Source organism: Erythrolamprus reginae, chromosome 3 (assembly GCF_031021105.1).
Source record: "Erythrolamprus reginae isolate rEryReg1 chromosome 3, rEryReg1.hap1, whole genome shotgun sequence".
NCBI lineage: Eukaryota > Metazoa > Chordata > Lepidosauria > Squamata > Dipsadidae > Erythrolamprus > Erythrolamprus reginae.
In genome coordinates this window covers 130,688,979-130,943,048 of record NC_091952.1, presented here as the reverse complement: position 1 = coordinate 130,943,048, position 254,070 = coordinate 130,688,979, and the positions used below count along the sequence as shown (strand labels likewise).

The 254,070-nt window shown below is 40.8% G+C and overlaps 5 protein-coding genes and 1 pseudogene across 11 annotated transcripts in view; 5 read left to right on the top strand and 1 right to left on the bottom strand.

Annotated features, from left to right (window-relative positions):
- Window positions 1-62,665: 62,665 nt before the first annotated feature.
- FAM20B (FAM20B glycosaminoglycan xylosylkinase) lies at window positions 62,666-80,147 on the top strand. 4 transcript variants are annotated; one of them, XM_070746675.1, is made up of 9 exons: window positions 62,718-62,871; window positions 68,336-68,404; window positions 68,995-69,520; window positions 70,112-70,198; window positions 71,295-71,404; window positions 73,499-73,670; window positions 74,519-74,710; window positions 75,892-75,951; window positions 77,687-80,147. In XM_070746675.1, exons 3-9 carry the CDS (start codon window positions 69,144-69,146, stop codon window positions 77,916-77,918), a joined length of 1,230 nt encoding a protein of 409 aa, XP_070602776.1. In that variant the 5' UTR covers window positions 62,718-62,871; window positions 68,336-68,404; window positions 68,995-69,143; the 3' UTR covers window positions 77,919-80,147. The 4 variants fall into 4 exon arrangements, with proteins under 4 accessions (XP_070602775.1, XP_070602776.1, XP_070602774.1 ...); XM_070746674.1 differs by lacking the exon at window positions 68,336-68,404 and having other exon boundaries at window positions 62,666-63,008; XM_070746673.1 differs by lacking the exon at window positions 68,336-68,404 and having other exon boundaries at window positions 62,727-62,871.
- On the top strand, window positions 70,301-70,401 carry LOC139166080 (U6 spliceosomal RNA; annotated as a pseudogene).
- A 12,843-nt stretch (window positions 80,148-92,990) lies between the features above and the next one.
- On the top strand, window positions 92,991-161,763 carry ABL2 (ABL proto-oncogene 2, non-receptor tyrosine kinase). The gene is made up of 11 exons (XM_070746666.1): window positions 92,991-93,538; window positions 131,792-131,962; window positions 139,266-139,561; window positions 140,709-140,981; window positions 145,521-145,605; window positions 147,228-147,405; window positions 150,015-150,199; window positions 150,376-150,528; window positions 153,519-153,608; window positions 155,238-155,411; window positions 158,956-161,763. The coding sequence occupies exons 1-11, from the start codon at window positions 93,307-93,309 to the stop codon at window positions 160,662-160,664; spliced, it is 3,546 nt and encodes a 1,181-aa protein (XP_070602767.1). The 5' UTR covers window positions 92,991-93,306; the 3' UTR covers window positions 160,665-161,763.
- Window positions 161,764-167,544: 5,781 nt separating this feature from the next.
- Window positions 167,545-182,362, bottom strand: TOR3A (torsin family 3 member A). Its single transcript, XM_070746672.1, has 6 exons — window positions 181,829-182,362; window positions 179,851-179,952; window positions 176,595-176,860; window positions 174,183-174,358; window positions 172,139-172,263; window positions 167,545-169,893 (listed from the first exon to the last, which is right to left on the bottom strand). Exons 1-6 carry the CDS (start codon window positions 182,124-182,126, stop codon window positions 169,655-169,657), a joined length of 1,206 nt encoding a protein of 401 aa, XP_070602773.1. The 5' UTR covers window positions 182,127-182,362; the 3' UTR covers window positions 167,545-169,654.
- Window positions 182,363-191,736: 9,374 nt separating this feature from the next.
- Window positions 191,737-237,667, top strand: SOAT1 (sterol O-acyltransferase 1). Of its 4 annotated transcripts, none has more exons than XM_070746668.1 (16): window positions 191,737-192,133; window positions 206,164-206,304; window positions 215,657-215,715; window positions 216,971-217,101; window positions 220,430-220,489; window positions 222,131-222,238; window positions 222,825-223,107; window positions 225,827-225,905; window positions 227,148-227,229; window positions 228,862-228,907; window positions 230,295-230,424; window positions 231,206-231,303; window positions 232,370-232,468; window positions 233,188-233,323; window positions 233,858-234,003; window positions 234,652-237,667. In XM_070746668.1, the coding sequence occupies exons 2-16, from the start codon at window positions 206,184-206,186 to the stop codon at window positions 234,706-234,708; spliced, it is 1,635 nt and encodes a 544-aa protein (XP_070602769.1). In that variant the 5' UTR covers window positions 191,737-192,133; window positions 206,164-206,183; the 3' UTR covers window positions 234,709-237,667. The 4 variants fall into 4 exon arrangements, with proteins under 4 accessions (XP_070602769.1, XP_070602770.1, XP_070602768.1 ...); XM_070746669.1 differs by lacking the exon at window positions 191,737-192,133 and adding an exon at window positions 199,008-199,161 and having other exon boundaries at window positions 206,172-206,304; XM_070746667.1 differs by lacking the exon at window positions 191,737-192,133 and adding an exon at window positions 199,008-199,161.
- Window positions 237,668-245,085: 7,418 nt separating this feature from the next.
- The window catches only part of AXDND1 (axonemal dynein light chain domain containing 1), a 42,171-nt gene continuing 33,186 nt past the window's right edge, over window positions 245,086-254,070 (top strand). Inside the window, 6 exon segments of the mRNA XM_070746628.1 lie at window positions 245,086-245,250; window positions 246,946-247,109; window positions 248,234-248,412; window positions 249,934-250,034; window positions 251,010-251,106; window positions 253,814-253,899. Of these exon segments, the coding sequence (XP_070602729.1) occupies window positions 247,007-247,109; window positions 248,234-248,412; window positions 249,934-250,034; window positions 251,010-251,106; window positions 253,814-253,899 (566 nt within the window). The 5' untranslated portion in view covers window positions 245,086-245,250; window positions 246,946-247,006.

Genomic DNA, 254,070 nt, shown 5'->3' with positions numbered 1-254,070 from the left:
CACTAAAATTTTAAGTAAAGAATCATTTTTACTTTCTCTGAGAAGTCTATCTGTCTAGGTTTGGGGAGTTTTGAGTCACTCTCTTTTCCCATTTAAAAATGGCCTGCATCCAACCTTAAAATTTACATTTAAAAATAAGACAGAAATAAAATATTCATTCAGAAGAGTGTAACATTTCCTGCTCATCATGAGATGAGCATTTTATATCTGTACAAGATTTTTGCCAGTGCCTTAATTACCAGTTTGAAAGACCAAGGTGGCAATCCACCAAGTATTATTTCTATGCATTCCACTACTCATGTAAATTAGGCTTTGCAGAAACTCCAATTAAATAACTGGATTTGTTCAGCCAGCAGGAAAGCTTAATTTTTCTTAGCTTATTTCTGTTTTGAAAGTCAGGCTTTATGTTTAGTAGACCCAGTAAAAAAAAAAAACTCTTAATTTGAATAAGTTTCAGTTCATTGGCTTTATACAAGGATTTTTTGTGCATTTGTGAGCCAGTTCACATTTTTGCATAAACCCTCCTATATATTTATGTCCTGGACAACAGGACTAGGTAAAGGATGCCTCAAGTATTCCTTCAGACCCTCCTCTCTCACCATCATCGGCAATGCAAAAGCTTGCCTTTGAAGTGCAAGTTTCACTGAATTATTTAATTAATTTTGTAAAAATCCATTTTGAACCTGCAAGATAGAAACCAGTTTTTAAAGAATCAGTTATACATGAGTTAATATATTTCTTTCTAAACTGTATAATATCTGAATTTTGAGAAGTAAAATTTCATTAATAATAAGAAAACTTCAATTCTGAAAGCCATGACTATTAGGTCAATTTTTCCACATATATGATAGAGGAGAACTGAACAATAGGATTTATAATTGAATGCAACTTAAATGACAAGAGTTGAGTCTTTTGCAAAGATACTGGACCATATACAGACTATAGTGAAGAGTGTAAAAGTATATTACAGTCTAAGGTTTTTCACAACTTTCTGAAACAAAGCTGCAGACATATCAACATGTTTCTTGAGTTCAGGTGTCATTGAAAATCTAAAATGAAATGTGCCCAAAGACTTTTCTTTGCAGTGGACAAATCGGCACCTTCTTTCTCTGAAAAAATATTTATTTTTATTACTAATTAATGGGGTTACTTTACCATAAACGTATTAGAAGATAAGTGGAAAAGGGTTTTTTAGTGAAATCTTGTCTTTTTGTATCCCTTAATAATAACATAATTTATAGTTATTCACAACCTTATGAACTTCACATATGTAAAAACATGCAAAGTCTACATTATGCTACACACAAGCCATTTTAGTATATTTTCCTCCATTTGACCTCAAGCACTATTTTGATGGGGGTAAATGCACTATGACCTCTATGAGTGATGTGCAGTTTAGCTGTTCCTTGTTCTTTTTTCTTAGTTTTTAAAAAATATTTTACCGTGTGTAAGTTTGAACTGTGTGTTTTCATAAGCTGTTTCAAGATAGCTTAATGTATGAACTTAAAATGGATTTTTTCCTACTGAAATAAATTACTTAAAATTTGGTTTCTGTGCATTGTCTTTTGCATAATCATGCTGTGTTGTAGCAGATCTTAAAGATGAAGCCATATTTCCTCAAATGGCATGACAAAACTGATCAATTGGAATTTAGCATGTAGTTTCCAGCACAGTGAAAGTAATATGAAAATATAATATTGCCAATTATTGAAAAAAGAAAGTATTCTTATTTATAACAATGCACTTTAAAACTTGGCATGTATAGTAGTGTGGTTGAAAAAGTCTATAAAATCCTACTGAAAGTATTACAAGCATAAAATCTGAAAACTCTGAAAGCAAGATTTTTAAGAGTGCGGTTTTGGGATATTTGAACAATGGCAGAATAGTGTTTCCAAAAGGATAGAGTTCACAGAAGCTACAAGAATCTTTCAACAAAGCATTCTTCCAAGAAGGGGTTTCAGTGATCATAGCAACCCACTGTATTAATCCCAGACTGTATTTATTCAAAATGTTTATACCCTGTGTACCCAGTTTGAAAGGATTCTGCGACAAAAAGGAATCCACCAACAAAACAGATTGTATTTAAAAACTACTCTAAATAGAATCTTAAAATAATATGGTTATCTCTTAAGAACTGGTGTTAAGAACAAAATACATATTCTTTTAGTTCCAAATAGTAATCAAGAAAAGCCTCAAGAAAGTACCATTATAATATTCTTAATCGGGGGGGGGGGGGGTGTTGTTATGTGTTTGTGCCCAATTCTGTTTATAACATTGGCAAGTAACATTTTATTTCATATACAGTGATCCCTCGATTTGCGCGTTCTCGATTAGCGCGAAACGCTGCAATGCGGTTTTTCAAAAAATATTAATTAAAAAAATAAAATATTAAAAAATAAAAAATAAGTCCACACTAGTTCTCTCTCTCTTTCTCTCCCTGTTGCCGGCGTGGTATATGAGAGAGAAAGAGAGAGGCAGAGGTCGGGCGCATTACCGGGAGGTGGAGGCGGCGTGGGGACGCTGGGTGCCGGGGACTCCGAGGAGGGGGTGGACGTCTGTTCCCTGAATGGAGACCGCCGGCCGCTCAATCGGGCCGGCAGGGAACAGAATGGAGCCTTCTGCGGCGGGGCTGGTAAGGGGGGGAGCCGAGGGGGGAGCCGAGCTCAGCCCTGTGGCATTCGCTTTTCTCCCGCCCGCAGCCGACTGATCGTGGGCTCCTTCGCAACCTCGGAGAGCTTCCTGGTTTTCGTGAGCTTTCATGCCCTGGAAGCTCTCCGAGGTTGCGAAGGAGCCCACGATCAGTCTCGGCTGCGGGTGGGAGGAAGGCGAATCCCCCGTGGGCTCCGTTACATCTTCCGCTGCCAGCCAGGCCATGCTGGCGGCAGCGGAACAATCGCTGGCTGTCAACTTTTCTTTTTAAAACTGGGCAGGAGCTGACTTGCCTCCCCAGTGCTAAAAAGAAAAGTTGACAGCCAGCGCTGCGACTGACGGAATGCTGAGCCTCCCGTTCTCCCCCACCTCGCCCCTTCCGGTTTCGGCGTTCGGAGTCCGGCGCTGGGGCCATGCGGGGCCGCTCATCCAGGGGGGCGTGGACTGGCAAGCGGCAAGTGATCTGGCGGGAAGACCAAGGGAAGGTTCCTTCAGCCACCCAACACCTGATCCGCTCCGCAGCGCGGCAGCAGCGAGGAGCCGAAGATGGGGTTTCCCCTTTGCCTTTACCCCATCTTCGGCTCCTCGCTGCTTCCGCGCTGCAGAGCAGATCAGCTGTTGGGCGGCTGAAGGAATCTTCCCTTGGTCTTCCCCGCCGCCCACACGCAAACTCCACCATCTGCGCATGTGCGGCCATGAAAAAAATGGCGCACATGCGCAGATGGTGATTTTACTTCCGCATCCAGTATAACACGGAAATCGGTTAGCGCGGGAGGTCTTGGAACGTAACCCCCGCGCTAACCGAGGGATCACTGTATACCATGTCTCCGGGGTGGGTTCCACTTACCTTCGCCACCAGTTTGCATCACAACATTTTGTGCATGCTCGCTCTGCTCATACTTGCATGTCCCCTCACACAAATCTCCTTCCGCGCATGTTTACTAGATGGAATCAGCTGAAACATAGGTGAATCAGCTGTGCTTTGGGCAAAGAAATAAAGGTCAGACCCGGGAGAGGATGGGAGGGCCCTTTTACAAGCAACAGACTTCAAAACAGAAAAAAATCCTTTTAATTTTTTTTTAAAAAAAGATGACGCCCCGGGCTAGCAGTTGAGTGACATCACCAGTGGGTTGCTACTGGTTCAGGTGATCCAGTCCAAGCTGGGAGGAACCCACCCCTACCACATCTTGACAAAACATTCATGTTTCTATGAATTAAAACAGAACAACAACTTCTCAAGTTTCAATAGTCTTTCAAAGAATTTGATGGGCACATAGAAACCAATCTAGGTAATGACCAGCATCTTGAATTCCATCTGGAAGCCCGTTGAGCTCCCTGAGTAAGGTTAGCATGGAAGTACCAAGATGCACTGTAACTACCTGCACTGCCACATTCTACCCCAGCTACAGCTTCCATATGGTCTTCAAAGGCAGACCCATGCCTTGCAGAAATCCACTCCCGAGTTGACTGACACAATTCTTTATTACTAAAGGGTTGATAGAATTCTATTAGAGTTTCATGTTTTTAATTGTCAAGGTAGATGATTTATTAAATAAAATCTCTGGTTTCTGAGCCACTGGTGAGAAAAACATCTCTAAGGTGATTGGAATAGCTTCAAACACAGGTCAGCCTTGACTTTCAACCCCAATTAAGACCCAAATTTCTGTTGCTGAGCAAAATAGTTGTTAAGTGAATTTTGCCCCATTTCATGACCTATCTTGGCAATAAATTAAATGAATCACTACAGTTGCTAAGTTAGTAATGTTTGTTAAGTGAATCTGACTTCCACATTGACTTTGCTTGTCAGAAGGTTGCAAAAGGTGATCACATGACCCTGGGACACTGCAACCATCATAAATATATAAACCAGTTGTCAAAGCATCCAAATTTTGACTATGGGAATGTTACAACCCAAGTGTGAAAAAGGGTCATAAGTCATTTTTTTTCAGTTCCATTATAACCTTGTACGATCACTGAACAAATGGTTATAGATCAAGGGCCAAAATAATATAAGATAATAGAAATGGTAGATACTCATGTAACTCAGGAATATTCACAATACACAAAAGACATGCTGTTTCATTTATGAATAAATCAAACAAAATATTTGGCCAGATTTTGCAAATGCACATTGTTAAAGTATTCTACATAGTAGAGATTGTGGTATTTTTTATATTCCTGTCCTCTATTCATACAGTAAATAAATAACCATTCATTTCAATCATTACAGCGACAACCTGTTTCATTCTCTAAGAGCACAAGCTTCTAGAATACTTTTCAATTTTCATATGATTATTTTTCCAGTCTGCTTTTTGCTCAACTAAACAATTGTTGGATGGAACATTTTTGTCCTCTTTTGCAAATCTTCTGGCTTTTAGTTATAAGTTTTAAAACCCTATTTTTAGCCAGCAAACTTCTCCCCTCAAAGAGCAAACCTCTCCTTTTCTGCCTTGTGTAAGATCATGCACCAGTGTCTTGTAAACACTTGGCAGCATATATTGAACAGATTGATCATAATATCTTGCCACATTTATGAAGCATTCACGAAGAAGATTTTTAAACTGGTTGATTGCGAAATTATGTACTGTAGATTTTTTTATTTTCTTCCAAATCTCTTAGCATGCCCCAAACTTGTCGCCTTTCTTTTACTCATTCAAAAAATCCCCAGAACACTGCCATTCTACTAAGGAAAATAATGTACACTTCCATAAGACATTTAACATACTTGCTCACATAATTAGTGGGTGGGGAGATAGCTCTTTGGCTTCCTGATACTTGAAACTTCATTTTTTCATCTTCACTGCTGCCGCTTCTCCTATTTGTGGAGAACTGGTCTGTACAATCAGCTCAGGAGTTGATTGTGGAAGGAAAAAATAATGACATATTTTCTTTAAAGTCTCTTCTAGGCTATTTCACTCTAGATGGCTGGAACAAAGATTTTCTCCCACCATGAGATTGCTGAGAACATAACTTGTGCCAAGTGTCACAATAGATTTGAGAATTACCTCCCAATACTTCTGAGTTCCATATTTTCTGGCCAACCTTCGCTTTTCTTCCAGGAACAGCCTTTGGCCTCAGGTTCACAATCTCATCACAGTTCAGATCATTGCAACAAACTGGCCTTCCACTCTTTTTCCTCTATTTAACTGACATTGTATATCAGAGTAACCTACCAATTTGAGAGATGTCATTTTCATTTCTCACCTTTCAGGACAACCTTCTTAAGCAACTTATATATAAATTCAAGCCTAGCATGATATGGTCCCTTATACTAATATCATTATCATCTCAATCAAACATGAGGCCTGCATAATCAGAGTGCTGTCAGAGTTTTGCTATTGTTATTTAGCCTGCCTTCCTGCCTTTCGTTCTTTCATTCGTTTGTCACCCATCTCACTGTGAGGGGAGTTTCAGCTACAGAAGGTACAAGCCAGTATATATAAAGGCAAGGAGTTGCTATCTATTCAACTTCTGCATCTGTATGCTTAGGTAGAAGACAAAGCACATAGATTTTCTTCTAAAGATCTATGTTCCTATAATTTTGTAGATAGCCATGAAGATAATCTTGAAGAGGATTTTTAAAAATGCATTCCTTAAGCCCTGAGAAGTAGATAGTATTCAGAAGCTCCTTCCTGACTCGCTGAGTTATCAGAAGAAGAGAAGAAAAACACAACCAGACTTACTAAATGTCTGTCAAAATACCTCATCTCTGCAAAGCTTTGTTCTAGTTTTCAATGGAATCTATCATGACCTGGACAGTCACTAAGAGCTAACAAGTAAATGGGATGTGCTCTTCTACCATTCTCTTCCCAAAAAAGATCAATAACAGTAGAGTAACTATTTTGCCAGTTGGTGCAAGCTATTACAGCTTCTCCAATCCTAAAACTCATGCTACCAGTCTTATTGAAGATAATAATGGACTAAGACAGCAACTATGCCATCAACCTGGGTGGAAGTTTATACAGTGAGAGAAGAGCAATGCTGATTTTTTTACTATATAACTATTTTTATATATTTTTTATTGGACTTTTTAAAAAAACCAGCAAGACATCAAAACAAAATATGACAAAAACATTGCATGTAAAATACATATTTACAGTTACAATTCCTAATCTTCATTTCTATAGTTTCCTTTAAATTTACAGATGTTGTCTTTTCTCTCTTCTCCCCCCCCCCTCAATCCAATTATAAAATTTACCCCACACAGTATAGTCTCCGAGTCTGCGGAGAGGGGCGGCATACAAATCTAATTAATAATAATAATAATAATAATAATAATAATAATAATAATCTTGGTCCTGTTTATTCTGTAACTCTAAAGTAAGTTTGCTCCACTTTGCGCATTCCAATATTTTCTTGATTAATATGTCCTCTGATGGAGCCAGGGGAGGATAAAAACACCACCCCATCCCCCTGGAGGCTCTCTGGATGCCAAAAACACCCTCCCAGAGCCTCTGTGCTAGCCAAAAATCAGCTGGCTGGCACACATGTATGTTGGAGCCAGCAAGCCTATGGCAGACCCGTGCCATAGGTTCACCATCACTGGTATATGTCTTATTTGTATCTAATATTTATCATAATTTCATACCAGATTTCAATAAATATTTTTAAACTATTTCTGTCTTAACATTTATGTCAATGTCCCAAAGGTACTTTTTCAAGAGACAATTGGATGTTATACTTCTTGGATGAGAAGCAAAACATCTTCAAAGAAAAACTAGAAAGTCCAGTTGTACAACCATGACCTGGATAACTTGAGAATCTCCATAGACATTTCTGTCAATGCATTCATGAATGGTCCCAAGCCAATCTATTGGGAAAATGAAGAATAACCCTCTATCCTCTTTCTCAATATAAATACATTTTGTGACTTCTTTGAAAATATTACTTACCTATAGAATTTTTATCCTGAAATAGAGTAATCTTTTGGGACAGGGGTGTTTAAGCTATGCGATGGTTCTTGATGAAAATCCGTGCAAACGTCCCATTAGGATAGTACTGATTAAAAACATCTCACAGATCACAATCATTCCATTTCACAGAATCCCTTCAGCAGACCATTTTCATAGAAAATAAAAGTGACAAGACTGGCTAGTATTGTTTGTTTATTGCATTACCCACATATTACATGTGACAGCGCAAAGGCAAAAGGAACAGTAGTTTGGCCAAGAGCACACACAAGCTACTGATTAAAACAAAACACTGTGCCATTTCCAAAGACTTAGTCATCTAATTACATTGCCAATCAGTGACATGCCATTAAAAGTCAGGGCTTAAATTAAAGCAGTGATGCTTGGCTCAGTCAATGTACCTTTTGGATGCCATGCAGAATGAGAAAGATTTATATTCATAACTGAAGTTTTAGCTCCTGGGTTGGGGCTCAACATAACACTTTGTGAAGAAGAAATGCATTAATTACTGGATGAGCCATGGAAGTCTGCTACCTATTAAAGCAAGTTTGCTGCCATGGTAGCCAGTAAACATTTCCTAAACAATGCTTTGCTTAAATCAAGCTGCTTGTGCTGCTGCCATTCTTTCATCTGCCAAAGATGCATAAGGACTGTCAGAACCTGACAATTTGCTGGCTTCCAGTTTAGCATCAGTATCAGTTCAGAGCCAGTTGAATCTAGAGGTTAAAGCTCCAGGCTAGAAACTGGGATAGCGTGAGTTCTAGGCCAGCCTTAGGCACAAAAGCCAACAGGGTGACTTTGGGTCAGTCATTGTCTCTTAGCCAACTCACCTCCCTGTGTAATTATTTTTGTGGGGGCAACAAGAAAAGGAGGAGGAAGCAGTAGGCAAATTTGATACATTGAGTTATTTATAAAAATAATAAATGCAGAATATAAATAACATTTTAAAAATATGTTCATAAATCTGAGGGGGTTCCCTGCCATTCTTCAGTGTCTGTGAATGTCCATTAGTTTGTGGTACCTGCATTCAACTAATTGTCAAAGAATAAGTATTAGAAAAGTTGAAGAGGGTATTAAAATTGGCTTTGTTTCCTTTATTATACCCATAAACTGTTTTATCTTTCCAGTCCAACATTTCACAACAGCTTTTAACCAAGAATGAAATACAAAGGGGTATATATTACTGGCAGCAATTTCTCCACGCTTTGTCATACACACACAGGCTTTGTTTAGGTGTTGGCTGTTGATTTAGAAAGTGATGAACAAAGCTCTGAAATGTTTTCTGTCGGGAATATCCAACAGGGAATAAAGATCCCTCTGTGGGTCTCAGCTGAGTATTACCTTTGGAGGGTTATCTTTAGCAACCTAGCTCTTTCTAAAGGAAGTTTATTGACTTCTTGCAGACATGAGGTGGGAGAGGGGAGCTTGCCAGGATGGTAAGGAATAGATAAGAACGTCAGAGAAGAAGTGGTGAAGAGAGGGAAATATTAGAGGAATGAAGCGATATGGCAACACTGGGGAGTAAGAAATGGTGACTGATGTTGGGGTTGGAGTTAGTACAGAGCGCCTAGGCAACTCAAGTGAGGTGGCAGCCAGGACAAGGAATACATCAATTTTCTTCTTCTACATATTTCCATATATAGGTAACCCTCATCTTAACAACCATCCATTTAGTGACCATTTGAAATTCAATGGCACTAAGAAAGTGACTTATGACTGTTTTATTGACCTTTGCAGCATCTCCAATGGTCACATCATCAAAATTGGATGCTTGGCAATTGGCATGTTTTTGTGATGACTGCAGGGTTACGGGGTCACATAACCACCTTTTGCGACCTGACAAGTAAAATCAATAGAGAAGCCAGATTCTGTTAACAACTATGTTACTAACTTAACTGCAGTGATTTTGTGACTGGCAAACAGGAAAGGTCAGACAATGGGGCAAAATTGACTAAACAACTGTCTTGCCTCTCAACAGAAATGTTGGTCTCAATTGTGGTAATAGGTGGAGAACTATCTGTAACCCACTGATCAGCTATTCAAAACTGCATTCACTTGGAGCACAAAGTGGACGGAACAAAGGAGACTGTGTTACGTGACCTCCTCTATGCTGAAGACCTGAATGCTGGATCAGAGCAGGAAATGCAAGCCAGTGTGGACATATTTGCAGCAACATGCAACAACTTTGGTCTCCTTATCAACATAAAGAAGACTGAAGTGGTGCATCAGCCAGCTCCAAAAGCCAAATACCAGAGCCCACCATCACAGTGAAGGGACAAAAGCTGCAAGCAGTGGACCAATTTACATGCCTCAGCAGCACCCACTCCTATGCAGTGACAATTGACATTGAGGTCAACTGCAGAATCACCAAGACAAGCTCTGCATTTGGAAGGTTATTCACCCACATGTGGGATTGTTGTGGAATGAACCTTGCTACAAAGCTCAAAGTATACTGAGCAGTAGTGTTAACTACCTTGCTGTATGCTAGTGAGACATTCTAGACAACTGAACCACTTCCACCTGACCTTCCTCCATAGAAATCTGTATGGAAATCTGAGGATCTGATGGCAGGATAAGGTGCCAGACACAGAAGTCCTCTCCAGAGCAGGCCTGCCATCAATTGACACCCTGCTGATGAAAGCCTAGACACACTAGACAGGCCATGCTGCTAGGATGCCAGACCATTGCATCCCTAAACAGCTTCTCTATGGTGAGCTGTCTAAAGAAAAGCAATTGCATAGAGCAGTGTTTCCCAACCTTGGCAACTTGAAGATAATTGGACTTCAACTCCCAGAATTCCCCAGCCAGCGAATGCTGGCTGGGGAATTCTGGGTGTTGAAGTCCAGATATCTTCAAGTTGCCAAGGTTGGGAAACACTGGCATAGAGGACAAAGGAAGTGATACAAAAACACGTTGAAAGCTTCCTTCAAGTTCCTCGATATCAACACCACCTCCTGGGAATCTCTGACACAAGATCGATGAACGTGGCGCATGCTGATCCACCAAGGCTGCCAGACATCTGAGAACAGAAGAACAATCATAGCAGAAGAAAAACGAGCACTCCACAAAGCCAGAGCTGCAAATGCTGCGACAATGGTGCCCACACGTCTGCCCAACATGTGTCAGAACATTTTGTGCCCACGGAGGCCTTACCAGCCACTTATGGACATATCGTGGACAGCCCACAACTTGTTAGATGTCAAGGTCGTCTTCAAACACGATGGACAAACATCGTTCAAGACTGCATTCACTTGGAGCGCAAAGTGGAGGGAACAGATTTCATTCCCTTCTCTGCACCAGAAAGTGTTACTGCATTCTTCATTGCTAGCCATACTGACCTCTTTTGCTGGGGATAAAATAGGAGCCTGATAGTTTTCCCCCCTCGAGAAACTGTATAGAATATACAGAATACAGTATAGAGAGAGTAGACATTGGGACAAATAAGAAGTTCACAGAAGACCTCTTATCTCAATCCTTGCATACTCATATTCATACATTCAGCAGGGCATTCATTGTATGTTGAATCTATAGCATGATGGCAGTGCAATCAAGTTTTTGATTCTTTAATCTTCAGATATTGAGATTGATATCTAAGCAAACATTATTTTTAATTTTTTATACACCATATGTTTCATTGACCATATTTCTAGTGCAAGTTATGTGAAGATTGCCCCACAAAACATAACTCATTGGTGCTTAGTTGTCAGATTTTTTTCTTTTTGCTATTTATTTAGCATTTAGTATTATCGTCCATGGACTAGCAATATATAAAAACATTTTATCTAGATTAATAAACACACAGTAAAATATAAATGTTAAAAAGATCTGTAGAACAAGTACCATTGTTCTATCCACCAAAGCACAGCATCATTTATATAAAGAAGAAAAAAATCATATATTGGTCTGGTATATGCCCTTAGCTTACAGATGATCACGATGTGATCTACAGTTTGATGTGGGACCCCACATTTACACTGAGGAATGGATACTATGCCCCATTTATACAGAGAGTCCTGGCAAATGCCATATGAAATGCAAATCCTATTCAGGATTGTCCATTGGCAGCGTGACAGTTCAAATCCTGGCACCTTTTTTGTGGGGTCATTTATTCATCTTCCTACATATGTCTGGGCATTCAGAAATCCATTTAGTTTTCCATAGGAAATCAAGGTTAAAGTTCTTGGGCAGATGTTGTGCAAACGCCAATGGGGGCTTCCTGGATTTGAGTCTTTCAGCTGATAAATGCGGAAGGTCAGCTTCCTCATTTCACTAAAGGAAAATAAAGGATTTGTTATTTTACAAAATCACCTTCAATAAACTCTACCATTTTCCAATAGCTAGTCATTGGAGTCCTGGAGATCAGAAGTTTAAAATCAGATATACGTGAAGGCGGGAACCACTTCTGGAGACTCTTTGGGTTGAATTTAGTGTGAGTCTTATTCAGAAGCATGGTGATCTTTTGAACTAATCCCAAAATTCTCTTCTGGCTTAGAAGAAATCAATAGTGCCAGCTGATTTTTTTTTTTAAATGTCTGAAGCTCTTCAGCTGTCATGCCTTGTTTTTTTTATGAAAATAACTTTGCTTTAACAATATTAATATGACTTGTGAATTTTAATCCTGCAGATTTAACTTAAAAGGACACTTGATAGATGAATACTGTACATCAGAGAACTCCATTTGTGAGAAGAGAAAGCAGTGCAATTTTTCAGATGTTACTCTTTAAGTGCCTTAAGCTAGATGGGATCAGGTCCAGTCAGACAATAATAGATCAAAATGATCTGGAATCCCCCCAGTTATAGTTTTATATCAAGGAGTTCAAGTCTTATATGGTTAATAAAATTTATCTATAGTTGTCCATTAATTGATCTAGAGCAGGGGTGTCAAACTTGCAGCCCGCAGCCTGGATGTGTCAAACACTGGCCAATGAAGGGGGGAGTTGTGATGCATCACATGACAACGTGTCATTGTGAGTTTGACATAATGGTGCTTTTTAATGCAACAAGAGTGACAGGTTCTTGGATGAGAAGCGAAATGTCTTCAAAGAAAAACAAGGAAGTCCAGTTGCCTCTTGAAAAAGCACTTTTGGGACAATTCTGACCTGGATGATTGAGAATCTTCAAGAATGGTAAAACGTTCAATCCCCAAATCCTATGTGGCCTCTTGACATTTTAAAGATGGTAATATATAAAAATTATAGGATAAGCCTAAAATAACCTTAACAGATATTTTTTCCAGATAAAGTTTCCCATATAACAGGTTTCTCCTAAGCATTCTTGAAGTCATTAATGTGACCTTTAGCTACCAAAAGAATGCCCACCTCCAACATCATTTTTTTCTTCCTGCCAACATACCCACTCTTGTGTGATTGATGGAAACAATCTTTTAAGTCTGCAAGCTATGGAGTGTTAATGTTAGCGTGCCCTCCTGTTCCAATTTGAAGGTGTTAGTTAACAGTTCTACTAGCAGCCACATTTGCTTTCATTTTCCTCCCAGCCATAGAGGAAAAGTCCTCTCTTTTCATATAGTACAGATACACAACACAGATACACAAGTGCTACTCTCCATGTAGCAAGTACCACAACCCTTGTGGTTTTTTGTATATGGTTCCCATAAGACCGAAGTATCTGAAGCCTCACGAAAGCTAGAACCGTTCTCAAGCCCCCGTTCCCTTGTTGGGCCTAACGTTATATCCACTGAGGCTACAGTCCAGCATGAAATCACCCTCGATCCTCTTATTCCAAGCCAAGAAAAAAAAATACTATATGGTTTGTTTTGTTTTGTGGTTGAATTTCTGCTTGGAATAGTCCACAAAATGGTTGAACAACGTGCTCAACTGATTCCAGTATTTTTCTCAATGCTCTTTCAAGGCAGGGGAGCAATGCCCACACTGGGGAGTCCCAGATCCAGGGCTCATTTCCAAGAACATTAAATTCCATCTGCCTTTTCCCTTTCAAAGCCTGCTTAGTTTCTTTCCCCCACCACCCCCATGCCAAATCCTGGCCTTTTCTTCCCTGGGTCTTTAAAATTAGGAGATTCTCCAGCCAAAAGATTTGTCATGTTTCCAGACTTTCCCTGCTGCTTGATTTATATTCCACAAGCGCATTCCAGTGTCCTGTGCTGAATCTTAACTGGTTTACCTAAAGACAAGCAGCCACTTCTGCTTAAGGTGGTAGACCCAAATGGACCGTGTTGTTCAAACAGCACCATCGATATACTGGTCCATCCAAAAATCTCAAGCTCGCGCCTTGACAATGTTGTGCACCTCACATCTGCTCAATTGGGATAAAATCTTAGGAGGAGTATCCCCTATTCTTAGTTCAGACGGTAGAAAAAAAGCTTTTGTTGTTAGAAGCCTTTGTTGTGTTTGCTCTTTGTAAATATGCATCTAAAAATATCAGCAGGGGAAAAGGACATTTCGTGGAAGCAAACAGCTCTCCAGATGTAATTTGACCGCTCCTCCAGTTGCACCCCTAATTCGAGTGACATTTCCATACAGCTTGTGTGTGCCTCTTGACCACTTTGCTTCTACCTAGGGGTCAACTGGATATTTGCAGCCCTGATGTGATAAACCTCAGCTTGCCTTCTCTCCCTCAGGGTACACCCAGAAAACTACTTTAATATGCTTTTCTTCCTACCACTTCGCAAATGTGAGCACGGGTGCGCTCGTCCGCGCATGCACAAAGCCTTCTGCGCATGTTTAGAGTGTCAAAAATATTGATGTGCTTATGTCCAGCCAAGTAGGCAGGGCCACCCGCAGCCAACGCTACTGGTTCGCCCAATCCGGATAGAATCGGTTGAATGCCCCACTGTTTTCTTCCATTCCATGAGACAGTACAAAAATACAAGTGAGTGTACTTTGTTTCTATTTGAGAAAGAATCCACAGCAGTACAAGCAGTACTGCTTGGTAAAGAGGCCAAGAATCCATACTATTTTCTCCTTCCATTTTGCCTCCCCTGTGTGCTTAGGAGTGTCGTGCAGGGCTCTTCCTGCCACTAGGCAGAATGAAACGGCTACTGCAGGAAGTGGAATTTGAGTAAATTAGAAGGGAGAGATGTTTGTGGCCCAGAGAGGAGGAGGAGAGCTCTCGAGATTTGTTTGTCTATGGCCACGTTTCTCAATCTCAGCAACTTTAATATGCGTGGAAGTCAAACGTGGAAGTTACAGTGTGAGCTGGCGGGGTTTCCAACTTAATACTGACCCCCTTGATCTGCTCACTCTGTTCTTAAGAATGGACGGTCTGCCTCCATATCCCTGGGAGGATGTCAAAGCTGCAGGCCAGGTGGCATCCATACGCTTCCACTAAATGCCAACCAACTGCACCCTCTTAGTTTGCTCACTGACAGATCAGTGGTGAATCAGGCTGACAGATAAACAGAGTTGACAGTTCAGTGGTAAACCTATTTGCCTGTGCATAATGAGCATTCAAAGCTAATTCCTAGAGGGAGATCATAATTAGAGTGAAACAACGCAAGAACTGTCTTGCTGACCTTTTCTGTTTCCTTGTCTCTTTCCATCTTTGCTCCCTGAGTGCAGTAGTCTGGCCTCCTTTATATTCCAACAATGATTTATGTAAATAGGAAATAAGTAACAGGCTGTGGCTGGCTTCATTTTATTGCTGTGATTATGTGATTTAGCAGAAGCATTTTTGCTGTTACCAAGTACTGACCTTTCCCTCCTGGTCAGCTTTTGCCAAGAGCTGCCAAGTTCATGTGCCTGCTGCTGGCTGAGGAACTCTGGGAGTTGAAGTCCACAAGTCTTAAAGTTGCCAAAGTTGGAGACCCCTGCTCTAAACCAGTGATTTTCAACCTTTTTTGAGCCATGGCACATTTTTTACATTTACAAAATCCTGGGGCACATTGAGTTGGGGGGGGGCAGCTAAAAAAAGATTGGACAAAATTTTTCTCTCTCTCTTCCTCCCTTCCGCTCTATTTCTCTCTCCCTCCCTCTTTCTCTCCCTTCTTTTCTCTCTCTCTCCATCCCTCTTTCTCCCTCCCTCCCTCCCTCTATGTCTTTCTCTCTCCCACCTTCCCTCCCTCTCTTTCTCTCTCTCTTGCTTTCTTTCTCTCTCTTGTTCTCTTTCTTTCTTTCTCTCTCTTTCTTCCTTTCTTTCTCTCTGTCTTGTTTTCTTTCTCTCTTGCTTTCTTTCTCCCTCTCTCTTTCTTTCTTTCTTCCTTCCTTCCTTCCTTTCTTTCTTTCTTTCTCTCTCTCTTGTTTTCTTTCTCTCTCTGAGCTTCGCGGCACACCTGACCATGTCTCACGGCACACTAGTGTGCCACGGCACACTGGTTGAAAAACAGTGCTCTAAACAATCAGAAAGTGCTATTTGTGGTTCATTAAGCATTATAAATAACCACATCAACTTTGCTTGTAGTTCCCAACTATCTCAAATCTTGACTTCAGATGATTGATTGATTGATTGATTTTGTCAAACACCTATTAGATAGTACATATGGGTATAAACATGAATTGAATACATGAAATGTATACAAATAAAAATAAAAGGGTACATTAGGTCAGGGACAGTAGGCAGGCTGGTGTGCTTATGATGCCCCTACAGATTTCTTAGGAATGGGCTGAAGTCAACAGTAGACAGTCTACAGTTAAAATTTTGATGGTTTGGTGATGAAACCACAGAGTTGGGTAGTGTATTCCAGACACTCTGCTGCTGAAGTCGTATTTTCAGCAATGAAGTTTGGAGCGATTCACTTTTAGTTTGTATCTATTGTGTGCTCGTGTATTGTTGTGTTGAAGTAGTCATTGACAGGTAGGATATTGTACCAGATAATTGTATGTACTATGCTTAGGTCATACCTAAATGGCACAGTTCTAAGTTATCTAAGCCCAGAATTTCAAGTTTGGTGGTATAAGATATTCTGTTGCAAGCAGAGGAGTGGAGGACTCTTCTTGTGAAATATCTCTGGACACATTCAATTGTATTAATGTCTGATGTGTTGTGTGGGTTCCAGACAGATGAGCTGTATTTGAGAATTGGTCCACCAGTCACTCAGAACTGCGAGTGCATCCGCACCGGTACTGCTTACCAGCCAACGGTTACCAGCCAACGGTTGCTTACCAGCCAATGGTTGTCAAACTACATCTGAAACAAAACCTGAAGATTTCTCCTAGCTGCTGTGTGTTTTTTACATATATGTGTAAGTGTGTCTACATATTGTGTATAAATGTGTGTACACCAGAGGTAGGTTTCAGCAGGTTCTGACCAGCTCTGGAGAACCGGTAGCAGAAATTTTGAGTAGTTCGGAAAACCGGTAAATTCCACCTCTGACAGGTCCCACCTCCCATGTATTCTCTGCCTTCCAAGTCCCAGCTGATCGGGAAGAAATGGGGATTTTGCAGTATCCTTCCCCTAGAGTGGGGTAGGAATGGATATTTTACAGTACCATGCCCACAAAACTAGTAGTAAAAAAAAATTTGAATCTCACCACTGGTGAGTACACAGAGAGGGGGGGGGGATCAGGACAATAAAATCAATCAATTAAACTACAAACATGAAGATGAGACAATGAAGCTGGGGGAGGGATGATATCATGAGAACTGAAGGGGGAAAACAGGATAGACATAAGATAAAGCAAGAGATAATTGCACAGAGAAAATAAAGAATAGAGAGATACTTCAGGAATTATAAAAAGCCTTTCATGCACCAGGCAAATACTATATGAAAAAATCATAAATGTATAACTGTTTTCTATCTCATACTTGTATGTAAGTATGTTTTTTTTGTTTTCTTCCAAATGCATTGATTCTGTGATTCTTGGTGGTTGATCGTAAGATGTAAATCTTCTGGAAGTAGTTTGAGATGTCTCAGAAATGTTATTTCTGGAAAATAAGGATCTGTGCACTCCGAATTGAAAGTAGAACTCTGCGTTTGGCACATCCCTGCTACCCATTCATTAAAATCTATTTTTAGTCAGTAGGTTAGTAAGATAGCTGCTTGTCCTTGAAAGAAGAGTAACAGAGGCAAGTGTATGGTTGTCTATTACTGTATGTATAAATGGGACCTATTCTTTTCAGTCCATTACAGCTTGTCTGTCATGATCAGAGTATTTTCAAAGCTTCATAAGGCTTCATAACATATTGGAGATTACTTATAACTGAACTCCAAATCTTGTCAAAATTGAGGATAGATCACACTGCCACCCAATTCTAACAACCTAACATGCCTACAATTTATGAATACCTACATACTAGTTGCTGTAACTCATGTCTGTGCTCTAAGAGAGAGGAAAGATCATTTGTTGGGCTGGAGGAAGGGTTGGCCATATTTGTTCCTCTTCTCAGCCCAAACAATCAAAAACACTCCAGGATATTCTGAAATCTCTTAAAAAAATCCACGCAGAAGCATGTTTCAGTAGAGAAGAATCTGCACCAAATCAGTTGTTTGCTGTGGAAGCCACTGGACAATCTTTGCAGGAACATAGCTGAGAAATATGGCTCGAGTCTAGTACTACAGAGAGGGAACATCAACAGGGATAACCGGTTCTGTTAGCTGGTAATCATATTTAATCCTCTCTGCCTCTCTAAAGGTGGCCAGGAAGTTACTATTTCTGCTATTACTTTGTTTTGTTTGTTTTTTATTTCTTCCAGGACAGATACTGCAACCACTATTAGAGATATCTCCACCTAAATCTCCACCTAAAGTCTTTTTTAAGGGAATCTCCAAGGTTTGTTTCCACTGTGGATCTTGTTATGGTTACATGCAGTGATGGGCTACCAAAATTTTTGCTACCACACTGTGGGTGTGGCTTATGCATTTTGTTTCAACATCTTTCAGTGCAAATTGGGTGCTCTGGGGTGGAGCTCCAAATTTTGCTACCGAAACTGCGTTCCTGACCATTCCCGTAGGAGCCCATCACTAGTTACAGGTATCAAAACAAACTTTTAATGTTGAGGTAAGTTAATTTACACCACACTGGGGTGAGTAGGGAGATTTCCATCATCGCTAAAAAGTCTGAGTTTGGGAACAGATCTCTCCAGATCTTTTGGCTGGATTGATTGGCCCTATCTGGAAGTTCACATGATAGGTTTCAATCTCGTAATGAAGCATGTTGGGCAACAGGGGCAGTGGATGAAGGATGGAGTCAAAAGTCAAGAGTCAGGGTGGCGCAGCAGTTAGAATGCAGTACTGCAGGCTAACTTTGCCCACCGCCAGAAGTTCGATTCTGATCGGTTCAAGGTCAGTAAAATGAGGATCCAGATTGTTGGGGGCAATATGCTGACATTGCAAAGTGCTCAGAAGGTGTTATAAAGCACTATGGAGTGGTATATAAGTCTAAGTGCTATTGCTATTGCTATCATGTAGCCATTCCATCTTTAATACATTTTCTGTGGTAAGAAAAACATGAGGTGAGGATGTAAGAAGAATTTAATGTGAATGTGGTATTTCCCCTCAATCAAATTCAGTGAATGAGACAGCAAAGTGCTAATCCTAATTAGAAGCACTCCAAATACTGTTTTTCCCCACTCATTCTGAAGAGTTGGATTCCCCCTCTGCAATTGAATGTTTATGAATATGTAATTGTCAACATGCATTTTTCTAATTTGATGTTTATGACTTAAGCTGCAAACTGAAGAATGGTTTTTTTAAATTCTTTTTTTCTCAATTATTTATACACTTGGCTTGTTCCGTTATTTTAGACAGACATACTTGGATTAGTTCTTTGTTTAAAATCTAAGGTTTTAAACAAAGGATTTGGTGCACATGCCTGCATCTGATTTTAAGGCATTTCCCAGTTCCTTGAATCTTTTCTGATGAATGGTCAGACCACCATATGAAGATGTCTCCTGGTTCCTTTCTTTTTGGTTGTACTGAAAACATATTTCAGAAATTGGGGGTTGTAGAGTTTTCCATATACTTACAGGATTTGTATTCCAGGTTTTCCATATCTTATTCTTATTCATGGCATACTTACTCCTGCATCTGATACATTATTAATTAGTATATTAAATATTTTAGGGTAAAATAGGAAATATGATGAGCTGATTCATCATTCCTCAAGCTAAAGCTTCCAACCAAACCTCTAAAGTTGAACAAAAGAGTTGAAATAAAGTAAAGAGAAAGAAGTGGACATGATATCCATAAGATAGGGGTAATATTATGTCAAAGGCTTTTTTACCCCTATCTTATGTGTTTGTATATGTGTGTATGTATGTGTATAAAGGAAGGACACTGCAGTAGGAAATGTCCAATGGGAAGACAGGATAGCTTGCAGTCTGAACCAAACGCCTTGCACATTGTGGCTGAAGTATTTCAATCCAGATTTTCTTAAACCAAGGTAACTGTTATGAGCATTGCAGAGAAGCAGCTTAAATGGTCTATTTATTAGAGGCCTATTTATCAATTTACTTATCCAAAAATGCTAATTTTTCTACTTGAGAAAAAGATGCATAAAGAATCAGTCATGGAACTCTCATACAAGATATTGTAACAATAATAGCAACACATTATCGGAGAGGGGCGGCATACAAATCAAATAAATAAATAAATAAATACATACATACATACATACATACATACATACATACATACATACATACACACACACACACACAAATGTTCTGCTTAAAATATACCATTTAATTATGGGGAGATTCTTCTTAATGGTCACCACTTAACATTGTTGTATTGTCAGTGAGAGACTATCTGAGTCAAACAGGGAATTAGTCTAGAATCTCTGCATAAGAGGGCAAAACCCAACCACAAGGCCCTTGAATGCCATTGAGCTGCAACTTGGAGACACTTTGCCAACATTATGCAACGTTATCCCTGGGAAGAGCCATACTGAAGTGTAGAAAGTTGCATTAGTAGCAAGAGAAATGAGGGGAAATATTCAACTGCTATTCATTCTCTGCAAATCATTAAGAGTAAAAAACATTTATAAGATGGAATTATGTGATATTTAAAAACATGGTTGCCATTAAAACCGGTAAGTGTGCATTTAATTTCCTCTACTCTTTCCATAACACGCAAAGCAAAGCAATTTACTCAAGCCTGGCCATTATAATGGCATGTATTTTGCCAAATCTCTGTTCCACATCACTGACTAGCAAGAGGCAGCAGATAAATACATAACAGTGAGGCAAAGGACATGAGCCGAGCAGTCTTCCTTAACCTGATACGTCCAGATGTGTTGACTTATAGCTCATAAATTTCCTCAGACACATCTGGATAGCACCTGGAGGCTGCTCTGAAGAGAAGGGGGAAATTCCACAATGCAAGTGTATTCCACCAGGAGCTTTGAGGCCTTTCTCCTTTGCAGAGGTTTTACAAACCGGAGGGAATTTGAAATGTGTACTGGAATCACAAAACTTGATCTGAAAAGTTAAACTATCACTTCCAAAGAACAGCTTATTTGTTCATTAAATTTCAATGCTGCCCATTTCACTTATAGAGTGTGTTGGCAAGCCTTTTTAATTAGGCCAGCCCCCCTGAAAGTAACGGGAGCTACATAATGGAATGGAAGCACCTGCAGAAACATGAAGCCCAATGGGGCAGAAAATTGTATGCACTGAATTTCGTGCTGTTACAAGGGGAGGACTCTTCGTGGCCTCATGCAGAAATTCAGCTCTGAAGAAACAGGTAACATTTCGGTTCTCCCACACTATGCTTTAACAATAATTCCACATTCTTCATATGTTAGATCAGGTAATATGCCACTTATGTTGCTAACCCTGGTTATTGAAAAAAACAAAAAAACTTTAATTGCGCATAATTTCCTATAATGGCTGCAGGACCACATGGATAAAATGAACTTTGCTTTTCTTGCCTTCAGGCTGAATCACCATTGCATTGTAGTACAACAAGGTTTCCCAACTTTGGCAACTTTAAGACTGTGGATTTCAACTTCCAAAATTCTCCAGGAAGCCATGCTGGCTGGGGAATTCTGGGAGTTGAAGTTCACAAATCTTAAAGTTGGCAATTGGCAAACTCTCTAGCAGAGGATTAAGTGTTATTATTATTATTGTTGTTGTTGTTGTTGTTGTTGTTAAAATAGAAAAAGCAATATGTTCAAAATTCATATAGACAATGTGTCATCTGGTTACAATTCTTTTGAATAATTATAGTAATTAGTAATTCCTATAGTAATTATAGTAATAATAGTATTCTCTAATACTATTCTCATGGCAGCTTTTCCCTTAACACTAAGCAAGAATAATCAAAATTAATATTACAATGATCATCCCTAATAATAAAATTAATCTTCCTCTTGTAATTTTAGAAGTTCTAACTCCTGTTTCTCTTATTTAGTCATCAATAAAACAGATTCCATACTTCAAAATATTCAGTGCCTTCTTTTTCTTTAATTTCAAATGTTACGTCATTCATTTCTGCACATTCTAAAATTTTTGTTATTATCTTTTGTTTTATGGGGATCTCCTCGCCCTTCCAATGTTGTGCAAACACAATTCTGGGCACTGTTAACACACGTATTATTAAATATACATATATTTGTCTGGTATGATGCCCAACAGAAATATTTCTGATTTTAAATCTGTATGTTCCTTTAGCATTTTTTCTAGTCAGGTCAGGTGCAGTGCAGTGACTATTTGAGCAGATTTTACCTACATATCTTGCATACCCAAAGACAACGAAGAAGAAAAAGAGCACAACAATCCAATATGGATGCAATTCAGCTGGGGCCCTCTGCTCCCCTCCTGGCAAAGCCTCTATCTTGCAAATGGTTTCACTAAGAAGAAAAGGAAGAAGTTAACTCACATTTTGCATTTTGTGTCTCAATCCTTTAAGACTGAGAAGTGCTGTAACAGTGATCTGAAGGTCTGCGGTTCAAATCTCATCACTGGCTCAAGGTTGACTCAGCCTTCCATCCTTCCGAGGTGGGTAAAATGAGGACCCGGATTGTGGGGGCAATAGCCTAGCTCTGTTAAAAAGTGCTATTGCTAACATGTTGTAAGCCGCCCTGAGTCTAAGGAGAAGGGCAGCATAAAAATTGAATGAATAAATGAATAAATAAACAAACAAACAAACAAATAAAGGAAGCCCTATGCAAGCAAGCAAAATGGCTGCTTCCTTAGCAAGTTTCCCATGTGCACAACTGAATCACAACAATTCTTAGAACTCAAGTCCAGCTGGCTTCAGCCCTGGAAATGGACACCTGATCCGAGATTCCCCCAGCAAAATAGGGACCAGAGCTTCAAAATTCACCCAACATAAGCCAGCCTTGCTGCTGCTGGATTGTGAAGCCAAAGAAGCATCCAAGAGAAGGATTTGGCTTGCCTACTTTGAAGAAAAGCACAGGATGGAAAAGACAGCTGGATTTCCTCCAGGTAGAAGTGAAAGGGGCGGGAGGAGTGTGGGAGAAGGTGGTTTTTGCTCTTGAAATCACTGTTACAGCACTTCTCAGTCTTAAAGGATTGAGACACAAAATGCAAAATGTGAGTTAACTTCTTTTTCTTTCTTTTACCTTTGTACCCCCACCTCTCTCCTATACGTATATACCGTATATACGGTGTGTGTGTGTGAGTGAGTGTGTGCGTATGTGTGATTTTTGTTGAGTCGCCCTAGTATATTGAAGGAGCATCACAGCTTTCTTTTTGCCTTTTGGCCCCACCAGGGACCACATTCCAAGGCAGATAAACTTTTTATATCCACCAACTATAATCTACATGTGTAACATATTTTTCTGATTACCATCATACCACCTTAAGCTTGACATAGACAAGCCTGAGGTTGCTGCTTTTTACCCTGGTTAAAAACAATTGTTACTGCACAATCACACCATTCTCATGTATTACAGTCAGAAAAAAAGGTGGGGTGGAAGAGATAGTTAGTCCCTCCATGCCTGGCAACATAGGTGGGTCTTCAACATCTTGCGGAAGATGGGAAGAGTGGGGGCAATTCGAATCTCTGGGGGGAGTTGATTCCAGATGGCCATGGCTGCCACAGAGAAGGCTCTTCCCCTGGGTCCTGCCAAACGGCATTATTTAGTCGACGGGACCCGGAGAAGGCCAACTCTGTGGGACCTGATTGGCCGCTGGGATTTGTGCAGCAGAAGGTAGTCCCACAGATATTCTGGTCCGATGCCATGTAGGGCTTTATAGGTCATAACCAACACTTTGAATTGTGACCAGAAACTGATTGGCAACCACCAGTGGCCCAGATCCGCAGGTTCTTGAGCCCTGAAGAATCAAAGAAGGACTTCATGCCCTGATACTACTACAAGTTTGTAAACTTGCCTTTTTTCTCATTTGTCTTGATGTACTGTCTTCTGTTAGCCATGTTACTGATTTAGGGTCCTTTATCTTGACAGCCTATTCTTCCAGTCAAATACTCCAGTGTATCTTCTTGCTACATTAACTTCTCATAGCCTGGATGACAATATGGTCATTGTTGCTTCTGTTCACTGCAAGAGCATGTCTTCAGGTTTGCCTGCATCCGGCATTGGTTTTATAAAAGTGGCTGCTTTGCACCCTTTCATTAGTATCAGCAAGAATAGTAGTAGTAGTTGTAGTAGTAGAACTAACAGTTTATACAAGCCATAAACGTTAATTAGAAATTGAATTAATAACATTCAATTTTAAAAAGAGGCATATTGTATTTTTTGGTGCTCTACTCTAGAGCAGTGTTTCCCAACCTTGGCAACTTGAAGATATTTGGACTTCAACTCCCAGACTTCTGGGAGTTGAAGTGCAGATATCTTCAAGTTGCCAAGGTTGGGAAACACTGCTCTAGAGGACACCCAATAGTTCTTTTGCTGTAATTTATCAATATAATTAGGTCGTGTTATATTCCTTGATGAAACTAATAGAAATTGGACAATTTGAATTGGGTTTTTAATACACAGAAGTACCCTTGCTGCTTGCCTTTACAAAAGTGAATGTATGGTATCTAGTTGAATTTATTGTTCCAATTAGACCTTAGCTCATGCACATATGTTTGATGAGCTATTATTCTGAGATACAATTTTATTTTCATTGTATAATGTAGTTTGTATATGATACATAATAACTTGCATACTTTGTGATGTATTTAATTATAGACAAGAAATAAAATTATTATTTTCTGCTGGCTTGGGATTCATGAATGTAAATGGAATTCCCATTTGAAGTCTATGGTCCTGCAGTTTTGAGGTTTAATAAGGCATTTTATTTTCCTCCCCATGAGGTTTTGGTTTTAATAGGCCGGTGGGATTGTCTGATTGGAAGCAGATGTTCTTCACTTCAGAAATGCTGTGATCCCAGGTAGAGTATTTAGACCCCTGTGGCCATGACAGGAGGGGGAGAAGGAGGGGGAGGAAGAAGAGGAGGAATACTTTACTTCCAGACTATAATTACTTAATTCTTATAGATTGTTTTTCCAGGAATTCATATATTTTGAAGATGGCTGATCTTACAAAATTGATTGCCTTTAATTGCTTACAAAGCATAATAGTCAGTTGAGGCTGTCCTAAAGAAATTCATAACAGATAACGCCCCCAATTCGTTGGGAAAGTGTTTTTACAGTTTACTAAAATATACTTTATAGCCAACTCCCCTCTTCCATGAATCAATGAAGAAACAGAGAATTCAAAGAGAGTTCTAGCAAAGGACAAACTTATTCTCTCCTCTATTATATTGTACAGCAATACCATTAATTATAGCCTGGCACAGTTAATTATGTGTTGATTCCTAGAAATCCTGGCTTCGTTACAAAAAAGTTGTTGGGTCACATGCAAAAGCAACATTCATGTGCCATTTTAATGACCATAATTCAGTACACACTTTGCCAGAATTGCATTGTGGATCCTTTGTGTGAATTAAATTCAAGAACCAGAAGGATGATCAGAATCAGCAACTGTACAAGAAGAGTACTAGACATCTAGAGGTCAAGTGTTGTCATGGAACAATACAGAGAATCAGTTAGGGAGAAAAGGTGCTTGCAGCTAATTCTGGGGAAGTAACCCCTCCGCAAGCATAAGGACTTCCAAAAAACAGTATGAAACATGACAAACTTGTCCATAGACCCAAGCCCCCAAGATGAGAAAATAAAACAAAATAACAGAGTTGGAGAGGACCTTAGAGGTCTTCTAATCCAACTCCCTTCTCTGGCAGGAAACCTATAACATTTCATACCAATGGTTATCCAATCTCTTCTTAAAAACTTCCATTGTTGGAGTGTGGGAACGCGGGAACTAGTGTCTTGGAATGTGCGTGCGAAAAGCATAGACCTTGAGCATGACACATATGATGACCCAGTTTCTCTAGCAACATTCTCCTTCCCTGAACTCTTATCTTGCTTTCCTTGCTGCTAGCCTAAGAAAAGTGCAACATTATATATCATGAGGTGGGCTGATGGGGCCCTTCTCTCGCTCTTGCTTTATTTTTCTCATGAATCAGCACTTTGAAATGTAGCACAAGTTGTGTGATTTTTATTGGTTATATTTTGTACGCTTAATATGTTATAAGTTTGAATTGGTGTAACAGACCCATGTGAAATGTAGCATCACAGAAGCCTGCCTTTCTTTGTTTGCTTTCAATAAAAGGGTCATCCTGGATTTAATCTAGGTTGCCTCACCAAAGAGAAAAAGTTGTTTTTAAGTTTCTTGTCCGAGGTTTTTTCTCTTACATTGGATTCGTGAGTAACCCGCAGTCAGTTGCCAGCTGTGAGCTTCCATATTGGAGCATCTACAACTTCTGGAGGCAAAATTTTCAATTTTTTAGTTGTTGAGTTAGGAAATTTCTCTTTAGTCCTAGGTTGTTTCTCTCCTTGATTAATTTCCATCCATTGCTTCATGTCCTGCCTTCAGGAGCTTTGGATAATAGGTTGACCTCCTCTTCTTTGTGGCAAACCCTTAGATATTGGAACACTGCCAGTGAAGGGCTACTAAATTTTTTACTACCACACTGTGGGCATGGCTTATGCAGGACACCCTGCATTTTCTTTCAACATCTTTCAGTGCAAATTGGGTGCTCTGGAGTGGAGCTCCATTTTTGCTACCCCACTGCATCGTCGTCGTTCCCCCGGTCCAGGCAGTAGCCCACCCCTGAACACTGCTATCTTGTCACCCCTAGTTCTTTTCATTAAACTAGACATACTCAATTCTTTATGCTTTACTCTCCAGTCCCCTGATTATCTTTGTTTCTCTACTCTGCACTCTTTCTAGAGTCTCAACATCTTTTTACATTGTGGTGACAAAGCTGGATGCAGTATTCCACATACATAGAGATCTGAAAGGGGCTTGGGTAAGCGTACTATTGTGCCTATGGTCCCTGTCCTATTGTCTTATTATCTTTTTAATCACTACTTTGTATTTATGTTATGTTAATACAAATTATACAAGCATATACATACAGAGTTCTCTTAGAGATGGGTTCATTTTTCATATCTTCAGACAATTTGCTCTCATTACAATAAGCCTCAATCTTCTTCATGATTAAAAGCAGGTGGCCAAGAAATATGAACAATGACTTTTTCTCTCCCCCCTTTTTATTTTAAAATTGCTTTCTTGCAATTCTTTGATCTTTAATGTAGTCTTCAAATCTCTGCCTTTACCCTTCAATTAGGAAATCTCTTCCTCTCTCTCTCTTTCTCGCTCTGTCTCTCCACACATGTGCATGAAATTGGAGGGAAGACATACTTGCTTTTCAAATTAAATTTTTTATAATAGTTCACTCCTTTCTTGCCAGACTTTGGATTTTTGCTGAGGTTAAGAGGGTGCAAGGCAGAGGGAGGGGACAGGTGGAGTCTTTCCTAAGTCTTTCAGATTGGTCTGTTTTTATTTATTTTATTTATTGGAATTTGTCAAACAAAAATGAGAACAAGAATAAGAGAATAAAAATGCGATGACAGGGACATTGGGCACTGAAATTGTAAAAATTTGTAGCTGAGACAATTGAATCAGGCAGGGCATTCCAGACTTTGAGAACTCTATTAGAAAAGTCATGTTTTTTACAGTCAAATTTAGAATGATTTACATTGAGTTTAAAGTGGTTGTTCATATGCATATTATTGTGATTAAAACAGAAAAAGTCATTTACAGATAAAACATTACTATGTACAGTATAATTTTGTATGCAATATCTAGCTCTGACTGCTAGCGACGCAGTTGTAAGTTATCCAAGCCAAGAATTTCAAGCTTAGTAGTGTAAGGAATTTTATTATATACAGAAGAATGCAAGACTCTTTCAATTGTACTGAGGTTAGATATATGGTAGGGATTCTAAACAGTTGAACAGTACTCTAAAATTGGTCTAGCATAGGTTTTATAAGCTCTAATTAGCAATATAATATATTGTATTGCTAATTATTATTATAATCATTGTAAATTACAACTATAATTTACATTTATAATCTAATTAGAATTTATTATCAATAATTATTATTAATAATAAATTGTGGTTTGCACAATTTATTATTATTTTTATTAGTATGATTTGCAAAATTAAGATTACATCTCTTAATGCTTTTTAGCAATGATATTACAGTGAGCTTTGGAGCGTAAATCATACATAAGTACACCTAGGTTCTTAATAAAATGATCTCTGTTTTTATAAAAAATAATTTAAGGCCCATCCTAAGGGGCTCATTTCTTTCATAGCAGAAGTGACTCTAGTTGAATTGCCCTTGAAAACATTATCCCTCCCACCCACCCCCACATACCCAAAAGCTATTCTTAAGAGGCCAAAGCTCAAACATTCAGCTTCCAGTGTTCAAGTGTGCAACAAATGCAGACAATGCACTGCCTTCTCCAATTTGGTACCCTCCAGAGCAGGGGCCTCCAACCTTGGCAACTTTAAGACTTGTGGACTTCAACTCCCAAAATTCCTCAGCCAGTTCTGGGAGTTGAAGTCCACAATTCTTAAAGTTGACAAGGTTGGAGAAGACCGTTGATCCAGAGGGATAGACTACATCTTAGTTTCATAATCATATGTGGTAGAGGATAATATATAGACTATATTAGTCTATAATAGCTATAATAATATAATATTAGTCTATAATACCATGCTGGGGTGGAAAGTTTTCTCCAAAATTTAAAGCCCTGCTGTTGTGTCTGCTCATGTGCAGTGCAATTTGTCATGGACCCAGAGGACACAGAGACAGGTACCAACGAGGTACAGGCAACCTGACACCTGAGACTGACAGAAAGGGGACATGGTGTCAGAGGCTGAAGAGCAACCAGGGCCTTTTGCACTTCCTGAGATGAGTGACTCAGGAGAAGAGGAGGAACATTTTTTGGATGCTAGAGTGCGCAGAGCCTCTAGGAGGCATAAGTGGTTTGCTAGGAGGTGGTTTACTTGTGAGTAACACTGCTGGCTATTGGGCCACACCCTCAGACTATTTAAGAGTGAGTCAAGCCATGCCTCGTTGCAGAGAAAAATGAAGTAAGTTTGTTTGTTTGTTTGTTTATTCATTGATTGATTGATTGATTGATTGATTGATTGGATTTGTATGCTGCCCCTCTCTGGGGACTCATTCATTTCAAACAGTCTAGTATTGTCTCTTGTATTTGGCTTGTGTTTAAAATAACACATTCTTGGCTTTCTTAATGAGTTCCAGCCTTCTAGCCAGCTTCTGACATCTAAGCTATTGAAATCTTGCTCCAACCTGGTAATAATTGCTGTGTTTATCTTCTTTCTGGGACTGGCCAGTTGATAAGACTTTGTTAGATTTGATTCTCCTATTTAAAAGATTTATAAAAGACTAAATTTTTTGTAAATATTAAATCCTTTTATTAGTATTCCATTGGTATGCATCAGATTTCTTGGGGGCTCGGCGCTGGGACTGAACATGTGCCTTGGGGAGTCTTTCCTCATTTGATGGATTTTAACTCCCAGAATTTTCCAGCACATTCCAACATAGGGATATTGTGTTGACATGCACATGTATTAAAGCTCCCAAGTTTGAAAAAAAAATAGGGCTGGGGATATGATGCTTTTAAAAAGTATTTCAAAGTCCCTTTTTAGCTTTTAATTCTATTTGCTCCCTATAATATAATCCAGCACCCGACTTTGAGTCCTTGGGTGCTGTATGAAAATGAGTGGAAAATAAATTAATGTTTTTATCACTTGTCTTATGTACAAAAAAAACAACCCCACCCACAAAACCTCTCCAGGCTTTTTTAGATGGCTAAAACTAATTAGGATTATGATCATATTCCAGAACCCTTAAATAAAACAATCATGTTCTAAAAGAAGTATATAGATATAGAATATAAAACACACAACAATATAAAAATGGGCAAAAGCGGTAATTTAAATATCATCATATTGTCTTGTGGTATTTTGAAGAATTTTTTAATCACAATTTTATCAGAAGTTTTAAAGCAGAAAAATAAAACAAAATAACAGAAACTAATTATAAAATTAGAAGAAAATTGGATTCCGAGCCTTATGCCAATTGAGCACAGGACAACTGTTTGAAATGGAGATAGAGTTTAACAGCAAGACATAAGCCCAGCAATCACAGGTGGATGCAAGTTAAAAGAATGGACACAGTGATATTTATAAAGAAATCTGATTTTTGTTAACTTTAACAAAATATTCTCTTCCAAGCTTATTTTCCTAGTCACTTAGATCTCCACCAGATCTGTTATAATAAATTTCAAAGTTCTCAAAATTGGGCTTTAGTTTCAGTTCTTCTAGCTTAGTTTTCTATGATCTTCTTGCTAGATAGCCACTTTCTCAGTTTTAAGTCCTTTTGTTCCTCTTTAAATATTAAAAAAGTTCTTTAAAGCTTTCTATTGGCAAAATCACTCACCAGCTTCTTCTCTCTCTCCAACACATAATTTTAAATCTTCCTTCCCAGTTGACTCCAATTTTCACGTTCAAACAGACCATTTGTGGCTGCTGTGTCTTGAACAACTGAATTGTTTTCCTTTATCACTGGTCAAGAGGCTTGTGTTGGCTCCTTGGGGGGTTTGTCACCACCACCACCACTTACCAAAAAGTGCCTCTTTTGTTCACCTCTCCTCTAGGATGGTTCTGACCTGTTCTCACTGAACCAGGTCTCCAAGTGCCTGGGATATTGGCATTCCCTTGCGGAGCGTGGGAAACTCCATGTCACTGTGGCATTTGGTCATGCCCCCTTCCAAGATTTCCATATCTTGATGTGATTTTCTTTGGGTATGATTCAGTTGCTAGTATTTGCTACTTTCCTATTGAGAGATGTGTTTAGTGTGTTTCAGCCTATGCCTCAATATAGTTGAAAAGACTTAAGTGATTTTATTACTTGTGGGTTTATTGATAGATCAGGAGAGATTTAGGGTTTGTGAATGAAGTGACTAGCAAGAGTGGTCGATTGTCTCTTTTGCATAATATGTAAGTATTGTTTGTGCCTACTGTGTGCCTACTGCTAGCTAATTTACTATCATCATCATCATCATCATCATCATCATTATTAATTAGATTTGTATGCCGCCCTCTCTGAAGACTTGAGGTGGCTCACAGGATACATTACAAAACAGTGAATACAAAACAAATTTAATTAATTAAAAAACTATGTAAGCTAAAAACCCAGTACAAATTAATCAAATAATTCAATCGCAGCCATACATCACATTTATTGGCCAGGGAGTCTGGATCTAATTGCCCCAAGCCTTGTGACATAAGTGAGACTTGAGACTCTTGCAAAAGGCGAGGAGGGTGGGTGTTGTATCCTGTAATGGCTACCTTGTAACTCCTGTAAATAGTTTGTTCCTCTTTCCAGCGCTGTCTGAGCCGAAGCAGGAAGTCGCTCCTGATTGGCTCAGACGCGGCCGGCTCTAGCTTTGGCGGGAACCGCAAATGTATAAAAGGAGCGGTTTCTCCAAGCAGAGTCAGTCGGTACTCGCTGAATTGTCACTTTGCCTTGCTGAGCTGTCACTTGTTCTCTGAGCTAAATAAAAGTACCGATTGCTTGAACCCTGCCTCTGGGTCTACTTCACTGGCGACGAATGGACGGAAGAAACATCGCGTGCAAACATGAACAAAGTCCAGATCGGCCAGGCTCCGGAACTCTTCGATCCCGAGAAAACAACCTGGGACGAATACATGGCCACCTTCGAGATCTTCCTCGAGGCGGCGGGAATAGAGGACGCCGAAGCCGATCGCAGACGGGCTATTTTCCTTAATTACTGCGGCCCAGAAATCCGTGGACTTGCCCAGACTCTCACCGAACCGCAGCAAGCAAGAACCGTAGCGTGGGACGTCCTACAGGAAAAGCTAGCGAGCCATTTCAAACCGACCAAACCGGCCATGGTTTTTCGGCATCAATTTTCCATGATGGCTCAGAAGGAAACCGAGTCAATCAACCAGTTTACAACGCGGCTTCGAACGGTACTTGCTCAATGCAAGTTTAAAGACCCGGAAGCTCGCCTCACCGACGCCCTGGTTTTCGGCATGAGAAGCGCCACAGTGAGAAATAAACTCCTCACCGAAGAAGAGCCGACTCTACAAACCGTGATTAAACTAGCGCAAACCGCAGAAGCAGCCGACGCAGCGGCTAGAGAATTGAAAGAGCACGGAAGGCGAGAACTCATTGCCAAAATCGACTCCGCGTCTCCCAGCGCCGTGGAAACTGACGACCTCAGCCAACCAACTCACAGCGGGGACAACTGCCTCCTGGTGCAAGACCAGCCGAGACACCTTAGAGCTACTCACCCAGCCCCCTGCGCGGGCTGCCGGGGAAATCACCAGCGCCATCGATGCCCTTTCCGAGACGCTACATGCCGCCGCTGTAACCGGAGAGGCCACATCGCCATCGCATGCAGAGCAACAGCACCAGAAGAAACATTCGCCACACCGCAATACCAGCAACCACAAAACCAGACCCCCCAATCGCGAGAAAGGAGACCGTTCCGCAACTCGGGTCAAAGGAACTACTCAACCGCTAACCGCGACTACTATAGAGGTAACTCTCAATTTTCCGTGAATAACACGGCAACCAAGAAGGGGGCTAAAATTGTTATCTCACTGTTACTAAATAACCAGCCTTGCTCAATGGAGCTGGATACGGGCTCTAGATATACCATCATGCCCTGGGAGAAGTTTAAACTGTATATGCCTAATGTGTCTAAGGCTGACCTAAATCAAACCTCTTTAGTGATCAGAGACTTTCAGGGGGGAGTAATCTCGGTCCTGGGAACAGCAAATGTACCTATTGCATTCAAGAATGTTAAATGTACCCTTCCCATGCTTATTGTAACGGGGGCCAAGCACTCTCTTCTGGGTTTAGCGTGGATGGAACCGTTGGGGATCAAAATTTCGGGTGTGTGTAATGTAAACTGTGATAATATGCCTAACTTTGTGAAAGAGTTCCCTGAAGTGTTCAGCCCCACCTTGGGATTGTATAAGGGGCCCCCTATATCATTCTCTATTGACCCCAAGGTCCCACCGATCAGACTAAAACCTCGCAGGGTCCCCCTTCCGCTTCTCCCCAAACTAGACATACAGCTGGATAAACTCATTAGCCAAGGTATTTTGGTCCCTGTGGAACAGGGGCCATGGGAAACTCCCATAGTTACACCTCTGAAGCCAGATGGTTCTTTAAGAGTTTGCGCTGATTACAAATCGACCCTGAATAAGGCACTCCAACACCACCCCTACCCCATCCTGGTTGTGCAACAACTTCTACACTCCCTGGGGGAGGGGAAAAGGTTCGCAAAGATCGACCTGGCGCAAGCTTACCAGCAACTTCCGGTCGATGAACAAACAGCAAACGCTCAAACAATTGTAACGCACAGGGGGGCTTTCAAATGCACGAGGTTACAGTTTGGGGTAAGCATAGCCCCAGGAATATTCCAGAGCATTATGGAACGCCTATTGTCAGGGGTAAATGGGGCCATTCCATACTTTGATGACATCTTAATTGCAGGGGAAAACCAGGAACAAGTAAACAAAAGAATAAGGGAAGTACTTAAGAGGTTACAGGACAAAGGGTTAAGAATCAAGCCTGATAAATGTGTCTGGGGAACCAACAGTATAGAATTCCTAGGATATAAAATAGATAAAGAAGGCATCCACCCAACAACAGAAAAGCTGAGAGCAATTAGAGAAGCCCCAGAACCACGAGATAAGAATGAGCTACAGGCATTTTTAGGCCTCCTTAATTTTTATTCCGTTTTTTTAAAGCAGAAGGCAACAGTAGCAGAGCCTCTCCATCGTTTACTCCAGAAGGAAGCCCGCTGGACATGGGGGAAAACTGAACGTGAAGCTTTTTCTCAAATAAAGAATTTATTAACTTCTAAAAGTGTAGTAGTCCAATATAGTGCTTCACTACCCATTAGGCTCACGTGCGACGCTTCGCCGTACGGCATAGGAGGAGTCCTAGCTCACGTTCTACCTAATAAGACAGAGGCCCCAATAGCATTTTTCTCGAGAACCATGACCAGCACAGAGAGGAATTATAGCCAGTTAGACAAGGAGGCTCTAGCATTAGTGGCAGGGGTAAAGAAGTTTCACAATTATATTTTTGGAAGAAGTTTTGAACTAGTCACTGACCACAAGCCCCTACTAGGTCTGCTAGCCCCCAACAAGCCCACTCCACCTTTTATGTCTCCAAGAGTAATCAGATGGGCTCTTTTCCTCTCAGGGTACCAGTATGAGCTCACCCACAAGGGGGGGAAGGAAATCAATCACGCAGACGGCCTCAGCAGGTGCCCCATAACAGACTTAGTGGAAGACCCTGTTCCTTCCACAGATGTGTTAATGATAGAACTCGAGGATAACCCACTAACCACGGCCAAAGAGGTAGCTGCACACACGCAGCAAGATCAAATCCTTAAACAAGTGGTGAACTGTGTTCTAAAGGGATGGCAAAATGATGTTGTGAAACCTGAATTGTGTGATTTTAAGAACAAAAGACTTGAGTTATCTTATGTAAAGGGTTGTTTGCTGTGGGGGGATAGAGTGATCATCCCCAAAAGCCTAAGGGAAAAGGTACTCAAAATGTTACATGTGGGTCATCCTGGGATTGTCAGGATGAAGAGCCTGGCAAGGGGACATTTATGGTGGCCAGGGCTGGATGCTGATATTGAAAGTTGGGTTTCAAAGTGTGAACCGTGCCAAGAGTCACGGCCCAGTCCCCCCAAAACAACTCCGGCTGAGTGGGAACAGCCTGCTGGTCCTTGGTCTAGAATCCACATTGATTTTGCTGGCCCAGTGGGGTCCCAGTATTTTTTAATAGTGGTTGATGCCTTCTCCAAATGGGTGGAAATAATAGCAATGAACAACATAACCACAAGTGCCACCATCAAGGTATTGAGTAGACTGTTTGCATCCCATGGTTGCCCAGATATCTTAGTGTCTGACAATGGGCCACAGCTAACAGCCAGGCAATTCGAATTGTTCCTAGATGGCCTAGGGGTCAGGCATGCCCTCATCTCGCCTTATTCGCCCTGGGCTAATGGATTGGCAGAACGTTACGTGCGGGTGGCAAAGGAGGCATTGCGCAGGTCAGGCCCTGGGGATGTGCAACAAAAACTTGGACCAATTCTTACTCACCCAACACATCACCCCTAACTCGCACACACATGTAAGCCCTGCAGAGTTATTGATGGGAAGAAAATTGAGGTCACCACTAGACAGGTTAAACCCAAGGTTCTGTGTTAATAATAACCAAATGTGTGTAAAACCTGAAAGAGAAATGTATTTGGGACAAAATGTATATGTAAAAAGTTTTGATGGAAATGTAAACTGGATGAAAGGAGTTGTTGTTAAGCAAAATGCACCAAAGACTTATATTGTAAAACTAGAGGATGGTCGTTTGTGGAAACGACACATAGACCACATTCGGAAGCGAGCAGAAAATCAATTGCCACAAACCGCTGACATGGACTCTCCCCCTTCAACAGACTTTAGTACATTGCCCGAGTTAAGAAACACGCAAAGAGACTTATCGGGCCAGGGGGAACCATCCAGCGACGCCGAGCCATCCTCGTCATCCGAAGCCTTCGTTGGGCCCGCCAGGCCAAGTCCGCCGCGCCGGGAGAACAGCGGCGAGCCATCCTCCACAGTCAGTGTCGAAGGAGAAATTGAACTGCGCAGGTCAGCGCGAGCTCCTCGGAGGCCCCACCGATTGGACGACTTTGTCACATGGCTTTCATGATGGATGTGTCCAACTATGAGGGGAGGGGTGTTGTATCCTGTAATGGCTACCTTGTAACTCCTGTAAATAGTTTGTTCCTCTTTCCAGCGCTGTCTGAGCCGAAGCAGGAAGTCGCTCCTGATTGGCTCAGACGCGGCCGGCTCTAGCTTTGGCGGGAACCGCAAATGTATAAAAGGAGCGGTTTCTCCAAGCAGAGTCAGTCGGTACTCGCTGAATTGTCACTTTGCCTTGCTGAGCTGTCACTTGTTCTCTGAGCTGAATAAAAGTACCGATTGCTTGAACCCTGCCTCTGGGTCTACTTCAGTGGGGGCAGTGCAAATCTCTGGGGGGAGCTGATTCCCGAGGGCCAGGTCCCCACAGAGAAGGCTCTTCCCCTAGGTCCCATCAAACAACATTGTCTAGTTGACGGGACCTGGAGAAAGCCAAATCTGTGGGACCTAACTGGCTGCTGGGATTCATGCGTCAGAAGGCGGTCCTGTAAGTAATCTGGCCTGATGCCATGTAGGGCTTTGAATTGTGTCTGGAAACCAATTGGCAACCAATGCAGTCCGCGGAGTGTTGGAGAGACATGGGTATATCTGGGGAGGCCCATGACTGTTCATGTGGCTGCATTTTGCACAATTTGAAGTTTCTGAACACTCTTCAAAGGTAGCCCCATGTAGAGAGCATTTCAGTAATCAAACCTCGAGATGATAAGGGTATGAGTGACTGTGAATAGAGACTCCCTGTCCAGGTAGGGCCGCAACTGGTGCACCAGGCGAACCTGGGCAAACGTCCCCTTCGCCACAGGACGCCCAAGTTGCAGACATCCCCCCCCCCACACACACACACAGAGTGATGGATGGACAGATGGAAATGTCCTTGGGAGATAGAACCCACAGCCACTCCATCTTGTCTGTTATTGCCAGGCTTCTAGAAATTCTGTTTCTAGATATCATTTTTGGACTTGGTTTGGTCTAGAGCAGGAGTAGGCAAAGTTGGCTTTTCTATGACATGTGGACTTCAACTCCCAGAATTCCTGAACTGGCATGATTGGGTCAGGAATTCTGAAAGTTGAAGTCCACAAGTCATAGAAGAGCCAACTTTGCCTACCCCTGGCTAGTCATGTTTCCTGTCTAGTCTTCCCTACCTGGGAAGGCTGATACATGCTGTCTGGGGAATTCTGGGACTTGAAATCCACACCTCTTGAAGTTGCCAAATTTTGGAAAACACCTACCTACATAATAGCATGTGGCTGTATGGTTGTACAGAAAACATATGGATTTTGCGTTAACATTCACAATTAGGACTACAGCACATGAGAAAAATGTACAAGTCTGTGGTATTCTGTAGGCTTAATGCAAACTGCATTTTTCCCAAAGCTATTTTTTGGAGAAGACCATCTGTTATTGGTTCAGTTTTCAATGAGACCAAATGATAAATGGATCTCAGTAGAAATCCTTCCTGTGTGTTCTGCTCCTCTTCTGATTTTAATTGTGGTCCCTGTGTGACAACAACAAGGCGATATGGGATATGGAATCGCAAAATAAAAGGCGTTCTCCAAACAGCATGCCTGCGAGGCTCAGTACTGCTGCTCTTCTTTCCTGAAGCTGCAAAATTAAATCTGTTGAACTTCTGATGGCTGTGCTTCAAATTCCGCAGGAAAGAGCCTGTTTCAGCCTCAAACGGTCTGCTGTTTTTCCTTATTTAGTCAGAATGTATATTGTACTACTGATATGTTTTTAAACGTCTCATGCAAATGTGCATTCTCAAGGTCATTAAATTGAATCACTCTGTCATAAATCACAAGCACATGCTTTTACTTAGGAGAACTGGAAGAGTTTTCTGTATCAGATCATTGGGTCTAAACTGTATTTTTGTATTAAAAAAAAAATTAACTTAGACAAAGCAAGAATAGCCTGGAACAGGGGTCCCCAAACTTTTTACACAAGGGGCCAGTTCACTGTCCCTCAGACTGTTGGAGGGCCGGACTATAAAAAAAAAAACTCTGAACAAATCCCTATGCACACTGCACATATCTTATTTAAAGTAAAAAACAAAATGGGAACAAATACAATATTTAAAATAAAGAAGAAGTAATTAAGCAATTAAGTAATAAAGTAATTTATACTTCTTTATTAACAAGTAAATTTAAACTTACATCAACAAACTCCCTCCATTTCTCCTTCCTTCCCTCCCTCCCTCTTTCCTCTCCACTTCTCTCTTCCCTCTCTCTTTTCTTCCTTCTCTCTCATTTGTTTCATTTTCCTCTCCCTCATTTTCTCTCCATCATTTTCTCATTTTTCTCTTTCTCTTTTTCTCTCTCTCTCTCACTCTGTCCATCTACCCCCCCTTTCTCTCTTCCTCTCTATCTCTCCCTCCGCTGTTATCATTGTCACAGTGCAAAGCCACACAGTCCCGGATCGCTCGCTTCTCTGGCCAACAAAGCCAGCGGCCCAGGAAAGAACATTTGAAAAGTGCGCATTTAAAAAGCACAGACTAGAAAGCATAGGACATAGAATAATAGAGTTGAAAGGGACCTTGAAGGTTTTCTAGTCCACCTCAAGCAGGAGACCCTATACCATTTTAGATAAATGATTGTTCAGTCTCATTTTTAAAGCCTCTAGTGATGGAGCACCCATGACCTTTGAAGCAGGAGACTGAGTTCTAGTCCTGCCTTAGCTATGTGAGTTCTAGTCCTACCTTAGCTATGAAAACAATTAGGTGACTTTGGTTGAATACTTTCTCTCTCAGTCAAAAGCCATCTCACAGTTGTTGTGAAGAAAATAGAAGGAGAAAGGCAGTGGTGAAATCCAATTTGTTTTACTACCGGTCCTGTGGGTGTGGTTTGGTGTGGCTTGGTGTGGCTTGGTGGGTGTGACTTGGCAGGCATGGCAGGGGAAGGATATTGCAAAATCTCCATTCCCACCCCACTCTGGGGCCAGCCAGAGGTGGTATTTGCCAGTTCTCTGAACTACTCAAAATTTCTGCTGGATTTCATCCCTGGAGGAAAGTGTGTTTGGATACGCTCACTGCCTTGAGTTATTTGTAAAAATAATAAAAGCAGGATACAAATAAATAAAATAAATGTAAGCATCATCTAAACAAAAGGTGGTTTTCTGTCCTTTTTACCCTGGAAAAACATTTTCTATAGATTGGAATTCTTGCAAGTAGGAAGACTTTGGAATGATAGCATTGCTCTAATTAAAAACAGAAACAAAGACGGCCAGGGATTTTTTTCATGCTTTCCAGACACCAGACCATGGCAGAGACTCCTGTAAATTAAATGAGAACTGGGAAAGCTTAATCAAAACAAACTGAAAGTGGCCAACAGTCCCTTGCATCCAGATTGGTTGATTGATTAACTCTTTTATAATTTCACACTTAAGTGACAGTGCTATTCAATTAAGGAGAAACCATATTGCAACCAACTATTTTTAAACACATTTCACAGATAAATGTGACTGTGATAACACAGATAAGCTAAATGTGCATGCACGTACCCATATATTTCAAGTCTTTGGAGATTTCAGCACAATGACCTTGAGAGAGCAGTTTGTCCTCCATGCGGGAGCTGCTATCTGCAACTACAAAGCTGCTATATGCAACTACAAAGTGATTGATGGTTTCCTAATTGGAAAAATGGGGAAAGAAAATTCAATTCAATTCAATTTATTAGATTTGTATGCCGCCCCTCTCCGAAGACTCTTTACATGTAGGAACCGCAGAGACAGACGGCTTTTGTTGATAGTCAGGTTGGGTCTTGCTAAGCTGTGATGATAGGCTGAATAAGTCACAGTTAATAGATTCACACTGTATGCCAACCGTAAACCATGAATGAGAAACTCCACAAGCCAAAATGAAATAAGCCACCGGTGTTTAAACACAGAGGAGAGTTTTATTTGGTTTCTTGGCCCCATGGTGGAGTTCTCAAATATGCAGTCTTCGCTGGCTGTTTAACATAAGGAAAATCTGTTCCATATTTAAGCTGAACGTATAAACTGAACAAAATGTAACTGTCTATCCACCTTGTATAGTGGATTCCCTTGTATGAGGATTCTGAAGCTTGTCTCTTGAGAGGCTCAGATTTTGTTACGAGGCGAGGCATTAAATTCCCCATTCATACATTGAACTTAGATTTTTCAAATCATCCTTCCTGCTTCCCCACCACCAACTCTTTCTTAACTTGTATCAGCAGTGGATTTTCAAATGACCAGAATTCCATATTATTTCATTCCATTTTCAGTTTTATAGAATAAAAAAGCAACTTGAGAACTTTGTTGCTTTCCTCCTCTCTCTCTCATCCCCTCCCCCATTTCCATCTGTAATTTGTTCCTTCTGAAAGCCACATCTGGTATTGGAGTACAGGAGAGGGATGATGGTGAAAATGAAATCAGTCACTAGCTAAAGGGCTTCAGATGGAAATCAAAACCAATTCCTCAGGACACCTAAGCTCCAAGTTCCTGCCAGGTAAATGTGGAAAAATTCACTCAAATACAAAACCTTCAAATACATGGCAGGCATCAAGTGCAAAGAATCACCACCATACATTAAGCTGCAGCTCAGAAGATTTATTGCTCATACTTATACACAAGAATCTAGTCAGCTAAAATTCAGTGCTAAATTAGTGACAGAAAAGGGTCAACACAACTCACGAGGGTTAGTTCATTTGTGGGAATGTAACAACTCTAGGTTGATGACATACTTAACTCCACCATCAGCTCTGCCTGCTTTTCTCCTATAGCAGGAGATATATCATTGATGCCTTCATACAGGAAAGAGGGAACCTTTTACTGAGTCAAGGGTTAGTTGGGAGTGGCAATGCTTTTCCAGTGTTCCTTCTTGCACAGTTAGATTTCTCAATCACCAGCAGAGACCAAGAATGATCTCTGGAAGACAGAACTGGGTACCTTTCCTTGTATTCATTTTCTGTCAACTGTGAACATGCCCTCCAGACACATTTCTCTGCTCCACTTTCAAAGGAGCATTTTCTTACTTCTGTCACTCAAGTGCTGCTCGCTGGTTTCCCTTTTACTTCCTTCTGTGCCAGCCTCTTCACTTTGATCTTTTCACCCTGCCTTTCCTGAATAATATTTTGTTAAGATAGTCTTGCCTACCAGCCCCATGTTTTAAATAATTGCCTTTTATGTAACATTTTAAAAGTTATTATTTTTCTTTCCCTGACCTATCTACTTTTCTGTAGGGTGATTGCTGTTTTTAATGCCCACCAGTATACCATTTCATTATTTTTTCCCGGTGACTTGAGGAAAATAGTCTTCAAGTCACCAGAAGTCGGGTGGGCGAGAAGAAGAGGAAGGAGAAGGAGGAGGAGGAGGAGGAAGAGGAGAAGGAGAAGGAGAAGAAGGAGGAGGAGGAGGAGGAGGAGAAGAAGAAAAAGAAGAAAAAGAAGAAGAAGAGAGGAGGAGGAGGAGGAGGAGGAGGAGGAGGAGGAGGAGGAGAAGAAGAAGAAGAAGAAGAAGAAGAAGAAGAAGAAGAAGAAGAAGAAGAAGAAGAAGAAGGGGGGAAGTTGATTGCTCAGAGGAAGGAAAATAGCAAATGAGATGGGTTGGGTTGGGTTGGGTTGGTCAAGTTTTGAATCAGGAATGTTCTGTATGAATTAAAGCAAAAGAGAGAAAGGTGAGCTCCATCCTTAATTGATGCAGCAAGAGAAGAGCAATGTTGCTTGTACTGTTTATTCATGTTTATCACCTGAAATCACCTTGTTTGTGGGTTTAGCACTTTTTCAACAGAGATCAAAATTAGAACTAATCCAACTGACAAAGACCCATCACTCATTGGCTAAATCCTCCATCTCAAAAACTCACTTACATTTGCAGAATCCCACACCGCTTCCTATTAGAAAGTCAACTGGTAGTTGCTTTTTCTGCTGGCAGAGAGCCTCAGCAGGAAATGAAAGAAAAACAAGGGGAATCTAGCAATCACTTTCTTTAATTTAGCCCATATTAAAATTGCAAGGTCAGTACCACTTTCTGCATTTGTTTCCTGAATAGGATTCAGCAATTTAATGACTGTAACTTAGTCAACATGCTTTTGTGCCAACTCAAGGACTCGTGAATCACATATTATCAAACCTTATTTCTGGAGCCTTTGTGTGAGTGAGAAAGAAATTTAGCTTTTTCTAGCTATTGTTATTGTTATTAAATGGTACACACAATTTATTCTTGACTTTGTCTTCGAGTGGAAACCTGCTTTCCAAATGTTTATGTGGATCATTATAATGGAAAATACTTTATTTTATTTTATTTTCAATTTTTTTATTATTTTTTTCATAAAAACAGACAAATACATACAAACAATAAACATAGAGTGGGGGTATATTTCCCCCGCTTCTTATGAAAGTATACATTCAAATATAGAAAAAGAATACATAATTAAATATATGTTAACTATTATAGTAAAAAAAGTTAATAAATTTGAGTTAAAGTTTTACAGATCTTGATGTGAGTGTTAAGTAGGGTTAGTATAACATAATTACCAAAAAATACCTTTAATATAATCTTAATTACTATAGTAAAATAGTATCAAACTTTCAATCCAAACAATAGAGCTAAATTCAACTATTATACATCTTGGTATGTTGCTTATACTTATACATACATACACTACTATATCATAATCGTCAAAAAGTCCTTTTAAACTAATATTAATATTATTATCACCTAGGTAAAAACTAATACAAAAAAAAAACAACTAAAGATATATCTTGTTTTTCTTATCTATCCATTTATAGACATTGTTCCATGTTTCATAAAATTTAGTATCCTCTTGATCGCTTAATCTTCTTGTCATCATATCCATTTCCGCGCAATCTAATATTTTAGCTATGACCTCTTCTTCCTTGGGGATTTCCTCCCCTTTCCAATTTTGCGCATATATTATTCTAGCCGCAGTTAATATGTGTATAATTAAATAAAAGATTTCTTTCTTGTAGGTCTGATTTGTAACACCTAGTAAGTAAAATTCCGGGGTATTATCTATATCTTGCTTTATTATTTCTTTTAATATTTTTTCAATCATTTTCCAATATATTTTTGCTTTACCACATGTCCACCATTGATGATAATAAGTTCCTATATCCTTCTTACATTTCCAGCATATTGGGGATGTTTTGGGAAACATTTTTGCTATCCTATTTGGTGGGAGATGCCATCTATAAAACATTTTGATTTGATTTTCTTTTAGGGAAACTGATTTAGTCATTTTCCAATTATTAATCCATACTTTCTCCCATGTGTCTATATCTATTTCCTTGCCAATATTTCTACACCATCTTATCATAGTATCTTTTAAAGTCAACTCTATATTTTTGTGAGCGATAAGTAGTTTATATATTTTCCCTATCATTTTTGTTGAATTAGTGGTAATTAAAGTAGTTAAAGGATTCTTACTTTTATTAAAAATGTAAAGAGTTTTATCCTTCTGATATCTAGATCGGATCTGGGCGTAGTGCCACCAATCTATTATTATCCCTTCTTCTTGTAATTCAATTCTAGATTTAAGCTTCATCTGATCATTTAATAGTTCTTTATATCTATAGGTTATTTTCTTATCCTTTATAGACTTTGGATGTATTATTGCTTCTAAAGGAGCTAGCCAGTCTGGGATACTTAAAAAGTGATTTTTCTTTATGTCTTTCCATACTTCTAATAAGTATTTCCTCAACGTATGCCTTTTAAAATATGAATGGTTTTTGTCCTTATCATACCATAAAAATGCGTGCCATCCAAGCATTAAATCATGTCCTTCTAGGTCAAGTGTTCTTTTGTTATCTAAAATTATCCAATCTCTAAGCCATGTTAATGCAGCGGCCTGATAATATAGTTTCCAATTTGGAAGGCCAAATCCACCTCTTTCTTTAATATCTTCTAAACAATTCATTTTTATCCTTGCTTTTTTACTTTGTCATATAAATTTTTTAACTAAGTTTGTTAAAGTTTTTAAAAAAATACCCCCTGGGTTTATTGGTATTGTCTGAAAAAGAAATAAGACCTTGGGTAAAATGTTCATCTTGATTGTTGCAATTCTTCCTAAGAAAGATATTTTCAAATTATTCCACATTGCTAAGTCATTTTTAATTTCTGCTAGTAATTTCATATAATTATCATTTTTTAATGTTATTGTTTTCGCTGTTAAGTTTATTCCTAAATATTTTACCTTTTTTACGATCTTTATTCCAGAAATACTTTCTAATTTAGTTTCTAGTGTTTTATTAATATTTTTAGTCAAGTAATGTGTTTTGTTTTTGTTTATCTTTAGACCTGCTACGTTTCCATATTGTTCAATGGTTTGTAGTAAGGTAGGAACTGTTGTAATCGGCTCTTCAATTATAAACATTAGATCATCTGCAAAGGCCTGGAGTTTGTAGGTTTCATCTCCTACGGTTAAACCTTTTATTTTGGGGTCCGCTCTTATTTTAATTAATAAGGTTTCAAGGGTCATAATAAATAACAATGGTGATATAGGACATCCTTGGCGAACTCCCTTATTTATATCAAGTATTGGTAATTGACTGTTATTCAATATTATATTCGTTGTTTGTTTTGAATATATGGTATCTATTAGGTTAACAAATTTTGGGCCAAATCTCATTTTATTTAATTGCATTTTTATAAATATCCAATTAACGTTGTCAAAGGCTTTTTGAGCGTCCAAAAACATTAAAGATGCCGTCTTTTCTGAGTGTTGTTCATAGTACTCTAGTATATTTATTACAGTTCTAATATTATTTTTAATTTGTCTCCCTGGAAGAAACCCATTTTGGTCTTGGTGTATTATTCCATTTATAACTCTTTTAAGTCTCTCTGCATAAATGGCAATAAAGATCTTATAATCTACATTTAATAGTGATATAGGCCTATAATTTTTAATTTTTTCTGGTTCTGTACCCTGTTTATGTATTAAGGTTGTCAGTGATTCTGACCAAGATTTGGGAATTTTTCCCTCGAGTCTACATAGATTAAAAGTTTCTAACATATGGTTTCTTATTGTTTCGTTGTCTATCTTGTACCATTCTGCAGGTATGGCATCTGGGCCTGTAGCCTTATTGCTTTTCTGTTTTTTAATTGTTATTAAGAGTTCCTCCATTGTTATTGGTCCGTCCATGGTGGCCTGTTGATCTTCTGTTATTTGTGGTAAATTTGAAGCCTCTAAATAGTTAAAAACTTCATCTTCGATAACATGATCTTTAGCATATAGTTCTTTATAAAAATTATACACAATGTCTGCCTTACCTTCTGTGTCATATTTTATTTTACCATCTTTATCTTCTAATTTTTGGATTAATTTTGATTGACTCTGTTTTCTAAGTTTATACGCTAGCCATCTGCCAGGTTTATTTGCATGTTCAAAATAATGTTGCTTTGCTCTTTTGATCTTTTCAGTTAGTTGGTTTTGTTCTATAACTCTAATTTTATGTTTAATTACATTTATTTCTGTCTTTAGATCTCTGTTCTTAATATGTTGCTGCGATAAGGATTCTAATTGTTTTAGTTCATTTGTTAATTGTAGGTACTCTAATTTCTTTTCCTTATTGTGTTTTGCTGTATAGGATATTGTTAAACCTCTTATATACGCTTTAACTGTATCCCATAAGTTCTGTGGAGTAGTGTCTGATGTTTTATTAATTTCAAAAAATATTTTTAATTCCTTTTCAATCCAATCCTTATATTTCTTATCATTTAATATATACCTATTCATCCGCCAGTTGTTCTGTTTGTTGTTCATCGTCATATAGACCACTATTGGGTTATGATCAGCCCATGTATTAACGTCTATGTCGACCTCTCTTATTTGTTCTGCCACCATTTTTGGTGCCCATAGCATGTCAATTCTCGTCCAAATTTTGTGAGGATTGGAGTAAAAGGTAAATTGCCTTTTGTGAGGGTGTCTTTCCCTCCAAATGTCGCTTAGTAATAATTCCGCTTTCATTTTTTGAAAAGTACTAGGTAACAAATTTCTTCTTGCTTTTTTACCTTTTCCCCTTTTTTTATTGTCTCCCCCTCCTGAGTGGTCTAATTGTCTATTCGCGATAGCATTGAAATCACCTATTATCAATAAATTATCAATAGCTAAATCTATTATTGTTTGGTGTAAATTTTTGTAAAATGTCAATTGGTCTTCATTGGGAGCATAAATAGAAACAACCACTAGAGGTCTAGGTTCAATATCTACTTGTACAATCAATATCCTACCCTCTTTATCCTTGTATATTTGTTTGGAATTTATAGAATTCTTGACATACATCACTACACCTCTTTTTTTTTTGGTCTGCTAATGCAGCATACATTTTTCCAATTTTGGGATTCAACAATAATTTTTGGTTATCTTTTTTAATATGAACTTCTTGTAGTATTGCAATCTGAACATTTTGGTTTCTAATTTTAGAAAAAATTTGCTTCCTTTTTCTTGGTTCGTTAAGTCCATTAACGTTTACGGAAAAGATTTTTAAGTCTTTATTCGTTGTCATTTAATGGGTTTTTTGGTTTCTCGCTGAGGTTGAACTCTTCTAGCACCTTGGTCCTGCTCTATTACTTGGGCAGTTGCCCCCAAGTTTTCTTCTTGCTGGGTTGGTAATTTTTCCCCTGGTTGCTGTTGAACTAGTTGTAGTTGGACCACTTGTTGCTTACTTGCGTAGTCGGAGTGGCCCAAACCGCTCTGTTCAAGAAAGTACATGGCTTGTTCTACGTTTTCCAGTTTGTACCTTGTAGAACGCCATGTCAGAGAAAGTCCTTGTGGAATAAGCCAACGGTAAGTAATGTTTTCTTTGATCAAAATTTTAGTTAGAAAGTGATAATCTCTTCTGTTTTCTCTGACACTTCTTGGAACTTGCTTTAGTATCTTTATTTCTACTCCCTGACGTTGGGGCGGGGAGTTTCTTGAATAGTGAAGTATCTCATCTCGCAACGCCTTTCTTGTAAATTTAATATGTATCTCTCTTGGAAGATTGTGCCGACGGATATAGCTATTCGAGATTCTGTAAACTTCATCGATTTCTCTCTGTAAAGCTATGGGGTCCTCTTGAAGTATACCTCCAATAATTTCCGCCATAGTCACTTTTAAGTCTTCATCTTTTTCCTCTTTTATATTCTGAAATCGAAGTCCGTACGAAGCTCGTTGCATCTCCAGCTGGATAATAGATTCATCATATCTTCTATATCTCTCATCGGCTCTCCCTTCAAGATACTCCATTCTTTTCTCATTTTTATCAGATTGTTCTTCAACTTTTTTAACTCGGTCGTCACTTTCTTGAAGTGTTTGTTGGATCTGCTTTATCTGGTCTTTCATCTCCCCCATATCAGCTTTCATTTGGGCCATCTCCACTTTAAATTCTGCCAAGTCAGCTTTTATGGCTTCTCTTTGTTGTGTTGCCTCCTCCTTTATGGCTTCTCTTTGTTGTGTTGCCTCCTCCTTTATGGCCTCTCTTTGTTGAGTAGCGTCTTCTTGTGATTTGACCATGAAGTCCTTCAAAGTATTCAAAGTCTCATGTATAGTTGCAAGATTGGACTGCATTGTTTTGTCTTTGTCTTTGTCTTTGGTAGACATAGTTAACACTTGATGCGAAGGAGAAGAATGCGGTGAGACTTGTGGAGATAAAGTAGTTGGTGTAGTTTGTTTTTTTGTTGTTTTAACAAGGGTTGAGGTGTGGGACATTATCAAGTTAGAATCCACTATTTCAAATTTTAAGGTTGGTTTCAATTTTATATGTAGTGAAAAGGAAAAGAAATTACTATAAATTCCAAATCTGTTCAATATATTTTGTTTTCCTTATAATATGGCTATACCAATTCAATAACAGTTCAATTAATAACAGAATTCAAAAAAAAAGAAAGAAGAAGAAAGAAAAGGAAAAAGAAATATTGTTATTTAGTGCCACAGAACAGAAGAACAGGTGCCTTTTCAAGTAAAAGGAAGACAAAAAGTAAAAAAAAGGGAAGGAATATCAACTATATATAGAAAACAAAAGAAAAAGAATTGGAGAGGAAACTTTAGGAGGAGGGAAGAAAAAAGAGAAAGGAAAAAAAATGAAGTAAAAAGAGTTGTTCAAAAAGAAAAGGAAGGGGGGTAGTATTTTAATTCAACTATTTAGAATAGAGCAGGAACCCAAGGTTTTTTAACAATGCATATAGTTCAAACCAAGCTTCTTCTAGTAATAAAGATATCCAAGAATAGGGAAGAAAGTCAAAGAGAAATCAGGGGAAAAAAAGCAGATAATTATTCAAAGACACAATAACAGTATTGTATACTTAAATTCTTCTTATAAAGCCTGTAGTTTTGCTAGGAAATGAAGATGAAAATCCAAATCTCAAAGGATAAATTTATATTTGATGTCAATTCAAAATGCAAAGAGTAAAACAAATCCAAAGCTTGCTTGTGTTCAAAATGAAGTCAGTTTATTTTCCAAGTTCAAGACAGGAACAAAGAACAAAGAAACAGATCCCAAGATGGAGTCAAGTTAATTTCGGTGCAGCAGGCAGATGTTAAACCAAAGAATTCTCAGCAGATAATCCAAAAGGTGTCAGCAAATAATCCAAAAGGCTCAGCAAGTATTCCAAATAGGTTAATCCAACAATAAGTAATCCAAAAAAGAAGTGATTTCAATCTCTTCTAGATTCCATTTAGTTCATAGATATTAAGTTATTTCATATTGTAAAAAGGAGCAGCAGAAAAAAAAAGGCAGCAAGACTGTATTCCTCCGCTTCAGAAATTAAGTCCAGAACATTATGATTTTAAAAATCTATCAACAACAAATTCTGATCATCACTAGGAATTTCCTTTAGCAGTTAAAGTTTTCTAAATAGTCATGTCAAATTTAAACTATTTTGTTAAACCATAAAGTCAGTAAATTATTTTATAGGTTCCAACGTTCGCGTTCAAGATGGAAAAGTAAAAGTGAAAAAAAGAATTAGATCCGGCTGTTATTTGCGGATGGGTTTAAACAAGAGAAAACTTTCACTTTCGCCCTAGAGAAAAAAAACTTTTACTTGGAACTTTTACGATCTTCTGGCTTTAAACACGAAACAGAATAGAGGTTTTTACCTTAGGTCCTTTGTCTGCTATATTCTTTTCCAATGTAGATGTAAATATTTGTACTTTCGCTTCTTTGATTTTTATTCTTCCCACTGAGTGAGGGGAGAAAGCGCTGGCCGGTCCTCTTAATCAAAGAGGAGCGGTTCTCCCGTCTCCGAAGCTGCGGGACGAACCGCTGCCTCCGGAGTCCTGGCGATGGGTCCTCGGGCAGAGGAGAGTCCCCTGTTCATGGATCGGGCCATCCGGGCCCGATCCGATCGCAAATGCGACCTTCGGAGGGGGTAGAAAGGATTCGCCTGGCAGAGCCCTGCCAGACACGTCCTGCCGCGATCTCCACCAAACCGGAAGCCTATAATGGAAAATACTTTAAAACAAAAAAAGTAGGCTAACACATTTTATTAAAACATATGAGGTAAGCTTACATCTTATAATAAAATGTGTAAGTGCCAAAAGATACTGTCAAAACTCCTGATTTTTGATTGCAACCGACTAACTGGGTTCTCCTCCTGCAATGTGACAAATATGTAGAACAACTTGTCTACATATGTCTTATTTAACACAGGGGTGTCAAACTCAAGGCTCAGGGGGCTGCATCAGGCCCACGGGATACTTAGATCCGGCCCAAGGGGCCACCTTGGAAAAAGCAAAGGACCAGCCTTGGGTCACCTCAGCCCCCCCCCCCCCCAACATGAGTGACTTCAAGCTGGTCAGCCCTCTGAGGTTAAACACAAGCCTGATGTGACCCCAATGAAATTGAGTTTGACACCCCTGTTTTCCCACACCATTTAAATGTCTTTATTTGTTCGATCTTTATTTATTCAATTTTTATGCCGCCCTTCTCCTTAGACTCAGGGAGGTTTACAACATGTTAGCAATAGCACTTTTTAACAGAGCCAGCATATTGCCCCCACAATCCGGGTCCTCATTTTACCCACCTCGGAAGGATGGAAGGCTGAGTCAACCTTGAGCCAGTGATGAGATTTGAACCGCTGACCTACAGATCTACAGTCAGCTTCAGTGGCCTGCAGTATAGCACTCTCCCTGCTGCGCCACCCCGGCTTAGAGTAGTCTTTCATAGTTTTCATACATTTCCCCCTGCTCTGGAGCATCAGGATCCTTCACTTTTATTTTGAAATGTAAATGCCATTTGGATCTCTCTCCAGGCCACTTCTGTATTTATGATCTCTTAGCATGTTGGGTAGCTCCTCCTCCTCGTGTGATCACATCATCTGCAGCTTAGAAGAAATGCTTCTTTTTAAAATTATGGACTAAGTATGCTAGTTCGGTATCTTAGTAGGAAAACATACAAGACAATGGCTTTTTGAAGTGACAATACGTATGCTAACATGCTGGAAAGCAACACCCTTGATTATTATCCATGTACCTTGTCTGCGGATGACTATGTGTGAGAAGTCCTATTAAAATCTTATGAAGATCCAAATATAAACCTGAAGGAATGTCACCACCTGGTGGCTTTAGTAGTAATGACCACGGAGTATTTTTCCTTTAGTGCTGTGAGCAACCTTTATACATTGACAGATCAGGGGTGGGCTGTAACTTACCTTGCAGCCAGCTCACTTCCTCCTATGCTGTGTGGCCATGCCTCTTGGGTATACGTAGTGCCAAAAAAATAAATAAAATCCCCCTCCCAAAAACGCCAAAACAAGATGGTGACGCATGCGCTGTGCTGGAAACTCAGCTTCTGCACATGCTCAGAAGAAAAAAACAAAACCAAAAGTAAAAAATTCCCCCCAAAAAAATATTTCATTAAAAAAAAAAGATAGCGGTGTTCAGGACTGAACCAGTCCATGATGTCATTGTGATGTCACCAGTGGTTTGCTACCAGTTCTAGCAAACTGGTCCAAATTGAGAGGAGCTCACCTCTGTGATGGATACATTTGAAATTATGACAAGATACCCTGACCATTCTGACCAAATGACTACTGTGGGGGGAAATCGGCATGCACAAATAGTTACCATGAAGGGTGGGACACCATGTATTTGAAGTCAAACTTGTATTTGCTGCATCTCTCGCCCCCACCCCCGCCCCCAGAAGCTTTCCATCAATCCACCACATGCTGATATTTTTCTTCTGCTTAAGGGGACATGTTTCTAGTCACACAAATAGGACTTATGTGCCTCTCAGATTCATTCTCATAAATGGACTGTGCTAAGCCAAATTATAATTCTAAAGAATATAATGAGAGAGAAGTCTCAAAAATGTCCCTTGACAGCTTTTATAAATAATTTTATTGAAATTTCAGAAACTACAAACTGCATATGTGCATCTTTAAAGTTTTGTCCAATTTAATTGATTTTGGTGATAAACTGCATACAAATGATTTTCTGGAAAATGACATGGGAATGTGCTAAGCGCACCTAGAGTTGTTCTTCTCTCTTGTTTAGCTTTTGACTGTCTTAAATTCCAAGGTTTTTAAAATAAATCTATCTTCCCATTCTTCTCATCTCCTCTCATTTGTGTTATAAATGGCCTTATTGACACATTTCAGAACTGTTCCCTCTGTGGGAAATCAATTTGAATTTAACACATCTGGGTTTTTAATGAAAACCACCACCAAGATTTCTGCATATAATTAATTAGGCATTGGAGTTTTTGTGGTTTCCCCTTTACCTCTTAATGTGAAAAACAGAATTCATTTTCTTCTCCCATAAAAAAAAATGTCAACAATTTGTGCTGAGGTCAGTTGGCTACTCTACATTCTGAATGATTAGATAAAACATCTGTTGGAGGGGATGCTAACCCAAACTGGAAGGACAATTGCAATTTGTGGGCCATTTTCAACAAACAAGGATTAGATTTTTTTTTCCAACTGTAATGCCAGATAGTGTATGTGAATTTCTCAATGCTTTAGAAATTAGAAGAAGGACAATGAAAATGATTATTGAATACTTTGATGACTAAAGATGTTTCTATTGCCAGAAGCTCAACTGTCAAGTACCTGGAAAAGGGCCTTTTCCCTTGTGGCCCCAGACAATAGAATGCAGTCTACTTGGATGGTGCTCTATGAGTGTAATAAAAATTTGATTTGAACCTCCCTCTGCATTTGAGGAAATGATGAAAATTCATCTTTTTCTCCAGACTTCTAATTGTTGGTGGGTGATTTTGTTTTCAATGAAACTAATTTATTTTTCTCTTGGTTTTAAATGTATTGAGTTTTTATTAACACTTTATCACCTATATTGTTAATTACTGTTGCTTTGAGTATAGGCCAAGACAAAAGTGAAATGTATTCTTAAGTAATTCTGGAGAACTCTTTTAAATTGAGTTAAAGCAGGGGTAGGCAATGTTGGCTCTTCTATGACATGTGGACTTCAACTCCCAGAATTCCTGAACTAGTCTGATTAGCTCAGCAATTCTGGGAGTTGAAGTCTACAAGTCATAGAAGTGCCAACATTGCCTATTCCAGGGTTAAAGTCACTTACATTTGGATATTTCCAAAGCATGAGTCATCTAATTTTAATTTGAAAAGAAACAGATTTGCTTGTTCAGCCATGTGAAAGTTGATTTTTAACGAATTCTTATATATAGCAATCAGATAGATATGGAATTTGTCAGAATTATGTTTGGGATGTTTGTCTGTTGCAAAATAGAACTTATTTACTGTAGTTAAAAATTAAACTAAATAAAATAAAAAATAAAAATAGACTTAATTTTTTACACATTTAACTTAATAAAGCAAATTCACAGGAGGGATCTATCTATCTATCTATCTATCTATCTATCTATCTATCTATCTATCTATCTATCTATCTATCTATCTCTCTATCTCTCTATCTATCTCTCTATCTATCTATCTATCTATTTGATTTTTATGCCGCCCTTCTCTTTAGACTCAGGGCGGCTTACAACATGTAATTAAATGCTGATTGTTTCCATTTCTCCATCAACATTTAAAAGTTTGGCTATGCTGAAGCTATCCTGGAACTATCTTCTGTTTCATAACAATCCTTTAAATAATGACAGAAGAGACACAAACGGCATTAAGGCAAAATCTAAAATACTGAAAAGCCTATGGATGGAGTAGAACTACTACATCTGAACTATAGGAATCCAGATGATCACAAAGAGTTAGCAGAATATATGCTCCAATAAGAATGCTTGTGGTCCAAAACCACAAATGGATTAGATGGAGGAACTTACGTACTGTGGTAGAAAATGCTTCTCTGGGAAGGGGTCTGATTTTTTTTAAATGAGGGGAAATGAGTGGAAGCAGCTTTTCAACAGAAATCAAGCTGAAGGTGAAAGTCATTCAATTAGAGGAAGACAGAAAAGAGCAGAGCTGATGAGAGGCATACAGAGAAAGTCTCTTGCTTTGCATAGCTAATTTTAATGTTTTTAGAAATCAGATTAGTGGGTGCAAAACGTTGATACTTCTGGAGCTGCAGTTCTAACAAAAATTGAGTTAATCTTTCAGTTCTTCCTTTCTAAATACAGTTGGATACATTCAATCTCTGAATCCAGTTTGCATTGATGAATACTGTACTAAGTAGAATTGGAAAGCATTCAAAAATGTAAATTTATTAAATTCTGTTGTGTGCATTATGGCGGGAATCCATGGACTAAGTTTCCCCCCCCCCTCATATCCAACACTTTTGTTGCATATCACTACCTTCTATGGGGGAACCTGGAGCCTAGAAAAGATTAGGATAGTTTCCTCAAATGGGATACCAATAGAGACACCACTGTGGGACAGTGTGATCATATGATAAGCATCTGCATTTTCTTTGCCAATGAAGTGAAACTATTTAACACCACCAACAATGCTGCTACTCTTCAAAAAGATCTTGACTTTATGTCAGAATGGTCAAACAATTGGCAACTCCAAATCTCAACCAACAAATGGTCTGTCTTACACATTGGCAAAAAGTATCAGAAAACAAAATACAAACTGAGTGGGCATGACCTTGTAGACAACCCTCACTGTGTCAAGGACCTTGGAGTACTCATATCTGATGAGCTAAGTGCCAAAGGCCACAAATCGCCAAAAAAGCATTAAGAGTTGTAAACATAACCTTGCATAGCTTCTTCTCCAGTAATATTACACTACTAACCAACATTCAAAACATTTGCTAGACCAATTCTCGAATACAGCTCATCTGTCTGGTACCTGCACTGCATTAATACAATTGAACATGTCCAGAGATATTTCACGAGAAGAGTCCTCTACTCCTCTGCTCGCAATAGAATCTCTTATACCAGTGATGGCAAACCTTTTTTTCCTCAGGTGCCAAAAGAGCGTGCATAGGCACTATCATGCATGCGCGAGTGCCCACACCCATAATCCAATGCCTAGGGAGGGCAAAAACAGCTTCTCCCACTCCCCAGAGGCTCTCTAGATGCCAGAAACGGCCTGTTTCCCAACTTCTGGTGGGCCCAGTAGCCTCGTGTTTCACCTTCCCAAGGCTCCAAAGGCTTCCCTGGAGCTGGGGGAGGGTAAAAATGCCCTCCCCCATCCCTCCAGAGGCTCTCTGGAAGCCAAAAATACCCTCCCAGAGCCTCTGTGTGAGCCAAAAATCACACACATGTTGGACCTGAGCTAGGGCAATGGCTTGTGTGCCAGCAGATATGGCTCTGCGTGCTACCTGTGGCACCCGTTCCATAGGTTCGCCATCACTGCCTTGTACCAACAGACTTGAAATTCTGGGCTTAGATAACTTAGAACTACACCACCTTTGGTATGACCTAAGCATAGTACATAAAATCATCTGGTACAATTTGTTACCTGCCAATGACTACTTCAACTTCAATACAACAATGCACGAGCAGATAATAGATACAAACTTAAAGTGAACCGCTCCAAACTCAATTGCAGAAAACACAACTTCAGCAACAGAGTGATCAATGTCTGGAATACACTACCTGACTCTGGGTTTTCATCCCCAAACCGCCAAAATTTTAACCTTAGACTGTCCCCTGTTGACTTCATGTCTTCAGCCCATTCCTAAGAGTTTTGTAAGAGGCATGCATAAGTTGCACCTGCGTGCCTACCATCCCTGTCCTAATGTTCCCTTTTACTTTTATTCATTTCATGTATTCAAATTATGTGTATGCTTATATGTATTATCTCATACAAGCTTGACAAAATAAAACAAAACAATAAAATAAACAATAATCACCATTCTCAGTCTCGTGTCAACATTATAAGAACGACACAGAGAAATGTACCAGAATCTTTTTAAACTTTCCCCATCTACAGATTCTGCATTGAGAAGCTGAAGGGCTCTTTTATGGAACACCACTTTTGTCACAGTGGTGCTGACTAGTATAAGATGTCATTCAGTATGCCATTGTCATACTGGTGAGACTGGGGGGGAAACACTGGTGATAGACAAATTTAAAGGGGTGCATGCAGAACTACTGGATTTTCATCCTGCAGATAATGAGGAACCAGGCAGCTAAGTAGTTTTATTAAAAGGCATAAGCCTTTATAAGCTGCAACAAGCTTCATCAAAAAACTATTCTGTGCATTTAATGAGTTGCAACTTATCAAAGCCTATGGGTTATTTTTAAATAAAATGTATTAGTTGGAAAGTGTGCTACCAGATTTTTAAAAAAATCACCATAGACTAACACAGCTCTCCTCCTACAAAATATTTTTGCAGATGCACTTCCATTTATTATGAGTCAAGTCAGTTTTTTTTTAAGGGGATTGGGGAAACCACAGGGAGGGTGGAGGCCCTGTTTCCTCCCAGGAGATTCCTAGAGAGGCCCTATGGAGGCTTCGCCCCACCTTTTCTGGCCCTGTTTCCTCCCAGGAGATTCCTAGACAGGCCCCACAGAGGCTTCTCCCCACCTTTTCTGGCCCTGTTTTCTCCCAGGAGATTCCTAGAGGGGCCCCACGGAGGCTTCTCCCCGCCTTTTCTGGCCCTGTTTCCTCCCAGGAGATTCCTAGAGAGGTCCCACAGAGGCTTCTCCCCGCCTTTTCTGGCCCTGTTTCCTCCTAGGGGATTCCTAGACAGGCTCCACAGAGGCTTCTCCCCACCTTTTCTGGCCCTGTTTCCTCGCGAATCCACCTCCCCAGCCGGGCAGAGGGAAATCGGGCTGGCGAAGGCGGTGGATCTGCGTCCCCAGCCACCGGAGGGAAATCGGGCTGGCGGGGGCGGCGAATCCACCTCCCTAGCCGGGTGGAGGGAGATCGGGCTGGCGAGGGCGGTGGATCCGCATCCCCAGCCGCGCGGAAGGAAATCGGGCAGGCAGGCGGGTGGCCGCGGCTCCCTGCGCACCCCTGGAAAAGGGTGCGCGGGGGGGAATTTTGGGGTGTGCTGGCGCTGGCGCTGGCGCAGGCATGCGCAGCCTACAGGGAACGGTGCCCGGGGCCGCTGTAGCCGGCAGCCTCCTGTTTCCGCTGCCATTGCCCTCCTGCCAGGCCCCAAAGGACAATTGTTGCCACCCCCACCAGGAAAGCTCCAGCTGGGCGGGGTGCTGCCGGTGGCTCCACCCTGGAGCTCTTGCTCGCCGCTGCCATCCCCCAGCAACTGCCCGGGGCCGCTGCAGCCGGCAGCCTCCCGTTCCTGCTGCCATTGCCCTCCCGCCAGGCCCGAAAGGACACTTGTTGCCGCCTCCACTGGGAAGCTCTAGCTGGGCGCGAAGAATAAAGCTCAGCTTCCGGTCTCAGAAGCTGAGCTTCGCGGCACACCTGATGATGTCTCGCGGCACACCAGTTGAAAAACACTGCGGCTTAGCTGATGTAATTTGCATCAACCTGCCTCACTCTGAAACTTGTATGAGAAGTTCCACGTATGTTCCCATTTACGCAAACAACTAGGTCATTAAAAAAACCGTTTCTCCATCAATTGCCCTACTTCTATGAAATGCTTTACATTAAGGATGTAAAGGATCACTGAAGGCCATTAAAAATGTTTACCAAACTAATTTGTCCTTTATAGCTTCACTGGATAATTAGGAGAGAGATTCCCATTAAAGTTGGCCTGTAATATTTTTAACTGGATAAATACGCGTAGACGACTAAATAGACTTTGACAAACTATTGAATGAAAGCATCACCATTTCATGATTTCAGCAGTTTAAAAAGATGCCAGTGAGGATGCTGCTCAAATTGCCTTTTTTTGAGAGAAGGCCAGTCAATGCCCTATTCAGCCGTGTCCCAGGCAGGGAACAGGAGTTTTGCTTCAACCACCTCCTGAGTCAGAAAATAAACCTCCAGCCAAAATTTGAGCTCTCTGAAAACTGCAAAATCTGGTTAAGAGCACTTGAACAGTTCTGTCTTTGTTTGGAAAGAGGAAGCCCATGCCTAACCAACCTATGACTGTATTCACATGATGCATTTACCCACAGTTACATGAGCTACCGTTGCAATTCTATTTTAAGCGCTGAGTTCTAATGCAGAGGATTTTTTTAAAATGTCCTTTCAAAAATATTTCCATTAATTAACTACAAAGGTACAAAATTTATATCTCTGTCTGTCTGTCTGTCTATCTGTCTATCTATCAATAGTCCAGGAACACACTGTTTTAGATTACGCAGGTTGGCATGGCCTCTTGATGTTGAGCATGGGGGGGAGATTCCAAGAGCAATATCATTCTGTATATCACATAGATAATTTTTTAATATAAAAAACCCCCAGAATTCTCAAAAGAAAATTTTCTCTGCATAATTGCTTATTATTTTAGTTGGTCACATAGTTAGCCAAGTATTTAGATTTGGATTTGGCATTTTTATCTACCTATTGAGGTTGAGCCCTTCCTCAGGACCCGGGATAGGCAAATATTATATACACCACACAGTGAAGGGCTATCAAAATTTTTACTACCACATTGTGTGCGTGGCTTATGCAGGATGCCCTGCATTTTCTTTCAACATTTTCTTTCAACATCTTTCACTGCAAATTGGGTGCTGTGGGGTGGAGCTCCATTTTCGCTACCCCACGGTGTTTCCCCCCAACCCGTCCTGACAGTAGCCCACCACTGTACACACCACAGCACAAAATCACAGTTACCAGTTGTGGTGTTGGCTTTCATTTGCATCAAATTCTTCCCAAAAATCTAGGTTATCATAATGTATCAATGTAGTATATGTCTGGAACCAAGCGCTATGGATTTTTGCAATTGAAAGATGGAAATTTTGTCAATGCCAGATTTACCAAGTGCTATGCAAGATTTTTTTTGTTATGGCACTCAATAAACCAATAACCACTGGAACCATCAGTGCTGATTTATGCCATTATTTTTCAGTTTCAATTTTCAGATCTTGATACTTTTGATCTTCTCCATTTCTTTGTCTTCTGTTCTACTATTTCCTGATATTGCCACATCAGTTACTCCCACTTTCTTAATCACAGTTGCATCTGGTTTTATCATTTTTTACTAAAAAAATCCACAATATTTTAACCTGCTCATTTTCAACTCCTTTTTAAACAATATGTTCTCATTCTCATTTTTTCATTACTGGCAAATGATCATTTTTATGTTATGTTAATAATTATTATTGTTATTATAATAATAGTTAACATTATTGACAATATTATACACAATAACAGCATTATTATAATTAAATTACTACAATAATATTGTTATAATTAAATGATGACACACAATAATAGTATTATTATAATTACCATTATTGTTATTCATGGCTGATCTATAGTTAGAGTCACAATCTAAAACTGGTAGAAATTTAATAATTCAAAAATTGACCAAGGATCTAAGATATGGGTGTCAAACTTGTGGCATTATGTTGCCATCACGTGATGTATCGCAATGTTTGCCCCCTTTTTGGAGCTGGGATGTGTGTGGCTTGAGTGTGATACATCCGGACTGTTTAACACTCTTGACTGAAGAATTGTTCAGTAGCATCTAAGAATGTATGCTGTTCTAATCAGGATGAGTATTTATAAAATTAGGATGCTCAGATTTGATAAATTCAATATTTCCAGATATATAGAGAGTCCTTTAGTTACTGAAATCACAATTTATATAACAACAGATTTCTTTTTCCATAAATGTTTATTTCAATTATATTTCAGTTATTATTTTTATTATTATGGTTGGTCAGCCAGATATTTAGACTGGATCTGGCATTTTTATCCACCTGTTGAATCCTTCTAAAGTATGTAGGATAGAGAGATGCTTGATAATATTTATTATTGTTGCAGTCTTCATCAGTTATTAACAATGCCAGGCCAGGGTATTTCTAATGCCATCCAAAATATTTAGAAAATAAGCTAATTTATACCAAAAAAGCTAAAGGTCCATCTAGTGGACATTAACTGCTTCTAAACTCAGAGATATACCTAAACTGCAACTCCCAGGCAGCATTCCACATGGGAGTTGTGGCTAGCTCAACTACCCCTAAAGCTCATAGCAATATGGCTGATTTGTATACATTTAATTCTTTTGATGGGATATTATTACATATTATAACCATAAGAAAATATTTGCCATACAAACACATAGGCAATTAATCAAATTGCAATGGTTAATGGAGTTTCTCGTAGACATTTTTGCAACATTTTTCACAATCTAGTACTGTACTTTGAAGAATTTTTTTTAAATCCTAAACTTTACTTTAAAAAATAAGAACTGAAATTAAAAGCAAATCTAGGAATTTTTTTAAAAATCCTGGTCAAAACACAAGTTTGTGGTAACAATATTCAGCACAATAATTTGGAAACGATATAACAGAACTTAATCTAAATTTTAAAAAAGCCATGAAAGACTTCTATTTTACCTAAAATAAAAATTATGGATGACAAATATATTCCCATAGAGCGGTGATGGCTAACCTTTTCTGGAGCAAGTGCCCCAAACCCCAAAATGCAATGCGCACACAGGCCCTGCAAGCATCCTGCCCCCTGGAAGCTCCATGTTACCCACCCATGGGTGCCTGCCCCATGCATGCTCCCTGACCCCCAAGCATGCGTGCATGGCCTCCGCACGTGCCCCACCCAAGCATATACACATGGACCCCCTACACATGCCCCACCCCTGCACACGCACCCCCAGACACATCCCACATTTGTATGCGTATGCACCAGGGGTGGGTTCCAAGGGTGGGCAGCAGCTGGTGTGCTCAGGTGCTCTGTCCCAGCAGGAAATTCTAGGATGGATGTGCAGTTGCACATCCCCGATGCCGCCCCGTGCCACATTTGGCTTCTATGCATGCGCAGCAAGTAAAACCTCACATGAGGACACTCTTGCGAGTGAAATTTCAGGGGTTTTCGCTGATTTTTTGCTTCTATGCATGTACAGAAGCAAAAATATCAGCAAAAATTGCTGAAATCTCATTTGCACACGTGTCCTCACGTGAAATTTCGCTTGCTGTGCATGCGCGGAAACCAAATATCTCACCAACATGCCCATAGGGTGCCCGCACACCTGAGATAGCACACTGGTAGGAGCTAAAACGAGCAGCCCTATACTGGTGGATTCTATTTACCTTCACTACCGGTTCGCATCGCGGCAGAAAATGAAAAAACTTTGGATTATAAAATTGTTATTACATCCTGCAGATTTGTGATTGGGCAAATAAGGGGTGGGGTATGAGAAAAATTATTTATTTAACTGTATGGGTGTGGGAAAGAATTAATTTGGTTGTACTTGTTGCAAGGAAGATTGGGAGTTGCTTCCTTACATATTTTTTCTATTATTTCTTTTTTCACTGTTAGGTTTTCTCCATTTTCCTTTTTCTTGGCACTTTATTTCTTTTCTTTTCTGTTCTCTTTATTTTACTTTGTATTGTTTTCAGCATTATACATTTTTTCAATAAAAAGTATGTTTTAAAAAAAAAAAAGAATTATCTGTCAATTTTGTGACAACCTTCTTGAAGGAAACATTGACCAGCAGCCACTGTAGCCCTCTTCACCTATTGCCCTTGACTGTAGAGCTCTACACCTGACAACCACAATGATGCACTAACCTCATTCCCATTCAGGTTTTCTGTCACCCTATACTCATGAATTACTTCAGAGGACAGTTTCTTCTCTTTGTGAAGATGCCCATGCCCATATTAAAATGTCATCAACAAAGAATTTTGTGCCAACTCAGAAAGCTCAAACTGCCCAAGGAGTTGCTGATAAAGTTCTACAGAGGAATTATTGAGTCTGTCATCTGCACCTCTATAATTGTCTGGTTTGGTTCTGCAACCCAACAAGACCGACACAGACTTCAGAGGATAATCAGAACTGCAGAAAAAACAATTGCTGCCAACCTGCCTTCCATTGAGGACCTATATCCTGCACGAGTCAAAAAGAGGACTGTGGAAATATTAACAGACACCTCATATCCTGGACACAAACTGTTTCAACTCCTACCTTCAAAATGATGCTATACATTAGAACACTGCACACCAGAACAACTAGACACACCAGAACAACTAGACACAAGAACAACGCCATCACTCTGCTAAATAAATAATTCCCTCAACACTGTCAAACTATTTACTAAGTCTGTATGACTGTAACTTTATTGCTTGTAGCCTTATGATTCATATTGACTAGTTCCTAATATGATTTGATTGGTTATTTGTACCTGGACTATCATTAAGTGTTGTACCTTATGATTCTTGACCAATGTATCTTTTATTTTATGTACAGTGAGAGCATTCCCTGGGTGTCCAATCACAATTGGCCAATAAAAAATTCTATTCTATTCTATTCTATTCTTACGCTGAAAAGCAGGAATTTTAAAAAAGGGGAGTAATGATCTGCAATAGGGCACTAGGAAAGAGTGTGACAAGATCATGACCACAAGACAAACGCATTTTAACCACAACCCACCAGCTATATTTTAGTCTAATGAGCCTTTGAGCTTTAATACATTGCGATAACTCAGAAAACTGCATTGAGGGAACCATGGTTAACCATGGACAGTAGGACTTCGAAACACAGCTTGCATCTGTGCATGCATATGGATACCGATCAGGTGAACTGTAAGAAATCTAAAACGTTGCCAACGTGGTTTTACAGGATAAGACATATTGCTTAATATTTGTTCAAGGAGGGCAATTAACCAGAATCATTTAGTGTACCTAAAAGGCGAATCCACTACTTTGTGGCATTCATCTTCAGCCTCCCATACTGCTCTCAAACATTACAGAGAGCAGAACTGTCAGGTAATTCCAATGGGGATTACGGTAACTTCATAGATCTTAATGAATGTATTGTGATAATGGGATATAACAACAAGCGCTGACGAGGCTTCAAAAGCAAATTTCCCTCCTAGCCTTTTTTTTAGAAAATTAAATTGAATGGAGTGGGAGGTCAATCGCCACCACTTTTTCTGCCTTATATGTACCTTATATATACCCTTATATGCTTATATGGACCCAAACTAAGTATTGTTATATGGACCTGAATTAAATGGGGTTCCTCATGATTCTTGACAAATTTGTCTTTTTTAAATGTACATTGAGAGCAAGTGCACCAAAGACAAATTCTTTGTGTGTCCAATCATACTTGGCCAAGAAAAAATTCTATTCTATTCTAAATAAAGATTTCTATTCTATTCTATAGATTTCTATTCTATTCTAAATAAAGATTTCTAGTCTATTCTAAAGATTTCTATTCTAAAGAAAAATTTCTATTCTGCTCTATCCTTTGCTTTTTCCTGAAGCGTAGGAGTAGTTAGCCGGGAAATAGGAAATACTGGAGTTTCTTGATTTTATTTTTTTTAATCGCGCTGCTCCAAATAGTTCATGTGCCAAGATTAAAAGTACGACCTCCCTACAAGACAGTTAGCTATCGTAGAAACAACCCGTTCCATACATTTATTTTATTTTTTTCATAGACAACTCCCCCCACCCATCGCTTTTCCCCCTCACAGACACGCGAGAGTTAAAAGACAAGTGTTGGCAAAGGCCCCGCCCACCAGGCCTACGTGGAAGGGCCCGGCGACTCAGCTAGCGTCTTTTGCTATTGGCTACCGAACAAGAAAGAAAGCAGCGCGATCGTGTATCGGCGATCCTCCATTGGTGGAACGGGACACCCGGCGGCTACTCGGGCTCCTCTTGGGGGACGGTATTTCGAGTCTTAGCGCGAGAATAAACACACGGCTTGGCTCGGCTTGGAGTGGGCGGTTGGGCGATGGGCGTGGTCTGTGGCAGCGCGCCCATTGGCTGGCGGGAGGACGGGGCGGGGGCAACCGCGGAGAAGCGGTGGGTGGGGTCGGGTGCCAGTGGGGGCAAGGCTCGCGGCGGCGGCTGCGGCGGCGGTGGATCGCCTGCCTGTCGGGCGGCCTTGGGAGCAGCGATGGCGCGTTGGCGCCTGTTGGCTGGGTAAGAAGGGCGCAGACGTGGAGGGGGCGGGGGCGGCTGGGAAAAGCGCGCAAGCAAGTGCGCAAGCCGGCGGAGTAGTTGTTTGGGCCCGACTTTCCATGGCGCTTCTTCCCCTGGCGGGATCCGCAGACCGAATGGTGAGTCAAAAGCAAAGAAGGGAGAAGATTAAATGGGAAGAGGGAATTGTCAGGAATGGGTGGAGGTGGGGAAGTTTCCTCTCTTTCTGATGCTTTAGGGCAGGGGTCTCCAACCTTGGCGACTTTAAGCCTGGCGGACTTCAGCTCCCAGAATTCCCAAGCCAGCAAAGCTGTCTAGGGAATTCTGGGAGTTGAAGTCCGCCAGGCTTAAAGTCGCCAAGGTTGGAGACCCCTGCTTTAGGGGATCTCGGGCGGAGCGCTGGTGTGTGTGTGTGATTGTGAGAAAGAGTGTGTGTGTGTCAGAGTGAGCGTGCAAGCCCGTGTATGTGTGCACTTGGTGGGGAAGAACTCAATCGTATTTTGGCAAGGTCTGATATCAAAAAGAAAATAGTAAATGGAGGGCTTCACACGTTGTTGCTATTCACAGTGGGAAACCGAAGATGGTATTTGCGTGTTTTCCTCTGTCCCCCGCCCCCAATATTGAATAGTTAATTTAATTTAATTCATTACATTTATATATTAAAGAGGAGGAGAGGAAGTACAACAGTATCCCTTGCATGTCCTGGATAGATGGATACCTGTAGGAAGAGAATGGGAAGGGAATTGAATTGAATTGGAAGGGACCTTGGAGGTCTTCTAGTCTAACCCCTTGCTCCGGCAGGAAATCCTATACCACTTTCATTTTCCACCCATTGTTTCTTGTCTTGCCTTCTGTGCTTTGGAGAATAGCTTCACTCCCTCTTGTTTGTGGTGGCCCCTGAGATAGTGGAAACGCTGCTATCATGTCTCTCCTAGTCCTTCTTTTCATTAAACTAGACCAGTGTTTCTCAACCTTGGCAGTTTGAAGATGGGTGGACTTAAACTCCCAGGGAATTCTGGGAGTTGAAGTCCACCCATCTTCAAACTGCCAAGGTTGAGAAACACTGAACTAGACATACCAAGTTCCTGCAACCTTTCTTTATATGTTTTAGCCTTCAGTCCCCTAATCATCATTGTTGCTCTTCTCTGCACTCTTTCTAGAGCTTCAACATCCTGTTTAAATATTGGCAACCAAAGCTGAATGTTGTATTCCAAGTGTGGCCTTACCAAGGCATTATAAAGTGGTATCAACACTTCATGTGTTCTTGATTCTATCCTTCTGTTTATGCAGCCTAGCCTTGGGTTTTTTGGCACCTGCTGCACACTACTGGCTCATATTTAAATGGGTTGTACACTATGACTCCTAGTGCCCTCTCACACTTACTAGTTGGGCAAAGTGCCACATATGTACTGTACCTGTGCATTTTGTTTTTCTTGCCTAAATGTAGAACCTTACTTTTTTCAACATTGAATTTCATTTTGTTAGATAGCGCCCAATGTTCAAGTCTGTCAAGATCCTTCTGTATCTTAGCGTATCTTCTGGAGTGTAGGCTATTCCTGCCAGTTTAATATCACCTGCAAATTTGATGAGTTCCCCATCTATCCTTCATTCAGGTCATTGATGAATATGTTGAATAGTATTGGGTCTAAAACAGCTTTGGGATACAGTACAGGAGTAGGCAAAGTTGGCTCTTCTGTGACTTGTGGACTTCAACACCCAGAATTCCTGAGCCAATCATGCTGGCTGAGAAATTCTGGGAGTTGAAGTCCACATATCACAGAAGAGCCAACTTTGTTTACCCCTGCTCCAGTACATACTTCCCTCTATGTAGATGCAGTTCCATTAAGAACTACATGTTGAATGTGGTTGGTCAGCCAGCAACGAATCCATATCTATCTAGAAAACTCCTTTTGGTGCTTAAAGGGTAGCAGAGTGGAAGTCTGTTGAACTTCGAGGAGGAGATGCTGAAGAAGAGCAACACTACAGCAGTAGGAAGGATCTTTGCCCAAATACCTGATCTAAGGTGGAGAGGCCCCTGAAGATCTTGAGAGCTTTAAGCCAGATTCTAACACTTGCATATATGATATAGAAGACGTACTATTGTAATTATAATCTTTAATAGAATTACTTGGAAGAAAATAAGATGCAGATGTTTTGAGTGGTCACAATAAATAAATTCCAAATCTTCATAGGGTGCCAGGATGTACAGTATCCTGTAATATTTTGAATGTAATAAGCAATGTTATTCATGCATTTGAGTCCAATCTTCTTGGCATAGGATGTGATGATGATTCATGCGTTGCAAAATCTACCAATTCCTTGAAACATTTTGTTTTTATTTGAGAGCAAGTTAATATTTTGTCATAAAATTTTGCAATGTGAGTAGTTGTTACAAAACTTACATAAATTTAACGATAAATACATTTATTAAATTAATTTTTAACAATTTATATGATGACCACTGATTTTGGCTGCATTGATAGATGTACTGTATAATAATTTCTGATCTAATATAGTTATGCACTTAGTATTTGGAAAATTAATCTTTCAGTCTAAAATGAATAGTCAGAAAAATTCTGAACCCACCATGTGCATTTTTAGCCATAGCTATTATTCAATTTTTATTTTTTTCTCTCTCAGTTTTTAGTTCTTGTTCTCTATACCTCTTTATTCCTTGATATTTGCAGCATTAAATGATTGCAACAATAATTGGTTACAGTCCTGGTATTTTTCAGCAGGGTCCATTCAGACATCAACTGTGCAATATCAAGTGTACAATAACAGGGTTTCTTAGAAGTTTCATATACAAGTGTATGGTTTTTTACCAAGTGGGCAGTTATTTTAACTCATTGTTACGGAAGAACAGAAATAAGTTGCTTTGAGTGCATATGGTAGAGAGGGGAGAATTAATACAAATGTTGAGGCACTATAAAGAATCATAAGCTGCATTAGTGTTTCTTTTCAAAGGGGAATTGTTACTAGGTTAAGGAAAGTTTGAATAGAGTTTATATGGGTATATAAAGAAAAAAATGGCTGCATGTTTTGTACCCTAATCAGTGAAATAAAGGCCGTATAGTCTGTATTTCTGATCAAGCAATAAGGAACCTTTTTTACCTTTATGAAAACAGAGCCATAGGCTGGAATTCTTTTGGAGGTAATTTGTTTTCCTTTTCAGGCAGATTGGACAGTTTTAAAATGTTTTACTTGTCTGTAGGTTATCATTCTAAAATATTGAGATGTGAAAAGTACCTTCAACTGTTGTATTTTATTATGCAGCTTTAGATTTTTTTTAATGGAAAATGTGCAATGTTATATTCAGACCTCTTAAAACAATTATTCCCCCCCCCCCACACACACACACATCAAATAATGTAGCCCAAATATTTGTACAAACTTGTTTTGGGGGAACAAATATACTAATCATAATTACAGTCATTTTCATGAATGATTTCATCATTCAGATTTTTTATAATGACATTACCTAATTAAGACACCGCCCACCCTAAGATTCAGCGGTAGGGTGATGTAAAATTTGCTAGGGTGGGGGAGTGGAACTGCCCTTCTTACCAGGCCTTGCAAACCCCGACAGTATCCTCGTTTTCTTCTATGGGCCACTTGCAGGCGTCATTCCCCAGTCTCAATCTGGCGCCCATTTCTCAGCTGCAGATGGCTTTCCGGAAGCCTGACAGCAAAATATAGGGTGGAGATAATGCGTGGGAGTAGTGGCAAGAAGTGGGCTGGCAATGGGCTTCTACTTGGTGCTGTTGGTGCCCCCATCACAAGGTGAGTCAGTAATGAGACTCACCCAAAAAGAAGTCCTAGCCAGGAAAATAAAACCCTGTCTTATTTTCAGGGAAACATGGTACATATACCTGCACACATACATATACTGTATATTTATATGAACATGAACACCTCTACACCCATTCCTGCTTTAGGGGTAATAGTCACATTGGAGAATTCAACAGTTATTATGGTTGATAATTAGTGTTAAGATATTCAGCAGTAGTTCTTAATGTTTTGGGGAAACTGAATTTAAAATACACTATTGTGTATAGCTGTAGTTTAAGATGAATACGTACAACGATGTGAGAAGAAATACATGCCTTAAGCCATTAACATCCAAGGGAGCATGTAGCAAGTGCATACGATAGATACCATCTGTCTGTCATTTTCCACTTCTGTGGTCTTCACAGTTTGTCAGACACAGCATGTTTCAAAGGTTTTTTCCCCTCATTTCTCTTCTTCCCAAGGCTATTTTAATTACATTAGTTCTACTGTGTTAGTCTACCTATTACTAAAACAGCAGACAATTTTGCTTGCAATTTTCAGAACATTCGTATAAACGGAAAATTTATTTGGGATTGGAAGGAATAGGAATTTTGTTTTTGGAATTTACATCTAGATTTCAAACTTACTGTTATTAGAACTTGCCAGCATTTACCTGCTAGTAGATTTTAAAGAAATGAAATAATCTTGCAAAATGAGGTCAGTGCTATGAATTTTTAAAAATTGGGCATTATATTCTACTAACCTAGGATAGTGTTTTTGATCAATGTTACAAAATATTTGGGAGAAGGAATTGCTTCTTTTTCAAACTTTGGAGTTTGTACAGTACTAATACATTTTTTTCCCTCCGATCTAAGAAAAAACTGATGACTTGCTCTTTTAGCTATAGAATGCACATCTCTTGCGTTATGATTCTAGCAAGTGAAAAAATATCCAATAAGAGGTACAGAATTAAACATGTTTTACTGTGATGAGATTCTAGTAGGAGAAATTCCATTAAATTAGAATTATAGAAGAAATGTGTTGTAAAATATTCTCAGGAGCTCATGGAAAATAGTACTGTATATTATTACTCCATTAAAACAAATACTCTGTGACTCTTGCAGGTTTAAAGGTGGTTTCAATCATCTCCTGTTGCTTTGCTGTTCTTTGCTGTTGCTGCAGGGAGTGTTTTTTACCATTTGCCTTTGACTACTGCTCTATATAAAATGTAATTATTACAAATGCAGTGTTTTTAATGTACTTTACATGGTATTTTATGGAATACCTGATCAGGTCTATTTTTGAAAATTGATGAGAGCCATTAAAAACTGCTCTGAGCTTATTAGAGAAGGTATAGATTGTAAATGGAATTCAATAAATAAAAATGCTATATGGGACATATAATTTAAAATTGTAATGACTATTGGAAGAGTGGAGTAATTTGATATATAGATGATAGAAAAATGAGAATATGTATAACTTCATTTACTATGAATCAAAACAGATTTGAAAATATTGAAATGAAAAACACAAAAAATGTGAATGGAGCAATTCCAGATAATAGAAAGAAACATTATTCTAGCACAAATTATCTTGGATGTAATTATCACACTTCTTAAAAAAGATTTGCATTGAGTTCACACATTACATTAAATCTTGGTATCAGTAATCATGGCTTGTTTCTATTTGTAATTAGAACTATAGCCTGACAGTGCTAACCTTAGATCATGAAAAACGTATGCTGTGGCATTTGAACCTTCAAAAGGTAGAAATAATCCATTCCTATGTATCTTAATATAGCAGTTAATTCAAGTGTTTTATACTGCCATGAATATCTCCAAAGTAAGGTACTTGCTCCACATCATGGTTTGGCACAAGACAGGTATTTTAAATACGTTTTATATAGCTCTCTGCCCAAGTTGGAAACAAAATAATTAATAATAATAATTAATAATAATTTATTAGATTTGTATGCCTCCCCTCTCCGAAGACTCAGAGCAGCTCACAACAACAATACACAGTGTACAAATCCAATATTTAATTGTATTGCCTTCCTATGTTCCAAGAAAAGTGGAAATAAATTGTATCTTTATAAAAGTTAGGTTAAAACCAATCAGTTCTATCTATTTAGTGGTACACATTCATTTTCTGAAAATCTGTTTGAGGTGGGACCTATTTTTCAGTAAGTCCTGATTTGAAAAGTAACTGTCTTAGAACTAGGCTAAGCTATGGGTAACCCCATTGCAATAGATCATTTTTAAGTAAACTGTAATACTATAAATCAGCAACTTCTTTTCAAGAGATACCTGCTGAATTTGCTAATAGTACAAAATTCAATTGTCGCTTTAATTACAGGAGTACCAGAAGATGTAGTTGCAACAATGGATCATTTGGATTGAAGCTAATGAATAAAAGTAATCAGGAACTGCACTGCTTATCATCTTGTTTTGTGAGAGCTTTCCTGTAGCCTTTGATAAGCCACCAGAAAAGGACTACTAATCATCATGAAGTTGAAGCAACGTGTGGTACTTCTGGCAATTCTACTTGTCATCTTTATTTTCACAAAGGTTTTCCTCATAGACAACTTGGACACATCAGCAGCCAATCGTGAGGACCAGCGCGCCTCCCATCGCATGATGACGAGTCTGCGGATCGAATTAGACCCACGACTTGACCACACACTGCAGTCTCCTTGGGAGATTGCAGCCCAGTGGGTGGTGCCACGTGAAGTGTATCCGGAGGAGACACCAGAACTGGGGGCAGTGATGCATGCTATGGCTACCAAGAAAATCATCAAAGCAGATGTGGGCTATAAGGGCACCCAGTTGAAAGCTCTACTTGTGCTGGAAGGTGGACAGAAAGTAGTCTTCAAACCTAAGAGGTAAAATGCTTCTTCAGTCACAGATAATATCATCTGTACTCGTTTTGTTATCTGTCTAATGGCTGATAACAGCTTAATGGCTGAATTTGAACAAAGTTGTAGCTTGTGCATAAGTCATAAAGTTTGCATTCATACTTTACATTTTGTGTCATAAAACAAGAATTGCTGATTCACATAATGCAGAAACAAGTTATTGCATGCCTTAGCATGTAATTTGCATTAGGTTTTCCCAAACAGGAATGCCTGATAGAAGGAATAGAATTTAGACTTAATATACCGCTTCACAGTTTGCAGTTAAGATCAGGATAATAAATAGATATTTGCTGAAATCCCATACCATTCCTTCTAAGTAAGTAAGAAACAGGCCTGTGCCTCTGGGATGGAAGCATTTATGAGGTATTTCCTTTTATATGTGGCAGTACAAGTAATTGCTAGAATACTTGGCACTGAGAAAAGTTCTTCAGAGTTACTTCCCCCCCCCCCCCCATTACTACTGGGATGACGAAGAGTGGTTGTTTATTGGAGATTCTTCTTTAATCTGAAATCAAATCCATTAGTCAAATAACCCTTTTATCTTTCCATAATATTTAGATATCCCAGAGACTATGTAATAGAAGGAGAGCCATATGCTGGCTATGACAGACACAATGCAGAGGTGGCAGCCTTCCATCTAGACAGGTAAAATTTTGATACTTTGATACAATATACTTAGTTTATTCATACAGTTTACACCTCACCTTTCTATCCAAAGGGCATTTAAAGTGGCTAACAAAATAAAATGTACTCACTTTGACAGCACATAGCTAAATTGACATAGGGAAGATTAGCATGGTCCCTGTGCAAGGATGACACACTAACAATAACAGACAAAACATTAATAATTAAACTTTTATAAAATCAGTTAATATAAATTATAAACCAGTTTAAACATAAAAAGGCCAGCTAAAAAGAAAAGGTGATTCTTCTACTGCAATAGGGGGTAACATTTCAAGAGAGTAAATTCCATGGGAGAAGACCCAATCCTTTGAGTTTGGGGCCAACTCAAAGAGTGAGAGCATCTTTAGGGGGATGATGGTCAGCAAGTTTATGATGTTCAGCAAGTCGATGCCTAAATTCTTACATTGAGCTCCACAAAAATTGGCAATCTGTTTGGGTCTTTCAGTACCTGTTTTCCGTAAAGAGTGCAGATTAGCAGTATGACACATTATTTCCCAAAGAATTTAAATTTTAACCTAAATTAAGTCCAATCTTTATTCTGGTCAATCTTGTGAAAATCTCCGGTTCTTCAGTTCAAGAACTATTGATCTTATGTTGCTGCAAGACATTTTCAATATATTTCAGTAGCAGGTGAGCTGCCACCAACTTTGATGATTTACAGCAATTAATAAACAATCAGCCTAAACACAATCCAAGCCTAAAAGATTGCACTTCTGGCAGATCCTTTTTTATGAGCCAAGTACACCCAGAAATCTGGCACATGAATAAGATCCAAAGAAGCAAAAACTTTGTATTAACCTCAATTTTTAATTCAATAAATATATAGAATTCAAAAGAGAAGAAGGAAAATTACCAGTTGCAGCTCAAAACAAAACATAAATATTACTAACTAAGAAGTTATATTTAAAATTACCTCTAACATCTCGGGAACCTTTAAACCTTTCAGGATAGTAACTGGGTAATTCCTACAGAGTACATAGCTAGGTCCAGCATATACTCTCTATTGCGTTATTTGAATTCATATCTTGTTTAATGTTATTCTTTCTCATTGAAACAGAATATTAGGCTTCCGGCGGGCTCCACTCGTGGTTGGTAGGTTCGTGAACCTCCGTACAGAGATCAAGCCTGTTGCCACAGAACAGTTGCTTAGTACTTTCATGACTTTAGGTAGGTTTTAAAACACATCTCTTGTAACATTCCTGGGAAAATACAATTTGAAGAATGCTCAGTAGACATCATACTCAACAATTCCCTATCACATGCACACACACACAATCTCCTTTTTTTCAATATTAATAATGATTTACATCTGTACAAATATTTAGAGTTAGTAATGATATAGAATTCACACATTAAGATTGTAAATTCTAATTTGAGACCAACATCAGTCTTGACAGAACGCCACATGCATTCTAGCCCTGGGAAGGACAATGTGGTAATATATTTCTTATCTCAAACCTGGAAAATCAGAAGTAAATCAGGGCACACAGAATACTTTTGATTCCTGAACAAAACTTCCATTGAGAAAGTTTTATTCACATGTATGACATGTTAATACTTTATCTAATATTTGTGTCAGAGTAGTACAAATACTACTTAATTTATGTCCATTTGTTTGTTTGTTTATTTATTTATTTATTTATTCGATTTTTATGCCGCCCTTCTCCTTAGACTCAGGGCGGCTTACAACATGTTAGCAATAGCACTTTTTAACAGAGCTAGGCTATTGCCCCCACAATCCGGGTCCTCATTTTACCCACCTCGGAAGGATGGAAGGCTGAGTCAACCTTGAGCCGGTGATGAGATTTGAACCGCTGACATTCAGATCTACAAGTCAGCTTCAGTGGCCTGCAGTATAGCACTCTACCTGCTGCGCCACCCCGGCTCCTCGGCAACTGAAAAAAGTAACCTACAAAAAAGCAGGTGCAATGGTCCTTGTACTTATTACCATTGCTAGGTTCTCGTGGTCATATAACGAGTCAGGTGCTTGGAGACTGGCCCACATTTTTGACATTTGCAGCATAATACTGGGGTCAAGTGATTGCCATTTGCAACCTTCCCAACCGGCTTTCAACAAGCAAAGTTCAATGGGGATACTGGCAGGGGAAGTCACAAGTTGTGGTCATGTCTTGCTTAGTGATTATCGTATTTTGTTTAATGACTACAGTAAAAGAGATTGTAAAATAATGTGTAGTCACATGATGCCACACTTAATGACCAAATTTCCAGTCTTGTTAATTGAAGACGCAGTTAGCCTTTACTTAATTATTTCAATAGCAAGAGAAGACTGTTTAAATTTTGAGATGGCTGGTTTTGATTATGAAGATAGGCCATTTGGGGGGGAATCTGGCACATCATAAGAACATAAGAGCCATGCTGAATCAGGCCAAAGCCCATCGAGTCCAGCATTCTGCATCACACAGTGGCCCACCAATTGTCCATGGGGATCTTGAGCAGAAAGAGAAGGCAAGACCCTCCCTTTCCCTTGACCCCCAACAAATGGTATTCATGGGAATCCTGCCTGCCTCAACCAACATAGAGGCTGCACATAGACATCCGTTTCAATAACCACCGAAACACTTGGCATCCATGAATCTGTCTAATCTTGCCTTGAAGCTATCAAAGCTGACAGCTGTCACGACCTCTTCTGGAAGTGAATTCCATAAACCAACGACCCTCTGGGTGAAGAAATATTTCCCTTGATTTGTCCTCACTTTCTTACCTATGAGCTTTAGGGAGTGCCCCTTGTCCTAGTATTGTGTGATAGAGAAAATAATTTTTCTCTATCCACCTTTTCTATTCCATGTATGATTTTATACACTTTGATCAAGTCACCCCTTAAACGCCGTCTTTCAAGGCTGAAGAGACCAAGGCGTTGCAACCTGGTTTCATAAGGGAGATGCTCCATTCCTTTGATCATTCTTGTTGCCCTTTTTTGCACCTTTACCATCAAATATTCATATCTTGGTTAAATATCTGCTGTTGCAGCTGGCAATTTTTTCCATTATCAACATAGATAATGCCTGTTTCAAACTAGTTAAGCAACTGGGAGGTGGGGACTGTGCTATATAGTTACTATACAATCCAATTCTTCATAAATTAAGCATTAGAGGTGAGCCTTTTTAGAACTGATGGTTTCTCTCCCAGAAAGCTTCTTAACTAGTCCAAGTTCTTAGAAACTAGAAGTGACAAATAATTAGTAGCAGGATTTAATTTAGTTATAAGATAGCTGCTTCGTTCTAATGTTTGTTTGCTTTCCAGGTAATAATACTTGTTTCTATGGGAAGTGCTACTACTGCCGGGAAACAGAACCAGCCTGCGCAGAAGGAGATTCCATGGAAGGATCACTCACTCTTTGGCTGCCAGATGTATGGCCTCTTCAGAAACATCGACATCCATGGGGCAGGACATACCGAGAGGGCAAGTTAGCCAGGTATGAAGTTCACAGCAGTTACCTCCTCGTCATTTCAGTTAGTCAGTCCAGAGAATGGGCTACAATTGTAGAGGCAAGAGGAGGTATCATCCTTAAATTGCTAATATATGTTGTATCTAACTAATTGTTAAAACTCAGTTCCTTTTATGCAGAAGAACAAAGTCACACTGAAAAACTAGGAGCAAAAGATTTCAAAGATGAATGAGAAATGAAGGTGCCTTTTGTGTGTGTTTTTCTTTCGATAACCTTTGGGTTTCCTAAAGCAAAATCATTTTTTAGGATGTGTTTTGTCTGCTTGAAAATCCCTAAATCCATAGTTAGTTATATAGTAAGAAAATACTGTAGTTAGTTACCTTTATAAAAGCACACACAATGTACTCTGTTAGGAAAGGATAAAGCAGTTTGTTTTAAGTTTGGGTCATTTTCATTATGCATTAGTCCATGAGTTGAAGTGTGACATGCAGCAGTTAATAAAACTCCATTCTGTGTATTGGTTTTGATCAGTTCAAGTTTGCTTATATAAAAAATCAGTCTTCCAATTTGATCCTTTTTTTAATTTCACATTGTTTTCTTGAATATCCATGTTGCCAATCATCATTTATGAATTAAAAGGTAAAAATAAATGAAGAAACCTTTATGTTAAAAGAGAAAACGAAGCAGAAGAGACAATTTTGTCATCTTTTGCCATGGTATTTTATCAAACAGATTTTGAGATAAATTTATTTTAAAAATTAGTTCTCTCACCCCAAATTATGCAATCTTCTCTTTCAGCCCTTTGAAGTTACATAATTATACTATAAATCTTAAAGATCAACAGTGTTTGGTTGAGCTTCTATGTTTGCTTTCAGGTGGGAATATGATGAGAGTTACTGTGATGCTGTAAAGAAGACCTCACCCTATGATTCAGGCCCACGGCTTCTTGACATCATTGATACAGCCATCTTTGATTATCTGATTGGGAATGCCGACCGACACCATTATGAAAGTTTTCAGGATGACGAAGGGGCCAGTATGCTTATTCTACTTGACAATGCCAAAAGGTAGGGAAAATATTGTCTGACATTCAGATTCCTTCTGTAAAATAATTGCCACCATATTACAATTGGTTTATCATAATTACTGCAGTGTTAAGGTTGCCCTAGTTTAAAAGCTAACTGAAATAGTGTTGGTTATGACCTATAAAGCCCTTCATGGCACCGGACCAGATTACCTCAGGGACCGCCTTCTGCTGCACGAATCCCAGCGACCAGTTAGGTCCCACAGAGTGGATCTTCTCCGGGTCCCGTCAACTAAGCAATGTCGCCTGGCGGGACCCAGGGGAAGAGCCTTCTCTGTGGCGGCCCCGGCCCTCTGGAACCAACTCCCCCCAGAGATTAGAACTGCCCCCACCCTCCTTGCCTTTCGTAAACAACTTAAAACCCACCTCTGCCGCCAGGCATGGGGGAATTGAGATCCTCTTTCCCCCTAGGCCTTTACAATTCTATGCATGGTATGTATGTATGTATGTTTGGTTTTTATATTAATTGATTTTTAATCATCAATACCAAATTACTATTGTACACTGTTTTATTGTCGCTGTTAGCCGCCCCGAGTCTCTGGAGAGGGGCGGCATACAAATCCAATAAACAAATAAATAAATAAATAAATATCAGGAAAGAATAACTTGGGAGTCCTTAGTGCTCTTTGAGCTTCATTATTTGCTTGTGGATATACCATTACACAATTAGGTAACAGCATTAGAGTGAGTAAATTTGGGGCTTGCTCTGCCAGGTTTGATTTTTTCATTGACAATTCCTTAATTAGGGTATTATTTTCTGCTTGCTTGCCTGGTATTAATCCTTACTTATCTGGGTGTTGTCAGTTGAAGAGGATGTTTTCTAGGCTTTTTATTCTAAGCTGCTTTATTATCTTTCGAATGGTGTGTAAATATGGCTTTTGTCTTTTGATTTATTTGAATACAATCTTCCAGGAATTCCCTAGTGCTTTTAGCTTCAGATTGATGCAGGAAGCTCACAATTTCCCAGTTGAAACGTTCATGTGTTGTGAGATTAAGCAGTTTCCCTCATGAGGAAACACCATGGACTTGCTCTTTATGGATGCACACTGCTAATTTTCTTCCATTTCTGGCACTTTCGGTTGCCATCTATCATTTTACTGACAGATATTGTATAGACTTTACCAGAGGGAAATATTTTACTTATTTTTTTAATCTGTTTTTCAGTTTTGGAAATCCTTCCCTGGATGAGAGAAGCATCCTTGCCCCTCTTTATCAGTGCTGCATGTGAGTAAAGAATAAAAAGTTATTGACTTATTTGAATATTATCTTAAAAGCAATTATGGATATTTTGTTTCTCCAAAAAGAAGGCCAGGTCTTATTTTCTTTGGCCCCCAGAAAAAATGGCGAGGCCTTCATTTTGGAAGGTTCTAATTATTGACTCACCTCGGGCTGGGGTGATACGGACAGCCCTGCCCAGCAGAAGCCTGCTGCTGACCCACTTCTGGTGCCGCTTGCTGCCATTCGCACACATTATCCCAGTCTCCGTTTCACCTTCAGATACCTGCTAGAAACCTTTGCCTTCAGATGCCTGCCAGAAGGTATCTGCAGCCGACTTATCAGCTGTAGAGGGCTTTCCAGGAGGCATCTGTAGCCGATAATAGAGCCCTGGATCGACTCTATTATCAGCTGCAGATGCCTTATTTATTTATTATTTATTTATTAGATTTGTATGCCGCCCCTCTCCAAAGACTCGGGGCGGCCTTCCAGAAAGCCCTCTGCAATCGATAATATATAAGCTGCAGATGCCTTTTGGTAGGTATCTGAAGATGAAACAGAGTTCAAGGCGATGTGTGTGAGTGGTGGAAAGCGGCCAGAGAAGAAGGCGAGGCAGGTGTTGGGATACGCGAGGCCTGGTAAGTAGGACACCTCCATCCCTATCCTAGCTTATTTTTTACCTGTGTGCCTTGTCCCACTCCTGGGTCTTAATTAGAGCTATTTTTTTAGGTGGCCTTAATTTGATCGTATGTGCTCAAAAACATGGCAGGGCTTCTTTTCAAGGTGGGTCGTCCTTTTAGAGAAACAGGGTAATATTAAATGTACTTTTGAGTTCTTACGTTTGATGATATCAGTAAGTCCAAGGCAGCTTCAGAATTTGAAAAATATTTTAGAATGTTAAATACAAAATTATGTGTTTTTAGCATCTAAATGAGAGCCTATGTGTTAACGTATCATTCTCTAAACCTTTGGAACAACTAGTTGTTTAAAAAAAGAGAAGACTAGCATTAAAAATTAATGCTGGAGAAAGACATTCCCTCTAACCTTTGCAGCTTTTTTCTTGAGGGAATCTCAACATTTCAGGGATCTAGATTTTGCTGGCTTGTAACTGCCTTTCAATAATGCATGTAACAATCACTTAAGTTCTGTGGTCCAAAGGAAAATTATTCACGGATACGGGAACAAGAGCTTGCAGGTCATGAATTGAGAATGACACATATTTCCTTTGTTGGAAAATATAAATCTTCTGTTAATTGGGTTACACATCTAAATATCCGTAGTACCATTCTTTATATTCATAATTTTGTAACAGCTTTACCAAATACTAGACTTAATAATTCATATCCGGAGCAGCTAATTGATTTTGTATGCAACTTAGCACTTACCATCTATTTCCACTTCCCTGAAAGTAATGTGAGGTTGTTACTTTTGATTAAATATAGGCTTATGAATTTTAATTTAATTTAAAAACTGTTTCTGCAATATCACTATAGCGAATAAGTAAATCTTGTAACAAGCTTTTTTTTGGAAGATTTTTTTTCACTGTAATGTAAATTATGATATACTGTGTTTATTTCAGTGTAGATTTCAAAGTAGTAATGTTTATATACCGTAATATGATTTAAAATAACATTTCATTCTTTAAAAAGTTTAAAATACTGAAAATATTTTGGGAAGTCTTCTGAAGGTTTGGACTTCTGATACAAACCCAAGTTTGTTACACTCCCGTGTTTTTCTTTTGCAGTATCAGAGTCTCCACATGGAACAGGTTGAACTATATAAAGAACGGAGTCCTGAAGTCTGCCTTAAAAACTGCTATGTCTCATGACCCTATTGCACCTGTGCTGTCTGCTTCGCATATGGATGCCCTGGACCTACGACTTCTGAATATCTTGGCTACAATAAAGCAATGTACAGATCAGTTTGGGCCAGACATTGTATTGGTGGAAGATAGAATGACACTTTCCCATTTGTAGCTTTAAGAGAAACTGATGGGGGATTATTTTTTAAAGTAATAAATAGAAAACAGCACAACTGGTTCTGCATGACTATGGGCAGGATAAACTGGAGTTAAATAACAGAATTTCTGCATCAGAAGAGAAACAATTGTAGTTTGAATGCGCTGCTGAAGACAAGAAAGTTCCCCCTTGGGTAGCCCTGTATCTTCTCCCCCCCCCCTTCCTTTTTTGGATTCCATTGCTGGCAGTGGATGTTGCACTGAGGCCTCTCCTGGGATTTCCTGTGAAGTGATGGGTATTGGGACACTTAATACATGCTTATTCCAGAAAAAGATCTTATTCTTCTAACTGATTCCAAGTACAATCTTAATACTTTAGTCTAATTCAGGGTTTTAAAGAATACACTATCTAGGCATCCGTAATGGCAATTTAAAAAAATAAAGAATGAAAGGTGACGGAGGGGTAGGGTAAATGAGATATTGAAGAGATTTACTGCTTCTCCTGATAAATATACATCTATTGCTGAATTTTTTTTAAAGGACTTCACAAGGGAATGTGTAATTGTGTTCAGTGTTCTGTTAAATCCAAAACTACTGAAGGAAAAGAACTGTTCTAAATTACTATTGAAAACTGTTGTTCATCTACAAGGCTGAAATTACTCAGGCCTGCACAATGCTGCAAAGTTCTAACCAGAGATTTTTGTGCAAATTATTGTGTTCTCAGATGTAAGGGTTCTTGCTGCCTTGAACCCAATATTTCTCCTACAAAGTGGAGCTTGAGCCAGTACTTTATGTCCTGTCAGTGCTGTAGATTAAAAAAACAAACGGGATTTGTTGCTAAACTTCTGATCTAAACTGAAAATCTAAGAAGATATGATGAGTGCCTGCGGAAGGAAAAACAATGTTTTATCCACTACTATAAGGCAGTTGCAGATGTTATGCTGTCGGACATTCAGGATTGTCTGTCATTTTCAAGGTCTGAGCTGAACTAAAGATATTTTTTAGATGCATATTTTTTGTTTTTTGATCCATGTTGTGATTCCATGGCTTTGTGACCATTAGCAGGAATTGTAATTTGTGTTTCTAGCTTCAGGAAATGTATGTATCTTGGTTTTGATTCATGCACCTGATAGTCCTGCCAAAGATATTGGAGGGAAATGCGTGGACAACAATTATGTATGTTAACTCCAATGTTTAATGCCCTGAACTATTATTCACCAAACCTGTATTCTAAACCTCAGAGATTTTTTGATAGATGTTTCTGATAGCTATATCCAGGATGGCAGTTAACAGAAATTAAAAGACAGGGTCCATATGTTTATCAGTTCCTTCTAATAGTTTTAAAAATCAATTTGGACATGCTTCCTCTCTTGAAAATAGACCCTAATGCTAATGTTACAAAAAGTAATATTATCATGTTTGCACCTATTTCAATAACTTTACTCTTATACTACATCATTTTTAAGGCTCATTTTTTTGGCCTATGCCAGTAATTGTTTTAGGATGGTTCCCTAACCTATCAGTTGGCTTAATGCCAAAATACAATTGATATTTATGCCAGGGGTGTTATCATACACAGGCCATGCCCAACCTGGCTCAGCAAAAGCAAAAAATGTTGCAATATGTTATGTGATGTGATCGAGCTTTACACCTGCCTGTTATGTCTACCTTAAGAAAATAAGTTGATTTTTGTCAGACTGGTTCAACTAAACGGCTCAAATCACAGAACAGTAACTTGATAATAGTTAATAGTTGCTATTATGAGGGTCTCTAGCTTCAGGCTTTTTATAAATACCACCCAATTATGTCTGTGGCGAAGATGATTTTTTTTGTGTGTATGGTAAGTGTACAATCACAATGAATCTACACCTGGAAGATGCTGTTAGGGAGGAAATCATCTTGCTGTTTGATTGAGACTTTAAGAATAACTTCATGTTTCCTTTATATGCTATTTTAAGAATAAAGAAAATGGAAGGCACATCCTGTACTTGAACAGACAAGTAACTATCTTGCATCTGAAGAACTGGAACTGTTGCTAAAAAAGAAAATAAATAATTTATTAAGTAACTTATTCATATGGCAGCTGAAACAAAATGTTCACCTTGAAGCGGCCAGAGACTTGCCTTTTGGAGTGGGTACGAGTAGAATCTGTTGGGAAAAGGAAAAACCGAATCTCAGTTTTGTGTTTTCCCAAGGATCAGGCTATGCATAGATAAGTATTATGTGAATAAAGATTTTAATAACGTGAGCTTATTCTCTGAAAGAAAATTTTTGATAAGAGATAACTTCTGACATAATCATTAACTCCATTTCTAATGGGAGTTTACATCCTCAGTATCATCTGATAAGGTTTGTGAAGAACTAAACTTGGATTTTAAGCAAATGTTTTCGATATTGTTTGAGGCAAGTTAACAAAACTGGGGCTGCACAGGATCTCCCAAACACATGGATTTACTATATTATTCATCAACATTACCTCATCCTTCTGTTGCTTATCCTGGTCCTATCTAAAGGGCATAACCTTAGCCAGGGATAGCGCACAGGACACTTTAGCTAGGGCTGTAAAAGACATGGGCTCTTGCAGGGCCTCTTTAAGATTCTCTGACCAATTCAACACAGGATGCATGGAAAGAATTACATCATTTTACTCCAGCTTGCTTGACGATTTCAATCTCCTTTCTCTTCATCCGGCCTCAAATACTTATTAAATTTCCAAGTTATTAAAAAACTTTCTGAATTAAAAATAATCTCTATTAATAATCTTTCTAGAAACACCCTATTCTAATAACATTTATGACGGCATTTATAACGAAGAGCACTTAGTTGGGTTAGGGTTGCATAGAGTACATGATTATACTCTGACTTCATATCAGAAGTACATAGTCACATGTTGCTTCAGTTTCTGAAAGGAATGCTGTTGGTGAATAATCAAAGACTGGGATTTAAACTTGAAATCCATGAATGTACTTGAGTCTGACTTGAATGGCCTGAGTCAAGATTGAGGGCCCAAATTGTTGGGGGCAATATGCTAATTCTGTAAACCGCTTAGAGAGGGCTGTAAAAGTACTATGAAGCAGTATATAAGTTTAAGTGTATTGCTGTGTCCTCTGGCTATATTTGTCCAGCAAAGGTTGTGTAACTCTATGTACATATCATATTATCAGCCTGTAGGAGAGAACCGAAGCACATCATTGCCATCAAATATGCTTGCTCTTATTCCTTTTGTGTTCTCTCAGAACTCTTTCCAAAGCAATAGCTTTTTATAAGAAGTGTGCCATAAGAACCGGATTGCAAACTGGATATTTTTTAAAAAAATGTTCTGTAAAGTACTTTGGCAAATTTTCAGTAACATCAAAGAAAGGTCTCCCATTCTGGTTCTTTCCACGCTGCTTGGAAGACACTTCCTGTTAATGAACAATTTACTGATCGGTGACTAAACAGGTTTCACTAGAAACTGAAGTATCTGTAGCAGCTTGGATGTAGTAACTCATCTGGCTGAAACCATAATTGTGGATATTACTAGATTAAATGTTTACAAGTTTGAAGTTCAATAGAATTCTACTGTCTTACCTAGTGCATGATTCTAAAAGAATTATTTAAAAATTAGTTGACCTCCATATTTGTTTTATATTTTGAGCCTTCAGAGTATTTTAGGATGCAATTTTTCATCAGACAGACAACTTACCTTTGGCTTCATGGAATATTGTTTTAAAAAATAGCTTTGTTTGAAGGCTGAGGGACACATGGATTGGTGGCAGAGTTGTGTCAACATAATTTTTGCTAACCTGAATAAAAGGCTATTTGCATAAGATACTTGGCAGCTGCCAGCACTAGTGCACTGCGTTCTTTGTATTGCCCAGTTTGTTCCTATCGTCTTGTAATCCCTTCCTCTCTAATATCTCTGCTTTGCAAGGAAGTAGAGGAGAGAAACAGGTCAGATATAGCAGTGTTTTTCAACCAGTGTGCCGCGCGACATAGTCACGTGTGCTGCAACGCTCAGCTTCCAAGACTGGGAGCTGAGCTATCTTCTTCGCGTCTTCTTTTTTGCGCCTTCCTTCTTTGTGGCTTCCTTCTTCACACCTTCTTTTTCATGCCTTCCTTCTTCGCAGCAGGGGAGCTTTGGGGCCCAGTGGGAGGGCGCTGGCAGCAGTGGCACCGGGCAGTAGCCGGGGGCAGTGGCTGGGAGCGGGATCTCCAGGGTGCAGGCACCGGCAGCGCCCCACCCAGCTGGAGCTTCCCTGGCGGCATCAAGTGACCTTTGGGGCCTGGTGGGAGGGCAGCGGGAGTGGGAAGGCACCGGCAGCAGCGGCACTGGGCAGTAGTCGGGGCGATGCTTGTGAGCAGGAGCTCCAGGGTGGAGGCACCAGCAGCACCCTGCCCAGCTGGAGCTTCCCTGGCGGTGTCAAGTGACCTTTGGGGCCCGGCGGGAGGGCACTGGCAGCGGGAGCGTGCCAGCAGCAACGGCTACGAGCGGGAACTCCAGGGTGGAGGCACCAACGGTGGCGACTTAACGTGTTGCTGGACATTGTACATGCTGGCGCTGCGGAGCTGGCGCTGGCCTGCTGGCTGTGCTGGGATGGAGGTGCCAGCCCTGCACCCATGGCCAGCACAGCGCCAGCAGGTACAGAGTCCAGCAGTCAACCGCTCGCCACCGCCCCACGGCTACTGCCCGATGCCGTGGTTGCCGGCGTGGTGTACTAGAGAGAAAGAGAGATAGCAAGAGAGACAGAAAGAGAGAAAGCAAGCGAGAGAGAGAGAGAGAAAGAAAGAGAGAGAGAAAGAAAGAGAAAAAGAAAGCATGGGAGAGAGAGAAAGAGGCAGGGAAGGAGGGAGAAAGACATAAAAAATGTGCCGCGGCTCAAAAAATGTTGAAAATCACTGAGATATAAGACAACACCAGGGGTGGGTTCCTCCCAGTTTGGGCCAGATTGCCCAAATTATTAGAGATCCGCTGGTGACATAATTTTGCCGTCACTGATCCAGTTCTGTGTCTGCCAGTCTGTATACACCTTTATCTCTCTTTTTTTTTAATTTTCAATGATTTTTTGTTGTTTGTATGACTTCTCATCCTTTGCTGTGAAAAGATCCCGCCCGCCCGTCCGCAGGCTAATATCGATCTTTATTCCTTCATCCAAAACACAGCTGAGCAGCTCTTCAGCTATGTTTCAGCAGGATACCACCTTCTGAGCATGCACGGAAGTGAAATTGCAGGAAGGGACGCACACCAGTAGCGAAGGTAAATGGAACCCACCTCTGGACAAGACCTATTAACTAATGGGAATTATAAGTTGAATGCTGCACAGGTCATAAATGAGTGCAAAGTTATTTTTTCATGGTTGCTAAACAAGGTAGTTGATAAATGAGGACCACCTGTACTGTTTTTCTTTTATGGAATCTTCCTTTCCTCTGTTTCATACAGTATAGGCAAATATTAACAGCACCTAAAAATCCAATTGTAATTGTGCATGTGCTAGGTTTGTTTACTAAAATTTATGTTGCATTAAGTGCTACCTGGTATCAATTCATAATTCCCACTAAATCAGAGTGGGATTAAGCTCACAATAACCCTGACCTAGCTGTACAATTTTTATTCAATTGCTCTCTTAATTCTGAATGGATGCTCAGGAAGATAGGTACCTGAGACAGAACTGAGACTTGACTGAACCATTGTTCTCACTTCCTGAGGTTGCTGAGATAGTTTTGATGTTGGTGTAGGAGTCTTCTGGATTTCAGAAACTCATAAATCTGGAGTGCATGAAATAGCTCAGAGTTTGTGGCAAATATAGATATGTTCCATTCAGTACCTAGCAATCAACATCCTGTTGCATCACCTTCTTTAATAAGATGTTTCCTCAGGCATGTTTTCATCCTACCTTCTACTGTTACATTGGTTAGCTTTATTATTATTATTTAAACAATTCTCAAAGGAAACATGCCAGACAGGCAGATGTACAGTTCAGAGGAATTATTTTCCTTTTACCTCACACAAATGAGTTGCCCCTTGTCTTCATTCACTCCTGAAGTCTCAAACCAGAAGATGAAATTTATTCATGACTTTCAGGATGCGATCTCATTAGGCAACTCCTGCTGGGAACCCCTAATTCAGTAGCCTGCCTCTTTAAGTAGGGTGGGTATTTTGTCAATAAGTCTTTCTTTGTTTTATAAAATGGGCCCACCTGCATTTGAAGGTGATGCTTTCAAGGATCATCTATAAATAGGCCTTCTGTGTACCTGACAGCTGTATAATGGGGAAAGTTGGCCTAAAATGGGGATATTTTTCTGAAAGGCTGGTCAAGAGCCTGTCAGAACAGATGGAGTTTTTGCACAGATAGCCGTAGATGCTTTCAATTCTAAATGGGAGTTGCAGTAACAATTATACCAGTTCACTTTTTTTTAATGGTAATTTTATTAAAAATTATTACTACCACAATAAAAAACTAATGCAAACTAAACTTTCTTTGTCCCTTCACACAAAATTCTTCAAAGGTTTAACAAGCCTCTCTTGTAAATCCAATATAGGAAGATTAAATCATTCAGGTCACTTTCTTAGTTTGACTTCTATGTTTCTATGAAAGTGATTAGAAAAAGCAACATTTGAATCCAGTATCCTTAAAGATGCCAAACATGGATTGAGTAAGCTAGGTATTCCCACTTCTTCTGAGGCTCTTAACTAACTAAAGCAGGGATCTCCAACTTGGCGATGTTGTGGACTTCAACTCCCAGAATTCCTCAGGAGGCAAAGCTCTGCTGGCTGAGGAATTCTGGGGGTTGAAGTCCACAAGTTTTAAAGTCACCAAGGTTGGAGATCCCTACTGTACACTATCTGATGGTCTTCTCATGAGGAGTATCTGAATGGAGTGCTTGTGTTTAATCTCAGATACTCTCCTTATCCAGAAAGAGATTTCAAAGACACAGTATACTTGCTGGCTGTTCATTCTGCTACAGTTGTCAGTTCAATATTTCTTCCCTGGAAGTCCACTTTAATAATAAGGAATAATTTTGAAAAATTATCTGCTTTTTCTTGTTCCTATGATTGAAGGGGGAGAACTTTCTCACTTTCAGAACTTTAAAAATTTTTTTTTAGTGTAAGCCACTAAATAATGAAAAGAATGAGTTTTAACTTTCTGTATTCCTTGGATCCATGGTAGTAATAGACATTAGAAAAATAATGTTCAGTATTTTTGTAAGAGACAATAGTATAAATTTGGAAGGATCTGATGTTGATGTATAAGAAACAGCAATAAAAAATTTTGTTCACTGTCTCCCAAAACTTAAGATTTTCAACCACTGATGTCTATTATAGACATTATAGACAAAGCCTTGTCTTTTCCTGAATCTATTAACTTTTCTTATTAAAAAGTATTGGTAATGAAACATTTTATGACCGTTGTAGCATCCCCATAGTCCTGTGATCAAAATTTGAGCGCTTGGCAACCGGCAAGTTTTTGTGATAGGGGTCATGTGATCATGTGCAATCTTCCTAGCCAGCTTCTTGCAATCAGTCAATGGAGGAAACCGGATTTGCTTAATGAATGTGATTCACTTAAACTTAAAAGCTGCAGTGATTTGCTGCAAGAATTGTGACCAAAAAAAAGGAAACTTGGGCACAAAATTTAACAACTGTCTTGCAAAGAAAATTCTGGTCCCAATTTGGTCCTAAGTTGAGGACTACCTGTAGCTTGAATTGTTTCTAAAATGTTTTTTTACAGATTGATTGTGAGTCTGTATAACAGCTTGCTGTTTTCCATTATTTCATGTAGGAACAGTGATATATTTGTCTCGAACAGTGATATATTTGTCTCAAAATTAACCATTTCCATGGCAACTCTGCAATCTCTAGTGTGAAAATATTCTGTGGCTGCCAAAATCTTAACTAGAGTGTCGGATTAGGAGATCATGGCTTCTAGTCTTGCTTCAGGCACAAAAGCCAGCTAGGTGACATAGGAGAAGTCACTTCTCATCCGCCCTAGGAAGACAACAAACGACTACTGGAAAAAATTGCCAAGAAAACTGCCTGGACTTTTCCGGACAGTTGCCAGGAGGGAAGACTGCCTTGAAGGCACAAAATAATAATGATAAAAATCTGAACAGATTACAAGCCTATTTAGATTTTTAATGAGGTATTTTCAAATAATGAATACTGTACATCTATTTGAGCTTTCACGCTGATAAAATCATAAAATTGCCATGAATTGCCATGAGTCATACACTCTCCTAGGAATGGAATATGCTACTTCAGTAACCTAGTGGTTTTAAAACACGCCTCTTAAAAACGAGAATTTGAACTGATGAATGTAGTTGTAAATGATTAATACTACTTGCTTTCTTCTTGCTTGTTTTCCTTGCTATTTAATTGTCTGTGGAGATTCTCCATTATTCAGGGCATGGTTGTCCCAAAGGTGCTTTTTCCAAAAGGCAATTTGACAAGAAATTCCAGTTGCCTTTTGGAAAAAGCACCTTTGGGATTTGTTAATTAATTACTTGTATATGTGATGTATATATGCGTGTGTGTATATGGGACCAAGAGGCAAAAGGAAGGCAGTATGCTTCCTCCCATATGTAGGTATACCAGGGCGATTCGACAGAAAACAAGCATAGACGTACCAGTAATGGGCTCCTACCACTATGGCTAATTGTACGCAGCTCTGCAGCCTATGCAGAAGCAAAAATCCTCACCGAAACAGGGGCGCATGTGCCATGCGAGGTTTTGCTACCTGCACAGGTCCAGCAAAATTTCAAATGCGCACTTGCATGCCAGAGCTGCAGAGCTGCGCGCAATTAGCCATATGGGTAGGAATCTACTGTTGTATGTAACGTATGTATGTAACATATTTTTGCTAATAATGAAAGATGAAGAAAAGAAAAAACATTATCAACAAAAATATGTTACACACTGTTCTGGAGTATGACAGTGAAAAAATTGTTTTATTACTTTCAAATTTTTTTAATTATATGCTGCTGAGACACTTAACATCGGAATAAAAATCAGGTATAAGCTTTATTGAGCTGCAGCTCCGTTTCATGAGATAAAAGCCATAGAAGATTGTTAATTTAACATAGAAATAAAATTAAATAATTAATAAATAATTAGATAATTAGATAATTAACTGTTGGGGGATAAGGCCCTTGTTTTACATTTGCTGATAAGAACAGAAACTGATGAAAATAAAAGAATAAGAGTGCAACAGATGCAGAAATTGCAATTATACAGCCTAGATCAGTGATGGCAAATCTTTTGTGTTTTGCATGCTAAAAGAGGGTGTGTCCATGTGCTAACAGGTGCATATGTACCCACACCCCTCCCCCCATGCATGTGCTCCCCCCACACTTTCCCCAGTGCATGTGCACAATCCCTCCCAATCCCTGCGCATGCGCACAGGCTTCACTGAAACCTGGGATGGTGAAAAAACGGCCAAACCGGAAGTTCAGAAAAACGGACTTCCGGTTTGCCCATTGTGCTTTTTTTTTGCTCTCCGGAGGCTTCAGGGAAGCTTCCTGAAGGCTCCGGAGTGCAAAAAACAGCACAACGGGCAAACCAGACATCCGTTTTTCTGAACTTCTGATTTACCCATTAGGCGGTTTTTCGTACTGCAGAGCTTCAGGGAAGCTTCCCTGAAGTCTCCGGAGAGCGAATCATCCTGCCGCAAGCCCAAAATTCAGCTGGCTAATGCGTGCATGCACGCTGGAGCTGTCATAGGACAATTCCTTGTGTGACGTGATATGGCTCTGTGTGGCACCTGTGCCACAGATTCGTCATCACTGGCACAGATACTTCTGAACGTTAGCTGGTAACTTGGATGTTTGCTTGGTAAGTCAACCCTTTGCAAATGCTTAAACTGGGATTCTCTCTTTTTCTTCCTAATGTATTAACATACAGTCTCTTCCCCCCCCCTTTTTATTTTTTCTGCAGGAGGGAGAGAAATGTGTATGGATTTGTACTTGCTAACTTGTTGGTATATCTCTGAAACATCTCCAGCTTCCACAGCCCTTTAACAATATCCATCTTTTCACTACTTAGAGAAAGACTGGCATAATGGCTGTATTGAATACTCAAAGGTTTTCAGGCTAAGGTTTTTCTTCTTCCAGAGGCACCATTATATTCTGGTAAAAGTTGTTTTACACTATCTGTAGATGTCAAAACTATAGATATAGAAGTCACAGAACCTAAGAACCTGAACTCATCAATCTGCTTAGTTGGCTCACCATTAACCACAAGTTTAATTCATGTACCATCAGTCGACATGGCCTTGAATTAGCCTTGAATCCTTTGATATTTATCCAATACTTCCTGTTTTGCTTCTAGTTCTGATTTCTTTATAAAAAAACAGTATTATCTATATTGCAACTATGAACTTCTTCACCCAACATTTACCTACTATTCACCATTATCCAATATATTAGCACACTGAACAATAAGGATCATAATATAAACTATTTTCTCAGTTGTACTTTGATTATGGAGATTCATTTTGTTGTCATGTACTTTAACCCTAACATCATAAAAGGCAACAATGAACTTGGACGATATTGCTGGAATGCAGATTACAAAGAACTTTCTAAGTTTCTATATTGACCTCTGGTGAACACTGTCAGAGGCACTCTTGAAATCAATCAAAACAGCAATAGTGTTCTGATCCTGGGTCCATGCAAACTTTGTTAATTATAACAGCTCCTAATTTGCTTGTTTAGCAGTAAGTCTAAAGTCAAATAAATTATAAAGCAGTCTTTTCTGAGCAACAGCTGTTAATTAAGCTACTTAACAGCCGGCAATAGTTCAAACAAAATAACTTAAGTGAGACAAAGTGTCTTCCAAGTAACAGCATATGAACCTGACTGTTTGGCAAAACTCCCAGGAGGAATTTACAGGCAACTTTGACCAGTTCAAACTGGACCAAACACAGAGGCTTGAATTTCAGTGATCAAGACTTGGAAGGAACTTAATTGCTTCCTGCAAATTCCTTCCTTGATTTCACTACTTAAATGGGCTATGGGAGTGATCGATGACCCCAAGCCTTACTCTCGAGTGGTTCTTCTCCTCAAGAGCCATTCCTGCCTATTGGCACACACATTGATGACAGGCTCCTCTTCTTCTTCATCTTCACTTATGGCAACCTCTAGAGCAGTGTTTCCCAACCTTGGCAACTTGAAGATATCTGGACTTCAACTCCCAGAATTCCCCAGGCAGCATTTGCTGGCTGTGGAATTCTGGGAGTTGAAGTCCAACAGTGATGGTGAACCTATAGCATAAATGCCACAGGTGGCATGTGGAGCCATATCTGCTGGCACGCTAGCCGTTGCCCAAGCTCAGCTCCAATGTGCATATTTATGCTGGCCAGTTGATTTTTGGCTCACATAGAGACTCTGGGAAGGCATTTTTGGCTTCCAGAGAGTCCCTGGGGAGATGGGAGGCGTTTTTACACTCCCCCGGGGCTCCAGGGAAGCCTTTGGTGCCTGGGGAGGGCGAAACACAAGCCTACTGGGCCAACTAGAAGTAGGGAAACAGGGGGGGACACCTGTTTTTACCCTCTACAGGCAGTGAATTATGGATGTGGGCACTCACGCGTACCCATGATTTTTCAGCACCCAAGGAAAAAAGGTTCACCATCACTGCTCTAGAGGTTCTGAAGGCCCTGGCTGAATCTCTGCCTCTGGCACTGAGTCTTCTCCAGCCTCCTCACTGTCTGACTCTGGCACCAGCTGCACATGATGCTGGCGAATCACAACATTAGCCTCTTTGCTGTCCGAATCCGCTATCAGCTGCACAAGCCGCTGGTGGGCCACAACAAAGAGTTTGCTTTCCTTAATCTTTACACTCAATTATTTGCCTTATAGTGAAAATCTGATCCACACCACTATGACCCAATCTAAAGCCACTTTGTCTCCCTGGGTGGGGAATTCTGTCACTGGCTCTAGATGTGCTGGACAGACAAGGGCTGATTCTGCTATAGTTTTCATGCTGACCTATGTGTCACCCTTTTAAAACATGTGTACAGTAGCAAATGTAGATTCTGCTTTCCATATTACTGAGAAGAACACATGAATATAATCACCTACTATAACTACTATAGCTATCTTCTCCCCCCAGGCTTCAGCAACCTCACAATGACTTTGTCTGTCCTGTAGCTTTGCTAGTGCTGCAGAAACATCTGTTTCGCTTCTCTTAGCGTCACATACAGTGCAATATTAGGAAGTGATTCTGGATTATGATTTAATGTTTTTAAATTATTAGATTTGTCATGAATTGTTTTATTGTTGTTGTGAACCGCCCCGAGTCTACGGAGAGGGGTGGCATACAAATCTAATAAATAAATAAATAAATTATCAAGTTCCTGTTCTAACACTCCTGGTAGGTAACAATTTCATGAAAATCAAAATGGTGTCTCCAAGGTTGTACCACTTCTGGTTGCTGTTTCAGCAACTCAACTTATTACACTAGTGATGATTGAACTGGAGGAGCTGTGCTTCTCTAAAACTGCTTCCAAGGTTGAATAGAGTGCTCATTAACCACCACACCCTTCTGATGTCTCCACCAATCCTAAAATATCTCCTTTACACTTTTCAGCATTTTGTGAATTAGTTCTGTCAGCTCTTTCACCATGATTGGATTTGCAAGTTTAACTGCATTTTTCTTGTGTCAGGCCAATGATGTCATCCTATAGCCATTTTTGGCAGTTTTTTCCTCCATGGGAGGGCAGATATTTTTTTATCACCGTGTTGATGGGGTTCCAACTTCAGACCAGTGACTCAAAGCCAAACCTTCTGAAGAACCATCAGCATTCTCTGAAATGCATTCCAGAACTAAGAAAATTCATTCTCCTGTTGGTATCAAATGTTTTTTTAAAAGATTTGTGATTTTAATGATTGTTTAATTTTTATTATTTTAATATTTTTGTACTATTTTTTTTAATTATAAACCAGGGGTATAAACTTCAAGGCCTGGTGGCCGGATCCAGCCTTTTAGTTACTTAGATCTGGCCTGCAGGCACCCTCGAAACAGCGAAGGACCAGCCTGCAGTGCCTCTGCCAGTTAAAATGGAGCTTGGGAGTGCTGTGCTTCGTTTTGGCTGGCAGAGGATTGCAGGGGCAATCGCAGCTGAAAGGTGAATTTGTGAGGACCACAGGTGGCACTCCCAAGGTCCATTTTCCCTGGCAGAGAATTGCAAGAGGCCGTTGCAGCTAAAATGGAGCTCAGGAGCCTGTTTTCACTAGAAGAGCACTTGTGCCACCATAGGTACCCACACATGAGTGACATCGAGTGGGCCACACTCACAAGTTCAAGCAAAACCCTGATCCAGCAGTCAATGTAATTGAGTTTGACACCCATGTTATAAACCATCATGAGACATGAGTCAGAGGTATTTTGTCATCATCATCAATTTATCTTTTAGCAGATGACCAGATTTCATTTTCTCAAAATACCAAAGCTAAAATAACCATCTGTACTTAAAGATGTGGGGAAACTAGGGTGCTTTATATAATTATAGAATTAAAAATAGTTTTCTAGTTTCACTATTTCTTTGATATATATTATTTTAATTTGTTTCATAGATTAAATTGTTTCATAGATTTGGCTCCCCCAGAATCCTTAGGGAGTTGGGCACCATACAAATTGAACAAATGAACGAACGAACTAACGAACTAACGAACTAACTAACTAACTAACTAACTAACTAACTAACTAACTAACTAACTAGGTCTTGCTTATGATGGCCTCCTTTAACGTCTGCTCATAATGACTGTTTTAAAAAAGTACAGTAATACCTCGTCTTACGAACCTAATTGGTTCTGGGACGAGGTTTGTAAGGTGAAAAGTTTGTAAGATGAAACAATGTTTCCCATAGGAATCAATGGAAAAGCAATTAATGCATGCAAGCCCAAAACTCACACATTTTGCCAGCCGAAGCGCCCGTTTTTGCACTGCTGGGATTCCCCTGAGGCTCCCCTCCATGGGAAACCCCACCTCCAGACTTCCGTGTTTTTGTGATGCTGCAGGGGAATCCCAGCAGCGCAAAAATGGGCGCTTCGCTGGCAACGGAAGTCCAGAGGTGGGGTTTCCCAGCGAGGGGAGCCTCAGCGAAATTGCAGCATCGCAAAAACACGGAAGTCCGGAAGTGGTGTTTCCCATGGAGGGGAGCCTCAGGGAAATCCCAGCAGTGCAAAAACGGGCGCTTCAGCTGGCAAAATGTTTTCACCATTGGATTTGTACTGTTTTGTTGTTGTGAGCCGCTCCGAGTCTCTGGAGAGGGGTGGCATAAAATCTAATGAATAAAAATAATAATAATAGATTAATTAACCACTTTCTTAATGATGAAATGGGAAGTAAGATTTTAAACCCATCAGTCAGCTTTCCACTTTGCGACTAAGTGAGAGCTTAGCAACCAAATTAGCAACATGGTATGTTTATATGTATGATTGGTTTTATAACAAGGGTTTTTAGCTGTTTTAGTATTGGATTTTTACATTGTTTTTATCACTGTTGTTAGCCGCCCCGAGTCCACAGAGAGGGGCAGCATACAAATCCAATAAATAAATTTTTAAAAAACAAAACCAAATTGCCAGTCCCAATTGTGGGTGGGTTGATAAGTGAGACTATTTAATAGAACAAGAAGAGAGAGAAAAGGCTTTTTCATTTCATTCCACCTCAATGCATTTCCATACCATTCCATTCTTTTCTTGAAAACTCCTATTATCTATACCAGTTTTGACTAAATCTGTCCACTGAAATCAAATTGAGACGTTTCCTCATACCTGCAACGTTTACGTGCCCTGGAGAGATTACTCTCAGCAAATAAATCCATTACATTGCGCTTGCTTGTGCAAATGCAGTAATTAATTGAAATGTACTTCGCGATCTTACATTTGAGAGAGCGCACAATAAAAAACCCGATGTTAAAATATTTACCGTGGGTTATTGCGAACTGAGAATAACCTGAGGGCATTTGTGTGCTGTTTCATCCGAACCTTCTGGTGTATTTGTTTAAACACCGTTTAAATCTCTGTTTTCCCAGCAAGCCGCCAAAGAAAGGCTCCGAGGCGTGCAAGGAATGGGCGGGGCCACAGCCTCGAACGACCCACGATTCGGGGCGGGGCTGCAGGCAGAGGCAAGGCGGGGCCAAGGAGGAGCTACCGACGTCCCTGGAGGACCAGAGGTGGGAAAGAGTGGGCGAGAGGGAGTCGTTCTGCCCTTTTCTCCCCCAAGCTCGGTGGTTAAGATGGCGGCTGCGGGGGTTGAGGGGGCGAGCCCGTGACGGCCTGTCCGGAGAACGGCGGCTTGGGAAGGGGCAGCAGGCAGAGCGGCTCTGGGAAGCTCCGGGTGCGGCTCCTTAAAGCGGGGTAGGGGGCGGAATGTGAGCAGCAGGAGGAGACGGAGGGCTCTGGCGGGGGCCCAGAACGGGAGGAGAGCGGGGATGGGCCAGCAGGTGGGCCGCGTCGGCGAGCCGGGTGCCGCTGCCGCGCTTCAACATCAGCCGCCGCCGCCGCCGCAACAGCAGCAGCAGCTGCCTCTTTCCCAGCCGCAGTCTCAGCCCAGAGGGCTCCGCGGGAGTAACAGCAGCGGGATTAGTAGGCCTGCCAGCCGGAGGCGAGAAACGGCCGCTCCGCGAGCTGCCGACAGCGGCTTCAATATCTTCACCCAGCACGGTAAGGGCTAAGGCGGACAGAAGAGGAAGGCAGGCAGGGAAAGGAGGGAGGGAAAAACGAGGGAGTGGGTTGCGGCAGATGCTGGAGGGTGTGGCACAAAAGCGGAGGCTGGAAATGGGGAGGGGGGTGTCACGAAGCAGGGCCGGTGTTTCTTCTTCCCTTCGCCTTAAAAACGTCCCAACATATTTTTTTCCGACGGTAGACAAAAGGTTGGGCTTCATCTGGTGGCCGGCTACAATCCGTTGGGAAGCGCCCAAGCAGGTAGCAGCAGCAGCCTTCCCCCTTCTTGTGCCGCCTTCAAGTATAGGATACTATTTTATTTTACTTATTTATTTGTGACATTTATATGCCGCCCAATTCCAATAGGACTCTGGGCAGCTCGCAATTATCACAATAATTAAAAACAATGTGAAATGTAATGACAGTAAAACAGCAAGAATGCAGTAAAATGCATTACTGACCCTTAAAAAAAACATGCATACTATCAATCATCATACTAATAGGTGGGGATTCCAATTTAAGCAGATAGGTGACAATGGAAACTTTCAGTGAAGCCTGATGTATCAGCTCAAATTGCTATTTTTGGTGGGATTTTTTCCCCCATTTCCACTGATTAATATTAAAGTAATGGCTTCATGCAGTTCATAAAGAAAGTTTCATATAGAAAATTGCTTGTTCCCCAATAAATATTAATATTGATTGTTTCCTGGTTGCTTATTTGAACCCTATGACAATCATTAAGTGTTGTACCTCATGATTCTTGACAAATGTATTTATTTTTTTTATGTACACTGAGAGTATATGCACCAAAGACAAATTCCTTGTGTGTCCAATCACACTTGACCAATAAATAATTGTATTTTATGAGTGGATTTAAATGTCAGAGGACATATACAACATGGCTACTCCTTCAGGTTATGAAATGTGTGTAGTATTATTCTCAGAAATATAACTTGCTTTGGCTTACTTTTCAGAGGCATCTACTGATCATTGTTAGGAAGAGTGTTTTCATGTTGTTAGCATATGGTACTGTACAGGCTTAGGACCCTTTGGGGTTATATTTGTTAATGGTTCCACTCATGGGTTATTTTTTGGACCTAACACGGTGCTTTGTTTGCAGTCTGAATGTACTTCACATGAGGATCCTTGTTTCATGAGTACAATATTAACTTTCCCTGTTAATTTTTGTAGTCACAATAAAATTGAAGTGGTATTTTTGTTTGCCTGTCTCCTCGTTAATATTTGAAACAGTGTTTTCTGTCATATGGTCCCTTTTAAAATGCTTCTAGTATATTCATAATGTTGGTAAGAAGCATGCCACAAAGTGCAATTATAAAGTTTTCTTATCATGTAGCCCAGAAAGTACCCCAGATGTTCTTTTATATTTTTTTCTATTTTTGTGACAGTCATTTTATCATTATTCTTTTTTGCATTCTTTGAATGAATTGCAATGATGTGTCTACTCTTAGGTTAACAACCTGTTTCATTATGACTTTTATTGATATTAATGAGAACAGAAGACAAAAAGCTAGCATCTCTAACTGGGAGGCTGTACAATTAGGAAGGTGGGAGATCCAAATGCTTTTGGACCTTATTGGTATAGCAAGGTAAGAAGGTTTCTCCTGTCGCTCTTTTTCTCTTATGGTGATGTGATAGACAAAATAAAATATTATATTGTACAATATTACATTCTAGGGTCATGTACAACTTTACTGTGATTGGAAATCCATGTGATTTTTTAATAGAAAGCCCAAATAGGCCATTATCACCATCATATTATTTATGTTGTATCTTGCATCTGATCTGGAACTGGCCAAATAAGAATTTATTCAGCTAAATATCACAGGGTGATTTGCAACCTTGTATGGCATTCGATAAGGTGAAGTAGTGTTTGTGTACTTGTTTTATAGTTTGATGTCTTTGTTGTGATTTGCGTTTCTAGAAGTGATATTTACATTCAGCTTCAGCACAAAAGGAAATAGGAGTTTATATATTTGCTACAGGCAGATAGAGAAATTTTCAAATTTATAACAGTGACTTTTAAGCTTCAGAAATCGCATCTTCCCAGACTCCTTGAGCTGTGGAACCTCAATTGTACATCTTGTTCTGCAGAACTCATTAGGTATGTGTGATGTGAAAGCCAATTACACAGGTCACTCCACAGAGGATACATAATGTGTATAGATAAGATAATTAGGTGGCATGTCCAATGATATTTAATCTTATTGGTGCCTCAAGAGAAGAAAAATGGTTTTTTTTCTGCACTCTTGTTCTTTTGTGGTGTCTGCATTCCATATTGCTGGGGGTGATATGCTATCAATATAGCTTCTATGTCCTCTACTGAGTAGTATAGAACAGGGGTCACCAACCTTTTGGAACTTAGGAACCACTAAATTCATAATTTTAAATCCCATGGACGACTAACATGATCTGCCTAATGATTGGCTAGGTGGGCATGTCCCTGAGTGGACATGGCCAACTCAATGTCACTCGCATGCCAGCCTCTACTTGCCCCTCCCCTCCCAGGCACTCCACATCTGCCTGTTTGCACTCCTTAGGGCCCAACAGGAAGCAGTCATTGGAGCTAAGCAGCCACCATGTTGGCAGAACAGCTGGCTCAGTTCAAATTGGATCTGACCAAGAAGGAGGCTCAGCAGAAGCACCTCACTGAGGACTATCAGCATAGGCTTTCCAAGCAAAAGGAAGACCTGCGGGAATGCAAGGCCAAGTACTAGAGCCTGGAGGCTCAGCAGGCTGAGTCGGTCAGCCAGTTCCAGACCATGATACAATCCCACTGGAACAAGGCCCTCCAGCTCTTCCCTCCAGCCTTCGCCCAAAGACCCTCACCAGGAGGCTGAAGCAGACTCCAAGAGACTCTGCAGCAACACAAGTGTTCATTGCAGGGGTTGTGGTTTGATGACCCTAATTTAGTACAATATAAATGCAAATAATTTTTCTGCTGACCACCAAAGTTTTCTCAAGGACCACCAGTAGTCCATGGACCACCAGTTGGTGATATTGGTATAGAAAGATAAAGCACACATTGAAAACCCCAGAAGGGCAATACATTTGGATATCTTTATTTGCATGTTCAATTTATACAATTGCTATTTTCCATTCATAACTTTGGGCAGCTTTGCAAAAACAAATTGAACAAGTATACAAAACATTACAAAAACATTGAAACAATTTAAAAATAAAAACCATATATACAGTGACTGGGAGAAAATTTATGGAAATATTTATTATGGAAATAAGTAAAATATTTATTTATTTATGGAAATATTGTTAAAACCTTATAGCTGTACTAATAAATAATATTGTGGTCTCCATATATGGAGGAACTATATGATTGGAAAGAAAAGAAAATGTCCTCACTAGTTTTTTTAAAAACAGTTATGACAGAACAAAAACTTCAAGATTTAAACATTTGAATTTTGTATGTTCTACAAAACAATTCATTATAGTTAGCAATGGAAGACTTTAGATTTTGTCTTCTGAAACAAATCTTCCTGAAAGGTTTGTGTAGTACTCACTGGCAAGTGGTATGGTGCATTTCATTTATTAGTTATCCATTTTACCTCTTCACTATTTTCTTATTAGCCAGCTCCACCATGCTAAATTTCAGGAGTCTCTTCATTCCTACTCTTAGTTCACTTTGGAAGCAACATCTATTCCATTGATGTACTGTGGAATCCATTGTCTGTCAGCTTTTCAAACTGTTTCGTGAAATCCTAGGGTTCTGAGAGAAGTCAATGAGAGACTAAGGACACTTTAGCACAGCCAATTTTCTATCACTAGAGCTTTGTCTTTAGATCAGGGGTTCTGGCAGATTGTTGTTGTTTTTTTTAAACTAACAGATTCTCAGCTTGAGTAATTTTGAAAACCTCTTGCCTAAAATACCAAGCAGAAAGTAATCACTGACCTGAAGCCTATCAGGCTCCTAGTTTGCTGCCTATTGTCTCAATCTCATTCCACAGCTTGTTGAAATCAAGTTACAGATGTGGAAACAAATTCTAATCTGCTAAAGTAGAACAAGAAAACTGTACTCATGACAAAGTCAATAGTATCTGCAACCAAAAAATGTTGCTAACTTGGAATTTCCATCAAGACCAACATTAGATTATTGTGATATTTAATTCATCCATGTAATAGTTATTATGGTTGCGGTCCAGACTTTTGAACTTGGAATTGGAATAATTCATTCCATAATATATTCTAATATGGAATTGGACCTCTACTTTGTTTGTCTCCCCTAACTATAATTTCACTGGTAAAATGGGATACTTAACCAGCTATTAAAAGAATGCAAGTAACAATGTATAGCTCAGTTTTAGTAACTGAATGTTTTGTATATTACAGTAATCAAATTTATTTAGCCACCTACCTTATGGAAAGTGATTCACTATACATTACTCAGTACAGTATACATTACTGTAATCCAGTAAAACAGTAAATAAAAAACAGTGTTACCTAAAACCATTATGTACTAATTATTGAAACATTGAAAACATAAAACTAGCCAACTGAAGAAAATAAAGAGAACTAAACAAAAAAGAAAATAATAGATGGAATGGAACCACTGTTCACCCTTTTCCTGGGGTCCCCAGGCCTGCTGGAATAACCAGACCTTGAGGGAGCTGTGAAAACTCAGGAATGATCATGTCTTTTAGGGGAGAAGATTCTAAAAAATAGGTGCCATAGCAGAAAAGACCTGCTGCCTCCAGCCTGCCAAATGTAACTCCCTGGATGTGGAACGTATAACATACACATTTCATTAGATCTGGTGGGACAGGCCAATGAAATTGCGAAGAGGTGGTCCCTTAAATAACCCAGTCCAATGCCATGTAGGGCTTTAAAAAGTCAACATCAGCCACTCTGGTTGGACCCAGAAATAAATTGATAATCAATCCAGCTCATGTAGCAAGGATGTAATGTGCATGCTATTGGAAACACACAGAATTGTTTTATAGTTCTTCATTGATTTTCTGGAAGATAAATGAAATGAGCAATAGTATTTATTTTAGCACTCTGTTCTTCCTTGTTTTATTACTACTGTTGGAAGACTGTAGAATAAAAGAGTATGGTCTTTCAGAGTGTTAGAAACCACTTGCCCTAGGAGCCTGCATTCTGAAGAGCATGATTTCATTTGCTGTCTTGTCTTTCTGTTCTTATGAAAACAAATCTATCCAATCTTCTGCTGACTTTTTTTACAGGTAAAATTAACAAAAGGCTATAATTCTTCTTTTCACGTAGATACCCTATTCTTTTTTAAACATCACTTCCTTGTTCTCAGCCTTTTGCTTTCTTATTAAAGTTTGCAACCTTCTGTTCTTGTGGTTTTATTTATATTCATTTTGTTGTTCCCATGGGGATATTTTTACTTACATTTATGGTTCTATAATATTTTTCTTTGATCTATAACCCTGACTGTACCTAGGCCTTACAATGCCCATATATTTTTGTGTTCAGGGTTCACATTCGAAGCACATTTTGATTGATGCTTGTGACCCTTTATTTCAGTCTCTTTCAGTCCTAGTACTTGTTAGATTTGAGCCATTGTAACCTCTTGGGCTATATCAGAAGTATATTAATTAAATTTTTAATATTTTATTCAATGTTTGTTTCTTCTTAATTGTAATTTGTATATTTAAAATATGCATATGTTTCTGCGAGTCCTCTTTCTTATAAACACTGATTTCCTTCTTATAAATACTTTTCCACTGACCAGGTGAAAAAACAGAACTTAAAGTATCCCTTTTTATCATCAGATTCCATTAGAAAGAGGAATTGCTTTTCTTGCTTTATGTTTAATTAGAAGCATTGGCACATTATGATTACATGTGAAATTGGAGTGAAGATTGCAAATGGCATAAGACCTTAATGATGGTACAGGTTTTTTTAGACAGTCATTGTTGAGGAAATATATTTTCTAAGTGTGATAAAAATCCCATTGAATCTTTCCTGGGTTGAGAAACAGTTGTCCCAAACCAGACTATCTTTATGTGACTCATAAGCACAAGTAGATATAGATCAGAGGTGGAATTCCCTTCCCTTCCCTACTGGTTCACAAATGTGAGCTTGTTTGCTTCGCTTGCATGTGCCTCATCTGCACATGTGCACGGCCCTCTGCTCATGTTCAGTGCTTGTGCATTATGTCCTGGTGGATGGGTGGAGCCTCCTGTTGTCGCTGCTACCTGTTTGTGCGCTCTGGAGAGAACCAGTTGTATACAACCACTGGTATAAATGTAAATACCGTGTTTCTCCGAAAGTAAGACAGTATCTTACTTTCTTTTTACCCCCAAAAGCCCCACTACGTCTTACTTTCGGGGTATGTCTTACATTGGAAAAAAATTGAAAGTGTCCTTTCAGCGGCGCAGCAGCAAGGAGGCGAAGATTGGGGTTTCCCCTTTGCGTGGGCGGCGGGGAAGACCCAGGGAAGATTCTTCGGCCGCCCAGCCTCTGATCCGCTCGGCAGCGCGGCAGCAGCCCTGGCGGCGATCCTCTCGGCGGCGCAGCAGCGAGGAGCCGAAGATCGGGGTTTCCCCTTTGCGTGGGCGGCGGGGAAGACCCAGGGAAGGTTTCTTCGGCCGCCCAGCAGCTGATCTGCTCGGCAGCGCGGCAGCAGCCCTGGCGGCAGTTCCCTCGGCAGCGCAGTGGCAGGGAGAGGCTTGCGGCAAGGCACAAAGGATTTCCCTCGGTGCACGCGTGGAGCTGCAGACGCGTGTCGGGGAAGCGTGTGTCTGGAGGGGAGGAGCCGCTCTGCTCAGTTGGGCAGCCCCACCTGCCTGCTGGAAAGGAGGTGAGCGAAGGAGGGCGCAGCTCCGGCCGCTCGCCTCGGAGCCGGTCGGCCTCGCTGGCGGCTTGCAGCCGAGCCTCGGCAGGACTCGGTTGCTGGAACGAGCGCCTTCGCTGCAAGCCGCCGCCCGCTCGGCTCGCTTCGGACCAGTGCCGTCCTTCGCTTTGCCAAGCCGGGGAAGAGGCGGTGGCGCCGAGGCGAAGGCGAGGGGCGCGCGGGGGGCTTGGAAGCGACGTCATCGGGCTCCCCCCCCCCGGCAATACCCCCGTGTTTCCCCGAAAGTAAGACATATGTCTTACTTTCGGGGTACGGCTTATATTAACCGACCCCCCTGAAACCCCCGATACGTCTTACAATCGGGGGTGTCTTACTATCGGGGAAACACGGTATGTACCTGTCTCTTAAGTTAAAATGTATAACCCAGCTGCTAAGAGTTAATAGAAAAAAATCTATTGAAATTAGTTCATATAATAGCTTTTTAAAATGTAAATTTAAAAAAATGTTTCAACTTATTTAAATAAGCTTTCAACATTCCAAATATAGGCTTAACATACAGAAGGATCTTGACAGACTTGAACATTGGGTATTTTTGTTTGTTTGTTTGTCCAATACACAAAACATTGAGGGAAATGAAGTATTACATATAAGGAAAAGATATGAAAATGGAGGAGAAGATATATGAAAGGGAGGAAAGATATATGACATATGGGATAAGGGGAGACAAATTGGACGGGACGAAAGGCATATTGGTGCACTTATGTACGCCCCTTACTGACCTCTTAGGAACCTGGCGAGGTCAATCGTGGATAGTCTAAGGGAGAAATGTTGGGGATTAGGGGTTGACACTACTAAGTCAGGTAGTGAGTTCCACGCTTCGACAATTCAATTGCTAAAGTCATATTTTTTACAGTCGAGCTTAGAGCGATTAATATTGAGTTTGAATTTGTTGCATGCTCTTGTGTTGTTGCGGTTGAAGCTGAAGTAGTCATTGACAGGCAGGACGTTGCAGCATATGATTTTGTGGGCAATACTTAGATCGTGTTTTAGGCGTCGTAGCTTTCTAGGCCTAGGATTGATAATCTGTTTTTGTAGGGCATTCTGTTTCGAGTGGAGGCGTGAAGGGCTCTTCTGGTGAAGTATCTTTGGACGTTTTCTAGGGTGTTGATGTCCGAGATATGGTGTGGGTTCCAGACAGATGAACTGTATTCAAGGATAGGTCTGGCAAATGTTTTGTAGGCTCTGGTAGTAGTGTGAGATTGCCGGAGCAGAAGCTGTGTAGGATAAGGTTAACAATTCTGGAAGCCTTTTTGGCGATGTTGTTGCAGTGGGCTTTAGCACTTAGGTCGTTTGATATTAGTATTCCAAGGTCTTTAACTGAGTGGGGATTGGCTGTGAGATTTTGTTTATTCAGTTTGTAAATGAGGTTTGGAATTTTTTTGCCAATGTGGAAGGTAGAACATTTATTGGTTGATATTTGAAGTTGCCAGGTGTTGGACCAATCTGAGACAAAGTCGAGGTCTTTTTGGAGAGTAGATGAGTTGTCCGTGGTGTTGAATAGTTTTACATCATCAGCGAAAAGAACACAGTTGCTCGTGATGTGATCGCAGAGGTCATTGATGAAGAGAATGAAAAGAGTAGGACCTAGTACGCTGTCCTGGGGAACGCTGCTTTTGACAGGGACAGGGGTGGAAATGGCGCTTCCAATTTTGACAACTTGTTGCCTATTTGATAGGAAAGCAGTTATCCAATTGCGGAGGAGTCCTGAGATACCATAGGATTTGAGTTTTAGGAGTAATTTGTTGTGAACCACTGAGTCAAAGGTTTTGCAAAAGTCAATATAAATTGCATCAATAGATTTTCCTTGGTCTAGGTGGGTAGTCCATATGTTTTTGCAGTGAAGTAGTTGTAGGTTGCAGGATAGTTTCTTTCTGAATCCAAATTGTTTGTTTGAGAGTAGGTTATTAGATTCTAAGTACAGTGATCCCTCGAGTTTCGCGATCTCGAGTTTCGCGAAACGCTATATCGCGAGTTTTCTACCCGGAAGTAACACCACCATCTGCACGCATGCGTAGATGGTGGAGTTTGCATTACCGCCGGGCAGATCAGCTGCTAGGCGGCCAAAGGAACCTTCCCTGGGTCTTCCCGCCGGCATGGGGGGCTTCCTAGCACCCCCCGAACCCCCAACCCGGGTTTGGGGGGGTGCTAGGAAGCCCCCCATGCCGGGGGAGACCTTTTAAAACACCCGTGCCGCTTCCCAGCTGAGTCCTGAAGCCAAGCGCAGAAGTTCGCCTTTGGCGCTTGGCTTCAGGACTCAGCTGGGAAGGGCGCGGCTGTTTGAAAAGGTGGCAGTCGGCCTGGGGGGCTTCCCAGTACCCCCCCCCAACCCTGTCTCCTGCCGCCGGTTTAGCCAGGAGAGGAGCGGCAAAGTGACTTGGAGGAATGGGAAACTCAAACCGCCCAGTTTCAGCTTTCCATTCCTCCACGTCACTTCGCCGCTCCTTCTGGCTGGTGGGGGGGGGGAGTTAGGAAGGTTCTACTTCTCCCCCCCAGCCAAAAACTCAAAGCCTGTCTCCTGCCACACAGTTTAGCCAGGAGAGCAGCGGCGAAGTGACTTGAAGGAATGGGAAACTCAAACCGCCCGGTTTCAGCTTTCCATTCCTCCACGTCACTTTGCCGGGGGAATCTGGGAGGGAAGATGACGCGCCGGCAGCACAGGGGCGAGGGGTGGGAGGCAAAGCTCTGCGGGTACAGCCCCTTTCGGCCAAGCCTCCCCCCCCCCGCCAAGCAGCCAGGGAAGCCGAGCCGGGCGTGGAACATCGGCGCGGGAGGCAGGAGACGATCGGGCGACCGGAGCAGCAGCGCCGCCGCCGCCACGCCCGGCTCGGCTTCCCTGGCTGCGTGGCCGGGGAGGCTTGGCTGAAAGTGGCTGGAGCCGCAGAGCTTTGCCTCCCCCCCCCCTGTGCCGCCCGCGCGTCATCTTCCCTCCCAGACAAAAAGGCCACCCTTCGGCTCTGCAGTTTCAGTGGGGTTTCCCCGTTGCCCAGGGATTCCTGAACACACCACAGCCACCTCCGTTCGGGCGAAGGAATCCCTGGGCAACGGGGAAACCCCACTGAAACCGGGCGGGTTAAGCCTCCTTCGGCGACTGCGGAACTGCTTGCTGTCAACTTTGCACTGGGCAAAGAACTCTTCACCTCCCGCCAGGCACGGACGAAAGGCGTGGAAGTCTATTGTAGCAGCTGCTACAGCGGAGACATTTTGGGGGGGAGGCAGGAGGCAGGAGATCTGGCCCTTCACTTGCCCTCCCAGCAAAAGGCAAAGCCGCGCAGCTCCCCAGCCGCCAAAGGAGGCTTAACCCCACCCCTCTGTCCCACCCATCGCCCGTGGCCGGCAGAAAAGCGGGGATAGGCAGGAGGAGGTTATGCCGACCACGGGCGATGAGTGGGACAGAGGGGTGGGGTAAAGCCTCCTTTGGCGGCTGGGGAGCTGCGCGGCTTTGCCTTTTGCTGGGAGGGCAAGTGAAGGGCCAGATCTCCTGCCTCCTGCCTCCCCCCCCCCAATGTCTCCGCTGTAGCAGCTGCTACAATAGACTTCCACGCCTTTCGTCCGTGCCTGGCGGGAGGTGAAGAGTTCTTTGCCCAGTGCAAAGTTGACAGCAAGCAGTTCCGCAGTCGCCGAAGGAGGCTTAACCCGCCCGGTTTCAGTGGGGTTTCCCCGTTGCCCAGGGATTCCTGAACACACCACAGCCACCTCCGTTCGGGCGAAGGAATCCCTGGGCAACGGGGAAACCCCACTGAAACCGGGCGGGTTAAGCCTCCTTCGGCGACTGCGGAACTGCTTGCTGTCAACTTTGCACTGGGCAAAGAACTCTTCACCTCCCGCCAGGCACGGACGAAAGGCGTGGAAGTCTATTGTAGCAGCTGCTACAGCGGAGACATTTTGGGGGGGAGGCAGGAGGCAGGAGATCTGGCCCTTCACTTGCCCTCCCAGCAAAAGGCAAAGCCGCGCAGCTCCCCAGCCGCCAAAGGAGGCTTAACCCCACCCCTCTGTCCCACCCATCGCCCGTGGCCGGCAGAAAAGCGGGGATAGGCAGGAGGAGGTTATGCCGACCACGGGCGATGAGTGGGACAGAGGGGTGGGGTAAAGCCTCCTTTGGCGGCTGGGGAGCTGCGCGGCTTTGCCTTTTGCTGGGAGGGCAAGTGAAGGGCCAGATCTCCTGCCTCCTGCCTCCCCCCCCCAATGTCTCCGCTGTAGCAGCTGCTACAATAGACTTCCACGCCTTTCGTCCGTGCCTGGCGGGAGGTGAAGAGTTCTTTGCCCAGTGCAAAGTTGACAGCAAGCAGTTCCGCAGTCGCCGAAGGAGGCTTAACCCGCCCGGTTTCAGTGGGGTTTCCCCGTTGCCCAGGGATTCCTGAACACACCACAGCCACCTCCGTTCGGGCGAAAGAATCCCTGGGCAACGGGGAAACCCCACTGAAACCGGGCGGGTTAAGCCTCCTTCGGCGACTGCGGAACTGCTTGCTGTCAACTTTGCACTGGGCAAAGAACTCTTCACCTCCCGCCAGGCACGGACGAAAGGCGTGGAAGTCTATTGTAGCAGCTGCTACAGCGGAGACATTTTGGGGGGGAGGCAGGAGGCAGGAGATCTGGCCCTTCACTTGCCCTCCCAGCAAAAGGCAAAGCCGCGCAGCTCCCCAGCCGCCAAAGGAGGCTTAACCCCACCCCTCTGTCCCACCCATCGCCCGTGGCCGGCAGAAAAGCGGGGATAGGCAGGAGGAGGTTATGCCGACCACGGGCGATGAGTGGGACAGAGGGGTGGGGTTAAGCCTCCTTTGGCGGCTGGGGAGCTGCGCGGCTTTGCCTTTTGCTGGGAGGGCAAGTGAAGGGCCGGATCTCCTGCCTCCTGCCTCCCCCCCCCCCCCCAAATGTCTCCGCTGTAGCAGCTGCTACAATAGACTTCCACGCCTTTCGTCCGTGCCTGGCGGGAGGTGAAGAGTTCTTTGCCCAGTGCAAAGTTGACAGCAAGCAGTTCCGCAGTCGCCGAAGGAGGCTTAACCCGCCCGGTTTCAGTGGGGTTTCCCCGTTGCCCAGGGATTCCTGAACACACCACAGCCACCTCCGTTCGGGCGAAGGAATCCCTGGGCAACGGGGAAACCCCACTGAAACCGGGCGGTTTGGACTTTCCATTCCTCCAAGTCACTTCGCCGCTCGTGTCCTGGGTAAACCGGGCGGCAGGATACAGGCTTTGAGTTTTTGGCTGCAGGGGGAGGGAGTTAGGAAAATCCTACTTCTCCCCCCGCAGCCAAAAACTCGCAAGGTAAGGTTCGGGGCGGGGCGGGCGGGGCCCTTTTGTGCCAGTCGGGGAGGCGGCGGCGGCTGCAGCAGAGGCGGGCGGGGGAGGCCGGCCCGCCGGAGGGGCGATGCTGGCGGCGGAGACAGGCGAAGTCCCGCCCGCCCCCCGCCCGCTTGGCCCCGGGGGGCTGAAGGGAGCCAGGCGGGGGAGGGCGGGGGCTACTCGGTTCTTCCTCAGCCGGGGGTAGCCGGAGCGCCGGCCAGGCGGGGGCGGGCGAGGCGAGGGCTGCGGGGCGTGCCGGGCTCCAAGTTGCCGCGCTGCCTTTGTAAACCTGCCCGAGGGAGGCGAGGGAGCCCCTTTGTTGGCCGGCGGCCTGGCCGGCCCTTGGCGCGCGGTGCCCGCGGGGACTGCTGCGGCGGGGACTGCCCACTGCCTTCGCCCAGACCAGAGGCATCGCTCGGCTGGGTTTGCAGATCCGCGGAGGCATCGCCGAGGGCGGGCTGAGCGGCGCTGTGTTGGGAGCCCGTGCCGTGGGAGCGGGCGGCTTGGCCTCGCTGCGGCGGCGGCGGCTTTGCGGGTCCTCGCTGGCGGCCTCGCCGGGCGGAGGAGGCTGCGGGGCTTTCTAAAGGGAGGAAGAACTTGCTATCGAGCCTGCTAATGAAATCCAACCGGCGGAGGGTCTGAAATTCCACCCGAGGGGAAATGGGGGAAAAAAGCCCAGCCGGGAGCGCGGCGCCAGGCATTGTTCTCCGGACCCCTCCCGCAGCCTGGAGAGGGAAAGGGCCGCTGCGGGTTGGATTTCATTAGCAGGCTCGATAGCAAGTTCGATAGCGGCGGGCGAACGAGGCGAGCGGCGGGCGAACGAGGGGAGTGGGGGGGCGAACGAGGGGAGCGGCGGGCGAACGAGGGGAATGGGGGGAGAACGAGGGGAGCGGCGGGCGAACGGGGCGAGCGGCGGGCGAACGGGGCGAGCGGCGGGCGAACGGGATGTGCGGCCGCCGAACGGGGCGAGCGGCAAACGGCGGGCGGGCATCAGCGAGGATCCGAGGCGGCGGGGAAGACCCAGGGAACGTTCCTTCGGCCGCCCAACAGCTGATCTGCTCGGTAGCGCGGCAGCAGCGAGGAGCCGAAGATGAGGTTTCCCCGTTGCCCAGGCAAAGGGGAAACCCCATCTTCGGCTCCTCGCTGCTGCCGCGCTACCGAGCAGATCAGCTGTTGGGCGGCTGAAGTAACCTTCCCTTGGTCTTCCCCACCGCCCACACGCAAACTTCACCATCTGCGCATGTGCGGCCATGAAAAAATGGCCGCACATGCGCAGATGGTGTTTTTACTTCCGCACCGCTATATCGCGAAAAATCGAGTTTCGCGAGGGGTCTTGGAACGGAACCCTCGCGAAACTCGAGGGATCACTGTAAAGGGTGATTGATCGATTTATAATTGATTCCATGATTTTACAAGGGACACAGCATAGTGATATTGGTCTGTAGTTGTTAACTAGTGAAGGGTCTCCTTTTTTGAAGATGGGGATGACTACTGCTTTTGACCACAACTTGGGGAGCGTGCTGGTCCTGAAGGATTTTTGGAAGATAATGCTTAGAGGTTCAGCTAGAGCAGAAGAAAGTTTTCTTAGGAAGTATACACAAAGACCATCTGGTCTGACAGATAGAGAAGGTTTGAGGTCACGGATTGCTTTTTCAACGCGGTGTATAGTGAAGACGATTTGTGTTAGGTTTTTTAGTGAGTTTGGAGTGCGATTTGCTGTTGTGATTCAGCCTGAGGCTCCTCAGGGACTGGCTGCGTCTCTGCTGGATCCATGCCCAGAGGAGAAGGACAGTGAACAGGAGGGGGAGGACCAGGCAGACGGGGGAGAGGAAAGTCAGGAAGAGGAGGAGGGAGAGCAGCCTGAGAGTCCCGGGGGGGGGGGCTCTCCCCAGCTAGTAGTCTGGACTCATTGGATGAAGAAGCACAGGCTATAATTGACATGAGACAGCGACCTGCAGCTCAGAGATGGACCAATTAGAAAGGTATTTGTATCACTGAATTGGCAACAGCTGGGTTTGGGTGTGGTTCTCCTCAGCAGGGTTTAAAAGGCAGGCCCGCCCTTGCAGCCTTGTGGAGCGTTATCAACTGGAAGTTCTGTGACCCTGCTTCGCTTCTCGGCGTCTCTGATCTTGGCTTGTGGCCTAGAAGTCTGGAAGACTTGGGGGAGGCGTGGGTTTTTTTATCTCCAGCGTTGTTTTTGACAGCAAGAATCCTGTTTTATTTCATGGCCTTCGTGAAACCTCTGTGAAGTTCCAGCGTGTTCCTGTCTGTAAGAACAGTTTCTGTTACCTGTGTTTGCTTTGAATTATATAAACTGCCTTTGCTTTTTACCAGTGTGTCTGGATTCTCTTTTTGGTTGGTGTTGGCTTCTGGAGGGACCCAGACAGAACATTTGCGAAGATGGGGGATGAGCCATTACTGTTAACAAAAACAGAGCCAAAGAAAGAGTTGAAGAGGTTAGCTTTGGATGGGTCATCAAGGTATTCTTTGTTGTTGGGTCCTACGAGAGGTGGAATAGGTCTGGAGTCATTGAGTTTGTTGTTGATGAAGTTGTAGAAGGCTCGGTTAGATTTGGTATCTAACAAAATAAAATTCAATGGTGAAAAAAATAAGATCTTACAGTATATGTGGTACCTCACTCAATAGTAGTAACCGTGAGAGGGATATTGGAATCCAAGTGCACAACCACTTAAATATGAAACAGCAGCTGCCCAAAAAAGCCAGTAGAGTTCTAGGCTGCATAAACAGAGGGATAGAATCAAGATCTGAGATTAGATAATCATTTTTCTGAAGTGGTGTAGGGTTTCCTGCCTAAGTAGGGGGTTGGACTAGAAGACCTCCAAGGTCCCTTCCAACTCTTAGTCTATTCTAAATGAGATCACGTAAGTGTTAATACCACTTTATAGTGCCTTGGTATGGCCACACTTGGAATACTGCATCCAGTTTTAGTCATCATGATGTAAAAAAATGTTGAGACTCTAGAAAGAGTGCGGAGAACAGCAACAAAGATGATAGGGGACTAGAGCAGTGGTGGGTTCCTCCCGGTTCAGACAGGTTCACCCGAATTGGTAGCAACCCGCTGATGACATCACAATGATATCATGGAACCAGATCGGTTGGTGCTGGTCTGTGGAGGCTGCCATCTTTTTTGGCGGGGGAGGATTTCTTTTCCGGTTTTTTTCTTCTGCGCATGCACAGAAGCCGAGTTTCTGGCACTGCGCATGCGTCACCATCTTGTTTTTGACTTTTTTGGGGAGATTTTTTTCTGATTTTTTGCTACAGTGCTCGCGCACAAAGCACACACACACTCATACGGTGCAGGAGGAAGCAAACTAGCAGCGAATTAACCATTTATAAAAAACGGTATGTCCAGTTTAATCAAAAGAAGGAGTAGGGGTGAATTGATAGCAGTGTTCTAATATCTCAGAGGCTGCCACAAAGAAGTGTCAAGATATTCTCCAAAGCACCTCAGGGCAGGACAAGAAGCAATGGGTGGAAACCAATCAAGGACAGAAGCAACCTAAAACTAAGGAGAAATTTCCATTAGAACAATTAATCAGTGGAACAACTTGCCTCTGGAAGGTTTTAAGAAGAGATTGGATAACCATTTGTCTGAAATGATATAGGGTTTCCTACCAAAGCAAGGAGTTGGACTAGAAGACCTCCGAGAATCTCTTCAATATACATATCTTTCCATCTCACAAAGATATCATTCTGGGGAATGACAAAATGTAATGGAGGTGTTCTTATCAATTTCTTGTTGACTTTTCACAATACATATACATACAAATATTTAAATAAAAATGTTTGTATTCATTTTGTTCTTTTTGAATCAATCTTAATTTACCTATATTATGCAAACAAGTTGGACAAGCATCTTGTGATTTTTTGTAGTTTTGAAACCAATGAAAATACAGCAAAAATAAAAGCAAAAAGTATTGTTTTATTGATTTCCCCCCAGTTTCATAGCACTGTAGCTTTATCATTATAATTAAACTTATTTTATAATATTTTAATTTCATTGTGCTTCAATTTTATATATTACAGTTTTAATGTTAAAAAACTAAGTAATTCTTGAGTATTACTCTGGTCTTAGAGATACATTTTGCTGTCATAATATGCTATTTCTATCTATGACTTGAGATGTTTTAAGGCCTTGTATTTTCTATTTGACTGTGCCTCAGCTTACTTTGTATTGGTCATTGAATACAGTTTATTTACTTCCTGATTTTGCTTTGCTCACAAGGAGCTAAGAATAAATATTAGTTTAAATTCTGATGGATAACAGTTCTCATATGTGAAGGAAGGGTAGCAGATACTGATGGACAAAAAGGAGGCAGGACTCTAGGAAGAAGATTGGAAGTGAAGGTCTTGGCTGACAACTCACATGGTTAACATGGACACAGCTGTAGTGGAAGATAGAAAAAGGGTGATGAGGGATCCTAAAATAGAATAGGCAGTATTAGGTCTGGTGAATGTTTGTTAGCTCATAGGTAATCAGAAATCTATAGGGTTCAATAGCACAATCGTGGGGAAAATGTTGAAGATATTGAACATTAAAGGAATGTTGAAGGTTAAGGTTGAAATGATGTAAAATGAGATTACTAGAAGATCACTACTTAGATCATTGCCAGCTGCTAGTTTTCTGACTGAAAGAGGAAACCTTGCCATTAATACAGGTAGCCCTCAACTTACAACTATTTGCTTAGTGGCCATTCAAAGCTACAACAGCACTGAAAAAAATGACATGACCGTTTTTCACACTTATGATGGTTGCAGCATCCCCGAACACGTGATCAAAATTCAGGTGCTTGGCTACTGATTCACATTTATGATGGTGGCAGTGTCCCTGGGTTGTGTGGTCATCTTTTGAGACCTGATAAAATCAATTGATAAATTCACTTTACAACCATGTTACTAACTTAACAACTGCTGTGATTCATTTAACAAACGTGGCAAAAAAGTTGTAAAATGAGGCAAAACTCACTTAACAAATTTCTCACTTAGCAACATAAAATTTGGGGTCAATTGTGGTAGTAAATTGAGCACTATCTCTACCTGCAAACCCTTCTATGACTTTTAGATTAGAAGAGTATAGTTATTTATTTCTTTATTTAGTTATTTCTTTACCTGCTTGCTTGCTTGCTTAATTACTTACTTACTTATTGGATTTATATGCCCCCCTCTCTGGGGACTCGGGGTAGCTTACATCATATAATACAGGTAGATTTAAAATAGAGCACATGTTTTTAAATTTATACATTAAGTTGCACACCAGTACATGTCTAAGCTGCCTGATTGAATAGAACTGAAAGTTGGACTTCAGAAAAATGCTTTCTTTTATACTTTTGATACACTGTTATATCTACAGAAGGGGAAGAACAGCCTATGAACTTGTAATTGAAATTTAAATCTGATCTGCAGGCTATAACTCTGAATTATAAAAAGGTGGGGGCGACTGTAAATCATACTAGGATTACAAATTTGCAGTGGATAGAGGAAAGCTTACTATTAAGTCTGCTATTGCAGTAAGAACAGACCACAGCATCATTTTAAAATCACCCGGCCCTCTAGAAGTGATCTAGTAGCTTAGTTACAACTTGGCTGAATCTAATTAATACTTTAGAGACGAGGGGTTTTTTTCACTTGGGAAAACTCTGTTGTAATGAACACTATCCATGCTGTGTTTTTGCACTTAAACAGCTTTAATTGTGCTAGACAGTAGTCCAAACCTTGAGCGTACAAACTGTGGCAGGAAAATTAGTTTTTACTTTGATTGGGTTAGCCATTTCCTTTATTCTTTTGCCTTACTCGAATTGTTCTAAAAAATGTCCCTTTTTAATTATTTGTTATCCATGATCCTAGATTTATTTTTATATTTAGTAGTGCACTTAAAGTCAGCTGGAGTTTCAGTAGCATATAAATTTACATAAATAAATAAAACCCATTAAAATGATTCCCAACAAAGATCTGAGTTTTCAATTGAATGTATACTTTTTTGCATTAAACATTAGGTGCCTGTCAAATTTAAAGATAACTGTTAGTTTGTAAAAGGCAAATTAGTAGGCAGCTTTTTGTCCATTATATTCTGTTAGATGTTTCTTCTATATTCTCATAGCCCCCAATATATACACATGTCTTTTTTGTAAAAAAAAAAATTGTCTTACACTCGTAATACTTAATAATCGCAAATAGTTTAGCAAAAACCAGTGTTTATAATAGAAGAATTGTCTTTATTAATTATTATGTATCAACATTTGTGGACATCACAAATGATGTGATACCATCTCCATCTTTTGATGATCCAGAAAAACAAGATGTGACAAATTGTCATTTATTTTACATGCATCCTTTGCTTTTAGTATCAAAATTACATGTGCTTTCAAAATTTCCCACTTCAGTAGGTTACAAATCAGAATTGCTTAGGATCTGGCATGGAAATTAGCTTCATAAATTGATATCCATGATATGGTTTGCCTTATCTAAATCTTGCCTGTTTATTTTGGGATTCCACAGTTCTGAGTCCTATTTCTATCTATACTCTTAAGAATAATAATGAGGAAGGGGTCTTTTAATTGCTCTGTTATTTAATGCTGTTAATTCTAGACCTGAAAAGTTGAAGTAAAGAATGTTACCCAGTATTCCTACATATATTTTCCATTCTCCGTACTGAAGGAGCGGGTCCAGCAGTCACATGGGTTGCTCATGTCCAATCCGGTGGAACTGAGCCTAGTGTTAAAAAAGCTTGCCGGATCCGCCCCTTCTCCAGAATTCGCTCAGTTCGCATATCCTGCGGTTGTATTGTGATAGCTCGTTCAACATTCTAACACCTTCCCTTCGATCCTTTCCTTCAAAGTAGTAAGAATTGTTTTACCATTATTATTTACTTGCACTAATAGCGCCAGCCGTTTGTGGCTCGGCTTTTTTCCTTTGGAGAAGTTGCGGTTTCGTTTTCCCTCGGCGGTTTTGCCGTGTACGATCCCCGCTGCCGCTTGTGGATTCCTTTAATCCTTTGGCCTGGAGGTCTTGGTGCAAGTATTGATTTATTGATTTATTGATTCATTATTGTATATTATTAAAGGGCTTAAGAAATACCTCCTGCGGAGTGAGACGTCTTTCTAGTCTCCTGGACTTAGTCGATCGCTTCCCCTTTAAGAATATTACGGAGCGATTTTTCGGCGCGAAGGCCTTCGCGCCCTTTTTAAATTTAGGCCTCTCGTGTTGGCCTCCTGCCAGCCGCGTAGGCCTCAGTCCACCGCGTGGATCCCGGAGCGGGCCTTGGGATGCCCAGGCTTAATTCTCCACCGGCTAAGCCTCCAACCAGAGTGCCTTGGTTTACTTAATTAAAAAGTTTAGGGAGGCTGGCCCCGCTGGATTTGGGGACACGAACTCTGGGTTTGCCCAGATTGCCCTCAAGTCTCAGCAGCTTCGAGGCCTCGAAGCAGGATCCATTCCTCTTGGGAAGTCCTTGAAATTCTTCTCCTTAATTATTCAGTTATTGGCTCAGCCTTGTCTTCTGTTAATTGTCAGACTATGGCTACTTTTCCCAAGAGAGGCACAACTAAAGGTCCCAGAGAGGCCAGGCCTACAGGCGATGAGATTACTAGTATCCCCCAGGCCTCTTCCTCCTCTTCTCCAGGGGCCCGCCCCTCGACCAAGGTCACCAGGGCCGAGAAGAGAAGGGACCTAGCCCTACAAAGAATCCATGACAAATCAGCAAAACGTTTGAAAGTACAGGCCCAAGTACTCAGTAGTCAAGACCCCCCAGAGGCTTCTAATCTACCTCCTTCTGGGGTCCCTGTGTTATCTCTGGATGAGCCTAACCTAGACAGACCCCAACCTAACCTATGGGGCATAGGTCCAGAGGAACCAGATATTATTGAAGATTCCCCCCAGCCAGGATCCTCCCAGGCCTTTAGGGATTCTTCTGCCTTTCCTGCTGATATTTCTAGTTTACCTCCTGAGTTCCAATCTATTTTTGCTGTGTTGTCCAAGGCCATTGATGCCAAACTCTCCACCATCAATGAGCTTCCCTTACCTCCTCCTCCTCCTCGTCCCTCCCGCCCCTTGGGTTCTTCCCCAGCGGTTAGAGCTCCTATTCAGGATGATTCAGATTCCTCTCAGGACGAATATGAGGATATGGAGGATGATGAGGATCCCTTTCAAGGCCTCTCAGATGATGAGGAATCCCAAATAAAGGTTCCTTCTCCAATTACTATTTTTCCTTCTCAATTATTCAAATCTCTCCTCCTCAAAGCTAGAATTTCTACGGGATTAGCGGCCCAGGAGAAACAAGCCTCCACTGCCACTGATCCCCCGGAGGAGAATTTACCTTACTTCACAGAGGAACAGGAGGATAACGAGGTAATTCCTATGCCTAAATTGTTTAAAGATGCTTTACTCAAACAGTGGGATTTCCCAGCCTCTGGCCTTAATCCCTCCACCAAGGACAGAAAGTTGTACAAACTTTCCTCTTCCTATGAAGAGCTTCTATCCTTTCCCAAACCGGATGAACCTGTCAAGATCCTTCACTCGGCAGCGGCTGTGCCAGGCGAAGCGGAGGAAGTCCTCCGCCCAGAGGACAAGCGGATTGAACAAATGCTCAAAAGAGGATTCACCGCAGATTCCTGGGCCATTAAAAGTTCTGCAGCAGCTTCCTTTTTCTCCAGAGCCATGCTTCTGTGGCTTCGCCAACTTCAACAGCATATTCCTCCCGATGACTTGAGAGGTCAACAAGACTTCAACAAGGTCTTTGCAGCTGCCCAGTACGTGGCTGATGCCACCTTGCAATCTACTAGATTTTCTGCTAAGTCTATTGCAGCTTCTACAACGGCAAGAAGACTCCTATGGATTCGCCCTTGGCAAGCGGGAGTACGCCAGAAGTGGCAGTTATCCCAGGGACCCTTAAAGCGCGACCTTCTTTTCGGTGATCTTCTGGATCCACTCCTCACGGAAACCACGGACAAGAAGAAAGTTTTGGGTCCAACCACAAAAAAGGCTACCAAAAACGCAGTCCTTTCGTCGCCCAGGGCGCCAGCAAGATCAAGCGGCGTCCTATCAGAGATCTCCAGGTCAGTATTCCCCCCGCTTTCGTTCCCAAGGTAGGAACTCCAGGGGCAGAGGTTTTCGCTTCCAAAGGGGAGCGTCCTCTAACAGGGCTTCAAAAAAACCTAGATGGTAATCTTTCCTCAATTCCCATAGGGGGTCGCCTAGCCCATTTCGCCTCTAATCGGCGTCTCACCTCCAAGGACCCCTGGGTCATTGACACTGTTCAAACAGGTCTTCTTTTAGAATTTATTTCTCCTCCCCCGAAACGTTTTATTTCCTGCCCTTCTCCCAGGTCCTCCTCAGATTGTAACCGTATGGAGGAGGCCATTTCTCATTTATTGTCCATCAGCCATTCAACCGGTTCCTTCCGGTCAGAAGGGCCTAGGTTTTTACTCCATCCTATTTATGGTTCCAAAGTCCTCCGGAGGTTGGAGAGCTATTTTGGATTTAAAGAAGCTAAACCTATTCATCAAATATAGGAAGTTTAAGATGCACTCCTTATCTTCTATTTTGGCCGCCATCCACACGGGAGATTTCATGGTCTCCTTAGACCTCACTGAGGCCTACCTCCACATTCCTATAGCCAAATGCCACAGAAAATTTTTACGTTTTTCCTTTCAAGGCAGGCATTTCCAGTATAGGGCGATGCCATTTGGCTTTTCCTCGGCCCCTCGGGTCTTTACAAAGCTCTTGGGGTCCCTGGCGGCCTATATCCGGGCGTCTCCCATCCACATTTTATGTTATCTTGATGATATTTTGATTCATGGGAACTCCCTAGAGAAAGTGAAAACAGACCTTTCTGTCACCATGTCAGTCCTTCAGGACCATGGATTTTCCATCAACTTTGATAAAAGTCACCTCCAACCTTCCACATCCATCTTACACCTGGGATCCATTATTAATTCAGAATCCTCCCAGGTTTTTCTCTCTCCCGAGAGAAGACTCAGTATAAGGGAGTTAATTTCTAACATTTTATCTAATTCTTCAGTATCCATAGTAACTCTGTCATCCCTTTTGGGGAAGATGGTGTCATGCATAGGCATCATTCCCTGGGCTCGCCTTCATGCTAGGGAACTCCAGTGGCTCCTATTACCCTTTCAGAGATCGGGGCACAGCAACTCAAATCGTCGCATTGTCATCCCACCAAGTGTTCGCAGATCCTTCAAGTGGTGGAAGTCTCCGGCCATGGACAAAGGATCCCCGTTCAGGTGCCCGGATCAATTTGTCATCACCACAGATGCCAGTCTATCGGGATGGGGCGCCCACGCCCAGGGGATGATAGCCCAGGGCACGTGGTCCCCGGAGGAAGCTTCCAGGCCAATCAATTGGCTAGAGTTAAGAGCCGTTTCCCTGGCTCTGAAGCATTTCTCTCCTCGCATTCCCAACCGGCACGTTCTCATTCTCACCGACAACATTGCCACAAAAAGCCATATCTGCAGACAGGGGGGCACGAGATCCAAGGCCCTCATGAGGGAGGCCCTCAAGTTAGGCCTTTGGGCGGAAAAACATCTTCGGTCGCTCCTAGCAGACCACATCTCGGGGAGCCTCAACGTCCAGGCGGATTGGCTATCTCGAGCAACGATAGACCCAGGAGAGTGGAATCTCCATCAAGACCTGTTCCATCAAATCAGCCTCAGATTCGGCCTACCAATCCTGGATCTCTTCGCGACCAATGCGAACGCCCAACTCCCTCGCTTCTTTTCCAGATTTCCATCCCCGGGAGCGGAAGCAATCAATGCCCTCCGGAGTCCATGGCCTCCAGGCCTACTCTACGCATTTCCTCCAATTCCAATTCTCCCGGACGTGATTCACAAGGTCCTCACCGAGAGGGCCCGAGTAATCTTAATCGCCCCTCATTGGCCCCGCCGGCCCTGGTTCGCGGATCTCCAACAGCTGTCCGTCCAGGACCCTTGGCGACTCCCCGTTTCGGGGGATATGCTGCGGCAGGGGGCTTCATTCCATCCAGACCCGGAGTGGTTCCACCTCACCGCCTGGCTGTTATCAGGAGAGACTTAGAACTGCGTGGTCATGACCCCGATTCAGTGGAGGTCATTTTAAAGGCCAGAAGGGGTTCGACCAATCGAATCTACGACCACACGTGGTCCAAGTTTCACCAGTGGTGTCTACAGGAAGGTCTCTCCCCTCTGTGCATCCCCATACACAGAATCATTTCCTTCCTTATGCAAGGCTTCCATAAAGGACTTTCCACCAGCACCCTCCGGCGTCATCTGGCAGCCATTTCATCTGTCCTAGGGGGTCCCCGCAGACAGCATCTCCGATCCTTCCCTGAAGTTCAGGAATTCCTCAAGGGCATAGCCAACCTCAGACCTTCCAAGGTCCACAGGTACCCATCCTGGGATTTGCCACGGGTTCTCCATTCCCTCACGCAGGCACCATACGAACCCTTAAAATCGGCGTCCCTCAGGTACCTATCCTTTAAGGTAGCATTCCTGGTGGCTATTACCTCTGCACGACGCATTTCGGAGTTGGCTGCCCTCTCGATCAGGCAGGACCTTTGTCAATTTCATCAGGACAAGGTAGTCTTGCGACTGGACCCCACCTTCTTACCCAAGGTCAGTTCCATGTTCCACAGAACTCAGGATATTGTCCTACCATCCTTCTGCCTCCAACGAGACCATCCCTTGGCAATTAGATGGCACACCCTGGATCTTATTAGAGCGCTGAGAATCTATATCCAACGCACTGGACCCTTTCGGAGGTCAGAAGCACTGTTTATAGCCTATCACCCCAGAGTCATGGGTGCCAAAGTGTCTTCAACAGTAATAGGCCGTTGGATCAGAGGGACTATATCTAAGGCCTATGAATCGGCCTCCCTCTCAGTCCCAAGGAACATCACAGCGCATTCCACCAGAAGCGCAGCCACCTCGGCCGCTTGGGCGACTCAAGCCCCGTTGGAGGAGGTCTGCAAAGCAGCCACTTGGGCCTCGCCAAATTCCTTCATCAGGCACTACAAGATTGATGCTTACGCTTCAGCGGACGCTGCCTTCGGCAGAAGGGTACTCCAATCCGTTATCTCACACGATAGCAATCTAATCCCTTCCTAGGGACCATCTCTTGGGTATGTCCCATGTGACTGCTGGACCCGCTCCTTCAGTACGGAGAATAGGCGTTGATTGCTTACCTGAACGCCTCTTCTCGTACGGTGAGCGGGTACAGCAGTCACTTCCCGCCCTTGTATGTGTCTTCTTTACCTTCTATAATCCTTTTTCCTCTAACAATAAGAGTTGAACACTACAGAGCTTCACAGCTGAGCCTAGTCTATGGATTCGCGAATTCTGGGGAAGGGGCGGATCCGGCAAGCTTTTTTAACACTAGGCTCAGTTCCACCGGATTGGACATGAGCAACCCATGTGACTGCTGTACCCGCTCACCGTACGAGAAGAGGCGTTCAGGTAAGCAATCAACGCCTATTCTCTGTAAGACAGGGAAAAAGGGTTTGGAACTTTTTGCATCTATTATTGACTGACTGCTGCTTGTTGCAATTTCTGAATAGGGTGGTCCTCAACTTGCTTGTCTTTTCAACTAGTTGCATGACTGTAAATTGCAATTTTTTTGCTGCTTTCTGGTGGTTTTTGTCAGGTGTTTCAGTTAACAACCACTCTATTTGCTTAATGACTGAGAAAAAAAATCAACTTGCAATTTTGCAACCCAGTAGAGCATATTTTGTGTGTTTGTGTGTGTAGGGGGGGATGTTTGTTTTTCTAGAAATAAAGATGAGAATGGGAGAGGAAGGCTGGGAGGGGGTGAAACAGAACTGCTCTAATTTTCATTATAAAACAATCCCAACTCTGGAAAATGATATGAAATTGCGCTGCTGAAATTTGGTAGCAAAGTGGCTTAAGTTTCATACTAAAATTTTCAAGTTTAAAACAAATAGGAACCAAGAGTGCAAAACCTCTTGGGAGTTTTTATATTCATTTCTTCCTTAAAACTCACTAAGACTTCAAATTTGCTAAATAAAGTTTGACTGAATCCCACAGTATCATCTTAAACTTCTTTCTGGTGTAAATTTTAAATAGTGTAATACAGTGGCTCATTCCTTGACAAGAAATAATGTCCATATGGTTTCTGAATGATAATATATGTGAAATAAATGGGCAACTAACTACATTACAAATCCCTTGAGGTTTTTTTCTGGCAGGGCTTGTAAACCACAAGACAAGCATTGTGTTAGCATTATCTGCTTTGGAAATTTCATTGCAACTTTTAAGTGGGACAGAAATAACTACCTTGACATTCAAGATTTTAAATGTTGAATTATTGCAATCAGTTGTGTTAAAATTAAATTTATTTTTCATTCTCTTTAGAATATACCAGAAAATTGAAAAATATGAAAACCACTAACTTCTTTTCGTTTCGAACTTAGAGTTGTTCTCCAAGCCAGTATATTATTTGGAGAATGCCAGGAGCCTTGTTGCAAGACCTGGGGAAGACCAGAAGCTTTCCAAAAGATTATAAGAATGGTGTGCTTGATTTGCAGAATGAATGGTCTCACAATTTGGAAAATGAGGTCTCCTGAAGCATTGCAAGAATGGGGCACTTTGATTTTATAAACCATTATTGTTATTTGTCTTTTTCTAAAGAAAAAATTCAGCCACTGAGATCTTTCTTTGCAGCAAAATTGCTCTACTTCTCTGATCATTTTGATTAGTCTTTTCTGTGATGACCTTTTAATTTCTTTTGGCTTCCAGTGGTGATCATCCAAGTGGTGCATGCTGTGGGAAAGGGCTCCGTACCCCCAGCATGAATTTCTGCAGTTGGGTGCCCATCCGGGGTATCGCAGATCCCAGAGAGATCTGAAAATTTGTGGGGGTCACTCTGGGGAGTGAGCGGGTGTGAAGTAAACATCTGTTCACTCAGGAGAAACACCCCCCCTTGAAGCCATCTAGAAAAAAACTGCCTCATTTTACAGGTCCAGAGTGAAGACAGCCACACAGCAAGAAGCAGAAGAGGGACTTTTATAATGAAGATCACAATTCAGAAATTAAAATAGAGATGGGATAAATGAAAGGAGACATAAAAATATAAATGATAAAATTGAAAAAATTCAAAATAATATAATAGAAAATGAATGTAAAATAAAAACAGTGGAAACAAAAATGGGACAGACAGATAAGAAAGTAGAAATTATGGAGCAGAAATTAATAACAGTTAACAAAGAGCTTCAAGAGTCCATTATATTCTTAGAGGTGGAGAGGGCTTCCTACGACCTAAGATTCCAAAATATTTAAGAAGAAAATGTAGGTGAAAAGATGGCAGAAATTTTAGCCGAAATGATGCAAACAAGACATGATGAGAGATATAGATGAGGCCTATATAGTCTACACAAATTGTGCAAAGAGGCATAGATTGCCAAAAGAAACAGATAAAAAATTCACAAAAAGAATAATTAGGGACTACATCTATAAAAGAAACAAGAGAAAAACATTCACCTATAAAGATAGAGAAATAATAGTTTTAAAGCCGACCCCAAGAGGGATCCGAAACGTGAGAAGACAATACCAGTTATTAACATCCCACCTTATAAAACACAGAGCCATTTAGATGGCTGGTGCCAGAAGGTATTTTAGTAACCTGACAAGAAAAAAATACTAGATTCAATTGAAAAGGTACAGGAGTTCTAGGAAAGATACTTCATGATGGTAGGTGAAGAGGAAAATAAGGAGGAAGGTAAAGAAGAATTGGATAGTGCAAGTAGGGAAGAAGTCACAGAGGAAAAAGAGAAAGATAAAATATTTTAAAAACGCAGGAAAAAGAGATGATAGAACAAGATTCCATAGAATTGGTTTTCTCCAGGTCCCGTCAAGTAAACAGTGTTGGCTGGTGGGCCTGTGGTGAAGGACCTTCTCTGTGGCTGCCCCGGCTCTCTGGAACCAACTATTACCTGAGATCCGGCCTGAATGATATGCATCTATGTGATTTTTTAAACTGTTTTTAAAAATCGTTTATGATGTTTTCAAATATATTTTTTATATCCTGTTGTAAGCTGCCCAGAGTCCTTCGGGAGTTGGACAGCATAGAAATACAGTAAATTAAATTAAATTAATTAAATTAAATTAAACAAGAGGAATAACAAGTGGGGTAGTAAGAGAAACTAGAGCTACAGGAAAATAACACAAACAGAAAAAGGAAAAGATCTCCATTAGTATTAATAGATTCAATGCATCAAAAAAGAGAAGCAACATTATTATAAAACTCACAAAACCTGATATAGAAGTAATATTCTTATAAGAAGTCCACATCAAAAAACAGCAAACTATTGGGGGGGGGGGGAGGAATATAAAGATGCATCAAATTCAAATTAATATGAATTCTACAATAAAACACACAAAAATAATAATACAATTACAATACAAAGAATTTCACATAATTGGGAATTCTAATGTAATAGCAGATATCAAAAAGATTTTTTATTTTACTTGGATAGGAAGCTTTCCTTAGATTTTCGTGGTCTGTTTTATTCTTCATTGTTTTTCAAACATTGCTGTAATGTTGTTTTTTATCTAATACAGTGGTACTTCTACCTAGTTAAGAACTTTTCTAGATAAGAACCGGGTGTTTAAGATTTTTTTGCCTCTTCTTAAGAAACATTTTCTACTTGAGAACAGGAGCCTGGAAAAATTTCCCAGAAAATGTGAGAGCGGCATGTAAGACCGAATTAAGTTCTTAAATTTCCTGCCATTCCCCCTTTAATCCCGGCCATTGCGGGCTTTTCTGGGCTGACAGAGGACTCTTTCAGTGACGCTTAAAGAGACTTTGGCAGTCCAGAGCGAATGAAGCATTTTCTTTTATCTGGATGCTTGGAGAGGGAATAAACCACTTCGCTGTGGTGACTCCCTCACGTACACCTGGCACGAGGTTGCCTCCTAGAGCATCTGGGCATGGAAAGGCAAAAAGGGTCACTTTGCCCCTGCCGGATCAACTCAGCTTCAGCCAAACCGAGGAGTCACCACAACAAAGGAAAGGCATCAGCTACAAAGCAAGCAAGCGAGAGGAGAGGGGAGTCCTTCAGCATGGGAAGGAAGAAGGTAGCAGCAGCAGCCACCGCCGCCTTTCAGTCAAAGGAGTGGGAAGTTCCCCCCTCTCGCCCGCCTAGATTTCTTCCTCTGGCACAGTGTATGGGAGGCAGCCTTGTACCGGGTGCATGGGAGGCGCAGGCTCCTTCTCCACGGCTCAGAGTCCCTCTTTTTTTTTTAAAGCCTTAAAGATTTGGATTTTTTTATTCACCTCACCTCACCTTCTTCCTTAGGCAGCGTCTGTCCTCCTCCTCCTCCCCCCCAAATTCCGAACTTTTATTTCTTTTGCATTATTTGTTTTTACATTGATTTCTATGGGAAAAACTGCTTCTACTTACAAACTTTTCTACTTAAGAACCTGGTCACGGAACGAATTAAGTTCTTAAGTTGAGGTACCACTGTAGTTGCCTGAAATACTTTAACTTCCGCACTGAGATCTTTACGTTGGCTTCTCATTGCCTTTGAGATGAAATATGAACTATGTTTTAGCTGTTAAAATGTCCTTGTACCTCAAGTATCTTTATATATTGCTGCCTCTGAATACAGTATTTACCGTATTTTTCGCTCCATAAGACGCAGTTTTTTTCCTCCCAAAGTAGGAAGAAAAATCAGCCCCGTCTTATGGAGCGAAGATGCAGGCAGGGAGGGGGGGGGGAGGCTGCGAACTCGGAAGCGCCATCCCGCCGGCTGGCTGGCTAGCTGCTGCCTGGCCCCCTCCCTCCCGGAGGAGGGTCTCCCTCCGCACCACCAGCGGCGCTCCCCCCGCCAGCCAGCCAGCCAAGCCCCACGCCCGCCAGAACCGGCTCCTCACTCTCCCCCCGCCGCCCGCCGCATTTGCAGGAGGTGGGGAGGGTCGGACGGCCCGCCAAGGCCAGGAGGGACGCCGCTGCCCCCCCTTCCCTCTCTCCGCCCGCCGCTGCGCCTCCTTGACGCCGAGAGGAAATGCCAGCAAAGGCTTTTCTCAGCAGAGGTCTTCAATGTCGGGGGCGCACGGGCGGTTGCGCGCGCTCCCTATCTCCCTGCTAGCCCACTCGGAATATTCAAAATAAGAAAAGCCTTTGCCGGCAAAGGTTTTTCTTATTTTGAATATTCCGAGTGGGCTAGCAGGGAGATAGGGAGCGCGCGCAACCGCCCGAGCGCCCCCGACATTGAATATCACCTTCGCCGGCCCCGTCACCGCTGAGAAGAACGGAGAGAGAACGAGAGTGAGTGAGAGCAACAGACAGCAAGATAGAGAGAAAGTGAGAAAGAGAGAGTGAGAGAAAGGGGGGGAGAGAAAGAGATAGCAAGAGAGAGAACAAGAGAAAGAAAGAGCGTGAGAAAGAAAAAAAGAGAGAAAGAGTGAGAGAGAGAGAAAGCAAAAGAGACAGAAAGAAAACAAGAGAGAGAAAGTGAGAAGAAGAGAGAGAAAGAGTGGGGAGAGAGAGAAAGAGAGAGGGGGAGAGAGAGAAAGAGAGGGAGAGGGGGAAAGAGAGAGGGAAAGGGGGAGAGAGGGGGGAGAGAAAGAGAGAGGGAGGGAGAGAGAGGAGATAAAGGAAGAGGAGAGAGAGAAAGGAAGAGAAAGAAAGAAAGAGGGATAGAAAGAGAGAGAGAGTGAGAGATGCTCAGTGAGCCTTTCTTTGAAGTTGCCTTTCTTTCTTTCTTTCTTTCTTTCTTTCTATCTCTCTTTCTTTCTTTTTCTCTCTTGCTCTCTTGCTCTTTCATTCTTTTTTCTTTCTCTTGCTTTCTTTCTTTCTCTTTCTTTCTCTCCTTCCTTCCTTCCTTCCATTTCTTTCATTCCCCCTCTCTATTTTTATTTCTCTTTCATTTTCTTTCTTTCTCTCTTTCTTTCTTTCTTGCTCTTTTTCTTTCTCTCTTTTACCTTCCCTTCCTCTATTTCTTCTTTTCTTTCTCCTTCCTACCTTCTTCCCTCCCTCCCTCCCTTCAGTCCTTCCTCTCTTACTCTCCCCTTTCATAAGTTTCCTTGCTTCCTTCCTCTGTTCCTGTCCCTTCCGCCTTTCTTTCTTTCTTTCCTTCCTTCCTTTCCTCCCTCCATTTCTTGCTTTCCTTTTCCTTCCTCCCTTCTTTCCTCCCTCACTCCCTTCTTTCACTCCTTCCTCTCTTCCTCTCCCCTTTTTGGCTCAAAATATTTTTTTTCTATTTTCCTCCTCTAAAATCTAGGTGCGTCTTATCAGCAGGTGCGTCTTATAGAGCGAAAAATACGGTATATATTTATATCCTGTCTTTATTATTTTTACAAATAACTCATGGCCACAGACATATCCAACACATGTTCCTCCTATTTTCCCCAGAGCAATTACCCTGTGAGGTTTGTTGGGCTGAAAGAGAGTGACTGGCTCAACTATAGGTGACTGCTTGTTTAGCTAGACAGTTGGGATGATCTTCAGTTCTTGGGTGATTCTATTAGGATTATTTATATTCTTCCTAGCATTCTTTACTTATCCTACCAACACATTGAGGAACCACAATTAGGCTTGGAGGGTGTGCAAAAGTATACTAAAATTTAAAATTAGCAAAATATTGCTAATTATTTTGTTTTTCTTGTAATTATCACAATTATTTGTGGGATTGTAGGTTATATTTCTAGTCATTGTAGGGTATGAAAAAATAGGATTTACATTGGTACATAATGAATAAAGATATGGGCTCTAGTGTTTGTGTCCTATTAGAATCATAACTAGTATGCTGCTTACTGTGTTGTCAAAGGTTGTTTTCACAAAGATTTTATATTTCTTAGGAGCCATCAGCAGTATGATGCAATTGATTTCTTCAGAGGTGGGGGTATATAACAACTAAATAAGCAGAGACTTTGCTCTGTGTTAATATTGGCTTTCCCTGTGGTTTTCTTTTTGATTTTCTTCTTGGAGTGTATAGACAACTGAATCTTAAGACTGGTAAATTGCAAAGGCAGGTGTGGTAGAGACAAATGTTAGTGGGGCCTCTCAAGACAAACAGCTGATACTGGGCTGATAAATCTTTTATGGCATTCCACTTTCACCAAAGGATGGAGTGATGTAATAGCAGTCAAGTTAGCTTTCATTTTGTGTGGGAGGAAGGTTCTTAATGATCAATGACATGTCTTGAATTAGGATGAATGTGAATGAGATTTTTTTTCATGATTTACAGAGGATAGAATACATAATGTTTTAACTGGCTGTGTTGTAAACTGCTGAACAGGTGTGTGCCTTTTGTCCTGAAGTAAAGCCAGGTATGGAATATTTAAAAGCTATTTGAAATGAAGGTGAATAAAATCCAGGTCATTTTAAGTCATAGTTTAGATTTTGAAACTTTTTTTATGTGCTTCCTGAACAGTCACGTATGTTAATGGCTTATTATGAAAATTAAACTCTTAATACATTTGAATCAAATAGGCATTTGTACAATCTAACAGTATATTGACACACATACTTCATTTGTCTTTTTCCGCTGGTTAATTATAATGGCTTGAAAATACAAATGTTTGTACATGTACTGTACTATAATATTAATAGATTTTATATTTTATATAAATTTCTATTTAAGGCTGCATTGAAACAAGTATTAGTAAAATGTGTATGACCACCCATTCAAAACAATATCAGATGCTATATACTACCAAAAAAAAGAGGTAAAAACATCAAACATCAAAAGATAAGCAACACAAAAGATTTAGCATATCTCATAGGACAAGAATATTGCTGTTGATCTCATGATTGGTTAATCTCCGACCTTTCATGGGCATTTTTAAATGTTAGAGTGGAAGCCATAAACTCTTGGGGGGGGATGGGGGGGGATGGGGCGAAGGATACTGTTCCAGAGGACAGAAACAGATAAAGAACGCATATTTCCTGAGTCAAATGACATTGTTTTATCAACTGTACTTGGAGCACACCAGTGATCAGATCAAAACCTGTGACCAAGTGGGTCATTATTTCAGGGATATTTCTTTACAAGATTTCTCAATGCCTTCAACAATGATGTAACTTCTAATATTCTGTCTTCGCTAGAAAAGTACATTTGGAGATGTAACTGTTTTGAAAATAACAGTACAGATAGTCCTCAACTTACAACAGTTCATTTAATGACTGTTCAAAGTTACAATGATGTTACCAGATATCATGGTTAGCGGATATTGAAAGCCACTGAGAAAGTCAAGAAGACAAGGATGGTTGCCTATCTTGTGCCCTCCAGAGGTCATCTGTTCCTCTGACCAGTGCCATCTGAGGACTGTACTTTGGCTTGATCCTAGACTGAAAAGAGTTAATCTGCTTCATCTAGGCCTGTCTGTAACTATTGTATTTTTCAGTCTATAAGTCACATTTCCCTCTCCCCCCCAAAAAAAAATGGGTGGAAATTTCTGTGCGTCTTATAGAGTGAATGTTGCCAAAGCCCCACCCAAACATCAGCCTTCAGCCTCTGCCTCCCAGCAATTTGCCTCCTTGCAGCAAACAGCAAACCGCCTGATCAGCTTCAGCACAGTCTGATTTAGCACGAGCAGCTGATTGGTGGTTATCAGCCTCCTGGAATACCACCAATCAGTTGTTCCAGGCTGGGGGATCACTGCCACCCATTGCCACTGCCACCTATCGTTGCATCCATATGTCCCATTTTTAGATTCTGCACATCCCGTTTTTGGTCCATTTCAGGCAGTGGGGATTGCCAATTGGTAGTGATAGGTGGCAGCAGCCCAAAAATGGGACATGTAGAGGCCAAAAATGGGGTACGTGGAGGCCAAAAATGGGGCATTCATAGATGGTGACAGGCAGTGGCGATGGGGAGAAGTGATCCCTGCAGCCTGGGACAGCTATGGATGGTATTTCGGGAGGCCGTTCCAACCGCCAATCAGCTGCTCGTACTAAATCAGGCTATGCTGAAGCTGACCAAGCTGTTTGCTGCAAGGAGGCAACATGCTGGGATTTCTCCCCCCTCCCTTGTTTTCCTCCTCTAAAGCTAATGTGCATCTTATAGTCCGAAAAATACAGTAAGTACCAAGTGCCCTCCCAACAATCTTCCCTAAAATATACACACTGATAACAGTGCAGTGGTAGGTTGTGCTCAATTTACAACCTTTTGCTTAGTGACCATTTGAAATTATGACAGACTTCTCCAAATGATACTTTTGATCCAGATTTGAAGTTCTGGCATCCACCCTTCAGGATCACACAATTGCATTTGAGTGCTTGGCAGTTATCCCTCATTTACAGCCAATTGTTATGTCCTGTGGTCATATGATCATGACTTACTATGGGTTTTCCCCCCATAGTATCTGATATCTGGCAAAAAAAAATGCCATTGTAAACAACGGGTTCATATAATGATTGTGGCATTTGCCTAATGACCAGGCTATGACCACTATGTTTATTTAACCACTGCAAAAAAAAAAATCATACAATCAGATTTGGGCACATGATGATCTATTTAATAATGTGCATGACTTATGACTGTAATTCTGGGCACTATTATGGTCATAAATGGAGATTAGCTGCACTGAATCTTCATGATATACAGCCTAAAATAATGGGTAAAAACTATAGTTCTTCCATTTGTGGTGAGAGACGTCCAGATGCATTTGTGTCGAGCCATAAGCCAGGCTTCCTGTGTTGTCTGAATGCAATCCTGTATCAAGTTGAAAGCCAAGCAAATTTGACAGCTGGTGTTGGGCATTTGTCCTTTGCTAAAAACAAAAATTTGTAGCTCATGAAGAGTTCAAACCAAAATCATGATTTAATTTTATGCACACTAAAAATATTGCTTGTCAATATATGTTAACCGTTAACTAAGGGGAGTGTGGAAATCTTTTCTATTCAGCAATCTTAATTCTAAACTATGAATTACTTTCATTATTATATCTTATCAGTTTGAGAAATGTTTGAATGTAGAATTTGTTCCTTGCTTCCTAGCAGTTGGGAAAGTTCCATGTCTCCTGTTTCCAGTTGCTAAAAAGAATGCTTTGCTCATTGCTTCCCCTCCCACACCAACTGTCTTGCCTTTCCTGTTGGCTTATGTTCTTTTCAGTAGTATGCAGAGCTTGCTATGAGTTTTGGATTTGGGAGAGTGGTTGGATTGGCTTTCTGTGAGAAGCAGTATGATTGTGGAGATAGTGCTTAAGTCAATTTGTTTTGACCAAGAGTGTGATGAACAACTTCACTCCTTTTCTGAGGAGGCATCTACCTCCAATTGTCTTGATTTGAAAGGTATGCTTCAGAAACAATATTTTGCACGGCTCCTATTCTACCACTGCATAAAAATGTATGTTTCTCTCTTAAAGTTCTTGAAAGGATTAAAAGTCTGTTAAAGTTTGATTTACAGGGATTTTACTGGCTCCGAACGGAGGATGGGCAATTTGCCATTTTTTAATTAGTAATTAGTAAACATTGTTGAAAGTAATACATTAGAAGAAACATTTGTTTCAATTGTAATTATTAAGACCTTTTAACATTATTTTTTCCATTAGATCTGTTAGAGATTTTTTTTTAAAGAGATTAAAGGAGGAGATAAATCTGTCAGCCTTTGAGACCACCTTTACTTTGGGATCTTCAGGGCTGCCACACTTAGAGATCTGGGAAACTGAGAGGGGGGAATTGCATGGAGTGGCATAGATAACTAGCCATAACCAATGTTCCCTCTAATTTTTTTCAGTGTGGGCGGAAAGGTATAGTGTCTGAGTGGCAGTCCCCTTGGGACTGGGCAGCATAGAAATAAATAAATAAATAAATAAATAAATAAATAAATAAATAATTCGCTTCTTTTTTATTAAAAGAAATTAATAATTAAAAAAACCCAAAATCCATTACTATTAAAACTAAAACAACCAGCAAAACTATTAATAAAAACAGGTGAGGGCTGGGTTTTTTTTTCTGTTATTATTTAAGTGCTTTTACCATATGCTTTAAATCAAGAGTCACTTCTCTCTGTTTCTCTGTCTTTCCTGTCATTCTCTGCCGCAATCATTTTCTCATTTCTCTTTTTTTCTCTCCTTTTTTCTATCATTTCTCTCTCTTCCTTCCACTCTTCTCTCTCTCTCTTTCTTCCTCTCTCTCACTCTCTTCCTTCCTCTCTCATCTCTCTCTCTCTCTCTCTTTCTTTCTTTCTTTCTTTCTCTTTCTCTATCTCTCCCCCTCTTGCTCTCTCTCTCTTTTTCTCACTTTCCCTCTCTTGTTTTCTTTCTCTCTCTCTTGCTTTCTCTCTCTCACTCTTTCTCTCTTGTTTTCTTTCTCTCACTCTTTCTCTCTTGTTCTGTCTCTCGTTCTCTCTCTCTTGCTATCTCTTCCTCTCCCCCCTCTTTCTCTCTCTCTCTTTCTCACTTTCTCTCTATCTTGCTCTGTTGCTCTCTCTCTCTCTCTCGTTCTCCGGAGGCCAGCGAAAGTGATTTTCAATGCCAGCGAAGGTTTTTCTTACTTTGAATGTTCTGAACGAGCTGGCAGGGGGATGGGGAGAGCGCGCGCCTGCCCGCGCACCCAATATTGAAAATCACCTTCACCGGCCCCCGCTGTAAGAACGCCTGCCCCGCCTCTCCTGCAGCCCCCTCACTGAGAACCCGGGACAAAAGCGCTCTCGGCGAAGGGACTGCGAGAGTGGCGGGGTGGGCATTCCGGCTGAGGGAGGAGCCGCGCTCCAAGGTGGGAAGCGGAGGAGAAAGATAGGCGGATTGGGCGGGGGGGGTGGGGGGGGCAGCGGCGAGTAGCCAGGGGCGCGAGGGGGCTAGAGGTGTGGGGGGGCGGGGGCGGCCGCGGCTCCGTGCGCACCCTTGGAAAAGGGTGCACGGGGGGCATTTTGGGGTGCACTGGTGCAGGCGTGCGCAGCCTACAGGGAACATTGGCCATAACAGCATTATTTTCTCTGGGAGCAAAGGATATTTCAACCTGAACCTGGAGTGGCATGACTAGGAGGCATCTCCAGTTGGGACGGTGGAGTGATTGGACTGTGTGATGGACATGTGGGTGCAAGGGAAGGGACTTTGACTTTCCTTTGGGTGGTGATAACCAGGAGATTCGGGTTTTCCCAGATGTGCCAATATGACATCTCTAATAAAGTAGAACTTTGAGGAACTTGTAGGCTCGTATTCTTCTTTTGTTGGGAGTGTTACTTGGGCATAATCATTGAGATATTTGAGATTATTGTGATCTTTTTGCTTCTTATTATAGACAGTGCCTGTAATTTTTGTTTGGGGGGTTAAACTAAAATTATATTGGTCAGTCTTGACGACCTGTGATAAATCTGGGATGAGAAAATACAATCATTCTGATTCTGCTTGTTGTCTGTTGCATTCTGGATCATCTCCAAGAATTCAGAATTTTTTACATTTGATTTCAGTTGATAGACCTCAGCCCTCCATTAAGCAGCTATCTGATCTCCCCATAAAGCCATTAGAAAAGATCATCCACTGGCATGTGATAAGATATAATCAGTACAGGTAGTCCTCAACTTAATAGAATAGAACAGAATTTTATTGGCCAAGTGTGATTGGACACACAAGGAATTTGTCTTAGTGCATGTGCTTTCATTGTACATAAAAGATATATTCATCAAGAATCCTAAGGTATAACACTTAATGATAGTCTGGGTACAAATAGGCCATCAAATCATATTAGGAACCAGTCAATATAAATTATAAGGATACAAGCAACAAAGTTACGGTCATACAGCCATTAGTGGGAGGAGATGGATGATGGGAATGATGAGAAGATTAATAGTGCAGACTTAGTAAATAGTTTGACAGTGGAGAGGGAATTATTTGTTTAGCAGAGTGATGGCATTTGGGGAAAAACTCTTCTTATGTCTAATTGTCTTGGTGTACAGTGCTCTGTAGCATCATTTTGAGGTAGGAATTGAAACAGTTTGTGTCCAGGATGTGAGGGGTCTGTAAATATTTTCATAGCCCTCTCTTTGACTTGTGCAGTATACGGGTCTTCAGCGGAAGGAAGGTTGGTAGCAATTGCTTTTTCTGCAGTTTTTCTTAACAATCATTCAAAGTTATTACACACTTGTAAAGTTGGGTTTATGACCCAGATTTGAAGTTCCATTAGTTGGGGGCCCTCCCTAGTTACATGACCAAATTTCAGGTGCTTGGCAGCATAGCATCATTAGCAACTATGACCATGTTTGGTGATAGTTTTGCTGAAAACCAGCATTTCCGATTTGTGCCCATAGCAGACTGAATGTGGTTAATGTCTGCTGGAAAAAAGGTCATAAAATCAGGTCATAATGTGACCAATCCATTTTACAACTATCACAACATATGAACACATTGAATACCTTCGGGACCACCTTCTGTCGCACGAATCCCAGCGACCGATTAGGTCCCACAGAGTTGGCCTTCTCCGGGTCCCGTTGGCAAAACAATGTTGTCTGGCGGGCCCCAGGAGAAGAGCCTTCTCTGTGGTGATCCTGGCTCTCTGGAATCAACTCCCCCCGGAGATCAGGATTGCCCCCCCCCCTCCTTGCCTTTCGCAAACTACTGAAAACCCACCTATGCCGCCAGGCTGTTTCATTTTAGGTATGGTATGACTGTTTATAATTGTTTTTAATTTTAGATTTGTGCACTGTATCTGTACATAATGCTTGTTAAGTAGTATATTGGCTCTTGATCTAAATATCTCTGTACTCTATGTATGTCTCTTAAGAGTGCACAGATACATAATTTAAAATGGATTGTGCTCAGATGTTAATGGCATTTTCTCAGTCATCCAGTTTGCTTTTTAATGTTCGTTGCAGTTAGTTGATGGACCTTCACTAGCTGGCCAAGCAAGTGGATGCTAGATGCTGCTGATTATGTGCAGATCAGGAGAATAATTCCACAATCCTCTTTTCCTTTGGATTGTTCCAGGTGCTTAATATTCCTGTTGACGAAGCTCTGCATGCGTGAGATGAATAGTTCTAATTCCTTTAAGCAGAAGACTTTAAATTTTACATGATACTATTTCTGCTAGTCATTCATTATGAAATTGTATCTAAACTTGATTTGTATGTGCCATTCACTATTACATTCACAATATGTTTCAAAGAAAATAAAACAAAACCTTTTTTCTCCCTTTCCCTTTTCCTTCTTTTCTCAGAGGCTCTCCATCGCCCTTTTGGTTGTGACACTGAACCACAGGCACTGAACGAAGCCATCAGGTGGAGTTCCAAGGAGAATCTTTTAGGAGCTACTGAGAGTGACCCCAATCTTTTCGTTGCACTTTATGATTTTGTAGCAAGTGGTGACAACACACTCAGCATCACCAAAGGTAAACATAATTGCTTCCTGTTTATGCCTATGAGAGTCTGTATGAATGTAATAAAAAATAGACCTAACTTTGGCATTCATTGTTAGCAACAGTAGTAGTAAATAAATGCACTTATTGGAAATGCCACAGCAGCAATTATTACAGGAAAAGTTGAAGGGCTCAGAATTGTTAGGATTATAAAATGTGGGAAAATCATTGATATGATGAACAACTTACAACTATACAATGTATATCTTACAACTTTTCAAGAAGTAAGGGGATTGCACTTTCTTAAATACTTTAAATGTAAGAAAACATATTCCTTTATATTCTTCTCTTTTTCTTGGCAAATGAAATCAGCAAAAATTTATTTACATTTGATGTAAAAACTAAAAAAATTTAAACTCAATATATGAAAATATTTTTTTACCTGAAATAGTATTATATAGTGTGATTTGTAACATTGGTGAAAAATAGGCAACTATTACTAAAAGGTCAAAATGAATCCAAGGCCAACCCATTTATTTGGAGAACCTCTGTGAGTTGCAGGCACCTGCTTCCTCCACCAGATCACTCTACCGGTGAGTGTGATGGTTCCCCCAGCCCGCTGACATAACCGCCACCACCCACTCAGACCCTAATGCAGGGCAACTCCAGAGTCACTGCTCTGCCCATCCAGCCAAACTTTGAGGACTTGGGAGGCTAATTTCACGCAATGTGGCTTGAGAGTTTAGTTTTCCACTCTTGTGCCATTTTGAATCGACGGCAAGTGCAGCAAGAATTTCAGCATTGCCAGTTTCCACCCTTCTAGTCCCCAATTTCTATGAGCATACTGGCCCCTCATCTGACCAGCCAGAGATGGTTACAAACAACCTTGAACTTCCCAGAGTGACCGGCACCGGATAGAAGTCAGCAGACTGTTCTGTATTAGTGTGGGCAGCAGCAAAGATGGCAGAGAGAGCCCTTTCCCCAAACAAAGACCAGGCAGAACTTCCCAGGGCCCATAGAGCAGAGGCCTATAGCCCCGGGAACACCATGAAATGCCAAGGATTCAGACCCAAGGGCAGTTCTAAGAAGCCTCTATCCGAAGGGGCTAGCTCTGCTCTGGAAAAGGACGCCAAGAGGCGCCACAAAGCCTAAGAAAAATAATTCTCCAAAGCCCAGCAGCAAGCTCAGGAGGCAGGACCCTAATTGCCTGTCTTGCAGAAGCAGTTTTTTTCCAGCTCTTTGCAACCTGATTTGTCTCCTCAGTTTATTGAGGCTACCCAACAAGAGTAGTCACCAGAGGGCACTGGTGAGCTTCAACCTGCTCTCACAGCTGGCTATGAAGAGGAATTTCTTCCACTTTCATGCTTAACAGCTGCTGACTTGGAAGCAGTGCCTCCTACTCTTAGGGGTTCAGTCCCTGATGCAACATTTATTCCTACTGCAGCGGGGCTCCACTCAGAGGAGGGCCAGGGTCTAATATCCTAAGCCCTTAGGATATTAGAATCCTCATTTCTGAAGCTATATCACAGAAGATAGTCTGCAACAGAGGGGCCATTTTCAACCCAGCCTCCCAGCCTACTTTCTTATATGTCTGCATATATGCCATCACTGTAGGGACCTCTCTCTCCGTATACTTATCTGTACAGCACAGATCTCTGATGAGAGAGGAGGATCAAAGTGACCAGGAATTTTCCGATGATAGGCTAATCCCTAATCGACCTGCTTTCACGAGTCTCTTTCATCCCTCTTTATTTAAATCTCTGCAAGGCGAAATCAACAACAAATATTGGAGCGACAGAATCCTCTTTGGAACATTCTCAGGACTTCCCAGACCCATATGAAGGGCTATTTTTGGAGCCAATTGCAGAACAAGAGGTCATTCCATCTCCAAAACTGTTCCTAGATGTCATCCAGTGCCAGTGGAACCAATCTGATTTCTTCGCGGCCCCCATGAGAATGACAGGAAACTTTACTTTTCAGGACCTGACCTCAAGCTCCTCCAACTGCCAACAGTGGACTCCCCAGTGGTGACTTTACCATCATCAGCCATCCCACCCTCCAAAATGGTCCTGCATCATGTATCATACAGCCACCTGGGTGATCAGAGCAGCGACAGCGACCTCTGTCTTTAACCGTGTCTCTTTGATCTGGCTTCATCAAATGCTAGCGAGGTTGCCTTATGATAAGGCCAGACTGCATCAGGATGTAAATAAATTTATGGTGGCCACCAAATTTTCAGCCAGTGTAACTCTCAATATGGCAAAGTTCACATCCAGGAGCCTAGTTTCCTATGTTACATCCCATTGCCTCCTGGGGCTCCGGCACTGGCTGGCAAATATGTGGTCCAAGTGGAGGTTAGCTGCTGATCCCTTTAAGGAGACTAATCTATTTGGAGAGGCATTGGATCCAATTCTCATAGAAAATAAGGACAAAAGGAAGGTCATGCCCTACATACACAGGCGAGTGGATCATAGGCCTTCTTATTATTATCAAAGACAGACAGTTTGGTCAGCTGATTCCAGCTCTATCACCCCGCAATTTCAGCAGAGCTATTTCCAGGGACCTGACCAGTTTCCAGACAGGTCTACCTACCGTGACAGAAGATGACAACAGCCCCCAGCCAAGGGTCCTCTAACAGGCCATCAAGAGAAATTAATACCTCACAACTCCCCCATTGGCAGCTGACTATAGCTTTTTCTGAGAAATGGGAAGGGACCATAACATATGTATGGGTCCTTCAAACAGTGCGACTGGGCCTCGCACTGGAATTCCTCTCCAATCCTTCAAACAGCTTCATCCATTGTCCAGTTCCCAACAACACTGTGAAAAGAAATCTGATGGAGGTTGAGCTCCAACACTTATTAGACATCCATGCCATCGAACCGGTTCCCAAAGATCAGGAAGGACAGGGTTTTTACTCATTCCTCTTTTTATCAAAGGGGTGTGTGTGTGCTGGACAGGAATGTTAGATCTCAAGAAGATCAACATTCATATAGTGTACAGACGCTTCAAAATGCAGTCTCTTCAATCCATCTTGGGATGCATCAGGGAAGGCGATCAGGTAACGTCGGTAGACCTCAAAGAGGCCTATCTCCATGTGCCCATACGCCCTTCCCACCGAACATTCCTGTGATTTTCTTATGCAGAGCATCACTTTCAATACTGGGCCCTGCCATTTGGCCTTTCATCGGCTCCCAGGACCATCACAAAACTGTTGGCAGCGGTGGCAGCAAACATCAGAATACTTCCTGTAAGGTTACAATGCTAGCTAGATGACATTTTGATTCAGTCGATATTGCCATCTGAAGCAGAAAAGGATCTCCAGACCATAATCCAGATTCTTCAGGAGCATGGATTTTCAATAAATGTGGAAAAAAGCCATTTCGTTCCCACCACCCATCTCCTGGGCGTGGTGATAGACTTCAACTCATGCAAAGTCTTCCTTTCCCAGGACCTCCAGGAGAGTATAAGATCCTTAGTGCATCAGATCCAGGGATGATCCTAGGGTCACTCCAGCCAAGGTACTCCTGGATCTTCTCTTACAGCTCCTGTGAGGGATGATCTCTTGCAGAACTATTGTTCCTTAGGCATATCTGCATGCTAGGATGCTCCAGTGGTTTCTTCTGCCCCACCAGAGGGTAAGAAACAGCAACTCCAAGACTAGAGTCAGAGTTCCACCAAAGGTTCTTCGCTACCTCCACTGATGGACTTTGCACGCCATAAGGCACGGTTACGCATTCAAGGAACCTCAACACATCACTATAATATCAGATGCAAGCCTTTTTGGATGGAGCACCCACCTCCACTCCTAAGTGGTCCAAGGGTGATGGTCTCTGGAGGATCTAAAGAACAAGATAAATTGGCTAGAGCTCTGGGCAATCCACCTGGCTCTCTGACACTTCAGAAGACTGTGGAAGGTTGCCACGTCCTGATTTTAATGAACAAAGTAGCTGCCAAGGCCCACATAAATTGGGAGGGGGCACCCATTCCAGATCCTTCATGAAGGAAGCAAAGAAGTTGGGGCTCTGGGCAGAGAAGCATACACTATCCCTCAGATCACATATCAGGGACGTCAAATATGCAGGCATATTGGTTGAGCTATAGACCAATCAGAATGGTGCCTGCCTCCAGATCTCTTCAAAGAACTATCCAAGAGATTTGTCCATCTGATCGTGAATTTGTTTGTCCATCTGATGGATTTGCAACACTGGGGGAAGTAGGGGGCAATGCTCTCCGCAGTCTTGGCCTCAGGGTCATCTTCAGTCCACTGGAGAATTCCCCAAGACAGGATTTCCCTCAGCTAGGAGTTGTAGTATATCCAGGGCCTTAGTGGCTCCAATTGACCATCTGGCTCTTGAGAGGAGCCTCCTGAGGAAAGACAAGTTCTCCGGGAAGATGATTCAGACCATTCAGGCTTCCAGACAGCTTTCAACAAATAGGATTTACAATGCAACTTGGCCGGCTTTCTGTAAATGGTGCTCCAAGAGGCGCTTTGATTTTTTAGTGACATTGGTCCCTGTGATACTGAACTTTCTCCAAGACAGATTGGACAAAGGATTGTCTCCTAACACTCTCTGGAGACAGGTGGCAGTATTGTCCACAGTCCTGAACTGTGAGAATCGGCATTCTCTCACTCACCATCCTCGGATCCGCATCTTCCTCAAAGGGACTGCTAACCTGAAGGCACCAGTGGTTCATTGTTACCCCACTTGGGACTTGATCTTAGAGCTACAGGCTCTTACATCCTCACCACTGAGGACATTTGAGGACCTCCAGCCTCTGGTTCTTGACCTTTAAGGTCCCCTTCTTTGTGGCCATCACTTTGGCCAGGAGGATTTCAGAATTAGTGGTCTTATCAATACGAGGGGATCTTTGTATTTTTCATTTGAACAGGGTGATTCTACTTTAGACCCCTCCTTTCTGCCAAAGGGGAACTCCTGGTTCCATAAGACTAAGGAGATCATTTTGCCTGATTTCTGTCCAGGGCCTAATCAACCCTTGGAAGAAAGAAGGCACACCCTGGACATCAGGAGTGCTCTCCGCAGATACATTAAAATAACTAAATCCTTTTGACAAACAGAATCCCTGTTCATATTGTTCCAGTCTTCATTTATGGGCATGAAAGTGACTCCCTCAACCCAAATTGAGAGTGACTCCTTCAACCATTGGTTGCTGGTTGAAAGCTTGTATTGCAAAGGCCTAGGAAAGATGTGGGCAAGGGGAGGCCCGTGGGCCGCATCTGGCCCACCTGCTATCTGTCCGTGGAGGTCTGGGTCTGCTCCAGTGCGAGGATGAAAGAACTCACCGCGTCATGAGGAAAGCAGGAACCGGAGGTGTCCCGGCAGATGCAGTGAGCTCTTTCATCCTCGCACTGGAGTGGACTCCAACTTCCTACTGAGAGCGGCCGAGCACAGAAACCACACAAACACTCCAGCGCAGTGACTGTGGTGCACCATGTTGCCGTAAAGCAAACAATTAGGGGTCTGTAGAGTGGGTCTGGGTGTTTAGGTCAGGCCAGGGTCTGGGTCTTTACAGTATTGGGTAGAACTGAGTTAATTATATTAGTCCGGCCCTCTAAAACCATCCCAATTTTTCATGCGGCCCCATGGCAAAAATAATTGCCCACCCCTGGCCATAGTTCCCTCTAAGCTGAGCAGTGAGCAATCGCTCACTTAAAAATCATCATCAACTCAGAGTTTTCCAAACCTGCCCAGAAGCCGAGAGGGAAAGAGTGAGAGGGAAGGAGAGAGAGAGGAAGAGAGGAAGAGAGAGAAACAGATAGAGGAAGAAAAAGAGAAAGAAAAAGAATGGGAGTAAGGAAGATGGAAAGAAAATCAAAATCTAGTTTGAAACTAGCTCAACTATTTAAGTGGCATTTTGATATTGATAGAGTTGTCCTATTATGAGCTCACTGTTATAGACACACAGTACAGTATTTTATTTTGAAATTCTCTGAGGCAAAACAGGGTGGGTTTTTTATTTGTTTGTTTGTTTGTTTGTTTATTTATTTAATATTTCTGTGCCGCCCAGTCTCGAAGGGACTGCCGCTCAGACACTATACTTTTCCACCCACCACCCAAAAAAATTAGAGGGAACACTGCCCCTGGCCTAGGAGCTTAAGGCCAGACCTTTATCAAGAAGGATGACGGCCCACTCCACTAGGAGTGTAGCCATTACAGCAGCATGGGCAATATAAGCCTCCCTTGAGGACATTTGCAAAGCGGTGAGTTATTTATCTCCGTCACCCTTTATTCGCCATTACAAACTGAAAGTTTATGCCTCGGTTGAGGAATCCTTTGGACCCGAGAGTATTTCAGAGAGTTCATTCCACTGGGACAAGTCGGTCTTCCTCCCCATGGTCTTTAAGCTTGGGTATATCCCATGCTTGGATTCTACAAGCAGCTCACTGGAAAAAGAAAGTTGGTCTTGTCTGACTCTTTAATTCTCAGTGCGCTGCGGGAGACTCCAAACCCACCCTGCTGACTATCCTGGGTCAGCGTCTGAAGTGGTCACCCTCCACCATCATGTATCTATCGGACAACTCCGTCTTCATTGAAAAACGGGCTCAGCTGAGCAGAGGAAACATGGGCAAGAAACCTTAGCAACTCATTCTCTAGGCAGATAGTCAGAAATCAAGCTATGCTTGGATTCTCCCAAAGCGTCCTGAGAATAAACCTGTCAAGTAAGACCAACATTCTATTTACAGAATTCAGTCTCCTTTGGTAATTCAAGCATATGATTTCCATATTCCTGAATCTGCTATTCTCCTGTACAATTTCTACTGCTCGTAATTATGGTGCATTCTCATTCCTACACATTTTAAATATTTCACACTTTTATGAGCCTAATATCAAATGCACATAATGGTGTAGTTCATAGATAATGTTAACGCAATAATACTTTAATCAGTGTTTTGATGAACAACTTACTGTGGCCTGGTTCATGCAGTCATTATAAGCACATTCATATATTGTGCTAAATTAAACACATTGGAAATAGTATTACTAGTGTATCAGTTCAATGCTTATTGAATTATCTATAATGAATATTAAGGAAACATGTTGTGCAATATGGTGATGTATCATGGTGAAAATTATAGAACAGAAAAACTATAAAACTGTCATTTATTGAGTAATGCAAATAAATTGTCTGTTATAACTGTTTTGTGAGAGACATCTTGGGACATTAATATGGGGCACAAAGATATACTCTGTGTTTATTTCTAGGTGTTACTACATTTATGATATTCCTGTTCATGTGAATGAAACTGGCTAGGGCAAGGTCAGCTTTAAAATAAATCCCATTTTATCTATTTGGAGTCTTCTCTTTGTCTTAGGTGAGAAGCTACGTGTATTGGGTTACAATCAGAATGGTGAATGGAGTGAAGTACGCTCCAAGAATGGACAAGGATGGGTGCCAAGTAACTACATCACTCCAGTAAACAGCCTGGAGAAGCATTCCTGGTATCATGGACCAGTATCACGCAGTGCAGCTGAATATCTGTTGAGCAGCCTCATTAATGGCAGCTTCCTTGTTCGAGAAAGTGAGAGCAGTCCAGGACAGCTGTCAATCTCACTCAGGTACGAGGGACGTGTTTACCACTACAGGATCAATACCACCACAGATGGCAAGGTAAATCTGTTCTGAGAGACTTGTTTTGTATAAGTACAATATATTTATATGTATCGTATTTTTGGAGTATAAGACGCATATTTCCCCCCCTAAAAGAGGGTGGAAATGTTGGTGTGTCTTATACTCCGAATATAGCCATTGTTTTCTTTGGCCTCCGGAAGCTCTGCTGCCGCATCCCATTTTTACAAAATAAAAAATGGGGCTGTTTTTCACAAAAATGGGGTACACGGGGTTTAGGAGGCCTGCAGAGTGCTCCTGGGGACTGGAGGAAAAACATCCCAATTTTTGCAAAAAAAAAAAAAACCAGGTAAAAACGGGCCATTTTTTTCAAAAACATTATATACCATATTTTTTGGACTATAAGATGCACTGGTGTATAAGATACACCAAGATTTCAAAAAGGCAAGTAAAAAAGTGTTTGCCTCCCCGGCCCCCAGGAGCACTCTGCAAGCCTCCCAAACCCTCTGCGTGCCCCATTTTTTTGCAAAAATGGGCCTGTTTTTCACAAAAACGGGGGCATTTTTGCCTTTCCCCAGCCCCCAGAAGCACTCTACAGGCCTCCCAAACCCTCTGCGCACCCTGTTTTTGAAAAAAAAAGAGCCGTTTTCCACCTAGTTTTGTGGGAAACAGGGCACACAGAGGGTTTGGGAAGTGTGCAGAGTGCTCCTGGGGCCGGGGCCGCAGTTTAGGGTTATCCAGAGCGGATTTCAGGAGCCAATCTACTCATTGTCATAGCTGAAAAAGTTGGCTCCACTTTTTTCAGAGCCATCTTCAGTCCACCATCTTCCACATAAATCACTCTTGTCTATATTTCTCCAGGTAGCCCTGTTTCCCCTGTTTTTACAGGAAAGAAGATGGCCTTTCCAATGGCCTTTATAATCTTTTATTTTTCCACTTCTAATCACAAATTTTCATTTTTGTCTTTGCTTCCTCTTTATTTTCTGTACTGAATGAGTAATGTCAAGAATAAGGACTATCTCTTAACACTCAGAATATTTCATAAGGCTTTGTTTTGTTTTCATAAACTTTTGTTAATTTTGTTTCCGGAGAATGATTTGGAGAGAATAAGAATTTTTTTCTCACTTGCTTGCGTTTTCATGCCATACATTGGCCAGTTTATATAAGGTCTTCATTTTCTCTTTAACAGGTATATGTGACAGCTGAAAGTCGCTTTAACACATTGGCAGAACTAGTTCACCACCACTCAACAGTAGCTGATGGCCTCGTAACAACTTTGCACTACCCAGCACCCAAGTGCAATAAGCCCACAGTCTATGGAGTGTCACCCATCCATGACAAATGGGAGATGGAAAGAACAGATATCACCATGAAGCACAAACTCGGCGGAGGACAATATGGTGAAGTGTATGTTGGGGTATGGAAGAAATACAACCTTACAGTTGCAGTGAAAACCCTCAAGGTATGATTGCAGTCATGAGAACATTGTGGCGTTATTAAAATGCATCTGAAGAATACATTGCTAGGCCTAGACTACTTGTCTGCCTATTGATGTCATCAATATCAGAGGTTTGTGACTACAAAAGCACAAACCTTGTGAATGTGGGCTGTTTAAGTACTGGCACTTTTATGAAAGGTAATCCTGAGCTTAAAATCATTCATGAAGGGACTGTTTGAAATAACAATAGTGCTGAAAAAAGTAACTTGCAACCAGTCATAGCATTTCTCATAACAACCCTATGGTCACATGATTGTGATTCAGGGGTTTGGCAATCAGTATGCATTTGTGATGATTACAGCATCTCGGGGTTACTCTTTGCAACCTTCGCTGTCAATTTCCAACAAACAAAGTTAATGGCAGAAGCCAGATTTGCTTAACAACCATGGTAAATACACAATAAGTTGGGCACAATTCACTTAACAATCACATTGCTTAATAATGGAAGTTCCAGACTCAGTTACGTTCTTAAGTCAAGGACTACCTGTACAAATAGAGATGCTATTCCTCTATATGTTTAGGAAATGGTGCCTATTAAAACCGGCTGACATTTTCCTTCTTCCTGTAAGTTGGAAATTTCAAATTATTGGTTATTGTGCATATACATATATACAACACATACTCTCAGAAACATGGATACTGCACCTCAGTTTTGCTACAGTGATTTGTGTCTATCTAGCTACAGCTCAGGCTTATTCAGAGTATATGTGTAAAAAGCCTTTCCTGGTCTCCACCAGCAGGGAGAAGACACGGAGCTGGGTCCAGGAGATTGTCAATGCTTCTTTGGGGAGGGGGTCCTTTCCGGATCTCTACAAGGAGGCACTTGTGCGCCCCCTCCTCAAGAAGCCTTCCCTGGACCCAGCCATTCTTAACAACTATCGGCCAGTCTCCAACCTTCCCTTTATGGGGAAGGTTGTTGAGAAGGTGGTGGCGCTCCAACTCCAACGGTCCTTGGAAGAAGCCGATTATCTAGGCAGTCAACAGTCAGGATTCAGGCCAGGCTACAGCACGGAAACTGCTTTGTTCGCGTTAATGAATGATCTCTGGCGGGCCCGGGACAGGAGTTTATCCTCTGTCCTGGTGCTTCTTGACCTCTCAGTGGCTATCGATACCATCGACCATGGTATCCTTCTGCGTCGGCTGGAGGGGTTGGGAGTGGGAGGCACTGTTCTTCAGTGGTTCTCCTTCTACCTCTCCGGTCGGTCGCAGTCGGTGTTAGTGGGAGGTCAGAGGTCGGCCTCAAGGTCACTCCCTTGTGGGGTGCCTCAGGGGTCGGTCCTCTCCCTCTGCTATTCAATATTTACATGAAACCGCTGGGTGAGATCATCCAGAGGCATGGGGTGAGGTATCATCAGTATGCAGATGATACCCAGTTGTACATCTCCACCCAATGTCCAGTCAACGAAGCAGTGGAAGTGATGTGTCAGTGCCTGGAGCTGTTGGGGTCTGGATGGGTGTCAACAGACTCAAACTCAACCCGGATAAGACGGAGTGGCTGTGGGTTCTGCCTCCCAAGGACAATTCCATCTGTCCGTCCATAACCCAGGGGGGGAATTATTGACCCCCTCAGAGAGGGTCCACAACTTGGGCGTCCTCCTCGATTCACAGCTCACATTAGAGAAACATCTTTCAGCTGTGGCGAGGGGGACGTTTGCCCAGGTTCGCCTGGTGCACCAGTTGCAGCCCTATCTGGACCAGGACTCACTGCTCACAGTCACTCATGCCCTCATCACCTCGAGATTCGACTACTGTAATGCTCTCTACATGGAGCTACCTTTGAAAAGTGTTCGGAAACTTCAGATCGTGCAGAATGCACTGTGAGAGCAATCATGGGCTTCCCCAGGTATGCCCATGCTACACCAACACTCCGCAGTCTGCATTGGTTGCCGATCAGTTTCTGGCCACAATTCAAAGTGTTGGTTATGACCTATAAAGCCCTTGATGGCACCGGACCAGAATATCTCCGGGACTGCCTTCTGCCGCACGAATCCCAGCGACCGATTAGATCCCACAGAGTTGGCCTTCTCCAGGTCCCGTTGACTAAACAATGTCGTTTGGCGGGTCCCAGGGGAAGAGCCTTCTCTGTGGTAGCCCTGACTCTCTGGAACCAGCTCCTCCCGGAGATTAGAACTACCCCCACCCTTTTTGCCTTTCGTAAACTCCTTAAAACCCACCTTTGCTGCCAGGCATGGGAGAATTGAGATATCTCCCCCGGGCCTATACAGTTTATGTATGGTATGTCTGTGTGTATGTCTGCTTAATAACAAGGTTTTTTTAAAATGTTTTTAAATTATTAGTTTTGTCATGAATTGTTTTATTGCTGTTGTGAGCCGCCCCAAATCTACGGAGAGGGGCAGCATATAAATCTAATTATTAATAATAATAATAATAACCCCAAGCGCCTTCTGAAAGCCCTCTGGGTCCATCAGGCATCTGGGGCGTAACCACCTAGTTGGTTCCGCCTCCCTGCGGGGAAGGATTGGATCCAGGAAGTCAAGCCGCAATAGAAAATGGTCCGACCATGACAAAGGCAACACTTCCAAGCCCCTTAGTCTCAGACCATTACTCAATTGCTCTGAGAGGAATACCATGTCTGGTGTGTGCCCCACCTCGTGAGTCGGACCCTATACTACTTGAGTCAAGTCCATGGCTATCCTGGTGGCCATGAACTACTGAACTAGTCCAGAGGTTTCGCCCAGTGACAGCAGGTTAAAGTCCCCCAAAACAATAAGTCTGGGGAACCCCACCGCCAGCCCGGCTACCTCCTTGAGTAGCACAGGTAGGGCTTTTGACATGTAGCTGAGAGGCAGGTACGTGAGAAACAAGCACACCTAAACCCCTAACTTCACCAAGAGGGACTCACAACCCACAATCTCTGGAGCAACGAGTCTGCGCAGGCAAAGGCTCTCCCTGGCTATAATAGCCACTCCTCCCCCTCTTCCCTGGGGTCAAGGCTGATGCCATATCTGAAACCCGGCTGGGCAGATTTCAGAGAGAGGAACTCCTCCCTCCGGGCCCAGCCAGGTTTCAGTCACACATGCCAGGTCGGCCTCCTCATCCAGAATCAAATCCCGGATGAGGAGAGCTTTATTTACCTCCGACCTGGCATTGAGTAGCAGCAGCCTGAGCCCAGGGCCAGAATTACACTCATCACTAGTGCCCTGGGTTGAGCTCACAGAACCAGAACAAGGGATCGTTATTAAGCAGTGATCTCTCGTTCCCCTAGAACGGCTAGCTCCATAGCTCCCGCCATATCTGCCTCCCCAGCAACACTGGGATATTCCGACCCTCTGCAACCCCAGAGATCGGTGTCCCCTCCCCTCCCGCCTCTCCAGTGTCAGGTAGGCCAATGAAATCATTCATACCATTTCCATTCAATTCATCCATACCAAAATTCCCCCCCCCCATCCATAGCAATCACTCATTTCATACATATTATCACATCCGCCCCAATTATCCATCAAATTTAAGAAACCCCCCAATTTACTCTAAAATTTACTCTAAAAATTGATATCTATCATTCTGTAAGTCTCCTGAATGAGAATGGGGGTCAGACTAGATGGCCACTGAGGCCCCTTCCATCTCTATCATTCAACTGGTGTGTGTGTATGAAAGAGCAAACTGTCCCATTCTTTCCTTCCAAAAGTAGCATTTTGTTAGAACTGTTCTGATTGGATGGTGGCGAAGTGTCCCATGTGGCCAAAAGGCTGTGGCTGAATGTGAATTTTTGTGACGAAAGGCCTGGGGCAAAGAGCTAGGGGCCTTTGGGCGAGGGAGAGAATGCAGCGGCCTATCAGCTGCTGCGGAGGAAAGAGCTTCATCCAACTGGCGGAGGCAAAATGTCCTAAACCCTTCAAATTCAGTGGGAAATTTCTGAGTCCTGGGTTTACTAGTTCTATTTCCCAGGTTCTTTTGCACCGACCGCTGCCACCTTCCGGCCCTCCCAATCTTTTCCTCTGTCTTCAGCTCCTCCATTTCTACGGAACCCCCCAATTTCCGCTGGCCCCCCTGGTCGTCTTCCAACGCCTCTGTAGTTGGTGGGGGGAACTTCCAATTCCCGAGCCCCTCCACGATGTCACGCAGTCTGCATACAGACTCCATGAGGCTTTAGCAGAGTCCTCCAACTTCATCGGCATTTACAGATATTTGTAACTAGTTTCAGAAATATTTAATGTAAATTAAGGGATGATGTACCTACAAATACCTATTTTGGGAGCAGATACAGAGAGTACCAGCTGATCACTTTCAGAAATACAGTTCTTTTTGGATTTAGAAAGATTCAGAAAGTCATGATTGCTGAAGTGTTGATCTCCTGGATGTGATCTTTCTACTGTATGCTCCTACTTTACTGTATTGGGTTGGGAACCAGGAAAAAAAGAGCTGGGAAACTGGATATGTACCTTGGTCTGTCATTTGCCCTCTTGTAATAAGGCATCTGCTCTCAAATTTCTGTGTAAATTAATTGTGGTTATTAAAAGGAGGCCTGTCTTATCAAACTTCCAGGAAGATACTATGGAGGTAGAAGAGTTCTTGAAAGAAGCTTCTGTCATGAAGGAAATCAAGCATCCAAATCTAGTACAGTTATTAGGTGAGTGTACAAATCTGATCCCACTGCTCTTTTTGTTTTAAATATATATATATTTGCATTCCAGTCGCACACATCAAATAATATTTAGGTTTTATTTACTTTGGACCAGTTTGAGCAAAACTCCTAACTATGGAAAGCTTTCCTCTGATGAAATTGTGTTTGCTGATCTTGCTCATTAAGCATGAGGTTTCCTCTCCAGCCTCCCACACACTTGATTGATATACTATTAGAAAAAAACTACCTCTGCTTAAAGTAAATGACATCCCACCTCAATCTTTGCAGTTTTTGTTTCCTATATTTTATGTGAATGAAATGAATGAATCAATCAATTAATCAATCTATCTATCTATCTATCTATCTATCTATCTATCTATCTATCTATCTATCTATCTATCTATCTATCTATGTTTGTTGGTTTTCCCCAAATCTGTGAACCTGTGCAAATGTTTTTAAAGTAGTTGCAGGTGGAATTGGCAGTCAAGGCCCCCTTGTTATTTTACAAGCTTGAAATTCATCTTAATCTGTAAATGCCTAAAAGGAATGGGGTTTTTTTGTTTAGTAGATTCAGAACCACAGTTAAAGCAATCAATTGTAAACCTCATTCCCAGTCCAAAATTTAGTGCAGTCTTTTGTCTCTGTTCTCAAAAATAATCTCTTTTATTGCAATTTGTATTCCAATTTTTCTTCATAGCCGTAAGAACTAGAACTACTACTATAGCGTCCAGGTTATAGAATAATCTTGCTAATGGGGAAACAACTACCACTGCTTCATGTGTATCAGGGCTGGGCTACCTGTTACCCACATTACAGGCTTTGATGTGGATGTCTTTTTCATTAAAATAAAGCTATATGGTTTGTTGCTTACTTTTGATGGCAAACAGATTTTTCTGTATATCTGTCTTGCTGTTTTATTTTGTTTTGTTTATAATATCTAAGTAGATGAGATATTACTGTCACCAGAAATAGAAAATGAACTCTTGAAGTAGTTTTTTTGCAATTAAACCAAGGATCATATGTAATTACAGGTAGTTTTTACTTAGCATTCATTTGTTCAGCAACTGTTCAAAATTACAATGGCATTAAAAATGAACTTAGGACTGGTCTTTAAAGTTATGACCAATTCCTCATAGTCATATGATGAAGATTTGGGCCTGCTTCATTTATTAATAAACAAACAAACAAACAAACAAATAAAATGACTCCCGCCCCCCGCCACCACATCTTGCTGACTTTTCTCTCTCCCTTTTTTGGGGGCGGGGGGGCGGGCATAATTCTTATGCTCTTACTGTGCCATAGGTCTGTGAGGCTTCACATTGCAGTGCTGGGGCTCTGGGGGTACTGTTAATAATCTCCCCTCACCCTTCCTTCCCTCCTCTCTCCCCCCTTTTTGTTGATTTTTGACCTTGTGGAAATTCTATTGTGTCAAAATTATCTATGTAGAAATCTTTGTAGTATCACTAGAGAATTTTTTAAAAAAATCATTAACAAAGGATTTCTTTAATTGGGAGAAATAAAATTTAGCTCCTTTTATTTTAATGTACCAATTTTGACAATTACTGATTACATTTTACTGCAAAATTGTAGATACATGAGGATTTACCAACTCTCCTACGTTTCTTCAGGTGTGTGCACCCTAGAACCCCCTTTTTATATAGTAACCGAATATATGCCATATGGGAACCTGCTGGACTACCTACGAGAGTGCAATCGGGAAGAAGTGACTGCTGTTGTCTTGTTGTATATGGCCACCCAAATATCTTCTGCGATGGAGTACCTGGAGAAGAAGAATTTCATTCACAGGTCAGCAGAAAACCTTGATGTTCATTAAATTTGAATTGAAGGAAATCTCAGGGATCGTGCCCTAATTCCGTGATGGCGAATCTATGGCATACGTGCCAGAGTTGGCACACAGAGTCCTTTCCACTGGCACACATGCGTCACCCCAGGTCAAATCTCCACGGTGTTTCTTGCTTGAGCTGCTATTTCCTTACAAACACAATCTCACAAAAGAAAAATACCTTCCTTCTTGCTGCATTGCCGTTGTTGGGATGCTTCGCCAGCCAACTGGTCTTCAGGTCTCTGCTGCGTATGCGCATTGTGATGTGCGTGCATCCATGCACATGCATGCACCTTTCAGTTTGGGTATGCACGCGCACGCATTTTGGGTGCTCAGTATCTAAAAGCTTTCCCATCACTGCCCTAGTTTAATTAAATAATAATAATTTGAGGACAAATAGTAAGTTTCTTCCCCCTTGGTAACATAGTATTATATATTTGAAATCTCAGAAACCTATGTATATGTTTTGCCCCCAAATATGTTTGTAAGATAAAGGTTTTTCCTGTCCAGATTATAGGGGAGCAGTGCTCATCTGAGTTTCTCAGACGAGGGAGCCAGTGTTGTTCAAAGATGTTTCCATGGTCATGTGGCCAACATGATTGTATGATGATTGTATGAACACAGGACTTTGTTACCTGTTGCTTTTGAGCATTTGAATTTCCACTTGTCTCTGCCGTAATTTTTTTATCCAAAGATATGAAGCATGCTTCTATGCGTGCTTCTATGCATGCTTCCATGGAATCTATGTATGTTTTTATGATTTTATGGTTGTTTCAAGGTTTGGAATCTGACAGACATGGTAATTAGATCACCCAGTATTGGTAGAACATGATGTACAGAAATAAAGAAATATGGGTGCTTTTTGTAGGAAATTGGCTACATTTTTGTTTATTTCCAGGAAGGTATTGTGGGTATTTCCAGGAAGGTATTGTGGGCATAGTTTGGGCAAATGTGGCATTTTTTTTTCTTTCTTCATTCTCTTTGGTGGTTTTGTTATATTTGTAGCATATATCGTCATTGGTAGAGGTATCTTCCATTTGGGGATGTTTGATTGTGGAGGTTTTTTATTTTTTGTTTGGCATGGTTATTCATCAAATAGTGGTTGACAAAAGATCAATAGTCAAATAATGGCTGCCAGTAAACACTGAATTGCTTGTATGCATAGAAAACATCTTGACAAAAACTGCAGTAATTGCCAAGGGTGATTTCAGGTGCTTCAGTAAAAAGCTACATGAATTAAAAACTGACTGGAGATGCCAGCATCTCCTTTCCATCATGATAGTTATTAAGGGTTCATTGAATGTGTGGAAGCTGGCAGTATTTGCAGCAGGAGAGAATAGATCCTATACTAAAGATTTTTCTAAAGATTCTGTGGAAACAAAACATCTTGGCCATGAGCAGGAACAATAGACATAGGCTTTTCCATTTTTAGAGCAAAAGCAATAGCTTATTCTGCCATTCCCATAATCTTTAGATCTGCATTGAGTGTTCCCACTAATTTCAAGCATTCCTAGAAGAGTGATGGCAAACCTTTTTTCCCTCGGGTGCAGAAAGCGTGTATACGTGCATTATAGCACATGCGCAAATGCCCACATCCATAATTCAATGCCTGGGGAGGGCGAAAACCGCTTCCCCCACCTCCTGGAGGCCCTCTGGAGGCCAGAAATGGCCTGTTTCACAACTTCTGATGGGCCCAGTAGGTTCGTGTTTCGCCTACTTCAGGCTCCAAAGGCTTCCCTGGAGGCCGGGGGTAGGTAAAAATGCCTTCCACCATCCCTCCAGAGACTCTCAATGCTAATTAACCTGGTTCCTTGGTAGTTTGTAACTTTTTAAAATCAACATTCTACTCACTATTTTGCTGTTTATTTCAAAATAAAAAATATTTCTTCAAATTCTTAAGCTTACATAAAATTTCTTTTGTTAAGGAGGAAAATCACACCATAAGATGAAATGTGTCCTTCTAATATTTCTTAGTTTCTCAAAAGCTGTTAAAAAGGCATTTCCTGAAATGATTGAGAGGATATGTGTGAACCTCAATGTCTGTTTGAAGGTTCTGAACTCGGCTTGGGCAAAGCTGAGTTCCTTTTGGCTTCCAGGTTTCTGAAACCCACCAAAGACTGCTGTTTTATGGAATCTCTGGAAGGATCACTTGTGGGTGATCTTGGTTCTCTCCTTGATCTAGAGAAGCAACCAAACTTTTCTGCTGCGACCATCCGCTGTGTCCTCCGCTACTATATCTATTATTACTATTACTTGCCTAGAATTTCTAAATTAATGTTTTATTTAATTTTTTAAAATTGTATTGTAAATTCTCGCAGTTCCAAAATTGTGGATTCTCAGAAGTCATTATTTAACAATTTATCTCCATGAATCCAGTCTTAAAATGTATGTATGCCTCCTCTAACATCCTAGTTTGGACCAGTTACACACTATCAGGATATTTGTGGGGAATATAGAATGAAGAATATATGTCGGATATGTTCACCTCCTTGAGTTATTTCTAATAATAATAAAGATTGGATACAAAGGAATGAACAGAATAGGGATGCTAACTTATTTTTTGCTTATATAGGGATCTAGCAGCTCGGAATTGTTTGGTGGGAGAAAATCACGTGGTGAAAGTAGCTGACTTTGGATTAAGCAGACTGATGACAGGAGACACATACACAGCTCATGCTGGAGCAAAGTTTCCCATCAAGTGGACAGCTCCAGAAAGTCTGGCCTACAACACATTCTCAATCAAATCAGATGTCTGGGGTAAGAGAGAAAAAGTCCTTTAGTACAGAGTTATTTTATGTAAGTAAGTCAGGATTATAAAATTACATTTTTATATCTCATGATAGTATTTCTTTAGTTAAGAAGTTCAGTATACTTTGATAAGAATCAGTGTTGTTTAAACAATGCAGCTTTAAACATTCTTGCTTAATTTGCAGCTTTTGGAGTATTGCTGTGGGAGATTGCCACTTATGGAATGTCCCCCTATCCTGGCATTGACCTTTCTCAAGTTTATGATCTATTGGAGAAAGGTTACAGGATGGAACAACCTGAAGGTTGCCCACCAAAAGTCTATGAACTCATGAGAGCATGTGAGTATAATGCTCTGATTTTTATTTTACAAGCAAATGCAAATTGAAAAAATGCAACTGGAAGCCTTGATAATTTGCTTTCCAAGCATATTTAGCATTTATTATTACATATGAGAATAACTTTGTTGACATATAGGCAGTTTCTTGTGAAGAGAAAAAACTTTTCCTAGTGGACAGATTTTGTAAAACTGAATGGTCTTTAATATTGATTTCTGTTGAGGAGGTTGAATAAATGTTTCATGTTTCCCAATATGACTGGAATAGAATTGATAAAAAATCACAGTTCATGACTTCATGATTACAGAGAGGAAACCATTTAAGATCCTTTTAAAACACAGATATGGATTCATTCAGTAGCCTGTTAAAGGAACTTTGCTACCCTTGTTTCCTCCTTGTAGTGTGCTACGTCTTCTTAAGAATACAAAGTGTTTAACAGAGATTAAGAAATCTCCTGAACAGTATAAGTTCTGGTATGAGTGTCTGTAATAAAAAGAGATAGCTGAAAATTGGATGGAATCCCCTGCCTTCTGAATATATTTGTATTTATATTTATTCAAGATATTCAGTAGAATAAGTACGACTTTTAAGGTAGAAGAGAATGATAATCCCAAGGATGTAGGATATCGTTTGGTTCTACCTTAAAAACTAACAAGTTAAAATGGGAGCACTAAAAACAGGTACAAACCAGCCGGGAAGTTACATATCATGCTCTGCAAATGGAAAAAAGGTAAAGTTAAAGCACCTAGATTATTTTGGTCAGGAAAAAAGTCCCGAAAGTTGTGTTTAATTAAGTTATAAATGGTGCTTGGGGGCAGTGTTCCCTCTAATTTATATATATAATGTTTTTAGCTGAAAAAAAAATATATATATATATATATATATATATATATATATATATATATATATATATATATATAAATGTTTTAGCTGAAATATATATATATATATATATATATATTTCCCTTCTATTTTATTGAAATTAATAATAAAACAAAACCAAAAATCTATTACTATTAAAACTAAAACAACCAGCAAAAACAAAAAAAAAACTATTAATAAATCTATGCTTTAAAATCCACTTAAATAGTTGAGCTAGTTTCAAACTAGATTTTGATTTTCTTTCTCTCTTTCTTGCTCCCATTCTTTTCTATCTGTTTCTGTCTCTTTTCCTCTCTTCCTCCCTCCCTCTCTTTCCCCCTTCTCTTCTTTCTCTCTCCCTCCCCCCTCCATCCCTCTCACTCTTTCCCTCTTTCTCATCCTCCTTTCCTATTTCTCCATCCCTCCCTTTCCTTCTTTCTCTCTTCCTTCCTCTCTTTTTTCTCTCTGTCTTACTCTCTTCTTATTTTTCCTGCCCTGCAACACCACTCACTCGCACAAATATGTTTTTTGGGGCCAGAAGCACGGGGGCTTCCTGGGAAACTTTCCTTTTTCCCTGGGACCCGGAGAAGGCGGCCGTCGGATATGGGGTGAAAAGGCTCGGAGGCAAGAGCCCCGCCATCACCCCGAGCAATTTGCGTAACGAAGTAGACTGCTGAGGCACCGGGCAGTACCCATGGGAAGGTTGGGGGAATTGCGACAGGGCGGCGGCCGAGCTTGGGCGGTGGGGGAACCGCGGTAGACTGGCGGCTGGTTCTGGGTGGCGGCGGGCGGGCCGCGGCAAGCCGGAGAAGCCGCGGCGGCGCGGGAAGCCGCGGTAGGCTGCCGGCCGGGTCTGGGAGGCCACGGGCAGGCCGCGGCAAGCCAGGAAAGCCGCGGCGGCGCGGGAAGCTGCGGTAGGCTGCCGGCCGGGTCTGGGAGGCCACGGGCGGGCTGCGGCAAGCCAGGGAAGCCGCGGCGGCGCGGGAAGCCACGGTAGGCTGCCAGCCGGGTCTGGGAGGCCACGGGCGGGCTGCGGCAAGCCAGGGAAGCCGTGGTAAGCTGGCAGCCGGGTCTCGGCAGCGGCCAGCGGGCCGTGGGAAGCCAGGAAAGCCGCGGGAAGCCGGGGAAGCCAAGGCGGCGCGGGAAGGCGGCCGGGTCTGGGCGGCGGTGGGCGGGCCGTGGCAAGCCGGGGAAGCCGCGGTAGGCCGGCGGCCTGGCCCAGGGCCCCCGGTCATCACCCCCCACCCTTGTTCCCACCCCCACCCCATGGATGCTTAGAAGGCTTGGCAGCAGACCGCGCTGCCAGACCCAGGGACCCCCAACGGTTTTCTTACCTTACCGGGCCAGCAGCTAAACAACCATTTGGCTGCGAGGGGTGTGTGTACGCGGAGAACGTCTGGGATTTAAGGGGCGGGAAAGAAAGCGGGCCTATAATTGGCCCCTTTCTTTCCCGCCTTTACTTGAAGAGCAGCGGCAGTTCCTTTAATTTCAAATTCCGGCGCAGCGATCGGTCCTGTGCGCTGGAATTTGAAATTCCCGGGCTGGGGGTTAAAAACCTCTGCGCTATAGCGCGCTGCGCAGCTTAGAGGGAACTATGCTTGGGGGTTCTAATTTTTTTTCAATTACCCATTTGCTGCTATTGGAAGAAATTTGTGAAGGTTTGTGAAGGTTCAAAGTAAATGAAGGCATATTTATTTGTCGTGTAGCAGTTCAGTGTTGTTCTGACCAGCAACTTACATGACTTTAATTGAGTTTAGCCAAATATGTGGAGAATGGGAAGATATTATTCTTCATAAATAAATGGAAGCTTTAATATCATGCTTATCAGACATTCAAGGCAAAGAAGATTTTTACTTTCAGGCCGTTTATCTGGGTCTTCCAAAAATATCTGGCCAATCAGTACTGGAAAGGGAATACCAGGCTACACAGCTATATCAAGGTATTTCTTACATTCAGACATATTGGCAGTATTTTTAAGATATTTGAAAATGGAATGCAATAAACCCATGATAAGAACCTTAAAAATGTTGCCAGAGTTACAATGCAAGATACTCTTGCTCCAGAATAGAGAGAATTAGATTGCAAATTCTAATGGAAATAGTAATTAACTGCTACTTTTTATTACATTGTAGGCTGGAAATGGAGTCCCCTAGATAGACCTTCATTTGCTGAAACTCACCAAGCTTTTGAAACCATGTTTCATGATTCTAGCATCTCTGAAGGTATGGACCTATTTGCTAACTTATTCTGAAGTTTCTATTATATTTTTGAAATCAGGGGGGGGGGGGGGGGGGGGGTGTTGCTTCCCTAATGTAATCAAAATAATTTGAGTACCTTTTCTTAGGCTACTAGATTTCTACTAAAAACAATCTAGATCGGCGGGGAAGATCCCAAGCATGGCCATGTGTTTGGAACCTCTCCGGCTGCCGGGAGAACGGGACACAGAGAGAGCTGCTGCCCACCAGGGAGTGGTGGTGCCCAGCAGAGAGGATCCCAGGCAAGGCTGCATGTTTGGAGCTTCTCCTACTGACACATGGCACTGCCGAGATGGGAGGGAATGGAGACAGCTGCTGCCACCCATTCCAGGGGCGGTAGCAGCTCTCTCCATTCCCCCCACCTCAGCAGCCAGAGAAGCTCCCAAACGCATGGCCATGCTTGGGATCCTTCCTACTGGGAACCACCATTCCCCAGCCGGCAGCAACACTCTGCCTTCCCACCTTGGCAGCCAGTGAAGCTCCGAACACGTGGCCATGGACTCGTCCCAGGGCCCTCTGAACAGGTCTCCCTACGTAGCCTCCCCACTGAACTACCCCAGTGTTCAGCCACCCAAAAGGAGCCCGCCCTCTGAGTTCTTCCACGTGCCCAATTTCTGCAGCAAATGAGCTGGGGGCGTGAAAAGCTCTTCCCCTCTACCTGCTTGCTATTTATTACCCGGCAGGTAGTGGCGTCTTGTTGGTCTTGAGCGGGATGGGTGTTTGCAGAGCCAGTAACAGCATGCAAGTAGAGAGGAAGTGCTTTTTGCACCTCCAGCTCGTTCATTCAGGAAAGAGCGGATGCTCCGAAGACATGTGAGGATGGGCTCCTTTTGGGTGGGTGAACACTGGGGTAGTTCAGCGGGGAGGCTACCTATTCAGAGGGACCTGGGTGGGGAGTGTTTTGTCTAATTCGACTATGTTTTTTCTCTTTTCAGACCAGTTCCTAGCAAGCGGTGCAGGTGGCGGCACAAGAGCTGCTGATATTTGTGCATAGCTTGGTTGGAGCTGGTCTGAAAAGGAAAAATAACAGCCAAATCTGTTGGCTGTCAGTGCCTGGGTATGGAATAACTGATTGAGATTCAGCCTTGGCAAAAGTGAGCGGGTATCCATTTAGAAACTCACCAGTTCTGCCAAAATACATTGATTGTATCATTTTTGACTCTCAGTGAGATTGCTTCTCCATTGGGAGCAGACCTGTACTTTAATGGTCCTCATAGCTCCTATTAGAACAATAGGTGGACATGATAATCAGGAAAACATTTGTCCACTTTTGGTTATTGAACTGAACATAACATTACCTAGATGGGACACAGAAGATCGTTACTTTTATTCTTTTCATCTCTTTTATGGATTGTTATAATTTCATTCAGGATTGTTGTTGAACACCATCTGGAAATTTCACTTAAGCAACCCCAATACTGTCATATAATATAATTGCTGTAGGAAGTGCACAGGCTAATAATATGTTTCCAAATGCATATTATGCATATTGCATTGTTGCATTCACTTCAGTTGATTCTCCTCTTGCTTAAATTTGGTTGACTGAAGCAACCTATAATTAATGAATACAAATTATTTCATGCATATTTATTGCAGAAGTAGCTGAAGAACTTGGAAGGACCGCTTCTTCTTCTTCAATAGTTCCATATTTGCCTCGATTACCTATACTTCCTTCCAAAACTAGAACCTTAAAAAAACAAACAGAAAACAAAGAGAATATTGAAGGAGCACAGGAGATTATAGAGCACTCTGCATCCAGTTCTGCTCCAGGTATGTTATTTGAGTGGTCCAGTCTTAAGGACTTTGGTCCTGGGAAATAACAAAGAAAGGGAAAGATTCTGGAAAATTGGATTACAACTAGCATTGCAGCACATGATTTCTCATCTCCCCCCCCCCCCCCCAAAAAAAAATTCTTGAACTCTAATGAGAAGGATGCACCAATCTTCAGGAACAGGTTTAAACATCCATAAGTACTTAGAGTAGGAGGTTACATTTGTTCTGCTGTTGAATAGACATAAAAAGTGGATACATCCCTGTGTATTTATGGATGGTGAAGGAAGCAGAATATCTGGCCAGCTATTTAGATTATATATTAGATCAGTTTGAATGTGCGAATTCCTAAATTAATCTGATTTTTGTATTAAAAGTAATATCATAGTAATCCTCCCTCCCCAATATTTTCTCTCTTAAATCCAGTCAATTGTAGATTAACTGCTTTTCTTGCTAAGAATGCAGTAATAGCCATAATAAAACAGAAGAAATTTAAGCAACATAAAATAAGAGAAATTTACTTATTTGAATAGTATGCTAGCTAGGGAATATCTGAAATCAATATATATCACTGGAGTCAGGACAAGGAGAGAAGATTAGGAAATTAAAAGAAATGAAGGACTGTGCCAGATATCAGTGATGTATCCATGGCCATGTATCCTGATTGCTGAGAGGAAAGAGAATTCCTTTAAATATGCTTTCCCACAGCAAAGAGCACAGACTCAAGATTTCTAAGGCTTCAGTGCCACTTATCAATTCTTCTGCTTTTACTGGGCAAAAAGGGATAATTCTGTAGACCAAATTCCTTTCCTCTATTTCTTTTAAAAGTTAAATACAGTGGTACCTCAAGATATGAACCCCTCGTCTTACGAACTTTTTTTGTCTTACGAACGGCAAAACCGAACTTCCGGATTTGGCATTCCGGAGGCTGCTGGGAAACCCCGCAGCCCAGCTGTCACCTTTTAAAACAGCTGGGGGGGCTTCCCAGCAGCCTCCCGAAGCCGAACCCGGAAGTTCGGGTTTGGCGTTCGGCTTCGGGAGGCTGCTGGGAAGCCACCCGGCTGTTTTAAAAGGTGATAGCCGGGTGGCGGGGCTTCGCCGCGGCGGCGGCAGGTTGGTAAGATGGAAAACGTTCGGGAGGCCGCTTTGGGTTTTTGGCTGGGAGGGAGGGCAGGAGGTCCGGCGCTGGGGGAGGGAGTCAGGAAGGTCCTCCTACTTCCCCCCTCAGCGAAAAACACAAAAACTGTCTGCCGCCGCATGACAGGCAGGGCGGAGCAGCGTGGAGCAAAAGGAGTCTGAAACTGCCAGCGGCTTCAGCTTCCCATTGCTCCGCGGGTGGTGGCAGACCGCCTTTGTATTTTTGGCTGGGGGGGGGAAAGCAGGAGGCGCAGGATTGGGCCGGCGGCGGGCGCGGGGGAGAGGCAGCAGGTCTGCATCCTGGGCGGGCGGTGAGCAAGGAGGTGTGACCGAGCGGACCCGGCTCAGGCTCCGGCTAGGACGGGGTGGGCAGCGGCTGGGCGCGGCGGCGAGGGTGCGTCCGACTCGGGGCTGGTGGCGCCCGATGCAGCGGGGAACAATCAGCGTGGGAGGCAGGAGAGGACCAGGCAACCGGAGCAGCGGCGCCACTGCTCCCGGCTTGGCTTCCCTGGCCGCCGCAGGCAACGCGCGCTGCGATCTTCCAGGCCGGCCAGGCTCAGTGACGGAAGGCGGTGCCTGGCCCGGGAGACTTGGCCGAAAGGGGCCGGGGCTTGATCCGCTGAGCCTGGCCGGCCCGGAAGATTGCAGCGTGCGTTGCCTGCGCCGGCGAAGGAAGCCGAGCCGAGAGCGGCTGCGACGTTGCTCCTGGCTTGGCTTTCCTCGCTGGCGCAGGCAACGCGCGCTGCGATCTTCTGGGCCGGCCAGGCTCAGCGGATCAAGCCCGGCCCGGCAGCTGCCTTCCGTCACTGAGCCTCGCCGGCCCGGAAGATCGCAGCGCTCGTTGCCTGCGGCGGCGAGGAAAACCGAGCCAGGAGCGGCGGCGACATTGCTCCCGGCTTGGCTTCCTTCGCCGGCGCAGGCAACGCGCGCTGCGATCTTCCGGGCCGGCCAGGCTCAGCAGATCAAACCCGGCCCGGCAGCTGCCTTCCGTCACTGAGCCTCGCCGGCCCGGAAGATTGCAGCGCGCGCTGCCTGAGGCGAGGGAAGCCGAGCTGGGAGCGGCGGCGACGCTGCTCCGGTTGCCTGGTCCTCTTCTGCCTCCCACGCTGATGTTCCCGGGCCGCTCGGTCGCGCCTCCTTGCCCGCCGCCCGCACGCCCAGGATGCAGACCTGAAAAACGTGGAGGCTGGTGAACAAAGGCCAGAACTTTCGGCTTCTGGGTGGATGGGAGGAGCTAAGCGGCCGGAGGAATCAATGCCGCTGGGCTGGTAACATCTCCCCAATGTAAAAAGCCGCTGGGCTGGTTTAGCTCCTCCTGTCCAGCCCGAAGCCGAAAGAAAAACGTGGAGGCTGGTGAGCAAAGGCCAGAACTTTCCGCTTATGGATGGATGGGAGGAGCTAAGCAGCCGGAGGAATCAATGCCGCTGGGCTGGTAACATCTCCCCAATGTAAAAAGCCGCTGGGCTGGCTTAGCTCCTCCTGTCCAGCCCGAAGCCGAAAGAAAAACGCGGAGGCTGCAGGAGTCGGGATGCGTGGAAGAGGTGTGTGCGTGTGTGGAAAGGGTCAGCAGGAGAACTGGGGGGACCCCAGCCCACGCCTGCTGCTTGCTCTCCCGGAAAGACCCCAGCCCACACCTTCGGGAGCTTCCCAGCCAGGTCCCTTCCAGGGGGCAGTGGCCACTGCTCTCCCCAGTTCTCCCGCTGACCCTTTCCACACACGCACACCATCCCCAGCCTCCGTGCCGCCGGTTGGCTGTCATCTTCTAAAGAAGCAAGAAGAGGAGGAGGAGCTGGGCGCCGGTGGTGGCGGAGGAAGGCGCCCAGCTCCTCCACTTCTTGCTTCTTTAGAAGATGACAGCCGGCCGGCGGCACAGAGAATGTGGCCCGGAGGCTGGGAGGGAGGCGGAATACAGGAGGAGGAGGAGGAGGGAGGTCAGGAGGGAGAGGGGGAAGGAGGGAGGGAGGAAATCAGAGAAGACACACGTACAAACCGCCCGTGCGTTTCCCTCCCTTCCCTTCCAGTCATTGCAAGCCGGACAGTAACTGTTGACTTTTCCGTTAATCCACCCACGAGGCTCCCTCCGGGCAGCCTGCGCTGACTCCCCCGTCTCCCCCCCCCTCCACCCACACCCAAACAAAATCCAAATGCTGGTGGAAATGAGGCAAAAGGGGTGAATTTTGGGCTTGCACGCATTAATCGCTTTTCCATTGATTCTTATGGGAAACTTTGTTTCGTCATACGAACTTTTCACCTTATGAACCTCCTCCTGGCACCAATTAAGTTCGTATCATGAGGTATTACTGTATCAATGTTTCTCTGGTGAACAACAAGGCTGTTTCCCCTCCTTTCAGAGGCACAAAGTTACTACATCATCATGAACAGCTGACTTTTCTGTTCTTTTGTCTAGGTTTTATCAGAAGCACACAGCAGACCAGCGGATCCCCAGCACTACCTCGTAAACAGAGAGACAAGTCACCTAGTGGCCTGTTAGAAGATACTAGAGAAACGACCTTTACCAGAGACAGAAAAGGTGGTTTCTTTAGCTCATTCATGAAAAAGAAAAATGCCCCTACACCTCCCAAACGCAGCAGTTCCTTCCGTGAAATGGAAAACCAGGCTCATAAGAAGTATGAATTAACGGGTAATTTTTCCGGAGTTGGCCCATTGCAGCATATTGATGGATTTTCATTTACCCCCTCCCAGCAAGATGGAAACCTTTGTTTATCCAAGTGTTATATTGGAAGCTTTGCACAGCGGAACTTCTATGGGGAAGATGGTGGTGGCGGCAGCAGTGGGGGCACAAGCATTGGCAGTGGTTGGTCTGGCATCACAGGCTTCTTTACACCTCGCCTGATTAAAAAGACATTTGGCTTACGAGCTGGGAGGCCCAGTGGAAGTGATGAATCTTCAAAACCTTTTCCCCGATCAAACTCCACATCTTCCATGTCTGCAGGTCTTCCTGAGCAGGAGAGAATGGCAATGACTCTTCCCCGAAATTGCCACAGGTCCAAAGTTCAACTGGAAAGGACGGTATCCACTTCTTCCGAGCCCGAGGAGAACACAGAGAAGTCCAATGATCTTCTCCCTAAAAGGTGTGAAGATAGTCATACGTTGACCAGAAGCCGACAAAAAACTAAACTGCTGCCGAGGGGTGCTACAACTCTCAGGACTCCTTCTGTGGACACATCCGTTTCAGAGAAGGATTGTCAAGGGCCAACAGCAGCAGCAAGCCTGAAAAGCAAAGAAAAAAATAGTGGGATACGACAAGGTTCAGTAGAAGGAGAAGAAAAACCAGGCTGGCCTTCTCCAGCCAAGGCTGCAGCAATACTTCCAACCACTCATAATCACAAAGTGCCCGTTCTCATCTCACCTACTCTAAAGCATACACCAGCCGAGGTGCAGCTCATTGGCACAGACTCTCAGGGGAATCGGTTCAAGCTCTTATCTGAGCATCAGGGCACGGCTTCTAGCGACAGGGATAGACCCAGACGGATAAAACCAAAGTGTGCTCCACCTCCACCACCGCCTCCGCCGCCGCAAGCAGTCCTGAGGCTCCTTCATCAGCCTCCAGGTACCTCAGATACAGTAGAAGAGTTGGATAATGGAGCGTTGGTACAGCCTGGGCAAGATAGTGAGGGCAGCAAAAAGGTAACATTGGCACCTACTGGTGGAAAAGCTGGAAGGCCAATAATGCCTCCACCTCAAGTGCCTTTGCCATTGTCTCTGTCACCTGCTAAAATGGCAAATGGCACAGCAGGAGCTAAAGTTGCTCTGAGAAAGACCAAACAGACCGCTGAGAGAATCTCGGCAGACAAGATCAGCAAAGAGGCGCTTCTGGAATGTGCCGACCTCCTCTCCAGTGCCATTGCAGAGCCTACCACAAATAGCCAGCTGGTGGATACTGGGCACCAACTATTAGATTACTGCTCAGGTTATGTGGACTGCATCCCCCAAACGCGCAACAAATTTGCCTTCCGGGAAGCTGTAAGCAAACTGGAACTTAGCCTGCAGGAACTGCAGGTGTCTTCGATAGCTGCTAATCTGTCTGGAGCAAATCCTGTACTTAATAACTTACTGTCTTGTGTTCAAGAAATCAGTGATGTTGTTCAGAGGTAGCTACTGTCAAACCATCTGCTTAGGAAGAAAAAAAAAGTTCACAAAATTGAGAGAAGAGTCAACGGTGACTTCTTCTAATCATTTTTCCCTATGTTAATGTTTTGAAAGAAGAGACTGATACAGTACTTGAGTAAGTTTTATGTGAAGTACCTCAGATCACTGAGCTCACATGTTTACAGGTTCATCTCAGTACATGGGGCAGATAAGAGGGAAGCAAAGTTTCACAGGGGTCAGAGGATTGCAGCCGAGGCAGGGAAAAATATTGAGAATTTACCTTGGTGAGAAAATTGCAAAAATAGAGCTTGTGCTCTTGTTCACTTCTGGGAGGAAGGAGATTCCACGAAGGTACCTTTGGTTTGATTAAGGTGCTTTATCCTCGATGCTTATCCAGTTGATTAGAATTACTGGACAAGAGATGAGGTTCTTTTTCTGCACTACTCTGTGTTTTAACTTTCTGAGGTCATATCAGAAAGGTGTATAGGTGCCATTGGAAGTCAACTAGATCTTTCCAAGAAAGAGGATAATTTTGAGGGAAAGTGTTTTATATTTTAAAAAAAGATTGGCACTGTAGGAAGTGCATGCACTAGCCTGTCTGGTAGACCTTCTGCAGTGCAATTGGTTGCTGTAATCTTAAATTCAAAAAAGAAAAACAAAAGAGCTGGAATATGAAATGCATCCCCCTTTATCATCCCCATCTCATATTAGTCACTCACACGTTCACTCTTTCACAGCATCTTGAATGACAATTTAAGCAGACTTGCCACTGGATTTCACACAATCACACCTTACACTCAAAACTGCAGTCATCACCATGTGAGTAGCATAGCATGGTTAGCTAACCAATGGCAATCACTTGAGTTCTTTGGGGGATAGCATGCCCAAGAAACTGTTTTATCTCTGGTGTTGAACTTTGGTACAGTGATGGCTTTGTTATACCTTGAGGAGCTTTTTGAATTAAAAACACTACAGAATGCTGCTAGTGTTCTTTACATTCCTATTTTAATTGTGCTTACCTTAATGTCATTTCTTTTGGAGAGAACTAGAGACCAGAGGCCTTCATATTTTCTAGTAGAACTATAAATTTGTTTTTGGAATACCAGTTCAAGTGTATTGCTGATATGGATTCTTTTTTTAGATTTTTGCTTTATTTATAGTTTCAAGACACTGCCTGCACATGGATTCATTATAAATGATTAGTCTGTATAAACAAGCTGCCATCTCCCTTCAAGTAGTCCAGTTGCAAAGCTCATTCATCTTTTAAAGTCAGCTTGCTACGGGACCACTAATCTAAAAAATCCACAGATGTTAAGTAAATGATATTCTGTTTTTTTCTGTAATTAATGTGACCTTGAACTAGCATTTGCACAACACGTTTGCTTCTGAAAGATGGAGAAATCAGGCTATATGCTTCCATGAGGCCTCTTTTTTTTGTTTATCCCAGATCCCCTGAACTCATTCTGTTTATTGAAATTCAGCAACAAACTATTGAAAAATGGAGTTGTGGTTTCCCATTAATTCTTTTGTTAAGAAACAAAACAAGGAAGATATTTGATATTTGAAAGGCTTAATAGAAAGAAATCATGGACACCCTGTGTGAAATGTCTTGGGAATTCTGATCCCTCCATCTCATAACATAGTGATACCATTTTGTTTTATAGTGCTGTTGGCTACCAATAATTAGTTATGTTTGTCACAAGTAGGTTCATTTTAGCCTTAAAGCATACATAAATGGGTTTTTAGCCGTACTGTTTGGAAAAGGAGATTGAAAGCACATTCATGCTAACCAGAATCCTGCCATTAAGTTTTCCACAAATTGCACTGAACAAGCAGCATTATTAGATGGGAAAAACTCACAGAAAGAAAGCACATTTGGGTTCCATTTCTGATTCAGAACAATAAGGTCTTCACATAGTGGAAATTAAGCAGGCTCCACAATACTTCCGATCCAAAAGGGGAAATGCTAAAAAGCATCTAGAGCTACTCTCCTAGTATTTGTTTGCAATTTATCTTTTTTTAATGGGATTGTACGGTAGCTAACACTAGCATGCAGAGGTTGTAAGTAGTTTTCAATGGATTCAATGGGAGTGTTCCCGCTACCTGGAATCATTATTCCGATTTTGAATCCAGACTGCTGCACAGCCTTAGAGAACAGCACATGCTGCAGATATCCTGTGCACAATTTCTTCCATTTCTGAGCAAGAAAAAAAATGGATATCTATACGTGTCTCTACAATAATCATATTGAAATAAGGAGATACCCATTCTCATCATGCAGACAATTTTTTTTCTTGATGGCTTTTAAAATTGGCTTCTGGCGCCCATTGTGTCTTCAGTCACTATTCTGCTTTCCTGAGTATTCTGGATTTGAGTTATTCGTATACTATTTACATATAGGACAATGGTTTATGTAGTATGTTTATATATGCTGCTCTTAATACAAAATCTGTCTTAAAAATGCAAGGATAGTTTTAAAATCTTTCCCTCACAGAGTTTCAATTCTGTTGTCACTGAAGTAACTATTCCAAAATAAATTGACTTTTTTCTGGTAAGTAACAAGTAGCTTGAAATGGGGAAAATGTAATTTTATGATATTGCACATGTACATACACAGACTCAAACACGCCTACCTTCCAGGTATATACTACAGTTTATGTCTGCAGACTCTTTTTGCACCAGGCTGTTAAAATCATCCTGTTTGTCACAGAATTGTACATTATATCATTGATATAGTTTGTTTAGATCATTGAGTCCAATTGCTGACAAATGTTTGCCTTCAGAAGTTAAGAGGACATTGGACAGCTACTTGTATCAAATTGCATAGTATCTCCTGCTTGAGTTGTTGACTAGAAGACCTCCAATTTACCTTCCTGTTCTATTCTGATTTATTGAAATATTTCCAATCTTGCATTATATGAAGGCTTAACAATAATAAATTATTCACAATAGATACACTAAAATAAATTATTGACAATAGACACACTACAGTCAAGAAATTATTAACAAAAGACACACTACAATCAAGAAATTATTGACAATAGATACACTACAATAAATTATTGACAATAGACACACTACAGTCAAGAAATTATTAACAATAGACACACTACAATCAAGAAATTATTGACAATAGACACACTACAGTCAAGAAATTTAGTAACATCTTTATTCAAAAATATAAGAACTCAAGAATGAAATTTACCCCATTTAAACAGGAAGCTAATTATAACAAAATCATTAGGATTGTGCATGTTTTATTTTTCCCCCATTTCAATTGTTATGTAGTTTAAGTTCGTATTTGCTAAATATTAAAGTTTCAACTAGGGGTGATCAAGTTCCAACTCTAGGCAAATTTCTGTTAATATTTTCTGTGATCTTTTCTGATGCTTCTTAATCACCTTTGACAATTTTTAGCTTCTCGTCCCAGTTTAGATGGTGGCATAATAATAAGAAGCATAATCCAGGCATTATTTTGCATATTAAATGTAGAGACAATTCACATTCCATTCTCTGAAATAGAGCAAAATTTTAAAATCACTATGTCTGGAAAGACAGTCAACCCCCACCCCCACCCCGGATCATTAGGGGTCTCTGAATAGTATCTGCTAGGCCCATGACTGCAAACCTATGGCAAGCGTGCCACAGGCGGAATGCAGAGCTATATCTGCACATGAGCCATTGCTCAAGTTCAGCTCCAATGAACATGTGGGCGCCCACCAGCTGATTTTTTTGGCTCATACAAAGGCTCTGGGATGATGTTTTCAACCTCTGGAGGGTGCTTATGCCCTCCCCAAGCCCCAAGAAAGCTTTTTGGAGGGTGAAAAATGGGCCTACCGAGCCCACTGGAAGTCAGGAAATAGAGCGTGGGCGTGTGGGCTTTGAATATGTGTGTGGCACATGCACATGTGTGATAGTACACACATGAACTATTTTGGCACTTGAGGAAGAAAAGGTTCGCCATCAATGTGGTAGGCAGTGAGAGCTTTAAAGCCATTGCCCCAAACTGGTACCTTCCCGATAGTTTAATTTCTACTCTCGTACAATACATCTTAGCATAATCCAACCTAAGGTTGGGTGTTGTCTGAATGAAGGCTGTTTGAGATTGTACTATACTGAAGCTTTGGATATCCAGATAATTTTTTCTGGTTTTGCATGAGTTTCAGATAAGCATTTTGATCTTTCTTGATAATGGTAGGAAGATGTTATCTATTGCTCGAGTAATTTTTTTCAGACAATTATGCTTAACTCTTGCCTTTATTATTTTTGTTATTATAAAATTTGTGCTCCATGTCTTCTTTTATTGGTTACCTTGCTACATACAGTGAAGATATCGGGGCGGGACTGTATATTATGTATGCTGTTCTTGAAGCTGAATGATTCAGAAATGAAGTCACTGTAAATCTAAGCTGTCGTTCTTTTCTTTCTGGCTAAACAAGACAGGAGTGCATTCTATGTTCATTTGCACCTTTGATAGAAGTTTCTATGGTCTATTTGTGGCAAAGGGATGGATTTAATAGTTAATGGAATCTTGCGAGAGAACTCTGGTTTTAGTTGGTGGAATAGTTTGTGTTCTATATATGGATTGGTTCCTTTTTCAATTCAAAATGTTGCCAGATTGTCTTTGTTATAAGAAGCAAATCAGTCCTCTTGCATAATGTGAAATAGCCTTTTGATATTACATACAATTCATTCAAAAATTATATTGCTGTGCGCCTAATGGCAGAAATTCTAGAGCAGTGTACTATCATGCTTTTTTAAATTATTTTTTAAAATAATTGTAGCACTGAAGATTGATTAGAAAACTCCAGTTAGCTCAAAATATAGTAGAAAATTTATATGAAAATATCAGGCTTCTCCAGGAAATTCATCTCAAAATAAAATCCATGGGAGGGGGGGGGGGGGGTCTTGGACAAACAGGAATTTCCTGACCCCATGGATTTGCGAAAAAGTGAAGTATTATCTTTCCATTAAGTCAGGAATATTAGGTGCTCAAAAATGGTTCTAATTTTTGGGTAACTAAGGGCTCCTGTGAATAGAATGTTGTTACAGGAACAATTTGCAAGCTGTTAAGAGGTAGAATTACTAAGGTAATTGGGTCAGGCAGATTTTTGTTTGATTTTCTCATTGCTCCTCTGGTTTTTTGTGGTTTGCTGCTGATATTTCACAGGACAGTTTTTAGGAGTGTCAATAATCAAAAGGATTGTAAGTTACCCATAGCTCTGCATGGAAAATTAGGGTTTTCAATAACATTTTCCTTGATTCTCTGGTCTTAAAGCAGGATTGAAGATAAGGCATTCATTCTCTAAGGAAATTATTCTGCTTAATAGCATATTATGACACTACATGAGTAGCCTGAGATGTGAAGTCTACGATTTCTATTTTCTGAAGTATATATCATCAAAACACTAAATATAGAAAACATTAAAAACAGATAATTGTTTGGTCATTTTCTTTGAAGCTGGCTAAATAATGCCATAATGTTCAATTATTTTTTTTGCAAAAAGAAAACACAGGGGAAAAGCTTTTGTTTTCCATCTCGTGAAAAAAATTGCTAAATTAAAATATATTTCATACATGCTTTAAAATTAAATATTAAATTTGTCCAATCTTTGTATTTTTTCAAAATATAAATATTGTTTAAAAGTTGCCATCAATTTACGAAACTTGTATTTTGGGAAAATGGATGAACCTTTGTGATATGCTTTATTTCTTTCCATCTATTTTTGAAGTGCAACCTCTTTTGTCTCATCTCAGTGCAATCTGGGAAAAGTTTTTACTGATTTGATTTTGCTCATTTGCTAGATTTCCCATGTAGCTACTTGACACCCCAGTGTACCTGTTTTAGACTGCGTGAATCTTGGAACTGTTATTTAACTGAAAAGAAATGAGCCTTAATTTAAGATTACCCCTTTCCACAAAAGATTAAAAAGAAGTAACCCTTCTCTCTTACTCAATGCTCAGTCTCCTATTGATATATGATGAGCCCCTATGTTAAAAAATTATCTTGGAAACAGCTAGTGTTTTTTTTAAGCAAATAGACTATTGGCTAACCCCTTTCTTCTTCTTCATTGGGATGGCATGCTTGTTTTAAAATACAGACTTTGGAAAAGCTGAAATGACTAAAGCAATGAGCATGATCAGACACCACTTTCTATTTCCCATTCACAGTACTGTATTAAGAGTTGCCTGTGCACAGTTGGTTCAAGTACAACTCATGATGTGAACATGTGGCCTTTTCCTCTAATCCAGAAAGGTGGCATATTAGGAATGTCTAATTTCTTTGAAATTTCCTAGGGCAAAAATGGCCAACATTGTGTGATATGTAAAGGGTAGATTTCCAGAGGGCGGGGTGGGGTGGGGGAATGGATGGTTAAGGATATTAATCAACCCAGCACTCCTTTAGTTGAATTCACTGAGGATTAAAATGGGTGAAACTGAAATGTGCGACTCACACAGAAAAACCCACACTACTAGTGTTGTCAAATGTTATTTTGTTTTTTGTTGTTGTTTGTAATATATTTGGGTTTTTTTAATTTAAATTTTCACTATTTCCTGACTGTGAACTGCAAACAGTGTTAACTTGATGTACGTAAGGCCCTTAGAGGCATTGCCTCTGCCTGTTCCAGACATTTTTGCCAATTTGAATTTTGTTTTAAATAAAAATTGCAATATTTTATTGGCAATTAAATTTCAGTACATGTTTCTTTTAGGGCATAGGGACTGAATGAATAATGAAATTCAAAGAAAACATGCAGTTATATACCTAAAAGATTTTTTTTTAAAGGAACTGGTTTGGCATTTCACACTTACATGTATGATGACTTGAACATGTGAAAGCTGTTACAAATGATTTGTTACAGGTCAGAATTCAAGAAAGTCACAGTAGTTTTCTGTGGAAATCATCCACAGTTTATTGGCACACATTCAGATGCTGAAATGTTGTATACAAATGAGAATGGCTTTCCTGAAGCTGCTAACACAAGTCAGATTCACATTTCCAGAATAATAAGGCACATTTTGTTCTACACTCTATAGGTATCTTCTCTTTCTTCACTCCCCACCTCCCACCCCATAATCACAGGTTACAAATGTTGTATCATTTTGCAAGCTAACCTGGACAGTAAATACAATATTGCTGACACTTGGCTAGTAAAGGAAATGTCAACAATTTGTGTAATACCATTTTGGTTAGCTGCAATGCTCTGCAAAGCTTTTGTAACAAGCCACTCCGAAAATTAAATGGAAGGTTTAGGTCTATGTGCTTGAATTCACAGAATCTATGGGAGAAGAAATGGGGCATGACTGCCTGGCACACATAATACACAACTGCTTGCACATCTGCAGATTTTAAAATATTCCCTATCTTGGACGATAGGGAGTTTTTGTTTAAAAGACATAATTGGGATTGTCATCTCAGCACTACATGACTGTGACTGTGCCCATGATTGTTGTTTAGGTTCCTTTTCCCCTTTTGGAACGCTCATCCAAAGGTGAGGCTGGGATAATTAGCAAGAAAAGAATTGTCTGTATTTACATTTATTGGAGAGGAAGGATTATAAGCAGGTACACAATGAAAAATACACATGTAAAGAAGCATGCCAGCACCAGCTGTTTGCCTAGCTTGTTTGGGGCTTTGAAGACAAAAGCAGCATAGAAGACAAAAACCAAATGTATGAAAGTGACTAAAAACTTGTCAGTTGCAGGCAGCAGCTGCAAGCTGGCTAATTAAAGTCACAGATCTCTGCTTTTTAACTTGCTGGTAGCATTTTTGGGGAGAAAACACTGATAGAAAGTTCAGGAAAAGATCACTTGTTTAAGTGGGGGTAGTGATGATGGGAAGGTCAGGCACAGGACATGTACTGACTGTAATGGCGAATGTGTCTGTGAGTTACTTTTTCTTCATCTTCAAAATCTTGAGATAGTTGCCAAGTGAGATCTACCTGTATTTTACAATTGTGAAGCATTATTCCTAAAATTTGAGAACAAGAAACCCAATTTCTATCTGCTTTAAAATCCAAATTCTAACATTTTTCACCTAAATTGGGACTGTACTAAGGTCTGATTCTGGGACACATAAGTTGCCGCAAAGTAACTTGGTTTTCCACATATGGCTCAATTTTGCACAAGGTTTTGTGTATTTTTGAAACTTAAATCAGGTGTTCAGTCAATTTATATACATACATCCTGTACATAGCTCTTACAGAGTATATCTGGCCAGCTAGATCTGTTATATTTATTCTGACAAAGCAAATATCCTGCTGTGAATGCCAAGCTTCAATATCCCACAAAAGCAACACTCCACTCAACATTTTAATCTACAAGGACAACAGAAATTCAATGCCAACAAATAGTAGCTTATGCAAGGAGTGCTTATCACATAGAACTGCAACCTCATTGCTCAATTTCAGTGCTGGACTGGAAGTATATCTTACGTCCTGTTGTGAAAGTTACGGTATAATAAAAAGAATGGCACATATTTTGTCCTTTGATGCCTCTAATAAGGGACAAAATCTTTCCTGCATATCTTAATTCAACACAAGGATTGTGGAAGAAGAGGTAGATTGTGTTGTAAGGGAATATGATAGCTCCTCACCCAGCCACATACTAAGAATACAGACTAGGAAATTGCTTGATTTAAATCATTGTCTATGTTCTAAAACCTGGAAATAAAATTAAGTCCGTCTCACATCTTGTAAATGGGGGTCTTCTCCCCATGCTGTCTAAAAACCCATTCAGTGTAATGGATAAGTGAACTAAAGGCACCATTTATAACCAGTATTGCAAAAATACTCTGGATATATTACTGTTTCAGTAATACCGTTCGTGTAGATTCCATATCCATAATAGAGTTTTCTTGCCTTTTTTAGCTGGGCAACCCCAATAATATGGGGAACATAGGTAATATTACACTAGTTAATGTAATAAATAAAATGTTTCCCTTGTATAAGATAAAAGAGAACAAACTCAATTGCAATCATCTTCACCTTCTCCTATCAAAGAAGAAACTGGTTTATACGCTGGGATACTGATTTGCAACCTTGAGCAGAAAATAATTTCTTCCCCTTGGGAGCAAATATCGTCCTTGCAACTTCATCTAGCATCTCTTCAGTGAACTGGAGATCTTGAGCAAGAAAAGCATCCCGAGCACAGAGCTTCACATGGTGATATTCCAAAGGCAGGAAAGGTACCAGAAAGTCTATGAGGTTCTCCTGAAGAAGGAAATTGTTGGCATCTGGAAAAAGAAAAAAAGGCACAATTCATCTGGCATTCCTGCTTCTTAGTTATTGACCAGGGTAGACAGTAATTAATTACTTGGCACTACTAGGGAGGCAAAAATAGTTTATTTTTAATAGTAACTTGGATACACATAACCTACTTTAAGAAAAAAGTAAGGTTATTTATTTATTTATTTATTATTTAGATTTATAGAGGCACATAGCTCTTGTAGGGAATGCTGCTGCGATTGGTGCCCAAGATGTTTACTGAAGCTCACAAAATCAACAGTCAGTGCCACCCGAGAATTTATTGACCGTTTCGAAATTGAAAGCAAGGCTTTACTCAACTGTATACTGACAGGAGATGAATGCCTTAAGCATGATTGCTGAATGTTTGGTTAATAAGTTAATTTTTTAGGTTAATCTTCTCTTTGTAATTGTTTTTAATATTGTAGTACTAATTGGATTATATTATTGTTCTGTTTTTTATACATGCTGTGAGCCGCCCCGAGTCCTCGGAGGGGGCGGCATACAAATCCAATTAAATAAATAAATAAATAAACTTGGGCTTATCACCAACCTCCAGAGAGCAAACGTCAATCAATGCAGTGGCGCCATACCCATTCGCCCTCAGTGGAAAAAACTCAAAACTCAGCAATTGGCAAGAAAAATCTTGGGCACCCATCACACACAAATCTTGGACACCTATCGCAGCAGCATTCATGCCCTTAGCATTCAGGTAGAGTGTTACAGCGCACACTTCACACTTGGAAGGAAACGCAATGAGGATGCTCATCTCTAACCTTCACCACAATGCCAGTTGATGATCTACTGACCACTGGCGCTACTCATTCTCTTCTACTGGCTTCCCGCTACACCATACTAATACCAACTTCCCCTGCAAACATTCCCCGTGAGTGCTACATGCCTTGCAACCTTACCATCCAGATAACCCTCCTACCAGCAACAGTGATGGGCTATTTTTTCCTTGTGCTGCCAAGTCTTCACCTCTTAAGTACCTGATAAGCTGGTGGTAAATCAGAACTCCTATCAACTGACAAGGGGCCCATTTCCCAGGCTTCTCTTTGTACCTGCACAGCCAACAATCTTGATAGCTGTAATATTGAACATATGTCTTTGTTCATTGCAATGTAAGGTTATCAATTAGTTTGGGTCTCCTCATCTGACTGCTCGCTTATGTTCTTTCAATCTGGTGGTTAGCTTCCTCCCTGCCTATCCTACATGGTCAAAGAGGCAATCTATGCAAGGGACCTGGTAGATTACATTAGAAGTAATTCCCACCTCCAAGTGATCTTTGTAATGCATGATTTGTTAGTTTTGTCAAAAATTGTGGATGATATGACCATGATGTTTGAGGGTGGAATCAGGAAACTTAAGCACTGTGCAAGCATTTTGAGCCAGGTTGCTAGTGCGGTATCTACCATTGTGGTAGGTGACTACGCACAGGTAGTGGCCGCCAGATTGCGCAATTTGTGTGTGGCTGCTCTGGTGCCAGTCCTATGGGTGCCACCATCTTTTTCAATTTCTGCAGAAGCAAAATCTCATGCACATGAGGTTTCGGTGATTTTTTTGCTTCTGTGCATGTGTAGAAGCAAAAGAACCACCAAAATCTCGCACACGCAAGCATCCCCTGGTGAGATTTCAGTGCATTTTTACTTCCTGCACTTGCATAGAAGCAAAAACATGCTGGGGACACACACACATGTAGTGCAGGCATGCACACAAGATGACTGAAACTGCTCACACAACACATCGGTAATGGCCGGTAATAGCAATCTACCCCTGGTTTGTTCCCATACATTTGCAATTTAAAAACAGGAGGAAAATACAATTGAATGAAGAGGAAGAGAAGGCAAGTCAATAGCAACAAAGGATTATATCGGCTTTTTTGTAGATGTAGAGCTGCTTTACATAATAAAACAAAAAACACATTTATTTATCAAATTTATATAGCTGCCCATTTCACCAAAAGCAACATTGGGGTGGCATCCAACAATGAGATAAAACAGCAATATTAACAAAACAGATAAAAATCTATATGAATAAATAACACAATCCAATTTTAACAAACCCCAGATGATGCTAAGAGATAAAAATGGCAATTTTATCAATTTTATTTGTATACAATTTTATTTTTATTCATATATTCTTGCTAAAGCAAACAAAATTATGATAATACAGTTGTAAATTCGTCCATTTGATGCAGTGGCAGTAAAGCTTTAGGAGTGAAGAGCAACTTACCTGGGGCATCCAGCAGGTCTCTCTGCAGGATTCGTTCTAAATATTCCATGGTGATCTCTTCCCTAGCTTGACCGGCTTGCCAGAAATCTAGGGCCACCTTATTGATGATGTTTCCACCAGTGTTACTGGATACAAAAGAAAGAACATTACAGGCAGTCCTCAACTGATAACTGTTCATTTAGTGATCGTTCAAAGTTATAACATACTGGGGGGAGTAACTGATAACCATTTTCCACACTTACAACCACTGCAGCATCCCTACAGAATCAAAATTCGGACACTTGACCATTGTCATGTACTTAGGACGGTTGCAGTGTTCTGGGATCATGTGACCACCTTTGGTGATTTTTCTGACAAGCAAAGTCAACGAGGAAGCCATAATTACTTAACAGTTTTTACTAACTTAACAACTGCAGTGAGTTGTGGCAAGAAAGGTCATAAAATAGAAATGTTTGGCTCAATTGTAGTCATACGTCGAGGACTACCTATATCTCATTGACCAGCAGAATTTAGCACAATAATATCACAGGGCAAGGTTGTAAGTCATTATGCAATAAAGCCCTGAGGGTGAAGGTTTTTCATTTCTACTGACACATTAAATCAGTTTGAATTCACTTGAATTACCCAGAATAGCTTATGGTGGAATATAAGGACAGGCAATCTTTCTACAATCATATGTGCATTTTAACCTCCTGTTTTTCTGGAATGAGATAAAAATGTGGAGCATATTTCTTTACCTATTTCTTTTTCCTCCCACTCTTTTGGGGGAATAACAACAACAACAACAACAACAACAACAACAAGATGGAATATAGGTAGACTGAGAAAAAGAGATGCTTATTTTAAGACACTAAGTGCATTAATAACATTCATGTTTGCTCTCTTCCCTCTAAAGAGGATTTTCAGTGAAGGATTTGGTTCAGTTTGGTAAACTCCCAGCCTTTTAGAAAAAAGCAATGGGCCTTTAGGTAAATATTGCTCCCAGTAAATCAGAAAAAAAAACAAATCTGCACAAATCTTATTAGTTTCAAAGATCCAGTACAAAAAAATATAGGTAGCAAAAACTGACTTACACTGGTACCTTGGTAATCAACCGATTTGAAACTTATCAAATTTGGTACTCAGGGCATTTTAATGTGAACATTTTGTCCCTGTACTTATGACACACTCAGCACACAAGCTAGAATTTGTCAATGCTGGATGCCTTATGACTTACTGCATTATTCCTTATGGAAAAGATCAGGTACTCATCATTTAGAGTACTCACTCTGCTTCCTGGAACTAATTAAGGATGAGTACTGAGGTACCACTGCATTTACTTTTCAAACTCGATTATCATCAGCAGGCCAGCTTTTAAAAAGGTAGATGAGATTTTAAATTAAGGTTCAAAGCTTCTTAGATGTTAGGCAAAGATAAATATGGCCTTTTGGGTAATAAAACTTCTGTTGACTATTTGAACACAGTTTTCTTCGCTGTAATATGGAAGTGGTTTGTCAATGCTTTTTCCTGAGAGGTTTTTTGATTTCTTAATCCAACCTACAGCCCTGGTAGCTCCTCAAGCACGTTCTTAATCATGACTTAATCTGCTTAGCCCCAATAAATTCAACTAAGATTTAACCACTTACCAATTCTATTTAGATTAATATATTCAAATCAAATTGGAAAGAAGCAATTTTGAAAGTGATACAATTTTTTTCCCTGAATTTCATTCCTAGAGCCATGACCTCTGGAATATTTTATAGCAAATGTTATTTGTTATTAGAGACAGAGGTATTCTTAAGAACAGGAGTCTTTCCCTTCTAAAGGGTATCATTGAATATCAGTAATATTGTAGGATCTGCTAGTGGAAATGGCAAGAAAGTTTCAGGAAGAGCTTTTAAATAAACTTGTGGAAGTATTGCTATGTTTCTAGAATTTTCTACTTCATATTTTTTTACCCTGGATTATTACTTCTCAATATTAAAAGCTCAGACTTTTAATATTCTGAAAAGTCCCCAGAAAATATGACTTAGGATTTGCTTCTTATACTCAAAACAAAATTTACCTCAAGAATAAGAAGATGGACCGCCGGTAATCAACCTTGTCAGTGCTGCCATTGTGACTCACATATGGTTTGAGGGCATTGAGGAGATCAGAGTGAAGCTTCTCGGCTTCGTCAAAGATGAACAAGGATTGTTCACAGAGTTCAACTGTCTCAATGATTTGTTTTGTTAGCTCGACCTGAATGAACAGGGAAAATAGGCACAAATAAATGATTAAATTGGCATAAATAAAATTGGTGCAGCCAGAGATTTATTTATGGCCTTATATACCCTCTTTTAGAATTGATGCTTATTACATAGGCTTAATAACCTTTAAAAGCAATCTGTAAAGCATCAAGAAAAATGAAGTCACTATGAAATTATCAACAAAATGCAAAAGTTTTTTTCTTTAAAAATCCTTTTTTATATGTTGTTAGTGAGGGAAATAGAACTATTTTCCAAGGAAGAGTGATCCAAAGGTCTGTGATTCCTACCAAAAAGGCTTTTATAGTTGCGTGACAAAGCACATTTCTGGGAGTAGATATGAGACAACCCAAAGAAATACAGTAAGAATGCAGCCGGGCTAAAGGAGGTGGATAAGAATTTTTTTTAAAGAAAAGAAACTGAAATGAACAAATTTGTAATAACAGCAGAAATCGCGAAAAAGGTAAGGAAGGTCAAGAATTGATCAGGACCAGGTGAAGATGAACTGCATAGCTTTTGGTGGAAACATATGATTGGTCTGTGTTCACTCACTGCCAAGCAGTTTTAGCAATATACTAAAAGGATGAGAAATTGAAGAATGGTTAACGTCTGGCAAAACGTACCTGGTAATGAAAGATCTACAAACTAGAGCTACAAAGCAAACTACAAGGCAGCTACTGGCTTGCAAACAACTTTCAACCTGTCGGTGAAGATTCTCAGTCATCCAGATAGAGTTGTCTGAAAACTGAGTCATGGCAACTGGGCTTCTTTTCTTTTTTTAGTTTGAAATGCCTAATTCCTTGCTCAAACCTTGAAAGAATATTTAAGGAGAGAGAAGAAGATGCCATAAAGCAGAGTTCCTCAACTTTTCAGCTTTGCAGACCAGCAGGGCTGGGTGGGGGAGGGGAGGGTTCCACGCAAGAAGCAGGCACATGCAAAACTCCATTTGTGTGAGTGGTGGGCACATGCACCCAGCACTTGTGCAAACGGAGTGCATGTGCACACCATGTGCATTTGCTTTCCCACAACTTCCGCAGCCTAATTCTGAATGGCTCAAGGTCCAGAGGTCATATTAATAGAGACCTATGATTCAGAGTACTCACCCAGACTTTTAAACTTTGACCTGCCTTTAGATCAATTATATTGTCCTTACTATTTGTATCCTGGGACAAAATAAATAACCCATGTGTTTTGATCTAGTCTCTCCAAGCTACACTATTATTATTTTTTGGATCCCTAAGGAGAGGCCATTGCCAGTATGCCCTTTGCTAGAGAGAAAAACCGTAGCAGGATTAACCCAAGCAGATATTTGGAAATAGGAAGATTCATATGAACATAGCCAACTGTCAAGTTAATTAGACAATCCAGGGCTTTAAAAAACCAGTGTTGTATAATAATCCATGGAATGACAATCAAGGCAACTTGTGCGGATATGTGGTGTAACATATAGTACATACTGTACCTCACTAATGTTGTGTTCTGTAAGCATCCAGGAATTCTGAAGTTTATTTATTTATTCAATTTTATGCCACCCTTCTCCTTAGACTCAGGGCGGCTTACAACATGTTAGCAATAACACTTTTTAACAAAGCCAGCATATTGCCCCCACAATCCAGGTCCTCATTTTACCCACCTCGGAAGGATGGAAGGATGAGTTCTTGTTTTGTACATTTTCCAAGATAAAATAACTGTTCCATTAACCTTCTGCATGTCTGACTTCTAAGTAACAGTCCCGTCCTAAAACTGCACTATTATTATTATTATTATTATTATTATTATTATTATTATTATTTATTTATTTATTTATTTATTAGATTTGTATTCCGCCCCTCTCTGTAGACTCGGAGCGGCTCACAACAACATAAAACAATTCATGACAAATCTAATAATTTAAAAACATTAAAACCCCATTATTAAAGCAGACATACGCACAAACATACCATACATAAATTGTATAGGCCCGGAAAAGATGTCTCAATTCCCCCATGCCTGACGGCAGAGGTGGGTTTTAAGGAGTTTACGAAAGGCAAGGAAGGTGGGGACAGTTCTAATCTCTGGGGGGAGCTGGTTCCAGAGAGTCGGGGCCATCACAGAGAAGGCTCTTCCCCTGGGACCCGCCAAACAACATTGTTTAGTCGACGGGACCCGGAGAAGGCCAACTCTGTGGGACCTAACATAACACACACACACACACAAACACAGTGATACACAATATACAAATATCCTCTCACCTTGTAAAGGTCCATGTAATCGAGATGAGGGAAATGAAGTCCTGAGATGAAAATTTTAACACAGTCACTTTTTAGGTCATCTCGGTAAAGATGTTCTGCCATTAAAAGAGCTACAAAGTTCTTGCCAGTACCAGACCAGCCATGAAAAGAAAGAGTTAGTGCTTTCTCTGGCTGTGGTTTTTCCAAGAAACCCCGAACAGCTTTCAGGACAATTTTTTTGGCCAAATGCTGGCCATGGAGTCGTTTGCTCAGAACCAGTTCCAAGCCTGTAGGGGAGGGAAAAAAAGGATGAATCTTTTGCATAGCATATTGGAAACTGCTGAAGCCTTACATTGCTAGAAATCAAGATTCGCAAGATCAAGTTACAATCTCTTGAGCTCGAATTGTCAAACTTAAGGATTGCATAAAAGGACACCGAAACCACAAGTTGGCTCCAAAATCCACTTGTCAAAACACCTCACTGTCCTTTCTTTCTTTATGTAAACTTGAAGTTCTTGTAGCTGTGCAAAAAGATATGCTTCATGTGGGCGGGAAACCTCTAATGGTCCTTCAGAAAAGAAAGATTTCTGTTAACTGCACTTGATAGTACCTATTCTCTTTGTAAATTCTTATCTCTTATCTTTGATCCTTTTCTTCAGCAAGTAACGTAGATAACATGACATTAATCCAGACTGAAAACAGTCAACAAAGTATTTCTGAAGGTGATTAGAGAAGAAAATATGCACACTCAGTTTTTATTATAGATGATAATTGTGGTTTGAGCAAAATGGCTACCTCCCCATTTCCCAGAATACAAAACCCATCAAAAATTGGAGGAGAAACTGTACAGAGCACTTGTGGATGATCTCAAGTTGTCTCCTTATCTGGAGAGGAATTATGAAGAGCCAATCTACTTGCTTTTAGCAGAGTCACCCTCAGTTCACCATTTCTTTCCAATTAACTTGATCAAATATATGTATTCAATATCAGTGCTTCAATCATTAGTTTATAACTGAAAGAATTAGTCCCCATGTCAAATCAAAAGGGAACAGTACAACTTTAATGTGGGAAAGATTTTATCATCTTGTCATCTTCCAGAAAGATACAATATATCTAGAATTAATTGATACAGAACAATTCTGACCCCAGCCATCTAAAATTAATAGGGTCATTAGTGCACGCAACATAGGTGTGGGCGAGGATAAGTTTATCAGCCCTGCTGTCAAGCAAAGCCAAGAATTTAATAACGAATGCCATACTATGTGCACTAATCAAACAGGTGGCAAGAAAGTATGGGCAGTCAGGCACAACACAAGTTGTAGACAGTAAACACAGGGTCAATCAGAATGGACTCAAATGTCTATATACCAAAGCAGAGAGTATGAGGAATAATTGTGATCCCACTGTATAAAGCGCTGGTGAGACCACATTTGGAATACTGTTCAGTTCTGGAGACCTCATCTATAAAAAGATATTGACAAAATTGAACGGGTCCAAAGACGGGCTACAAGAATGGTGGAAGGTCTTAAGCATAAAACGTATCAGGAAAGACTTAATGAACTCGAACTGTATAGTCTGGAGGACAGAAGGAAAAGGGGGGACATGATCAAAACATTTAAATATGTTAAAGGGTTAAATAAGGTCCAGGAGGGAAGTGTTTTTAATAGGAAAGTGAACACAAGAACAAGGGGGCACAATCTGAGGTTAGTTGGGGGAAAGATCAGACGCAACGTGAGAAAATATTATTTTACTGAAAGAGTAGTAGATGCTTGGAACAAACTTTCAGCAGACGTGGTTAGTAAATTCACAGTAACTGAATTCAAACATGCCTGGGATAAACATATATCCATCCTAAGATAAAATACAAGAAATAGTACAAGGGCAGACTAGATGGACCATGAGGTCTTTTTCTGCCGTCAATCTTCTATGTTTCTATAAAAAGGGTGAATTAGAAATTCAACTAAAAGAGGGAAGATATGATATTGTTGCCATTACAGAAACTTGATGGGATGAAACTGACAAATTGAAAATACAGCTAGAGGATTTAAATTATTTAAATTATATAAAGGTCCTTGCTAGCACAATACCAATGAAGAAAAATAATAGGTCTCCAAAGAAACCAGCATGGCTGCATAAAGAACTCTCTAACAAAATGAAAGACAAAAAGGACAAGTATAAAAAAAGGAAAGAGGAGGAAATAAGTAAGGCAGAATACTAGCAAATATCCGGAGCTTGTGTGAAGAATACAAGCCAGCAATGTGCAGCAGCTGTCAAAAAAGTCAACACAATTCTAGGCTGCATTAACAAAGGGATAGAATCAAGATCAAATGAAGTGTTAATGCCGCTTTATAATGCCTTGGTAAGGCCACACTTGGAATAGTACATTCACTTTTGGTCGCCACAAGTAAAAACAAAGTTGAAACAGTACAGAAGAGCAACATAGATGATGCAGGACTGGGTATGTCTAGTTTAATTAAAAGGACTAAAGGAGACATGATAGCAGTGTTCCAATATCTGAGGGATAGCCAAAATAAAAGAGGGAGACAAAACTACACTGCTCAAAAAAATAAAGGGAACACTTAAACAACACAATGTAACTCCAACTAAATCAAACTTCTGTGAAATCGAACTGTTCACTTAGGAAGTAACACTGATTGACAATCAATTTCACATGCTGTTATGTTCATTCAACTTTGTACAGAACAAAGTATTCAATGAGAATATTTCACTCATCAAGGATGTGTTATTTGAGTGTTCCCTTTATTTTTTTTTTAGCAATATATTTTCCAAAGCATCCACCTGACCAATGGGTGGAAACTAATCAGGGAGAGAAGCAACTTAGAACTAAAGAGAAATTTCCTGACAGTTGGAATAATTAATCTGCAGAACAGCTTGCCTTCAGAAGTTATGAATGCTCCTACACTGGAAGATTTTAAGATGATGTTGGATAACCATTTGTCTGAAGTGGTAGAGTTTCTTGCCTAAGCAGGGGTTGGACTAGAAGGTCCCTTACAACTCTGTTATTATTATTAGTATTAGTATACTAAAAGAGATGCAATTAGGAAAAGAGCATTTACCTTAACTTATTTTTTGATAATACAGTACACAAAATTCACACTGCTTAAAGCAAAGCTGATCAGCCTTTAAGCCAAATAAAGCTGTGTAGCACTCCCAGATCACATTTCTAAATTTCAGAAGCATAAATGCTGACAGTAATGAGGTATTTTTAATATGGAGGAGGGGAGGAATTAAAATAAGAAGACAGCAAAGTCTTTACCTGTGATATTGTTGACCACTCTGCAGTCTCCTGTTGGACAGCACCTGCCAAAGCCACAGTACCAGGTAGAGACTAATTCGGTCACCATGGGTAACTTCCAGTCTAAAAGGTAAGAACACCAGATTGGGAAAAGAAATATTTGAATTGCTCCTAGACCTAGGCAATTGGCTTGAAAAAACTTATACAAATCTTGCTGTTAGCTATTCTATTTTCACTGTACCTGATGTACCTATTCACTTGCCCAAAGTAACCAATACTGCATGGCAGCTCTTTCTCTTTTCATTTCTGCTGCAAGTTCAATAGCAGTTTTGTTTACTATTCTTCTCTACAATTCCTTTTCAGGGTTTACTACCTACCCATGTTTCCTCAAAAATAAGACTATTTTTTTTTCAACCCTGAAACAAGCACTTGGCCTTATTGCCATGTCATGGGCTTATTATCAGGGGATATCTTATTTTGGGGGGAATAGGGTATTTATTTTTAACACTGAACTAAACCAGCCAGTTTGGGATAGCCAGTTGAAAGAACACGGGACATTCAGTACTCAGAATGCAAACAGAAGAAACCCAACAAGAAACGCAAGCCTGTGTTTTCCCTATGATCCCTTTTCTGTTCTTTCACCCATAATGAAGCAATTGTAGAAGCAGACCACACATGGGCAAACAACTTTGTTTGTTTTAGAAAAGTTTGTTAATCTTGGCACCTCTATGAGAAAGGGGCTTCAACTCCCAGAATTCCCTGCCTGTTAAAGTTGCCAAACTGAGAAACCCTGTTCTAGAAGAAAGAAAACGGTTATGTCTTGGCTGGATAACATTTTGCTGAAAATAAGCAGCCACACATGGAAAGTTCCCACCATTGTAATTCAGATGAAATTGGAATTGGACAAGTCTTTCTCTCCTGATGTCGCATTCGTTGCCATGCCTTTGTTTAAGGGAGAATTGGTGTTCTATTAGGAGACTAAAAAAATCAATTTTCTCTTAAACTCTTGAGGATTTTTTTTCACTAACCACAGTGTATGTGGTTCTGTCATAGACTCTTCTGCCCAGTCACCATAGGATTTTACTTTCTCCTTCTGGTGTACATATGACATTGATTTTGCTTTACGGAGAACAATACTGTAAAGGGGCAAGGGACCTTTTGACTTTGATTTTAAAGTTTGACATTTTATTTCTACAATTGTCTTAGAGCAATATGAAACATAGTCTAAAATATCTAGATAAACCAGCATAAAAATCATTTTATTACATCTATGTATGGCGTTAGTAAAACTCCCACCATGAACTCTTCTACAATTGTCTCAGAGCAATATGAAACATATTCCAAAATATACCAACATAAAAATCATTTATTAAACCTATGTAGCACTGATCGAGTACTTTCCGATTTGGCCACAGAAGAGATGTGTGATTTTGTTAAATGTGTTCTAATTGGTTTTAATACTGTTTTGATATTTTTGTTGTAAGTCGCCCATATTCCTTCAGGAGTTGGGTGGCATACAAATCTAATTAATAAATAAATATTGTATTGTGTTGGTAAAGCTCCCACCATGAACTTTTCTACAATTGCCTCAGCGCAATATGAAACATATCCCAAAATATCTAGATAAACCAGCATAAAAATCATTAGAAAAACTCCCACCATGTTGTGGGGGTTCAGGGAGAATTTTTATTTTTACCCTGCGATCGATTTATTTGGGCATTTCCTAGAGGAAGGGAGCGATCTCCGACTAAATCCTTAAGCTTTAAAAACATTAATGTAAAACGGAATTATGCCCACTTGATCTGTGATAGAACGTTCAGAACAGACTTAGAAACGGCGTTTAAAAGTCTGCATTAAAGAGATGCGTTTCCGCGTCCTCTCTTCCATAGAGACCACGCTAAGCATTCTGGGAGCTGGAGGCTGCAAGGGGGAAACCGGCGGCCATTCGCTAATGAGAAAGGCAGCGCGCGCGCGCGTGCGGAGGAGTGGGGAACCATACCGTTCTGTCGCAGCCGCAGGATGTCTCCGCTGTCTTCCTCCTCTTCCTCGCGCTGCGTCCTCCCTTCCTCCTCTTCCGCGCAACCTTCCTGCCACACCTGGCAGGCGAGCAAGTGCCAGTACCGGCGGGAAACGTCCCGCACGGCCCCGAACTGCTGCTGCAAATCCTCGTACTGCCGGTGGCTCAGCAAACTCGCGCTTTCCGTCTCTTCCCCGCGGTCCGTACTCGCCTGTGCTGCGCCCAGCAACTGCAACGCTAAGCAGACATAGAGCAGCCCGGTCCTGCCGGTGCCCCCCATGGCGGTCGGCGGAAGGAGGAAGCCGGAGCTGCGACACCGGACCTGCTTATCTCGCCAGGCAGCCGAGACCAAGCCCAGTTCTGCAAATGACTCGGGAACTGATCTCGTTTCCCTTTGAGCGAGCCGGGACTGTTTCCTCCTTTCCCCACAGAGGTTGAAGGTTCGCTTAAAAAAGCCTTTCGCAAGTCTGGCTTTGGAGAGCGAGAGGTCCCTCTTGGCTTTTGGAATCCCGTTCGTGTATTTTGGCTTTGGCTTCCTTCGGAATCATTGATTGAGAAAGAATAAATAAGAGTTGGGCGAAAGCCTTTTCCATCTAGTCCAGAGGTCTTCAAACTTGGCAACTTTAAGACTTGTGGACTTCAGCTCCCAGAATTCTCCAGCCAGCTGTGCTGTCTCTGCCCCAAGCAGAAATTGAGGACTGACAAGATTAGCTCAGACACACCCTTAGGATTCACATTTCTCCCTTTGTCTATACAGGCAGTCTACGTGACCCCATAGGAATCAAGAAGGTATAAAAACCCATCTTGTCTCAACTCCATTTTGTCATTTGTATTGAATGATATGTATGTTTTGATTGAATTGCTGAGTTGTGGGTTTTAACTGGGGTTATTGTTTTAATTTGTACTAGACTTCTTTTCATTGTTAACTGCTTTTTTATATTATTGTAAACTACCCTGAGTTTTTCGGGATTGGGCAGCATAGAAGATGAATGAATGAATGAATGAATGAATGAATGAATGAATGAATGAATGAATTTGTCCTAGAATTGCACTGTGTGTGTGTGTGTGTGTGTGTGTGTATGTGTGTTAGTTGGTTCTGCTCATCAATAAGCACTTTTTTTCTTAAGCAGCCTCCATGTTATTCCCATTTTTTTCTTCCCCCACTGTCCAGCAGTGCCTCCTTGATATATTTACTGTTTAAATGAAATGAGGCCACATTCAGTCATATCCCGCCTCCACCTACTGAAGCTTCTGTCCTGCAATTCTTAATATTCTCAATTGGTCAAACACAATCATGTATTTTACACATTTTGCATATACGCCTCACTCCAGGAAAAAATAGTTCGCAATCTTTGTCTGGTTTTAAAGAACAATGTCATGCTGCTCCAAGTCTTCGGAGAAGGGCAGCATACAAATCTAATAAATAATTATGTGGTACAGAAGAATGAATTAATTTTGGGTTCTCTGTAGGGAATGATGAATAGTATATATTTTTAAAATTGCCACAAGAGCACACATTGAAATTTTCATTTCTAACATAATGGCCATCAAATTATTGGACTGTAATTCTCAGAATTTCAAGTGATTTGCCACAGAAAATAACAATGAATGTGAAAAACAGGATACTTTGCAAAATACTAAGTTCTACAGAAAAATCATAATGGTGAAATCTGTAATTGGATGACAACTATAACCCAGTGATAGCAGTCAGTACAGACTCTTATATCACTTCTGAAATCACATGCAAAATGTTTACACAATCTGTATGTATGTTTATAATTATAACTGTAATTATAATATACTGTATAAGTATATTACATATCTGTATGTTTATAATTATAAACATGAAATATCTGAATGAATTCTAATCAACCGTTTGTAACTTGATGACCTCAAGACATAAGGAAGCATTATCAAGTAATCAAATTAAGATAATTACTTTAACCTTCTTTATTTAATTGCTATGAATGGAAACTTCCTGGAGGCTAGCCTTTCTGTTTGTAACTTTCTGTGCCTTTCTGTTTGTAACAATTAATTTTTTTGAAAAACAAACCATAGAATTTGCTTGTGATATGAAGGAGTACAATCTCCTGTAGTAAAAGGTTTCCTTTAGATGTTAGTTCTCCTTTATGACACATGCAATAAATTGATTATTCTAGTTAGTTTAATTTTAACTTGGGAGAGTCACAGGTTGTTCAGGTCTGCACCCTAAATAGGAATGACTCAGATATGCTAATATTGCCCTACTCCTTTGCTATAATTGTTATCTGCAGTAAGAATTCCATAGGTCATTTATACGATGTGCAATATATGTTTCTTTCACATTACACTTTTCTTAGCTGTTTAAAGAGTTCCATTTAGTTTATCCCATAACTACATTAAAAAAAACAACAACAACCCAATGGCATTATCCTCAAATACATTTGCTACTGTTAAAAGCACCCATTTCTCTCTTCTTGGTGTAATTGGGATGTTTTGCTTTATATGTTGTAAGCCGCCCTGAGTCCTTGGAGAGGGGCGGCATAAAAGTCCAATTGATAATAAATAAATAATAATAACAAATAAATAATAATAAGGTAATTACTTATATAAGTCTGTGTGATTTACTTAACCAGTAGTTTCTAAATAAGGCAAAATTAATAATTGTTAGGTGTGGGTAATGTATTCTTTTAAACAGTAGAAACTAAATCATCTCTGTATTTCTGCAATCTCCCAGAGCTTAGGTTCAAAGTAAACTGAAATACATCTGAACATAAATTACTTCTGCTCTAATTTTACATATACATACATAGTTTTGAAATCCAAATCAATAATTAATAGGTGAAAAGCACTTACGTTAAAATGAAATAAATTATTTTAAATAAGATAAAATTATTTATCTTAGAGATCAAGGAAATGCTTCATTTATAGTTGAACAAATGTCTATTTAGAGCTAAAACTGATTTTTCCTATGCATAAGATACAAGCTTTCTTTTACATGAGTATGCCTAAAACATACATCTTTCTTTACATAAAGGTTAGTGCTAGCATAAAGTGCTATGAGATGTGCTGGTTTGTTTCAAATGGAAAGAGTTATCTTTTTCATAAAATGGCTACTGCCTATACCAGTGATGGCGAACCTATTGCAAGGGTGCCACAGGTGGCACGCGAGCCTTTGCCCTAGCTCAGCTTCAGTGTGAATGTGTATGCTGGCCAGCTAATTTTTGGCTCAAAAAGAGGCTCTGGGAGAATATTTTTGGCTTCAAGAGAGCCTCCGGGGGCATTGGGGGGTGCGTTTTTATCCTCCCCCGTCTCCAGGGAAGCCTTTGGCGCCTGGGGAGGGTGAAACACAGGCCTACTGGGCCCACCAGAAGTTGGGAAACAGGCCATTTCTGGCCTCTGGGGGCAGGGGAAGGTGTTTTCGCCCTCCCCAGGCATTGAATTATGGGTGTGGGCACTCACACATGCGCAATAACGCACAAGAATGCTCTTTGGGCACCCAAGGAAAAAAAGGTTCACCATCCCTGGCCTATACCATTGATGGCTGAACTTTTTGTAGTAGCTTGCCAAAAGCCGGGGAGCATGGGAGGGTCACACATGTGCATGCCCACACCCATCTCATTCCCCCACTCCCCCCGCCGTGCATGCACACAGCTAAATGTATGATATCTTGCTGAATAATATGTACTTCTGTTTGAAATATCTGCATGAAGATCCACCATATTAAGTTTGTTTAAATGTAACGTCCTACTATTTCCAATCCCATTTGTTAATTGCATATTAAAATCTCCTGCCAAAAAAGTTGAGCCCTCCATAAAGTTGTCAACTTCCTCTTAGTATTTATTATAAATGGTTTTGTTTTCGTATTTGGGGCATAAATTGCTGCTAATATCAGCTTCTTTTGATTTATTTTCCTTTTAACAAATATCCACCTTCCTTCTCTGTCTTTCTGAATTCCAATCTCTCAAAATTAACCCTCTGATGAATAAGAATCGCTGTACCTCTACTATTTTGCATTCCTCTAGATTCAAACATCCATTTCCAATTTCTATCATTAATCAATTTATCCCTTCCTCCCCATCTTTTATGTGTTTCTGTCAAAATCATAATATCCACCTTTTATTGCTTAGCCATCCTTAATATCCTAAAATGTTTCAAATCCGATCCCAAACCATTCACATTTAAAACCATTATCTTACACTCAATCAGGCCTCCCTGAATCTTCTTGGTACCACAAACAGGGTGAGGGGCACGGGACCTGAGGTTGGAGGAGAGGGCAGGCGGGCGGCCCTAGGGAGACTGCTGCGCTAGCGTGCTGTGTTTAGTTTAGTTTATTAGATTTGTATGCCGCCCCTCTCTGAAGACTCGAGGCGGCTCACAACATAACAGTGATACAATACATTACAAATCCAATAGTAGAAAAATTAAATCAATTAAAAAAAACATTAGTAAAATAGTAAAATCCCTAACTATACAATCATACACATTCAACCTAATCCATCCTACAGTAAGGCCGAAAACATAATAAAAAAGGGGGGAGAAGGTGGTAATTATCCCCACGCCTGGCGACAAAAGTGGGTCTTCAGCATTTTATGGAAGGCGAGCAGGGTGCGGGCTGTTCGAGTCTCTGGAGCGAGTTGATTCCAGAGGGCCAGGGCCGCCACAGAAAAGGCTCTTCCCCTGGGTCCCACCAGCTGACATTGTTTGATCGACGGGACCCAGAGGAGGCTAATTCTGTGGGACCTAAGCGGCTGCTGGGATTCGTGCGGCATTGGGCCTCCTGTCCATCTCTGATTCTGCATGGCAAGAAACTGTAAAAGTCTTCCCCTGCATCTTTTGGGCCTGTCTTGGCTTCCATGAAGCCTCTGGGCGCTTGCTGCCCATTTGCCCTCCTCTCTGCCTCGGGATTCAAATTGGCCATGCCCAATCACATGGCCCCCACCAAGCCACGCCTACAGAACTCAGTAGTAAAAAAATTGAATTTACAGCTGTTGCAGCCATTTTCTACCTATTGTTTTCTGCTCAGTGTCTCAAGTGGCTAAACTCAGAATCTGTCAAAAGCCTCCTCCTGCATGCCACCCACACTCCCTTTGCCATGCCTCGTCCCATTTTCTCTCCTTCAGAGGCCCAGCCCTTACTCAATCTCCCCACTTTCTCCCCCCAAATCCCCTCTTCTTACCTTCCTCCCCCCTGGTTGGCCGGTAGGGAAAGCAAGCCAGAGCTGAGCCATCGCCACCATCACTGTTCTATTCTTTATACCGGCCATGCATGTGCCGAACAGGACAGAGATGGGATTCAAACTCTTTTTTAGTGCATTAGAGAAGCAGAGGCTGGTGATTTCCAGTGCAAGGAGCCTGCAGCAGCTGCCTCTTTTTCGGCTTCTTGCGACAAGGGGGATGAACAAATGCGGCAACCAGCTGCAGGATGAAGGTAAGGTCATAATATAATATACTGTAATATGGTAAATTATTTAGCTTTACTAGATAAATAGTCAAAGCAATGGAAACTGCAGTTTAATGTTTCCAAATGTAAAATAATGCACTTGGGGAAAAGGAATCCTCAATCTGAGTATTGTATTGGCAGTTCTGTGTTAGCAAAAACTTCAGAAGAGAAGGATTTAGGGGTAGTGATTTCTGACAGTCTCAAAATGGGTGAGCAGTGTGGTCGGGCAGTAGGAAAAGCAAGTAGGATGCTTGGCTGCATAGCTAGAGGTATAAAAAGCAGGAAGAGGGAGATTGTGATCCCGTTATATAGAGCGCTGGTGAGACCACATTTGAAATACTATGTTCAGTTCTGTAGACCTCACCTACAAAACGATATTGACAAAATTGAATGGCTATAAGAATGGTGGAAGGTCTTAAGCATAAAACGTATCAGGAAAGACTTAATGAACTCATCTGTATAGTCTGGAGGACAGAAGGAAAAGGGGGGACATGATCGAAACATTTAAATATGTTAAAGGGTTAAATAAGGTTCAGGAGGGAAGTGTTTTTAATAGGAAAGTGAACACAAGAACAAGGGGACACAATCTGAGGTTAGTTGGGGGAAAGATCGAAAGCAACATGGGAAAGTATTATTTTACTGAAAGAGTAGTAGATCTTTGGAACAAACTTCCAGCAGACATGGTTGGTCCATAGTAACTGAATTTAAACATGCCTGGGATAAACATATATCCATCCTAAGATAAAATACAGGAAATAGTATAAGGGCAGACCAAATGGACCATGAGGTCTTTTTCTGCCGTCAATCTTCTATGTTTCTATGTCATGGAACAAAGAAAGAGGTGGTTGTGGGGGAGGAAGCGGGGAGATTGAGTAAGGGCTGGGACAATGGGGTGGCAGGGCAAAGCAGGTGGCATACAGGAGACGGCCACGGGAAGTTTGGAATGGCACGTTCCCCAGCTGAGTCAGGCAGCGGCTCTGGCACAAAACAAGAGACGTAGAATGGTGTCTTCCTCGACATTGTCAAGACAGGCAGCGAACAGGCAAGGACGAAGCCATGGAACGCACATTCCTTGACCCAGCCATGGTGGGCGGAGGCTCCAGGGCCTCAGGTAATGACATGTCCCTTGGCCACGACCCCCAACCCAAGGCAAAAGGTGAGCGGGCAGCAAACTTTGTTGAGCTAAGCGGGCAAGGCGGGGAGGCGACTGGTGAGGTGATTAGCTGGGCCACATGGTGAAGGCAACATATACAGTGATCCCTCGATTAGCACGGTCTCGATTAGTGCGAAACGCTACAACACGGTTTTTCAAAAAATATTAATTAAAAAATACTCCACGTTTTTTTTGCTATACCACGGTTTTTCCCACCTGATGACATCATACGTCATCACCAAGAGTCACTTCTCTGTCTCTTTCTCTTTCTTTCCTGTCATTCTCTGCTTCAATCATTTTCTTATTTCTCTTTTTTTCTCCACTTTTTTCTATCATTTCTCTCTCTCTTTCTCTCCCTGTTGCCGGCGTGGTATATGAGAGAGAAAGAGAGAGGCAGAGGTCGGGCGCATTACCGGGAGGTGGAGGCGGCGTGGGGACGCTGGGTGCCGGGGACACCGAGGAGGGGGTGGACGTGGCCTCTCAGCTGCAGAGCCGAACAAGGGCGGAGGCAACGGCGGAGTCCGGCGCTGGGGCCATGCGGGGCCGCTCATCCAGGGGGGCGTGGACTGGCAAGTCGCCCTCCTTTCTCTCCGCATGGCCCCAGCGCCGCCCAGGCAAAGGGGAAACCCCAAGATCGCTTGCCGCTTGCCGTATTGCAGCGAAGGAGGCGAAGCAAGGCTCCAAGCTGCAATACGGCAAGCGGCAAGCGATCTTGGGGTTTCCCCTTTGCCTGGGCGGCGGGAAGACCAAGGGAAGGTTCCTTCAGCCGCCCAACACCTGATCCGCTCCGCAGCGCGGCGGCAGCGAGGAGCCGAAGATGGGGTTTCCCCTTTGCCTGGGCAACGGGGAAACCCCATCTTCGGCTCCTCGCTGCTTCCGCGCTGCGGAGCAGATCAGCTGTTGGGCGGCCGAAGGAACCTTCCCTTGGTCTTCCCCGCCGCCCACACGCAAACTCCACCATCTGCGCATGTGCGGCCATGAAAAAAATGGCGCGCATGCGCAGATAGTGTTTTTTACTTCCGCACCACTATAACGCGGAAATCGATTAGCGCGGGAGGTCTTGGAACGTAACCCCCGCGCTAATCGAGGGATCACTGTATAGGGCAAGGATGGGCATGGCGAGCGTTGAGTGAGCAGGCGAAGTGAACGTCGAAGTGGGCAGGGCAAGCAGTGGTGGTATTCGTCGAAGCAGTCCAAATTGCTGCTACTGGTTCATCCGAACCCTTCTGAACCTCTTGCTAAGATCAATTTGGCCATACCTACGTCTCTCTTGAGATGCGTTTTCCTAAATACTTGCAGGAAAATGGATACTACTGCTCATCCTACATTAGCCCAAATTAATATATTGTTTGGGAAATCTGAAGCATATCTGAGATATGGAAGATTGTAATACTATTTTTCAGTGCCCTTCCTTACCAAAACAGGTATGACAAATCTGAACTACTTTGAAAGCTATATAAATCATGGTCTTTGCAATACAAAATCATATTAATAATTTCCATTCACAGTTAAAGTTAACAATTTGAAAAAAAAGCATGAATGCCTGCCTTCTGTTTGCTGGATGGATAACAACAACAACAACAATAATTATTATTATTAATTAGATTTGTATGCCTCCTTTTTGTATGGTACTTGGCACACTGGGTGCAGTGCCAAAGGATCTCAGTGGACATTTGAAAACCATAGGAATTGACAAAATTTCCATCTGTCAATTGCAAAAGGCCGCTTTACTGGGATCGGCAAACATAATTCGCCACTACATCACACAGTCCTAGGTGCTTGGGAAGCGCCCGACTGATGATGAAATATGAAATCCAGCATAGTGATCTCGTTTGCTGAGTTGTATTGACATAATAATAATAATAATAATAATAATAATAATAATAATAATTGAGAGAATTATCTATAGAATCTAGGCATCTAAGGCCTAGATGGATACAAAACACTCTTATTAGAGTACTAAACTTCCGACCTTTTGGACAGCGGTCCTTGCCAGAGAAACAAGCAGTACAATAACATGTTTACATCCTGTATCAAGATGAAGAAATCCTATTTTTTAAGCCAAGAAAACATTCATAAACAGGATAATAACTTGATGGATTAATCTAGAGCAGAGGTCCCCAACCGCCGGTCCGCGGACCGGGACCGGGCCGTTGGGGTTTTCCAGCCGGTCCGCGGCGTCGGAGACCCAAAGCCCATGTGGAGGAAGACGGAGCCAAGCGGGGCCACCCGGAGACCTTTTCCCGTCTTCTTCTCCTCGCTCGCTCCCCTCATAGCCAGCAGCCCCGCTCGCGGGGGGATGCCCGTTCGTAGCTACCAGCCCGCCAAGCGTCGAGGGGGCTTCCGAGGCTGAAGGGAAGAGCCGGAATGCCCTTCCCGGGTTTAGATTGCTTGCTGTTGGGGAAAACGGAGGAGGCGGCGGCGGCGGTGGGGCGCGATCGCCTACTTTCTGGAGCGAGGAGAAAAGAACCGCCGCCTCCTCCGTTTTCCCCAACAGCAAGCAATCTAAACCCGGGAAGGGCATTCCGGCTCTTCCCTTCAGCCTCGGAAGCCCCCTCGACGCTTGGCGGGCTGGTAGCTACGAACGGGCATCCCCCCGCGAGCGGGGCTGCTGGCTGTGAGGGGAGCGAGCGAGGAGAAGAAGACGGGAAAAGGTCTCCGGGTGGCCCCGCTTGGCTCCGTCTCCCTCCACACAGGATGGGCTTTGGGTCTCCGACGCCCTCGCCCGTTCCCTCAGGAGCGATGAGTGGGACGTCTTCTTCTCCTCGCTCGCTCCCCTCATAACCATCCCTCCAGCGTCGAGGGGGCTTCTGAGGCTGAAGGGAAGCGCCGGAATGCCCTTCCCGCGTTTAGATTGCTTGCCGTTGGGGGAAACGGAGGAGGCGGCGGCGGTGGGGCGCGATCGCCAAGTTTCTGGAGCAGATAGGCTTTGAGTTTTTGGCTGGGGGGGGAGAAGTAGGACCTTCCTAAGTTCCCCCCCCAGTCAAAATCACAAAGCCAGGCAGCCCCCAGCCGCCAAAGGAGCCTCCTCATTCTCCCTGCCCTGTGGAGAAGTGTGGAGGGCTGCGTCACTAAGCTCCACCCCTCCATAACCCCACCCCCATATGACCAAAGCCCCCCCCACCGGGCCGTAGAAAACTCGTCTAACTTAAAGCCGGTCCCTGGTGCTAAAAAGGTTGGGGACCTCTGATCTAGAGAGTTCCGAGGAATTATGATGAAATTGGATGCAAGACAACCCCATATATGGACAGGAGGAAGGGGGTGTAAATTAGACATGAAACTACTATAAAAGATGATACTTGAAGTTAGGTACTCTACCTTTTGAGGTAGACGGTAAAAATACCTGTGACTTCAAATTGGTCCCAGTGTGATATTATCACACTGGTATGTTTGGGATCTGTATGTTATGTGTTGATATATGTTATTTAATAAATGTTTCTATGATATATATATCATGTGGTTTTTTTAGCTTTTATTCTCATGGTCTGGGGAATTTTTTTAACAATTGGCACCCAACGTGGGCCCCGAGAACTTTTTTCCTGGATGGAGGACGGGAGAAACCTGGCAGGGCGCCCTTACTGGAGTTTTTTCCAGTGGCTAGTTTTCTCTTGCTTCCATGTCCAGGAATTAGCTTCTTTTCGAACTGAGAGCCAAGTGAATAAGAGATTTCCCGGGGAAAAGTTGCAGCTGCCGGCGAAAAGCAAGCGTCCTTGGTGAGTAAAGGTGGCCAAGGGGTCTGATCCTGGGTTGGTGATATGTGGTAGCATGATTGAATACATGTGGGCACGCAGAGCATGTGAGAGAAATGTCTCTATATTTGTGCTGGGTTCTTGTGCACGAGAACTAATTTAAAACACATGTTGGGTGGTGACACCGTGGAGTAAGAGTTTTAAAGGGATCAGAGTGGATATTTACATAGTTGAATATCGGTTTGCTTATGTTTCACTTCAGGGTGAACGTCTATGTCATAATGAAACAGGGATTTTATTATGGAACATAAATATGGGTGTTGACTTTAAATTTAGGATATAGCATATGCTAGGAATGGGTTTCGTCTACTTAAAACTGACAGCAGATGCTGTGGTGGAAGTATGTGTTTTGTTTTGTTTGGTTTTTTTTCTTTCTTTTTCTTTCCCCCTCTCTGACAAAGGATGACGGCTGCTGGTAAGTTGTATCTTAAAGAGCAGAATGGTGCCTTTATGGGTGATAGCAGCTGTGCTATATAGTATTTTGTCCTTTTGCTGGTATGATTTAAGAAGTGTAATACATATGGTTATAGTTAGATTGCTGGTAGAGCGAAAAGATTATTGCAGGCGGTGTAGGGAAGTCTAACTGAACTTCTTGAATTCTTGAGAAATAGAGCTTTTGATAAATGTGATTAATAATCGAAGATAGATGTTTCGGGTGAGCAGATGGTAAGTACTAAGGGTTTTGTTTTGTTTGTTTGTTGAATTGGAGTTGAGACTATATGTGTAGGGTTTATAGTATTGCTTGTTTAAGACAAGGAATGTGAGAATGTGAGGCTGTCTTGAAGTTAGGTGGGTTGACAGGCTGTGTTTTCTTTTTGAGCAGGTAAGTTTATAATTGTTGAGGGGCTATTGTTGTTCCTGGGATAGTTTGAGGCAGTAGGTTTGAAGGAGAATTAATTTATTACAGCAGGCTTGGTTTATAAGCAGCTGGAGGTAAGGGGATTTGTGGATATTTGTTATTTGAGAGAGTGGAGATTTTAAATATTGTATTGGGATAGATGGCATGTGTTTAATACACAGGCGAAAGGTTTGCAGTTCTGTGGCTGAGTTGTTAAGTTTATTTGTTATGTATATTAAGAGGTTGAGGATGAGAAAGAGTTATAAAGGTTTTTTTTTAATGACTTTAGGTGGCAGTTGGAGGGAATTCCATGTTGGTGAATTCCAAGATTAGTGTGTAGATGTGGGTATGAAAGAGGTTTTTTTCCATGTATAATAGTGTGTATGTTTTACATATGATGAACTGGAGTCCAGTATTGAGGAGAATAACTGGCTATTTTTGATGTTTTTTGATATAAGTGTTTATCTTGGTTTGAATCAGAGAACTGAGATGGAATGTCAAGCCTACTAAGTTACTAGTAATTACTTATTAAGTTAAAGGAAAAGCTAACACTGTATCTCTAAAACAACCTAGTCAAGATACATAGCAGGAATTGGATTTTCTTTAACAATTGCCTTTTATATCTGTTGGAGGTAATAGTCTCTTATTGTATGCCCATAAGAAAATTGCTAGCTGGGAGATTTTGAAGGATATCTTGAGATTGAAGATGAGGGGAATCATATTTTAATGTAAAAAAGCTTTGATTATGAACTATGAATTGTAGACAAATCTGATAAATGAAATAAAGTATTGGTAGGGAGTCTTGTGGTGTTATGAAATGAAAATGTTTAATTGTTGCTGTGACAATTGTTGCTGGATTTTACAATGCTCGTAAGGAAGCTAAACATTTTAGGAAATTTTTTTACAATTGAGTAGAATTCAATGATAGACACTTGCTTTCTGGATTAAATCTGTGGCATTATTGAATACAGCTGAGAAGCTCGTGTAGATTTAGATAAATCAGTTCTGTGACAATAGATTTTTGCACTGTATGGTAACGTATTTCTGGATTTGGCTCTGTTTTAAGGGAAGAGAAAGTTGTTTATGAGTGTATGAATGTTGATTGTGCAACATTTTTTTCTTTTACATATTATTTTCTCTGGTTTGTAATGTGGTTTGTAATCTGAGAGAATGCAGGGAAGTGTGGTTGTTTTGTACAGCATGGTATAAGTGGTGTTTATACATATGTTTGGGATTGTGGTTCCGTGTTTTATATTGTTTATTGATGAAGAAATACTCCTATGTGAAAACTGTTAGAAGATATGATGTGGGATGATACGTATGAGGATGCTGGAGTGCAGCCAGCGATTACATAAGTGGAAATTGTCATTTTTATGAATTGGTAGAGAGATGTTAGCTGAGAAAGGGGGTTGGATTAGATGACCTTTGAGGTCCCTTCCAACTCTGGCTGTTATAATAGTAGTGTTAGTATCTGGGTTGTTTGTGGTAGTAAATGTTGGGTTAGCTACAGAATGTAATAAAAAGTGTGTAGCTACATTAGATAAACCTGTTGTGATTTAGAAGACAGGTAGTTTTGATAGTTTTGGATTGGTGATTTCCTGTGGTGAAGGAAGTTGTTAGAGGCTGAAGGCATTTGAATGGATTAGTATAGACTGGTAGGGTGTTTGTTTATAGTATAATTTTGTTTAGTTCCTAGTAAGTGAACTGGGAAAGGTTTTGTGAAAGGGGATTGCTTTACAAATGTAACAAAATTGGATAGAAGAGATTTAACAAGCAGTGGTAGTAAGCAATGTATGTGATAGGTAGGGGTTTTTATATGCTGTCTGAGAAAAATAAAGCTGAATGATCAGTGTGACTGATTATAAGAAATGCCTGTATAAGATGTGGATTATTGAGTAAAGATGAGGTGCTGTAAAAGAGGTGGTAGGGAAGAAGGTCAACTAATTTAACTTAGTGTGAAGAAATCCTATTTTTTAGGCCAAGAAAACATTCATAAACAGGATAATAACTTGATGGATTAATCTAGAGAGTTCCGAGGAATTATGATGAAATTGGATGCAAGACAACCCCATATATGGACAGGAGGAAGGGGGTGTAAATTAGACATGAAACTACTATAAAAGATGATACTTGAAGTTAGGTACTCTACCTTTTGAGGTAGACGGTAAAAATACCTGTGACTTCAAATTGGTCCCAGTGTGATATTATCACACTGGTATGTTTGGGATCTGTATGTTATGTGTTGATATATGTTATATTTAATAAATGTTTCTATGATATATATATCATGTGGTTTTTTTAGCTTTTATTCTCATGGTCTGGGGAATTTTTTAACAATAATAATAATAATAATAATAATAATAATAATAATAATAATAATAATAATAATAATAATTAGATTTATATGCCGCCCCTCTCCGCAGACTTTTATGTATTAGATTTTTATCCTATCTTTCAAGGTGGCAAATACTGTAAATGTTAATAGTCCTTCCTCTTCTTTTTCCTCACAACCACCACCCAGTGAGGTGGGTTGAGCAAGAGAGAGTGACTGAGAGTGACTCAAAGTCACAAGCTGGCTTTCATGCCTACAGCAGGACTAGAACTCTCAAATTCCTGGTTTCTAGGCCATTACCTTAATTAACTTTACTGTTTTGTTCATCTGCTACCAGTAATAATACTTGCAATCTCATGCATTCTTATCTAGAAAAAGATCCAATAACGATCCATTTTTAAATAAAGAGGCTCCATAAATGTCTAAAAATGACATCAGGTGGCACTGTTTCACAAGAAAATAAACTTTTTCTTGCCTAACAGGTTCCAATGTATATAGCTTGTTCACAAACCGTTAGAAAAATAGCAACTGTAAGTTCTTCTATCTTAAAACATTATTGCTCAGCAGAGATTTTATTTACTAACACGACTGTCAATAGACCTGTCCTGTACATTTTCATCAATATACATTTAGGCTAAAAACCATTTGGGGTACTAATCACTTATTTCCTTATCTGAGTCAGTGGAAAAATTATACGGTATAGCTTTACTAAAATCAAATAAATTGGCATATCTGCCATTCCTTGCATGTGAAGTCTTTTTTTAAATGGGGGCAATGTTTCCTTTTAACAATGAATGCTATATTTTACATATCAAGGTTTTTTTTGCTTTGATACACACACACCCATTGTGATACTAAGCACTTTTAAATTGAGAGTCTAAAATACTAAAACATTCTTTGAACTCCAATGGAATGTTGGAAATAAATTGCAATGTGTAAAGTTGCTCAGGATTCCTTAGTTTATCTGTGTGTCAGGATAACTCTGAAAACTGAGTAGAAAAGTAGAAATTTGCTGTTTGGCAAAGAAAATCTGTTTTAAAGTGACGTAAAGTTTAAAAACAATCTGTTTGAAAATTGGGTGGTTTTGATGTAATTGCAGCAAGCTAGGATAACAAGTTAGTAGCTGCTATAAAGAAGGGCAGAAGTCACTTCTTTGACAATATTTTTTCTTTTTTCCTTAATTGTTTTCTGAAGTTTCCCTCCCCAGTATATTTTGATATTTGTTTTCTAGCTCAATTTAAAAAACTTCACACACACACACACACACACACACACACACACACAGAGAAGATCTGGCTAAAGTTTGCAGAGAGAAGAAATTCTCTAATACATATAAAGGAGTTCAGTGAATGCTGAAAAAAATAGAATGCTGCATTTCAAGCCCCTCCACCTTCCTTCAAGGTCATGTGACCCACTGACTTAAAATTAAAGTATTTATGTATTAGATTTTTATGCCATATTTATTTTTTATAAATAACCCAAGGCAACAATCATACCTAATAATCATTTTTGTTTTCTCCACAAACCCTCGGGGGTGGATTGGACCAAGAAAGTGACTGATTCAAGGACATCCAGCTGTTTTTTAAAAACAAATCTTTTATTAATTTATTAATAAATTTATTAATAAGTTTATTATTTTTTCCAAGTTTTAAAAATAACATTTCAATAATTTAATACAGATCTATGCCTGATTTCTTATATTTGTTACATTTCTTATATCACCTCAACATGTTACATGTATTCCTTTTAGTACGTCTTTTCACATTTTATTCGTCTTTATCTTTGTTACCAATCCACACGTACCAATTATTCCAAATCTCATAACACTCTGAATTACTAGTTCCCTTAATCACCATAGTCATCCTACCCAATTCTGCACATCTATAATTTTTTTCTATAGTATTATTTTCTGGCGGGATCTCTTTGTTTTTCCAGAATTGTGCATAGGATATTTGTGCATTAGGAGAGTGATCCAACTGGTTTTTATGCCTAAAGCAGGACTACTTTCTAGTGTTAAAAGAAATTTCAGAATCCATTGCTTTTCTTCTTTCCCTAGTTTGTTAAAAGAGCATTTAACTACAGTTTAAATTATTTCGTTTGAAGCACACATTTGTATAAAGCTTGATGAAATCATCCCATTTTTCTTGTCAAGATGTAGTTCAGTGAAGGGATTCAGTGAAGGGCTACCAAATTTTTTACTACCACACTGTGGGCGTGGCTTATGAAGGACACCCTGCATTTTCTTTCAACATCTTTCAGTGCAAATTGGGTGCTCTGGGGTGGAGCTCCATTTTCGCTACCCCACTGCGTTCCCCTCCTTCCGGTCAGCAGCCCACCCCTGCTTGGATTCCTTAGGTGGAAAATACTGACATGAAAGATTACTCAAGGATATTGCAACACAGAATTTTCCAGAGACTGATGTTGCTGATAAGATGTTGCATTCAGATTACTTCACCTAAAATGTAATCGTCATCAAAATCTGATTAGATGACATATAAACTCACACACCCTAATTGTATATTTAAAATAATAAATTTGCAATTTTGTCACAAGCTCCTGCCATATAAAAGCATTTGACTGCCTTAGCCCTCCAGTTGTGTCCTCCAGTTACATTAAACTACATTATCCCATCCAGCTGAGATGATAAGAGTTTTAATCCAACCCCGTTATGGATGATAAGAATTGTCATCTTGAACTATCCACGCTTTAGTCCAACACTTTGTACAAATTAGGCTGACGCTTAATGACAAGTTAAGTCATTGCCATAGGCTATGTTCATATAGTCACGCTGAAGTAACTAATCCTGTTTTACCCTTAAGAAGCTGAACAAATTTTATCAACATTAACTTGCATTTCAATGTTTTGCGCAATCCAGACAACCATAAGTTGGTATCTAATCACCCAGCTCACCTTTCCTGATCTTGTTAGAGAAGTGGGGCTGAATTTCGGTGATGGGAAGCCTTTGGGGAATTCCAGAACCATAAACTATCTTAGATAGGGTGGATGCACCTCTGACGTCAGACCTCAAGCTGACTCAAAGAGCATCTTATTTGACAACTCTGAATATGTATGCAAGTCCTAGGAGCAAAACTCTTGTGGGTGAGAAAGAGAAGAGGATGATATAATGCCCAAGTGGCCTAGCCACGTCAACGCACGGAAAACTACAAATTGTGAGTCACTGCTATCCAAATGTATCCTGAGTGAAACGAATGAATTAGTATTAGGGTGTGTGTATAACATATTTTTGCTTATAATGAAAGGGAAGGGAGACTAGGACAGATCTATTTCAAGCTATTTTGCTCTTATCAGCTAGCCATACACATACATACATACATACATACATACATACATACATACATACATACATACATACATACATACATACATACGCCTAATACTAATACATTCGTTTCACTCAGGATATACTGTATTTGGATAGGAGTTCAGGGGTGGCGACTGCCTTTGGGCCTGTGGGTGAAAGAGATTCCATTTCCGCCAGGCTCTCCCCCCACACCCCCTTCCCAAAGAGGGGCCCCGGACAGCAAGTAAGACGCCCACCCGCTTCCTTAGCAAGTAATAGTTTTGCCCGCCTCCTCGAGCTTAGGAACACCCAGACCCGGATTCGGGAGTTTGGCGCAACCCGACCGCTTCTGCTGCTCGTAGCCAATGGGCAGCGGCGACACTCGTCCTTTTACTTGAGTGGGTCTCCCCGCCCCCTCAGTGACGGAGAAGAAAAACGCACGGCTGCCGGCTGCTTCCCCCCCCCCCTCTCCATCGTGGTGGAAGGCGCAAAGCTGGAGACGGAGCGGAGCGGTTCACAAGGTAAGGAACGGGGGAGGTGAGAGAGGCCGAGGCGGCTGAGCTCCCCTCTCCTTATCCCGCCAAGGCATAGCGGAGGCAGGGGCGAAGGGGACAGGAAGCGAGAGGAGCTGGGCCGCTTCCTCCCCTTCTGCTTAAGGGCTGAGACCTGTTAGCATCCAACCCCGGGGGAGCTTGTTGTGCCTTTTAGCCGAGCCATTTCGGCTCCGCCCGGGATTCCTCTGTTAATTGCAAACGGGGTGGACTCTCAAGGAACGGGATGGTAGCCTCAAGATAGCCCCGAGTGTTTCGGGTTGCCTTGGTTTCTCTGGGGTTCTCTCCCGCCCCCCATTTCCGATTTGGGCACATGGTTGGTGGAGGGTTGTGCAACCTGGACTCCCTCCATCCAGGATCCAAGGAGCGCAGGACTTCATGGGATGGTGGATGAAAAGAGAACAAGGTGAAAGAAAAAGTACCCCGTGGCTTCTTCCGTGATTGTAGAGTTGTAGAGTGCATGCTGTACATTCAGCCGCCTTCCTAGGAAGCTGTGGGGGTAGGTGGTGGTGATGGGTGCTCTCTGGCTCTGCTGGAGAGCCCGTCAGATCATCATTTTTAGACAGCCCACCTCTCTCTGCCAGCTGAGGATGATAGGACTGGCTCATTAAATCTTCATGACATAAAAATTAAATCCATCCAATCATCCATCCATCCATCCATACATACACATACATACATTTGAAGAAAGAAAGTGTAGGTGTAGTTCATCTACTGTAGTGAAGATGTAATGCATAGGTGAGAAATCACTTGGCAATTTCATTTTTTTCTCCCTAGCCAGATTAAGAAGATGACTTCTTTTTTTTTGCAAAGTTCTTCTGTAATTAAAAGCTAACTGAATGACTTTGGGCTAACCACTTTCGGGATATCCTACTTCCTAGGATTCTTAGGGAGAAAATAGGAGTCAGGAGCATTATTTACACTGCCTTGCACTTCTTATGATAGTTTAAAAACTCACATGTTTATTATGGCATAAATGTTGTTGAAACAGAATCAGTTTCTGCAAATTTCCAAACTGTTTCCCTCTGTTTTATAGGTGGGGGAGATAAATGATTTGGGGTATCAAATGTTGGTATAAAACATAGTGTGTGACAAAGTGAAGCTGTAGCTCACTTGCTCACTATATATTCTACACTTCCCAGTTATTTGGTTTTTTGAGTGAAGAACGTTTATACCAGCGATGGGCTACGAGCCAGAATGCTAAATTGTGCTCACTGCCACGACTCGTACATTCTTGCGGGACCAGTGCAATTTTACTGCTACACCTGTGGAGGTAGCAAAATTGCGCCCGTGTTTCAGCGAGGCTTTACCAGCGACTCCATGCGTGATTTTGCTACCTTCACAGGTGCAGCAGCAAAATCGTGCTGGTCCCACAAGAACTTATGATCTGTGGCGGCAAGCGCAATTTAGCGTTCCGGCTCGGAGTCCACCGCTGGTTTATACCATATTAAATCTGCTTTTTAAAGTACCATTTAATACTCTGTAGGGGGTTGCTCTCCTGAAAACCAGTAACTAAAAGGGTAACTAAAAGGTATGGTGCCTGTTGTGCCCCCCAAAATAATTCAGCTACCATGGACTGAAAAGAGTGGGACAAAGAGAAGTGTGGTTTGGGAGTATAGGAAATCCTAGTTGACACAGCTGGATGACTGGAGGAATTTGGGTGAACTGGCACCCCAGAAAAGAATTGGACCTAGTCAAAATGCTATCTCATTTCCTGGATCCATTACTAGTGGAGAAGTGATGAGATTTGCTTTTGCTGAAGAGAACATTTTCTTAAGCAGTTCCACTCTAGTTATGAATTCTTACTACTGTCCCTCCTTTTTTAAAAACTGCTAATACAAAAATGGCTCTGCTGAACAGTACTGATTTTTAACACTTGAATTTTAGGAGTTTGAAAACTGACTAATGATCTCTGGTAGTCTAAACTTAAATTCAACATACTCATTTCCTTTTGCAATCTGATCATATGATCCTGTGCCTTCTACTGCACTTTGCCACACTTCTCTGTTGTTTGTCAAACAGAGACTTCCTGAATCTAGTTCTTTGGTGGTGAACACAGTAGCTTTCCTCTCCTCTTTTTAGTTGCACAATATTTTATCTTTATCATCATCTTCATCCAGTGGTCTCAGCCTGATGCCTTTCAAATATATTGGATAGTACAGCTCTCACTTCCCTTAAAGGCTAAGTGATTTTGAGATGCAGAAATTTGAGGTTACTAAATCTGGAAGGGGTGCTACAGTTAAAGATTGGTTGGGTCACAGAAGATTAGCATCTCTATGCAAACAGAAGGTGTTTCAGCTTGTATAAATACTTTAAAAAATAGAATAACAAGAATAGTTTTAAAAATAAATTTTGGTATATTTTCATGTTTAAAAATTATTTGCTTTGAATAAAAGTTGAAATTGAGCATTGCATATTTAAAGTGCAACATGTGAGTTAAGAAACATTTAAACTATAGTTTAATATAGATCAGGGGTCACCAGCCTTTCGGACCTCAGAGACCACTACATTCATAATTTTAAATCCTGCGGACCACTACCCTGTTTCCCCGAAAATAAGATGTACCCCGAAAGTAAGGCATGTCAGAGGTTTTGCAGAATTTGCTAATATAAGGCACCCCCTCGAAAATAAGGCGTAGTCAAGTTTACATACGGTACAGTCGGGACGGGACGGAGGAAAAACATATGGTACCATTCAAAGCTGTTCATAGCCGTACCGTAATAATGTGGTGTTCCCTGCTGGCCCCTTCCATCGCTTTGTACCGTCCAGTACAGCACAGTCTGCTGCTGTCTCACCGCCATTACAGTGCATAGACTGTAGTTCCTCTGGTGGCCAGAACCTGCAATAGCGGGAGTATACTGTTGTACCATATAAGTGCCGTCGTTTGTGTGTGTGTGTGCCATACTGACAGGTACTGTACCGTAATCAGTGTACCGTACAGCATAGTTCCCTCTAAGCTGAGCAGTGAGCAATTGCTCACTTAAAAATCATCATCAACTCAGAGTTTTCCAAACCTGCCCAGAAGCCGAGAGGGAAAGAGTGAGAGGGAAGGAGAGAGAGAGGAAGAGAGAGAAACAGATAGAAAAAAGAGAGGAAGGAAAAGAGAAAGAAAAAGAATGGGAGTAAGGAAGAGAGAAAGAAAATCAAAATCTAGTTTGAAACTAGCTCAACTATTTAAGTGGCATTTTGATATTGATAGAGTTGCCCTATTATGAGCTCACTGTTATAGACACACAGTTCGGTATTTTATTTTGAAATTCTCTGAGGCAAAACAGGGTGGGTTTTTTATTTATTTGTTTGTTTGTTTATTTGTTTATTTGTTTATTTATTATTTCTGTGCCGCCCAGTCCCAAAGGGACTGCCGCTCAGACACTATACTTTTCCGCCCATCCGCCAAAAAAATTAGAGGGAACACTGCCGTACAGTACACTTTCTTTGGGGGTGTCAGCTTTTCTGCCTGTGAATTTGTCTTATTTGAGAAATAAAAGGCACCCCCTGAAACTAAGAGGTAGCACAACTTTTGGAGCAAAAATTAATATAAGACAGTGCTTATTTTTGGGGAAACACGGTAATATTAATTTTTTAAAAAGATAAATAGTACTTAGTGTAATATAAAAAGGAAAATATTTTTTCTGTGGACCACCAAAATTCTGTTGACCACTGGTTGATGACCGCTGGTATAGATTATATATTTAGATTAATTCACTGATTAAAACAGATTATTTTAAACTGAATGAATGCATCTTGTACATTATGGCTAAGACTGAATGGAACAGCACATAAGACTGAATGAGCATTATTATTATTATTATTATTATTATTATTATTATTATTATTATTAAAATTTATAGGCTGCCCTTCTCGCAGACTCAAAATTTATATCTTATCTAATGTCAATTCTTTTCAGTGATAAAAATATTGCCTGCTGAAGCATGGTGGATTAATAACAATTGTGTGTTTGATTAAGGATGAATACCGGCGGTGTCAGCAGGTCTTTGTGTTTTACTATTATTAAAAACTGTAGATGTCATAATTGAGACAAAAGGTTTTAAAATGTGGAAAAATACTTTAAAAACAATGGTAGTCCTTCGCTTACAACCATTCGTTTAGGAACCATTTAAAGTTGCAACAGCACTGAAAAAGTTACTTCTGACTGGTCTTCACACTAAAACCAGAGTAGCATCCCACTGATCACATTATCAAAATTATTTGGGTGCTTGACAACCAACATATACAGTACTTGCAATGGTTACTGCACCTCAGGATCATGTGGTCCCCATTTGCGACTTTCCCAGCCAATGTTTGACAAGCGAAATCAGTGAGGGAGCCCAGTGTAAGGATTGTCTCTCTTAAGAAAGTGAGAACTTTCTGAGCCAGGTAGCTCAAAAGGGTCTTTTATTAAGCAGATGTGGAAGCATTCCATTCCTATCAAGGTCTGAATGCCCTTAGGCAAAACAAGTAGATTTAAAGGAGTGGAGACCCCTCCCCATTAATTAGAATGCAGAGGCCAACAATACACAAAGTGTGAAAAATGCTCTTTAGTCCACAACCCTGGGAACCAGAAGATCATACATTTCCCTGAGCATCTTCCAGTTCTCCATTCAAGTGAAGTATCCCAATTTGGCCCCTCCCCCATAAACCATCCCCCCAAGGTGAAGAGATCTCAAGATGCTTGGCACCAGGATATACCTTGTAAAAGGTGTTGTAAAAGGCCCCTTGATACAGGCAATGCTAATAAATCAAACCTAAAACCACCCTTCTCTCGACTGAATGGCAGAGTCATTCTTTGGGACTCTGACACCCAGATTCTCTTAATTAACAACTGCAGCGATTTGGTAAGATTTGGTTAATTACCGTGGCAAAAAAAGTCATAAAAATGGGCCCAAATCACTTAATAACCACCTTATTTAGCAATGGAAATTCTGATCACAATTGTGATGGTAAATCGAGTAGTACTGGCTTTTTATAACGATTTACATCTACTGTTTCAACTGGATAAAATAAGACATTTCTGTATTTGTGTATATAGGTTCATTACAGATTTTTGTGTTAGTTCAGAACTATGTGCTTAATGTAGCTTAACAGGTATTCCAGTTGATAAAGATAAAACTCTTATGTAGCTTTGCATTGGCTCTTTTGTTGTATTATCTGTTGTCAATTAAAAATGATTTCCCTCAAAACTGGATCTGGTGACTTCTTCCTACAGTGATAGTTGAGAGAAAAAGGGGTACGGTATTTGTACAGTGGAACCCCGACATAAGAGCTGCTCTACTTAAGAGCAACTCGAGATAAGAGCTGGGAGGGGAGAGATATTTTTGTTCTACTTACAAGCCCAAATTCGAGATACAAGCGCCAAGGAGCTGTCTCCTGAAGCCAAACGCTAACTTCCGCGTTCGGCTTCAGGAGACAGCTGCGAAGCGGCGCGCGTGTTTTAAAAGGTTGCAGCCGGCCTGGGGGGCTCGGGGGGATGCTTGCAGCTTTCTTTCTTGCTCTTTTTCTTTCTCTCTTTTACCTTCCCTTCCTCTATTTCTTCTTTTCTTTCTCCTTCCCACCTTCTTCCCTCCCTCCCTCCCTTCACTCATTCCTCTCTTACTCTCCCCTTTCATAAGTTTCCTTGCTTCCTTCCTCTGTTCCTGTCCCTTCCCCCTTTCTTTCTTTCTTTCTTTCTTTCTTGCTCTTTTTCTTTCTCTCTTTTACCTTCCCTTCCTCTATTTCTTCTTTTCTTTCTCCTTCCCACCTTCTTCCCTCCCTCCCTCCCTTCACTCATTCCTCTCTTACTCTCCCCTTTCATAAGTTTCCTTGCTTCCTTCCTCTGTTCCTGTCCCTTCCCTCTTTCCTTCCTTCCTTCCTTCCCACCCTCCGTCCATTCATTCACCCATTCCTCTCTTGATCGCTTAAAGCCGGTCCCTGGTGCAAAAAGGGTTGGGGACCTCTGTCCTACAGGATTGGGTGGCAGAGAAGTTGAACATATGTAAATTTAAAAGTTTAAGAAAGTTTACAAGTTAAGTGAAAGAAACTTCATTATTCATTTATATGTACATGTACATTTCTTCATTAAAAACATGTCTTTCTGCATAATTTAGACTAACTTTGTGAGTTTTTTGAGGGCTGGAACCAATTAAAATTATTTACATTAATTCCTATGGGGAAAAGTCGTTCGAGATAAGAGCTGCTCGACTTAAGAGCCCAGGTCCGGAACGAATTAAACTCGTATCTCGAGGTACCACTGTATGTAGTTATTATTTTATATATCTGTAAAACAAGGACCAGAGACAAATAAAATCTACAATTCCTCAAGCATAAGAACAGAAAGTGATAAACCCAACTTAATATTTTTACTTAATATAATTTTTTAGGGACCCATGGAATATTTATTTTTGGCAGAAATAAACATCCTGTGACTTTTATTCTAAATAATTAATACAAAAATATCATTTTTTGAGGAGAGCGTATTACTATTGTGAATCAAAGCCAAGCCATAGCTTTTTCTCTGACCACACTTCTTTCTTCCATCTCAGACAATGTTTCTAGAATCCATGAGTAATGGAAACATTTGAACTTCCCTGAACACAGTTGTTTAGAAATATGAGGAGCTGCATGTATTTTATGCCTCTGCACCCCTTCTACACTCAGTTTTAGCAGAAGTTCCAGAGCTGAAGTTTGATAAACAAGTAACTGTGACAGCTTCTAGTAATCTAGCTTTAAGAATCTAATTCTCTCTGTGTATATGCCCCAAGATTTGAAATTCTTTCTCACCTCCATTTGTTGTAAGAAATCACTTGCTGTTCCTTTCTTACTCTGATCTGTGGGTGGCATCTGGCCTGCTTTAAGTAAGGTGGTGCCAGACTCCTAATTTTGCTTTTCGATAGTTTCATCTCTTAGTGCCTTAGAATATAATAATAAAAGTAACTGCCCAGTCACAGAAAGATGATACATTTTATATTAATTAATTATCCCTTCCTCCCTTTCCAGTGTCTTAGTTTTTTGTAACCATGGTGGGAGAAGACAATATATCTCTAAGAAATCGCCGAGCTACGTATGGGACTGCAGAAGAGAAAGATGACTTACCAAGCAGGCTGGAAGAGGACTGGTCAATCTCTAAATCAACCAATGGTAATATTTCATGATTAACTGCGTGACAGTTAACAGCTTGTTCTTACTTGTTTAATGGTGTATTTCTATGAGTTATTAAATCTTCTATTTTGTAAGAGGCATTTCTTTTCTGTTTTTAAGTTTGACATGTATGTCAGCAGCTGTTGGCTCAATTCTACCTCTTGTCAAACATAGACTTATACCTGAGATAGGCAGCTACGGTTTCCAGATAGTATGGATGTCACCTTCTATTAGCCTTGACTAGTGTGGCTAATGGCAAGTGGCAGCTGTGCTCCAAAAGTTAGGTTGTTCATTAACGAAATTGTACTTTAAAGCTGGTCTTGCTTTCTTACAGCATTTGACTTTATAAACTCTTACCTGTTTTTAACAGGAAGATGACCATTATTTGATTTGCCAATTGTTATATATTTATTTACTTATAGGATTATTATGCTATCCAACTCAAACATGAGGCTGAACAGCCTACCCTGCCCCCCAAAAGAATATTAAACCAACAATGCAAAACAAATATAGACAATCCACTGCTTACATTCTGAAAGATTATTCGTAGGTTTGTTTTGGCCAAGCATAAAAAAAATATGTGCAGCACAGTTCCTGCCTTGAATGGGAGGCAGTGTCAGTAAGCTTTGAGTGGGCCCAGAAGGAGGGATGGTGGAGAGAGCAGGAAGCTGGCCTTTCCCTGCCTTCTCCCAACTTCCTTTCCCGCCTTCTTCTGCCAACACCCAGAGTTCTACAATTCATATGGGGAGAGAATTGTTCTATACTTAAGCGCTACGGTGTGCAGTGGTGAGTGTGCAGTTTGAATCTGAAGGTTGACTCAGCTTTCCAGTCTTCCGAGGTCAGTAAATTGAGGACCCAGATTGTTGGGGGCAATATGCTGACTCTGTAAACGGCTTAGAGAGGGTTGTAAAGCACTATGAAATGGTATATAAGCCTAAGTGCTATTGCTATTGGTATAACTTCAGTTTAGAGGGTCCTGGAAGTTGGGAGAGGATAGGAGGGGTTTGGTTTCTATGGCGCCAGCTATATATGGAGGTGCAGTGAAAGCTGGCTTGATCCTCCTCCTCCCACTTTCCACATACACAAGTTCACAACTTGAATGTTTGTTATTAATGTCTGTATTTCATTAAAACCAAATGAACAATAAAAGGCAAATGCAGTGTAATATATTATAATTGCTAAAAATGAGGAACCTACTCATTCTCAAAGGCCTAGGGCTGTCATGCTGAAGCTATGGCATGCAGAACCATATTGGAGGGCACACAACACTTTTCCAGGTTTCAGCTCCAGCGTGCATGTGCACTGCCCAGCTGATTTTCGGCCTTGAAAAAGGCCTTTCATCCTGTGGACCTTTCAGGGAAGTTTCCCTGAAGCTCCGGAGGCAAAAAAAAAATCGCCCAACGAGCAAACCGAAAGTTCAGGAAAAGACACTTCCAGTTTGTCATTGTTAGCATCCTTAGCAACCAGGATTGGCAGCACGCGGGGTGCAGGGGTTTTGGCCGCCGCTTCTGATCTGGCTTTCCACTCCAAGATAACCGCTGCTGTTTGCTTGGTGCCGCGGCTGATTCCATCAGGAATGACAGCATGCAGGGTGCAGAGGTTTCAGCCGCCGCTTCCGACCTGGCTCCCTTTTCTCAAGAGGAGGGTGCTGCTCTCTGCTCCTACACCCCTTCTGCCTGGCAGCCACTATGTGTAGCGGCTGAAGCAGCAGCAGCGGCTATCTTGGCGTGGAAAGCCAGATCAGGAGCAGTGTCCAAACCTCTGCGCTCCACGTGCGGGCAGGCGAAGTTCGAAACAAGCTGCTAAACCGGGCATCAACTTCTCTCTCTCTCCCTCTCTCGTGTGCGCACGCTTTCTCCCTCTGAAAACAAACCTCTGCTTTTCATTACCTCATTCCGGAGTTCAGTGACACCCGAGCTTCTCCTCAATGAAATGTGTGTAATTTGTGAGTTGTGCCCGTGAGTAAAAAAACAGATCAAAGTGTTTACAGAGCCGGAATTCGTGGCTCCGGTAGAGGGGGGAAGAAATTGACAACTTTTGGGAGAGGGGAAAAAAACTCAAGAAGAGGCGTCGGTGGAGGGAGATTGTGTTATACCTCATGATTCTTGACAAAGTTGTTATGACTAGATCTTCTCCACTCCTAAATGAATAGGAGTCCTCCTATGATTGCTTACATAATGTTTGGCGCCATATTGTATCTGGAATTTATTGTATTACAGGTAGTCCTTGACTTATGGCTACAAGGGAACCCAACATTTTTATTAAATGAGACATTTGTTAAGTGAGTTTTTCCCCATTTTGAGGTTGTTAAGTGAATCTGAAATCTAGTTTGCTTGTCAGAAGATCACAAAATGTGATCACATTACCTTGGCACACACAGCAACTGTTATAAATATGAACCTGTTGCCAAGCATCTGAATTTTGATCACGTGACTATGGGGATGCTGCAAAAGTCATAATTGAAAAATAGTCAGTCACTTTTTTTTAGTACCATTGTAACTTTGAATGGTCACTCAATGAAATGTTGTAAATTAAGGACTAACTGTATTTATTGCTTCTTCTTTTTTTGCGTACACCACCTACAGTCTGAATTAGGCAGCCTTATACATTTTCTAAATGAATAAAATATCCAAGGTTATCAATACTATATCTGACTGAAAGAGGTACCAGATAATCTGCTTCCTTGAGAACTTTTTGGAGTTGCAGGTCAACTAACTTTTAGTTGGAGAGGGGATAAAAATTGTCCAGCAATGCTTTCTTCAGAAGGAGTTAGATCACTACCTCTTTTACAGCCAGTGGAATAGCCTACTCTTTCAAGCAAGTATTAACCACTGCATGAATCCAGTCACACAACCTCTCCTAGTAATACAAGCCAGGTGATTTGCATTAGAAAAGAATATTTACACATTCTTAATTACTCCTATGTGATGTGATGAACTGAGACAAAATCAGTTCCTTGTAACTTTGGCAAAAGGAGACATGTTCTTGGTTGTTGTGATTGTTTTTCAAAAAGCTCTTTTTTTTTAATTGACAAAAAACACACACACTCCAATTCAATTGTGTTCAGTCTGGTTAGTTACGATTTAGGCTAATGTATTGCTCAGAATCACATGCAAAGTCATGCTTGGCTATTTTCCAGGAAATTTTCCCTTGAACTTTTTTTACCCTCTAAACAACCTTGGACCATAATCAAGTGAGTAATTTGCCTTGAGGGAAGTAAATGAGAGGTCTTGGTTCTATAATCCTGGACTTAAAAGATATAAATCAGTCATTCTATAACTGAGGCTACCTTTGGTCATTTTTCAGATACATCAATGCCAGGTTAATTAATATCTTTGAGTAAAGGGAAAAGGAGGGCAAAAGTTGTTCTTTCTTCCCAGGTTTCTCTTTTTCCTCTTCTCTCTTCTGATTCTGCCTTCATTCATTTGCCACTATTGTCACAGAACAATATTTCTATGCAATTTTATCCTCTATTTCAGACAGCAGGTTCCCAGAGTAGTTTACCCCAACCATATAATTAAATATGAATGTAATTATATAGCATTCAGTTAATTACAGCCCACTAATTGGGTAAAAAGAAATGGGTAGAAGTACACCAAAAGACTGTGTTGACTACTTAATTTAGGCCATAAATGACTTATCCCATTCTCTTTCCGAAAACTGGTTGAGTATTAGCCAGGGTACAATTTACAAGAAATATCTTTTTTTTGACTGCGTGAGTGCTACCACAGTGACCGTAACTTACCAAAGCACAAGTGGCTTTGCATTAGGCATATAAGAGGCAGTACAAAACAATAGTGTATCTGCTTTGTTTGACACATAAGCATAAAAAATATCTTGTCATTGCATAGCAAGCTCAAGAAAGGTCATGAATTTCTATTGATCTGTAGCCCTGTAATTGTAGGCTTCAGTAGCTGCTGGCCTGCGTAGTCTGTTTTGTAATACATTTTGTGAGTCTTAATATGTTTTTATTTGGAACATTGTAATTAAAAAAGGAAAAAGAAATTGTCCTTTTTTGAATCCCCTGCAACTTTCCCAAAGAAACAGAGGTTGTGATTTCTCTTCCTTTTCTGTGGCAGCTAATCCAGTACTCCAGTAAGATTAACAGTACTAAGCAGTAGTCTCCATTCAACGGGTATGTAGCGCTGAATGGGTCTACCTCAATGTTTCCCAACCTTGGCAACTTGAAGATATCTGGACTTCAACTCCCAGAATTCCCCGGCCAGCATTCGCTGGCTGGAGAATTCTGGGAGTTGAAGTCCAAATATCTTCAAGTTGCCAAGGTTGGGAAATACTGGTCTACCTTACATACCTATCTTATTTTTAGAGCAAACAAATTTGTTTACTATCTTACTTCAGTCTTAGCAATAATTTCAATAATTTCTAATTTGTTCCAATCATTTGGTTGCATTTATCTGTGCTGATTTGGTAAGAACTACTAATAGTAGACTTCTTTGCAAAATCTGGTATGTGGAAGGAAATTTGGTTATCCAAACAGCTTCATGGACATAGAATTTTGCCTAGGGTTTTTTTCCCTGCCTCTCAGTCAGTTTCTTCAAGCACCTAAGATAATTTCCAGGTGCTTCTACCTGGGATTCTTCCAAGAGCAACTATGACTCTTTATCATATTTAATTGTGCAGATGTAATTAAGTTTAAAGTTCTAGGAGAACTACATACTATCAGCACAAGGCTGACAGTCAGTCATAAATCTTCTTTCTTGCCAACAACAAGAACTCAGCAAGGATAATCTGCAATGGAGCAAGGTCCTTAACCCTTCACTGATGATTCCTCTCTAAATTTTCTTCAGTTACACCCCTTTACTTTTAATATAGCAAATACTGCTCTGGGGTTAGCTTTTTTCAGCTGCTACTTTTTGTTTTAGATCAAATTAGAAACAGTTGTTTTCTCTCCTTGGAACAGAAGAATTCACAGGCATGCATGTTTCTCAATTACCAGAATGAGTTTAGGTAACAATAACATCCTTTTGATAGTAATCCAGTTTATCTGGAGAGTATCAGTGTAGCCCAAGGGGAGGCAAAGGTGGCTCTTCTATGACTTGTGGACTTCAACTCCCAGAATTCCTGACCCATGCTAGGTCAGGAATTCTGGGAGTTGAAGCCCACATGTCATAGAAGAACCACCTTTGTCTACCCCTGCTGTAGCCTAATGCATATTTCTTTCCTGCCCTGTTTCCCCGAAAATAACTCAACCCCCAAAAGTAAGACATAGGAGAGGTTTCGTAGAATTGCCTAATATAAGGCATCCTCTGAAAGTAAGAGGTACAGTATATAATAAATGTTCTTTTTTTTTGTTCAGCAATAAATGTGAATTCTTCTTCATTAAAAAAAATAAGACATCCCCTGAAAATAAGACGTAGCATATCTTTGGGAGCAAAAAATAATATAAGATGCTGTCTTATTTTCAGGGAAACAGGGTATAGTAATTCCAGTGAAAAATTAGAAAATTTTTCCATTCTCAAATTCGAGAAGTCTCTAGGTTGCATTAAAAGCTAGTTGTTCTAATTCAGACATTCATTTGGTCATATGTCATGAGTGAGATCATATCTTTTTAATTACCGATATCTTTTAAAAGTGGGTGATAGTTATGTGTGTATGAGAGGAAGTGTAAGCAAAAACAAACTGGTATAGGAAAAAGTAATAATTAGACTGAACAAATTATGTTTTTTTTTCATTTTTGGTGTAATTGCTACCTTCACTAGAGTAGCAAAGTATCACAATAAATATTTCAGGCTCCAGTATTAATTTCTAAAGTAGCTAGGTATCTGCAAGGCAATTCAGAATGAGCAAATTTTAACTGGGTTTGCCAGGACTTTTTGACAGATAATCATGATTCATAAGTGAGAAATAGATAATACTGGGAAGTATCTACGAATTTTGATGTAATAAAAGAGGAATGACCCTAATTTGAGAGCACATGGGGATGGAATCATCTTTGAATGAAGTTTGCACTCCCTCTGTTCCAGGGGTGGGTTCTACTTACCTTTCCCACGGATTCACATCGCAACAGAAGTGCATGTTTTATGTGTGTATGTTCACTTTGCTTGCACACATGCATCACTTCCTGGAAACAACACTTGCACATACACAATACTATAAAAAATCTTCTGCACATGAGTAAAAGCAAAAAACAAGATGGCACCGTCAATATACACTTGGTGTTCTGCTTTCTTGTTTTTCCTGTGACCCATCCTATTTCAAAGATGTGGAACCAAGCCAGAGAGAAGCCATTTTATTGCTGAGATTGAATTTGAATCCGGACCCATGTGTTCCTCTGTATAAAATATTTTCTTCTTCAGCTCTTTGCTTCATATTATCTGTACGAAACCTTGCAACCTCATACTCCTACTGACAAGCATATTTCAGGCTTTTTAAACAAAGGCCTTGTTACCCGAGGTCAATGCTCAAATAGACAGAGATTCATTAATCATATGGGAGGAAGGTCACATGTTTCTTGTAAGTGATGACTTCAGCAAAAGACTATGTGTTCTAAAGTTTCCAGCACAGTGATTCATTTATGGTGGACCTTGAACAATTAAGTCGACCAAGTCCCTGTCTCTTATGGTTTTTTTCTCCTAACACTGTCACTTTAACACCAAGTTATTTTGTAGTATTGCCTATCAGTACTGATACTAAGCAAGCTCTCATAAATCTGTGCAAACATGATAAGCACTGATATACTATCATAGCACATCTTTTTCCAACCTCTCTCTTCCCTATACAGAAAGAGAGAATGAGAGAAAGAGTATGTGGAGTGAATAGTTTCCAGAGTAATTTTTTCCCTTTCAGTTTCAACTATCATATCTTAAATAAAATAATGGATTATTAAATAAAATAATGGATATACAGTACTGACAGTCTGTAGAGATTCTCAGTATCCAGGTCATGGTTGTCCCATTGTGCTTTTTCAGGAGGCAATTGGACTTTCTTGGTTTTTCTTTGAAGATGTTTTCACTTTTCATCCAAGAAGCTTCCTCAGTTCACTTCTCATTCAAGAAGTCCACTACCCTGTCAGAACTGAAGTAGGTCTTGGATGAAAAACAAACATCTTCAAAGAAAAAAAACCAAGAAAGTTCAATTGCCTCCTGAAAAGCACCTTTTGGATATATCTGCGGTCTTAAAAATAATTATGCATGCTGGCAGGACAAAATATTTTCAGAAAGTTTTATTCCTAAAATCTGTAAACATTACATAAATACATGTAATGGCATGGTTTTATATTATATTATTTTATAGTGGATATAATCTATTCAGGCTTTGTTAATCTTGAACAGATTTACATGGGATGCTGAAAGTTTATCCCATGTAGGAAATTGTACTAAGTTATGTTTTATCAGCAATCATTCAGTCTTAAATATTCTCCTAAATATGGGCTTATATATACACATGTGTATTTTATGATATTGTAAAATGAATGGAATAAATTGTCACCTGAACAAAAATGTATTTTTACAATATGATGCTTAATTTCCCATTACAGCTTCTCCACTTCTATAGATTTAATTCTATACAGTCATACACTTATAGACACACAGCCTCTCTTTCCCATAACTAAGATAATAACAGTTTCATATTTATAGTTTTTCCTCATCCAGTGCTATAGTTTGTTCATTTTTGCATTCTGTATATGTCCTTAAGAGAACCACTATCACTGAGGTACAAGTGGGGAAAGATAGTAAGAGCTCTCTTTAACAGTTATCTGTTAAGATGTCTTTTCCCAGTTATAATTGTACTGATTATTTTAGATTGTCAATTTAATGATTGGATTGGTGGTCCATCCAGGTCACCTTAGCTGTATATATTATGCAGATATAAAGAAATGGTCCTAAAGATAAAGCAGCTAAATATCTTGCTAGATATATATAGAATATATTGTATAATATTATGTAGGTGGGAATATAATAGCATTAACATGGCTTACGTAATTTGTAGTCGTGAATTGTATTAGAGCAGAGATTTAAATCATTTGTGCCCTTTGCAGAACTGGTGTAACATAGAGACCTTGGAAAATACAAAAGAGTTGCAAAAGAACAATCATTTCCAAGATTTGACATTCTATCAGTTGTTTGTTTCCTAACATTCAAGGTCTTTGTGAATAACTCCCAAGAATAGTTAGAAGCTAGCAGTCTTCCTACATAAAAGTACAATTAGTTAAGCAAGTGGCTAGAAGAATTTATGTATTACATGCTGACTTTGTGGGGAATTATTGTGCCTTGAGAGTGTTAATATGACTCAGCTTTTAACTCTTAAACAGAGTATGGAAAAGTAGTATCAGTTGTACTTAACATTTAATTCTGCAGGTAAAATATAAGAGATAAACATATCTACCTTGTATTTAACTCATTTACCTCATTTGTTCAGGGTACAAGGCTCAAATGCGCTGATTTGGAAACCAAAGTACTGTATTCTATTTTCTTGGCTGTTTTATAGTGATGGGATCTGGAACTATTTTAACACAACTAAAAAAATGGAATAGTCAAATTAATGGCTTTCTTTATAAGAAATGTTCAGAAAAAATGTTTCAATTGCAATTTCATTCTTGCTGAAGAATGTTCTAATAGCAGTATGGTGGGCTTTTGGGAGTGGGACAAATACATTTTATACAGTTTTTGCAATAGCATATTTTATGTAAGCAATAATTGAAGATTGGGTCCTATTTTTAAAAAGCCATGTATATTATATATATTATGTATATTATAGCTTTGAGACATTTAAAAATCATGAGAAAATGACGTCTTGGACATTATTGACATAATATAAATATATTTTATTTGTACTACCTGAGCCTGTAAAAGTGGAATATACTGTATATGCTAATACAGTATATATAAACAGCTAATTCCTGCTATATAAAAAACCAGAATGTTGGGGAGAAAATTTGGCTAAAATCATGCTTTTTGATATACAGTATATGTGGGTTTTTTTCTTTTTTATTAATGCCTTGAGTAGTTCTTCAAAATTTTCTGTGCCGGTTACTTTCAGTTCTTAAGCTTACAGACAGCTATTTTTCTATAATGTATAAGAACTCCTATGAAGCAGGGAACATTTTGACTTTGGAAGTTATTTTTCTGATAGATAACAAAAGAATAAAATTACCATACTTACTTACACAGGTGAATGCATAATTGGGGTGGGTGGGGATGGGCTCCAATTTCCTATTTTTACATAGTATACTTTTAGATATATTTTTTCCTGCATGAATGTTATATTTATGTTTTCATGATATGTAGTCCGAGTCTGCGGAGAGGGGCGGCATACAAATCCAATAAATAATAATAATAAATAATAATGGTTACAATTTGAAGACAACAAAGCATGATTTGTTTTTCCTCAGGTCGAATTGATGTTGATCATGCAATAACAAGAAAGATGCGACTCTTAACAGAAGCAGAGGTAAATATATGTCACCAACAAGCTTTTTGGAGTTATATATTGCTCTTCTGATCTGTTTAAAAGCCAGTTAGTCTGATGTCAGATTCCCCAGTCTCATGTTCTAAGATCTATTAACTTCAATTCTCAGAATTTCCATTGACCATGTTACGTAGAAATTGTGGGGATCCGAGGGAATTATATTGGTGTTAGAGAATGGTGTGCAGGTAGACCTTGACTTACAACCATAATTAAGCACAACATTTATGTTGATAAGTGAGACATTTGTTAAGTGTATTTTGCCCCATTTTACAACTTTTCTTGCCACAATTGTTAAGTGAATTATTTCAGCTGTTAAGTTGGCAACCCCTTTGTTAAGTGAACCCAGCTCCCCCATTGTCTTTGCCTGTCAGAAGGCTGCAAAACTGATCAGATGACCCTGGACACTGCAACCATCATAAACATGAAGCAATTGACAAGTGTCTGAATTTTGACCAAATGGCCATGGGAATGCTACAATGGTCTTAAGCGTGAAAAACGATCATAAGTCATTTTTACTTAATGTCATTGTAACTTTGAGTGGTCAGTAAATGAACTGTTGAAGTAAAAAACTACCTGTATTAGAAATGGCCACTTTTTAAATTGAGAAAAACTTGGCAATTTGATTTTTAGATTTAAAAAAAGCAGCTCATGTTTTTATTGTTTTGTGTGTAGAGTTAGACAGCAAACAAAGCTTTTTTAAAAAAAATCCCTGCCTTTCATGAACTTACTGAACTTGAAAGTTTAAATTCTTTGTTTGTTTGTTTTTGGCAGGTCACAAGCCAAAGTTAAACATTAACCTTTCCTCCTTTTGTTTTAGAATAAGGGCTGACTGTTGTTTTTCTTCTTTTGTTACAAAGTAATAATGCATAAAAGAAAATTGGTGTCAGAATTCTATAAATGCATAAACATTTCTAAATGAAAGATTTTGATTGCTTTAGATCTTTTTAAATTCAAAGAGTTAAAGGATTAAAAGTCACAATAGTGTAGGCATCTGACTCCTCAGGAACAGACTTCATTCATAATTTTTGTATATATGTGTGAAATATGTAAGTATGGAAGACAACTAATTATATACTGATGCTAATTATATTCTAGAAGATATCTCACCTAATAGTTTTATAGTTATAAAGTGTAGGTAGGAAAGGTCCCTTATTGAGAATGTTTGAGCAATCAGTTGTTTGGGTGAGATGCTGCTTTAAGTGATTGTGATTCTATTCTTTCTCTCAAATTTTATCAGCAGTTGAAGCCAGCATTCATGAAAGGCATGGAGAAGCATTTTAATGAAGTTGTCAATAGTTTGGTTGCAAATTCTGTGCTGCCGGAATCTTCCCCAGCTGCTTTTCCAGAGAAAGACAGTCTCAAAATCAAGTATGATGGTTCTTCACTCAATAGACTTAATTTCTTACTTGGTTTCTTTACTTTAAAAAAATATATATTTTATTATTTTCAGAGACAAAACAAAACACATAACACAAAAAAAGGAGCTGCAATTGCTCCGCTCAAAATAGAAGTCTCCATAATAAAAAAGAATTTTTTTGTTAATTAGATCATTTCAAAGGAAAGAAAACACCGACTTCATATCTCTATTTATATACATTTCAGAATAGTAAATTTATATAATCTTGGATTCATTGAGAATTTCTTCTATTCAACCAAACCCTATCCCAGATTTTATAATACAGTGATCCCCCGCTCGTTGCGAGGGTTCCGTTCCAGGAACCCCCGCAACGAGCGGGTTTTCGCGAAGTAGCGCTGCGGAAGTACAAACACCATCTGCGCATGTGCAGATGGTATTTTTACTTCCGCAGCGCTAGCGAGGAGCCGAAGATTGAGGACTCAGCTCGGAAGCTGCACGGGTGTTTTAAAAGGTCTCCGCCGGCATGGGGGGCTTCTTAGCACCCCCCCAAACCCGAGTTGGGGGTTCGGGAGGTGGGAGGAAGCCCCCCATGCCGGCGGAGACCTTTTAAAACACCCGTGCAGCTTCCGAGCTGAGTCCTCAAGCCAAGCGCAGAAGTTAGCCTTGAATCCCTTTGAATCCCGCCGCTTCTGCTGGATACGGGCGATGGGGGGGCGAGCTGCCACAGCCCCTGGCTTCCGCGCTGCTCGTCCCACCCACCGTCCGTATCCAGCAGAAGCTGCTGGATTCAAAGTGCTGCTGGGAGCCGCAGGCGAAAGGAGCTCGGGCATCGGAGCGCGGCGCCAGGCATTGTTCTCCGGACCCCGCCCGCTCAGCCCCGCGGCAGCCCTTTCCCTCTCCAGGCTGCGGGCGGGGTCCGGAGAACAATGCCCGAGCTCCTTTCGCCTGCGGCTCCCAGCCCACCGCCTGTCTCCTGCTGCCCGGTTTAGCCAGGACACGAGCGGCGAAATGACTTGGAGGAATGTGAAGCTGAAACCATTCCTCCAAGTCATTTCGCCGCTCGTGTCCTGGCTAAACCGGGCAGCAGGAGACAGGCTTTGAGTTTTGGCTGCGGGGGGAGAAGTAGACTTTCCTAACTCCCTCGCCCCGCAGCCAAAACTCAAAGCCTGTCTCCAACGCGCGCTACGATCTTCCGGGCGAGCCAGGCTCAGCGGATCAAGGCAGCCGCTTGGGCCGAGAGGAGCCGGCCTTGATCCGCTGAGCCTGGCTGGCCCGGAAGATCGTAGCGCGCGTTGGCTGCACCGGCGGCGAAATCGCTCGCCGCTGCAGCCAACGCGCGCTACGATCTTCCGGGCGAGCCAGGCTCAGTGACGGAAGGCAGCCGCTTGGGCCGAGAGGAGCCGGCCTTGATCCGCTGAGCCTGGCTGGCCCGGAAGATCGTAGCGCGCGTTGGCGGATCAAGGCCGGCTCCTCTCGGCCCAAGCGGCTGCCTTCCGTCACCTGATTGCTCTTCGCCGGCGGGATGTAAAGTGCTGGGGTGGGGGAGTGTCCTGACAGCCCCCCCACCCCAATGCTTCACCTCCCGCCGGGCAAGAGCGCTCGGGTGGCAGCTTCTTCTAGATACGGGCAATGGGCGGGACAGAGAAGCGGGGAGAATCAGGAGGCTCCTTTGGCAGCTGGGGGCTGCCCTGCTTTGTTGTTTTGGCTGCAGCGGGTGACAGGCAGCCTCCAGCCGCCAAAGGAACCTCCTGATTCTCCCCGCTTCTCTGTCCCGCCCATCGCCCGTATCTAGAAGAAGTTGCCACCCGAGCGCTCTTGCCCGGCGGGAGGCGAAGCATATGGGTGGGGGGGCTGTCAGGACACCCTCCCACCCCAGCACTTTGCATCCCGCCGGCAAAGAGCAATAAGGCAGCAGCTTCTGCCGGACACGGGCAATGGGCGGGACAGAGAAGCGGGAAGAATCAGGAGGTTCCTTTGGCGGCTGGAGGCTGCCTGGCACCCGCTGCAGCCAAAACAACAAAGCCAGGCAGCCCCCAGCTGCCAAAGGAGCCTCCTGATTCTCCCCGCTTCTCTGTCCCGCCCATTGCCCATGTCCGGCAGAAGCTGCCTCCCGTGCCGATGTTCCCCGCCAAGCCCAGTTCGGCTTCCCTGGCTGCTTGGCCGGAGGGGGGGGGGGCTCGGCCAAAAGGGGCTGGAGACGCAGCGATTTGCCTCCCGCCCCTCGCCCCTGTGCCACCGGCACGTCATCTTCCCTCCCAGACAAAAAGGCCGGCCTTTGGGGATGAAGGGGTGTGTTCAGCTCTGCGTCTCCAGCTCCTTTCGGCCAAGCCCCCCCCCCCCCCCCCCGGCCAAGCAGCCAGGGAATCCGAGCCAGGCTTGGCAGGGAACATCGGCACGGGAGGCAGGAGACGATCGGGCGACCGGAGCAGCAGCCAGGGAAGCCGAGCCGCGTATGGCGGTGACGGCGGCCGTCTCCTGCCTCCCGCGCCGATGTTCCCCGCCACGCCCGGCTCGGCTTTCCTGGCTGCTTGGCCGGGAGCTGGATGCTGGTGGTGGCGGAGGAAGGCGAATGCGGCTTGGAAGCTGGGAGGGGGGCAGAATATGGGAGGAGAGAGGCTTGCAATAGAGGGTGGAGGAAGCGGCCATGGGAGGGCGAGCTGCCTCAGGGAGGAGGATCGGGCGGGACCAGGTGGGGGCTGGAATTTCTCCGCCAGGGCGAAGGGCGGGCGAGCGGGTGCTGGGGAGGGCTTCTCGCCCTCCCGACAGCAAGAGGGGGGAGCGAACGGCGTGGGCAGGCGAAGGGCGGGCGAGCGGCAGCGAGGAGTTTGCGTGGGCGGTGGGGAAACTCCTCGCTGACGCCAGCAAGAGGGGGAAGACCCAGGGAAGCCGCTGCCATCTACGCATGCGTGCCCGGCACGCATGCGTAGATGGTATTTTGACTTCCGGGTTGAAAAATAGCGAAGTACCCTGTTCGCAATGGTTGGGGACGCAATAAACGGGGGATCACTGTATTCCAACACTTCTTGGTTTTTCAACCGCCTCGTCATCATGTCCAGTTCTGCACATTCAATAATTTTCCTGATTACCTCATTTTCTTTTGGTACTTCTTCATCTTTCCATCTAGTAGCTACTAAAATGTGCATTATCAAATATTGTATGTCTTTTTTATATTTATGTGATGCAATGCCTATTAAGAAAAATTCTGGAGTTTTCCTAATTTCCTGATGTGTAATTTCTTTTAACCATTTTTCTATATTATTCCAGTATGATTTGGCTTTCTGGCAAGTCCACCATTCTTTACTTTTTTAAAAAAAATCGTGCCTGTTCCTTTCTTCGCAGGGGAACCAGAGCATCGCCAGAACATGGAAAAGTTTTTATTCCTAGAAAGTCTCTCTTGGAGTGAGTATCTTTAATGAGTTTGTATAGTACAGTATTTACTATTGCTTCAGTCCACTTTGAAAATGTGATTAAAGTTCTCCATTTTCTGTGTAAGTGTCACCTGTCTCATTTTTTATCATCTTTTACATCATTGGCTGAAACTAGGCATTTGGTTAGCTATGGTGTGCCTAAACCTCCAGTCAGAAATGACCACAGCTTATATTCCCTGCTTTTCCCTTTAAAGCTGGTTTCCTGTCTAGATGTATGTATATATCACTTGGTAGTGACTCCTAGTAGATGGCTACCAGTAGATATTCTGATAAAATTTAAACCAATTAAATAAAGGATTCACAATTAGGGAGGAAATGTGTTAACTAGACTCAAGAACATATGTTGTGTAGGTCAGATTCTTTTAGTCCAATATTGTCACCTCTTGAAAGGTAGCAATTGTTCGGCGTCTTAGACAGAAGCTATTCCTCTACTATTTGATGCTTTAAAGTGCAAATTAAGTATCATTAATTAATGCCGCTTCCTGTTATATGTACAAGTAGTCTTTGATTTATAACTATTCGTTTAGTAACTATTCAAAGTGGCAGTGGAGAGAGGCAGCATACAAATCCAATAAACAAACAAACAAACAAACAAACAAACAAACAAACATGATTTATGATTGTTTTTCACACATGATAGTAGCAGCATTGCATGTGATCAAAATTTGAAAGCTTGGTGACTGACGTGTATTTACGAGAGTTACATGGATATGAGATTATTTTTTGTGACCTTCTGTCAAGCAAAGTCAATAGGGAAGACAGATTCAATTTACTAACTTTGTTAACTTAACAACTGCAGTGATTCACGTAAGAACTGTGGTAAGAAAGGTCATAAAATGGATCAAAATTCACTTAACAACAGTCTTGCTTATCACAGAAATTTGGGGCTCAGTTTTGGCCATAAATTGGGGATTACCTATAACTCAGGCTACATATAGAAGCTACAAAAATAGTTGATATAAAAATTTGATAGTCTGTTCCCCATTTTCTCACTTCTGATAATAATTATGAATCATATTAAGTATGAAACGTTAGTGGTGCCATGGTTCTCTGTTGCATCCATTCAGAAGCCATTGTCTGAAGTACTTTCAGATTTCTAGATTCCTTATCTATCAAAGAGCAGAGAAAATGAGAAACTAGGAATAAACTTTACAATCCAGCTCATTAGGGTGGCAAATTCTAATCTATGTTAAAAAGTTATAGTATGGGATATGACCCATCTAATCTTTCACAGGCTGAAGACTTATAGACAAGATGTAGATTACCCCAATGTTTCTTAGCCAGCACTGAGAAAAACATATCTAGAGGTTAGTAGGTCAGTGAAGCCTGACTTAATTTGGTCTTTGAAGTGTAATCTACTTTGAAGGTTTGCTCAACTTTGAAATGTAAGCAATATCTGGTAGGGAGCAATGGATAGCACTCACTCACTCATTATTTGTGTGGCACTTATCCACAAAGATTCTGAGTGCTTAACAATCTTTATGAGGGAAGGGAACCAACTAGAATATTGAACTTGCAATAATGTTTTTAAAAATCATAATGACTAATGTTTTCCCCCTTTTTTCTACAAATTTCCTAATTTTATTTTATCCCATTGAACTTCTTTTCACAGTGAGTTATTTGAAGTGAATCATATCCGGACTATCTACCACATGTTTATTGCTCTCCTCATTTTGTTCATCCTCAGCACACTTGTGGTGGACTTCATTGATGAAGGAAGGTAAGGACATCTTGAAAACGTTAACTGGAGGCAGGGTTAGTACTGCATTTTGGCATTTGACACATGGATCACGGGCACCTCTTCTCTCTTATTGAATAAATTTTGGAGGGAGGAATGATTACCCACCCAACTCTTTTTTTGTAGAGGAGGAAAGCTGCAGAGAACCCCATGATTATAGAGATTGCTACAACAAAGGCACTTTGCCAAGGATGTGTCCTTGACAAGGTTCTGCAATCTGTCCTTGAGTTCCTTGGGTACATTTGAATGATACTGTGTTTGTTGTTTGATATTTCTCAGTGTGGCATCTGCTAGATATGATGTCTAGGGCTAATAGAAATTGTAGGCCAACATATCTGGTCCATACTAAAGTAATGAAGACTGCTTGATATTATTAGTTGTATCTTAAAATTTCTGCCTACTTATGGGTCTTTGTATTTTTTTTAAATAATAACATGTAAAATTATTTTGTCAGTCTTGATTTTAGCAGTTCCTAATTCCTCTCCCCACCCCCAATCACATCCAAATATTATATTTTTACCTGATGAATGAAGTTCCATTAACCTTTTCTTCTTTCATTTTTTTAAAGGCTTGTGCTAGAATTTGATTTCCTCGTTTACTCTTTTGGCAAAATTTCTGTCGTCATCCCAACTTGGCTTTGCATGTTCTTCTCCACGTTACTTGTGCCCTATGTCCTCTTTGTTCAGTGGGCCCAGGGGTTCCATAGCTCCTCCCACAAGATCATCCGTTCCACATTATTTGGGGCACTGTTTGTGATTTTCCAAACAGTTTGTCTTGGATTTGGACCATCTTACATTGTATTGGTTTATGATCTACCACCAGCCTCTCGTTTTATAATTATACTTGAACAGGTGAGTTTTGTTATTTGCAAAGTGGATTTAAGGAATTGGGGTTGTATGTTTTTAAATCTTAATAAGTTATTATTTTTTCCCCACAGAAATATGTAGATTATTTAAGGTGACAAATATAAATTCTTCTTTTGTATGTGGGCAGAGATTTACCTCTAGGATCACCCAGAGGAATTCTCTATGCATCTGGTGGGTAAATTTTCCTGAATTTGTTCCCTGTTGAAGGCCAAGAATGGTGTAGGCCTATGGAGATCTCTAAGGGAATTGACTTACCTGGTTATCTGGGAATGGTTTGAACTTGTTGGACCCAAGGATATGGACAGAGTTCTTGGGACAGTAAACACGATCAACTCTGAAAAGATCTATGCTTTCCTGGCTGGTCAAGGCCACCTGCAAGCTGTGAGCTGACATGGCTGGATTAATTCATCCCTGAAGGACAGGGTTTCTCAGCACTCTTTAAAAAGGTCTTTGTGAGTCCTTTATCCCACTCAGTTTTGATTGGGAGCAAGAAGTCCAGTCAGTGGTCTGGACTTCTTAGTGGTCCGTGATCCACAAAGCTCAAAGCTTTGTCTGTTCCTCTGCCCTCCTTTGTTCACTCATGCCTGGTCCTTTCCTGCATGGACTAATGTGTTCTACTTGGGACTACCCTTGAAGAGTATCCAGAAACTGCAGCTAGTGCAGAATCCAGCCATGTGAGCAGTGATGGGGAGTCTGAGGGACTGTGCTTGTAATGGCTCTGCTTCATGAGTTACACTGACTGCCAGTTTGCTGCCAATTCCAATTCAAGGTGTTCATCATGATCTTTAAAACCCTTCATGGCAGGGTCTTGTCCCAAATACATTGAGTCTTTCCACCTGGTTAAGCAAAGAAGATGTGTTATAATACAGTAAATCCCTGTTGGTTGAATAATTTTGACTGGGTGGGGTCTAAAAAGAGAACCTTGTCTGCCCCTGGCTCTGCCCTTTGGAATATCTTGCCCTCAGAGGTGAGGTTGATCCCACCCCAAGAGATGAATACCTGCTCTGCTGATTGGTATGGCGATTGAAGAGTGACATGCAACTCTGAGGGTGGTTGGTGGCCACCTTTTAACTTACTTAAAAAAAAAAAAAAGCAACCTTTTTTCTCTTCACTGTGTTTTAATTTTGCTTTCAAATATGTCACTTTGATATGCTGCCCCGAGTCTTTGGAGAGAGGCGGCATACAAATCTAAGAAATTATTATTATTATTATTATTACCGGTATATGGTTTTATGGTTTGTATTTGTAAAAGAGTTACTCGGATAATGAGATAAGGTGTGTGAATAAGTAGTGAATTATATAAACATGACTGTGACAGAAACCAAACCTTTGAGAGGATAATATTCTTTTGAACTATACACCTAGTATATGGAATTTGACCATTAGATTATGTAAATAGATTCTCCATGTCCTTACAAAACTAATGTATTGCGACATTAGAAAGATGAAATGTATGGCCCCATTCACTCAATGGATTGAAAATCTTGCTACCCATGAGTGGTTTCTCTGCAGACAATTAGACATAGATTTTATACAGACAAGTGTAATGAAATATGAAACTCACATAAAATATACAGTAGTAGGTTAAAAAAAACATTTATATAAATCTAGCAAAAATTAATATATATACTTGAATAATATTTATACTACATATGTATATATAGGTTTGTAACTTAATTGCTAAAATGATATACAGGTAGTAGTCCTCAACTTACAATAGTTTGGTGACCATTTTTCACTGAAGTTACAAGTTACAACAGCACTGAAAAAAGTGACTTACGGCCCATTTTCACACTTAAGACCCTTGTAGCATCTCCATGATTACACGGTTTACATTTGTATGCTTGACAGCTGATTCACATTTATGACAGCTGCAAAGTCTCAGAGACAGATGATCCTTTTTTGTGACCTCCTGACAAGCAAAGTCAATGGGGAAAGCAGATTCATTTAACAACTGCAGTGATTCATTTAACAACGGTGGCAACAAATGTTGTGAAATGTGGCAAAACTCACTTAGCAAGTTTCTCACTTAGCAACATACATTTTGGGTTCAATTGTGGCCATAAATTGACGATTACCTATACTATATTTTCTTTCTTTTCTTTTTTCTGTAGTATTTTTCATTTTTAAGCACTTTTCATGTGTAGTTTTTCTATGTACAGTATTTGTATTAAGAACAGTCCCCTAGATTTTCTTTATCTAAATTGTAATTGCATACCATTGGGAAGTTAACTTCTTGATCTTCAACTTTATCATTAGATAGTTTTATTGTTTGTGTGTGCATACACATATATTTTATTTATCTACATAATTCAAGTAATTTCGGAAACCATTATAACCACAATTACAAATTTAGACACTGATGCCTTGATATCATATCATCCTATTCTACAAGATTTCCTGCATCAAAATTTGGAGCATGTTGGAACATATTTAGAAGATGTTCTTTTGGGGAAAGACAGCAGTATGCTGAATTTACACTCTAGGATGGATAGCATCTGCTTGAAAACTGGCTCTTTCTTGATATAGCAGATAAACTTTTCAAGATCTTTCCTTGTGATCATGGCTTAACACTGTAAAAATTTGAAAAATTTGATATATAGCATGTATTTTTTTCTCTTGTCTCATTTTCTCTTGCATATTTGCCCTTTTCCTTCCATTTTATTATTTTTTTTGAAACAGATCTTATTTGTTTTATTTATAGGTACGTTTTGTGATGAAAGCTCACTCTTTTGTCAGGGAGAATGTTCCCCGAATAATCTCTGCTACTCCTCAAAAGTCAAGTGAGTAATTATCCCTTGCACTAATTCTATACAGGTATAAAATTCCTTGCAACTTGCAACTATTCATTTAGTGACTACAAAATTACAATGGCATTGAAAAAAGTGACTTAAGACCAGTCCTCTTATTTACAACCAACACAGCATACCGCAAATGATAAAAATTTGGGTGCTTTTGGCAACCAGCATATTGTTATGACGGTTACAATATCCCGGGGTCATATCACTGTGTGCAAACTTTCCAGTGGGTTTCTGACAAGTAAAGTCAATTAATTTGCTTAACAACTGCTTGATACACTCAACAACTGCAGTAATTGACTTAACCCAGTGCTGGTGGGGGGCACAGTGATGCCACGGGTGTGTGTGTGTGTGTGTGACCCTGGGGAACATGCTTTTTTTTTGCCCCAGGGAGTAGGACCCTGCGACGGAGGTAGCGGTACAAATGTCAGGTAGGATGTGCATCCTACTCCCTACACCAAAACCCCCCACTTGTACCAGTACTTCTGTCTTATTCCTCGGCATTGTGTCCAGGGCAGCCAGTTCTAAGAAAATGTCTCACGAAAATGTCAAGAAGTTTGATTGAACTCTCAAGACATTTTCTTTATAATGGGCTGCCCTGGACACAACACCAAGGAACGCGACGGAGGTACCAGTACACGTGTCAGGTAGGGCGCGCGCCTCACAGTGGGGTGCAATTTGGGGACTAGTTACAGTGATGGCGGACAGTTGCGGGGGGGCGCAAAATGTTTACTTCTTCCTGGGGCATGGGGTGTAACAGAAAATAATTGAGAAGCACTGACTTAACCAAAGCAAAAAATCACAATACCAGATACTACTTCCTTAACCCTCACCTTGCTTAGCAATGGAAATTCTGATCCCCATTGTAGTCATAAGTCAACGACTACTAGTGGCAAGTGTCAGGGAGAAAACCTTCTTGTCCTTTTTGCTGTTCTGGGAGTAGCACTCTATTAGATGGCCAGTGTTTCTCAACATCAACAAATTTAAGCTGTGTGGACTTAAACTCCCAGAATTCTGGGAATTAAAGTCTATACGGTTGAATTTGAGAAACATTGATAACAGGACTTGTCTAGTGGGCAGAACTGTATGAACTCTTTAGTTCATACTAAATAAATATAATTGTACTCAGAATTATTAAGAGCAAGGAAGAAGGTGGAAAACATGAGTTTATTTTTGTGTATATGTTATATGTATTGGTTCCAAACTACTGTTTTCTTTTTCTTCCAGATTCTTTTCACCTTCCTAAAATTTCTCAGTATCTGTATTTTCTTTTTGCTCCCACTCTTATTTACCGAGATGAATATCCCAGGTAATGAATAACTTTGCATGTGGCAATTTCATTTCTGTTTTGAAAGGATTCGTATTATATGCTCTTGCTTGTAGTATTGCTAATTTTTAGCCAAGATACAACTAGAGAACCAGTTTGGTCTAGTGGTTACAGCACAAGCCGAGAGAGCAGGAGATTGTGAGTTCTAGTCCCACTTTAGCAATGAAAGCCAACTTAGGTGACTTTCAGCCATTCACTCCCTCTCAGATCAACCCACCTCACAGGATTCTTCTTGTGGGGAAAATAGGAGGAGGAAAGTATGTTGAATATGTTTCTCTGCTTTGTGTTATTGGTAAAAAATTAAAGTGGGATACAAATTAAAAAGAAAACACAAGCCTGTTAATTTTTTTCTTTAGGTGTAATTTTTACTAAGTATTTTAATTGCAGTAATAAAAACGAATACAAATTAAACCTACAGAAAAAGAATAGTATGAAGAAAAAGTACAAGAAAAAAGAAAAATATGCTAAAATTTGTAAACTTTCAAACTGCACCGCAACTATTAAACAAATTTACAAACCTTTCACCCACTATAAAGTTACAGATCTTCATCCCATGTCCCATTCCTTACCTATAAACAAATGTATAAAATACCAGTTTTTAATCCACTGTCTACAAATAGTCGTTAAAGGGTGGCCACTACTTTCCAAATATATACAGTATAGATTTTACTTTAAATTTAATCAAATAAACCAACTTTATATTCTTTTAGCCTGTAACAAATTTAGTTCTAATTCTATGAAATATTGTTGAAGGATTTGAATGCTCTTCACCTGTTTATCGCATTGTATATTAAAGAGTTGCAGACAATCAATGGAATGGAGACTACCCGTTATGGTTGCAAGTTGTGATAGTCATTTAATGACCATAATTCCTACTATCTGCAATAGTTAATCAGAGAATGGAGTGCTTTAGGGGTGGAGGAAGTTTTTGGACACCTAGCAGCAGGCACTGGACTACTTGCCTCAGACCTCCCAGGGCCTCTCCTACCCTCTGAGATACTACATGTGTTACTTCTCACCCCATAGGATCCCCTAGGCCTTGGGCCTGCTTTTGCTCCAATGGGTGTCTTCAGGCCTTGGGATAAGTGACTGGTTGTAGACTACCTTATTTTTATCATAACTTTTGAATTAAATACATTGTGCAACTGCATTAGTAAACATACTTTTTATGAGCAAAGCAAAATTATTCCACATTTCATTTATTCGACCCATGCTTTCAGTCCCCCCAAAAGATGTTGAACTTTGAATACTAACTGGTTATATGAAGCCTTCAGATCTTGTTTTCATATTCTTTTGCCTATATATTTCTACCAGCATTTATTCATTTAATTACTTTTTTAAAAAAATCAAAAGTATAACAATATCAATAATGATTTGTCATATTCAGAATAAAAAATGCCCAATGTTTTGATGAGCAAATCTATCATATCTATCAAATTTATTTACATTATATCATTGAAATTTTGTGATATATTCTTATGCTGCAATTTATTTATATTGCGTTTGCTACAATCAATATCTAGGTAGTGCACTTATTTATACTTGCTAAAAATATGACATGGAATAATACCAAACCATTTGAGAACTGAAAATGTGATATCATACTCTTTTTAGAACACCCACAATACGATGGCGCTATCTGGCCACCAAGATTGCACAGGTTAGTGACTTTTCTTTACCTGACATGCCCTTGATGGAAAACAGCCCTTAAACCAAAAAGTCCTTATTAGTTGTCTTGCTTGTGTATATCTATATCACTTTATTTTCCCCTGCTATAAATCAGAGCCTGTTTTGTTGCCTAGTGGCTTCTCTCAGTTAAGCCAAATTGGTTATAACAAGCCCAACATAAGATGCTGGCTTATACTAGCCTACATGATCCGGTGTCGTTCATGATCTGGTACGCCCTTGATATATTGAAATTACAACCAGAATTGGAACCTTTGTATTACTTTGAAATTGGCAAAAAGAAAATGGTTGAACAATTTCTGAATCTATTTCCAGAACCAGTCGTTTAGTATTCATTTTCAGAGTCCTCAGAAACAATAGAAATAATGCTAGAAAATGTTTAGAACCATCTTTATTTTCAAAGCAGCTGTTTCTTTTGTGTTTATTTATTTATTTTATTTGTTTTTCAAATTTATAAGCCTCCTCTCTCCTGTTGGACTCAGGGAGGTGTACAACAGTAGGAAAACTTGAAAAGTTGAAAATTTAAAAATACCCCAAAGTAAATACAATAAAAACTAATACAAAAATTTAAAATCCAATATAAAACAAGCATACAACCATCAGTCATTCATACTATTGGCCAGAGCAGAATGCTATCATTTAATGGGCCCAGGCTTGCCGGACAGGCGTGTTCTTAAACTTCCAAAGTTTGCTTCATACTTTGGTATGATATTTATCAATATCCTGAGAAAATGCACATGCACTAATAAAGAGCTGGAAATTCATAGCTATTCTGCAGCAAAGCTGAGGTATTTTAAAATAGAATATCTCCCCGCTCCCATCAGTTCTGGCAACTTTGCTAGTAATATGTGGGAAGGGTCCCCTTCATAACTAGACTTTCCTTCCTTTCCCATTTTCCCCCTTTCTTTTTAGTTATTAAACTTAACACCGGATTTAGTTATTATTTATTATTATTACAGTATTTTAGTTATTAGTTATTAAATCCGGTGGCAACTAAAATATTAGACAGTAACTCACCGTTGAATCCATATCACCATTTGTTTATATGAGTCCAGACCACCAACATACCTAAGGAAGGGTGATCACAAGCATTCTGGAGCTCCACCAGAGGCAACTTCTAGAAAGCCTCTCCAGAATACGGAATTGTAGCCTGAGGCAACTGGAGAGGTTCTGTAATATTCTTTGCTTATAGAAGTATATAGCCTACATCTAGAACATCTAGATTCTAAGCAGCAGTAAAATAAATGAAGGTCACTTGACAGAGATGGATGGTCAACAGTTGTTTTCTTTTCAATTTGCCCTGTGATTCCTTCCAAATTTCTCTGATTATACAACTGATTTTGGTTTCCCCCCTTATGCAGATACTTGGTTCATTGTTCTATGCTTACTACATATTTGTAAGACTCTGTATTCCAACATATCGGAATTATAGCCTGGGACACTTCAGTCTACGAGGACTAGTTCTTTGCATCTTCAACTCTATTCTTCCAGGTGAGCTCCTGTGAATCAGCCTGTGGACCTTTCCTTTAAAGCTTTTAAATCCAATGCAATTTCAGATGTGGTATGGCTAACAGATAGACACATGTGGCAAGTTAGATGTGTGTTAGCAAATGACCTCTCGAGGATTAGAGGAAATAAGAGAAGCATTATTTCTTTGACGGGCATTTTGTACCAAAAGGACATTAGCCATGGGCAGCCCTATACTTTTTTTTAAAATAATGAAAATACAAATAAGCTTCTACATTTTTTGCTCCTATAATTTTCTTGGGCAAAGGAGCTCCACCTTTAATTTAAACACTTTAAACTTTTAAACCATGTATAAACCTGGATATACCATACCATGGCGCATCAAATTCTGCACCATTTTATGCAGCAGTTGGTGACCAGAGATTTTACATAATGAACCTCTTTGAAATTGTATTCCAATTACCTATACAGTATTTTGTTCCTGGAAGCATTTTGCAGTATTTCCTTTTTTCATATTTAACTTTCATCCTGTTTCCACCATTTGCAATTTCTCCCATTCATTCTCCTGCTTCTATATTGACTTCTTCCTGTAACAGCTTCCTTCTTAATTTGCTTTTTTTGGGGGACGGGGGATGGGGGACGGATGGTCTTATACTCCAAAAAATTCTTTAAAATGACAGGCCATACTTGTTGTTTTCATAGGTATCGTTAGGCTATGTAGAACAATGAACAGATTGAAGGTGCAGCCTGTTTTTAACTTTTAAGTTAAAATTAACTTGCTTTTTTTTCTTTATCTCTTACCTAGGTGTATTGATTCTGTTCCTGACCTTCTTTGCATTCCTTCATTGCTGGCTTAATGCTTTTGCTGAGGTGCTCCGCTTCGCTGACAGAATGTTTTATCAGGTAACTGAGGCCCAAAGTGCATAGTCTTGCCAGCCTTTTCTGAAGAATTAACTACAACTGTACAACTGCAACAAATTGGCAAGGGGCAAGAAGGGAGAGATGCTCATTTAAAAAGAATTATATGTACTTGTGCTATATGTACATTTGCACAGATATGCACATGTATGTTATGCATTGAATTGTTTGTTTGTTTGTTTGTTTGTTTAGGCTGACTGACTGACAGACATAATTGGCACATGTGCATTAGACTGTCTGTTACTATGTTGGTAGTTTGGCATGGTTTTATCCAGGAAGAAAAATGCTTTGTTAATCTTGGCAATTGCTGAAGTCTTTGAATGGCAGATGATCTTAACAGAATCTTGTTCTGAATCTGCTATGTTTTCTTTAAGCTTGTAGCAGTTTTTTGTGTAGCCTAAAAACAATGATAAAAAATAGTTTTTGAGCCATAGCAAATCTAATTTATAGTACTTTCCCTACAAAGATCTAATATTCTTCAAGGAGACAAGCCCTAAAGAATATGGTGAGATCTTTTGAAATCTGTTCCTTATATTGCATGAGTTTTGTGAGGTCTTCCATGTGTTTTGGAATCACATCTCATCTAATTCTTGTTCACTGACTATTCCAACAAAATCGAATGGATCATTTAATCCAACAGATCTGGAAACATCAAGTTCAATGCTTCCATTCTAAAGTGTTTCAAAACGATAGAAATATAAGTTGCAACTGTTTTAATTTTCTCTTTGTCTTCCTTTGAGTTAGTCTTAATTCCTGTTGACTTCCTAGACTAGTCCCTGCAGCATTCCTGGCAAGGAATTTTTGGAAGAGGTTTGTCCTTGCCTCCTTTGTGCTTAAGGTGTGGGACTAAAACTCACAGGTTCCCAGTTTTTGGCTTAGTGCTTTAGCCATTACACTAAACTGGTGTAAAGTTGCAACATGTCTCAACTTACAGATTTTAAAATTATATTTGTGGTGCTATTGAAATATTTGAGAAGCAGCAGATCCTTGTTATAGCAGTCCTCAGTTCTGAACTTCATTCTCTGTTCTTTTTTTTTTTACACCTTTTTAGGACTGGTGGAATTCTACATCTTTTTCAAACTATTACCGAACCTGGAATATCGTGGTACATGACTGGCTGTATTATTATGCCTACAGAGATTTCATTTGGGTAAGCAGCAGACTTATAAGTAATTGACTCATTATGTTGATGCCAAGTAGCCACTTTAGGTTTTCTTCAAGATTTTCTATCCATGGGATTTTCTGGATAAAATACAGAAGGGGTTTACCATAGTCTCCTTCTGCACAGAATGAAATGAGAGTCTCTAAAGCGATTGTTGTTGTTATTATTATTATTATTATTATTATTATTATTATTATTATTATTTATTGGATTTGTATGCCGCCCCTCTCCACAGATTGCCTACTCCAGCTTCTTATTATATCACTTCTGCTAGGTGCCTATTTGCTGTGGCTGGCAGCTGGGATGATAGTTAATGTATGTAGTCTAGGCAGATATTCTTAGCATTCTTCATTCATCACTCCCCAGGAACACTCTTCTTTCATAAGAAGTCAGTACATCCATACATTTTGAATTTAATCATTTTCTTTTTGTGTGTTTTTGATAAACATTTGTATTTAAGTACAAAACTTGGAGTGGGAATTCTCCAAAGAAATATCACATGTATTTATTTTGTGCTATATTTGCACCATTTTCTTCTAAAGGAACTCATATTGGTATGCCTCCTGATAGAAAATAATATTTTTTTAAAAAAATCTACATTTATAAATTTATGTACAAAGTGCTAATAGGAAGTTTTGGATGATTTTCAGAAGCTGCACAATTTTTTTTAATCACTGACCATCATTTCTTTTGTTTATCAACCTCAGTTCTTCGGAAAAAAATTCAAAGCAGTTGCTATGCTGTCAGTTTTCCTGGTTTCTGCTGCAGTACATGAATATATCCTGGCCATTTGCTTGGGTTACCTGTATCCAGTCATGTTCTCCTTGTTCCTGTGTTTTGGAAGTAAGTATTAAATATATCCTTCAGCAGTATAGCAAAATGTTGAGGAAAAAAATAATCTGAATAATAAATAGGTAATTTGCAATATGTCATATAGTGAGGTTCCAGCATGGCTAGTATTTGCAAACTCTGATCCAGAAATCATCTGAGATCTCATTTCCTCATTTCCAGAGCCAGTTTTGAAGCTGAGGGCGAAGTTGCTTAATGTGAATATCTTAGGTATAGAGTAATTATTGAGGACAGTTAGAGTGAGTAAAGTCTGTTTCTGATTTGCTGGAGACCATTGTGAGAATAGAAGGTGGAGGAGGGGAGAGCAGAGTGTAGAGTGAAAGGAAATCTCTTCCTCCTCTTAATAATTGTGTCTTTTGCCTTTACTTTTCCCATATTGCAGTATAAAATTCAAATTACATTGTTAATTTTCAATTTGGACAGATTAGCCTTGTAGTGTTTTTTTATCATTGCAACAATGTTCTGATGCATTTGTGTCTAGAAGGGGGAGTAGAGTTTGCAATTTAAATGGTTGTTTCCTTCCTTCAGTGGTTTTCAACTTCATTCTCCATGACCGGCGGAAAAACCCCATTTTTAACATCATCATGTGGACATCTCTCTTCCTTGGCCAAGGTGTCCTTATTTGCCTTTACGGGCAAGAGTTATATGCCCGTCAGTATTGTCCCAGGGAAAATGTGAGTAAATCTGTTTGTAATAAGAATAGGTTCATTTACTGTTGAGAGCCATGAATTTAGAGACAAGAGCTACACAAAAAATTATATATGCATTGTGAGTTTCTCAGCTGGCATTCCAGGTCTAGAAAAATTAATATCATGCATTCTTGGAAGGTAGGGCAGGAAGGTAGCAAGGAACTAGGTATGTATGGAAGTTAGTAATGTCTTCATTCTACTAACTTCTTAGACTCTCCACTAGCTTTAGGTTCCACTCAGTCGAATAGGATTGTCATCATCTCTGTTGTGGTATGCAGTACCAGAATACATTGCATAAGTGCATGATCACAAGGAGAGTGTGTGTGAGTGAAATGTCATTGTATAATTCCCATGTCTGATACCGGGACTGTAGATGTTTATAAAAGCCTCTGGACCCAGGTAGATTTGGTGTCCAGTCTGGACAAAGTTTGTCCAGACTTTTATTAGCAAGGAGGGTCTTGTAGATTTATAAAATCCTAGGGTTCTCTAGAAATTTTTTGCATTTCCAGGTTACCAAATGAAAATATATCTGGGTTATTATGTGAATAAATGTGGTTTATTGGGTGATGCTATACAAGGCAAAATATTCTATAATTTTTTGCCTAACATTACTGTTCCTCTTGTGTCTTCTAGCCAACTTTCCTGGATTATGTGAAACCACGTTCTTGGTCTTGCCCTCTTAAGATATGAAGACCTCTGGGAGTTGTCTTTAGAACCAAGATCTTTAGTCAAAACTCTTTAGTGAAACAATAACAAATTGGATCCAATAATATAAATGAGCTGAGCCCCCTTTTTTTAAAGGAAACTATATATTTCTGGAAAATAATGGCATTTTGGCGCACAAGGCAGCTAAACCTGTACAAGGTCCAATAAATTATTTTCATTCCTAGCTATTCCAATATGAGCCATTTCCATGCTGGTCATGAAATCTGCTAAAAGATTAGTGAAGAAATTTCTAGTTAAGTTTTGCCTATTGCAAATAGTTCCCTGTGTAATATTCCTTTTACCCGTTGTTTCCTTTAAAAAGTAGTATTGTGTGATCTGGATAATAATGAGTACTTGAGTAAGTCTTCTATCAGAATCACACTTGAAATGGGACATTTGAACAGTATTTGTACTACAGAATGAATAGGCCAGCTGCTACTTTTGTCCAGAACCTGAGAAAGATATTGTATATTCATACTGGGCTTAGGGGAAAAAATAAGGAACAGTTAAGGTACCTTTACAATTTATTTTATTTCTTAAACCACATCGTAAAGGATTGCTGAAATATGTTACTGAGAATCCTCTTTGGTGATGAGTCAAAGATATCCCTCCCTTGTAAGTGAATGTATTAATACCTGGTTTAGATCACCTGTCACAAGTGGAGTTTTCATGTATGTGATTTCAAAAGATGCAGCCATGCAACGAATATTATAGCACTTAGCAATAACACAATACTGCTTCATAGCGCTTTACAGCCCTCTCTACAGAGTTTTCAGAGTCAATATATCGCCCCCAACTATCTGAGTCCTCATTTTACCCACCTCGGAAGGATTGAAGGCTGAATCAACTTTGAGCTTGGTGAGATTTGAACTGGTGAACTACAACCAATAGTCAGCAGAAGCAGCTTGCAGTACTGCACTCTAAGCACTGCACCACCAAGGCTTATTAGTCGAAATTGTAATTTGGCCTAGGGTAAATAAACATTGGGTATGATCCAACACTGCTTTGAAGGGTAAAAATTTATCAGTATTTTCCTTACACAATTAAAGTAAGCCCGGTGTTATTGGCTGTACTATCTAGTACTTCCTTTGATGCTTAGTTTCTTAATAATATGACAAAACAGAGTAGCCATTTACTACCAGGTTCATCTTTTAGTTTTTGAACTGTTAACAGAAGAACCTGTTAAGTACTAAACATATTGTAAATTATGAACCATGGGTGGTGCAGTGATTAGAGTGCAGTACCGCAGGCTACTTCTGCTGGTCATTGGCTGTCAGCAGTTTGGTAGATGGAATCTCATCAGGCTCAAGGTTGACTCAGCCTTCCATCCTTCCGAGGTCGGTAAAATGAGGACCCAGATTGATGGGGGCAATATGCTGACTGTGTAAACCATTTAGAGGGCTGCAAAGCACTATGAAGTGGTATATAAGTCTAAGTCTATAAGTGCTATTGCTACATTGCAAAGTTATAGCAAAGTTATCAGGGATAGCCTTGTGAGTTCCATTAACATTCAGACTAGGACTAGTTTCTGTAATAATGATGTGTTCTATTGAATATAACAGAATTTTAAACAAAATGTGTTAAAACTTTTCTTCTCTCTTTGGTTTAAGACCAATTTAAATGTGATATTAATCCAGTTAACAGTTGTATGAGATTTTTAAAGAGAAGTTGCCATGAAAGGTAGTTTTTATACTACCTTCTTTTCCTTGTTATGATCCCAGTTTGAAGAATTTGGAACTGAAACTCTCTTTGTTTACAATCATAGGCAGTTTCCCCTTCTATTAATAAAAATTCACTCAGCTGACAGATCTAGTTTCATGTATTAGATTCCTGTGAGTTGGTCTTTCTCAACTATGAGCATATTTTCAGTATTAACTGTTTTACAAACATCATAAATATGTGGCTATATGCCCATTGTTTTTGTAGTCTTATGCCCATTATTTTTACATTCATTATTGATTATCACTGCAGTGATACAGAACATAAGTAGTATTGAAGAATTGAGAAAAAGCATTGACTTGGAAAGTTTCAGTGTTCCAGTTAAAATAGCAGTTTTCTCAGTAACATTCCTTTGAAAGTAATAATGGGATGGATTAGATATGGAACACCCTGAGACATATTTTTGCCAATGTGACACATAATCACTATATTGGTAGCTGACAGAACTTAATTCCCTAAAGGGCTGTTATATATAGCCTGTAGATAAATATTAAGAGAACTCTGTTTCACCAATTAGTGTGAACTATTCATAAGGCATTAGGGCTGTGACTGAAGTAAATAAAAAATGTTGGGAGATGGGGAAAATAAATACAGTCTGTATATATTTCATGTCTTGCCTTACTTGATTCATGGTTCTCTAGTGCATTATATAGATGCTGGTGGTTGTTCTCTTTGTTTTGTCTAATTTTGTCAAACTGAACTCATACTTGCATTTGTTTTCTGTAGTATAACTTTAATTATTTAACTAAAGTGATTTAATTCAACCACAGAACACTAGAGTCAACTATTTTTCAGGATAAAAAAAGGAACTTAAATAGTATTAAAAGGGCAACTGGAAGATTTTCATTCTGCAAAAATATTGTAAATACTCTGTTTTCTGGAAATTAAACAGATCTTTTTCAATACTCCGTTTTTAAAAAATTCTTAGAAGATGACAAACTGAAAGAAACCTTAGAAGATTTGATATAAGATATACATGACTGATATAAATTGAATCATTAAATTTTGTCATTTTAATAGAACTAGTTTCACACTGAAAGTTTTCACATTCAAACCAGCTTTTCCTAAAAAAAATCATTGTATATATTTTAAGAATTGCTGGCACGGAATGCTTGTATTTATATTTGGTAATTATGATATGGACAAATCAAATAACATTTACAGAAAGAATACTGAATTTGTTATTTTGAAATAAAACTTGTGTTCTTCTAAATTTATTCTAAAATAAGTTTTGCGTCTCTCTTTAATCTTTTATTTCTTTAAAAGACACAAATTCAATTTTCTGTTTCTATCCTAAAGTCAAACTATAATATGACAGAAACTGTAATTAAAGAATACAGCATGAAGACAGCTTGCGGATGGGAGATGATGTACCTGTATTTACAGTAATGATGCTGAAATGTATCAAAACTTGCTAACAAAATATTCCAGCCCACAAGCACAAACATTTAGTGCAAGCTGTAATGACATCATAGGTCATATCATTATATTCAGTATATGACATGCTTCTCATTTCCCTTTTTAAACATGCCCATGTATGCTAGCCCAGCTTTTGCAAGCCATATTACTAAAGTTATATACCGTATATACTCGAGTATAAGCTGACCCGAGTATAAGCCGAGGCACCAATTTTTGCCACAAAAACTGGGAAAACGTATTGACCCGAGTATAAGCCGAGGTTAGAAAATGCAGTGGCTACTGGTAACTTATAAAAATGGAAAACAATAAAATTACATTAATTGAGACATGTTTTAGAATATTTATTTTAAAGAAAACCAGTAAACTAGCTCTGTAAATTTAAAAGAGGGTAAACAAATTAACAATATTAACAATAAATTAAAAAGTAAAAAAAGTAGCTCGATCAGGAACAAAGCTAAAACCTAACAGTTAAAATCCTTCAAAACTGGATTCCTTCTCATCATTAATTGGATTTACATTATTGTTCTGTTTTTATATATGCTGTGAGCCACCCTGAGTCCTTGGAGAGGGATTGCATACAAATCCAATTAAATAAATAAACAAACAAACAAACAAACAAATAAATAAGTGTATCCAAAGAAGAGCTTCAGCATTAGCTGCTGTGAGGTTATCAGCATAGAAAACCAGATAGATAGATAGATAGATAGATAGATAGATAGATAGATAGATAGATAGATAGATAGATAGATATAGATAGATAGAAAGATAGATAGACAGACAGACAGACAGAAAAATAGATAGATAGATAGAAATAGATACAGATAGATAGATAGATAGATAGATAGAAAGATAGATAGACAGATAGACAGACACACAGACAGATAGAAAAATAGATAGATAGATAGATAGATAGAAATAGATACAGATAGATAGATAGATAGAAAAATAGATAGATAGAAATAGATACAGATAGATAGATAGATGATAGATAGATAGATAGACAGATAGATATAGATAGAAAGATAGATAGACAGACAGACAGACAGACAGATAGAAAAATAGATAGATAGATAGATAGATAGAAATAGATACAGATAGATAGATAGATAGATAGATAGAAAAATAGATAGATAGAAAAATAGATAGATAGAAAAATAGACAGATAGAAAAAGAATTCCTGTCTAGCTCTGCCTCATAACACATTATTAGATCCTATCCAAGCAAGGACAGCAACTACCACAAAATACCATTTTTTAAACAGTTTAAATCCTTTCAAAGGAGGGGGAGGAGAATCTGACAGCAGGGGGCCTTTTTAATCCGACTAAGGACAATGCAGACAGAGCAAAGAATAGTTACTCACCATTGCTTTTTCCCTCTCTCGGTTGGAGCAAATGGCTGCCTCATTTGCTTGAGGCAGGGAGAGGAACTACGGGGTGCCAGAGGGGACAAAAGCTGGTGCCTCCTCGCTCTGGCTCAAGCAATGGCGCCCTCGTGTGGTGACTTTGTCAATGACCCGAGTATAAGCCGAGGCTGGTTTTTTCAGCCCATTTTTTGGGCTAAAAAACTCGGCTTATACTCCGAGTATATACGGTACTTTAGATTGGATTTAAGAAAACTTTGGATTTTGTGACATTAGATCTCTGCATGAAATGTTCAGTTTAATTAAAGAAAACTCATAGCTCAGGGGTTTAAAACTTGGCCCACAGGGTGCTTGATCTGGCCCATGGGGCCATCCTGGAAATGGCAAAAGACCAGCCTGCTGTGCCCCTGCCAGCGAAAAGTGACACATCACGGCTCCATTTCCAGTAGCAATGGCCTCTTGCAGCCCTCTGCCAGCAAAAATGCAGCTGGGGGGGGGGGTGCAGTCTTAACAGGTCCCATTTTGGGCTGCACTGGCCTTCAGCCCTCTGCCAGTAACAACGGAGCATTTTCACTGGCGGAGGGATAGCAAAAAACCCCTAAAAGCAAAACAAAAGGAGAAATCTTTCCCTTTTTGCATTTGAGAATGCAAGAATGGACAGGAAAGGAGAAGGGGAAAGACAAAAAATAATAAGGAAAGAGGGAAGAGAGCAAGGAAGGAAAAATGAGGAAAGGGGGGAGGAAGAAGAAAGGATGAAGAGGGGAGGGAGGGAAGAAAGGAAGATTATAATGAAAGTGAGGGAGGGTTCTGCCTTAGCACTTGGCCACCGCAGGTCCCCTTGACACAAGTGACATAGAGCTGACCATGCCCCCCCTCCAATTCCCCCCCAGGTCAAACGCAATCCTGATGTGGCCCTCAGTAAAATAGAGTTTGACACCCCTGGCATAGCTAGATGGTTTTTGAATAATAAAAAACATGTTACTTGGTATTATCATGAAAAGTATCTTACAGTATGTCCAGAATCAAGTGCAATATTTAACTTCACTATTCATTTGAAAATTCACTCAAACAATAGCTAATTTTGGAAAAGAATAAGGAAGGAACTTTAGTAGACTAAATCAACTTTTAATAGCATCTTAATTTTTCTCCCAGTCATCATTGCAAAAAACATATTGGTTGAGTTCTCACAATATATCAATCAGCATTTGTTTTATGTTATTTGGTGTGACTATAATAACGTGATTCAGCTGAAGAAAAAAGAACAAAGACCATATCCAACAATGAACACTTGAAGATGAACATTTTCAAAAATTCACTATTATTCAACTGTAATAGTGGCTTCTATACAAAGCTCTAAATATAAATTCAAAATGCCTGCATTTGTGAATAGCATAAAAAGTTTTGTTCCGAAAACATGAACCCTCCATTCTTTAAGAACTTTGGTGTTTCATGAGCTTTGCCATTGATACAAGAACAGCATTTAAAAGACTTATTGCAATCCAGTCAAAGAAATCTATTTGCGTGTGTTTGAAAAAGCAACATGTAAATAATGTCCTTAGATTTTAAAAAAACACCTGCCAAGACTTTTTTTTTGCAAAAGTACACTATAATGTCTTAATGAATTTAATTTTTTATAGACTTAGATTTATTTACAGTTTAGCAATTTTTTAGATTGCGTAGGAACTGGTAAAATTGAAGAATTTATTGTTCAACAAGGTGGTTCAGCCTTCTCTCTTGGAAGCAATGACAAGGGTTATACTTTTGCTGAGAATAAGAGGAAATGGAATTCAATTTTCATCCATTGCATGGGTCAAAGACCATGATTTTGAAGCAGCTAATTCTACTGACTGTTAATTGTAAAATTTGGGTAATTGTAAAATATATTGAACTGTGTGTGTGATCTTTGTGTCATGGGGAAAATACACTCTGCTAAAGAAACTTAAATACAGTGGTACCTCTGCTTAAGAACTTAATTCGTTCCGTGACCAGGTTCTTAAGTAAGGAGGTCGCTGACCATTTGAATAGCTACTTCTGTTTAGTTTTCTCAGAAGGCAGCTTACAATATAATACTATGGGTGGATATAGCATTACTTCCAGCTGTAGGGATTCAGCTCCAGTGATCTCAGAGGCCCATGTCTTAGAAGAACTTGAATGATTAAAGACAAAGCAATGGGTGTGCCACAAGGATCTGTTCTGGGTCCTATTCTTTTTAATATCTTTGTGAGTTAGGGGAAGGTTTGGTAGGGAAGGTTTGCCTATTTGCCGATGACTCTAAAGTGTGCAATAGGGTTGATATTCCTGGAGGAGTCTGTAATATGGCAAATGATTTAGCTTTACTAGATAAGTGGTCAAAGCAATGGAAACTGCAGTTTAATGTTTCCAAATGTAAAATAATGCACTTGGGCAAAGGGAATCCTCAGTCTGATTATTGTATTGGCAGTTCTGTGCTAGCAAAAACTTCAGAAGAGAAGGATTTAGGGGTAGTGATTTCTGACAGTCTCAAAAAGGGTGAACAGTGCAGTCAGGCGATAGGGAAAGCAAGTAGAATCCTTGGCTGCATAGCTAGAGGTATAACAAGCAGGAAGAGGGAGATTATGATCCCGCTATATAGAGTGCTGGTGAGACCACATTTGGAATACTGTGTTCAGTTCTGGAGACTTCACCTACAAAAAGATATTGACAAAATTGAACAAGTCCAAAGGCGGGCTACAAGAATGGTGGAAGGTCTTAAGCATAAAACGTATCAGGAAAGACTTAATGAACTCAATCTGTATAGTCTGGAGGACAGAAGGAAAAGGGGGGGACATGATCGAAACATTTAAATATGTTAAATAAGGTCCAGGAGGGAAGTGTTTTTAATAGGAAAGTGAACACAAGAACAAGGGGACACAATCTGAAGTTAGTTGGGGGAAAGATCAAAAGCAACATGAGAAAATATTATTTTACTGAAAGAGTAGTAGCTCCTTGGAACAAACTTCCAGCAGACGTGGTAGATAAATCCACAGTAACTGAATTTAAACATGCCTGGGATAAACATGCCTGGAGTCAGACTTCTATGTTTCTATCTGCCGTGGCTTAAATATTTGCATTAGATGTCATGACACAAGCACATAATGGTGGCATTCATGTGATGAAATTTGATGAATGGATATTTTAGCATCATGTGATTTGCTCTGGATGATACAGGGTGTTCTCAGTGTTTTGGTGATATTAAATAACAGATAGCCAATTTCTTTTATCATTTAGAGAAAGAACAGAGTAGAGTAGAATAATAAGGGAGGAAGAGAGGGTTTTTTTGTCCAAACATTTTAGCCCCCCCCCCCCCCCCCCCCCCCCCCCCCCCCGCTCAATGTTCCCCAGGATTTTGTAAATGTTAATAAATCAAAAAAGTTTGCAAAATACTGGTCTGGAGGACAGGAGGGAAAGGGGGGACATGATCAAAACATTTAAATATGTTAAAGGGTTAAATAAGGTTCAGGAGAGAAGTGTTTTTAATAGGAAAGTGAACACAAGAACAAGGGGGTACAATCTGAGGTTAGTTGACAGAAAGATCAGAAGCAACGGGAGAAAATATTATTTTACTGAAAAAGTAGTAGATGCTTAGAGCAAACTTCCAACAGACGTGGTTGGTAAATTCACAGTAACTGAATTTAAACATGCCTGGGATAAACATATATCCATCCTAAGATAAAATACAAGAAATAGTATAAGGGCAGACTAGATGGACCTTGAGGTCTTTTTCTGCCGTCAATCTTCTATGTTTCTATGTAAGTAGAAAAGTTTGTAAGTAGAAGCAATTTTCCCCATAGGAATCAATGTAAAAGCAAATAATGCGTGCAAACCCATTAGGAAAAAAATAAAACCTCCGGATTTGGGTGGGAGGAGGAGGAGGAAGAAGAGGAGGACAGTCGCTGCCAAAGGAAGAAAGTGAGGGGAATAAAAAAAATTCAAAATTTTAAGGCTTAAAAAAAAAAGAGGGACGCAAGGCTGCCTCCCAAGTAGAGGCATTCTTAGGTAGAGGTACCACTGTATATTTTGCTGTCTGTGAAACATCTTGCCTTCATTCAAATCCGACATGCTTCATTCAAGCTGTAAAGCTAGTGACCACAAAACGTTTGCTAGAAGAGTAGATATTCACCTATTTGTAATATTTATTTGTAATATTTTCAATAAAAACATCTAGCTAATGGCCTTTATATTTACAAGATGTAGGGATTTTTTTCTATTGCAGTGCCTGGTAATACAATATCTGGTTTTTGATTGGTTTTGTGAGTCTTCATAAAAAGGTTCACATCTACAATAGAATAAAAACAAGGAAAAATCAAATTAGGTAAATATTTAATAATTGGGATTATCCAGTTAGGTATTAGGTATGGGTGGCTCTATATAATTAATATAAATCCTCCTTATAAAACAACTTTTTGGTTTTCAGCAAGTTTGTATGCCACCCCGAGTCTACAGAGAGGGGTGGCATACAAATCTAATAAATAAATAAATTTGACTTTATACCGATTAGGTTGCATACATGCATATGGAACATTCAGCTGAACTTTTATAAGGCTAACTTTGATTGGATTAGTACTTCGAGACAGTTGGGCGAACCCAGATTTATAGCTTAAAATTGAGAAGATATCAAACCACTTTCGTACCAATGCAAAAATCTCACAGGAATGTGTCAGGTAATCCCCAGCATCCGACCATTTCAAGAGATGCTGCCTCACGTTGCGATTCTCCTACTTAATTTGGAAGTTAACTGTTCAAACCCAGCTATATTATCCAACATTTATTTATTAGATTAGTATGCCGCCCCTCTCCTCAGATTTGGGGTGGATCACAACAATAATAAAGCAATGTAGAATGAACAAATGTAATATTTAAAAGAAAATATCTAAAAACCCATTATTTAAAAAACATACAACACAAGCATACCATACATAAAACTATATAAGCCTGGGGGAGATGTCTCAATTCTCCCATGCCTAGCGATATAGGTGGGTTTTAAACAATTTATGGAAGACAAGGAGGGTGGGGGCAGTTCTGATCTCTGGGGGGAGTTGAATCCAGAAGGCCGAGGCCGCCACAGAGAAGGCTCTTGCCCTGGGGCCTGCCAGACGACATTGTTTAGTCGACGGGACCGGAGAAGGCCAACTCTGTGGGACCTTATCGGCCACTGGGCTTCATGCGGCAGAAAACAGTCTGAGGTATTCTGATCCGATGCCATGTAGGGCTTGTCCCAATTGATCTCAATAGAAGGAAATAACCTCTTAACCTGAACAGAGCTCTTGGTTGCTCTCTGGGTTTGGCTGCTTGCTGACGCTTCATTCCCAACTATCTATCAGGGGTCTCCAACGTTGGCAACTTTAAGACTTGTGGACTTCAACTCCCAGAATTCTGGGAGTTGAACTCCACAAGTCTTAAAGTTGCCAACGTTGGAGACCCCTGATTTATATCATCTGTGTTTGTTTGTTTGTTTGTTTGTTTGTTTGTCTGTCTGTGTTGTCCCGATGACTTACCTAGTTGGGTAACGGAACGTCTGCAACCAAGCTCAGAGTACCACAAACTCCACGCCTCGCTCGATTGCAAAGACTAACTAATGCGGCGCCTTACGGGAATGCAACAAACAAACAAAGCGGCTTTTCTTTAAAGAATCGGGAATCGAACCAAAGCAAGCAAGCCAGCGGGAGTCGAGAAAGAAAGGCTTCCAAGCGCGCGCGTGGGGGCGGGGGTGAGTTCCTGGGCGGGGCGTTGTGTTTTTTTGGCTTCGCTTAAGGCCCACGCAAAAGGCGTCCTAGGTTCCCATAGCAACGGCGGCAGTCAGGCAGCCAGAAGAAAGTAGGTTGAAAGCAATCCCTCCCGCCTTTTTTTTTTTTTTGGTCTTCGCTCAGCCCGCTGCCCAAATGAACTGAAGGGTTCTGTTATTGCGATATTGCGGTTTGGGTCCTCTTGAGATCGGGCCACGATGATTTGTCTTGCACTGACGCTTCTAGTCTTTATGAAGCAATCGCTTGGAAGCTCATTGGGAGGAAGGGGTGGGTAATATTCAGCCTTGGAGGTCGGATAGACGTTCCCAGGCGCGGAAAATACGCGCTGCAGCAGTTTTCTGATGGTTCATAACGCTCATAAAATGGCTCCTTGAGCGGTTCCAGATTTGGCTTTTTCAAAACGGGAAGATGGTTAAATTGTTATAGGATTCTCCCTTAGTTAAAAGCAATGGCCTTGTAGATCTATTGAAACAATATGGAAGATACCTAGTAGTTTGCATGGTGATTAATAAGCAAGTGATTCATGTCAACAGGATGGTTGACATGAATGTTGAATGTATATAAATATATATTCATATAGATGGACCTATAACTGAATGTACAACTATATATTTTTAAATGTACATATATGTTTTTATGTGTTTGTATGTTTGATTACTTGTTTGTCTCGTTTTTATGTATATCTTTAATAAAGATTATTTTTTTTAAAATAAAGTGATTAATATTACACTTCAGATGTGATGTGGCATAGATGATTTCAAAGCAATTTTATACAGATTAAATTATATTAAATTAAATAAATACACAAAAATCCATTTATGTAGCTATGAAGTGTTGAGATGCATCATGTATATACACAAAAAAAAAAAACCCAGTATAGATTTTTTAAAAAGCTATTTAAAAAGCTATCTATTCACTCAGTTATTAGGTCTGTCCATTTGTCTTATTCCCTTACTTAAGCAGGTATGCTTACAATTTGCTCTCCTTACTGTTTATGTTGTTGGGTTTGGATGTTCAGATTGGTCCTCAGATTCTTAAAATTTTGAATGTGTTATTTTCAGAAATCCAACTAAAAATTGCTTTGGGTTCAAGCCAGATTTTTTTATTTAAAAAAAGACATTCATGATGAAGAGTAAAATAGTGGCATTCTTATTAAATACACTTTTTTCCTATATTAAATAATTGATAGCCATCAGTAAATAATCTGCATCTGTGATTCTTGCTGTTTCTCAAATGCCCCAAAATAATCACTGCAGAATCCTAGATAGAAATAGTATTCCTAATAACAAATCTCTTTAATTACGGCTGAATTGTGTTGGATGCTATGCATGTGCCTTTTGATTGGACTACTTGTGGGTTTTATAATATGGTTTTATTGTTTTGTAATTAATAATTGACTTCTTTTTATTACTGTATTCTATTTTTATATTGTTGTAAGATGCTCTGAGTCCCATTGGGATTGGGTGGCATAGAAGTCGAATTAATTATTTAATTAATTAATTTAATTAGGGCTTATTAATTTCACTAGGTATTAGCTTTGTCAAACAGCCTAAATAACTTGGAATTGCCCTTTAGAACAGGAAATGTTTTACTAATGTTTCATAAGAGGAAGTTTTATAGACTAAAAGTAAGTAGGCTTACATAACTTCAAGGTGTTGACAGCATTAAAGAAATGAATTTGTTGGAGTTTTTTGTCATCTTCCAAGATATTTTTTCAATTTCCTTATCTAGGCAACCATTCTAGAATGGTGTGTTATTGTCTGCCACATATGGGAGACTTTATGTTGGGAAGATTGATGTAAATAACTCTTACTACAAGTGATAACACGAGTGTATTCAGTAGACTAATCCCATGGGCATTAATGTAAAATACATGCTCTGTGCATAGGTACATTGAATCCTTAAGTACATTTTCATTTTCAGTCATACCATCTCTTCTTATTTTATCTATATATCTTGTAGATAACTTGCTTTTGCAAACAAGTCTCTTAATGAGAAAACCATCCCAAATCAATGTTTTATCATGTCTGATCAGAAGGAGCAAGTTCCAGGATTGCCTACTTTTTCAAAAGAAGAGAGAAAACAAGATATTGACTCCTTAGTGCTTATTAGTGACAGCAGTAAAGGTAAAACTTACATATGTTATTTAATGCTATTTTATATTATTTGATTCAATACATTTGCTCTGCTGCTGATTTGGGTTTTTTTATGATTGGAATGTATTGTTTATTTCAAGTATCATAGGTTATTGTTTATTGCTGTTGTTTTAACCCTTTTACAAAGCCCAGAATCACTGTTGTAAGATAGGTGGCCATATATATTTAAATAAATAAAATAGCTGAGTTGAAGTCCACAAGTCTTAAAGTTGCCAAGTTTCAGGACCCTTATTATCAGTGGTTAAACTTGGAATGCATTCAATCTCTAACTCTCCAATCTCATACATTAATTCCTTCCTTATTTCTGGAATGAACTTTTTCAAAATTATCTTTTCCAGTGTAGTCTGTATTTTAGACTTTCTTGGAATCTGCTGATATTGAAATTATGTTTTAACCCATGCTGGGGTAATAGATAATATTTAGTATATGCTTTAGTTTATTTATATCCTAGTTGTATAATTGAGTCCACCATTTGTACATTGCAGAATAGAAAAAACATAATAATATAAAAAACATAATTAAAAAACTCTCTCCAAAATAGATCTGTGATTTCTACCTATTTGAAATATGGAATGAAAATTGTTTCTTAGGTCTATCAAAATTTTCTAGTCCAGTCTGCAGAAAAGGGAAAGAAAGTTGGAAGAAAGAGGATCTTTTCTCCCATTAAAAAAAATAAACCTTCCTACATTTACCTGTATCACTGTAATTTTTGTACAAACAGAATAATATATGAAACCTGTTAGGTCTGCATGGCCATCTCAACATATGGTAATTGAGAGGAAACATGACATGTCCAGTTATGCATACACCACCTGATTCTTGCTGAAAGGAATTGGAAAGTGATGCCTGGTGCCTTAGAATATACATTATCTCATATTCCCAACTCATATTCCTGGTGTACGTCTGGGTGGCCTTCTCCCATCCTTGCTTTTGTCTCTTCTCCTTTTACCTTCCAAAGAGTTCCCAGCCAAAGATTCAACTACCTGCCTGTATAAGAGACAGAACAATAACAATTATGGTAAAAAGGAAATCTTCCAGCAAACTGTTTATAATATGTTTATAATTCTAGTATATGTCTTTCCTGCTCTTTCCAGAATTTCCTGACTTAAGAGACAAACCAAATGTGGACATTTACTCCAAATCTCATTCAAAACCTTTGCAACATGATTTCATCCCAGAAGAAATATTTGTTGCTCTGACTTCTGCAGCCAATCCAGTACAATATCCTCCTTTTTTAAAACCACCCAAGAAAACAAAAATCTTTGACTTTCAGGTCTGCAAGTTAATTTTCACTAGTAAAATATTTGCTCCTCCAACGTAAAATCTATCACAACACCTACTAATTAATGGTTTGCGGTTGTTCTGAATACATGTAATACTAACCATTGAGTATTGGCAGGTTTTTGACTAGCACAGGCAACCCTTGGTAGCTATTGGAGATTTTCTCATCTCCTTCATAACCACAAGAGTAGATCTAGATTTTTTTCTGTCTCTTCAGTAGGATTGCAGGATAAGAGATCATTAAGCATAGTAAGTAACCTGGTGGCTCAGTGGCTTAAGATGCTGAGCTTATCAACCAGAGGTTTGGCAATTTAGCCGTTCAAATCCCTAGCCACACGCAACAGTGTAAATTTCTGTTACTTCTGCTAACCTAGAAGTTTGAAAGCACGTAAAAAATGCAAGTAGAAAAATAGGGACCATTTTGGTGGGAAGGTAACAGCGTTCTGTGCACCTTCAGTGTTTAGTATGTCAGCCACATAACCACAGAGACTTCTTTGTACAGCGCTGGCTTCTCGGCTTAGAAATGGAGATGAGCACCGCCCCTAGAGCCAGAAACAATTAGCATGTGCGGGGGACCTTTATTTATTTATTTATTTATTTATTCATTCATTCATTCATTCATTCATTCATTCATTCATTCATTTATTTACTTGATTTGTATGCTGCCCCTCTCCACAGACTAGTAAATGCAAGGTGACATGTGAAATATAACTTTGTTCTGTACAAAGTTGACTGTACACAACAGCATGTGAAATTGATTGTCAATCAGTGTTGCTTCCTAAGTGGACAGTTTGATTTCACAGAAGTTTGATTTACTTGGAGTAATATTGTGTTGTTTAAGACACAAAAACCAGAGTTTAATTTTGGACATAGCAAATTAAACTAGAATTTTTATATCATGATTTGTAGAAAAAGTTGTAGTGGAGGGGTTCTTAACATTACACAGAGCGAAAAACAGGTAAGCACTCACCAACAGCATGAGATCAATAATGCTCCACCTGTTACCACTTCTAGTAAGCCCCATTTAAATCATCATAGTTTAGGTAATGTTAATTTCCTGCAGACTTCCACATATACTCTTGCTTTGGTTATGCAGATATCCTCAGAGAAGAGAACCTTTCCATATAAGGCTGAGTATACATTGGTTTCTACATGTTCTAGCTTTTATGTAGTTGTACTCTCTTCTACAGTTGACAAATAAATAAAAGTCCTATTGAGAACATATAATTGTACCATATGCATAATAAATGTGTATTGTGTCTACCTATAGGAAGGTGATATTATTTGAGAAGCATCAGTGAGAAAGGGGTGGGGATCATAAGTGGTACTTATTTAGTGAACTTCCAATGTTATAATGCCGGAATAGAATTATTTATGACTGAAGCATATTAGTGTGCCTCTTTATGTTGTGTATAGTTCAATTATGATATTAGCAGCTTAAAATATTATGGGTACCAGTAGTTACCCCAGGACTATTTTAAAGTATGAATTGATATTTTTTTCTGTTCTTCAGGGTTGTATCCGTACAGCTGATGGAGTCTGGCAACACCCCATTCGTAGAAATAAATTTCGATACCTGATACAGCATCCTGTCTCCTTAACTGGAGCTGGAAGGTAATAAGATAGAATACTAAAAAATGTTCAGATAAACTTACTGACATATTAGCTGTCCCTTTATAAAACTTCTGAAGCATTGAGAATGCTGGAAAAAACTACAAACCATGTTATACTGTATGAATAAGGGAGGCAAATCTGCAAAAAGGATTCAATGGTCTAATTAATTTGCATTTCTGCATTTTTCTCATGCTTATATGATTGTCCAATCAACTGGACCAAAAGCTACATTATCTGGGTTTGCACAACATATTGCTGCTAACCATATTTTAATATATTGTGCAAATCCAGTAGTTTTATAATGTACTGTGCAAATCTAATTGAAGTGTTTGTGATCATAAATTGGCAAAGTTTTCAACCAAGAATAGGAGAAATAGAATAGAATAGAATTTTGTATTGGCCAAGTGTGATTGTACATACAAGGAATTTGTCTTGGTACATAATGCTCTCAGTGTAAATAAAAGAAAAGATAAGTTTGTCAAGAATCATAACAATGATAGCCCAGGTACAAATAAGCAATCAAATCATATTAGGAACCAGTCAATATAAATTGTAAGGATACAAGCAACAAAGTTACAGTCATACAGTCATTAGTGGGAGGAGATGAGTGATAGGTTATATTGAACAGAGAGCTGAACATCTGAGAAAATGGACACATAAAGATGAAAATAATGGGAGATAGTTAAGAGTTCATTCTGAAAGGTGCAATAAAACTCTTTTTTAAGGCAGGAAAATGTTTTGGGTAAATATTGTTACAAGAAATAAAGCAATTTTGTGTGCAATAGGGACTTATTAATAATCAGGTTTGGCTAGCAGGCAAGAATTTTGACTGAATACCAGGAAATTAGCATGGTATTTGCAGACTGTGCCTTTAGATGTTCATATGTTAGTACTCTTCTGAGTTTTAGAGGGGAGAATAGTTTAGTGATTCTGCAGCATTTTCCCAATTAAGCTGTTGTTTTCATTCTGTTTAAGGGATGTCTCTTTTCTGTATGATATCATATCTCAAAAAGGATCAAGGGTTCCTATACCTCATAAAAGTTTGAAGCAGGATGCATATTCAGCTAAGCCTGTGAGTCTGTTTCTTTGCCAAATAGTATTGATAGTATTAAGCACAGGGTTAAGATCTGACAATATTTCACAGCTCTCAGAACTCTGGAGGTATGACAAAATTTGGACTGAGCACTAAGCATTTATAAAACCAGGAGACCATGTACTTGAAACAACAGGATCAGTTATCAAAAACACTACTCTTTTTGTATATTTGCATTTAATCAGGTTTCTATCTGTAGCCACATTCTCTTAAAACTATAAAATGTCATTTGAATTTTAAATAGCTGTTTATGTCTTTTTTTTTTGCAAAATAAAACCATGAGACGTAAATATTTACTAGCTACATTTTGCAAGTCACGCTTAATGACCTAATGTGGAGACAGTACTTAAAACAAATTATATTTCTTACATCTAGTTAAATAAAGTACCATATTTGGTGTATAAGACGCACCAGTGTATAAGACGCACCTAGATTTTAGAGGAGAAAAACAAGGAAAAAAGCATTCTGAACCAAATGGTGTAGTATTATATTGTTTAATAAAATACCAGTATAGCAGAATACTTTTTACAATCATGTATACTTTTTAAACCCATGTACATTTTTTAAAACCAGGTACACTTTTTACAAACTTCAAACCTGACACCTTCAAGACTTGTGGACTTCAACTCCCAGAATTCCTCCACTAGTCATACTAGCTCGGAAATGGGAATTGAAGTCCACAAGCCTTAAACTTGCCAGGTTTGAAGACTCTTGCACTCCTAACACCTAACTCAAACAAACAAACGAGGACAATTCATTTTGTTAGTTGTTCCTTAAGTCACAGAAATGGCTAGTGATAGAATCATTTACAATTACAGTTCCCTGCAGAGGTTGCCTTAATATTACTACTATACCATGGGGTTTACAAAGACCCCTCTCTTGACTACTCCAATTTTCACAATTGAAGTGCATGGAAATATAATGTGATAACGATAAACCTGAAATATTCCTTAAAAGGAGTGTTTCTAGAGCAGGGATCTCCAACCTTGGCAACTTTTAAGACTTGTGGACTACAACTCTCAGAGTTCCTCAGCCAACCTCATTTTCAAGACTTTTTAATTCCATTTTGCCCCTCTTCCTTTGTTTCTCTCTCTCTCTCAGAGGTCAGTTGCGAGGTGCCCAAAATAAAACCGAAGTGTAAAAACTTCCATTGCTTTAAGGGTCACTTAAACAACCGTCCGCCCAAAGCTCGCTTGGCTTAAGGCTATTATTGACAGTATCCAATACTCTCCACAGCCCACCTCCCCTGACATCTTTTGAGACTCCTTCTTTCTCAATTATCGTTTTCCCTCAGAAATAAAAAGTTCCTGTACCATGCATCGCATACCCCGGCATATAAACTGTCCGAGCCTCTGCTCTGCGCTTTCTCCTTTGGGGGATCCGAGCAGCTTCTCCTCCCCATGGGGGCCAAATGGGAAACTTGGTTGCTAGGGTCGCTAAGGGAATGGGTGGTCCCCCCAGGACCTGCCAGACTTTTCCCCTCGACTGACTTTCCATGGAAAGTTTTTGTGAAAACGGGAGGAGGAGGCAGGGCAGAAAGGCGGGGGGGGGGGCGTGGAGCTGGAGACGGAGAAAGCCGCGAGGCCGAGTCTTCTCTGGCATGGGAGCGAGCGAGCGAGCGAGTTGCAGAGGCGTCGGTGCCCCTGGCATATAGCAGCACGGGCGCACACTCAAGGAAAAGGCAGCAGTGGGAAGAGCGTGCGTCCCTTTCTCCCCCCTCTAGAAGATGGTGAGCCGAGGAGCCCTCCCAGCAGGCCAAAATGTGGCTTGGGCGAGCAACTCCACCCCGCATTCAGCAGCAAAGCTGACTTTCTGAGGCGGCTTTCCCCCTTGGCTGCCTTTCCATGGCGGGAGCAGCAGCGGTGGCAGTGCTTCGGAGCCTGGATGAACCTACTGGGAGGTGTTTTCAGCTTCCAGGGGGCCTCCGGGGGGAGGGAAGGCGTTTGTGCCCTTCCCAGGCTCCAGGGAAGCCTCTGGATCCTGGGAATGTTGAAAAACAGGCCTGCCAGGCCCACCAGAAGTGGGAAACAGGCTGTTTCTGACTTCCAGAGGGCCTGGAAGGGAAGGCAATTTTCACCCCAGGCATTGAATTATGGGTGTGGCCACTCGTGCAGATGTGATAGCGTGTGCGTACATGCTTTCGACACCCAATGGAAAAAAGGTTCCCCACCACTGGCCTTGTCTGTTACACCAGTGTTTCCCAACCTTGGCAACTTGAAGATATCTGGACTTCAACTCCCAGAATTCCCCAGCCAGCATTCGCTGGCTCGGGAATTCTGGGAGTTGAAGTCCAAATATCTTCAAGTTGCCAAGGTTGGGAAACACTGTATTACACCATACAAGCAAGCAGAGTTCTTGTTTGTTAGTGTAGACCATGATTTCAGGCAGACATGATTTATAACTGGTTAAAAAAAATCTGGATTAAATAAACTGCCATTGTTGGTTTCCCTGCTTCCTCAAGCTGTTTCCCTGGGAGAAGACACACAATCAGATTTTACTAATGTCTCCTAATATATACTTTTGCAGAAAAGTAGTTTCTCCCCCATGAAACCTGCTTACTTAAAACTAAGTAACTGTCAGGAAGCATTTTTATGCATCGCTATAAAAAACAATTCTATCTTTGGGGGAACTTGTGAATGTTTATTGTCTGCTTCATGAACTCTTCTTTAATTTGTTCTGTTTTTAGGCAGCAAATGTAGCAGACACCTTTATTCCAGAGGAATTTCACATTGTAAAGAACAGAGGTGTCCTAGGTTTGGAATATTATGATGAGTGAGTACTATTATAAGCTTTTGTACCTATTAAGTAGGATAAAATCAAGAGCATCTGAAGCTAGCCAAAAATTCATGGTTAAATATTGGATTTGTTCAAACCTTTTCATCCCTTTGCTATCTAGTACATGAGTTGCCTCATCCACAGTTTCCAAAATCATTCCAAACCTGA

What these genes read in the sequence shown, in the direction of transcription:
- ABL2 (XM_070746666.1), top strand. Translation starts at nt 93,307, where the DNA reads ATGGGCCAGCAGGTGGGCCGCGTCGGCGAGCCGGGTGCCGCTGCCGCG. An exon ending in CTATGAACTCATGAGAGCAT is followed by an intron (nt 150,529 to 153,518) that starts GTGAGTATAATG and finishes ATTACATTGTAG; the next exon opens with GCTGGAAATGGAGTCCCCTA. An exon ending in TGATTCTAGCATCTCTGAAG is followed by an intron (nt 153,609 to 155,237) that starts GTATGGACCTAT and finishes TATTTATTGCAG; the next exon opens with AAGTAGCTGAAGAACTTGGA.
- TOR3A (XM_070746672.1), bottom strand. Translation starts at nt 182,126, where the DNA reads ATGGGGGGCACCGGCAGGACCGGGCTGCTCTATGTCTGCTTAGCGTTG. An exon ending in TCCATCTTCTTATTCTTGAG is followed by an intron (nt 172,264 to 174,182) that starts GTAAATTTTGTT and finishes TTTTGTATCCAG; the next exon opens with TAACACTGGTGGAAACATCA. An exon ending in AGACCTGCTGGATGCCCCAG is followed by an intron (nt 169,894 to 172,138) that starts GTAAGTTGCTCT and finishes TTCTTTTTCCAG; the next exon opens with ATGCCAACAATTTCCTTCTT.
- SOAT1 (XM_070746668.1), top strand. Translation starts at nt 206,184, where the DNA reads ATGGTGGGAGAAGACAATATATCTCTAAGAAATCGCCGAGCTACGTAT. An exon ending in TACCGAGATGAATATCCCAG is followed by an intron (nt 227,230 to 228,861) that starts GTAATGAATAAC and finishes TACTCTTTTTAG; the next exon opens with AACACCCACAATACGATGGC. An exon ending in TGGCCACCAAGATTGCACAG is followed by an intron (nt 228,908 to 230,294) that starts GTTAGTGACTTT and finishes CCCCTTATGCAG; the next exon opens with ATACTTGGTTCATTGTTCTA.
- FAM20B (XM_070746674.1), top strand. Translation starts at nt 69,144, where the DNA reads ATGAAGTTGAAGCAACGTGTGGTACTTCTGGCAATTCTACTTGTCATC. An exon ending in TAGTACTTTCATGACTTTAG is followed by an intron (nt 71,405 to 73,498) that starts GTAGGTTTTAAA and finishes TTTGCTTTCCAG; the next exon opens with GTAATAATACTTGTTTCTAT. An exon ending in CTACTTGACAATGCCAAAAG is followed by an intron (nt 74,711 to 75,891) that starts GTAGGGAAAATA and finishes TCTGTTTTTCAG; the next exon opens with TTTTGGAAATCCTTCCCTGG.